Here is a 243,793-nt window from a genome sequence, read left to right as displayed (position 1 = left end):
CTATGGGGAGGAGTCTCTGAGTTTCCCGCCACAGTCCTCCCTAGCTGGTGCCAGAGGGTAGGAAGCAGCGCACCCAGCTGAGGAACCACAGGGTTCAGGCCCCCACCCGGCGTCCCTGCCAGCCACCGGTCCCTGGGAACTGGAGTCTGCCGGGTCTCCACATCCCAGGGCTCAGGGGGTGTCTGTGTTGTTTGTTAGCCACTCCCCAGGTGGGAGAGGATTTGCAATTCAACACTCTGCTCTTGTGACTTGGCGGGGCTCCTAGGGCGTAAAGGGAAGCCGGAGGCCCTGGGCTTAGTGTCCCCAGCCCAGCCTCCCAGCCACTGGGTGACTTGGGGGGCATTCCTCTGGGGCCACCAGGGAGGAGGCTGTCACTATCCTGCCAGTGGGTCATGGAGGAGCAAGATGGCACCTGCGGCTCCAGCTGGGAGACCCCACAGGACAAAAGCAGCCCGGAGTCCCCTTGGTCATGGGTAAGGGCCTGCGCGTGGCCATCTGTGTGCTGCCGCCCCAGCCCGGGAGGGCGGTGGGACCGTGGGATCCTGGGTGTCCGCGAGTCTCATTTCAGACTCTTTCCAAACCTCTCCAGCCCCATAGGGGGACTGGCTGCTCGGATTATGGCTGCAGCTACAGGAGGGTTAGAGCTTATCCGGGAGGGAGAAACGTTATCCTGAGCCTGGATAGAGAATCTGTCGTGATGGTTTCGATCCTGAAGTCAGGGACTGGGCTTCTTCCTTGCGGGTGTAGGGCCGTAGGCTGGGGTGCACCCTTGCACCCTCATATGGGGCTGTCACTTAAGAATCTGGGAGACCTTGATGCACATGTGTGGAATGACTCTGCCCTCCAGCACCTGCCTGCTGGGGGCTGTGCCATCCGGCCCCTTCCTGTCCTGCCTTTCCTAGAACTGAGCTCAGAGCCCAGGACTATTGGTTAAGCACAGTTATAATAGGAGGAGGAGGAGAGAGTGGTTGGTGAGGAGCTTGGGCATTGAGAAAGGAGTTGGGACTAGGATTCATGTTGGGCTCCTCCTTCCAGCGGCAGAGGTGGGGTCGGCTGTGGTGAAGACGGTGTCCCCCACTCCCATCCCCGGACCAACCATGCTGCTATCTGGACCCTCAGCTGCAGCAGGCCCTGGAGGCCTCAGCCTTCCTGGGAATTTGAATCAAGGCTGTCACATTTGCTCAGGTCCCCCAAGGCATCTGTGTCACCTTAGTTCCTCCATAGTGTGGCCTTGTCCCTTCAGTGGCAAAAGGCTCTGCTGGGGCCTTGCTGTGTGCTCATTTTGAGGTGCAGTGGGGGTACCTCAGGAAGAAAGGGGGGCTTGGAGCATGTTCTGTCTCTGCCAGCCTTGAGCAACTGTGTCCACGGTGCATGGTGCTAGGAGAAGCCTTACCCGGGGCTGCATAAGGGACCCCCTCTACAGCCCATGCCAGAATGGGGTCTGCCCCTGAGAATGCAGCGCCAGTTAGTACCCCCACTCAGATCCAATAGACCAGATTTGTTCAGTTGTCTATGGTTTTGGGGCCACACCCATAAAGGAGTAAGCTCAGGAATTACTCTTGGCTCTGTGCTCACTGGCAGGGCTTGGGGGACTCTCTGGGCTGCTGGGGGTGAAACCTGGGTTTGCCTTGTGCAAGGCAAATGCCCTACTTGCTGTACTATCACTATAGTCTCAGACTTATTCAGCTTGGCGGGGTCCTGCGGAGGACCCACAGTGCTGGAGATACTTAATGATGGTGATGTGGGCCCGACCATTAGGCATCTGTGGTTCTCAGGGGTTACCAGGGCTCTGCCTGGCGGTACTTGGGGTGGGATTGGGAACCACAGTGCCAGGAATCATATTCAGGAAATCACGCATGCAAGGCAAGTGCTACATGCCTGTGAGATTCTTGTGCTGTGCTGTGCTGGGGAGATAGACTTCAGTGTCTTGTGCTGTTCTGGGATGTCCTGGCGTTGTCATGCCCCCCTGCTGACCGAGGACCCACACTGAACTCCCGGGAAGCTCCCCCAGGACCCCCACTTCTCCATAGCCCTGAGATGTGCATCTCATTTTCCAGGGTCTTATTTCCTTAACCCCCTTTCCTCCTAAACACACACACACACACACCACACACACACACACACACACACACACACACACACACACACACAAGATCTCTCATTTCACAGCTGGAAAAGCTGAGGCAAGGGATAAAGGCCTTGGCAATGGCAGCTGAGGGCTGGAAGGGAGACAGGAGACAGGAAGCTGGCCAGGGGGGCCCCTGGGGCCACTTTGAGCCCCTGTCCTGCAGGTGTCCCCTGAAGGGAAGCCCTGCCAATACTTTTCCTGTTTCTGTGGTCTGCAGAGCCCTTAATTCCCCTGCCTGGATAGGTAAGCTCACTGGTCACTAAACACTTAGGGTCTAGAGCAAAGTGAAAGTAAAAGATCGACAGCATCCCCAAAGCCCTCAGGGAGCAGGGAGCTACTGTCACAGGGGTGACACTTCAGTTACAGTGAGGTCCCAGAAAGGGTTCCTGCCCACCTGGGTCTCCCCTTGCCCTGACCCCCTCCATGTCCCATTGCCAGCAGCGCTTTGTTCTAAAGCCCAGCTTAACCCAGTCTGTAGTCCCTCTGTTGGCCTATAGGGCCCTGGAACCTGTGCTGGTGGCGTCTTTATGTGAGTGGGCCCCAGCAGGGGCTGCCAGGCTGGAGCTATAACACTGATGGACTGACAGGCTTCAGGGAGCAAGAATTTGGCTTTGGCTGGTGCTGCTTCTGGAAGGATCTGCCTGATCTGCTGTATTACAGAGGATGGAGCACAGAGAAAGGCCCCCTGAGCACTACAGGGAAGCAGGGAGGCCTCACCCTCTGATAGAGACAGAGAAGGGGCCAGGCAGGGTCCTGGATTAGGCCTTAGAGGACAGAGTAGGCTTGAGCCTAATCGGGGAAGCAGCGAGCAGGGAGGCAGAGCAGGGAAGGGTGGCCAATGCCTTCCCAGAGGCCTGGCGCCGGTGCAGAGCACTTGGGAAGGGAAAGCCGAAGGCAAAGGCTGAGCTGCAGCTGCCATGGCGGGGAGCCTGGCTGGGCTGGCTGTGCCGGAAGGCTCCGGCCGGGCCTCTGGCAGCCGGGCAGCCTCTGAGACACCTGATAGCCTGGGCTGCTGACAGTCCCAGCATGTTCTGGATGGGCTTCAGACCCTCCGGGTTGCAGAGCCTCCTGTAGAGGCCTGGGTCCCACCTCAGACAGCCCAGGGGGCACCACCTGTGACAGGGTGAGGTGGTCTTGCCAGCCGCAGGCACAGGCCAGGAGGGGCCAGCAAAGGCGTAACCAGGAAGCTGTCCCTGAGCCAGGCTTCGGTGAAGAGTAGGGTTTCAATCAACAGCGCAGGGGGGCCAAGCGGGAGACTCAGCCTGGGTGTGGGCAGGGCTTTGAGAGGACAAGGCGTTCCCGACAGCTAAGCCTGGCGGGTTGGTTCCACAGGCTGCTTGGGGTTTCCTTTCTCCTCAGATGGGCCCTCCACAGTCTGAGGAAACTAACAGTCAAAGATGTGCCACCCAGAGTGATTATGTGTAGGTGGGAGCGGGTGGGGGCGGGCAGGAGTCTTCAGGACCTGGGCTCAAGCCCCAGTTGTATTCGACTTATTTCGTTATTTATTTATTTGGGGCTTGGGGACCACACCTGGTGGTGCTCAGGACTCACTCCTGGCTCTGTGCTCTCAGGGATCACTCCTGTTGGGACTCTGGGTATGGGATGCCTGGGGTCAAACCAGGGTCGACTGCCCGCAAGGCAAGTGCCCTTCCCATGGTACTCTCTCTCCTGTCTCTCATGTCACAGTTTTACAGGTTTGGGTTTCCTGGAGTCTTACTTTTGTCACCTGCAAAATGGGGCTTATTGTACCGAATAACACATATCCAGAGTTACTGCTGGTACCTGGTAGCTAAGAGAGAAAAAAAAATAAATCTTGAGGAGGGGGTGGGGGGGAGGAAAAGAAAGGCTGTAATTCATAGAAAGGCTGTTCTTCATTGGTAAATAACCCAGGAAAGAGGATTGAATCTGTTGGTCCTGGCACTGGTCATCTTTGTGCCAGCTCTGAAGGAGGAAGCACACCAACCCCTGAGGATCTCGAGTTTACTCTTTGACCAGACATTTAAGCTCAGCATTCGAGACCTCCCAAAAGCTGCTCTCACCTGCGTCCTTTCAGCTCAGTTCTCTCCTGCTGTGTCACATATGCTGTGATTTTGTTTGGTTTGGGTTTTTGGACCACACCTGGCAGGGGTCAGGCCTTTTCTTGTCTGTGCTCAGGGATCACCCTTGTTGGGGTTCAAGACTCTGTAGGCAGTGCTGGGATCAAACCGGGGCCAGCCATGTGCAAAGCAAGCTTCCTTCCTGCTGTCCTGTCTCTCTAGCCCCTCGCATGCTGTCTTGGGAGACACTGAGCCAGTTATGCTTCTCCAAGTCCAGCAGGGTGAGCGGTCGGACCCGGTCCTGCCTGCTCCAGCTCCTGTGCTCTGAGCCTTGTCTGTGGCCTGGTCCCCTCTGGTAACACTGATCAAAGGCCTAGACAGAGGCAGACATCACCCTCGTGAGCGAGCCCCTTCCTTCAGCCACCTCTGGACCCATGCCTGAAAGTAGTGTGGGCAGACAGGGGAACTCCAGCGCCCCCTGCAGCCTGAAGCCCCTGTTTTCCTCTCTGGCTGGAGAAATTGTTCAAGAGGCTACTGCCTTGGGTGGTCCAAGGCCACCAGCTCCTATGAGTGGGCTCGGTGGGAACAGAGGGGAAACACTGACTGGGCTCGTCTCCGTGGGTTCCCTGCTGGAAAGCAGAACTTTGGGGGGCTTTGCTCTGGTTTCCAGCATGCAGGCTCCCCCCTTGATCCCACCTTCAGGTGGAAGGGTTCGAGACCTAGAGCTCCTCCTGGAGGTGGTCTCTGCCATGACACACAACTACTCAAAGTAATGGGACTTCAGCGACAAGAAGTTAGGATGAGGGTCGGGGATGTCACTCAGGGATGGAGAGCTTGTCTTGCATTTTTGATCTCCAGTGACAAAAAAAAAAACCCAAAAGCAAAAGTGGATGAATACACTGACTCAGTGTAACTAGATGGCACAAGAACAAAATCACGGATTGTTGAGTCTATTGGAATCCTTTGCCATTTCCCTTGTGATTTCACTCTCAGAACTGTGGGAAAACGTTCTGCCTGTTGCACAGAGACTGCAAATCCATCCCATTCTTCAGAATCACAGCCCTACTCATCCTTCAAGGGTTGCCACAGGGAGAGGGGGAGGGATACTGGGGACATTGGTGGTGGAACATGTACACTGGCGGAGGGAGGGGTGTTTGATCATTGTATGACTGAAACTCAAACATGAAAGTTTTATAACTGTAGCTCATGGTCACTGTCACTGTCACTGTCCTCCCGTTGTTCATCGATTAGCTCGAGTGGGCCCAGTAACGTCTCCATTGGAGACTTTGTTGTTACTGTGTTTGGCATATCGAATACATCACGGATGGCTTGCCAGGCTCTGCCGTGCGGGCAAGATACTCTCAGTAGCTTGCCGGGTTCTCCGAGACGGGCAGAGGAATAGAACTCGGGTCGGCCATGTTGGCTGCGTGCAAGGCAAACGCCCTACCGCTGTGCTAATCGCTCCAGCCCGTAGCTCATGGTAATTCAATAAAAAGCAATTTAAAAAGGCTGCCACAGTGATCGTGAGATTTTAATTAGTGCCTGATGCATCCTTGTGTTAGAAATTACTTCTGACTTTTGTTCTGCATTCAGCCCTGCCTCTAACTCCCAGCCTGCCACATCCTAGGTCTTCCCCACTGTTTCCTCTATCCCATGGAGCTGTGATCCCATGGATCTCACAAGGGGGTGGAGGGGGATCTCCATCTCATCAGCCTCCACCCCACCAAGCCCCTGACACACAGCTGCATTGGCTTGAGCCAGTCAGTCTTCTACCCATTGTCCTGATGTGATTAGTTTTGCTCTGGAATGGGGTGATCCTCCAAGCTGAGGGTAGCACAGGTGCTGGGTTTGGATCTGTCCCCTCCCCCGATTGGCTCCCAAAAGTGCTTCCTCCTGCTGTTTAGTTTGTAGGGTTGTAGTCCCTCCAAGCTTTTTGGGTTAAGGGGGTTATTTTGGGGTCACACCTGGTGATGCTCAGGGATTACTCGCAACTCTGTGCTCAGGAATCACTCTTGGCAGACCCAGATCGAACTCGGGTCAGCCATGTGCAAGGCAAGTGCACATTACTTTACAATTTACTGCTGTACTCTTGCTCTAGCTCCAGTCCCTCCAACCTCCTGGCCCAGGCTTGATGGGGTGGTGCTTTGTACAGACATAATGTCTGTCATATGAAGACCAAGACCGAAAATCAGTGCCAGAGGCTGGAGTTTTGTGTGAAAAGAGTACTTAGGGTCCTGTGCTCTGCAGTCACACTGCCTGAGCCAGTTGCCAACAAGGACTGAAGGGAATAGATTGAATAGATTCCCTGTCCGGGCACAGAGCCCAGCTTTCTTGCTGGCTAACTGGTGAGTGACCTTTCAGAGCTGCATGTCCTCATCTGCAAAACAGATTTTGTGAGGGCTCCGTGAATTTAAAGCCATAAAGCCCCGGAGGTGTTTGGAATCAGTATTAGAACTTTTTCTTTTCTTTTTTTTTTAAATATAGGAGTATTGCTATTTATCCAGCCATTGATTAAGCTGATTGAATTGAGCATGAACTCCACATTACTTTTTAAAAATATTTTTAAATTAAATATCCTTGAGATAGCCCGTTACAAAACTGTTCATAATTGGGTTTCAGTCATACAATGATCCCTCCCTAGTGTACATTTCCCACCACCAATGTTCCCGTTTTTTCCTACCACCATCCCCCAACACCCCACTCCCCTCCCCCATTCTCCCTCTATTTGAGTCACTTTCCTTCTTGCTCTCTCTCTCCTTTTCCTTTTGTGCATTATGGTTTGCAATACAGGTGCTAAGAGGTCATGGTGTTTGTTCAGGGCATTCAATATTTTTATCAGGATGGTAAGGCTGGAGTAGCTTTTCAATTGTGTGGCTGCTTTGGGGTGTGAATGTGACTGCCAAGGCTTCTGGAAGTACAGGGAGGTGGGGGGAGGTAGCCCATCCTGACCCCAAGAAAGATTAGGCCTTTTTCTTGACCCATGTGCTCTCTAGTCACATCCAGTGAAATATGTGACCAGCCCAGGAAGTGTGAAATGAGGAACTGCAAGTCTTTACCTTCTGACTCAACATCCCCCTGGAATAGCTCTCCAGAGAGAAAACATCCAGACGAACTGCCAGCATGGCTAACATGACTATTTTCCAAGAGAGATACCATTTCTGGAGAAAACAACTTATCAGTTTATTGATTTAAAAATTCCTGAAATTTTAGGAGTTTAGCTTTATTCATCTATATGTGTGTAGGTGTTATCACTTTCACAATAACATTTTTGTTTTGTTCTGGGGCCACCCCTCCCACCTGTAGTGCTCAGAGTTTACTCCTGGCTCCTTCATTCAGGGGCCACGTATGGCAGGATTGGGGTACCATGTGGGGTGCAGGGGATCATACCCAGATTGGTGTGAGCAACTGCTCTACCCATTGCTTTGGCCCCCACAATAAAATATTTTTAGTAACTGTTTTCCTTTTTTTTTTCTTGTTTATTTTCCCAGGAGTCTAGCTACTTGATTGCATTTAAAAAATGTTGAGGGGGCCGGAGTGATAGTACAATGACTAGGGCATTTTCCTTGCATGCATCCAACCCGGGTTCAATCCCCAGCATCCCATATGGTCCCCCAAGCACCGCCAGGAGTAATTCCTGAGCGCAGAGCGAGGAGTAACCCCTGAGCATCGCTGGGTGTGACCCAAAAAGCAAAATAAATAAACAGAAATAAAAGAATGTTGAGGATAAGGGCTTCACTCTTGGCCAGCAAGAAATATATAATTATATCTATGCAAATGCTCTAGGAGACAGTGCTCTGCGGAGTTCAGGAGCTAAGAACCAGGGTTTAGGCTTGGCATCCCAAATACCTAGTTATATGACCTTGGATAAAGTCTCAGCCCTAAAAAGTTTCCATCTCTCTGCCTGGTTGAAAGGCTCGTAAGAGTGACCTGAATTAAAGCACTTACAAACTCTGGAAAACCCTGCCAACGTAGTTGTACTTGTAGATATCTGCTCAGCCTCCTCTAGGCTTCTTGGGGGGCTTGTTCAAAAAGCAGATGGACTGGAATTAAAACGAGAGCCAACTAGCTAAGCACAACATGAAATAATTAGTATCCTATGGCATACAGCATGTCAGGGATTTGTGTTCTGAGATGAACAATGCACAATCGTGGATCAGAAGGCAAGAGGTCTGGACTGGCTCTGTTTCCAGCCGTGAGGACAGGATGCCAATATGTGGTCAGAAAGTCTTATTTTGTGTGTGACAAATGGGCCTGGAGTAAAGGGATGAGAAAAAGGCTGAAAAAGGAGAAAGAAGTGAAATCTGACTGCTTGTTTTACACCTGCCTATGTTCTAGGCTTACTCCTGGCTCTGTGTTCAGGGATGACTCTTGGCAGTGCACTGGGGACCATATGGCATGCCAGGGATTTAACCTGAGTCAGCCACATGCCAGTACTATCTCTCCAGCCCCAAGTCTAAGGGCTTTGGATTTGGAAAGACAGGAATATGCTTCTCTCTACTCTCTTCTCCTGAGCTTCGCAGAGGAGATGGGGGACAGGGCCACCCCCAACAAGTGTACTCCATGATCTATGACCCTCTGTCCTCTCCTTTCCACCTCTGCCAATTTGATCTGAGCCTCTCTGAGCCACAGACTCTTTATCTTCACAACTGGGTCGAATGCAGCTGCTCTGAGCTTTGGTGAGGGCCCAGGAAGGGTGTGTGTGTGTGTGTGTGTGTGTGTGTGTGTGTGTGTGTGTGTGTGTGTTTTACTTTGAAAAGGGCTGTGGGGGAAGCAGACAGTTTCTGAGAATTCTGCGTGTTCTGTCAAGCTGGGGAGCTGTGAGTCCAGGTCACACTGGCTTCTACTGATCCGACAGTGGCCCTGGATGGGACCCGACACCTGGAGGTGGATTCCCCACATCTCCCTGCGTCAGGAATGAGGATGGGAGGAATAGGCACATCTGTGGCAATGCCTGCCATGCCCTCTCCTGAGTTTCTGTTCAAGGAGGTATCGTGATGCAGGGCTAAGGGGTGAGGCTACAGGGCACACATTGGTGCTTTTATGGGTGCACACTGGAGAATGAGGCTAGAACCAGGCTGTTGGTATATTGATGTGAGTTTCCCCACTTGGCATGGTTTATCCTGTGTGGATGCCACAGGTGTTTGGGGGACAGAAAGAGCTTATCTTTCTTTAATGAAATGAGTAGAATTGTAGATGATGCCTTTCTTCTCTTCTTTCCTCTCTTCTTGATATTTAAAAATAGAATCAAGAACCCATGTCAGTCATCTGTGGTCACTCAATCAAAAGTAATCAAAAAGCATTGATTTTTTTATTCATTTGTTCTCTTCAGTCATTGACATTCATGGACTTCCCATTCTGTGGTTGGCATCCTCGTAGGCACTGGAAATGAAACGACCCCAAAACAGACACTCCTGCTCTCCTGTGTGTGTGTGTGGGGGGGGGGGGGGAGGGAACGGAGAAACAGCAAAACATCAACAAGCAAACGGGCCAGGCATGGAAGGGAAAAACAGAATAAAGCAGAATGAGATGATCTGAGCATAAGATGGGAGAAAGGGGTGTTCTTAAACAAGGGGTCGGAGCTGGAGTGACAGTCTAGCAGGTAGGGTATTTGCCTTGTATGCAGCCAGCCCCAATTCGATCCCCAGCATCCCATTTGGTCCCCCTGAGCACTGCCAGGAGTAACTCTTGAATGTACAGCCAGGAGTAACCCCTGAGCATCATCAAGTGTGACCCAAAAAACCCCCCCAAAAAACCAAACCAAACCAAAATAAAACCCCGACTCCCCAAAAAAACACAAAAAACAAAAAACAAGGGGTCAAGGAAAGGTGTGCTGAGAAGGGGACACTGAAGGCAACATCTTTAGGAGGTGAGGGGAGTGGGGATGGCTTTGGGGGTGTCCGGGCCTGAGTTGGAAGCATCCTGGCAGGTTGAAGGAACACCAAAGGGGCCAGTATGACTGAATGGAGAGAAGATGGGAATGAGTGGACATGGGGGGGGGCATGTGCAAGCACGGTAAAGGCTGGGGCTGGCTGAGCATTGCAAAGGCAGCACTCCTGCCTCTGAGAGCAGAGCCATGGCGGTGTTTGGGGTTGTGTGTTGTCTTGGCCCTCCAGCTCCTGGGCTCTCAGTGGGCAGAGGAAAAGTGTGGGCCCAGATGAGAGACCAAGGTGATGCTGGGAGTTGAGGGTGATGGTGGTCGGGGAGAGGGCTGCAGTGTGAAGGGCTGAGCAGAGCAGTGAGGCTCTCTGAAGAGAGATGCTGGGCCTGAAGACTGGAGGTGATGGGTGAGGAGAGGGCCCAGGGGTGCCTCCAAGCATTTGACTGAAGCAGTTGGAACTATGGAGCTGTCCTGAAGGGTTTTTCAGGGTGTGGTAGGGTTGGAGTGTGGTGGGGAGTGGACAGCAGCTGCTCAGGGTGGACAAGTCACCCCCAGGATGACTAGTAAAGTAAATAGTAAAGGCCCTCCCGTTGATCATCGATTTGCTCGAGCGGGCCCAGTAACGTCTCCATTGGAGACTTTGTTGTTACTGTGTTTGGCATATCAAATACATCACGGGGAGCTTGCCAGGCTCTGCCGTGCGACCAGGATGACTATGAAAAGATAATTGGAGGGAGGAGGTCTAGGCTGGTAGTGTAGCTTGAATCCCCAAAATTCAGAGTGGAGTAACTCAACTCTGGAGCAGCCCTTTTAGTTGGCTAGAAGACTGAGCTCCTCTGAAGGTGCTAGCCATGTTTTCTAGACAACTATAGCAGAGCTAAGACTAAATTTTGAGTCTTGAGACCTCTCAGGGAGGAAGGGTCTGTTCATTCAGGTGCTTCTTTGAGTGTCTCTTGGCATTCGATTTGCACTATGTCTGGTCTATTGCTTTTTCCAGATGTTTCCCACCTCCCTCTCTTGGTCTTCAGCTTTCTCTCCCATCTCTGCCTAGTCCAGCCAGTTTTCTTTCATGGTTGACACTTGATTAATAGAGTGTCTCAGGGCAGGATGCCACCATCTGTGAGCTACTGATTTCCCAGCACCTTGTCCAAATGTAGCCTTTGCTGGAACCTCAGCTTGGAAGGAATCCTTCATTCTCAGCCTCCAACTTCCTTTGGAACTCAGCAGACACCAGATTTCATTGTAGTTATTCTAAGCTGGCTCTAGACACTGAGCCAGGGCTTGACCCTTGTTGCTTGGACAGATGAATGAGTGACATGACGAGGGAGCACCCCTAGGTGGTGGTCATTTGATGAGGAGCTTTTCCTGGTCTCGTCATTCATGAACGGCGTCATCCCTTCCCTCCCTTGTGCCTTTGTTGTGTGATCAGCCACAGCAGTGCCAGTGTGGACAGGACACACTTGGACAGTTGAAGCAGAACAACCAAGGACGTGCTCTGTAGTGAGGCCCAGGCATGAATGGGGCACAAAGACCAATGTTGGGATGAATGAACACTGGGAAAGAGGAAGGATGGTCTGGCCCAGGTGAGGCTGGTGTTGATCAGCAATGGGACAGAGCCTTTGTGATGTGTTTAGTGGGTGGACGGGTCTGCTTTAAAGGGACAGGATTGGGCCATGGAGATGTCTCTAAGGGCATCTGGACCGCAGGCTTAGCCTGCAGGAGCCCTGAGTTTGATCCCTGCCCTATATGGTCCCCATATACCATAGGCAGTGGCTACCAAATAAAGGAAAATAAGATTGGGGTGTTTGGCCATAGCCTGAGCACCATGATCAAAGCTTATGCCAACCTGGAAAAGGACCCAAAGCTCAATGGGAGAGGCCCAGAACTTGTGACTTCAAAGGGGACACTTGCTGCCTTTCTCTGTCCCCATCAGGGCCCCAAATCACTGCTGTCCTCACAGAGCAGAGCATGTGGGTTAGAATGTGCGTCTCTGGTGATGGTGATGAACAGATACACTCCAGGGCACTGAGCCTTGTTACTCATGCTTCCCCTTTTGTCCTGGCTTGCAGTGGGCAGAGTTTTGTTTAGAGGCTGACGGCAGGATTATGGTGAGTCTAGATTTCAGGAGGAATTCTCTCCTGCCCAGTATGCCGAGTCCTGTTCCATTTCACTGGCTTTGATCAAGTCTTCTATTACTTGTTTTTCTCTCTAAGATGCTCAAATTCCTTTCTTAGATTTGATAAGGGCACTGCACAAACAATAACTCCCAAATTTAGAATGCCATGACCTGGTGTCTATTTTTTTTTAATTTTTGCTTTTTGGGGTCATACCAGGTGTTGCACAGGAGTTACTCCTGGCTCTGCACTTCGGAATTACTCCTGGCGGTGCTCAGGGGACCATATGGGATGCTGGGAATCGAACCCAGGTCAGCTCTGTGCAAGGCAAACGCCCTACCTGCTGTGCTATCGCTCCAGCCCCTGGTGTCTATGTTTTAAATCCACACAGGCTTGACAAGAGAGGAGGGCTCTCTTGATTGTGACAGGAATGTGACTGATGACGTTCTACATCAGCAACTTTATTGCTGGGACTAGAGGAGGGGTGGAAGGATGTGTCATCTCTGATATGGGGACAGAAGGGACTGACCCCTCATCCTTTGAAGGGTATGTGTTGGAGGGATACAGAGAACAAGATGCTCAAGGGAGAAGCGGATTCAGGAGAGCATTTGAGAGCATCGGGATACACAGTCCTTCTGGTATGGCCTTAGGCAGAGGTGCTGCAACTTTGGAATGGGGACCCCTCAGCACAGGGCTCTCTACAGGTGATGTAGCCTCTGCATGGTCCTAAAAGGAACACCTCTTGTAAAGTGGTTGCTAAACCTGCTCTTCTGGATCCTCCCAGGACGGGAGATGCATGCTGAAAGTAGACTATAGACCGAACATGATTGCCATTCAATGCCTCTTTTGCAAACCACAGCACCCAAAAGGAGAGAGAGAGAACAAAAGGGAATGCCCTGCCACAGAGATAGGGTGGGATGGGGGAGATGGAGGGTGGGAGGGATACTGGGATCCGTGGTGGTGGAAAGTGGGCACTGGTGGAGGGATGGGTACTCGATCATTGTCTAATTGAAACCCAAGCACAAAAATTTGTATGTCTACAACTGTACCTCATGGTGTTTCACTAATAAAAATAAAAAAAAAACACAAATTTTGGAGTCTGTCAGATGACAAAAATAAACAAACAAACAAACAAACAAACAAACCTGCTCTTCTCTGGGGCAGAGAGTGAAGGAGCCCTCTCCTTGGGTGCTCATGTCCAGTGGGAGCTGCCAGGGTGCTGTCTGGTCTGTCGTTGGCATGGTGCTGGCTGAAAGGTGACTGGCAGCTGTGCTCCAGGCTGCACCCCGCTTCCATGCCTGCTGAGTTCTGGGATGATGCGGGCAGCCATAGCTGGATGAGGCATCTTTCAAAAATGTTTCTCTGTAGAGGCTCTTTCAGCTGGGCCCAGGGTGGGGGGCCTGGCCGTGACTTCCAACCCTCTCCCCAGGATGGAACCTCCATTACAAGGTAGTCATTTGCAAAGATGCAAATTGGATGCTTGGTGCTGCCCTTCTCAGGCTCCATTTCCTTCCCTCACGGCCCCCAGTTCTTTCACCTTGTTTCAACCCCTCTGACCTGGGTGTTCCTTGTTTGCCCCATAAAAGTGCAGCTTTGCGGGGAGCTGGAGCCATAGTATAGTGGGTGGAGTGCTTGCCTTGCATGTAGCTGACCTGGGTTCAATCCCTTGAACCCTATAAAGTCTCCTGACCCCTGTCAGAAGAGAGTACTGAATCAGATGTAAGCCCTGAGCACCGGTGGGTGTAGCCAAAAATCAAAACACACCAAACCCAAACAAAAAAGCAAAACCTTCAGCAGGTTTTTGATATTCTGGCTCAGAAGCATCTTTCTTTCTTTCTTTCTTTCTTTCTTTCTTTCTTTCTTTCTTTCCTTCCTTCCTTCCTTCCTTCCTTCTTTCTTTCTTTCTTTCCTTCTTTCTTTCTTTCTTTCTGGGTCACACCCGGTAATGCACAGGGGTTACTCCTGGCTCTGCACTCAGGAATTATTCCTGGAGGTGCTCAGGGAACCATATGGGATGCTGGCAATAGAACCCGGGTCATTCGCGTGCAAGGCAAATGCTCTACCCGCTGTGCTATTGCTCCAGCCCCAGTAGCATCCTCTTGAGGCCGCATAACCACAGAATCCCTGACAGGACAGGCGGCAGGGCACAGCACCTCTCTGGCTCCAACAAAGCCAGGGCAAATGAAAAACGAGTCAAGAACATTTCAGCCAACAATCTGAGTTTTGTCGAAACCCTAGAGTGAATCCTCCACTGAAGGATGGGAGATTCGAACTTCAGAGTGGCTCAAAATAAGGGCACGGGGGACTCGCCTCGCTGGTGTCTTGCCCTGACTTGACCTAGGCAGACACAGAGTTTATTAATAGCCATTTGATAGGCACTTCACAGTTAATGGTGAAGCAAGATGGGCTCGGGTTTCTGCTTTCCATCCAATTAGAAATGCCCAATGAGTGAGAGGTCACCAGATGGAAGGAGAAGGAACAGGGAGTCTCGAGGGCTGAACGTTGAGTGACCCCCTTATATAAGTAATTTTGCAATCACGACCTATTGGTAACTCAAGGTGCTTTCAAAGGTGTCAGCCTCAGGCTTGCTATTGTTGTAGCTCACTGAGTGTGTCCTATAGGTCAGCTGCCCCCCGGGCATTTTCCTCAGTGTCTTATTAATCCTCACTGGAACTATGTGAGTGAATTATGAACCCGGGAGCATTCTGGGGAGCAATGACCCGACTAGCCTACAGCCTCACCAGATCATCGTTGCGTGAGGGTTCTTGCTTCCATGGGCCGGGCTTTCTCGCGAAGTGCCACTGCCCATTCTTCAGATGAACTCTCACGTCCTTCATGTTTCCCCAGCCTGCAGGTCTCTACTTAGCCCTGATGCTTGGGACTAGAGAGTCAATTCTCCAGAGGGGTCCCATGCCCGAGGTAGGGCGTAGGAGGTAGGAGGTAATTTTCCAATTGTTATCCCTGTTATCTTATTAGAGTGATGGCAAGGGTGGGCTAGGAATAACAGGAGACGCTTCCGTCAACCATGGAAGCTGCCCTTGAAACCTTTTTAAGTAAACCAAGATGATGGTAGAGTGAGTCCGTGATTCTCGAGTGTTGGACTGACAGGGGCTTGCCGACTGACTATCTCGTCTAGCCTTGCACACAGAGCTGGACCATCCTCTTCTCCAGCCACGTAGGAACCATTTAGCCACTCCCAGAATGTCTTGATTTTTCTTGGACGTCCGGGTATCCAAATAACAGAGAACTAAAGTCTGTGGCTTAGGCCTCAGGCATCTCTTTTCCTAGAAGCCCTGATGACACAAACTCAGGGTGACAAAGATAATTCTAACCTCCTCGGGGCTCAGCTACTTCCTTCCTTCTTTCTTTCTTTCTTTCTTTCTTTCTTTCTTTCTTTCTTTCCTTCTTTCTTTCTCCCTCCTCCCTCCCTCCCTCCCTCCCTCCCTCCCTCCCTCCCTCCTTTCTCTTTCTTTCTCTTTCTTTCTTTCTTTCTTTCTTTCTTTCTTTCTTTCTTTCTTTCTTTCTTTCTTTCTTTCTCTCTTCTCCTCCTCCTCTTCCCCCTCTTCCTCCTCCTCCTTCTCCCCTTTCCCCTTTCCCCCTCTTCCTCCTCCTCCTTCTCCCCTTCCCTCTCTTCCTCCTCTTTCTTCTCTTCCTCCTCCTACTCCCCCCTTCCTCCTCCTCCTCTTCCCTCTCCTCCTCCTCCACTTCCCCTCCTCCTCCTCCTCCTTTGTCTCCTTCTTCTCCTTCTCCTCCTTCTCTTCCTTCTCCTCCTTTTTCTCTTTCTACTTCTCCTCCTCCTTCTCCTCCTCCTCCTCCTCTTCTTCTTCTTCCTCTTCCTCTTCTTTTTTCATTTTGCTTTTTGGGTCACACCCGGCAATGCTCAGTGGCTACTCCTGGCTCTGCACTCACTTCTGGCGGTGCTTGGGGCCCATATCAGATGCTGGGAATCAAACCAGCGAGACACATGCCCTACCTGCCGTACTACCACTCCGTCCCAGGGCTCAGCTTCTCACCTAGAGGCCCCTGAGCCTCTCTTTTCCATTCACATGGTCCCTCTCCTCTTCTGGGAGCTCTTTCTCAGTCTTCAGGGCTCAATTCTCAGTTTGTTAGTGAAGCTTCTGCCCTTTGGACCAAATGAACTCAACTTCCTCGGGGTGCCCATCGTCATTTGTACCCCGCCCCCTCAGAGCACTTTTCTCCCCGTGTGGATGACTTCTGCAACTGCTCTTCTCTCTGCTACACTGTGAGCTTCTGCAGGATGGAAAGGTCGCCTGGTCTGTCTTGGGTCTCCGGGCACCTGCAGGGATCTGGTTGAGAGAAAAGACTTGGTAAACAGAAGCAGAAGGTTGAGCAGCTTTAACCGTAGTCGTGTTGTTTAGCCTCATGAGGAAACAAACGTGTCTTTCTGAACTGTCCAAATGGTCCATGATCCCAGCTGGACACTCTAGTGCCACTCAGAAGCAGTCCACTATATATCCAATCGAGGCAGCTCTCCTGTCTCTCCTTTTCCCCTGCCCACCCCTTCATCCCACTAGTTTTTCCTTTCTCTTTCCCTCTTTCTCGTTCCCTCCATTGTCCCTTTCTCCTTCTCTCACCTCCGTCTGTCTCGCCTGTCCCTCCTTCCCACGCTCTATCCCCTTGTTCCTCCCACCCTCTGCCCACTTGTTCCCTTCTCTCTCTTTTTGATTGTAAACACTGAGCAGGGATCTGGATCATATGCTTAGTGTAGCTGCTGTACTTACTATAATATCATCCAAACCAAATATCCAACCTATGCTTTGAGGGAATCTAGGAATATTTTCCTCAGATGCCTTGCTGAAACCATTATGGACCCTTGTGTGTGTATACTGTTTGTATCTGAGAACTTAATTATGCTATGAAAAAGGGCAGAGCTGTTCCCAGGGAATTGTGTCACCTTCTTAAAGACTAACAATGTTCCTGGAGAGGTGGGGGCATGCAGATTGAGGGGCATTGGGGAACATTCCCTAAAGGGATACTTTACCCTCAGGGGTTATATTGCAGCTTCAGAAATTTAAAGCAACAATATCTGCAAGAGTAGATGTGTATGGTGTTTGTGTGTGTGTGTGTGTGTGTGTGTGTGTGTGTGTGTGTCTCATTTGGATGTCAGTTTGGTTCAGTTTACATTTCAAATTGAACCCCCAGAGGCTTTCTTGGAGATTGTGTCTTGCTGAGAAAGGAAGGCAGCTTCCCTGGGCGTTTACAGCAGATGGAGCTAGAGAGTCAGGCAGGCCCCAGAACCTGGGGTAGCCGGAGGCGGGGTTGGAGGTTGCGGGGAGGGGGGGCGGGGGTTCAGGCGTCTTTCTAAGGGCTGGGCCCTAGAATCATTTAAACAACTGTTTTTGATATATATATTTTTTGAAGCCTGAATTCTGTCCCTTCCTGTGGAATCCTGTTTATGGCATTGAGCCTTGGGCTCTAACAAGTTACTATGTGACACTTACATGTTGTTAAGCATATATTCTAGAAGTATCAGTTCTAGAATGATCTAAATACAGTTGACCTGCTGAATGACCGGGTCAGCAATCTGAGTCCTCATTGGCCCTAAGACTTTCCAGTCATGCTGGTTCCCTGGAGCCAATCAGAAATGCAACCTTTCAGACCTCAGCCCTACTGCCAGAATCTACATTAAAAAAAAAAAAAGGCTTAAATGAAAATATTATTGAAACCACTTAACTGTGTCCAAAAAAAAATGTCCACAATGTTGGCAGTATAGAAAATTATGATAAGTAGCTTTTTTTTTTTTTTTTTGCTCTTTGGGTCACACCCAGCAATGCACAGGGGTTTCTCCTGGCTCTGCACTCAGGAATCACTCCTGGCGGTGCTCAGGGGACCATATGGGATGCTGGGAATTGAACTCGGGTCGGCCGCGTGCAAGGCAAACGCCCTACCCGCTGTGCTATCACTCCAGCCCATGATGAGTAGCTTTAATTGTATCTTTAAGTCATGTTCACAAGCTTAAATCTGCAGATCAGAATTGAAGCAATTCTGGAGATGTGTGAATGTCTCCTTAATATACTGATTACAAAGTGAGAAATAAAGAAACGGTGCTGGGGATCTTGGTGGCATTGTGGGGCAGGGCAGGGATTGAGCTTGACTTAACTTTAATAACTACACCTATAGAAAATGACCCATTCATCCGAGAGATTTCTCCTTGTGTTGTTCTCATTGTGAACACACCCAGCCACCATCGCATGGCTGAGGGGCCGGGGGGCTGTCTGCAGCCTCCTTCTAACTCTGCCTCCTGTTAGCTCAGAGATCAGTTTTGCTTCTGAACTTCCCCCACTTTCCCTGTCCTTTATGGGTGGTGTCTTTTTTTTTTTTTTTTTGCTTTGCTTTGTTTTGTTTGGAGGGTTACACCCAGGAGTGCCCAGGAATCAGTCCTGGTGGTGGGTGCTTAGGGGGACCATATGGTGGTTCTTGGGGACCTATCCAAGTGCTCCGGCCCCAGTTTTTGTGATGTCCAGGGTCACACTCTTGATCATGGTGCTAGGGATCATGGTGGCATTGTGGGGCAGGATTGAGCTTGAGCCCTTATGCCCACCTGCACTCTTCTGCTGAGTCACAGCCTCGACTTATTTATTTATTTTCAGTGAAACAAATAGATTTTATATGGAGAATTTTTAAGGTGTGGAGGGGGAGAGAGTGAGAGAGAGAGAGTACTCAAGAGAGAATATGGGTTTCTCCAAGGGCAGAGGGGGCCCTTACACACATCCTAGCATTAGACACAAAAGCATGAAAATACACATCTCAAGAGGGGAGATGCGGGCGACACATGTGCTCAGCCCACATGTGCTCGGCTATGTGGGAGCAAGCACACATGGGCTCGGGCCGCATATGCGTCTAGACTTATTTATTTATGTATTTTTGAAGTTATCTAATTTGGACCATGCCCAACAGTGCTCAGGGCATACTTCTGATTCTGGGCTCAGTGGTCACTCCTGGCAAAAACTCAAGAAGCTGTCTGGGGGCCAGGGATGGAGCTGAGCCCTCGCCACTGTCCGACTGTGTCCTAGAACCTGGATTTGTAGCAGGAGCTCCTGGGAGAATGACCAGTCCTGGAGTGTGAACCATCTGGAGCATTGTCGCAGCTAATGGGGACACACGCTGTGCGTGAGCCACTTCAAGTCCTCTTTCCTCGCCTCTGAGGGACAGGCAGTAAGAACAACAGATGTCCAACTTCCACCATGGGTTGCGAATATGGCTATATATATATATATATATTTATATATATATAGCTGGAGCGATAGCACAGCAGTAGGGCATTTGCCTTGCACACAGCCAATATGGCCAACCCTAGTTCGATTCCTCCGTCCCTCTCGGAGAGCCCAGCAAGCTACTGAGAGTATCTCGCCCACACGGCAAAGCCTGGCAAGCTCCCCGTGACATATTGGATATGCCAAACACAGTAACAAAGTGTCACTATATATATATATATATATATATATATATATATATATATATTGGCTGGGGGGGACTGGAGCGATAGCACAGTGGGTAGGGTGTTTGCCTTGCACGCAGCCAACATGGCCGACCCAAGTTTGATTCCTTTGCCCTCTCGGAGAGCCCGGCAAGCTACTGAGAGTATCTTGCCCGCACGGCAGAGCCTGGCAAAATACCCGTGATGTATTCGATATGCCAAACACAGTAACAAGTCTCACGATGGAGACATTACTGGGCCCGCTTGAGAAAATTCATGAACAACGGGAGGATCGTGATCGTGATCGTGATTGGCTGGGGGAACCACACTCAGAGATGCTCAGGGCTTTTTCCTGGCTCTGCACTCAGGGATCACTCCTGGTGGTGCTGGAGGACCATATGGGATTCCAGGATTGAACCTAGGTTGACCGTGTATGAAGCAAATATCCTACCCACCGTGCTATTGCTCTTGCCCCAATAGCTATATAATTTTTATTTATTACTCTTATTATTTTTTTAATAGGGGTTCCCCAGTGGTACTGGAGATAGGACCCTGAGGCCACTCCTGGCAACACTTGGCCTCAGGGTGAGGGCCTGATGGGCTAATACTCAGGTCTGGCAGTGTGGTGTTGCTCAAGTCTAGGGGTGCTGGGGTCACCAGGGCTGTCTTGGTGGTGCTCCGGAGACTATATGATACCAGGTATTAAACTCAGGGTCTCTCGAATGCAAGGCATGCACTGCATCCCTGTAAGTTATTCCTCTGGTCCCAAAGGCTATGTCCTTTAAAAATCTTTTTATGCCCAATGCTTAGCATTGAATGTATTTGTCGATTTGGCACTTAGAATGATAGAATTTTTGAAAACAGGAAAGAGCAGGTTGCACAGAACAAGCCACGCAGTGTTGAAGTGGTGTTTCTGGGGTCAGACACTCTAGGACGGTTGCACAAGCTTTGCGCAAGTCTGTGAAGAGAGCGCGCTGACGCCAACACAGCCCCAAGCTCCCTAAAGTCCTTCTCCTGCCCCGCACTCGACCCTCTGTCTTTGTGAAGGTTGTCCAACACCTATGACTGCAGCTCTCTCCACTGAGTGTCCCATTACGTGTCTGCGGTGATGCCTGGACCGACTCACTCACCGGTTCCCTCCATCTGTGCTGGGCGTCACTCTGGAGATGCTGTGTCTTCTCATTCACTCTGTGTAAGCCCATGGAGGCTACAAGCAGCTCCTGCTGTTTTCCAGTCCGAGGTCGAGCAGAGGATGAATATAACAGGGCTGGCTGGCTTTTGGAATGTCTGTTATCATTTTTATTATAGAAACTCTTTCATACATAGTTTCTATAATAATAAAAAAGTTATGGAGAATACTGGGATGACAATCTGCATTCCCCCAAACAACCTTAGCAATCTAGAAATCTTTTTATAGGGGCCAGGGTGACAGTAAAGTGGGGAGGGTGTTTGCCTTGCATGCAGCTGACCCGGGTTCGACCCCTGGCATCCCATATGGTCCCCTGAGCACCACCGGCAGTGATTTCTGCATGCAGAGCCAGGAATAGCCCCTGAACATCGCTAGGTATGACCCCAAAAAGGGGGAAAAAAAAAAGAAGAAAAGATAAATCTATTTATGGTGGAAATGCTCCATGTACCAGTCTCTGATCAACTTTCTGCATCTCGAGTTTCTGTGATAGTCCATCTTTTTTGACCCCGTATGGTTTGTTTATTTAGTGTTCCTGCCCATCAAGTAAAGATATTTTTATTAAATAACTTATTTTGTTTTTTCGTGTTTGTTTTTGAGGTGCCATACCCAGCCATGCTCAGGGCTTGCTCTTGGTTCTGTGCTCAGGAATCACTCCTGGCAGACTCAGGGGACTATATGAAGTTAGCCATTAGCAAGGCAAATGTCCCATCCTCTGTACTACCTCTCGGACCCAATAAGATAAATACTTTTTTAATCCAAGAAAATAATGAGGTGGCTATTTGATTCACACACTCAAGAGTATTTATTGGTCACTTATTATATGGCAAATACTGTGCTAGAAATGACAGAAAGTAAACGACAATTATAAGAGTATATAAATCATAAACTACATTAGAAGTTAAAGGTGCAGAGAGAAGGATAAAAAGGGTCAAGGGTCAGAGGTTCTGAAGTGGGAGGACAGGCTTCATATGCAGCTAGAGAAATAGTGCATGTGCTTTGCATGCAGCCAACCCTGGTTCAATTCCTGCTACCTTGTGGTCCCTTCAGCACAGAGCATGGAGTAGAGCCCCAGCACCTCTGGGTGTGGCAAATGCCCTCCCACCCCCACCAAAGGGGGAAAAAAAAGAATGTGGTAACTGAACCCAAATTGTTGAGGGTGTTGGCCATTTGATTTGGGGAACCATTTTCTTTTGGGGGGAAAGTGTTCCAGGGCCCTATCATGACACTCCTGGACATAGCTGGATGGACTCTAAAGGGACGCGATCAGGAGATGGAGTTGGTAGGGGTGTGGGGGTGGGTGTACAAGATGAGAGCATCAGAGATGAAGTTCAGGTGGGTGGGGGAGAAGGGGAGGAAGCATGCTTTACTGAGCAAGGACTCACTGTCCCAGGCACATAGAAGCCGGCATCGAGAAAAGTCTTTATTGCAAAGTCAATTGGCAAAGAGACAGGAGCTCAGATCTCTATTCTTGCGCCTAGAGTGTTTTATCAGGTTACAAAGGATCACCAAGGGTAAAGTTGGGATTTGTAAGCATTGGGTTGTCTTTGTTGTTGTCTTCTCACTTCAGTAAGGTCTGGAGTTTTTAGCTTTTTGATTCTGCCAATGAATTGGTGTCCCACTGTTGCCTGAGGTCACTTAAGGTCAATCTTTAACCTTTTGCACTTGTCCAGCTTCACGTTCTGTTAAAAACAACAGCTTAATCTTCCGTTGGTGATCTGGTGATCGCAGTCTCAGAGAGGAAACAAAACAAAGGCTGACGACATTCCCTGCCTTGGACTGTTTTGCTCTGGGTCACATGTGAGGCTTTGCAGGCCAAGGTGAGGACTTTGGCTTTTCTTGGAGCCCTTGCAGGTTTTGAGCTGAGCCCCAATGCTCTTTGCCCTCTTTGGATACAGTTTGTAGAGAAGAGAAGCAGAAAGTTCAGTTAGGAGATTACGACATTAAACAAGGGGATGTCTGGGGGTGCTCAAATTCAGGGGAGAGTGGTTGCAGTGGGAGGCTGAATTCTAGACTCATCTTGAAGGCAGAGCCATTGAGACTTGCTGGTGAATCCATAACTGGTGTGAGAAAGGGAGCCAAGGCTGCCTTAGTACCTGCAAGGATGTAGTTTCCATCTACCAAAATGAAGGGGGATGTAGGTGGAAGAGAAGGAAGGAAGTTAGGTTTGGACTGGCTAAGTTTGAGATGTCTGTTGGATTTGCCTAATGGAGATGCTGAGTCAGCAGTGGACCTCATGACTCTCGAGCCCAGAGATAGATGAGTGAGCACAGGAGACACAGCTGGACATCATGAGCCCAAGGAAGGGACTCAAAGCCCCAGGACTGAGAGCCAGTGCAGGTGGAAAAGAGGAAGGAGAACTGAACTGTGGAGTACAGAAAAGAGGCCTGAAGGTCACCCAGAGCCATCGTTTGAACAGGAGAAGAAGCTGAAAGAATTTGGTGTTCTGAAAGCCAGGTGACAGAAGTGTGCCAAGGAAGGGAAAGTGAGAAATAGTGACAAAGGTGATTCATTGATCAAGAGCAAGATTAAGAACTGAGCAATTAAAAGTATCTTCAAAGACAAAACGCCACTGACCAAGCAAGTGGAAACCGAGATAAACAAATGGGACTATCTTAAAATGAAGAAGCTTCTGTACCTCAAAAGAAACAGTGACCAGAATACAGTCAGTCTATAGAATGGGAAAAGATACCCTTCTGATAAGGGGTTAATGTCAAAGATATACAAGGCACTGGTTGAACTCTATAAGAAGAAAACATCCAACCCCATCAGAAAAAGAGGCGATGAAATGAACAGAAACTTTCTCAAGGAAGAAATCTGAATGGCCAAAAGGCAATGAAAAAATACTCTTCATCACTAATCATCAGAGAGATGCAAATCAAAACAACAATAAGATATCATCTCATACCACAGAGACTGGCACACATCCAAAAGAACAAAATCAACAGGTGTTGGCATGGGTGTGGGGAGAAGGAGACTCTCCTTCACTGCTGGTGGGAATGTCAACTGGTTCAGTCTATTTGGAAAACAATAGGGACATTTCTCCAAAAACTAGAAATTGAGCTCCCATTTGACTCAGCAATACCACTTCTGGGAATAGATCCCAGAGATGCAAAATAAAATACAGTAGAAATGACATCCGCACTTGTATATTGTGTATTGCAGGACTGTTCACAATAGCCAAAAAACCCGGGTGTCTGAGAACAGATGACTGGTTAAAGAAACCTTGGTACATCTACACAATGGACTACTATGCAGCTGTTAGAAAAGATGAAATAATGAAATTTGCATATAAGTGGATCGACATGGAGAGTATAATGCTAAAAGTGAAATGAGTCAGAGAGAGAGGGACAGACATAGAATGACTGCCCTCATTTGTGGAATATAAAGTGACATAATGGAAGGCTGTCACCCAAACATAGTAGAAATAAAGACCAGGAGGATAGCTCCATGGCTTAGAAGCCGACCTCACATGCTGGGGGGAAAGGCAGCTGGGGTAGAGAAGAGACCACTAAGTAAATGATGGTTGGAGGGCTTGCTTGGAATGGGAGATGCATGCTGAAAGTAGACTATGGACCAAACATGTATTGCAAACCATAACACCCAAAAGGAGAGAGAGAGTAAAAGGGAATGTACCTGCCACAGAGGAAGGGGATGGGCGGGGATAGGATGTGGATGGCGGAAGGGGTACTGGGAACATTGGTGATAAAGAATGGGCACTGGTGGAGGGAAGGGTACTCGATCATTGTATGACTGAAATGTAATCACAAAAGTTTGTAAGGCTGTAACTGTATTTCATGGAGATTTATTAAAACAAACAAACAAACAAAAAAACCCCTTACTCTCCAGAGGTAGAAAAAAGGAAGCAGACTAATCTGTATGAGTAGATTCCATCCTCAAAATTTTGGTAATAATTTCATAATTTTGAAGGGAAACTAGAGATTAATATCTCTGTGGATATAAAGTAATTATATGAAAAAGAAAAAAGAACTGAGCAATATCTATAGGATTTAGCAGGCACATCTGCCATTGGTGACCTTGGTGAGGATAATTCTGAAGGATTGGGGAGAGAGGATCCAAAGCTGAAGTGTTGAAGAGAGAATGAACTTGGAGAAATCTTGTAGAAGAGTTCACTGAAGGCAGAAGGGGCAGGGTGCCTGTGATAGGCAGCAAACCAGGAAAACCAAGCAAGAAACTTTTAATAGGATTGATTCCGTTGAGATGTGGATCAGTCTTGGGAATTGGTTCCCCAGGAGGCCACCAATGACCAACAAGGCCTGACTGCAGGTCATGTTTCCTGCGGGGAAGCAGGCTGAACCCCAGAGTTTTGATTCTCAGAGAGGGATTTTCCCAAAGCACGAAGAAGCAGAACCACATTCAACTTTTTAGGACAGGGCTGATTCCCCAGTAGTTCTGGTGGTGGCCAGGTCAGAGTACACCCACTAGTGCTCAGGGGACCATGTGGTGCTGGGGATCGGGCCTGGACATGTTCCAGCCCTTTGAACCACCCCCCAACCCTCCCTTGTCCTTAACCCCTAGCTGGCAGCTCAGAATGGCCAGAGAGAGTCATCTGTTCCTGCACCAGACATGAGTATTGATACCATTTGTCCCCTGTCCCTGATCATAGCTGTTAATTGAAATAAATATTTCCATGAAGAGGTCATAGTCACGGTCACAGTCCTCCTATTGTTCATCGATTTGCTCGAGTGGGCCCAGTAACGTCTCCATCGTGAGACTTGCTGTTACTGTGTTTGGCATATTGAATACATCACGGGTAGCTTGCCAGGCTCTGTAAGTAAAAGAGTAATTGATCAGTCAGAATACTCAGAGGCAAAGCGCCAAACTGAGGGGCACAGGCCAGGGGAGGCCTGTGTGAGACTTGTCTGAGTGACTTGCCTCCTTCACCCTCCTCAGAGTTTTAGTTTATAGAGATAAGTGACAGGCACCAAAAGGACGTATAATTACTCTTTAGGGTAGAAGGCATCAGATTAATGTTTAACTCAGTTAATAAAAGGCAGTTGATTTCTAACAGTTCATTGATAAAGGAGAAAGATTCTAACTTCAGAGCACTCCTTTGATCTGACAAAGGTGAATCAGTCCCAGCTGTCTGGGAAGATCTAACGGTCAGAGCTGATTGGAATCTTTTATCCTAAAGGTACTCCGGATAGCCTTCATGGCCCAGTCTTTTATGGCTGTGCCTGGCAACTAGTCTCCAGGCCAGATGGGGCTTGAACTGAGCTTCTCCAACTTCTCTCTAAGGCTCCCCGGGCTCCTGCCTGCCCTTCTCTTTGCCCTGGTTCCCCCTGCCAGTGGGCATCTGTAGCATGAGCCCGATCCCCGCCAGATAAGGGACCTCCTGCTTGGTGTCTCAGTCCCCATCCTCAGGCCCAGAAACTCAAGTCCTGAGAACAATGTGTATTTCTGGGCTAGCTTTGTTCCTTTCCCCCATCTTTTTTTTTTATTTATTTAGATTTATCTGATTTTTATTATATATTTACTACAGTGTCTTCTTTAGCATCTCATAGTGCAAGTTATTTATTTATTCATTTATTGCTTTTTGGGTCACACCTGGTGATGCACAGGGGTTACTCCTGGCTCTGTACTCAGGAGTTACTCCTGGCGGTGCTCAGGGGACCATATGGGATGCTGGGAATCGAACCCGGGTCAGGCCACGTGCAAGGCAAACGCCCTACCCGCTGTGCTATCGCTCCAGCCCCATCCCCTGTCTTACTTTTCTTGCTTTGATATGCTCAGGGTTCACACACATGGTTGCAGTGTCTAAATGCTTTGGGGTGTCAACAGGACACCCCAAAGCAGCACTGCTAAGGGATCTCATTGGGATGTGGGGCATTGCATGGAATTGAACTTGAAGTCTCGTGTCTGCAAGGCTGTAGTCCTCCCCTGAATCACATCTACCTCTTTGTCTTTAAATAGAGTCGGGAGAGGTGTCTGGGAATCCCCGAGAGGTCCTCTGTGTCCCCAAACCAGTAACCAGGACACTGCTAACTAAGACAGCCTGGCCCTGAGTACTGTCTGCCCTCCAAGCTGGAGCAGCAAAAGCTCCTGGAGGGACGTGGCGACTGTTGGGGAGCAAGAAAGAGCACCCCCTGTCACTCTGAGTTAAGAGCTGGGCTTTCCTCTGTCCCCCCCCCCCCCACACCCCCAACTGCAAGCTGGTAGCATCCCGCGGATTGAGGAATTCAGCCTTTCTCCTCTGCAGGAGAGGAAGCTCAGTCTTTGCAGTGCCCTAGCTGGCTCCTTGGCGGGGCACACAGGGACCAGCCACTGTCCCGTGGGCAGGAGTGGAAATACGCTCGGAGTGGAAAAACGCTGCTTTTGTGGCCGAAAAAACTTCGCTCCCGCCTCAATTAGCCTTGGCTGGCGAGCAGCGGGCATTGCCTGGGTGCCAAGCCCCGCCCTCGGCCCCGCCCCATCGGAAATTTCATCCCTAGTGTAGTCTGGGGCTGGAAGCTGGGGGAACAGCTCGCGGGGTCCCAGGGCAGGGAGAAGGGGCTTCGGGTGAATCCCCGGGGCCGGAAGGAAGCCCCAGGCTGTGGGACAGTCGTGGCCCGCTGCCTTCGCGTCTCTCCCCGGCCTGGAGGGCCCTTTCCTCTAGTGCTGCGCCCCGGGTTTTCATTCTGCGAGTTGTGGGGTGCGGTCAGACATCAATCAAGTGGGTGGGGCAGTGGCCCTCGAGCCCCTGCAGCACGCAGTGTCCTCTCCGGCCGCCCAGCTGGCGCGCTGCCTGCTGGCTCTCCTCCCTGCCGCCGTCCCCGGAGACCAGATGCTCTCCTAGAAGGGACTGGACGTACCTAAGGTCAAAGGGCTTTCTCCGAGTTCTTTGCTTAAAGGCCTCCCTTAAGCTGCAGGTCACCTCACCCACCTCTTCTGAGAAATAAATGCAGGAATGATAACACGAGAGCTCTGTTGTTTGGGGAGAAACACACTGACTTTTAGGTTTTTTCATTCGTTTTTTTTTTTTGTTTTGTTTTAGTTTTCCAAAAATGCTCATTGTACTGCTGCCGTTCCCTGCACACACAAATTGAAATGGTAGATGGCAAATGAAAGCTGTTAATTCTTATTTTTATTGTTACTTATAGTGCTGGAAATAGTACCCAGGTCTCACTCTTGCAAAGCTTGTGCTGAAGCTGTTTTGTTGTCATTGTTTTGCTTTGGGGGGCCACACCCGGTGGTGCTCAGTGCTTACTTCCTGGCAGTGCTGGGGAGTCACTGTGTTGTGGGAGATCAAGCTGGGTTAAGACACATGCAAGGCAGGTGCCTAAACTTCTGTACTATCTCTCTGGGGAAACCTGGTTTTTAAATTTAAGATTTGGCTGGCAAAGAGTTTCAGGTATACAGCATAATTATTCAGAGCTTAGTGCATAGCTAACATTCATCACTGGATATATTAGTTATAAACACTTTACTCAAGAAGAGGAATCTTATCATCCACTCCCTTATCAACTTTCAAGTACATAAGATAGTAATATACTCCCCACACTGCACCTTCTATCCCATGACTGACTTAAATAGGGAGTTTGCTCCTTGTGACCCTCCTCACCCTTTGGACCTTCTCGTGACATCCTGCTGCTAGCAGCCGCCCATCCAAACAAATAAAATTCTTAAAACTCAGATGCAGAGAGCAGACTCGTGGTGCCAGGGCCTGATTTCTATAAGCAGGGCTTTTTTTTGTTTGTTTGTTTTGTTTTTTTGCTATTTGGGTCATACCTGGAGATGCACAGGTTTTACTCCTGGCTCTGCACTCAGGAATCACCCCTTGTGGTGCTCAGGGGACCATATGGGATGCTGGGAATCGAACCCGGGTCGGCTGTGTGCAAGGCAAATGCCCTACCCGCTGTGCTATTGCTCCAGCCCCATATAAGCAGGGCTTTTGAATTGCTTGATGTTATTCATCCAAACTTGGCAAGGAAGCACGGTTGGCCATCTTGGTGGGTTATAATAAGTGCATGAGCTCTTGAGCAGGACTCCTCAGATTCTTTTTAAGATATTTATTTATTTTTGGCACATCTGGTGGTGCTCAGGGCTTAATTTTGGCTGTGTACTCAGGGATGACTCCTGGTGGTACTCAGGGGACCATGTATGGTGCCAGGAATTGAACCCAGGTCAAGCCACATACAAGGCTTTCCCACTGAACTATCGGCTCCCTTCATAAGACTCTTCTTTTGAGATGGGACAAACCTTGTGTCTCAGGGCCTCTCCCTTGGAGCTAATGTTGTGAGTGAGATTACACTGCATCTGAAAAGAAGCCTTGCCACCAAGTGTTCAGAGGTGTAAGAGCTCTTGGGTTGTTTCCAGATAACTATTTTGGCTACTGTGTATAGTGCTGCAATGGATATAGGAGGACAAATGTGTTTTTGAAATAGTGTTTTGGGCCCCTTGGGTAGATGTTGAGAAGTGGAGTTGCTGAATCACGTGGACACAGTATGCACATTGTTTTCAGAAGCCTTGAACTGGAGAGTTGGTTTACAGAACTGAATTTATCTGGGGTGAGGGGCAGAGATGGATGGGAGGGGTCCCTGAGCCCTGGGTGGAGGCAAGTGGGCAGACACTCGGAGAAGGGTGGTGCTGGCATGAAACTGGAACTAACAGCATTGTAAATCATGGCACATCAATAAAAATGGGGTGGGGGTGGGAGTGTAGGAGATACGTACCGTCTCTTTGAAGGATAGCAGATACAGCATTGGGTTTTATATACCTTTGAAAGGATGGGCTCCTGCCTACTGCAGGACTCTCCCTGTCTCCTCTAGAGCACTGTCCCCCTTGGGGAAGACAGTTAGGGGCTACATACCAACAAAAGGGCTTCAGGGACATTAGAATCTTTGTTTAAGGCAGGCTCTTGTGTTTTGTATCCTTTTTGCAAACGCGTCCACATGCGAACCTTTCTGGGGAGCACTTTCTTGCAGGGTGTTAAATGCATTTAGAAAGAAAAGGTTATGGGATGGAGTGACAGTACAATGCATAAGGGGCTTGCCTAGTATGCAGCCTACTTGGGATTTGATCCCTGGCATCACCTATAGTCCCCCGAGCACTGCCAAGAGTGCAGACCCAAAAGTAGGCCCTTGAGCACCACTGGGTGTGGCCCCCAAACCAAACCAAAACAAAACAAAAGATAAGTTGACTTTAGCTCTACTGGGAGCTAAAGGAAGTTGGACTTCAAAGTCCATATGAATGCCAAGTCTTCTGGGAAGCCCTGCTGGTGTTGGACACACCTCACATTCTACTATCTTGCTGACTTAAAGCATCCCCAGAGGCGGTAGGGAGAAAGAGGAGAGAGGAGGGGGAAAACAGAATAGGAACCTTCGCACCACACCTGATAAGGTGAAAGCACCTCTGTTGTGGCCCCCAAACTAGGTCTGTCTACAACTCCTCCTTCTGCATTGCCGCGAGCTCTCTTTCTCAGCTCCCCCTCACTCTGGGTCCATGTAGCCTCACTGGCTGATGACTAAGTGAAGGGTGACCCCCTCCTCTGTTGCTCATCTCCTCCCACACTAGCTGGTGAACTTGATCTTCAAGCCCCAGCTCTTCTCAAATGACTCCCCACCCCCCACCCCACTTACTCAGCCCCGGTGGTGGTACATACTGGTTGTATGATACAAATTTGTTTCTGCGTCTGTTTTTCCTGTCAGACTACGGATAACTAAAAGGGATCAGGTCTTAGTCATCATTGTGATTGCCCCAGGGATGAACTCAGCCTTCCCGCATAGGACTTGGCACAAATAGAAGCTCAATTAATGCATGACTAGAGTCAATGAAGCTTTGTCCTGGGTGGCTGCTTTGTCCTGGGTGACAGCAACACACGTTTTTCCACAGCACCTGGCCCAGGTGGCACCCCAGGTGGACTGGCGTTATGAATGAATAATGGTACCAGGGTGTTGCCGTTTAGTTATGTGCTGTGGTGGTAGGAATAATGATAATCATATGACATGTATTTCATGCCTAATATGTACCCATTTCTATGATGATATTCTGAATTCCTTCATATTTAATTCTCCTAATAGCAATATATTTTTTACAGATGAAAAAGTTGAAGTGCTGAAAAAGTGAAATTCCTAGATCAAGGTCATATAAGATTCTCTGCGATGGGTTTAGAATTTGAGCTCAACCTGGCCAGATTGCACAGTCTGGGTCAGTGTTCTTCAACCCTTTTACACCTGCAGAGCTGACTCCTATCCTGCATATGGTCTACAGACCCGCAATTAGAACAAAGACGGTTGGGTCTATGACTTTCAACCTTTGCACACCTGGGGATCAGTAACAGTCTGGTGATTGAAGAATACTGATCTATATTTTAGGTCACCTTATGAAAAGCTCCTTATCTGATTTATTATTACATCCAGGGCTGATGTGACCTTTCTCCTTGGCTAGGTGTTTAATACACTTGGTCTGTGGCTGTACTTGATTAGCTATACTTAGCTATTGTGCATAAATCCCCCTTTGGGTATATCAATGCTTTATAAAATTAAGTTTTTTTAAAATCAATATTTTAATGTAATCCTGGATATCTGCTGAGCTTCATATATGGTCTTGTGGTCTCAAGTCTTGTACTGACCCTTGAGATTTGCTTGAGTGAGATGTTGGAAGACACACAGATCTGGGCATGTCTGCCAGGAAAGAAGAGATTTGGAATTCTCACTGCTAAAGAGACCTGGACACAGGAGCACAGCACACAGGGTAGGCCCACTGGGGAAAGATTTCAGGTCAGTCAGAAGGCAGAGGGATCCAGGGGAAATGTAGGCAAGAGACCTTATTGTGATTCCAGGCAGAAGAAAGGAGCAGGGTGGGTAAGCTGGTCTAGAGCAGCCTCCTGTCACTAATACCCAAGGACAGTAGAGACAAGGGCCAGGAAGATTCCTCCATGGTTGGAAACCTGTCTCATGAGCTGGGGGAGAAGGCAGCTGGAATAGAGAAGGGATCACTAAGTCAGTGATGATTGGAGGGAGACATGGGATGGGAGATGTGGGCTGAAAGAAGATAAAGGACCAAACCTAATAACCTCTCAATATCTATATTGCAAATAATAATGCCCAAAAGTAGAGAGAGAAAGAGGGAAATTGTCTGCCATAGAGACAGGGGGTGGGGTGGAATACTGGGGACATTAGTGGTGGAAAATGTACACTGGTGGAGGGTGTTAGATCATTGTATGACTGAAACTCAAACACGAAAGCTTCATAACTCTATCTCACGGTGCTTCAATAAAAAAAATAGAGCTGCCTCATATCATGATTTCAACTGACTCTGGGACATAGAGAATGTTCCAGGGTTCTGAGATGTGTCACTGTGTGATCAGGGCTGAGGGATATTGGCTGAGAGGTAGAGAGTCAGGAAAGAGCAATTGGAGCTCTGGCCAAATAGAGTTGGCTGGTTGGCACAGGAAAGATATGGGCAGAAATAGCCTCAAGCTCTGTCTGGCTCTGTAGGAAAAAAAATACAACTGATTTATTTATTTCTTAAATTATGATTTTTGGCCATGCCAGGATATGTGCAGTGCTTACTTCTGACTCTATACTCAGGAATCACTCCTGGTGGTGCTGGGGGTTGGGGTGGGGCACTTATGCAGTGCCAGGGATTGAACCCTGGTTTACCCTGTGCAAGGCAGGCATTTTACCTGCTCTACTGCCTCTCTGCCTCAAAAGCCGGGTTTCAATTGGTCTCTAGTAAGAGGTCTTCACTGTTAAGAAAATATTTAAGCAAAAAATAGAAACACATTTTTTTTGCTTCTTCCTTTTAATAATCGGTGTTTGGTAGCATAGCAACTACACTTGCTCCTCTGACTGGCTCAGCATGGGGAGGGACATCAATACCCAACGTGGAAAAAGCATCAGGATGCAGAAAACAAATTAGAATAATTAGAATATGACTAATAAATTAAAAATACACGAAGTAAATCAGAGTACGAAAAATTTAAGGAAGACATCAGAATATAGAAAACCAAATGACATGGCCAGTGCCCGGAGAGATGGTACAAGGATTGAAGTGCTTCCCTTGCATCCCACAGACCCTGGTTCAAATCCCCCACCACAGATATGGTCCCTAGCAGCACCACTAGGGGGTCCCTCCTGAGCACAGAGCTAGAATTAGCCTCAGAGCACTGCTATTGGGTTTGGTTCAGAAACAAACAAAAAAACAAAGGCATGATCAATACACCGGGTATCTTTAATGCAGCTGTGACATGGCCTCACCTGAAGGAGCTCATTCTCCTGTGAGAATGGGGTTCCTGCAGTAACAAATGCATGAGGGGTGTCCTTGGAACTTCAGCAGAGTGCAAACTGTAACACAGATATGTGTAAAATGGGATAAAATCACATTTCTCTCCTCTATGAAACATACACAGGTGTAATTTAAGTTAGTTTAATTTGGGGGGGCCATACATGGCGGTGCTCAGGGCTTACTCCTGGCTCTGCACGCAGGGATCATTCCTGGTGGTGCTCAGGGGACTAGACTGGTGCTAGATTTAAATCCAGGTCAGTTGAGTGCTAAGCAAGTACTTTCCCTGCTGTACTTCTCTTTAGCCCAGCAGTTTTGTATATATAAATAGACAAAGAAGCACAATTGAGACATGAGACATGAAACACATGCTCCATCCTCGTTGGTATGTGTGTACATCCCCTGCCCCCGACGCATATATGTAATTGAATCACTGTGAGATACACAGTTACAAAGTTGTTCATGATTTGGTTTCTATCATCATAATGTTCCATCACCCATCTTTTCACCAGTGTACATTTCTCACCACCGATGCCTGAGTTTCCCTCCTGTCTCCCTCCCTCCAGCCTACTTCTATGGCATGGCAGGCACTTATTTTTTTCTTGGCTTTTTGGGTCACACCTGGTAATGTTCAGGGGTTACTTTTGGCTCTGCACTCAGGAATTACTCCTGGCGGTGCTTGGGGGACCATATGGGATGCCGGGAATTGAACCCGGGTCAGCTATGTGGTTTGCAATACAGGTACTGCTTTCTCCATTTTCAGCACTCAGTTCTTGTCCACAGTGATCATTCCCAACTATCTTTGTCTGTTTTTTTCCTTTAAAATAAACCACTTCAAAGCATAGTAACTTAGAGCACTGTCATTATAGTTCCTGGTTTACCAGGTCAGAATCTTGGCAGGGCTTGATTCAGTGATTTCCCTGCTCCCCACGCGTTAGTGGCCAGGATTGTCTGATGAAACATGGCTGGTGGGTGGGCTCGGTCCAGGATGCCTTCCCTTCGATGTTCGGTAGCTTGGTTGCTGGCAGTGACTAGAACATCAAGCCTCTGGAAGTCTAGACAAAAGTGTCTACCCAGGCCCCACCAACAGGGCGTATCTGAGTCAGACTGCTTAGCTGGGATCTAGCAGCCCCCCAGCCCCCCTCCCCCAAAATAAAAGAGAATTGCAAGAGAGAAGAGGAAGTTTTCTAGCCTCAGAAGTTGAAGGTCTTCACTTGGCCTGTAGAATATTGAGCAAGTACATTGCTTAGCCTAACTCGGTCTGAAGGCGGGGGAGTGGAGGGGGGGGTGTACTTCCTAGCTGCTGCCTTCAATGGGAAAAGGAGCTACACATCCTCCTGTGCACTCACAGGCATGGACACACACAGCCGACATATCCTGTGTGAGGCTTATGTCTTCCCTGCTAGTACACCATGTGGTTGCAGCCTGGGCCTAAAATAGTGGCAACTTGGGAGGGCCATATCCCAGGACCTCCTCTGATGATCTTCCAAGGAGGCTATGCAAGGACCATGATGTCTGGGCAAGAGCCTGCCCTGGGGAACATTTCTTTAGAAGAGGATTTTCTATCATCTCCCTTCTTCAGTATTCTCTCCAGCCTGCCCAAGAAGTCTGGGCTCAAAGAACATCTTCTAATGCGCAGGAGAATCAGTGTCAGAGTGGGCCCTCACATTCCCTCAGTCCCCAGTCCCCAGGTTCTACATGTGGGGACAAAAGCTCCAGAGAAGAGGCAAGCCCTTCTGGGACCCCATAGCCATCGGTCCATTCTGAGGCTCTGTTCTATGCAGTCTCCTTCCTCTGCCTGAATCTTTCAACCCCAGCCCCATCTTTGTGCCCCACTGCTGCAGAGACAAGGTTCATGCATGCATTGGATGTCTGGGCTACCCTGGACTCTAACATAGGGCAGTCATAGCTGGGCAACAGCAGACCAACAGTGAGGCTCAGAGGAAGCTAAGCTCTCACTTGTGTGGCCAGGAGGATGTGACCAAAGGTTCAAAACATGAGCCCACCTGCAAGCAGTAGGGACCAATACCACCTTCATATTTCCTTTAAAGAAGCACAGAACCAGCCTCTGTGGGTTGGTAAGCCCCACTTCTATATCAGTAGCCTGAAACACAGACAGAATGAGGCCTGGGTTTTCAATAGCCAAACCTGGGTCAAATGCAAGCTCATCTTCCCTCCCCCCACTTATAAGTCTTGTCACCTTGACCAAGTCCTCCAGCCTTACAAGCATCAGTGTCCTCTATTGTACAGAGAAAATATACTTTTATCCTCCCATTTCACAAGGATTCCTAATTACTGTGTGCCTGTGCTGGTGATGGGCTGGAGCGATAGCACAGCAGGTAGGGCGTTTTCCTTACAAGTGGCCAACCTGGTCGATTCAAATTCGATTCCTCCGCCCCTCTCAGAGAGCTCGGCAAGCTACCGAGAGTGTCTTGCCTGCACGGCAAAGCCTGGCAAGCTACCCATGACGTATTTGATATGCCAAACACGCAAGTCTCACAATGTTACTGGGCCCGCTCGAACAAATCGATGAACAACAGGAGGACAGTGACAGTGACAGTGACAGTGCTGGTGATAAGAGTGATGAGGTGTCCTTACCTTCTGGAAGAAGCTGTCATGAGCTGGAAAGATGGGCAAGCAAATGTAATGTTGCAAACTGTGCTAAGCTCCAGGAAAGTGGAAGTGGGTGCAATCTTTGTGTTCCAGTCAAGGAGATCTACGATAACCTCACAGAGGGAGTTGGAACTTGGCTGTGGGCTGAAGAACGAGTGGTAGCTTTCTAGCTGAAATGTATCTTGAGAAGAAGGAGTGGTTTGTGCTGTTACAGAAGTACTGAGAGAAAAACAGGCAGCACTCGAGAAGTACGAGGCAGGCAATCCAGATTTCTTATGCATGAGGAGTTCACTCAGCGTTTTATACATTAGCTATTTGCTACACTGCTCTGGGTTAGGGGAGAGGGGGATACTTTTCCATTTCAAATATATATATATATATATGTATATATATATAATAGTTGGTACAATCAGTGATTAGTAAAATTTGTTTTAAATCCCATCTACTTATTTTTTTGTATATTCCTGGTTCCTGTTCATGCAACCTTATTAAACTTGTACACTTGTTCTGTTCTCGTCTTAACTTTATGATTTATGATCTACTCATCTCTGCTAAATTACTTGGGGCTCCTGCTCCCAATTTCTGCTGTAGTGCAAAGATTCTGTGGCTAGCTGAAATTAGCTAACTGGAAAGGTTAAAAAGCCAAAGGAAGAGTAGAGTGGATAGGACATTTGCCTTGCGTGCCGTTGACCTGGATTTAATCCCTGGCATCCTATATGGTACTCTGAGTACCACCAGGAGTAATTCCTGAGTGCAGAGCCAGGAGTAACCCCTGAGCATCACCTGGTGTGACCCAAAAAGCAAAAAGTAAATAAATAAAATCAAATTGAATACATTTTATATCTTTACTGGACTGGTTTTTCCATGATTGCAACATGACCATATTATATTTCAGAAAGATGAGTGTGACTGCCTGGAGCCTGGAGCTGTGAGAGGTAACAGGATGTGATCCCATTAGGAGACTGAGCCACACAAAATAGTGGTTCCCCCTAATGACCTGTGTGCTACTCCTCTGAATGTGCACATTATATAATGAAAAACAAGGTTATGCATGGAATTAAGTTGCTCATCTCCGGCCTTAATATAGGGAGATTATCCTGGATTACCTAGATTTGTCCAACATAATCCCATGAGTTCAGAGGGTTGGTCAGAGAGATGGGATGCTGGAAACCTCAGTCTGATTTTGCTAGCTTTGAAGATAGTAGCATTATTCTCCTCATTTTGTAACTGAAGAATGAAATTTATAAGACCTGAAGAGTGCTGGAAAAAACCAAATTCAATTAAGTATAAGAACCATGACTTTAATCCAATTCCTTTCCAATTGACTTTCCATTTCTCTATTGAAGAACTCTCTGGGGAAGGACTCAGGGCCAAGTTTGACTTTCTGTTGCTGAAGCCAGCATCTCATCATCAGTGATGGTCAGCCTTGTACCTGAACATCCTCTTTCTTCTCTGAGTCTCAAGATCTCTTACTATGGAGTGACGTATTGGTCTAGAACTGGGGATTCATTCCCCACGAAACATTTCTAGTTAGACTGAAGAGGTTTATCATTTCCCTAACATTATTTGTAAGGTTTCTGGGAATATGTACATATTTTCAGGAGGGAATTCATAGTATTCAACAAAATCTCAAATAAGCCCCCAAAAGTTTTTCCTTCTAGGACTAAAACATTAAAGTGGCCTTTAAAAAATTGAAGGGGGGTGGGGCTGGAGTGATGGTACAGTGGGTAGGGTGCTTGGTTTGCACGTGGCCAATCTGGGTTCGATTCCCAGCATCCCATATGGTCCCCTGAGCACCGCCAGGAGTAATTTCTGAGTGCAGAGCCAGGATTAACCCCTGAGCATTGCCAGGTGTGACCCAAAAAGCAAAAAATAAAACAAAATAAAATAAATAGATAAAAAGTTGAGGTGACCTGGGTGAAAGAGTATGATGCTAATTAAACTTAACGTGTTAACCATTATCTAAGGAAATGTCTATTAGGAGAGAATCTGTGTTGGTCATTATTACAGGGACGGGATGTAGGAGAAGGTAGACGAAGTCCCATTTTTTTAGTAGTGGAAACAAAGCAAAGAATAAATGCACAATATTATACTGGGATCTGACAAACTGCTAAGAAGAAAAGGAGAAAGGAATCCATGTCCAAAGACAGGAGGTAGCGAATGCCAGCAGGAAAGGGAGTAGGGAGTCTTAATGAAAACAGCGAGACTGAGAGAGCAGTTTGTGGAAGTCAACAGCGAATGACTGAGAAACAGAAGGAAATGAGCCCCCTGACCATGGGCAAGGTGCAGGTCACGTGGGGCCTTGGAATTTATTGAGTGGAATGGAATACTGGACATTTGGATTAGAAGAATGGCTGGATGCAGCATTCCAGAAGTCTCATTCTGTTGGGAGCAGAATCTTGTAGGAAGGGAAAACTGTGGCCACGTGAGACAGCTGCTTGGATTCAAGAGGGAGAGATGGAGCTGGAGTGATAGCAGAATGGATAGGGTGTTTGCCTTGCACCCGGACAACCCGGGTTCGATCCCCAGCATCCCATATAGTCCCCCGAGCACTGCCAGGAGTGATTCCTGAGTGCAGAGCCAGAAGTAACCCATGAGCATTGCTGGGTGTGACCCAAAAAGAAAAAAAGGGGGGGGGGGGGAGATGTGGTAGGGAACTTTGTGGAAGGAACAGCATCAGGACAGGATATGTTCCAGACTGGATATCCGTTTAAAAGATGAGTCCTCCAGGATCCTTTCGAGCCAAGTCCTGCTTGTGTTTGACAGCATTGCTGGGGGGTGGGGTGGGGGGTTGTTGGCTGCCATGATGATGTCCTTCAACCCCGGTATGATTGCTGTTTGCCTGAGCAAGTCAAATGACCAATGGCGAGTCTGACGCATGTCACCGAGGAATTCTCTGCATTAACTATTCCTAAGTGGACCATGGGTTCAGAAGTTTAATGAGTAGAAATACTGGATGAATGGACTGGAGTGGACTTCTTTGAGAAAGACCCTGAGTGACAATCAGCTGAAGAAAAGATTGGCAGCTAAGACCAAGAGGAGGGACGTGCCAGAAGTGGGATCATGACCTTCATTTAGACTTAGCCATTATCACTCCCATTTGGACCTAGACAACCAGGTCAAGAGGAGCTGTGTCTTGCTCAAGGCCACGCAATGATTCAGCACTGACCTGCCTCAGCAGTGACCCATCCAGAGTGAGAATCCAGGGACCTGACTCCCGGTTCCTCTTCTATCCATGAACTCTGCTGCCAACAACTCTGCTGCTAAAGACTAGGCATCCAGGGCACAAAGGGTGGGCTTCAACTTTTGTGTTAGTTTTATTTTTAACCCCCCTTTCCTTTCTTTTCCTTTTTGCTGTTGGTGTGGTGATGCTACTATTTTGGGTTTTCATGCTTGGTTGGGCGCACACACACAGGGTTGTGGTGTCCCAGAAATCACATTAGTTTCCTTCTTTCTTTCTTTCTTTCTTTCTTTCTTTCTTTCTTTCTTTCTTTCTTTCTTTCTCTTTCTCTCTCTTTCTCTCTTTCTTCCCTTCCTTTCCCTTCCCTTCCCTTCCCTTCCCTGTCCTGCCCTGCCCTGCCCTGCCCTGCCCTGCCCTGCCCTGCCCTGCCCTGCCCTTCCCTTCCCTTCTCCTTCCTTCCTTCCTTCCTTCCTTCCTTCCTTCCTTCCTTCCTTCCTTCCTTCCTTTCTTTCTTCCTTTTGGGTCACACCTGACATTGACCTTCCCACTATATTATTGTTTTGACGCCCATAGAGATCACATTCTTGTTGTGGTACCAGGGGTCTTAAGACAGTCTCCTGATCACTTGATCACTTGACAACCCGTTACTCATTGATTTGCTCAAGAGGGCACTAGTAACGTTTCCATTCGTCCCTGTCGCGTGCTAGTGTAGCCCAATGGCGTGTGCTCGTTCTAGGAACACAAAGAGCCTCAAACCAATCTTTCAGGGTCTGGATGAAGAAGTCTGATCATCTCGTAGGTGGGCGGCCACATGATCTTTTGACGTCCCATGGAATCCAGTTGGTAATGGCTCAGTCCAGTCGTCATTCCAAATCTCATTATGTGTCCAGTCCATCTGATTTTCGACGCCTTGGCAAATGGGACAGCATCCCTGATTCTTAACCATCAACAGAGTTCGGAACTCCGTATTCTTTCTCTCATTTGAGTGAAGTATGATACTCTAAGCATAGCTCTTTCGATTCCTCTTTGGGAGACCCGAATAGTGTTCTCATCCTGTTTTCATAGGGCCCAGGTCTCTGAGATGTATGTTAGTGCAGGAAGAACAGTGGAATTGAAGAGATGTGCCTGGAGCCAGAGGTTCTTCACCCTCTTAGCTATTTCTTCGACACTCTTGAAGGCGTTCCAAGCTGCTGTCTTCCTCCTGAGCAACTCAGGTGCCAGGTCATTGGTCATGTTGACTTCTTGACCTAGGTACACATAACTGTTGCATTCAGAGATGTTTGTTCCATTGAGAGTGAATGGAATGTCAGGAACAAGACTGTTTCTCATAAACATTGTCTTCATGAGATTCAGCTATTAGTCTGACCTTTCCACACTCACTCTCGGGCCGAGACTCATGCATGAGTGAAGCTCCACAGAACCAGGTAAGCGGAACTCTGTGACCTTGGACTCCAGGCTCAAGGGACCCGGGAACAGAGATCCTTTGCCTGCTCCCACCAATCTCCGGCGACCAAGGGATTAAAACCAGGAGCCCCACCCTGCTCTGTCCTATCTGCTTCCACCATTCGCTGGTGACTCAAGGATTCCACACAGAAGACACACCCTACCGGTACCAGATAAATACCTTGCCTGGCAGACCTTCGCTACCTCCACTACCCAGCCGCCACCACCTCCAGGATGCTTTCTGGAGCAAAGTGGCCAAGCAAAACATCATAAGACACTTAATACCCATCTTAATGGATTGCCGCGCCATATTTGATAGGGTTCAAATATGGTTTGAACCATGGGAACACCTGCAAGAGTGAATAGAGGTCGCCCTAAAAGCTTCTATACCTCTCGGAGAGCCTGGCATGCTACTGAGAACATCCCGCCCGCACGGCAGAGCCTGACAAGCTATCCGTGGCGTATTCGATATGCCAAAACGAGTAAATACAATGGGTCTCAGGACAGTATTTCTGGCATTGTACTCAGCATTTGGGTGGGGTTGAATCCCGTCACATGCTTGCAAGGCAACTGTTCTACTGTTGAGCCACATCCCAGGGTCTAGAGTTTTAGGATTTTGAATGACAGCAGTCATATACTTTTGGAGTAGAATGACATTATCTTTTCCTTAGTTTTGAGAGGAAATATTGTTGAAATACATGGATTCATTATTATGCACTGGTGTGCTCCAAGACCAGTTTCTGATGGGAATGGGCATTGGTTTTTCACACACTCGTGAGAACAGGCTGTTTGAGAATTCATTTAAGCTCAATTCTAATTCTATCTACCTGGAGATGGCATGAGATTCTATGAGTTAAGGTCTCAGACTCCCTAGAATGCCCTTGATTTCAGATATCAGTTGTAAGCCCCTGGGGTTTTATGCTCTCTGTCTAACCAATAACAGAATGGAAGGGGCCGTGATTCTTTCTCAGACTCCTTGTGCCTGTTACAAGCCCATGTTAATTCCTGTACTTCTGACCAACTGCTTTTAAATCAGAAGTTCCCAGAAAAACCTCCTGAGGACAATTTGCTAGAATGGCTCTCAGAATTCAGGAAACCCATTTCTCTCCTGATCACTGGTTTATTATAAAGGATGTAAGAGGAAGAGTCTGATGGAAGAGATTACAGGGCAAAGTGTAGAGAAATGGCTCAGGGTTTCCTCCGTCCCACTCCAGGCAAGCTGTTCACCCCAGACTTTCATGTGTTCACCAACCCAGAAGCCCTCCAAAGCTGCCCTCTTAAATTATTATGGATTTTTCATTCAGAGGCATAATGGTTAACTCAATGGACTTTGACAATTTTTCTTAATCTTCAGTCCCTCTCCCATGCCCTCTGAGCAGTAGGACTGGCACACTCTAATCACGTTATTTTCTTGGCAACCAGCTCCCATTCTCACATGTATTTACCCAGAATTACCTTCACAAACAGTCAAAGCTACCAGTAGCACTGTAGCACTGTCCTCCCGTGGTTCATTGATTTGCGCGAGTGGGCACCAGTAACATCTCTATTGTGAGACTTGTTACTGTTTTTGGCATATTGGATATGTCACAGGCAGCTTGCCAGGCTCTGCCATTGGGCAGGATACTTTTGGTAGCTTGCCGGGTCTCTGAGAGGGGTGGAGGAATCGAACCCGGGTTGGCCGCATGCAAGGCAAATGCCCTACCTGCTGTGCTATTGCTCCAGCCCAAAGCTACCAGTAACACTGAGAAAATTCCAAGGCTTTGGGGGAGCCAGAGGCAGGAACTATGGATCAAGTACATATGAGAAATCTTTATATAAGTAGCCAATTTATAAGTTCCTTAGGAATCACAGTATCACAGCCATTTGGGGGAGTTCTTGGGTTTATATTTAAATCTGTGAAATAAAACCAAACTGGTGGGTCAGGGCAGGGGAGGGGAGGAAGTACTCTTTCAATCCCCTAGCAGTTGGAAGTGTATTTTGTGTTTGGATTGGAATTTTATTTTTGGGGGGGATCAAGTCCAGGCACTGTGAATTAAATGGCTGGCAGCCTTCCTGGCCTGCCACGGGAGTGTGAAACAAGCTATTGTTCTGATGAGTGCTGGTAGGCGTGTGACTTGTGCCCTGCGAAGAATCTGAGTTGGAGGGCCTAGCACATGTCCGTCCTAGTTCCAAGGCACACTGCAGCTAGTCACAGGAACCAGCAGGAACCACTGCAGAATTAATTAATTAATGAATTATAATTGCCATATGAAGCAATTTATAGATGTAGAAACCAATCACATGCAATCTCAATTTCCCAACAAGGAACCAGATTTGGGTAGAATTCCTCCACTCATGTTTACCTTCTTTCCCAGATTCTGTCTTATGGGGAAAATCTATCCTTCTCATACATGTGCTTCCAGGATTTTTTAGAATAGTCTTCTGCCAGTTTCCCTTCCAGTTTCTCTCAATGATACCATCATCTACCTAATCACCCAAATCCAACCATCCTCAGAATGTTCCTCATCAGCCATTACCCACACATTTATCCGTTGCCCATAGAATCTCAGGGGAGCCTTAGCTACCCCTTTGTCTGTGTCTCCAACTTATCACCTTTGCTCATACTCTAGACATTCTTTGCTGGAATGACCTTTAAATTGGCTCCTTTGCCTCTAACACACAGATGGCAGAGTCTTCCTTGTAAAATACAGATCTAATCATCCTGCTTCTCCGATGCTCCTCACTGGGTAGAGAATGCTTGTTCTTTAAATATGTTTTCTTGTTATTGTTGTTGTTGTTTGTTTATTTTGGGGCAACATACAGCAGTGCTCACAGCTTATACCTGGCTTTGTTCTCAAGGATCACTCCTGGTTAGGTTTTGGGGACCACAGGCTGCACCATTTCTTCTCTCTTTTTTCCTTCCTTCCTTCCTTCCTTCCTTCCTTCCTTCCTTCCTTCCTTCCTTCCTTCCTTCCCTCCCTCCCTCCCTCCCTCCCTCCCTCCCTCCTTCCTTCCTTCCTTCCTTCCTTCCTTCCTTCCTTCCTTCCTTCCTTCTTTCCTTCCTTCCTTCTTTCCTTCCTTCCTTCATTCCTTGATTCCTCCCTCCCTCCCTCCCTCTCTCCCTCCCTCCCTCTCTCCCTCCCTCCCTCCCTCCCTCTCTCCCTCCCTCCCTCCCTTCCTCCCTCCCTCCCTCCCTCCCTCCCGTCCTTCCTTCCTTCCTTCCTTCCTTCCTTCCTTCCTTCCTTCCTTCCTTCCTTCCTTTCATCTTTCTTTACTTTCTTTTTTTGTTGTTGTTGAGCTAGCCTTCATGTGTTAACGTGTTCTACAATTCACCAATTGCTATGGTATAGAGTTCAGTGGTTTTTAGTATATGTATGGACTCATTTCAGAATATTTGAATTGATTTGTAATTCTTCTCCTCTCCAGATTCCAATAATGAGAGACCCTGGATGGATTCGAAATGTATGGTCTTCAAACATTAATGTAAGTGAAGCTGCAATGAACGGCTTGTTATTGGTGATTGGTTTCAAGAGAGAAAATACTGGATGCATTGGGGCTGGTTGCCATGCATGCGTGTGATCTCTGAATCAAGGGTCCTTTCAGAGTTGGTCTATGGTGTTTTATGGTTAGATAAGCCCTGGATGGAGGTAGGAGCAACTGGATTGGTTTTAATCTCTTTCAGTGTTCCAGCCTCTCCTGATCATACATGTGCTTTTGTGATCTTCCTAGGGTGAGGGTGGGGGTAGGAGGAAGCATGCCATGGCATCTTAGTGCCACAGGACATGGCTTATATTAGAGCTCAAGTTATTTCTAGCCCTTGATGACCCACCTTTACCTTGAGACAATAAGTTTGGCAGAGAAGAAGCTCAAAAAGCCTCAATAGATCTAGTTCCTTTTGTGATGGCTCCTGAGGCTTGAAGAAACAAGAGGAAAGAAAGTCTCTGTTCTTTTTTTTTTTTTTTAATAATGTAGGAGTACTGCTATTTATTCAGCCATTGATTAAGCTGATCGAATTGGGCATGAACTCCACATTATTTTTTTATTCAGAATGTTAATTTTATTTTATTATTATTTCCCCCCCTTTTTATTGATTCACTGTGAGATAGTTACAAAGCTTTTATGTTTGAACTTCGGTCATATAATCATCAAACATCCATCCCTTCACCAGTGCACATTTTCCACCACCAAAATCTCCAGTATTTTGCCGCTCCCCCACCAACTCTGGTTCCAATCCTTCCCCTGCCTGTGTGACAGACAATTTTCCCCATATTCTCTCTCTATTTTGGTTACATTACAGTCCCACCACTACTCAAAGCTGCCAAAAAGGCAATGCTAGATGTTTTGTTTTGTATTGCTTGTTATGGATAGAATATAATGCCCAGGAAATTCTGTGTAGTTCTCTTCCGGGAGTTTAGTTTATAGTCTCTGGGTCTTGGCTGTTGATGAGATTACATGGCACTGGAGGCAGTTTGCGGGTCTGACTGCCAAGCTATTGGAGAACTGGGGACCTGGGGGGAGGAAGCCCAGTCTCTATCCAAGCAGGCTTGGAGACCTCAGTCATGGGTTCTCGCATACCTCGGTTTTCCTGCCGGTCCGCTCTTGGGTGAGATTCATCCCATCTTGGGTGAGGCTCATCCCCTCTTGGGTGAGGCTCGTCTGAGTGTGTGGAGAGAGGCCTTGGACATGATGGTGGTTGGATTATGGAGTTTTTTGGCTGCCAGGGTTCTGCTTGAGTTGGGGAGGGAAACTCAACCCACCCCCATCCAAGGTGCCCCAGTGACGACAGCCTGGTGCCGGGTCAGGGCGTTCCGCGTCGCTCTCTTCTGGGAGCTTTAGTTTATAGTCTCTGGGTCTTGGCTGTTGATAAGATTTTATGGTACCAGGGGCAGTTTGTGGGTGTGACTGCCAAGCTACTGGAAAACTGGGGACTTGGGGGTGAGGAGACCCAGTCCCAATCCAAGCGGGCTTGGAGATCTCAGTCACGGGTTTTCATTTATCTCCATGCTACAGGCCCGCACTGTGTCTTTTGGTCTCTTTGAGATTTATGGGTCTCTGAAATAAGTCAAATAAGTGAGCTTATATAGCTGAGCCAGAGGTGGTTTGTGGGTGTGGCTACCACATACCTAACTTTTGGTCATTTAATCTCTTGGTAAACTTGACCCCAAGTTGTTGGGGTCTTGCCAAAGGCACAAAAGCAATTTTGAGGTATCTGGAAGTCTGAAGGCATCATCAGGATGCTGATGCTCCTCAGGTACAGGTTGACCTGCTGGCAGCAACATATTCTCACAGTCTCTGTTCTTAGTGAACTCTCAGTCTTCAGGGGGACCCTGCCACCAGGGTTTGGGCCAAGGCCAGCAGTGCCAGTCAGAATAAAGGAGATGAATTCACAGGTTCCTTTTCATTGATTTTCTTTTGGGTGGGGGAGGTGGGGGGTGGTTTCGGGCCATACCTTACAGTGCTTGGGGGTCACTTCCAGCAGTGTCCTGAGAGCCATGCAGTCCCCTGGATGGAACCCAGGGCTTTGTGGGAAGCACGAGCTGCAGCCCTCAGATCTGTCTCCTCGGCTCAGAGGCCCCTAGGCAATGAAGGAAGAAGGTGGCGAGGGACTCTGTGAGGAGCCCAAGTTCTCTCTCCGAGGGCAGTGACAGGAATGGGGCCAGAACCAGAGGCCAGGAATCCTGTCTGGAGGGCACTTAGTGGCAGCTGAGGCCAAGAGAAGAGCAGGAATCTTCTCTGGAGGAGAGGAAGGGCTAACAGGCCCTGGAAGTGAGCTCTTCCTTGGGAAGAGGGCAGGTGGGCTGCATATTGGTGGACTGTGGGTGCTTCCAAAGGGCGAATCCAGACATGGGGTCTGGACCCCAGCCACCAGCTTCCTGGCCCCTGCTCCTGGCCTGTCGGCAGGGTCATGGTCTGTGTCTTGGGAGGAGGGAGAGGAGAACTGCCCCTTGCCCTTTCTGCATGGTCCTGTCCTGGCCCCTCATAGGGCATTATACTAACAGGACAAGAATTCAGGGACAGAGAAGCAAGGCAAGATGCTTCTGCTTGAAGGAAATGACAGGAACGTCTTTACCCTTTCAGACAAGTTCCTGGACAAGGGTTCCATTCTGCTCACAGTCCTGTCACTTCAAATGTATGTGACGCTGAATGTGAACTGTCTTGGAACTTCTGTTCTTCCAGCATCCATCAGTCACTTGCCTAGGGCTTGAGCATGACATGCCAGCTGCTCCTTGTGACACTGTGCTGGAGGGAACATGGGGCTAGTGAGAGCTTTGATGGCAGGGCGAGGGTGGGTTTAGAAGAAAATTCAGAAGGAAGCTTTGGAGAGTGGCTGAGGCTTAGGCATGAATGCTGAGAGAGGCCTTGTTGGCTTGACGTGGAGGTGAGGACCAGCTCAGTACCTGGGAGAGAGGGGCTACATGGGAATGTAGAGATGAGAATCGAGGATCAGGAGGAAGCGGGTGACAATGGGGGTCTCATCTGGACCTTGGGCTTTATCTCCAGGTCTTGGTAAAGGGTATGGGACCCTGAGTGGTGATGCCTTGTCTGATCTGCAGCTATGTTTGTGGGGGTGGTCAGAAGGCAGGGGGCTGGAGGCAGGGAAACTCACTAGGTGTCCAAGGTTGGCTTGGTTGGGTATGAGGAGCTTGTGGACCATCTTGGTGCAAGTGCCCAGCAGGGAGAGATAGAGGTACAGCCTGGAACTGACCTGCCAGGTCTGGACTGGAAATTCTGAACCATGGATCAGTATTGCATCACTGGTGTCCAAGGTGGGCAGATGGCCCAGGGAAGAAGTATGGCCAAAGGAGATGGGCATCTGGGTGAATTTCTACTCAACACTTTCTCTATCACTGCAGTAGCTGTATTTTATGGTTTGGTTGTCCTTGGAAGATAGGTTCATATATTCCAAAAATGTTGATTGACAAGAAAATGAAAAGCAAGAGAGAAACACAATAGGACGAAACCTGAGACTTGAGATCTCTCTGTGTCTTAGTCCTGGTGCAGATGTGCTAGGCAGAGGCCAGACAGTTGCTCAGCAATGTCACTGCTGTGTAGGGAAGCAGGGAGGTAGACAAACTCATCTTTTTGGAGTTTAAAGTGAAGGCTTCTCGGAGGAAGAGGTGAACACAAAAATCCCAATTAGTGGCTTCTCCATTCCCCCACCCCCGCCTTTATGCAGTTGGGACATGTTAGCTCCCCTCAGTAGAGGAACAGTTTATGTGGAATTCACCACTGAATCATTTGCCTCTGGTGGGCATATGGAAATTTCTAAAATTTTTAGATGAACAGTAAAAAAAACTGCATACTTTAATCAGCTTTGTCTTTAAGGCAGGAAACATTGTAGGTACAAGAAAACGCAGGTTAGGAGATAGCAAAAAAAAAAAAAAAAAATCCTAAGGCTTTCAGTTAGATGCACAATCTCGACTCTTACACTTCTGCCCTGCCTGGTAGCTTGGCGGTATCAGAGCAGAAGGATATGGACTGCAGGGCCTTTGTCCATGTATAAGGAGAGGCTTTCTTTTTCTTTGTGACTGATGTACATCCCTTTCTCTCTCTCTTTTTCTTTCTTTCTTTTTTTTTTTTTTTTTTTTGCTTTTTGGGTCACATCCAGTATTCTCAGGGATTATTCCTGACTCTGCACTCAGGAATTACTCCTGATGGTGCTTGGGAGACCATCTGGGATGCTGAAGATCGAACCTGGGTCAGACGCGTGCAAGGCAAACACCCTACCTGCTGTACTATCTCTCTGGCCCCTGGCCAGAACCTGCTCTCTGCCCTTTTGTTAGTCTCACAGCTGAGTGTGTTGTGGCTGATGTTTTCCTCCAAGAGCTCACTGACCAGCAGAGGAATGATGGGAGGCATCCACCTGGACACGGGGTGTTTGTGCGTGGAAAAAGGGACCATTGAGCAGGTGATAGAACCTGAGCCTCGCTCTTGGCCCTGAGGGATATCGGAGGTCAGCTCTGGGCCTGAAGAATCTGGCCTGGAAAGCAGAATTCCCAAGAAATACACACTTACAACACACCTCCCTCCTCCCTATTTCCTGTTCTCTCCTAGAGACCCAGTGAAGGCAAAAGGTCTGGAGTTCTGGAGGGACAGTTGAGCAAAGAAATGAAATGTTTGCTCAACTGCTTAGCTCTGTTTTGCTCAGGGCATGGGATGAAGTGGAACAATTTGTTACATGGAGCTCAACACCTCATCCATTGTGCTGATGACATCCAGTACTAGAAAAAGGCCTCGTCCCTGGCCAAAGTGTGCTGACTTGATTGCAACAGTGCTAATAAGAGCAACAATTCCCAGAATTCTAGGGTTCTCCTGGCCCAGTGATGTTGAAGCTGACCTAAAGAAATAGGAAGTTATGCAACTTTTCAGTTTATCTATGGCCAGATTTTAAATGGCACATATTAAATGATAGGTTCTTTTCTCTAAGTGTTATATTAACTCGTTCAAATGCTCACAGCAGCCGTATTGTATTTGTCTGTGATTATATTTATTGGCTGCAAGTCACATGTGCGAACGGCAAGTTAGGAATCAAATCCACACCACCTTCTGGGGTTTCTGAGTACTCTAATACTGTGCCTGACTCTAGAAATACTTCTGTCACTTATTTATTTATTTATTTAGTCTTTTTGGGTCACACCTAGCAATGCTCAGGGGTTGCTTCTGGCTCCATACCATATGGGATGCCAGGGGTAGAACCCAGGTTGGCTGTGAGCAAGACAAACACCCTCTCCACTGTGCTATTGCTCCGGCCCCTCTTCTGTCATTTTTGATTCTTGGTTTCTTGCATGTGGTGCCTTTAACATGTTCTCCAGCTTTTCTCAATATAAGCATTCTGTAGATGCCTTTTCATTTGACTTTGTTTTTGTTTAGTCTGTGCTCCCTAGAGGTGCTGGGGGCCAACAGAACTGCACATGGCTGCACTCCCACTTGAGTGCCATGGGGTGCTGGACTCAATACCCAGGGCCTTGTGCATGCCACACTTGTGTGCCAACTTTTGGAGTTCTCTCCCAGCTTTGTAGATGCCTTTCTAACTCAGACCTCTCTAGGAAACCCAGCTTTTCTCTCTTGCTTGATCCTTAGTCCTCCAGCAGAGGGGTCTTCTTGAGGCCCTCACCCCGTCCCACCCTGTTACTTTTATTCTTACATTCTTCTTTCTTTCTTTCTTTCTTTCTTTCTTTCTTTACTCTATAAACAAAATCCAGAGTTCATTTTCATGTAATCTCGAAGGAAATCACTATTTGACTATCCAAATGCCTCTCTGAGTCTCTTCTCCAGTTTTGGCTTCACATTTCAGAGTTTGTGTGGGGTTAGAATTCGAGGCTGATAATCTAGTTTGCACAGATTTGAGAACACATTGTTCTGGATTCTAATAACTGCTGTGACTGACTCTTCACTCTGACTTTTGTGTTCTTACACGGACCTCTCTGGAGGCTTTAGGATATTCTTTTATGTCCCTAAACTCCACAGTGACGTGTCCAGTCCACAGTGGGTCTGCTCTGAATGTGTTCCCTGATGGATGAGACACTTGCAATCTAATAGATGTTGGCACAGCAGACATTTCAACAGATAAAAACCAAGTGGAAAAGCAAAGAAAAGAGTGATTCCTGGGACAGTGGCCTTTCCCCCTATTTACTCAATTTCCTATTGTCCACTTTTGGGGAGTATAATGTTTGGTAGTTTTTATTCATCTGTATCTTCTGCTTTGATAATCATTTTTTTTTTTTTGCTTTAAAGTACTTTTAGTAGGATTTTCCTTTTACCAGCATTGTCCTGTTTTTATTGTAAGAATGTATACTTCCTCAAATCTCTGTGAGATTCTAATTTGGAAACTTCTTTCTCTTGGTTTTTCTTCTGTTCCCTGAGTTATTTTTCTTTCCTTTGGAGTCCTGATTTCCCACTCCCACCCCCACCCCACCCTACCCCACCCCCATCCTATCTGTTTAGTTATCTTTGTTTTTCATGTTTCAGAGTTTTCTCAAATCCTTGGTGATCAGGGATGTCTGTTTTTGTTTAGTATGGATGCTATAGGGAATTGCCTGTATATGTGGGGGTCCATTTTCTTTTCTTTTCTTTTTTTTTTTACTGATCTGATGATCAATTTGACCGCCAGCAGACTTACGAGAGAAAAAGACCAGTATAGTTATGAAATTATGAATGCACAGTGACTTTTGCTTGTGAGACACAAGTCATCAGATTATTTTAGGTTTTCTATCTTTTTTAGGGTTCTGTATTTGAATCACCCCAGCTGTGCTAGGAACTTAGTCTTGGCCCTGCACGCAGGGATCACTCCTGATGGAACTTGGGGGACTATATGGGATGCTGAGACTAGAACCTGGGTCAGCTGCATGTTAGGCAAGAGCCCTACCTGCTGTGCTGTTGTTCTGCCTTTTTTTTTTTTTCCAGCTTAAAAACAAAGAATTGTGAGAAAGACAAAGTTTCTAGAAGGAAGAAGTAGTAACAATGTTTGTTTCTACACCTATCTCAGGTCTGCATATTGCTATCTTTGGTGATAAGGATGACTTCTCCCCTTCTGAAGCACCTACAGGGAGGGTACTTTATTTATTTACTTATTCTAATTTATGTTAAGATAGAAAAATTCAACTACTTTCAAGGGCAAAGGAGTGTCAGGAATTTTTTTTCTTTTTCTTTTTATGCAGAATGTTAATTTTATTTTCGATAGCACAGCGGCAGGGCGTTTGCCTTGCACGCAGCCAACATGGCCGACCCGAGTTCGATTCCTCCGCCCCTCTCGGAGAGCCCGGCAAGCTACCGAGAGTATCTCGCCCGCACGGCAGAGCCTGGCAAGCTCTCCGTGACGTATTCGATATGCCAGACACAGTAACAACAAAGTCTCCAATGGAGACGTTACTGGGCCCACTCGAGCAAGTCGATGATCAACGGGAGGGCCTTTACTTTACTTTACTATTTTAAAATTATTATTATTTTAATCTCCGTGAGATACAGTTACAAAGCTTTCTTGTTTGAGTTTCAGTCATACAATGATCCATTACCCAACCCTCCACCAGTGCACATCTTCCACCACCAAGAACCCAGGTATTTCCCCCGCCCCATCCTTCCCCCTGCCTCTATGGCAGACAATCTCTCTCATACTCTCTTTTGTATTTCTTGCTATGAATAGCGATAGCACAGCGGTAGGGCATTTGCCTTGCACGCAGCCAGCCAGGTTCGATTCCTCCCCCCCCCCCCCCCCCCACCTCGGAGAGCCCGGCAAGCTACCGAGGAGAGTATCTCGCCTACACGGTGTGTTGTATTCGATATGCCAAACACAGTAACAACGAGTCTCAAAAAAAAATGGAGCCATTACTGGGCCCACTCGAGCAAATCAGTGAGCAACAGGAGGACAGTGTTTGTTTGTTTGTTATGCATAGTATAAAATGTCTAAAATTCCATAAACTCCCAAATTCCAGAGTGTCAGGGATTTCTTGCACTGACTATTTAAGTAATTTTAGCTTCAGATAATCAGAATTATCTGATTAAATAAACCAGGTGGTGCGTTTGGGGGTAGCCTTTTCACTGTCCCTAACCAGCAGTGCTCCCAGGGTCTCTTATAGTCAATGATTGCATTCTTGGGGTTTGCTCTAGCAAGAATCATTCCAGATCTACTCTGCAATATTTGTCAAGCACAGATTAGCAATAGGTATCAGCACAGTCAGATACAAGATGCCAGAATGTATTTCATTAGCATGTTCCAGTGACACATCTGTTCCCTCTGGGGAATTTATAGAGATAGCCCAAGGGGCCCTTTTTCATTTGTGAAGAGAAATGTTGTTTTCATGTCTCAGTTTCCAGTAGATTCCCAATCCTCCCTCTTCCTGCCCAGTGGACAGCTTTGTCCTGATTTGCTTGCCCCTGTTTTCTGGCACTAGAGAGCTTGCACTTGATCTTGCGTTCTCTGAGCTCAGAGGCACCTCTGGCTCATTTGGCCTGCAATGTGCTCACAAACAGCAGGCTCTCAGAAATGCTGGTTGCAAAAGCCAATGGATTCTATAGGACGTCACACCTCTGCTTCACTCATGCTTGAGAAGAGTACTGACAACTTGAACACCAAGTTGTAGTTTCTTCTTATTAGGGCAAGCATATTTTTATTATAGCTTATGATGGTTAATGGCAGAGTCTCCTGTCCCTGCTCCTGGCAGTCCCCACCGGGGCCCCTTGGAGAGGGTTGGGCTGAGTTTCCCTCCCCGCCCTGAACAGAGGCCCATCAGCTGAAGACATCTGAAACACAGCTACAGCCATGCTTACGACCACTCTCCACACACTCGGATGTGCCTCAAGCAGGAAGGAACTGCCAGAGGAACCCAGGTGTGCAGGACCCGGGGCTGAGATCTCCAGGCCTGCTCAGATCGGGACTGGGCGTCCTCCACCCAGATCCCCCATCTTCCAGTAGCTAGGCGTTACACCCACCAACTGCCCCAGCGCCCATGTAATCCCATCAACGGTCAAGACCTAGAGACTATAAAACCAAGCTCCTAGAAGACTTCTTATTGTCTAATTCTTGCTCTTGGAGAACCCGGCAGGTTACCGAGAGTATCCTGCCCATGCTGCAGAGTCTGGCAAGTTCCCTGTGGCGTATTCAATATGCCAAAACCCAGTAATAATGATGGGTCTCATTCCCCTGACCCTGAAAGAGCCTCCAATGTGGCACTTGCTAAAATCTCAGAGCGAGGACAAATGGAGACATTACTGGTGCCTGCTCAAGGAAATCGAAGAACAGTGTGATGACAGTGATACTGTGACAGTGATGATGGTTAATATACATATTTTTTTGCAACCAGACATTATAAACCATGAGAAATGGCATTTAAGCTTTTGTTTAAAACTGTCTTGTGACAGGCCCTGTGCTTGGTGCTTAACTGGTCTCTGTTCCTTCCACAGAGTTTATATGCCAAGGAGAGATTTTTCTAGTTATTGCCCCAAAGAACCTTTTAACCATAATTAATACCTTAAATAAATGGAAAGTATTTATTCAATGCTTTGAATAACCACATGTCTAGTGGGTAGGACAGACATAGTTGGGGAAGTTTTGGAGAGACCTGAATGAAAGTTGAAAAATAAATTGCCATTAACCGGGTAGGTGAAGAAAAAGGGGAGTCCCAGGTGGAAGTTATAGCATGGACTTGGGTTGGGAGTGAGGGAGTGAACATCAAGAAATAAAAATGAGGGCCATGAAGAGCTCAACAGAGGTGAATGCTTTGCATGAAGGAGGCCAGGCTTCCATCGCCAGCCACTGGTTCATCTAGCCACTGACCACCACTGGGTGGTCCAAGTCCCCCCCACCCCCCAAAAAGAAAAAAACAACCCTCACTTCCACCAAAACAAAAAAATAGGGGAAGAAAAGAAATAAAGAAAATGATTGAGCTGAGACCATACAGAGAAACGTAGAGCCATGTATCCTGGTACCTGGCACACAGTTGCTCGTGGTTGCTGGGGAAGCGAACTTGGGCCTGCCAGCTCCCTTGTCCATATGCTCTCTAGCTGATCCCTCTGTCCCTGGGTATTCCAGAGACACCTGGACACCGGGTTGAGCACTGACAGGGTGAGATGGTGCTAGGATAGATTCAGCATCACGAAGCAGGGAGCAAAGGATGAGAATTCACCCTAGCTAGATTTGGGGGTGGGTGTGCTGTATGGGCATCTGTCATGCCCCGGCCCCAGCCGCCTATCACTGAAAGTTCAAAAGACTTCCAACGAGGTGCACTGTACTTTGCTCAAAGATTCCCTCTGTTTAGGTCAGAGAATGACTATATCTTCCTTGATTCAGCCCTGGAGGACAGGAGATGAGACAGGAACAAGCTGGGCAGAAGGTGTCTGATTTAAAATGGAAGTGAATTCACATTACTTCTTTAGTTGGAAGGAATCTCAGTGTCCCTTGAAGGGATTAGATATGCCTGGGGTGTCATGAGAACAAGACTGACAATTACCATACCTGTGTGTGTGTTGAGGGGGCTTGACTGGGGAAATTCTGCAAGGACATCTGTACCCGTGAGGTCACTTCCTAGACATGGAAATGTCAGAGCCACGCTCATGAGCCTTTGTTTCCTTCCCATGTGGAGGCTGAAGTCTTTTAAAAAAATTATTTTCATAAGTTTGTTCACATTAATTGATAACATTCAATATTTCAACATGAATCCCAACATCATTATTCCTTCCCACCACCATTATTTCAATTTTTTACAGCACCATTCAAGCCTGCCTGCCAGGGGCAGATGCTGGATAATTTATTTTCTATTGCTTATTATGAATATCATGAGAGGTTGCATGGTCATGAAAGAGGCAGCGTGCTTCTGGATTCTAAAATTGTAAATGGTTGGGGTCCAGAGACATCTCTGTAGGGAGCTAATCCATTTTGAGATTCATTTGGGAGTCTCTGGATCAAGGCCATCGAAGCACTGAGATGGCGCCCGGAGACAGATCATGGGTGTGACAGCCAGGACCCCAAGCAGGTGGAGGGACGGGAAGGAACGACCTGTACTGCTGCCATGTGTCCTGGAGTCTTAGTCCCTGAACCTGTGTACCTGGTTTTGCTTCTGGAAGCTCACGGCCATCAGGGTTTCATCTGGAGTGGGCACAGTTGCTCCATCTGAGGTGCCCCAGTGAAACTGACTCGGGAAGTTCATGCTCAATTCAATCAGCTAATCAGTGGCTGAATAAATAGCAGTACTCCTACAAAAAAAAAAAAAAAAAGAAACGGACTCGGTATGGGGTCCAGAGAGATCTCTGGCGAGCTGCTATCTTCTGGGATTCACTGCTCAAGTCTTGAGTGGACACAGGCACAGTTCCCAAGTGACAGTACAGAGCAGAACCCAGGGGTCCAATTCACCGGGCACACCCAGGTTAAGACACTCCAAATCTCAGAAAGTCTGTGGGACTTGACCATTTGACAAAGAACCAGGTCAAATTCATGGTAGAAATTCGGGGTGTTTCTAATCCCTTTCCATGTTGTGGTCTGAGTTTTGTCTCATGAGACCTCAAACTGATTTCTTTTGGAATCACTCTCAGAGTCTCTGCAGACAACTCTGTCCCTTGCCCTCTTAGGGAAGACATGGGAACTCTATTAGGGCACGGCTGTCCTAACAGACTTGTTTTGGCTCGCAAACACCCAGCATGTAGCTTCCCTAAAAGTCTACCATCCAATAGGAGTGGGAGAATCCAGCACAACCAGATGGCAAAGCTTTACCTGAAATCCTCACACTGGTTTTGCAAAAGATAGTCATTCATTCTACAAACTTCCAGAAAGGAGAGAACCGATCCATGGAGTTAGGGCAGGGAATCTAGAGCCAGCTGGGAATCCTTAGCTGACTCCTGTTCAGAGCCCACACCATCTTCTTTCCCAGCTCTAACTCAGAGCATCTCTGCAAAGGCTTCATTTCTGCATCTCTTTAGAGCAATCACAAGCATGGGTGCTTCCATGCTTTAGATTCTTTGCACTTTGTGATCAACTTGCATCCTTTTCTTTCAGGTCAACCTTTGCTATTATGTCCCTTTCTCTCTTTCCCATTCCTCACAGGGTTTTTGTTGTTGTTGTTGTTGTTATTGTTTGTTTGTTTGATATTTTTGGTTTGTTTTTGGTAGATCAAATTGTTTAAGGTGAGGTTTGGTCTGCTCCTTCATGCAGGATTGCTCTGAACCTTTCAAACATGATGGCCACCAGTGATTGCTGGTTTGTTAATTTTACTGGCACTGATCTGGTAAAAACCAGGAAATATCAGTAAAAGACCTGTAAAGACCAGGATATCCTTCTTCCTTTGTCTCAGGCAAATAGAAAAATGTGTGCAGTCTGAGGTTGGAAATATGAGGCTTTGTGATCTTATTCCCCTGAGACAGGCAAGGGGTTGCATGAGCTGGAGTTTTCATTTCATTGTGCGTTGAACCACACTGGCTTCAGAAACATTCCCTTCCTTCTTAGTAGAATACTAGATACTTCTGAAAATGGAAATCAGAATTCAAGAAGCAAGTAGGTTCTTTTAGCTTTCAGATTTTAATAAGAAAGGATTGACATGAGGGGTGAGAGTGATAGTACAGTGGGTAAGGCTTTTGCCTTGCACACGGCCAATGGGGGTTTGGTCCTTGGTAACCTTATATGGTTCCCCAAGTTAGGAGCAATTCCTGAGTTCAGAGCCAGAAGTAATCCCTGAGCATGGCTGGGTGTAGCCCTAAAAAGAAAAAGATAAAAAAAGATAAAGTGTTGACATGATCTGGAGAAAGAGGTCCTACTTATCTAGAAGAGCTGAATGTGCTAGATTTGTGTATGATTTACTGAGAGGTGTTTGGTTGCCCAGTGACAAATCAATATGTCATGTACAAAATCCAGGCAGTTATAGTACCTACCCTCTGGCCTTTCAATATTTGGACACCCTTTTAACAGTTCTGCAGTCTCTGCAAAACTATCCAAGGTCTCTTTAACTAGAAAGAAAAAAAAGTCTTTGTGAGAATATCTTTCAAATGTGATTTGTCCACCCAGATTCAAAGCACAATTCAAAGGTTGGCATGGGAAGGATAAGAAGGTTTAATTTGTCTGGAAGACAGATGGCTCTAACAGTTTGGGTTTTTTTCTCCCAAAGGAGAAGACCCGTGGTTGGTGAATGCTTCTGAGGTCCACATTTTCCTTGGATATATAACTTTTTTTGGGGGGTTATACCCAGCGATGTTCAGGGGTTACTCCTGGCTCTGCACTCAGGAATTACTCCTGGCCCTGGCGGTGCTCGGGGGACCATATGAGATGCAGAGAATCGAACCCGGGTCAGCCGCGTGCAAGGCAAACACCCTATCTGCTGTGCTATCACTCCAGCCCCAGATATATAACATTTTATACTGCACTCTGATTGCATCTAAGGAAGTTATATATGGGAAGTGAGCTCTACTATAGACTGAGGAATCTCTCTCAAGACTCAGCAGAGAGGGCCCACGAAGTGTTTTTTGACAGTTAAAGGTTTGAGTTCTCAGAATCTGAGCAAAGATTTTTGATACTTGTATAGCAGTGCTGTGCTATTATTAAAGGATTTCATTCTGAGCACCAAAAATCCCTTCTGGGCAGCTTGCTGTGAACTCATAAACCAGCAAAGCAAAGTCTGATTTGATGAAAAAAATTAATCAAACTGTTCTTCAACCTTGCTCTGGGTCTCCGTGTAGATCAGGCCCATTTCTGAACACACCCCACATTCCTCTCTCCTGACCTCTCTCTTCGGAGCACCTCATGATGACCTCATAACCCCAGTGCTGTCATCACAATCCTGTCACCCAACAATGGGCTTTTCCTGGAGTCTTTTGCAGAGGGCTCAGAAGACAGGCTGGCCAAGACAAGAGGAAATTGGGAGGGGAGGATGCGGCCTGAGGGGTAAGATCAGGAGGAGCGTGAGAAGCAGCTCACCAACCATGCCTGTGCTACCAACAGCCAACAAGTGGGGGCCTATCCTGCTGAGAATCAGAACATTAGAAGAAGGAGGAAATTCCAGCTGGAGACCAGAGCTGCCGTGAACAGGGACATCATCAGTGAAGCCATGAAAGTTGAGTGGGATGATGTCAATATGACTTCCAACATGGGAAGGAGCAGGCTTTCCTCCAGCAGCTAAGGTAAAGGGTGCGCAGGGAGGATGGAGCAGGAACAGGCTCCAGCTGTTTCTTGCCGTTGTACTGGCTGGTTGCTCAGACTCGCTGAAGAATGGAGCCAGGGGCTGAAGTATGGGGACCCTGGGTCCCTCCCAGGAGACTCTTGGAGTTGCGGTTCTACCGTGTGTTAACTGGTTTTCGCTTTTATAGGAATTTCTTCAGCTTGCACGTAATTTCCTGGCTTCTCATCACGTTCTTAAAGAATGATAAAACCCCATTTCACATTTATTAAATTTGCTGTCTTGGGCCACTTTCTTTCCTCTCCAGCCCCTTCCATGTGGTTATTGATCCATCTGTAACACTGTTAGGTGCAGTCGCTACCTTCTACCTTCTACTTTTACTCCCACCTCCTGTTTGACGTTTTAAAATTTACACACGGTGGACCATATGCACCCAAACTGTGAGTTTTGCTCAATGCGCATAGTAATTTGTCCATTCACGCAGTTTCATGTCTGTCTTCAAGGTGGGTTTCTTGTATGTCTACATCTTGGGTTTCTTATATAGCCGCGTCTTGCTGTTTCAGATATAATCTGACAAACTCATCTTGCAATTGGTATATTTCATATGAGTTCTGATGTGACAGGATTGGAATTTCACCATATTACCAAACACTTCCTTCCCATTCACAAATCACACAAATCATCCTGTTATTCTGTCGATTGCCGCGAGCAGGCCCCAGTAACGTCTCTTTCATCCTAGCCCTGAGATTATATTCAAGGCTCTTTAGGAGAATGAGACCCATCATTGTTACTGGTATTTGGCATATTGGGTACGCCACGGGGAGTTTGCCAGACTCTGCCGTGTAGGCAGGCTACATTTGGTAGCCTGCCAGTTTGTCCAAAGTAAGAATGAGATAATAAGATGTCATAATAAGATTTTGTGTGGCCGCGAATGCCGGAGCCCTGGTCGGGGCGGGGAGGAAAGCTCAACCTGCTCCCCTCCAATGGGCTCCGGCGAGGGCAGCCAGGCGCGGGGGCAGGAGACTGCACTGTTCTCTTCTGGGAGCTGGTTTTTATAGTCTCTGGGTCTTGGCCGTTGATGGGATTACACGATGCCAGGGGGCCAGTTGGTGGGTGTGACCCCCGCCTACTGGAGTTTGGAGGATCTGGGTGGAGGATGCCCGGCCCCAATCCGAGTAGGCTTGGAGATCTTGGCCCCGGAACCCACATGACTTTGTCCCTCTGCCAGTACCTTCATGTGTGCGGAGAGTGGTCTCAGCATGGTGGTGACTGGTCCTGGAGGTCTTTGGCTGCCGGAGCCCTGGTCGGGGCGGGTAGGAAAGCTCAACCCGTTTCCCTCCCATTAATGTCAGCATTCTTCCTCTTCTGAGATTCTTCTATGTGCGCTAGAGCATTTGATACTGACCCACATCTCTTGGATGGTCTATTACTTTGTTATTATTATTCTGGGGGAGAAGGGGTGGTCCTGCACATCCGGAGGTGCTCAGAGGTTTCTTCTGGATATGTGCTCAGGCAGGTTTAGGGGACCATATAGGGCGCTGAGGATTGAACCCCAGTCAGCGGCATGTAAGGCAAGTGCCCTACTTAATTACACTATTTGCTCTGGCCCCTGTTATGTTGTTCTTTGTCTCACTCTCTTTATATTTCAGTTTGGGTGATAATTTAACTGAGCTTAATTTTCAGTGAGCTTAATATAGCTTTAGGGTTCTGTCCTCTGTTGAGTATACTGCAGAAACCACTGAAGATACTAACCTTTGTTATTGTATTTTTTATGCTTGTTTGTGGTTTCCTTCTCTTCAGTTCTCAGCTTTCTCATGTGACCTTTCCTAATTTATACCATTTTGCTCTATTGCAAAAATCCATCCCCTGCCATATTGTGTCAGACCTAAGTGCCTATTGTTCCTGTCTCTTAGACACTCATATGTTTTATAGCCTCTTCACTTGACCCATTTTATTAAATTGAAAGCTGAACATCTTGTGTAGAACTGTAGAGATGCAGACATCGTTTTTTATCTTGAGAGAAAAAGGATTCACATTTCCTTTTGGGGAGGCCCTGGCAGTACTCAGGGCTTACTCTTGGCAGGCTTGGTGGACCATATCTCATTCTGGGGATTGAATCCACATCATCTGTGTACAAGGCAAGCACCTTACCCACTGTTCTATCACCTCAGCCTCCATTTTCCTTCTGGGAGGTCTTGCTTGGTGGTTTCAGGTGGCAGAAGTCTGGCTGGGTGGGCAGTTAATTGTGATTGTGGTTACTCTCTGTCCCATAACCCATGTTTTAGCAGATGCAGCCTGGCAGTGATTGCTTGGGTCTCAGCTCCTCAGAGAGTCTCCAGCATGTCATTTTACCTCCTCAATCTTCTGTTACCTTCTGCTGTGATGGCTCCAAGTGTAGGCTGGGAGAGGGACATTCTCTGGAGCCCTGATACACCTCAGGGGAGGTGGGTACCTGTTCTTGGATCTCAGGTCCTGAATTCCTCATTCCTCTTGTCACTGGGTGGCACGTCTAACACCAACCCAAACATTTTTTTTTAATTTTTATTAGTGAAACACCATGAGGCACAGTTGTAGACTTACAAATTTTTGTGCTTGGGTTTCAATTATACAATGATCGAGTACCCATCCCTCCAACAGTGCCCATTCTCCACCACCTCTGATCCCAGTATCCCTCCCACCCCCCATCCCCCACATCCCACCCTGCCTCTGTGGCAGGGCATTCCCTTTTGTTCTCTCTCTCCTTTTGGGTGCTGTGGTTTGCAAAAGAGGCATTGAGTGGCAATCATGTTTGGTCTATAGTCTACTTTCAGCATGCTTCTCCCATCCTGGGAGGATCCTCCCAACACCCTTTATTTGGTGCTCCCTTCTCTATTTGAGCTGACTTTTCCCCTAGCATGTGCGACTGACCTCCAAGCCATGGAGTGAAGCTCCTGGTACTTATCTTGGCCATTCTTGGTTGTTAGTGTCCTATTTTGTTACTTTATGTTCCCCAGATGAATGCAATCTTTCTATGTCTGTCCCTCTCTTTCTGACTCATTTCACTTAGCATGATAATTTCCATGTAGTACCACTTATATGTAAATTTCATGACTTCATCTTTTCTAACAGCTACATAGTACTCCATTGTGTAGATGTACCAAAGTTTCTTTAACCAGTCATCTGTTCTAGGGCACTCAGGTTTTTTCCAGATTCTGGCTATTGTAAAGAGTGCTGCAATGAACAAACAAGTGCAGATGTCACTTCGACTATACTTTTTTGCCTCTCTGGGATATAATCCCAGGAGTGGTATTGCTGGGTCAAATGGGAGCTCGATTTCTAATTTTTTGAGAATCGTCCATACTGTTTTCCAAAAAGGCTGAACCAGTCGGCATTCCCACCTGCAGTGAAGGAGGATCCCTTTCTCACCACATCTGCGCCAACACTGGTTGCTTTTGTTCTTTTGGATGTGGGCCAGTCTCTGTGGTGTGAGATGATATCTTATTACAACCTAAACTTTTAAGTAGTAAAGGAATGGCCACTGTGGTTTATAATATGTGAAACAACTTTGATGTGATGAAGTAGCTGTGATTTTGTTGTTGTTGATGATGATGATGCCATTGCTCATGTGGCCCAGGCATCCTTTTGTGTTTCGTTGCCCACCTTCACCATCCTACTATTTCTGAGTTAAAAGTCAGGGAACGTAAGACGTGATGCTTCCCATCCAGAGATGCCCTGGACTGGACTCTTGACTAGGACTCTTTGAGAGAGATCCCACAGGACAGGTATGCCAGAGACCATGGCCCTGTCTGTGAGCAGAACTTGGCTTGCAGAGTTTCTCTCTTCTGTTATCACCAGCTGCTCCAAATGACAAGTTTTTCCATATCTACTCACTAAACTGAAGGGTGACCTCAGTCTTTGGGTCAGTTGATTAGGGAGAGCCTGCGGGGTGTGATAATAATACCAAAATCATCTTTTAACCCAACAAAACCTTTCTACAAAGGTAAAAGAGAAAGATAAAAGTTGAACTATTGAATAAGCATTCCATCAGAATGTGATATGAATCACAGGAAATAGCTTGAGAGATTGTTGAGATGTCCAGCCTTGCTAGTGGGTCTGTTCTGTGTATGTTCTCAAGTGAAATATTAGCTCACTCTTAAGGAGAAGGACTTAGCAAACCTCCTCTGTCCCATGGTCTAGCCTAGAAATGGGGCAGCCATTTATGTAACTGTCTTTATCCAAAGGGCAAAATTAAGTTCATAGTCTAGGGCAGGAGACTTTCCTGACTTAGACTGGGGCACCGTGGAAGCCATTGAAGCTGGGAGCTAGCCCCATCTTCCTTAGAATTTGTCTTCTAAAGAATTGGCTTCTAGGGACTGGAGTGATAGCACAGTGGATAGGACGTTTGCCTTGCATGCGGCCAACCCAGGTTCAATTCCTAGCATCCCATATGGTGCCCCGAGCACTGCCAGGAGTAAGTGCTGAGTGCATGAGCCAGGAGTGACCCCTGTGAATCGCCAGGTATGACCAAAAAAAGAAAAAAAAAAGAATTGGCTTCTAGGTCTTGGAACATTTCTGATTTGTCTGGGTATCTAGAGGCTTATTTAGATTTTAAAAAGTTTTCAAAGGAGGAAGGAAAGGAACTTTCAAAGATGTGCTGTAGTAATTGCTTAAAGAAAAGGAGTGAGAAGGGGACATATCTTTTCCTTGTGTCTCCAGGGAAGACAGAACTATTTTCTTTTCTTTTATTTATTTATTTTTTGCTTTTTCGGCCACACCCGGTGATGCACAGGGTTACTCCTGGCTCTGCACTCAGGAATTACCCCTGGAGGTCCTCAGGGGACCTTATGGGATGCTGGGAATTGAACCTGGGTCGGCCGCATGCAAGGCAAATATAAATACCCTACACACTGTGTTATTGCTCCAGCCCTATTTTCTTAAATTATATCTTCTCAGTATCAGAAAAGAGCAGTGAAGCCACATCATACAGTTCCTTTTGCAAGGCAGAAAGGAAAAGGGGTCAAAAGGGAACCAGAAGGTTACTGAGAAATTATTCCCTCTTATGCCAAGGAACGGGCAATGCTGTGCCTTTGATGCTAGATGTTCTATATGCTTGGGTACCATTTTACTTCAGTAACAATGTTAGCATTCTGCTTGAGTTAAAACATAATTTAGCTCTCCTAAATACAAATGAACAAGTGCTCTAATCCAGGAAACTGATGTTAGTCTTCTAAGTGATTTGTGACTTTTCTTGTGTTGTCTTAGACAATTAATTTGGCAGCAGGTCTTCTGAAACATCCCTTTGGGTCCAGCACATGAGGGACGAGGAGCACAGTGGGAGAGAGAAGAAGGCTACAAATGTAGACTTGCCTCCAAACCTATCAGTGGCCTCACTTTTGGACCCCATGCACTGACAGCTACCCTCCACCTTTAGTGAGCCCACCTCCTGCCCTACTTGCTCTGTCAGAACTCATTCCCATCTGAAGGTTCAGACCTGACTTGTTTGTTGTCAGGCTCCCAAGTGTTCATAGTAAATCATCATCATCATTCGCATCACTGTTATTATTATTATAAATATCACTGTCACTGTCCTCCCATTGTTCATCGATTTGCTCTAGCAGGCACCGGTAACGTTTCACAATAAATTGTGAGACTTGTTGTTACTGTTTTTGGCATATTGAATACATCACGGATAGCTTGCCAGGCTTTGCTGTGGTTATACATATAATAATAATAATTATTATTATTAATAATAATCTTTCTTTTCAGTTTAAGTTGATGTAAATTTTGTATTTCCTTATATGTTTTATGTAGTGGGGCTGGAGCGATAGCACAGCAGGTAGGGCATCTGCCTTTCATGTGGCTGAGCGGGGTTTGATTCCTCTGCCCCTCTCGGAGAGCCCAGCAAGCTACCAAGAATATCCTTCCTGCATGGTAGAGACTGGCAAGCTCCCCGTGACGTATTAGATATGCCAAAAACAGTAACAACAAGTCTCACAATGGGGACATTATTGGTGCCTGCTCGAGCAAATTGATGAATAAGGGAAGGACAGTGCTACAGTGCATGATTAATATTACATTCACTAGGGTAGACCATGTATATTGTGCCAGACATGGAGGCAAGTGCTTTTTTTTTTATGTAGGAGTACTGCTATTTATTCAGCCACTGATTAGCTGATTGAATTGTGCATGAACTCCACCTTACTTTTTTTTCATTTTTTATAATTTTATTTATTGAATCACCGTGAGAGCAGTTACAAAGCTTTTGGGTCTAAGTCTCGGTCATACAATGAAACACCCGTACCTTCACCAGTGCCCATTCTCCACCACCAAAAAACCCAGTATACCCCCATCCCACACCATCCCCCTACCTGTGGGGCAGGTGATTTCCACATTACTCTCTCTCTCTGCTTTGATCACATTCAATATTTCTACACCGGACCTACCATTAGGCAAGTGCTTTTGATCATGAATTTTTCCTTTATAACAGCCCTGTGAAATAATTCTGTGAATATCTCCCAAGTCTAATAGAAAAGGCAACATCTTTGTTAGTAAGAAAGAGGGCTATGTCCCTTTCCCTGATTCACAAAGTTAGCAAGAAGTGATGGGGACTCAAATCCTTGCTCATAATTATTCTTTTTTTTTTTTTTGGCACCACACACCAGGGTCCTTTACAGACAGCACCCATTCCCCTTGCTCGCTTATAAGCACTCATTCATTTTTTCATATTTGATGAACTTAAGAGGTCTGTAAGGGAGATGCCATGCCTGGTTCCTGGGCTTCCTCTCCCTCTAGTGTTTAGCACTTCGTGGGGGTACATTGGGTGAAGGCAGAGAGGTGGATGCAGAAGGGTGAAGACTGGACCAGGGATGGACAAATGACCTAGTGATCCAAGCCTGGTGATGCGAGTTCCTAGCTGAGATTAGTGTGGTAGAGGCTGAAAGATGGCAGAGATCAGTCTATGATTTGTTTCCTGTAATGTTCGAGTTAGGGGACATGAAGTGAAAGGTCATATGGAGTGGGGAGAGGGGCCTAATGTGTTGTATATGGCTGGACTGATGTGGGAAGAGAACCTGGGAGGAGGCAGGCTGGGAGAGAGACAGGGACAGGTCAGTCACAGACAGCGAGTGAGGGGGTGAGGACTGCCATTTTTCTTCTAAAATTTTATTGTATAGCTTACAATAATGGTTTATCATGGACATTATGCTTAATACATGTCGACGTCAATGGTATTATATCCCTTTTAAAAATTTTTTTATTAGTGAATCACTGTGAGGTACAGTTACAGACTTACAAACTTTCGTGCTTGTGTTTCAATCATACAATGCTTGAGTACCCATCCCTCCACCAGTGCCCATTCTCCGCCACCGGTGATCCCAGTATCTCTCCCCTGCCACACACCTCATTCCCCCACCCCACCTTGCCTCTGTGGCAGGGCATTCTCTTTTTTTCTCTCTCTCCTTTTGGGTGTTGTGGTTTGCAATAGAGGTATTGAGTGCCCATCGTGTTTGATCTATGGTCTACTTTCAGCACGCATCTCCCATCACAAGTGGGTCCTCCAACCACACTTGACTTGGTGTTCCCTTCTCTATCTGAGCTGCCTTTTACTCCAGCATGTGAGGACAGCTTCCAAGTCATGGCGCAAACCTCTCAACTATTCTTGGGTGCTAGTCTCCCATTCTGTTACTTTATATTCCATAGATGAGTGCAATATTTCTATAGGGCTGCCATTGTTAAAGGTTCATTTCTGAAGAATCCCCGACTCCTTCCGATATATCATTTCTCTGTCTCTCTGTCTCTCTGTCTCTCTCTGTCTCTCTCTTACACACACACACACACACACTTTATTGACTTGTATAGACAAACACCTTATGATCTGTATGGCTACATTTAGAAAAGATGAATTATATGCTGACCCTTTTGGGTATGGGGGTGCTGAGGCTGGAGAGAGTGGACTTTGTGAGAGAGAATGCAGCTAGGGTAGAGGATAAAGAGAAATTAACTTGTTTTGGGGAGTGGGGAGCTATTTTGGGCCACACCTGGTGATGTTTGAGTGGGTTACTCCTGACTGCACTCATGATGGTCTAGTGCAAGACAAGCGCCCTACCCATTGTACTACAGCTCAGGTCCCTGAGAAGTGAACTCTTAAAACAACAATGTGATTGTGAATTGCAGTTCTGTGGGAGTTTTACAACATAATGGACCCTAAGTTATAATAATGGTGCAACCTGAAATTTCTTAATTCTATGTTGGAGTGAAAGTGATTTGTATTCACTAGAGAATTTACTTTGAATTTTGATGGTTTCCTCTGAACTGTGGATATATGAAAGTATATTCTCCTTCCTCCCATTTCTTTCCCTTCTTTCTCCAGGACTGTCCTCTCTCTACTCACAGGATTACGCTCCATAGACTGTTTTCCTTGTTCATTACCAATATTCAATAAGTTACATGAGATATTCATCCCTTTACTATAAAATAAGTTATGAGTTGCATTATTTTGTCATTCTCTATGCTAAGTGTTCTGAGCATTTTCAAGGTAATTTAGACTCAGCAAGGATATTCCGTAGGTTAGGTGTATTAAATGTCCTTTTGACTCACAGTATTTCCCTCTTATGAAAGATGGGTCTACCAAGTGTAACCCCGCTGTTAGTCAGGGCATTTGGCTCTCACCCCAGACTCTGGCATTGGGAGATTTCACAGTTCCCAAGGTGACTTTAATGAGACAAGCCATCCTGGACAACATTGATTTAAAGTGTTAGAAATGGGTGTAAATATTGTTTTCCTTTACGTATTGATAAATTGAAACCCTTGGTGTATAGGGTGACTTTTTTCATCCAACTCCAGGCTCTAAATCAACAATGGAAGAGACTCCATGTGCAATAAATCAGACATCATTGTGATGGGCTGTAGGCAAATAGTCTTTACATTCTGACATGTACCAGATATTATATTTTTTAGGCAAATTCAGTTATTTTATGCTCTCCAGTTGTTTCTTTAGAGTTGGAAAGTAAGGACATTACTAGTATGATTTTATCTTAGCATTTTTTTGTTGTCTTTTGGGCCCTACCTGGTGGTGCTTAGGACTTATATTTCTGGCTTTGTGCTCAGAAATCAATCCTGGATGGCTTCAGGGACCATATGGGATGCTGAGGGATCAAACCCATTACAAGGCAAGCACTTTACCCACTGTACTATCTTTCTAGCCCCATTTTTATTTTAACTGGGTACAAAAATCTATCAGTTGGAAAAATTCAGTAGAAACAATGAGTCTGGACTGGCCCAGAATCATAGACCCTAAAGCACTCTTAGTCCTTAGCATCTTCTTTACAGGGATCAGATTTTATTCTGAACATTGCTTTTAGCCTCCTGAGGCCAGAGGCTGAATGGTCACTCTGCTTAGCTTTGTGGTCCAGATTTTCAGGGCTTGTAGGAGAGCCCAGCACTGGGACTTGAGTGTCTGAATATCTGTGGTGGTGCCATTGGCTGATCTTGTGGGTCTGAAACATCTTGGATATGTTCTGAGCACAGAACATATGTTCTGAAACATCTTGGATATGTTCTGAGCACAAAGCCAGGAATATAAGTCCTAAGCACCACCAGGTAGGGCCCAAAAGACAACAAAAAAATGCTAAGATAAAATCATACTAGTAATGTCCTTACTTTCCAACTCTAAAGAAACAACTGGAGAGTATAAAATAACTGAATTTGCCTAAAAAGTATAATATCTGGTACATGTCAGAATGTTCCTTAAGGAACAAACCTCTTTCCAGATCTCTCTGGGATGTCGCTTACTTTGGGATGCTTTAACAATACCACAGACTGGGGACTTCATTGAAATTTATTTCTCACAGTTCTGGAAGCTGGAAGTGAGAGGTCAGGGTCCACAAGTTGGGTTCTAATGAAGGCTGTCTTTCTCAATTGCATATGATTGCCTTTATGATTTGTTCTCACATGAGAGGAGTGGTGGTGATGGTGGTGGTGTGGGTTGGAGAACACACACACACACACACATACACACACAACTCTTAGACAGCAAAATTCCCATCGAAAGGCTTCTTCATTACAGACTCATCCAAGTCCAGTCACCTCCCCATCTCCAAATGCCATCATATTGGTATTAGGACTACAATATATGACTGGGGGTTGGGCAGGAAATGAAAATTCAGTTCATGATAGATGCATTTCTCAATTGAAACTGAAAAGGAATTTCAAATATATTTTCTTTCCTTGGAGGGAGGTCTCCTAAGAAGGCACTCAGGAAGCCAGGAGGTCTTATCTGGAAACTTTTGGCCAATTAGGCAAGTGGTGTGGTTCAATGCAAGGACCACAAAGATGTAGCACTGCTCAGGTTCTATGGGGATGATTTGGGCCATCCTGGGCTTTAGCCATTGATGCTTGGGGGCCTCCTGGGCTTTAGCCATTGATGCTTTGAAACTGTATGTTGCTGGGAATAGAACCAGGGTCAGCCACATGCAAAAACAGCTCATTAACCCCAGTACTATCCCTCTGCTCCTTCAGATAACTTTCTTTCTTGGCTAAGTTCATTTAATATATACCAAGGTGGTGTTGCCAGTGACTGTTATACTAGAAATCTCAGTAGTCTCTGTCCAAACTTCCCTAGATTGTTTTACTTCTACCACCCTTTCTCTACAGCATCCCTCCCCTGCCTGATGCTTATTCTGACTGACACACATACCATCCCAAAGAATGGGACTAGTGCCCAGGGACTGGCAAACTGATAACTGCTCACTATCAGTCTAGGGCAGGAGTTGAAAGGAAGAAGCATGTGGAGCTCCACTGGGACATGTGGTCCACCTTTGATGGGCACTGGGGAGAAGGTTTTCTGAATAACGCTGCATGTCCCTGGCTTACTGCAGTGTCCGTGGTCTGATTCAGGAGCACCTTAGAAACCTGTGAGCACCCTGCAGGCTTGGCCATGTGCTGGACTTGTCACCTGATCAGGTGTCTGTATTATGAACCATGGATGGGAACCTGCTGCCAGAGTGAACAGTGGGAATTGTTTCTGAAAATGCTTCCCTGTGCATGGTCAGCCGCATGCTGGGCTCTCGCTGAGATGGGTTGGAGGGAACAGCTGGAGCTGGCAAAGTCATGTTGGCATTTCTTGTTGTCTGGATTCCAACATGGCCCCCCAACCTGCTGAGATGTGAAGAGGACTAGTTCCCCATAACCATGGAGGAGAAAAGTGAGAGTGGGACCTGAGCTTAGGTCTGACACAAGCCCTGGACTCCCAGTGCTTAGGCCAGATGCCTGTCGTTAATAGGAGAACATACTGGAATAAGCTCATCTACTTCAAGAGGATGACAAATCTGGAGACTTTCACTAAATACTATTTCTCCCTGACTGGGTGAGATGTTCAAGAGCAGGGGATGCTGAGAACATCAGGTATCAAGTTGGACCAAATACGTCCATCCCTCCATGGGCTGGAGCAGTTCTCGACATGCCAGGACACCGGCCTGGTCTCCCTGAGGAAGAAAAGCAGGTGGTGAGCGCAGCTGTCTTCTAGAACGCATCCTGGAGGAAATGTATGGGTTGTTTCTTCCCCCAGGAGTATGCAGATGTAACTCTGTCAAGCGCTGTGTTTGGGACAGGACGCCAGTGGAGGCTGTGTTTTGTGTCTAAAAAATATGTGATATGTGACTTCACTCACCAATCTGGGCCTCAATTTCTTTGTTTTTCACATGGGGAGAAGTTGCTTGCACAATGGAGAGTATTTGTGTTGAGTGAATAAGTGGTTTACAGATATTAGCTATTTTTTACTACATTTTTTTTTTTTTGGCACAGGGGGGTGGGCCGCACCTAGCTCTATGCTCTTGGGGCTGCTTCTGGCTCTGTGCTCGGGTTGCTCCCTAAAGTGCTCAAGGGACCAGATAGAGTACCTCCAAGTGTGTAACATATGCAGTGGAACTGGAGTTAAGCAAATGCCTTAACTCTTTTTTTTTTTTCAGGTTTTTATTTATTTATTTTTTTCTTTTTTTATTAGTGAAAAACCATGAGGCACAGTTATAGGTCCACAAATTTTGTGCTTGGGTTTCAGTTATACAATGATCAAGTGCCCATCCCTCCACCAGTGCCCGTCATCCATCCCCACGGGTCCCAGGACCCCCCCCCCATTCCCCCCCCCCTTGTACAATGCCTCTGATCCCCATTATGATTTTTTTGTTTTCTTTTCTGGGGGGAGCATACTCTGCAGTGCTCAGGGCTTACTCCTGCCTATGTGCTCAGGGGTCACTCTGGTGGCCTTGGGGACCACATGGGATGCTGAGGATTGAACCTGGTTGGTCACATGCAAAGCAAGTTCCCTAACCTCTGTACCATCACTCCGGCCCCAACTATGATTTCTTTTGTTTTTGGTTAGTTTTCCTGTTTGTAAAAGGACAGACATCTAGGGAATTTGTGCCTCTAAACTCTTTATTGCTTTTTGGTTTGGAGGCCACACCGGTGGTGCCTAGGGCTTACTCCTGGCTCTGTGCTCAGGGATCATGGAGAAACTCAGAGACTCGTTAGAGTGCTGGGGTTGGAACTTGGGTCGACTGCAGGTACAGTACTCTTGTACAATGCCTCTGATCCCCATTATGATTTTTTTTGTGTTTTCTTTTCTGGGGGGAGCATACTCTGCAGTGCTCAGGGCTTACTCCTGCCTATGTGCTCAGGGGTCACTCTGGTGGCCTTGGGGACCACATGGGATGCTGAGAATCCAAAAGTACATGCAGAGCAATGTACTTTTCCGCTGTACTATCTATTCCTCTCCTAAATCTTTCATGTCCCCTGGACAATTCCTTTCTTAGCACGAAAACTTGTGACACTGTGAGTTGAGGTGCTGGACGCCCCCATGCCTGCTTAGTTAAGCTCCAGGCCAGTGTTGCCCATTCCTTGGGGGCTTGAGCCCAGTGTAACGGTGCACACCTCCCAGCGCAGTGAACATCACTTCTGAGCAACAGAATTCTCTCCTCCTCCAGGTCCCTGATCATGGCGAGATCCTTGTTCTTTCTTAGTGCCTGTGTCTCCACTGCCCTCCAGTCTAGTCTAATTTACCCATTTGGTCAGAGGAGAAAGGATGCGTCTGTCTCTTTTGGTCCCTGAGACCACAGACTGAGGGCTCAGAGCCACTCTGTGGAGGCCTGGACCAGGCTATGCTCTGGCACCAGCGACTCCCCAGAGGCCTTCCTTTGCCCCTCGGCATACTTGGCTGTTCTGTACTTACTGTTCCCTCTCGTGGCCTTTGCTCTTGCGTGCCTAGTCTGGACGAGCCCAAGCAGCCTGTTCAGGCCATGGGTTTCAGCTGCCTTTCCTCTCCCTGGGGGGTGGGCAGCTGGGCACTCACAGTGAGTGCATACTGTCCCTCAGTTATGAGCAGTGCTGCCCAGGGGGCCGGGACAACATGCATGTGTCTGCAATTGGCTGCTAAGTCTGGTCTGCTCCCCAGGGGGTCCTGTGCAGGCCAGGCCTGGGATAGGAGTGAGTGAAGGCGGGAGGGGGGCTGAGGGGGGCTGCCCTTGGGAACTTCAGGGTGTGCTGCCCTGAACCTGAGCTGGGTTTCTTGCTTTAGTGCTTCACAGTGAGTATGGGACTATGCAGCTAGATAATGTATATTAGGGTAACTGGTGTGACCACCAAGATCTCCAGCTGTGATAAACTGTCAGCCTCTACTCCGTATCTTCCTGACACTCAGAGGCCTCAGCCCTAAACCTTTGTAACCGGGCATTTGCAGAGAGCCGCTCACATGATGGTATCTTGGTATCTTATCAGGATGGCTACAGGCAGTTTCCTACATCAGCATTTTTTTTAGCTTAAAAGAAGTTCACTTAGGATGGGGAAGTTCATCCCAAGTGCACATAGAGGGGTGAGCATGGTTTTTTTTTTCCTTTTTGGGTCACACTCGGTGACGCTCAGGGGTTCCTCCTGGCTCTGCACTCAGGAATCACTCCTGGTGGTGTTAGAGGGACCGGGACCATATGGGACTCTGGGAACCAAACCCGGGTCCATCGCGTGCAAGGCAAATGCCCTACCTGCTGTGCTATCGCTCCAGCCATGTGAGCATGTTTTTAAAACGTTCTACCCACAAGCAAAATTATCTCCCTAAAAGCACATGCTATAATCAGTCACATAGCCATCAAAATTTAGAATACAATTTTTTATCACAACACAATGAACTAGGACCCTCACCATAATTTGAGGTGGGCCCCATGAACTTTGGTTCCAGACATTACCCTCCTCCCCTCCTGATCTGTCTTTGTCCCCAGGAGACTGTTCTTTGTTTGGTCAACCCATCTGCAGGGTTCCAGGGACCCATCCATCCTGGTGCATTTCCAGGCTCTCTATCCCTTCCCTCCAAGGGCCCAGGTGATTCTGGGTGGGCCCCTGGTGATTCGCAAAACCCTGAGCAAGGCCTGAGCTGGAGTCCGCAGGACCCCTAGCCATAAGAGTGGATGTGTCCCTTCCTGGGAGCCCAGTCCTGGGTGCGAGGTGATCTGGGTAATCCCTGTTCTTTGGTGTTCTCTCTTCCTGGGGAATTAACTACACTAACCACTGACGCTCCTCCCCAGAACTGCCGGAACACCGGTGCATGGCTCCCCTACCTCCTTCGACAGTTGTCGATATTCTCATGAAGCAGAGAGTTCGCTCCTCTGGACCCTGACCCTCTAATCCCAGGCATCTGGGTCAGGCATCTGTGTTCAGTTGTATCTCAAGGCTGATCTGAAAAATGCCAGAATGCCTAGAAAATCAAGATTATTGTCAGTGGCAGCAAGGGAAAGGCTTCCGGCCTGAGCAGGAGAGAAAGTTCCCGCAGTGAGGAACTGTGATTGTTCTCGCCTTCTGTATGCCTCCGGCTCTCCAAGTTGTAGGCTCTCTGGGGTCCCCATCTAGAAGGGGACCAAGAGCTGGGTCAGAACTGGGTTAACACTACTCCACACTGAAGAGAGCCTTCTGGAAACTGCTTTTCTCAGTCTGCCGCTTTGCCAACCTCAAATGTTACTGGGAAACTTTATTCTCACAGTGGGTCTGGGTGCTGGCATCTGCCCCCGTTTTCCAGGCTCTACATCTGAGTCTTGTATGGATGCTTGAGTGGCTTTGTCTAGGACACCTCGTACCCCAGCTCAACCTCCCAGCTAAGAGCACCTGTACCCTCAGGATTCCTGCCTCTGGGCTGAAAGGGGTGACTGGGACTGTCAACAGATCTGGTGGAACCACACGTTTAGTTGCGGACACCACAAGGGCTCCCCTAAGGGAGTAGAGTGGCACTCAGGGCTGAAACACCAGGGTTTATAATGAAATGTCACTTACGGAGGGGTTTCTTCTTCTTGTATATGAGATACTGCCCGCCATCCCATCCCATTTCCCCTACCCTCTGCTAGTCTAGATCTATTTAGACAGTGGCACAGACTGATCAGGAAGGCGCCTTCCCTGGGGGCATCCTGGAGTGGAAGGTGAGCCGGACACAGTCAGACCTTGTTCATTGGTGACAACTTGGGGTGGGCACCAGCCCTGCCCCCATCCCACCCACCCCACCCCACCCTCCAGAGTTGGACTGGATCTTCTGTTTCTGCACCTCCTAGTTGTCATAACTCAAAATTCATCATGTTCCAAAGCTTTGCCCGGTTGCCAACACTAGGACTTGCCTTCTGGAAAGTCTTTCTAGGACTTTCTTCTTGACCCCAAGGATAGACTGGCACGGGGAGAAGAGATTCGGGGGCACACAAGCATGCTTTGTTCTGTGTCTTGTTCCAGGAAGGCCCCACCTATAAACCATGACTCCCCTTCTAGCCCCCAATTTGAAAGTGCCAGCCTGGGTGGGTGGGCGGAGGTCGCCTCCTTTCTTGGGGATAGATGCTGTAGAAATGGGCATTACCCCCAAACCAGCTAATGTATCCAGAGGTCAGTAAGACAGGAGATGCCTTACCTGAGTGTTGCTCCAGGTGACCCCACATTGGCACCGGAGGCAATCGAGCACCAGATACTTCTCTGTGTCTCCTTCAGGGCGATGGAGAAGCAGCTCAGACTTAGTGTGGTCCTAACTCCTTCCCGAGTTTCCCTCCAAACCCATTGGGGTTTTCACTCTTCCTGTGTCTTAGTAGAGGGCACAGCCTACCCTGAGTGTTCAAATTCCGAAGGAAATTGAGAGTAGGGAGTGGGGTTCATCCTCTTTCTCACACCACATACCACCCCTGCTCTACCCCTGAAGCAAGTTCTTGGATTTCACCCTGCTTTTTTTCTTTTCACACCCTGCAAAGCAATCACAACAATCTAAAAAAAAAAATTCCTAGGAATTCCTTGCACTTCTTACGGACCCCCTCATCCCTCTCATTAGTCTGAACCCCTCCTCTCCTCTGGTCTCCTGTCCCCTACAATACAGTTCACTTTCCATACACAGCAGAGAAGTGAGATACGAAACATGTAAATTAGATAACGGGATTCCAGCTGGTCCTCCCAGCTTGGGAGTACAAGACCCTAAAGGTTTATTCTCTGCAGCCCTCCAGCTCCGGTTCCTCTGAGCTAATGTGGTTTCTAGAACCCTCTGCCTCCTTTCAAAGTACCTATCCCCATCTTCTCAAGAGTTTGTCACAGAGGGCTTCAGGTGGATCGTGGATCGTGGTCTCCTCTGACACGGTTGCTATAAAGCGTTTTTCTAGGATTGTTTTTCAATTGTTTTTCCATCATTCAGTGCCCTGGTAGACGGTTAGTTCCAGAGGCAGATCCAGGCTTTCTTGTTGGGTGTCTTTCAGTGTTAATGGGAACAGATTACATGATGCAGGAGTGAGGTCGTTGCCACCAAGGACACCAGGGCAGTGTATGACCCAGTAGGGTGCAAGCTCTGCAGCTTGTAAGGTGAAAGATTGGCAAGGTCCAGAGGCTAAAGGACATTACAGGTCCCACTGCTCTGAAGAGCTGAGGTAGCAGAAGCTCCTGGGGAATTTGGAGTGTTTTGCCAGGCAGCCAATAGCTGCTTTTGCGTGAACTCAGAAGGCAGCATCGGTAAATATTTAGCGAATCTACGGAATTGCTAAATACATATATCATATAAGTTATATGACTTAGAGGAAGACTAGGAATGTGGCCTCCAGGCCCGCACTTCTGAAAAGGTTAGATAGGCGTAGAAAGAAGAGCAGGCTTCTCCATGTTAAGCGAAATGAGTCAGAAAGAGAGGGAGAGACATAGAAAGATTGCATTCATCTGGGGAACATAAAGTAACAAAATAGGACACTAACAACCAAGAATGACTGAGATTAGTACCAGGAATTTTGCTCCATGGCTTAGAGGCCAGCCACACATGCTAGGGGAAAAGGGAGCTCAGATAGAGAAGGGAGCACCAAATAAAGGATCCTCCCAGGATGGGAGAAGCATGGTGAAAGTAGACTATAGACCAAACATGACTGCCACTCAATGCCTCTTCTGCAAACCACAACACCCAAAAGGAGAGAGAGAACAAAAGGGAATGCCCTGCCACAGAGGCAGGGTGGGATGTGGGGGATGGGGGGGTGGGAGGGATACTGGGATCCGTGGTGGTGGTAAATGGGCACTGGTGGAGGAATGGGTACTTGATCATTGTATAATTGAAACCCAAGCACAAAAATTTGTAAGTCTACAACTGTACCTCATGGTATCTCACTAATAAAAATTAAAAAAAAAAATCAGGGGAGTTGTGGGTCCTCTATGCCACCTGCTCGCCCCGCCCCTCGCGGCTAGCCCCGCCCCCTAGACTCGCCCCACCTCTCTCGGCGAGCCTCACCCCGCCCCTCGAGTATAGCCCCGCCCCTCGCAACTCGCCCCGCCCCTCTCGGCGAGCTCGGCCCCGCCCCTCGCGGCTGGTCCGCCCCTCGAGACTCGCCCCGCCCCTCTTGGCTTGCTCGGCCCCGCCCTCCTCGGCTCGCCCCGCCCCTGAGGGCCCCGCCCCGCCCCCGAGGCCGCGCCCCGCCCCCGAAGCGGCGCGGCGCCGCGCTGACAGTCGCCTGCTGCCGACCGCGGCTGTTTGCATACAAAGGCGTCCACGCGCGCGGCTGTGCACGGTGAGTAGCTGTCGCGGCGCTGCGGGCTGCAGCTGGCCAGCCTGCCTCTGACTTCGCCGCCTCGGCCGGGGTACGGCCCCGGGGAGAGGGGCGAGGAGCGCGCTGGGCTCGGGCGGGAGATCTGGGCCGACTGGGTCTCCTCGGTAGCCCTGTCCGCGCGCCCATCGCCAGGGAGCTGGAGTCGCAGGCCCTGGGGGGCCCCCGCGCAGCCACGCGAGCATCCCCTGGGCCTTCCCTTTTCCGAGCTGACCTTGAGCTCCATCTGGGGCTCGGTTGGGGTGCGGGGCGCCCGCGTGTACGGGGGCTGCGGGTCCCGCGAGTGCGGCAGGGCTAGTGTGTAGACTGTTTGCCCCGTCTTGTCTGGAGCAGGGGGCTGGGTATGGATGGGTGCGTGGGTGGGTGGGGGGGGAGAGTGAGACTGGGGTGGGGGTGGGGGGTGACCTACGTGCCCAAGGTCACACAGCTGCCGGGAGCTCCGGCCCAGCCCCGCGGTTCTCAGGTTACAGACCACCGCACCTCCGTGCTGTTGCAGGGGGCGCGAGGCCTTCGGAGTCCCTCGCATGCCCCTGCAAATAATTTCATTTGGCGCGAGGCCAGGAGCATGCGGGAGGAAAAGCCGGCCGGAGAGATAGTACAGCGGGTAGGAGATGGCCCAGGCCCGGGCTGGATCCTGGGCTCCCCATATAGTCCCCGGAGCACCGCCAGGGGTGAGCCCAGGGCCCAGAGCAAATCCCTGAGCACCACCAGCGATGGTCTGCAAAGCAAAACTAGCTAAACAAAACAAAACAAAAAAAAAACCCAAGAAAAAGTACTACTTCCCGAAGTCTATCTTTGGAAGCGCTCTTAAGTGCATAGAGACCAGTGGGAGTAATGGGTGGATCTTGGCTTGGAGGCAGTGAGTGGCAGGAGGAAGCAGATGGCCACCTTGTTTTTGTTTACCCGAAAGAAAAGTCAGGGACTGGAGCAACAGCCCAGGGGGTAGTGTACTTGCCTTGTACTCTGCTGCCCCCCCCCACCCCTCCCCCCACCCCCCCCACCCTATATGACCCCCTAGCATGGACAGGAGTGATCCCTGAGCACAGAGCCAGGAGTCAGCCCAGAGCACTGTGGGGTGGCCGCAAAACATAACAAAAGGGAAAGTCAGCCACCAGTGTGTTGTAAACTAAATCCTAACTTTCTACTCACAGTTAGAGTTCAGATGTTTGCATAAACTCATGAGTGAATAAATTTGATAGTTGGCGAATTTGAAAAAAAGGGAAGTTGAGCCAAACAAATTGGTAGTTTTCAATCCAAGACTTTTCAGCACTCGGTTCCTCCAGGATAGTACGTTTTGAAGAAATGACGAGCTTTGTAATTTTTTTTTTTCCCCCCACCCCTCCCCATTGAGGGTATGGCAGGAAAGGTCCCGCACTTGGGTTCTTCTTGAGGAATAAACACTCTCCCCCTTCCCACCTGTGTTTGTTGTGTGGTTTGTGTTTTGCTTTTGTGCCTGGGCATGCGTTTGGAGGTCTGATTCCTGTTTGTGCATGGGTCTGCCCGGACCAGCTCGGGCCCCCCGGGTTCCTGTCTTGGCTGCGCCATGGCGTGCAGTGGGGCTTGTGCAGGCATGTCACATGCTTACTGTTTCAGGTCTCTCCAAGAATCGCACCCAAGACAGGGCTCCAGCGGGGGGCAACCTGCTTAGTCTTGTGGATTCGGGTGAGGGACAGGAGGTCTTTTCAACTTAGGGGTCCAGGGGCGTTCCTTTGATGACTGATGTGTAGGGTGAGGTGGTGAAGGGCCTAGCCAGGCCATGAGGAAAGCTGTGGGCCCTTGGCTCTCGGGCTGGGCAGCTGGGCAGCTGGGCCCTGGGCCAGAGGGAAGTGAAGGGAGGAGAAGGAAAAGAGGAGAAGGTTGCCAGGAGCGAAGGCTGAACAGGGAGGCTTCCTAGTTATACTGGCCTCTTCCTGCTGGCTACCTTGGGCCAGAGCCTTTTTTTTGGAGCCTCAGTTTCTCCCTGTGTGAAGGAAGCAATGATCGTGCTCATTTACCAGATTAATTAAAGGTAAACTGAGACCCACAAGCACCCCGTGAGAGTAGGGGTCAGTGATTCCTTGTGGTGGTGGTCTTAAGAGGGGAAGTGCAGGTCTTTAGAACTCTTCTGTGGGCTCTGTGGGTTGGGACAGTCCTGGCCCCCTGTCCCTGCAGATCCTCCCGCCTGCCACCTTGCTTCCACTGTGACTCAGTGTCCCAGATCCTCTTGCTTCCTTCAAGGTCTTAAAAGGCACCTGAGTGAGGGCATCTGATGTGGGCGAGCGGTACCGAGGGGCACTGGGGGTGCCACAGGCAGCTTGGGCCAGGAAGGGTGCTCTCTGGGGGCCTGGCTTTGGGCACATCTTGAGACATACCTAGAAAGGGGGAGTCCGTCAGGACCCCGGGGCTGGTGTCTCTGGCCTGTCTGCACGTTCCCTTTCCTCTGTGCCTGGACCTGAGGAGGTCCTCACGGCCTCAGGCACAGACACACAGACACACAGACACAGTGCAGTCGGCAGAGGGGCAGGATTTTAGGAGGGCCCCCTGTTCACATCTGATTATGTGAGAGCCCCCGCAGCCCCTCAAAATTGGGATGGGGTTTGTGAGAAAGAGTCAGGCAAAACTCTGACAAATCCATCTGTGGCTTCCTGGGTCCTTAACTTCAGAAGACTCCGGGCAGTTCTTTGAGGGCTGTTTCCGAAGTGTTTTTTCCTTCTCCATCCCTTTCTCCCTTTTGCTTCTTTTCTTACTCTCCTTTCTTCCTGTCCTCTCTCCCTCTCTCCCTGCCAGCTGTGCTTGGGGCTAACTCCTGGCTCTGCAGTCAGGAATCACTCCTGGTGGGCTTACATATATGGTGCTGGGGATCGAACCCGGCTCAGCTGCGGCCGTGAAAATAATTCACTTTCTCTTCTGGGAGTGGAGGTTTAGCAGGCAGGGGCTCGGCGCCTGCTTTTGCTCCTGGCATCAGGTTTGCTCAGACTCTGGGATGAAGGGGTGCACCCTGGCCTGGAATCTCAGAGGACACAGAATGTATCTCCCTGCCTGCCACATCCTCTCTCCCCCTCACCTCCATGCATCCCTCCACCCCCCGTACAAGCAAGACGTAAGCAGCTATTAGGACTGAGGATTTTGAGGGGTGGAGGGTTTGTGAGGGGGCCCAGGGGTGGCCTGTGTGTCCCCCCACGGCTGTGACCCCCACCCCCCGGCTTCAAAAGCAGTAGACTTAGGGTCACAGCATTCAAAAACAGACCCAGAAAGAAAATATTAGAACAGCATATGCTCAGATAAAGTACTGTTAGGGAAATTTGTTTTAGTGGTGCTGTGTGTGTATGTGTGATCTGTGTCTGTGTATATGAGCGGGGTAGGTGCTGTGTATATATGTGGTGTGGGATGTGTATGCTGTGTGTGTGGTGTGGTGTGTGTGATGCTGTGTGTGTTTGGGGATATGTGGTGTGTGTTTGTGTGGTACAGCTATGTATCTGTATGGTGTTTGTGTGTGGTGAGGGTGTGTATATGTGGTGTGTGTTTGTGTGGTACAGCTATGTATCTGTGTGGTGTTTGTGTGTGGTGAGGGTGTGTATATGTTGTGTGTGTATGGTACAGGTATGCATGTGTGTGGGGGCTGCATGGCCTGACAGGTCCAGGGTGGCCCAGTGGATGTCCTTTCCCAGTTCACTGGCCCTGTGACCTTGGGCCAGTTGCCTTGTTCCTCTCAGCGCCAGTGTCTCCGTCTCGAAAGTGGGGTGGCAGGAGTCTCTACCTGGCGATTGTCATGGTGGGGACGACGCCCACCACACAGTGCTAATGACCGCGGCTGTGGTTTCAGTGACCGGGACATATTAGCTTTGCCTGTGACTCTCAATTCCGAGGCCCAGTCACTGGCAGCAAAGCCCTGGGCACCTCAGGAGAAGGGTTGGGTTGGGGGTGCCAGTCTGGGTTTGTATCGGAGTTGCGAGGGTCCTCGTGTTGTAGGGGCAGGAGCCAGTGGCCTCACCCAGCACGGGTGCGGCAGGGCAAGCCAGAGTGTTGGCCCAGGGGTGATCCCCTTTCTCCGGGCTGGGGGGACGGTGATGACAGCTCAGCCCGGTTGTGCTTGAGAATACCCCAACCTTGCCCATTGAGGGTCCTCGTCTCCCATCCCGCTGACCAGGCCCTGTGATTCTTGCTCAGTGTGGAATTTCCTCCCAGTGCTGACGGCTGGCACTTTCCAGGAAAAGCCGCTGGTGGTTAGGAAAGGCAGGGCCCGACCTGTCTGCCGAGGAGCCTAGCGTGGGCTGTGCCAGAGTGGACTGCAGACCCCAGGATTAGGCCCCCCTGCCTCGTTTATTGGTGCTTGTTGGGCCCGGGCCTGACTTCCTGTTAGTGGCTGTCCTTCTAATCTCATTCTGGTCCCTGAGTGTCTTCCCTCCCTGAGCTCGCCTTTATTGTCTGACTCTTCCTCCACATTCCTGGTTCCCTTTGCTTTATAGTGCCCCAGGCAGGGCGCCTCCCTTGCTCACGTGGTTTTTTTTTTTTTTTTTTTTTTTATGGCTCTGGCAAGATTATTGTCTACGGTCTTGGGACAAACAGCAACTTGTCACCGACCTAATGGGCACATAAACAAACCCTTCCGATTGGCTTTGATTATTTATGTATGTTTCAAATTGTTTTTTTTTGGCCACACCCGGTCGTGCTTGGGCTTTTCTCCTAGTTCTGCATTCAGGGATTGCTTCTGTTGGAACATATGGGGTGCTCTGGGGTGCTGGGGATTGAACCCGGGTTGGCCACATTGCAAGGTAAGCGCCTGTACCCCTCTGTCCTATTGCTCTGTGGCTCCTGATTGACCCCCGCCCCCTGTCCACTCCCCTTCCACCCCACCCCGCATTCTGGGGAAGGGGCGGTTTCAGCAGTTGGTCCATGCAAAGCTGCAGCCCTCATTCAAAGCCCCTCCTCTGTCTGGAACCACTTGTGGCCACGGGGTTGGCGCCTGGCTGTCTTCTGGGGAAGGCACTTTGCAAATACCTGCCCGTACCCTTACCACAGTGCTATGAGGGAGGTGCCATTCCCATCACCCCGTTTCTATAGCTGCGATACTGAGGGCCAGAGAGGAGGCTCACTCTTGGGGTCAGGGGGAGTGGGGGCAGCGCTGGTTCAGAAGCAACCGGGACCCATCTGTCCCCCTCCCCCGCCCCCCCCACCCAGCGCCTGCATTCCTGCTCCCCTAGCCGCAGGTGGCTGTCCTCCCCATCCCCGTAGGCTGGGGTCCAAGAGCGGGGGAAGGCAGTGGGAAAGCAGGGCTCGCTCTCACAGGTGCCGAGCACTGGGCTCAGAAACGGTTCTGAGCCAGAGGACTGTAATTCAGACCCAGGTCCCCCTGGTTCCCCATGGCTTCGCCATCCCCACCCGCCGCTGCCACCCAGCAGCCCTTTTGTGCTCCTTGGCAGGCTCCCCACCCCCGCCCCAATAGTCCTCACGTCTGTTCCTAAGATCCCAGCAGAGCATTGCAAAAGCCTAACCCTGGAGGGTGCCAAGATCACCCCTCTGACCTTCCCACCAAAACTGGGGTGCCCCCCCAACACACACGCACACACATGCACACACACACACACACACACCCACATGCACGCATGCGCACATGCACACACACGCGCACACATTTCTCTTTTCTGTCTCGACAGTTTTACTGCCCCTGACTGGACCGTCTCCCCCTCACTCAATTCTTAGAGGTTTAAAAAAAAATGCAAATGCATAAAACACAAGACCCAGAAACCAACACGGGCCCTATTTATGAAGGAAAGCAAAGACTCTTCCTCTTCTTTGGGCCGGGGCTTGCATATCGCTCTTCGTATTTTCTTCTCCGTGTTAGAATATGTGTGATTCTGATTCCTTTTTCCTTCTTGGAGGTGCTCCCCGACTGGGCTCAGGGCCACCAGGTCCCCCAGGGCCACACCCGGCCATTCTCAGTCTAAATTGTGATCCTGACAGTTATGTCTTTGGACCTGGTGGTGTGTAGGGAGCCCCCAGTATGGTCAGGGGCTTCGAGATGTGTGTCTAGGGGGCTGGGGGTGGGGGTGGTGGGTTGGGTGTTGCCAGGGATCCAACTTGGGGCCTCATGCTCAACTTGGGGCCGCATCTCAGGTTAGGTGTGCCCTCCAGCTCTTGGAGCTGCCTTCCTCGCCCCAGAATATGTAGAATTCTTTTAAAGGATGGATGGACTCCTATTGCAATACTTTTGTGCTTTCCTCACTTAGTACCTGGTTTTGGTGTCAGTATTTGGGGAGTTGGTGCTCCATCTCTTTTTGGGGGGTGGGGGTTAGGCCATCACTGGCAGGGCGCTAGCGGTCATTTTCGGCAATGTTTGGGGTGCCAGTGCTCACTGTTGGTCGTGCTCACCACTCATACGGGACCAGGGACCCAGTGGGGTCATCCCCATGCAAGGAAGTGCGGTGACCGCTGTACCCTCTCTGCCCGGACCCCCTTTACAAAGTGGCCTCGGCGTTGCTTAGCTTTGGGACCCTCTGCAAACCCCCTTTGATCTGCATTTCTCAGGTCAGCCTCGGGTGGGGCCTTCTCCTGGCGAATGGGTCGACCAGGTGTATTTCTCTGTGAACTCTGGTCTGTCATTTTGGCGGTCCTGATTCGAAATCTCCTCCCGGCAGAGCAGATTGGGGTGGGGAAGCTGCAGGAGAGCGGTTGGAACCCAGAAGGATTTGGTCCCCCTTTGGGGAGAGGGGTGGGCCTTGTGTTTTTACCGTGCGTCACATCTAGGGGAAAAGTTGGAAGTCCTTGCCTGCCTGTCTGCACAGGGTGTCAGCAGCCCCTCCCTCCCAGCCCCACGCAGGGCTGGCCTGAGTCCCGAGAATGCCTTGCTGGGTGCCAGGGTCCCCTTGGGAGGCTGCCCAGGAGAGACTTCATGTGTGCAGTTTTGTTTGTTTTGTTTTCTTGGGGTCACACCTGGCATTGCTCAGGGCTTGTTCCTCTGTGCACTCAGGGATCACTCCTGCTGGGGCGCAGGGAGACATAGGGGGTTTCCGGGATGGAACCAGGGTCAGACATGTATGAGGCAAATGCCCTGCCCGCTGTGCTTTCTCGCTGGGTGCACATTTCTGTGTCCTGCCTGCCGGCGGGGGGGTCTCCTTTTCTCCTGACATTCCTGCAGGGTGACAGCCCCTCACCTCCGGACCTCTCCTATATCATGTGAGGAGTGATCCGGATTCCCCCATCCGCCCGTGTGGGACACTAAGGCCCCGCGCTTCCCCCTGCTCTGTTCTTTTAGGACTGACTTGTAAGATTCTTTTTTTTTTTTTTGAAAGAACCATGCTCAATTTATTGTCAGCTGTCAATCTGCAAACAAGACAGGCATTTTTCTTTTCTTTTTTTTCTGTAAGGAGGGAGAGGGCTTTCACTCTGGTGGAACTTGTGCCCGCATACCTTCACTGTGAAAACCGCGGCCCTTCAAGCTCCTGCCAGGGTAGCTCATTTCTTCACTTTCACGATCTTCATGCTGCTGCCCGAGGTTTTCTCAGTGTTGGCCTTGAACTTCGTCTTCAGCGCATCCCTCACTGCCTTTGCGCAGATCTGGGAGTAGCAGATGTAGCTGAGGCCGGCCTGCTGCCAGTAGGCCACCATGGTGTCCGGAGGGTGCTGTCGGGGGACAACGTGGCAATGTCGCCTCTGACTTGTAAGATTCTTCTCTTATTTTTTGCGGCAGAGGGCACCCCCAGCGGGGCTTAAGGCTTACTCCTGGCTCTGTGCTCAGGAATCACACCTGGCAGTGCTCAGGGGACCATATGCTGTGCTGGAGATAGGATCCAGGCCAGCTGAATGCAAGGCAAGCACCCAGCATGTTGTACTAGCTCTCAGTGACCCTTGCATGCTTCTTAGAAGCATCTTGGGCTTTCGCAGTGGATTTTCTATGACCCTTCTCCAAGGACGCTGACTTGTTCCAAAGGCCCCGAGTGCCCCAGGGTCCTGGCAGAGCACACCTCCCTTTTCTGGTTCAGCAGCTCCTCAGAGCTTCCTGGTTTCCGGGAGCCAGATGGACAGAAAGTGGGGGAGCTCAGTATGAACCTGGCAGGACTGAAACTCAGTTTTCTGGGCTTTCCATCTGGTGTCTTTCTTTCTCTTTTGGGTTTTATTGTGTGTTTTGGGTCACATGCATTGGATTTTGGGGAACTTCCCCCCCTCGCCCCCCCGCCGCTCCAGGTTTGCTCCCGACAGTGCTCAGGGGGCTGTAGGGTGCCAGGCTTGGAGCTCCGGCGGCATGCCAAACAGGTGCACTGGCCCTTTGGGCCCCATTTCCTTTCTGTCACCTTTAGGTAATTTATATCCCATACCAATCGATGAATGCCAACGCACAGTGCTCAGGACAAACAGTCCCTCCGCACAGTTCAAGTAAATCACAAGAGTAAGATAAGTTTTTATACACCAATTTCATTTTCATGTTAGTCTTCCTAGTCATTTTCTTTTTTTTATGGGAATCCAGGAATCTGGGGGACCATTTCCAGGGATACTTGGCCAAGCCGTGTGGGTTTGGCAGTGCCAGAGTTAGGGCCGCCAGGGCTGGGTGGCAGAAGGTGGCCAGGGGGTCAGTGCAAAGCTCCCCAGCCGCTGCTGTACCATTTGTGGGATTTCTTAGAAATGGAATATTTTAGCGCTTTGGATGAAATCCACCGTTTCTCTCCTGTTCTATGGGAGCGTGGGAGCTTGATTGGGTCAGCAGGGGCCCGGGGACAACCCAAAAGGAGCCAGCTCCCAACCACGGGCCTGGTGACTTACACACTCCCGGTGACTGGATGTGCTCTCTCCGGAGACAAACTCTTCTGCTTTCAGAGAGTTTTAAAAAGTGGGCATCGAGGACTGGAAAGACAGCCCAGTGGGGAAAGTGCTTGGTTTGCACACAGCTGGCCCTGCTGGGTGTGGCCCCAGTCCCAAACCAAACCAGAAGTGGACATAGACATTCAAGCAATGGTGTATACTTTACTGCGTCTCCAGGACAGTTCATCTGACCTGGCCGGCGCAAGTGAATGCCTCATCTCCGCTCCGTAAGGGTGAGAGTCTAGGAGGGTGGGCATCGGCTGGCCCCTCACCTGTCCTAAGACACTGGAGGGACATAGCAACGCAAAGGAGGATGAGCTGCTGTTGACTGTCCTTACAAGACCACCTAGCTAACTGCCCCTTAGCCCGGTGGTGAAGATGAAATGTTCCCGGAAGGGAAGGCTGGTGTCAGTGCCAGGGCCACAGAGTGTCAACCAGGCACCTGGGACCTAAGCTGGGTGCGCTGCCCGGAGCAGTCTGGGGAGCAGAGGCCAGGCAGGGGCAAACAGACCATTGCAAGCTGGACGCTGGCTGAGGAAGAGGAGGGGCCCTTGCTCAAGGGAGTCCCCTAAACACGTGGATCCTGGTGGCCTTAGCGCTGGAGAAGGAAATGGGTGCCCTGTGCCACCGACTCTGCCTTCCTGTGTTGTGGAACCCCAGGGGCAGCTGGCCTTCTGCCCCTCCCCTGCCCGGGCCCCAAGAGAGCCACAGCAGCGCTGAGCCGAGCAGGTGTGTCTGTACAGCGGTGGCCATCCCTCTGTCCATGCAGTGGACATCGTGCCCGGTGTGTGAAAGCAGACCCTGACGGAGAGGCTGGTGGTGTGTCATTGGCTTTGCTGGTGCCAGGATGCTCAGTGCAGATCTACCAGTCTGCAGGTGGGGGCGAGGCCAGCCGAGCATCGGTGCCCGCGGTGGCTGGTGGTGCTGTGTGCCCTCACCCTGTTGCAGACACTGGGTTCTAGCAGCACAGAGGACGGCCTCCCCCGTGGGGTTTTCAAGTCGGGGCGTTTCACGGGTGCGCCTTAAAACACAGGTCCCGCTGCTCAGAAGGATGGAGGGGGGAAGTGACTTGCAGAAGCCTCTGGAGGCCCCAGCCGTGGGCTCCTGGCAAACTCTCTCCTGGACATGATGCATCTCTTGGGACCCCCCGCCACTGCCCACAGTCCCTGGAGATTGAGGGCCTCCTGCCCCCTCTTCCCGTCCTCCCTCCACCACGTCCTCCAACCCCCATTCTCCTTTCAGGACTCCTGTCCTTTCATGTCACTTGTGAAGTGGCTCAGCCAGTTAAACAGTTCCCGCTGGGGATTTTGTTCTGGGCATTGACTTTGCGACCTTTTTGTTCCTAGGAGACTCTTGCTCTCTTGATCTTTCTTTCTTTCTTTCTTTCTTTCTTTCTTTCTTTCTTTCTTTCTTTCTTTCCTTTCTTCCTTCTTTCCTTCTTTCCTTCTTTCTTTCTCTTTGTCTCTTTCTTTCTTGCTTTCATGCTTTCCTGCTTTCTTTCTCTTTCTCTCTCTTTTTTCTTTTTTTTTTTTTTTTGCTTTTTTGGGTCACACTGGCGATGCTCAGGGGTTACTCCTGGCTCATGCACTCAGGAATTACCCCTGACAGTGTTCAGGGGACTATATGGAACGCTGAGAATCAAACCTGGGTCGGCCACATGCAAGGCAAATGCCCTACCCGCTGTGCTTTTGCGCCAGTCCTTTTCTTTCTTTCTTTCTTTCTTTCTTTCTTTCTTTCTTTCTTTCTTTCTTTCTCTTTCTTTCTTTCTTTCTTTCTCTTTCTTTCTTTCTTTCTTTCTTTCTTTCTTTTTTTCTTTCTTTCTCTTTTCCTTCCTTCCTTCCTTCCTTCCTTCTTTCTCTCTCTTTCCTTCTCTTCCTTTTCTTTTATAATATCTATTTTATTTTATTATTGTTATTTTGCTTTTTGGGCCACCCCTCCGCGATACTTGGGTTACTCCTGACTCTGCACTCAGAACTTACTCCTGGCAGTGCTCAGGGAACATATGGGCTGCCAGAGATCAAACCCGGGTCGACCACGAGTGTAAGGCAAACGCTCTCCCCATTGCACTATCGTTCTAGCTCCAGTTTCTTGATTTCTTATTTATTTTATTAAAACACTAAACTACTTTTGGGGAGGTTTGTTTGGCTTTGAACCACACCCAATGCTGCTGAGGGCTTACTCCTGGCTCTGCACTCAAGGATCACTCCTGGCAGGGCTTGAACCATATGTAATGCCAGGGATCGAACCCGGATCAGCTGTGGGCAAGGGCAGCCTCCGTACTATCACTCCAGACCCCTTCTGAATTTGTTTTTAATTAGGCAACATGTTTATTGAAATAGCATTGATTTATAACAAAGCAATTACACTTAAAATGAGCAAGGAAGGGAGGAGGAGGAGAGCAGGCAGGCAGGCAAGCCCTCTGCCGACTTTTTTTCTTTTCTTTTACTTTTTTATTGAATCACTTCAAGATCGATCCTTACAAAGCCGTTCCTGATGAGATTGCAGTCATACAGTATTCCAACACCCATCTCTTTGCCAGTGTACATTTCCCATCTGTTGACTTCAATACTTCCCACGTTCATACTCAGACTTGCTGTTTTAGCAGCCACATGTGCCCCTTTCAGGAATGGATGCCTGGATGTGTGTGTGTGTGTGTGTGTGTGTGTGTGTGTGTGTGTGTGTGTGTGTGAGCTTCATGCATGAGTGAAGTCCCACGGAACCCAGGCAATGTGGAACTTTGTGACCTTGGACTCTGGGCTCAACAGGACCCGGGAGCAGAGATCTTCTGCCTGTTTCCCCCAGTCTCCGGCGACCCAGGGGTCACAACCCATAAACCATCTCCTGCCAGTGCCAGATAATCTTCTCATTGGCTACCCTCCAGAACTCATGGCTGCTTCTCCTGAAGGGAGCATAAAATGAGGCCCCCATAACCATGCCACCGGACTGCACACCATGCTGTTTTCACTCAGGGAGCTCCAGAGGGGAGTGGGTGAGAGCCCTCCCTGCCCCAAGGGACCCAGCCCCGGCAGCTGATCTCCACTACCCAACTACTGCCAGCTTCCGGGCCGCTCTCCACATGCTCCACATGCTCCTAGCTTCACACATGAGTGAACATATTCCTGGACACATCATAAAACACTCCCTACCCAATTTCCGTAATTACTACATCATAGCTGATGGGGTTTAGACAGTAGACAACAAACCAAAAGCCTCCATCCCTTGGAGAGCCCGGCAAGCTACCGAGAGTATCCTGCCCGCACGGCAGAGCCTGGCAAGCTCCCCGTGACATATTCAATATGCCAAACACAGTAACAATAACGGGTCTCAGTCCCCTGACCCTGAAAGAGCCTCTAATAGGGGAGTGGCAGCATTGGGAAGGATGAATAAGGAGAGGCTGTTAAAAATCTCAGGGCTGGGATGAGTGGAGACATTACTGGAGCCCTCTGGAGCAAATCGATGAACAATGGGACTACAGTGATACAGAGTGTGATAGGAGGACCCCCCTCCCCCCAACCCCAGCAATGCTGCTTCCTTCCCTGCCGTAACCACATCTAAACAATCAAAACCCCCACTGGGTTTCTTGTGTGGGATAAAGACAGTTTGACCATGCTGCCGTGACCAGGTCTTCGTCGTCTGACCTTTAAGGGTTGAGCCCCATCAATCTCGTGGTTTTCCTCTTTCTCCTGTGGCAGTTCGGACACCTGAATGCCCCCTCGGCTGTGAGCTCGCTCCCCGCCGACCCCGTGGCTCCTGGGGCGTTGGTTCAGACTGTGCGCCTCCCTCCCTCTGGAGTGGCTCCCGTGCATTTCACTTCCGAGTTGAATTACAGTCTCTGCCTCTCTGTGCAGAGAGAGCGCCCTTGAACCACGTGCTGGTTTTGTTTTGAGAACATTGAGAACTGGATGGCTGCCATCTATTTTGTTCAAGCTATCGGACCGTTGGTTTGTGTTTTCCTGCTGGGCCTTTCTGATTTATCCTAGTTTCCTCTGCCCAGAAAGGGGGAGGCAGTACGAAAGGCAGGGGAACTCGGGGTCCCGCCGCGGCCACTGTTCTTGCCGTGGCATTTCACTCCGCTGCCTTGTGGTCACACTGGCCTGACCACCCATGTGAACCTGGTGTCCCAGGCTCCCCGGAGAGATGACACTGTTGGTTCCTAGCATAGCGCAGGGCGGTTGAGATTCGCGCCAGATGGACATGCTCATAGATGCGGAGGCAGCTTGCCCGGGGAGGTCTGGGCGGCTTTCTTCCTGGGCTTCAGTTCCGTGAGGTATTCAGGGTTTGGCTCATCATAAATGTGGTGGGTTTCAGGTCTCCCAGCTTTGGAGTAAGACTTTCTCTCCCACGTTGGTGGACATCCTCCCCAAGAGGCCCATTCAAGTTTTGGGCCCTCATCTGGGCCCGTCTTAGCCCTCGTCAGTATCCCTGGAGTTCTTTTTCTTTCTTTCTTTCTTTTTTTTTTTTTTGGGTTCTCTTTCTGGGTCACACCTGGCGATGCACAGGGGTTACTCCTGGCTCTGCACTCAGGAATCACTCCTGGTGGTGCTCAGGGGACCAAATGGGATGCTGGGAATTGAACCTGGGTTGGCGGCATGCAAGGCAAACGCCCTATCCGCTGTGCTATTGCTCCAGTCCTATCCCTGGAATTCTTGGCTGTGCTGTCCAGTAAGAAGTGTGTGCGTGTCAGCTGCACCTACAGCTCCCCCGAGAACCTCAAGAAAGCAAGCTTGGGTTTGGAGGGAGGAGGTGTGTGTGGTGGGGGGGGGGGGGCGGGGGGGAGGACTGGGCCAACAGAGTCAGACACGAAACAGCTGTCAGATTTGCTTGCTCTGAGACCCTAGAATCCTCTCACCCCTGATGTCCTTTCTAGAGAGGAAGGAAAGGGCATGGTGTGGCTGACACGTGGGTGTCATCTGGTTGTTTGTGTTGAGTTGTTGTCTTTCATTTGCTTCTAGTTCAGTCCCGGCAGTCAATGCCAGCACATTCCTTGCTGACACAGGAGAGGGACACTACCAGTCCTCATCCTGGTGGTCCGAGGCTGTTTGCTCTCGGACACGGAGACCTCTGCCACACATACCTTCCCCTTCTTCCTGCTTGCCTCTGCTCCCAGGTGGGGATACTAACCCTGGAACCGAAGACACTTTATCTTAACCTGATTTCTGCTGTCTGGGACATGCATTTAATTTTTAAAAGAAAAAATTTAAGAAGTTTTCTTCCCTCCTTTATCATTAATGCAATGACTATGGTGCAATAGAGCCAAGTATTGTGACACTTGCTTATAACCCTGAGTTAGGTTGCACTGGAGAACACACACTTTGTGGTGGCACCAGGAATCCCAGGCAGCAGAGTTGCTTGAGTTGATCCCAGTATGGGGAATTGTGCTGTGGGTAGAACTCAAGGGCTCATTCTTCAAGATAGGCACTCTCCCTCTCCTTCCTTCCTCTCCCTTCCCTCTCCCTCTCCCTTCTTCCCCCCTCTCTTAGTTTTGGTGAAGCAAGACTGTTTTTATTGTAACTTAGAAAGGTGTGAGGGGGATAAAGGGAGAAGTATGTGTTTAAGAGAGATACAGGCTTCTCTAGAGTGAGAAGTAAGCAAGCAAAGAAACACGCAGGGAGCTGAGTTCTAGGAGAACACGGGTTTGAAGAGCAAACCACGAAGTTGGAAGTCGGTTCTATATCACTGAACTATTTTCCTGTGATACAGTGGGGAGGGTGCCCACCTGGGAGCACACATAGGCCCCCCCCCCATCCCATCCCTGATTCTTCTGTTTCCCCAAGAAAAAGTTATGGGATAATTTTATAAATGTTTTTTTTTTTGGGGGGGAGGGGACCCTACTCAGTGCTTGCTTCTGGCTCATTGCTCAGGGATCATATGTGGTGCTGGGGATCCAATCTGGATTGGCTGCATGAAACCAAGCCTTATCCCCTGTACTATTTTTCTGGCCCCAAGAGCAGGGAATTTTGTTATTTTAATTATTTTACTTCATTATCGAATCACTGTGAGATAGACCCTTACAAAGCTGTTCATGATCGGATTTCAGTCATATAGTATTCCAACACCCATCCCTGCACCAGTGTACATTTCCCAGCACTGAAGTCCCCAGGTTCCCTCCCATCAACCCCCCTGCCTTCCTCTATGGCAGGTGCTTTGCTTTCTGTCTGTCTGTCTGTCTGTCTGTCTGTCTGTCTGTCTCTCTCTCTCTCTCTCTCTCTCTCTCTCTCCTTTTAGGCATTGTGGTTTGCACTATTGATACTGAAAGGTTATCAAGAATATCTCTTTGAATACTCAGATCTGGTCTAGCATCATCCTTCCCGAGTAGGGTATTTTAAACAGGCATTTATTTAAGAATGCAAATGAAGCAATCACCCGGTTGGGGTTAAAGTCAAATGTGTGTTTAGTAGAAAGCAGAAGAAACACTCCTGCAGGAAGGGGCCTAGGGGAGCACTAATGCTTTCTTTTGCCTCTTTTGAAGGTTCCGCACTTTCTGCATCTTCTGTTTGCTCCCATCCTTCTCCCCCGGTGGTGGTGGTGGGGGGCGGGGGGCGCAACACCTGGGGTCTGCGTCTGGCTGGCTCACTCGGTTGTCATGGCAACTATAGATTGTCATGGCACTGGCGGGTTATGATTTTGAATTGTTAAATTATAACAGGAGGTCCCCAGAGCTAACCTATAATTGCTCCCAAGGGAGCGATGACAGAAAGAAGGGGTGGGGGTGGGAGGGACACCTTGCAGGGGACATAAAACCAGGTGGGATTTTTTTCCCCCTCACTATAAATTAGGTCTTGACATCGCTCTGGCCAACATCTGGCTTCGGCATACGGGAGTTTGTCATCATGCTTTGCACTCCCTGTGTTACCTCCCACTCTCAGGATCTCAACTCCTACCACTCACTGCCTCCACCTGGGCCTCCGTCACTTGTTTTTAATGTGGTAAGAGTGGGAGGAGGAAACTATGAGCATGGCTGTTTCTACTGTGCCTGGGCAGTGGTGTTCTGGGTGTCTTCACTCTTGGAGGATGACCACCATACAGCTCTAAACCCTCTCAGACATCCCAGAAATGTGCCCCTCTGACCAGGCACAGTCTCATAGATTTCTCTCTCTCTCTCTCTCTCTCTATATATATATATATATATATATGTACACACACACACACACACACACACACACACACACACACACACACATATGGGCTGAAGCGATAGCACAGTGGGTAGGGCGTTTGCCTTGCATGCAGCCAACATGGCCGACCTGAGTTCGATTCCTCCACCCCTCTCGGAGAGCCCGGCAAGCTACTGAGAGTATCTCGCCTGCACGGCAAAGCCTGGCAAGCTACCTGTGACATATTCGATATTCCAAACACAGTAACAAGTCTCACAATGTTACTGGACCCGCTTGAGCAAATCGATAAACAACTGGGTGGTAGTGACAGTGATTTATATATATATGATAAGGTTCCTGACAACAGTGAAGAATGTTATCAAAGAAAGAGGACAGATGACCGTGTGTATACGAATGTAAATGTTTCCCAGGCTCCAGGAGAGGAGCTAGTGCCCAGACTTAAGCAAGGAGAGCAGATCAGTGGGGTTGGACGGGAGTCTGTCTAGCCCCTGATAGTGGGCAGTGGACATTTCCATCGGGAAGCTGGGCAGGAGGGACTGTTAGGGAGGGGAGGAGGGACTTAGGCTCCGCAGATGAGGAGTTGCTTTCGACGCGTTGTGGGTCAGGTGTCCAGGTGAGGAGCTAAGGAGAGAGTGAGGGATGCAGATGGGGGTGCCTGGGGACCCCTGAGTCCTGATGGATGCCGCTGCTCTCAGAGAAGAGGAACTGGTAGTAGCCCATGGTTAGAGGCTCACGGTCACGGTCACCCCGTTGTTCATCGATTTGCTCGAGTGGGCCCAGTAACATTGTGAAACTTGTTACTGTTTTTGGCATATGGAATACGTCACGGGGAGCATACCAGGCTTTGCTGTGCGGGTGAGATACTCTCGGTAGCTTGCCCCGCTCTCCGAGAGGGGCAGAGGAATCGAACTCGGATCGGCCATGTTCGCTACGTGCAAGGCTAACACCCTACCCACTGTGCTATCGCTCCAGCCCATGGTTAGAGGCTGTGACCACCTTATTTCCCTTCAAGGGAGCCGGCCTGCCCTATTGAAGGGGAGACACATGCTTTCCTGGCTAACATACCCTTGGAACATTCTGGCTGCGAGGACTAGACCAGGCGTTGAAGTCAACGTTTGACCATCGGCATAAGAAATGAGCAGAACAGCCGCCGCCTGGATTGACAGCGGAGAAGCTGGGCCCCAAATAATTCGAATTCCCTGATTTCGTCGGAGCAAATAAGGCTCTTCAAATTGAACTGGCTGTTTATTACCGACGATATCAGTGGACCTCAGGGTCTTTATGTGATGAACTATGTGTTAACTAGTGTGGGTCTCACTGGGGGAAGAATATCCAGAGAGGTGGAAATCCACGGGGATGCTGTCTCACACTGCACACCCCTCCCCATCCCGGGCCCCCCACCCCACCCCCAGTCCCTCCTCACGGACATACAGTGCTCAGCTAAGGTTTGCTGACCTTTGGTTCTTTAGAGGAACTCCCAGCTGCTTGCTCTGCCAGGACAAATAGTCCCCTCCCCGCTGTCCAGAGCCTCTGGAAGCAGAAGTGCTATGACAGCAGGGAGTGGAGGCCGAGTGCTCCCAGCCCGTTGGCCTGTTCCTGTCTGTCTTCAGTTAACCCAAACCCGCCTTTCCCCTCAGCCTTTTACTTCTTCAAACCCAAGTGGAGGAGTTGAAGTCTATATTCTTTAAGAATTTTCCTGGCGTCGGTTTATTGGGAAGAGACCCCTGTAGAGAGGTGGCCGAGAGGGGAGACGGTCCCCTGCCCCTCCAGGAAAGTCACTGGCCCCAAACTTCCCAGCCCCCAAGATCTCTTCTGAGATCTTGTAGCCAAGCCATGTTCTCTCAGAATCCATCCCGAGCCATACCAGTTATTTCTTCCTCATGCCCTTGCATTTAGGAAAGGAAAAGAAGGGGTCAAAGACATGCCAGGTCAAAGTCACTGTCTTCACTTTTGGTTTGGTGCCGGGCTATGCCCGCTTGCTTGAGACTGGCACCTGGGGCTCTGGGATTCCAAAGTGTCCACTCCAGGGGTGTTTCCCCGAGCCCGCTGTGCTGATTCAGTGCATGAATTTTGAGGGCATACACAGGGTCTCCCAGTTGCCAGTACTTTGTATCTCCAGAACCTTCTTCCCCTTGCAGACCTGGAGCTCTTGACCCCCTCAGCCCCCAGTGCCCTAATGATGCTCAGGGTCCCATTGTCTCTTTCCAGACCTGGTCCCTGCCCGGCTCATACAGTCTGGGCCCATCTGTGTCTGGCTCATTTCACTTAGTGTTGTCCTCAAGGCTCATCTGTGTCATAGCCTGTGTCAGAATTCTCTTCCTTTATTTTTTTTAATTTTATTTATTTTTTTGCTTTTTGAGTCACACTCAGCGATTCTCAGGAGTTTTTATTCCTGGCAGAGCTCTGTGGACTATATTGGATGACTATATTGGATGCCAGGTCGGTTGCATGCAAGGCAAATGCTCTACCCACTGAACTACCTCTCCAGTCCCTCTTTATTTTTGGTCTCAAAGCTTATTCCTGGCTCTGTGCTCAGGGATCACCCCTGAAAGGGCTAGTGGGTACCATATGCAATTCAGGTGTGTGTGGTGGGGGTGGTGGTGGTGGTGGTGGTGCTTGGTCTAAACTCAATTCTAAGATTGGCTGCTATTTATTTGTTAATTTTTAAAAGTTGTTTATGATTTATTACACTCACTATTCCATCACCAATCCCACCATGATTACATCGTCCCTCCACCATTATTTCTAATTTTCCCAACCAAGAGCAGACCCTAAATAGCTTGAGCAAATTGATGAACAACAGGAGGACAGTGCGGTGCAGTGGTTGTTGTAAATAATTCACTAAAAATGATCAAAAAAGATTTCCTTAGAAGAAAGTCTGTGAAGATTGTTGTATCTCAGCCTGGAGCCATTGAGCCCTTGTGTACGAGATTACTAACGTTTTGTTTCAGGTTGAGCCTTGTGTGCTAATATTTTCTTAATTGAGATTGGTCGCCTTCTACTTTACAGTCCATCCAGTGTGGTGTGTTACTGCTGGAATATCAGTGGTATAGAGTTTGAGATGTCGCTTCAGGGATTCTAAAATTTTGGATGGGGTGGATACAACCGGGGTTAAATTTTGAACTGGATGGTGACTTTTGCGTCCAGAGGCATCTCTGCAGCTTGTTGATCTCTTTCGAGATTTATTTATAAGTCTCTGAATCATGGTCAGTTAATGAGCTTATATGGCACCAGGGTCAGTTCTTGGTGCCTAGAAGAACATGGGGATGCCGGGAGGTTGCCCATCCCTGACTCCGTTAGACCTGGAGAATTTTGGTCATGCACTCAATGGTTAACAATTATGGAGTTGCGCTTTCTCTCCTTGTGTCTTCCTTCAGACAGAGCAAGTTCTAGGTTTGTGAATGAATTATTCGGCAGAGCGGGGAGCTAATGATACTCTGATTATTTCTGGTCAGAAATAACACAGGGCGGTTCACGTGGTCCGTGCGTTGGGAAGAACATGGGATTGGGCAGATGGGATGGGCTGATCCCTGGTTCCATTTCTGGCCTGGGTGGCAGCTAAGTCACATACTCGTCCTGGGTTTACTTCTCTAAAGGACGGGTGTTGGAATAGCTAAGGGGTCTGGGTCCCGCTGGTTTTGACACTCTTGGACTCTGTGACATGCCTTGGGATATGCCCCTGGTCACAGGAGGACTGCTTTGTTTATTGGGTTCAGAGGACAGAGCCCTTGGACAGGGTTCAAAGAGGCCCTGTGGTGGCTCAGAACTGGGGAGATCCTCCCTTATCTTTGCCCAGCCAGAGCTGTGGCATCTGGTCTTCGAGACCAGTGTCATGGAAAGAAGACATCCTGTGAAGAACGTCGCTTCCGGATCAAGAATGAGGTCCCGGGGGCCCTTCCACTTTCTTTGGGGCTGTGTTATTGGTGGTGGTCCCCAGCGGTGCGGGGTAGGGGAAGTAGCTGTGTGTCCTGGCTGAAGAGCACAGCTGAGGGGGTATCGTGGGGACTAGAGAGAGGCTGTTTACATTTTCATACCCCTAGCAGGGCTCAGCCTACTACCCTGGGGGCTCCTACTTGACAGACCCCCAAGAGGGGGCTCCAGAACCCAAAGATCCCATTTCAGGCCTGTTGGCCTAACTGTGAACGTGGGCGTTCACCTCACTGAACATTGACTTCTCCTTGGGTCTTCTGTGAAGGGCCCCAGGATAGCTACAGGTGATTATAAGAATCCGGTGAACCTGAGATCCTGTCTAGGGAGGGGGTCCAGCAGAAGGGCTGCTGCTTCTCCTTCTCCTCCTCCTCCTCCTCCCTCTTCCTCCTTCTCCTTCTGTTCCTCCTCTGAACCTGAGATCCTGTCTAGGAAGGGGGTCCAGCAGAGGGCTCCTTCTTCTCCTCCTCCTCCTTCCTCTCCTCCTCCTCCTCCTCGTCCTCTTCCTGCTCCTGCTCCTCCTCTCTTCTCCTCCTTCTCCTTCTTCTTCTTCTTCCTCCTCCTCCTCCTCCACCTCCTCCTCCTCCTCCTCCTTCTTCCTTCCTTCTTCCTTCTTCCTTTTTCTTCCATCTTCTCCTCCTCTATTTATGGTCCAGTTTCAGTTTCAGTCATAGACTATTCCAATACGCATCCCTACTGTTTCCATCCTGCCCCCAGAACCCTTCCCCAGCCTGTTTCTATGGCAGGCACTCCCCTTCTCTCTCTCTCTCTCACTCTCTCTCTCTCTCTCTCTCTCTCTCTCTCTCTCTCTCTCTCTCTCCTCTCCCTCTCCCTCTCCCTCTCCCTCTCCCTCTCCCTTTCTCTTCTTTATCATATTTGTTCCCTTACCTGTTTTTAGCACACAGTTGCACACACTACACAGTTCTTATCCAGAGTCATCATTTCCAACTATTGTTGAGAAGGGCTTCTTTTTCATTTTGCTTCTGGGCCTCACCTGATGAGGCTTCTGGCTCTGGTGGGCTGAAAGGACCATGTGGGATGCTGGACACGGAAGCCTGTTGGCTGTGTGCAAGGCAAGCTCCTTCCCGCTGCAGTATCTCAGCTGCCACAAGGGCTCCTTCTGCTGCCTGTGCCCCGCTGTGGAGTTCGAGGCTTCCCTTTCTTGCTTCACAAAGACTTCGGCATCGAGGGCCATACTTAACGTCATTAAGCCATTTCAGCCCGTTTGGTGTCCTGTTCTGCCAGGGTTCCCGAGAGTTCTTCTTCCTCCCTTTCATATTATACATTGTTTTAAGGAGCTGGACCCTACCTGCTCTTTGCTGAATGTAGTTAAACCTACACCTCTAAGCCATCCTTACCATAGCCTTCGAGGTATTGGGGGTGCTGGACACTGGGCTGGCGCCCTTTGGAGGGAGGCAGGGGGTAGTCTCCAGTGCGTTTCCTGGAGGCCAGCTGGCTTCCTTCTTGGGGGGTAGGAGGTGAGCCTGCAGTCGGGGTGCAGCTCGCTGTCTTGCTCTACGGCTGCTGAGAGCTTTCCTGGGGTGAGGGGGGGAGGATGGAGTTTCTCCTGGCTGTACTCAGGGCTGGAGATCAGGGATCCCTGGTGGCAGAGCTCATGGCACTATTTGCGGTGCCACCATCTCCCCTTATGCAGGGGCCTTCCCGTTTGTCTCTCTCTGGCCCTTTCCCAGGCTCTTTAGGGTTATTTTCTAGGTCGCTGGCCTGTTACCGGGAAGGAGATTGGAATCAGCAGTTTCCTTTAGCCTCCTACCCCTACCCTTACCCCCATGCATAGTATTTGCACCCTGAGCTCCCAGACCTCAGCTTCCTCATTTGTAAAGGGAATGTCATGGTCCCTTCTAGTCACTTGATACAGGTTAAAGGGGACACTTCCAAGTGGGAGCTTCTGTTTGTTTTTTATCTATCTATCTATCTATCTATCTGTCTGTCTGTCTGTCTGTCTATCTATCTATCATCTATCTGTGTATCAATGTATCTATGTATATATGTATATATTATACTTATATAAGAACTTATTATCTAGTTCTTACTCTGGAGAACCTGGCAGGCTATCGAAAGTATCCTGTCCGCACGGCAGAGTCTGGCAAACTCCCCATGGCATATTCAATATGCCAAAAACCAATAACAATGATGGGTCTCATTCTCCTGACCCTGAAAGAGCCTCGAATGTGGCACTTTCTAAAATCTCAGGGCTAGGATGAAGGAGACATTACTGGTGCCTGCTTGAGGAAATCAATGAACAACAGGATGATAGTGATACAGTGATATATATACATACACACATATATATATAATTTTTATTGGTGAAACACCATGAGGTACAGTTGTAGACTTATTATACAATGATCGAGTACTCATCCCTCCACCAGTGCCCATTTTCTACCACCACTGATCCCAGTATCCCTCCTGTTTGTTTTTTAACTGGAAAGGACCAGGCTCTGTCCGTGTCCCCAGGAGAGTGGGGGGTGGGGGAGGGGAGGAGAGAGTAACATGCCTCAGGGGGAGAAAGGAACAGAGGCGGCTGTAAGCAGAGGTCAGCCGGGTGCTTGGAATCACAGACGGGGCCCGGGTAGGTGTCCCTGGTGGGTGGACCCGAGCAGGGCTGAGGCTCAGTCATCCATTGGAAGTTGAAAGATCCGATGTGTTGGCCTGTGGGACCTTGTGGGCACACGGGAGCAGTGTCATGTGTCAGACGAGGAGCAGGACAGGAGCCAGGACTGACCCTCTGCAGTGTAAGGGCAGGACAGTCCAGCCCACACCCTGGCTCGGTGCCGGGCAGGAGCATGACCCGCAAGGTGGGCTTTATGGGAGGGCCGTGGACAGGTGTGGGCCTGGTAGGCACAGCATCCGCTCCCTCCTGTTACTAGGATCCCCATGGCTACTGTCCCTGCCTCCTTGTCCCTGTTGGCAGCCATCCTCCCTCTTCCTGCCTTCCAGTTCTTTCCGGCCCATCTATCCATCATCTTTCCTACATCATGGAACATTGGCTTCATCGTGACCTTCCAGCCTCACTCAACGCTTCCAGGGCCTCTGGGCAGTGTCTGAATCTCCTCTTGTGATTGAACACCTTTCCTAGAAGCATCTTCTTGTCTTCTGCACCCCTTACCCACTGCATCCCCCCACCCCCACCCCCAGCCTTCTAGCTTTCCTCCATTCCCGCCACATACCCCCTGTGTGCGTTGCCCTTGCTTCTTACCTTCGTCTGAGCTTTCCATAGCTGTCACTTCCAACAGCAAAGCAGCTTCCTGGGGATTTAGCTTTAAGGGGGTGGATGTAGTGTGTCATGTGGGAGCCCCAGAGTTTTCTGCCTGGCACCTTTGGTACCGTGCCCCTCGCTGTGGCATGGCCAGCTGGGACCCTGATGACCCCCAGCACCATGAGACCTGAGTCCTGAGCCCTCAGACCCACACCGCTGGGCACATAACCACCAGGAGTGGCCCCAGGTCCCGCGAGCACCATGGGTGTGGCCCCTGGTAGAAAGAAAGCTGCCAAGCAAACACACTCAGCCAAGCTGCCACCTGCTGTTCTGGCCCGTTGGCCTCTCCCTGGTTGGCAAGCCCGTGCACGTCTTCTGGGGACAGGAACTGGATCTTTGTATCAGTGTCCCCAGCAGCGGGCCCTGTGCTGAGTGGACATCCTGGCTCTTTGCCCAGAGGAGCTCAGCTGATTAGCTGGGCCTGCGCTCTGCTCTCCAAAGCACGGGTGTCCCCTGGGGGCAGCGGAGAGAATCAGGCGGGCAGAAGGCGGGGACCAGGGTGGAGAAGGCGCCACCAAATCAGAGGCATCTTCTGGTGTGTTTTGTTTTTCTCTCCCACTAATAATAGTATGAACCGTTGACACAGTTGGCAGAATCCTGGGAGGGATAAAACAAGGTCTCTGTCTTGTTTTGGTGGCAGGGCCCCACCTAGCGATGCTCAAGGGTCAAGGGTTACTCAGTAATTACCACCAGGTGCTCAGGGGACCATCTGGGATGTCGGGGATTGAACCCAGGTTGGCTGTGTGTGCAAGGCAAGTGTCCTACTCGCTCTACTATTTATGGCTCCGGACCAGCTTTTTAGAAAATTCTATTTAACTTTAAGAATTTTTATTTTATTTTATTTTTCCATTTTAAGCACTGTGATTCACCATACCGTTACTGGTAGGGTTTGATGGGTGCATTGTTCCAGCACCACACCCTCTCCAAGAGAGCCCACTTAGCACCATACCCTCCCCAGAAAGCCCACTTCCCTACCCCATTGTGGTCCCAGGCTACCCAGGATCCTACATTCCCCCCGATCCCAGGCACCCCTCAACCCCCAGCTCAGTTCTCTAGATCAGCTGTCAGGTCCTGTGGCCTTTGGGTGCTGTTTCCTTACCACCCTTCTTTATGGCCCCTCTCTGAGACAGATCTGCCCCTCTTTTCTGGCTGACTGCCCTCAACATGATACCCTCCAGATCCATCTGTGAAAACAGTCTACACCCCACCATTTTGACCACACAAGACACAGGCAGCAGAATCACTGGGCGTGAGGGGGCTGCGGCTAGGAGGGGCCTGTGCCTGATACGGGGGGGAGAATCAGGCCTTGGGGCCCGAGAGAGAGGGGGCAGAAATGGGCAGTGGGGATGGATGGGTGCTGGGGAGCCCACAGGGCCCCAGCCCGGGGCGGGGGTCATCAGGCCTTTCCTGGCATCCTCCCCTGACCCCTGCCACAAAATGCCAAGCCGGCAGCTTCCCTACCGTGGCTTTCCCCACGTTCACGGGCCTCTTGGTTCTTCCCAGGCGCAGACCATGAACTACGTGGGGCAGCTCGCGGGCCAGGTTTTCGTCACCGTGAAGGAGCTCTACAAGGGCCTGAACCCCGCCACGCTCTCGGGATGCATCGACATCATCGTCGTCCGCCAGCCCAATGGGAGCCTCCAGTGCTCGCCGTTCCACGTGCGCTTCGGGAAGATGGGGGTGCTGCGCTCCCGGGAGAAGGTGGTAAGTGCCGGGGAGCCGGGGTGGGGGAGGGGGTGTGTGGCTGGGGGGAGCTTGGGCATGGGCCGCCCCCAGGCAGACGCGAGCCTGGCTCTTCCACTCCCCTGATGGACGGATGGATGGTGTCTCTGTGGGAGTCTCCCGAGTGGCCAGGGACCCTGCTGGTCATTCCTCGAGGGTCTGGGTCAGGGCCTGTCTGACGGCACAGCAAGAGCAGGAGGGGTTGAGCTGGGGGGAAAGTTGGAGCCTCACCAGTCTACACAGCTGCTGTGCCTCGCTCATTGTTTGTGGCACCTCTGAGTTCTGGGGACGGCGGGGGGGGGGGGCGGTGTCACGGTCTCAGCTGGGATAGTCCCAGTGATGCCAAAATGAGGGTCCTATATGACGGGGGCAGCTCCAGAGATGGGGGGCCCGGGTGGGTATTGCCTCCGAGGTCACCCTGCATCACCTCTGATGCTTGTGGTTGTGAGTGTGTGGGGAGTCAGGGTGTGGGGCTGCGGCCGTGTGGGCAGTAAGTAGCCTGTGACTTGATGAGGGGGGTTGGAGCATGCCCAGCCTGGGGCACTGGCTGAGGTAGGGGACCAGGAGGTGCTCCCTGGGGGAGGTGACTCAAGGTTTGGGCAGAAGATGTGGGTAAGATGTGGGTGGTGCTGAGTTCCTGTTCTCTTAACCGTTGGCCCTTCCTTCAGGTTGACATTGAAATCAACGGGGAGTCTGTGGATTTGCACATGAAACTGGGAGATAACGGAGAAGCCTTTTTTGTTCAGGAGACTGATAACGACCAGGTGAGGAGGGTGGTGTGGGCCGCGGCCATTGGTCCCGGGGACCAGGAAGTGTGAGTGTGTGTGTGTGGGGGGGACTGGAAGTGGGCACTCGGCCGTGTGGACGGTGGCAGCCTCCCTGTGCTGGGCGTGTGGTCACACGGGGCTGGGCATTGCCCTGGACACACAAGACTGGGCAGCCCCGCTTGTCTCAGCGTGCCCGTGTCCAGGGAGACAGAAATCAAATCTCATTGGCCGGCCTGAACCACTGTCCAAACTGTTTGAATATCTGGAGTTGTCAACTCACACGTCTCAAGTATTGTGATTGTATTTATTTATTTATTTTCCCATTAAATTTTTTTATTTATTTTACAGACTTACAAAACTTTCACGATTACATTTCAGTCATACAATGATCGAATACCCATCCTTCCACCAGTGCCTGTTCTCCACCACCAGTGACCCCAGTATCCCTCCCACCACCCCAACCCCTTCTCAACCCCTGCCTCTGTGGCAGGCACATTCTCTCTCTCTCTCTCTTTCTCTCTCTCTTTCTCTCTCTCTCTCTCTCTTTCTCTCCTCTCTCTCTCTCTCTCTCTCTCTCTCTCTCTCTCTCTCTCTCTCTCGTTATGGTTTGCAGTACAGGTATTAAGCAGCCATCATGTTTGGTCCATAGCCTACTTTGTTCTGATTGTATTTAGTGAGTGACCATTTAAAAAAAATTGTTATTTAAAAAATATGTTCACAGCTTCAGCCATATAATTTTTTTAAGCCACCAAGAGCTGACAACTGTGCCATTTCTGTTTTATTTGCGTTTTTTAAAAAATTTTTATTAGTGAGACACCATGAGGTACAGTTGTAGATCTACAACAGTCATATAATTTTGGGACCCTCACTGATCCATTTCTGGTATACAGCACAGAGGTTTGCATGGTACAAATGAGAAGCAGGCAGCACCATTTGTATTTATTTTATTCATCATCCTGTTAATCGTCGATTGCCTCGAGCAGGCCCCAGTAACGTCTCTTTCATCCTAGCCCTGAGATTATATTCAAGGCTTTTTAGGAGAATGAGACCCATCATTGTTACTGGTATTTGGCATATTTGGTGCGCCACGGGGAGTTTGCCAGACTCTGCCCTGTGGGCAGGCTACATTCGATAGCCTGCAAGTTTGTCCAAAGTAGGAATGAGATAATAAGATGTCATAAAAAAAGATGTCCTGATAAGATGTCACATGACCGCATTCGCAGGAGCTGGTTTTTATAGTCTCTGAGTCTTGGCCACTGATGGGATTACACGGCGCCAGGGGGCCAGGTGGTGGGTGTGACCCCCGCCTACTGGAATTTGGAGGATCTGGGTGGAGGATGCTCGACTCCAATCCGAGTAGGCTTGGAGATCTCGGCCCCGGAACCCGCGTGGCTTTGTCCCTCTGCCAGTACCTTCATGTGTGCGGAGAGTGGTCTCAGCATGGTGGTGGCTGGTCCTGGAGGTCTTCGGCTGCCGGAGCCCTGGTCGGGGTGGGGAGGAAAGCTCAACCCGCTCCCCTCCAAGGGACCCCGGCGAGGAACAGCCAGGCGCAGGGGCAGGAGACTGACTGCACTGGTCTCGTCCGGTGCATAAAATATATTTTATGTATTTATTTATTTTAGTTTTGGGCCATACCTGGCAGGGCTCTGGGGCTTCTTTGGCAGTGCTGGGAGCGGGGAGGGTCCCACAGTGCTGGGGGCTGAAACCAGGCCTCCTCCATATAAGCCCATGCTGAGAGCCTTGGGCTATCTCCTTCGCCCCCCCCACCTCACCCCCCTCCCCCGAGGTAGCACAGTTAAGGAACAAGGTTGTCACCTCTGAAAGAAACTCTGCCCTTCAATCCTCACCTCCCCTGTCCCCATCTTCCCAGTCCTTGCTGAGCCCAGTGCAGAGACTTTTCTTGTGTGTCTCTGAATGAACCATGGTGTGTAGCCCTATGGGTGTAGTTCTGTTGCGGTTGCTGGGGGCTGAATGGAGTCACCCATGTCCGTTCTGTCCCATAGGCTGATGGGTGCTAGGTGGGTTCTGCCTTTTGGCTGTTGTGAAAAATGGCTGCTATGAGCCTTTGTGTACAAGAAGTTTGTGTGCATGAGATTTTTCTTTTCTTTTTTTTTTTTTTTTTTTTTGCTATTTGGTCATATCCGGTGATGCTCAAGGGTTCCTCCTGGCTCTGCACTTAGGAATCACTCCCGGCAGTGCTCAGGGGACCACATGGGATGCTGCTGTGGATTGAACCTGGGTCGGCCATGTGCAAGGCAAACGCCCTACCCACTGTGCTGTCGCTCTGGCCCCAGTACTTGAGCATTTTTTGTTTGTTCGTTTGTTTGTTTTGCTTTTTGGGTCACACTTGGCGATGCACAGGAGTTCCTCCTGGCTCCGCACTCAGGAATCACTCCCGGCAGTGCTCAGGGGACCACACAGGATGCCGTGGATTGAACCTGGGTCGGCCGTGTACAAGGCAAACGCCCTACCCGCTGTACTATCGCTCTGGCCCCAATACTTGAGCATTTTTGTCTTGGGTATGTGGCTGGAGCCGAATTGGTGGACCACACGGAAACTTGGCTTTTGCCATGTAATGCGTGTTTGACCGCTGCCCGGAACCCAGGTGCTTTTCCATCTGTCACCAGCAGGTTGTGAGGTTTGGGGCTTACCAACGGGTTCCTTCGCGTTTGCCAGCCAGCCCTGTGATCCCAGCCCCCGGCTCACCAGCCCATTTCCCGTCCCGCAGGAGGTGATCCCCATGCACCTGGCCACCTCCCCCATCCTATCGGAAGGAGCCTCTCTGATGGAGTGCCAGCTGAAAAGGAACTCCATGGACAGGACGAGGGGCCTGGACCCCAGCTTGTCAGCCCAGGACCTGCCGCCCAGTGACACCCCTCCCGGGGGCTCGTTGGTGAAGAAGAGAAGAAAACGGCGGAGAAAGTCGCAGCTGGATAGCCTGAAGAGAGAAGACAGTATGGATGTGTCGGAAGATGAGGACATGTTTCCCATAGAGATGAGCTCCGACGAGGGCCCCGAGCCGGTGGGCACTGTGAGGTGAGAGGGGGTCACGTGGTGGGCTGGGTCCCAACGGGACTGGTAGCTTCTTTTTGGTCCTGGCAGTGTTCTTTGTTCTTGGGTCATACCCAGGGGGTGTTCCCGGTGGTCATTAAGTTCTTGAATCGAACCCTGGTTTCCCACATCCAGATTCTTGTGTTCAGCTCCTTGAGTCATTGTTCTGGCCCCAAAGTGTCGTGTGTGTGTGTGTGTGTGTGTGTGTGTGTGTGTGTGTGTGTGTGCGTGCAGGGATTAAATTTAGGGCCTCACACATGTAAATGTGAACTCGAGCACCAAGCCACATTCTCAGCCACTGAGCCAGTTCTGAATTTCCTTTTCTTTTGGTGGGGTAAAAGGTGTTGGGTCACACCCAGGAGTACTCGGACTATTTCTGGCTCTGTGCTCCAGAATGACCTCTGGAGGTATGCTGGGGACCATACGCGGTGCTAGGGTGGGCTGCATGCTAGGGGAGCACCTTAGCCCCTACCGTCTTTCCTACCCCAAAGTGTAAAGTTTGTAAATCATGCAAAGGACGCACCTGCAAAACACATTTATGTGTGTCTTCATCTCACTTTTCCCCAGTTACAGCCTGGAAACTCTACCTGGGTGGTTTTCCAGGGGATCATGGTCATCTGGGGCTGGAGTGATAGCATAGCGGGTAGGGCGTTTAAGTTGCACGCGGTGGATGTTGGTTCAATTCCTCCGTCCCTCTGGGAGAGCCCGGCAAGCTACTGAGAGTATCCTGAGCCTGGCAAGCTTCCCGTGGTGTATTTGATCTGCCAAAAACAGTAACAAGTCTCACATTGGAGACGTTACTGGTGCCCACTCGAGCAAATCGATGAAGAACGGGAGGACAGCGCTACAGGGATACAGTGCAGGGTCATCTGAAGAGTACTTAGAGATAACCAAGAGAAGTGGAAATTTGCTTTCTTGTGGATCTGTCACTAATAATTCTTGGACTTGTAATCTTCCTTTTTGTTTTTTTTTTCCCCTCCAGAATCCTTTCTAACGATAAACCTCCATTCCAAGATGATGCTTCTGAGAAAGACCGTTCCCCAGGCCCGACATACCCTCAGTCGGCGTCTTACCCTAATTCCGATAGAGAGTGGACCCCGAGTACAAGGTGAGCAGCTGCGGGCGTGGATTTGCTCATCTCTGCCTAGGGAACTCCTAGTCAGCGGCAGGAAATGTGTTCAGTAGAAAAAGAATAAAGGATAAAAAGTGATCAGCACCAGAAAAGTACAGATTAGAGTAGGAAGGTATAGAGAAGGAATAATAAAAAAAAAAGTAATGGGGCCAGAGATAGTATAGTGGGTAGGGCATTTCCCTTGCACACAGCCGACCCAGGTTCGATCCCCGGCATCCCATATGGTTTCCTGAGCACCCCCCAGGAGTAATTCCCGAGTGCAGAACCAGGAGTAACCCCTGAGCATTGCTGGGTGTGGCCCAAAAAGCAAAAAAAAAAGTAAGGGTCTGGGAAAGGAAACGGCGTTAGGCCTGTGTCCATCTGGATGCCAGTCCTGGACCTATAGGGTGGCCCCAGCCTTTCCGGGCACAGCCCCTAAGGGTCCCCTGTCCTGCCAGGGAGGTCTGGGTGATTCCAGGCCCTCGCCTTGAATTCATGGCCCACTTTGCCGGGACTTGCTGGTGGGGCCCCTGGTCAGGCCCCCACCCCAAACTAAGAAAACACGGACAGGTCATAGGCTTGTAACTGGTGTTAAACTACAGCTGTGGCTCTTGGTTCGCTGAGGTGACACGGAAAAGTGGGGTGTGGTTCTGTGACCCTCGATGCTTGCATGCCCAGCAGGTAACTGAGCCTGCCGGACGTTCAGCTCTGAGGTGAAGAGCAGCCACGGACCGTGGCTGCAGGGGCTCGAAGTCCATTCGGGCTGCTAGAATGCTGCCCGCTGCCCTGGTGCTCTGTTCTGAACTGAGAACACGTCTTTCCTGAGATGACTTTGTGCCCCGTCAAGTCTGGAACTGCCCAGCATGGAAGTGGGCAGCCCTTAGAATCCAGAGCCTTTTCAGCCAGAGACGCTGAGGAGAATCTGGGAGCCCCGCTGACCAGGAATTGTGGGAGGGACAGTTCAGGAATCCCCTCCCCCCCAGCCCCACGTGGGGATGAACGTTGGCCCCTGGTGTGGTGGTGTGTGGGCTCCAGTGGACCCTACCACGCCGAGGCCATCAAGAGTTCGTGCTGGAGGCCGGTAGGGGATGTGACACAAAGTTTGGCGGTGCTGAAGCGAGGGAAACGCTCAGGACTCACCGACGAAGCAGCAGAGCAGAGTTCTGGAATCCTGGCCAGGGCAGCGTTTATTTCTGGGATAAAATGGAAGAGGAAGGGACCTGGAAACTACTGGCAGGTGCCAGGAGGGTTCTGCTCCAGCTCGGCTCAGGGAAGCTGTCAGGGTCCTGGCTAGTCGACCCCGGCACTCTGGAGTATGATCCCCCTGGTCGCCGGACTTACTCCCTAGAGGAGAGGGACTGGGAAGGAGAGAAGCCTCTGCCCTGACCCTCTGCACACCATGGACTCCTGCCACCACCGAGAAAGAACCACGTGGAACGGGGGAAAGCTGGTGGTCAAGCAGCAATCCGTTTATTAGCTCTCACACGGGGAGAGACATTTTTATACATACATTTCAGGGGCAATCCACACGTATCACGTTTACCTTGTCAGGCTCAGTATAGATGCTGATTTGCATCTTCTGCTCTTAGGGTCAGGTGTATCATCCCTCATCCTCAACCAGAGTGCCTACGTGTGTGGAGTGGTGGAGCAAGCCCCCAGGCCCCTGTAAACAGGGCCAGCTCTTTCTTTCAGGGGAAGGGAATTGAGACCCCAACAGAAGTCTGCTTCTCTCCCACTGGACCAGGCGCAACACGGCAAGCTGTGTGTGGGGCAGACAGAAGGCCCACGCCTGGTTCTCGTCAGAACCTTGATGGGCAATGTTGCTCAGCAGGGCTGTGTCCAGCTGTCTCCTAAATGCCAGCTCTGCCCCCACAAAGGCCCGCTGCCCGCCAGGTGCCTGTTCCCTGTCCTCAGGACCAGGTTTAGAGCGTCACAGGGAGCCGAAGAGGTCGATAGGAACCGTTTTATTTCCCTGGGTGTGTCTGCGATAATCATCTCATTTCCACAGGGCATGGAACTCAGTGACGGAAGCGTTTTCCTTTTCCGTTCTTGTTTTCATATCTTTATTTATTTTGTTTTTTGGGGCCACACCCAGAGGAGCTAAGGCATCACTCCTGGTGGGCTCAGGAGAACATGTGGGATACCGGAGATCGAGTCTGGGTCAGCTAGCTACATGCATGACAGGTGCCCTACTTCCGGCCACCAATTTTGGGGTGCTTTTTAAATTTTTACTTATTTATTTTATTTTATTCTTTTTTGGCCTACATCCGGCTCATACCCTGTCTCCAAATTAAGGGTCTTTTTTCTAGCACCCTGGTTTGGGTTCCTCACGTCCTGAGCACTCCCCAGTAGCAGACGCAGCTAGTGCTGGCTACCGTGGTGAGGGTACCTCAGGTAGAGTCTGTGGAGAAGTCACCTCAGCGGGGTGTGTGTGTGGGGGGAGGGGGGAGGAGAAACTGCTTGTGGAGGACAAAGGCAGAGACCACCTGAGGAGCCACTCAGGGGCAGCACTGCACGATTCACTTTGGAATTTAAAACGTTTTCAGTGCGACCCCCACATACGTCTCTTTGTTGTGTATGTAATACTCCATGCATCCGGGCTGTGGCCACGTGAGCCCCCATACTGATCAGGCTACAGAGACTTTTCTTTTCCTGGAAGTGGGTATTTTCTCAGAGGACACAGCCGACAGCTCACAGCGTCAAGCTTTTGGAGCCAGGCTGTGCGGTCAGGAGACGCTCCTGGGAAGTCTGTGGGTGAAACAGAAAGTGAAAATAAATGTGTTTTGGGGCAATTTCCTTTTTGGTGTGTGGTTTACAAAATTCCTGTTGCACTTTTGCTTTTTTGCTTTTTTGGGTCATACCTGGAGATGCTCAGGGGTTACTCCTGACTCTGCACTCAGGAATTACTCCTGGTGGTGCTCAGGGGACCATATGGGATGCTGGGAATCGAACCTGGGTCGGCTGCGTGCAAGGCAAATGCCCTACTTGCAGTACTATGACTCCAGCCCCTCATGTTGCTTTTTAAAAAAATCTCCACCTAGTAACCTCCACCGTTTGCTGTTCAGGACGTTCATTTGTGATTCCTGCTAGTAGTCAGGTATTGGAAGTCAAATTTCATTTCATTTCATTGACCTATGATTTTTTTTTTCCCTTTCACTGTCTGGCCTTGTGTCCAGTAGTCCGATAGACTGTAAAAGGACGTCCCCATCTCACCTGGCAGTGGCGGACGAGAGTGGACTCTCCAGTTCTTGCCCTCCACAGTGCTCTCGGTTCCTTCCTCCAGAAAGGTAGCGGGCGGGGTTCTCCCCTTCTTGCGTGTTTTCCGTCCTGACTCTCTTTTAACCTCACGCTTCCAAATCTATTTTTTCAACTAACCAGTTTACTTACAAAGAAAAAAAAAAAGAGATACAGATGGTTCCTTTTCATGTTCAATATTTGTAGAGTATTAGGCTTTTAAAAAAGTCTAATAAAAGACTATTTAGAATTTTTATTTATTGTCTTTTTGGGATACACCTGGTGATGCTCAGGGATTACTCTGGATTCTATATTCAGGAATTACTCTTGGTAGTGCTCAGGGGAATCAAACGGGATGCCGAGGATTGAACCCGGGTCTATCACATGCAAGGCAAACACCCTCCCCTCTGTCCTGAGTATTAGACTTTTTAAAGTGCCAGGTTCAGTTTCCGGGCAGTGATGCCTGTAATTCTTTTCCCAATTCTGTGGCGCTAGAACAGGCAGGCAAGGTAAAAATAAAAATTTGGGCTGTGAGCATTGTTTTGCATCTGGGGTCGTTTCCACAGGTGAGTTTGCAGGGCACTGTTCAGCACACCATTTCCGAACAGGGGACATTACTCGGGGGATGATTCAGATAGCTCCTCAGACTTTCTGAAAAGTGGCATTGAATTTTTTTCCTTAGTATTACAGGAAGAGAGGTTTGGCCAAGAGCAGAGTAGGGGGCATTGGTTTATATTTTCTCTTGATGCTGTGGGTGCAGGTTTCTGCTTCCATGCTCCGGGGTTGCCCACCTCTCACCTGCCTGCCAGATAGAGCACGCCCCAGATATAACTGGGGGGCACATCCTGTTGGTTCTCTTCGGTGAAGTCCCTGGTGGCGGGCACCTCTGATGGAGACTGACTGACTGACTGCATCAGACCATGCAAGTGAAGTGTGTGGTTTCTGCCTGGTAACTGTTTTTCAGTTTTGATTTTTAGGAGCTAAGTTTCCAGAGGGATTTCCTTCAGAGGTTACAAAACGCATCTTCCAAGGTGATACTTGCAGTCCCGAACAGTTGGGGTGGATCTGCCTCCGTGCTACTGGCATAAATCTTGGCTACTAGCACGCAGATGACTCGTGACCCCACAGCCACGTAGGCTGACTTTGCTGGAGCAACCCTTGTTCTCAACGGTCTAATGCTTACTGAAGGGAGGTTTCGGAACCCGCTTTCTCATTGGCCGAGCTTGGTGTTGGGAGTGCTCCTGTGGGTCTGCCTTTCCCTGGTGAGCCTTGCAGAGTGGTGTGTGTGTGTGTGTGTGTGTGTGTGTGTGTGTGTGTGTGTGTTTACAGTTCCGCAGAACCCCAAGAAGGAGAACCAGGGCAGCCCAGAACCCCAAGAAGGACCAGCGCAGCCTCAGAGAGAGGCCCATGTTTGTGGTGGACGCCGATTGGCTGGTACTTCCACTCAGGGCTTAGTTCTCGGGAAATGAATTTTGTAAAACCCAGAACCCCCTTGGAACCCTCTGGCTTTTCTGATGGCACCAGAATCTTGGGTATCCTGGAGTCACTCTGTTGCCTGTGCAGTGCTTTGGGGACCATATGGGATGCTGAGGATGAACCCAGGTGGCCCAGGTGGCTGTGTGTAAGGCAAATACCCTCCAGGCTGTGCTATCGCTCCTGCCCTAACGGCCTTTGATTTGATGAGAAAACTTACCCTAGCAGACACTGAGCTCCGTGACGAGACTTGGGGCCCTGGTCTCACGAGGAGCCACGTTGCCTACAGTCAGGCTTTCTAAGAACTCAGCTTCAGTGCTCACCGAGCACTTGCTGCTCCAGGGTGGTTATGATCAAGCTCGCAGGATGCGCCCAGACAGAGACGTCTGTCATTCCTCATGCACAGTTGGACGGCTCTTGTCCCAGACCAAGCTCACTCTAAAGGGCTTTTTGTAGGTTTCGTGACGATGAGTGAGACCACCCAGATGCCAGGGAACTTACAGCAGAGCAGGCTGGAAATGGGCTGTGATGGCCTTGCAGGACAGGAGCGTTGTTGGAGTGTGGACAGGTGTGGGAGCAGCACCCTGCTCGCCTTGGAAGCCAGAGGGAGTGGCCGTCCATGAGGACTTGGGAGTGGGGATTCTGGCCACACAGAGGCCCCTGGGCCCCAGGCAAGCTGGACTCCCTCTGCGTGCCTCACTATGCTGGGCAGGTAACCTGGACACTCAGGGACAGAGAGGGAGCCCTTCACAGTTTCAGAACTAGAGGGAGAGGGAGAGAGGGAGGTCGGAAGGTTCTGGACAGTTTTTTCCCCACAAGATCCCTTTTTTGGGAAACTGTGTCCTCAAGGGTGTGTGCATGTGTGTACGTGTGTGTGTGTGAGCCTGTGCATGTGTGTTAGCTTGTGCATGTGTGTGTGTTTTGTGTGTGTGTGCATTTGTGTTCGTGTATGTTAGCTTGTGCATGTGTGTGTGTTTTGTGTGTGTGCGTTTGTGTGCTTGTGTGTGTGCGCGTTTGTGTGCATGTGTGTGTTAGCCTGTGGATGTGTGTGCGCATGTGTTTGTGTGTGTGCGTATGTGTGTGGGCGCGTGTGCATGTGTGTGCGTGTCTGTGTCTATGAACGGGTTAGCCTGTGCGTTTGTGCGTGTGCAGGTGTGTGTGTGTTAGCCCCTGTGTGTGCTGAGTGGAGGCTCTGTGGGGGTCTTTTTCCACACGCTGTTGGCATAGCACCTGAGCCTGTCATCTGGAAGGGCTCTGTGGAGCCAAGGCGTCCTGCCAGAGAAACTCGGGAGCGTCGTGTGGGGGCTTGGATGTCATGTGAGTTTCCCTCACCAGCCCAGAGCTCTCCTCGGCCAAGGAGACCACAGACGAACCTAAGGAAAATGGGGGTGGGAGGTCAGGGGCCCGCAGAATCCTGCAAGGGATGATTACTGGGGCGTTGGTTCTGTTCTGACCTTGCGTGGGGTGGAGAACTCAGAGAGCGTCTAGTGGATACTCTGGTCATTCTTGAGACCCGGTCAGTTTGTGGGACCTGAGCCGACCGTGGTGCTCTGGACTCAGGGATAAGAACAGGGAAAACGTGGCCGGGCGAGCCTGCCTCGCGGCCTCTCCAAGGCTGGCCCGAGAGAGCAGAGTGGCACGGCCGGAGCGAACCTTTGATGCGCCCCAGGAGCGTTTGGTGTTGTGTCAGCCAGCCCCAGTGTGGCAGCTCCTGCCACGTCTCAGCAAGCTTCTGGTGTGAGGCAACGCTGGTTCCTGATGCAACCCTGCGGTTTCCAGGGAGGGACGGGGCAGACTTAGCAATGGTTGACACAGCAGTGCAGGGGCGTGTGTCAGTTGCCTTCAGCTGTGGCCCGAGAACTGGGGCTACATTTGGAGGGGGCTGAGAGACTGGGGCTGCAGGATGGTGAAGGCCAGCTGAGGGCCCGAGGGTGGGTTGCTCTGAGGGAAGCATGCACCTTTATGTCTCTCTCTCTCTCACTCTCTCTCTCTCTCTCTCTCTCTCTCTCTCTCTCTCTCTCTCTCTCTCATCCTTGATTTTCAATAATGCTGCTTCTTACCTGTGTGTGTATTTGTGTGTGTCTGTGTGTATGTGTTTTCTCTCGCCCCCTGGTGGACAGCCTGGGAAATGCCACGATACCTCACTTTCACTCGGAGGATTATGGGGGTGCTTTTCTCCTCCTCAACACCGTCACCCCACTATTAGAGGGGTTGAATTCCGGGTTAAAAACATGAAAATGTTTTTTTTTCTCTTTCCTTTTTTTTTTAAAGTCCTTCAGGTTCCCGACCCTCCACACCTAAAAGTGATTCCGAATTGGTCAGTAAATCCGTGGACAGACCCACGCAGAAGAATACTCTGGAAATGCTCTGGCTATGGGGGGAATTGCCACAAGCTGCAAAGGTCAGTGTCCCACTCAGCTCTTTTGCCCTCTCACCTGGCCTCAGAGCGCAGGTCACCTGGGATCGGGGCCACGCGGTCAGCCAAGGAGACGCAAACGGATCAGGGCTGGTCTTCTTGATAAGGCTGAGTTGCCTTTATAAAGCGGTTTCATTGCCTTCGTAGATGCTGAACCCCAGGGGGACTTGTGATTTGCGCGTCTACATTTCATTTCACAACTGCTTGCAGGTTACATTGGAAGAGAGGGACTGCGTCTGTGTTTTATGCATGTGCGTACATGATGGCTCCTCACGTGTAAATCATAGATATATATACAAGCTCTGTCCTGCAGAATCCGTGCACAGAGTCTCGCTGTCTCTCCGTACTCTGCATTCTGCACAGAGGCCATGAGAAAGCCACGGGATGCAGGATGCTGGGGCTGGTCCTGCGGAAGTAGGCGCGTGAGTGCAGGCTCTCATGACCTGGCAGAGAGGAGGATGGCAGCAGGGGGCATGGGGGAGGGGTGGGGGGCAGGGACAGGCTGATGGCGCAGGACAACTTGGGTCCCATCGTCCGCACAGTCAGGACATGCTAAGGCCCTACATTCTTCAAGTGCTGAGTTATTCTTGGAGGCCTCCTTGGGGGTGAGACTCCTGAGTTTCTGAAGAAAGAGAAAAGCAGCAGAGTCTGGTTGAGAAGGGGAGGGTGGGAGGAGGAGGAAGATGGGGAGGGGGAGGAAGGAGGAGGAAGGTGAAGGGGAGGGGAGGGGGGAGATGAGGAGGATGGGGGAGGGGGAAGATGAGGTGGAGGAAGAGGAGGAAGATGAGGAGGGGGAGGGGGAGGAGGAAGATGAAGGGGAGGGGAGGAGGAAGATGAGGAGGATGGGGAGGAGGAAGATGAGGTGGAGGAGGAGGAAGATGAAGAGGGGAAGGAGGAGGAAGATGAAGAGGGGAAGGAGGAGGGGGAGGAAGATGGAGAGGAGGAGGGAAAAGAGGAAGATGAGGAGGGGAGGAGGAAGATGAGGTGCAGGAGGATCCTGGAAGATGAGGAGCAGATGAAGGAGGAGGAAGATGGGGAGGAGGAAGGGAAAGAGGAAAATGAGGAAGAAGATGAGGGGAAGGAAGAGGTGGAAGATGGGGATAAGGAAGGGAAGGTGAGGAGGTGGATGAGGATGGGGAGAGCGAGGAGGAGGAGGAAGAGGAGGATTGGGGAGGAGGGTGAGGAGGAGGGAGAGGAGGGCAGGGAGGAGGGCTGGAGGGAGAGGAGGAGGAGGAGGCGTCCCTAGCCTGCCTCTCCAGCTCGGTTTCCTGTTCTCCCTCTCTGTGCTCCTCCCCAGCCTCCAGGGGTCTGTCTGCACCTAGGGAGGGCAGAGGCTGCTCCGAGTTGGGGCGTCCGAGGCGCTGCCCTTGCGTGGCCCAGATCGGTGGTTGGCCTCCGGTTTCTCGGGCTGTGTCACCTCCAGCTCACCCCAACCTCCTGGAGGTTGGGAGACCGCAGCTGCGTCACCCCCTCGAAGCACTCTATGGGGAGAATCTCCCAAGAGGTGCTGTTTCCCATTCCACAGAGTTACAGGAATCTTGGGTTAATGTTCTCGATCACAAATCTCTTTAACCCCCTTCCCTACCCCCTCAACGGAATCCCACCCCTGCCCCCTTGGGCCCCCGCAGCCTCGACCTTCCGACACTCCAACACCGCTGTGGCCTCTCGGTTCTTAGTAAATGTGTGTCATGAATGAATGAATGAATGGGCAAGCTGGTGGGGGTGGGGGCCACTGGGAAGCTGGGCTGGGTGGGGGCGTTTGCTCGGGCGGAAGTGCTGGGTCCCTCCCTCCCGGGTTATATTTAACTTTCACGGAAACCGGCTGATCTGTCTGCACACACAGCGAGGTGACCGCCTAACCACAGTTACAGGTCACTGCCGTTTGTCCCTGGGGACAGGTGTGAGAGCGGCCCCGCGGGGCCTGCAGCGCCGGCTCTAACCGCAGAGGTGCCCTGCTGGCGTTTCCAGGGCAGTTTAGGGAGGCGAGGGCACACCTGGTCCTCAGCTGGGGCGGGAAGCAGCGTCTGTCTTTCTATACTGGAGACTTGGTGGGGGGAGGCCCGGCCAGGGGCTCTCATTTCCCCGCGTGCAGGAACCGACCCCCAAGTCTGAGTGAGTGAAACTCTTGGTGGTTGTTTTTTTTTTAATTTTTTTTTCTTTTCGGAGGGGGGGGGTAGCAGCTTTTTAGAGAAACCCCCCCCCACCCCTGAGGATGGATCTCACACCGTGCACCCGAGAACTTGCCCGTGGGTTGTGGGCCCACGCCAGGAAGCAGGACCTCGGCAGCTACCGGGGCACCCCTGACTGCCACCCCAGGCTGAGCCCAGCCCTGAGCTGCCCGCAGAGAACAGGGGCCCAGGCATCCTGGCCGAGTGCCGGCACCGCCCGAGGGGCAGCCCTGGAACCGGTTTCCATCTGGCCCTGGGAAAGCTCATTTGCTTGGGGATGTTTGGGGACCTTTCTGGCAGGTGTGGACACGACCAGCTGTCCCCTAGGCCTTCATGCTTTTGGAATGGCCATGGGTGGCCTCAGTGTGGTGCCCCTCTGGTCAGGGCCTGTGTATGAGCACTGACTCTCTCTCTCCCCCTGTCTCTCTCTGGCTCTCCCTCTCCCTCTCTCCCTCCCCCCGCCGCCCCTGTGTTGGCCATCCAGTCCTCTCCCCACAAAGCCAAGGACTCCAGCCCGCAGAGCAGCAGGAAGGTGTGTGACAAGCTGCATTTCCACGCCATCCGCAGCAGCGAGCCTTCCGAGGCCTTCAGTGACCAGCCTCCCGCGCAGGCCCAGGGGCCTTCCCTGCCGCCCCCGTCCCCGCCGCCCCCATCCTTCGAGGAGAGCAAGCCTCCCCAGGACGTGCAGTTTGTGAACGAAGAGGAGCCCGAGGCCATGGGGGCCGCCGCAGCCCCCTCACCCACCTTGGAGGAAGCCAAGATGCTCCCTGCCAGTGTGACCCCCGGGGCAGCTGTGGTGGCGGCGGTGGCCGCCAGCAAGACAGACTCGCCATCTCGGAAGAAAGGTGTGAGGTCGGCGGGTGGAGAGCACGACCCCCCTGGTGCCCCCACCACCGTGCCCTTGGCTTCCGTCCTTAGTCCCCAGCATCTCCGGATCCGTGGGAGCCCCGGCTGTGTGGTGCTGGGCCCCTCGCTTGGGGTTGGGGGCCGCGGGTGTCAGTCCTAGTCAGCATCTGCTGGGACCCCTTTGGGGAGGGAATTATAGGAAGCTGGTCATTAAGGGAGTGATCCTCTGACCCCCGCACCCCCTGGCCTCTGTCCCGAGTGGCCTCCCTGGGTCATGTTTGCCAGAGATGGATGCCTTGTTATGCTTGAATCCTGCCCACCGCACACCTCCACATGCACACACGTGCACATGCATGTACACACATGCACACATGTGTGCCCGTTGTCCAGAGATTCTTTGTTATGCTTGAACCCTGCCCCCCGCACCCCCGCACCCCCTGCACACACGTGCACATGTGCACATACATGTACACACATATACACGTTTGCCAGAGATGCCTTGTTATGCTTGAATCTTGCCCACCGCACCCCCACACGCACACATGTGCACACGTATGTACGCACATGCATACACACACACATGCACATAGGTGCACCTTTGCCAGAGATGCCTTGTGCTTGTACCCTGCCCACTGTACCCCCCACATGCACACATCCATGCACACATATGTACACACATGTGCATACACACATGCACACATATGTGCACATTTGTCAGAGATGCCTTGTTATGCTTGAACCCTGCCCACCGCACCCCCACATGCACACACGTGCACATGCATGTACACACATGCACACATGCACACATATGTGCACGTTGTCCAGAGATGCCTTGTTATGCTTGAACCTTGCCCCTCGCACCCCTGCACACATGTGCACATGTGCACATACATGTACACATATATACACGTTTGCCAGATATGTCTTGTTATGCTTGAATCCTGACCACCACACCCCCCACACGCACACATGTGCACACATATGCACACACATGCATATGCACACATGCACACATATGTGCACATTTGCCAGAGATGCCTCGTTATGCTTGAGTCCTGCCCACCACACCCCTCACATGCACACATCCACGCACATGTGCACACACATGTACACACGTGCATACATGCACATACATGCACACGTGCACGTTTGTCAGAGATGCCTTGTTATGCTTGAACCCTGCCCACCACACTCCCCACACATGCACACAAGCGCACGCTCCTGCACACACGCACACACATATGCACACACACAAACACACACACACACACACACACACACTGCATTCCGTGGGCTGGCTCCCCCTCCCCTGCTCAGTGCTGTGCCTTGCAGGGTTCCTGAGGGGCGGGGAGCTGAGTCTAGGGTGCACCCCCCGGGGTGGGGATGCTCTGCCTCCTGATACCAAGTGCTGTTCAGTGATGCGGTGGGAGGGAGCCGTGGCGGGTGGGGGTAGCAGGGGAAGCTGGGCTGGCTGCAGGGAGCTGGGGGTGCTGCCCGCCCTAGACCGGGTGCTGGGGTGGGGGTAGTTTGGGCACTTCTGGGCACATCCTGTCAGGCGCGTGACCAACTCTCCCGCCCTTGCCCTTGCAGACAAACGGAGCCGGCACCTGGGTGCTGATGGTGTCTACCTGGATGATCTCACCGACATGGACCCGGAAGTGGCCGCACTCTACTTTCCCAAAAAGTACAGTTGTTGCCCTTGGTGCCTCTGGTTCGTGGCTTCCTGTGACCCCCTGCTAGCCCGCGTGGGTGGTCTCACAGGTCTGGGGGGCGGGGGTGGGGTGGGGGTGAGGGGCTTGCCCTTGGCTGTCCCTGCGCCTTGCTGTGTGCCTGCGGCTCTCTGGCTGGGTCCCCTGAGCATCCCCGAGGTGTCACCCCACAGCCACCAGTGCCACCCTCCCTCCCCAGCAGAGGGGCCCTGGGGTGTCGCTGTGGGGGCCACCCTAGGGGAGCAGGGAACTGAGGGCGGAATTTCCTAAGGTGCCTCTTCTCTCTCCTCTCCTCTCCTCTCCTCTCCTCTCCTCTCCTCTCCTCTCCTTCTTCGTCTTTCTTTCTTGTCTTTTTCTTTATTTGTTTCTTTTTCTTTCCTTTTTGTCTCTTTCCTTTTTTCTCTCTCTTTTCTCTCTCCTACAAAGTTCATGTTTATTTTTGACACAAAACATCACCTTAATTTCTTTTATTTTTTAAAAAATTTTATTGAATCACCGTGAGATAGTTACAAGCTTTCATGTTTGAGTTACAATCACACAATGATCAAATACCCGTCCCTCCACCAGTGCACATTCCCCACCACCAGTATCCCTGGTATACCCCCCTACCCCCCCCTTTCCCACCCTCCCCCTGCCTTCATGGCAGACAATATTCCCCATTCTCTCTCTACTTCTACATCACCTTAATTTCTATGTAGAGTAGCTCATGGTAACAAAAATTAACCTGCAGTGAGGAACTCCTTATTTTTATTTAATTGTTTTTCTTTTTTTCAATCAAAGCAGTAACTCATTATAACAAAAATTAACCTGCAGTGAGGAGCTCCTTATTTTATTTTTATTTAATTTTTTTTTTAATTTAAGCGCCATGCATCACAAAGTCATTCATCACTGAGTTTCAGGCATACAGTGATTGAGCGCCCATCCCGCCCCGCTGTCCACTTCCCTCCACCAATGACCCAGTTCCCCCAGCCTGCCTCTATGGCAGTCACTTTTTCAGAGGCGTGTTCCTCCCTCCCTCCCTCCCTCCCTCCCTCCCTCCCTCCCTCCCTCCCTCCCTCCCTCCCTTCCTTCCTTCCTTCCTTCCTTCCTTCCTCCCTCCCTCCCTCCCTCCCTCTTCCCCCCTTCTTCCCTTCCCTCCTTCCCTCCTCCCTTCCTCCCTCCCTCCCTTCCTCTCTTCCTTCTTCCCTTCTCCCTTCCCTCCTTCCCTCCCTCCCTCCTTTCCTCTTTCCTCCCTCCTCCCCTCCTTTCTTCCTCCCTCCCTCCCTCCCTCCCTCCTCCCCCCCCCCCCCCAGTTTTTGGTGTTTGGGCCCCCTCAGCAGTGCTCAGGAGTTCCCCCTCGCCGGGTTTGGGAGCATATGAGGTGCGGGTGATGGAACCTGGGTGGGCCTTAGGCAAGGCAGGCACCCTACCCGCTGTCCGCTGGCTCTGCCCCGACAGGTATGCTGCTTTAGGGGTACCCCGCCCCGCTTGGAGGGCAAGCCTGGCCTGCACTCAGCTGCCCCGTAGGGGGGCTGCGAGGGTCTCCGAGCCTCCCGGGAGGCCCTCAGAACCTCTTCCCCTGTGCCCTCTTCCAGCGGGGACCCCTCCGTGCCGAAGCAGGCCAGCGACAACGGAGCCCGGTCGGCCAACCAGTCCCCGCAGTCCGTGGGCAGCTCGGGCGTGGACAGCGGCGTGGAGAGCACGTCGGACGGCCTGCGGGACTTGCCGTCCATCGCCATCTCCCTCTGCGGGGGTCTCATCGACCACCGGGAGATCACCAAAGGTACGAGCCCCGCGCGCCCTCTGCTGGCCGCCCTGCAGAATGCACGCTGGGGCCGGCGGTTCCCTCCTGTGCCGGTCAGCGCCTCCTGGCGCCCTCCCTGTCCCCCCTTGGCGCCCTCCCTGTCCCTCCTGACGCCAGCCCCTGGGCTGCCGGCTCACGGTTGACGGACCTCAGGGGGGCCCAGCCGGCCGCACATGGCTGCAGGCACTGCCTGCCCGACCACGGGGTCAGGGTCCCGCCTGAGCCGAGCCGGGTGTGTCTCCCGACCCTACCCAGGCTCCTGCACCCGGGAGCGACCACCAGGGGACATGAGGGGACATGCCAGTGCCTGGGGAGAGTGAACCGGCCAGGGCTGGGGTCCTGGAGGAGCGGGGACAGCCCCGCCGCCGGGGGTCTCGGGGTGCTGTGAGGTTTGGCAGAGGCCAGGAGTGAATCTGTGGCTCTGTTCTCTGCAGTGTCTGGCTGCACTTGTGTGGCGAGCCGACCCTGGCCCCAGTGGGTGGTGGGTGCTGATATGGCAACTAAAGAGGGTGGGGGGAACACCTTAGACCCCCATGCCCGTGTATTCTAGAGGGGCAGTCAGGTGGGGTTGTGTGGTTTCTTCGGCACCCTTTTTTTTTTTTTTTGGCTTATTGGTTTACACCCAGCAATGCTTGGGGTTATGCCTGGCAGTGCTTGGGGGAATGCCAGGGGTCGAATCCGGGTCTGCACTATGCAAGGCAACCCCCCTACCCGTTGTACTAAGTCTCCATAACTCTCCAGCCCCATCCTCTGACACTTTTTTTTTTTTTTTTGCTTTTTGGGTCACACCCAGCGATGCTCAGGGGTCACTCCTGGCTCTGCACTCAGGAATTACTCCTGGCGGTGCCTTGGGGGACCATATGGGATGCCAGGGATTGAACCCGGGTCGGCTGCATGCAAGGCAAACGCCCTACCTGCTGTACTATCGCTCTAGCCCCATCCTTTGATGCTCTTGAGGTCCCCTGGCTAGTCGACTCTGATGATCCATTGAAACAGAGCTGATCCATTGACACACCCCCTCCGGGAAGTTCTCCCAGACCACCACCCCTTTCTCTGCCAGCACATTCAGATCTTGACAGCAACCATTCATTGAAAACTGGGCGCGCACGCAGGAATGATTGAAAGCTCTGGGCTGTGTGTTAAAACCCACTTTCTCTCCTGTTCCCTCCCTCCCTCCCTCCCCACTTTCCCAGACGTGTTTCTGGAGCAGGCCGTGTCATATCAACAGTTTGTGGACAACCCGGCGCTCATCGATGACCCCAATCTGGTGGTGAAGATCGGAAATAAGTAAGTGTGTCTCCGAAGTGCTTTGTCCATTGCCTGATACTGTTTGAGGGCCTGAAGTCGGGCAGGGCCGAGACAGCGGGGGGCTCAGGCGTGGAGAAAGACTTGGGTAGAATTCATTTTTATCCATTCAGTGTTGCCAGCATTGCTCTGTCTGGCCCGCTAGTTGGCTGGCTCATGTGTCAGTCTGACTTGTGAATTTCAGGAAATCTCTTTGCTTTGTTAGGTTCTGGGGGCCACATCCGGCTGTGCTTAGGGCTTCCCCCTGGCTCTCAACTCAGGGATCATTCATTCCTTGTGGGTGGGGCTCAGGGTACCATATAGGATGCCAGGAATCTAACCTAGGTCAACCGTGTGCAAGGCAAGTGCCCACCCACTGCAATCTCTCCTAACCCATTTTTTTTTTGTTTTTTGTTTTTTGCGTCACACCTGGTGATGTGCAGGGGATACTCCTGGCTCTGAACTCAGGAGTTACTCCTGGCGGTGCTCAGGGGACCATATGGGATGCTGGGAATCGAACCCGGGTTGGCCGTGTGCAAGGCAAACGCCCTACCCGCTATCCTATCTCTCCAACCCCCTCTCCTAACCCTTTTAAACTTATTATTATTGTTTTTATCGGGGGTGGGCTTGCACCATACCCCACCGCGCTTAGGGATCACTCCTTGTGGTCCTTGGAGGCCCATACGTGGTACCAGGAATCAAATGTGGGTAGTCTGCAGGCAGAGCAAGCTCTTTGTCTGTACTGTTTTTCTGGCTTGTGGATGTTCAAGTTCAGCCATGGGAAATTCTCTCCCTGAAGGTTCCAGAGCCCCGTGTGGCCTGTCTGTGTTCACGGGGGTGACGGGCTAACTATGTGTCTGCCCCTTGAAAACCCTGTGGCCCGAGGATGGGTGGGCGAATGCAGGTGCTGCTGTCGGACATGGACAGGGGCTACTGGGATCTTTTCCCGGAAGTGGCGCCACACCTCTCTGCACACCTGCAGGCACAGGGTGGTTGACGCCCTGTGGGTTTGGGGTGGCACCCAGGGTCACCTGCCGGTCATTTGTGCGTCATGGCAGCTTGGCCCTTTCATGAGAGAGCCGGGAGGGAGCCACTGTGGGCATGGGGTGTGCCGCGGAGGGCTGCGGTGTTGGAAATAGTATCGGACTGTTGAAGGGCCTCTCTCGGAGTCCCAGAACCTTCCACGAGCCCTTGGCATGGTGGGAGCCAGATTCTCCCTCCAGCCTCGCTCTTCTGACTGATGTCTCCCGGGCGTGTCCTCTTAGGTACTACAACTGGAACACGGCGGCGCCCCTGCTGCTGGCTATGCAGGCCTTCCAGAAGCCTCTGCCAAAGGTGAGCTCTCACACGAGAGAGGAAGGGGCGTCACGCATGACGCGTGGGATGGTAGAGGGCGTCCTGCGGGTGTTTAGCTTCTCTTTTGGAGGTGACTGTGTTGTGCTCTCTGAAAGCCCATGATGCGTGTACGTGCGCGCGCGCGCACACACACACACACACACACACACACACACACAGGTCTGACGTTCAGCTGGGGCTGAGGAGGGGAGGCGAGGCAGTGGCAACGTTTGGGGCATTTACCACAGCTGGGGAGTTCAGGGGACTGCTGGAGTGGCCGAGAGATGCTGGGCAGGGCCTGCGCAGCTCTAAGCTGCACCCCCAGTGCAGGGAGTGGTGAGGTGAGGGTAGGCGCCCCTGCAGCCTACTGTGTGCTGTTCTCCCTCCTCCCACAGGGCACTGCCCATGCAGGGTGGAGGGGGTGGAGAAAGGGGTTGTGCCTTCCTGCTCTGGAGGGGCTCCCCTTGCTGTGGGGATTGGACCTTGTCTCACATGGAGCCAGTCCTTTGGGCTACACTGAGTCGTGGCTCTGTTGGTTGAGGTACAGGGAAGTCTCCCTCATCCCAACATCCGTGCTCCTATCAGCCTCTCCTATGTCTCCTATGTGTGCATGTATGTGTGTGTGTGTATGTGTGCATTTGTGTTTATATGTATGCATATGTATGTGTGCATGTGTATATACGTGTGCATGTGTATGCAGCTATGTGTCTGCATGTGTGTACATGTCTATTTACATGCATTTATGTGTATACATGTGTATGGCATGTAGATGTGCCTGCACGTGTGCACATGTATGTGCGGACGTGTTTACATACATGTGTATGTGCATATGTGTTTGAGTCTGCATGTGTGAATACATGTGTATGTTGTGTATGCACATGTGTGTGCATGTCCATGTGAATACATGTATGTAAGTGCATATATGTATGTGTCTGTGCATGTGTGTTTGTGTATGCATGTGTACATGTGTGTCTCTGTGCATGTGCATGTATGTTTGTGTCTGTGCACGTCTATTTGTATACAGGTGTAGGTGTCATGCATATGTACATGTGTCTGTGCGTATGTGTAGATGTGTGTATGAGTCTGTGTGCGTGTGCGTGTGTTTATGTGTATAGAGATCTGGGGACTGTCACCTCATCTTTGTGGGGACTTGTGTGAGTGTTCTTTGTTCATTGGGCTGACAGTATGTTTTCCTCTGTGGGTTTTTGTTCATCCCTGCCCATGCCCCATCCATGGTCCAGGACAAATTTTTAACGTTGCGTGTCTCAGCTCTTAAAAGAAGAAAAGACCAGATTCAATGGGAATAGAATGGAAAGTACTTTGAAGTTCTGAAAAAGATGCTCCTGATCTTAGAGAAGCCCGTCTCTGTGATGGGTATTCTGAGTCCTTTGATAGGGTCAGTAATTTCGGACTCTTAATTTCAAAGCTACGTTTATCCATAGAGTTGGTCAGTCTTAACCTTTTGTGGATACTGGGCTTTGAAATGCTTTTAATGGGCTTTTAAACATTCCAGAGTTGATGAAAATATGCTCCTTTTATTTGCTTCTAATGCTTTCGTAGCTTCTTCTGGGTTTTGTTCTGAGAGTAATGCCCTGAGGTGTCAGGAGCCAAACCTGAGTTTCCCCTGCTGGTTGCTGGACCAGCCAGAATGCGGGGCAGAGAATGGCCATTGCAGCTCATATAGCGAGGCCTTGCCTTCTTTCCTAATGAGAATCTTTGAGGTCGGTTGGTTGAGGCTTGCTCAGGTCGCCTTGGCTTTGCCGTGATGGTCATGAGACCTGCACGTTACTTCCATAGAGCCACGCCTTCCGCAGGAAGGGTAAGAGGCAGGTTCCTCACGGGCCATTGATCACAGTGTGTCACCTGATCACAAACCAGCTGTGGGCAGAGCAGCAGACCTGGGCACTGCTCAGGGATGGCGGTTCAGCCTCCCTTCCCAAAGCCCCTTCCATCCTGCTTCTTGCAGAGAGTTGTGAACCTATTGGCAGCAAAGGAAGGAGAAGGTGTGCAGAGGGACGTGACAGGTTCTGGCGGGGCTGCCTCGTGCCCGGCACTCAAAGGGACAGGGCAGCCACGACTTTATCCTCAGTTCCGTTTCTCTGTGAACTTGGATTTAATCCTGGATGCTGTTTTTTGGTTCCACATATAGATTGGCTCCTGTATCAGCCCCACATTCATTTTATTGAACTGCAGCTTTTAAATACATTTCCTGCGTGTCTGTAGTATGGCTGTGTCTTCTTTGGGTGGGAGGGAGGAATTGGGGCATTCCTGGTGGTGGTGCTGAGGGCCTCTGCTGGTGTTTGGGCTCTCCTGGGCAATACTCAAAGAACCATGCCGTGCTAGAGAGCACATAGGGCTCAGCTGTGTGCATAGTGAGAAGCTTCGCCCTGTGTACTGTCTCTTTTCCCCGGCTGGTGTCTGCCGCTTCCTCCTCTGGGAATTTTCTTGATTAATTTTTGGGCTGGAGCGATAGCACAGCGGGTTAGGACATTTGCCTTGCATGTGGCCGACCCAGGTTTGATTCCTTTGTCCCTCTTGGAGAGCCCAGCAAGCTACTGAGTATCCCGCCCATACGGCAAAGCCTGGCAAACTCCCTGTGGCATATTTGATATGCCAGAAATAGTAACAACAAGTCTCACAATGGAGACGTTACTGGTGCCTGCTCGAGGAGATTGAGGAGGAGGACAGTGTGCTACAGTGCTATTTTTTTTTTTGCTTTTTTTTTTTTTTTTTTTTTACCTTTTGGGTCACACTCGGCAGTGCACAGGGGTTACTCCTGGCTCTTGCACTCAGGAATTACTCCCAGTGGTGCTCAGGGACCATATGCAATGCTGGGAATCGAACCTGGGTCGGCCACGTGCAAGGCAAACCCCTATCCACTCTACTATTGCTCCAGCCCCTTGTTGCTTATTCTTCACCTTGGCTTCAGAGCCATTTTGCACAATTGTAAAATTGGTCCCATTTCCTCCTTCTCCCTCTCCTTAAATTGTATTTTTGTTACTTTAGATAAGTTTGGGGAGGAATCCAGTGAGGGGTGTCTCTGTGGACCATCCCGTTGATGAAGAGGTTGTGTGTCGTTTCCACTGGAGCAAAATCAAGCTCTGTGTTGTGCCAGGCAGGGAGGGTGTTAAATGACCAATGGGAGCCTGTTTCAGGCTCACTACAAGATGATTTGTTTCTGCTTATATGCACCTGTGTGGTTAGCAGATTTCTTTTTCTCTGTTTCTCGCTGAGAGGTCAGCTGTGAGATAGTTGGTAAACTGAGGAAACAGATAATCCCATGGTAATGGAAGTAGCCTCGAGAGACAGACGGGCCATTCTTTGGAAATACCTCGAAATGTGTTATTCCTCAGCATTTGTCCTAACATTCATTCATTTCAGGCAAGAAAGTAGAATTTTCTTTTTAAAACTTGTCATCGTAAATCAGACACATCAATTCATGTCCAGTTTGTCACCATTTGGCAGTTTACTAAAAAAAGATCTTGTGCATTTTCACCTTTGTTTAAGACTGTAATGCCCCATGTTAATGATTTCATTTCTTTAATTTTGTAGTCATCGTGTTGAGAGTAACAATATCTTAACCCGTAAGCCACTTTAATTTGAAAACTTCCGGTCTTCCTAATCACTAATGATTTTCCATGCTTTCTTTCTTTTGTTGTTGTTGTGTTGTATTCTTCTTTGTTTATTCCTTTGACACCTTCTTAAGTCTTCATGCTTAAGTTACCTTACTGTAATTTTGGATGCCATTAGGTTTTGCTTCTCCAAAATTTTTAATTCACAAGTAGTACGTTGTGTTTTCCCTCTGTTTCGTTTTCTTTTCTTTTCCTTCTTTTTCTTTTTGCCGTACTTTCATTTGCACGTGTGCTTCTTTTAGTTTTGAATGTGCTAAGTTGATTATTTTTTTTTTTTTGGTTCCATTATTTATGTTACCATCCATTTAAAACAGGCCACTGTGGAATCTATCATGAGGGATAAGATGCCCAAAAAGGGAGGAAGATGGTGGTTTTCATGGAGGGGAAGAAACACGACAGTCAAAGAGGTGAGTGTGGAAACTCGAGAGGGAAGCTTCCTGCCACCGAGCTGGGATTCCTGCTCTTCACATCCGGGAGAGCAGCGTGAGCCGTTGTTCTGGGTGGCAGCCAGCTCTGAGCAGGGCAGATAGGAGAGTCATGGGGACTGCTGAGTTGGGGCAGTTGGGTGGGGGTGGGGTTCAGGAGTGAGCAGTGCTGGGCTTGCCTCCTGACTCTGGGACCTCATGATGGCCAGAGCAAGTCCCTTCTGGAATATGCTTCTCCATCTGTAAAAGAAAGAGGATTCAGCCTCCCAGTTTAAAAATTAGGGGCTTGGCTAGAGAGATAACACAGCGGGTAGGGCGTTTGCCTTGCACGCAGCCGACCCGGGTTCGATTCCCAGCATCCCATATGGTCCCCTGAGCACCGTCAGGAGTAACTCCTGAGTGCAGAGCCAGGAGTAACCCCTGTGCATCGCCAGGTGTGACCCAAAAAGCAAAAAAAAAAAAAAATTAGGGGCTGGAGCAATAGCACAGCAGGTAGGGCATTTGCCTTCCACACGGCTGACCCGGGTTTGATTCCCAGCATCCCATATGGTACCCAGAGCACTGCCAGGAGTAATTCCTGAGTGCATAAGCCAGGAGTAACCCCTGTGCATCACTGGGTGTGACCCCCCTCCAAAAAAAAAAAGATTATTCTTGTTAGTGTGTGTTGGTGTGTGAGGTTGCAGATAATAGGCTCAAACGACCAAGCTACCTGGATCGCTCTGGGCATGGGTGGGATGTGGGAGATTGGAACTTGGAACCACGTACTTGTCAGGGTGCAAGGGATGCTGTGAGCCATGGCACGCTTTCTCCAGGCCTTAATTACTGAGCAGTGGGTGTTTGTGGTTTAGGGCCACACCCAGCGGTTCTCGGGGGCTACTCCCAGCTCTGAGCTTGTTTCGCCTCCATGTCTTTGGGGGATCATATGGTGTCAGGTACTAGACCAGACTTTACTACATACAAGGCAGTGCCTGCCTGCTCTACTCTGTAGCTAAGTCTCTTCAGCTGGATTATCGCTATTTTTATTAATTTTTTTTTGGGTGATAGTCCAGAGGTTACTCCTGGCTCTGTATTCAGAAATTACTCCTGGGTGTTGCTCTAGGGACCATATGGGGTGCTGGAGATTGAGCCTGGGCCAGCTATGTGCAAAGCAAGTGCCCTATCCACTGTGCTATCACTCTGGCCTTGTATTATTATTCTTTTTTCTTTTTTTTTCTTTTTGGGTCACACCTGGTGATGCACAGAGGTTACTCCTGGCTCTGCACTCAGGAATTACTTCTGGCGGTGCTCGGGGGACCGTATGGGATACTGGGAATTGAACCTAGGTTAGCCGCGTGCAAGGCAGATGCCCTACCCGCTGTGCTATCACTCCAGCCCCTAATTATTATTTTTTTTAATGAAGCAAAATGGTTTTTTAGGAAATAGAGGGAGGGAGAGAGAGAGAGAGAGACAGAGAGACAGAGACAGAGACAGAGAGAGACAGAGACAGAGAGACAGAGACAGAGAGAGACAGAGAAAAAAAGAATAACATATTCAGGATAGACTATGAGAGAGAGAGAGAGTAAGGATACTGGCTTTATTATTATTATTGTTTTTTTTTTTAAATAAAGTTCAGTGTTTTCCCACTGCTTTTGAGGACAGTTTTAATAGGTTAGATAAAGAGTTGCAGACACACAATTGTCACTTATCTGGCAAGACTAAATACATTTAGGGGAAGGAGAGATAGTACAGTGGGTAGAGCGCTTGCTTTGCCCTAAGCCGGCCTGGGCTGGATCCCTGGTACCCCTATGTGGTCCCCTGGGCACCACCAGGAGTAAACCCCTGAGCAGGGCCAGTTGTGTCCCCAAGACAAAAACAAACAAACGAAAAAATAAAAATAATAAAAAAGATTACAAACAAACGAAATAAAAAAATATTACAAACAAACGAAAAATAAAAATAATAAAAAAATAATAAAAAAGATGCAAACAGACCTGGCTTTGCTTTCCCTTTCTGGGGTGGCCAGTCGGTCTCTATTGACGCTCCCCCTTCCACCCTCCAGATCCGAGCCCGCCTCCCAATCTGTTCTTCAGAGCACGTCCAGCTGCCATGGCCCCTTGGCCGGCCCCCTTGGGCTGGTCTTCCTCTGAGCTCGGACTCTCCATGAGGGGGTAGCCGAGGGCAGTGGTTGGACTGTCCCTGGGCCCTGCCTGACCCCCTGCCTGGACCCCAGCAGCCTCCCCTGCATCCTCGAGGTGCTGCCTTTTTATTTTCAGACCTGGCGCCCCAGTGGGCTGCGGGCCCCTGGGTTGAGAGACCTGGTCAGCGGGCGGCCCACCACAGCTGCTTCCACGGGGGGTGGGGGTGGGGGACCCAGGCAGCTTCCTGGGGGTTCAGCCTTTATGGGGTCAGACCCAGTGGCTGGACTCAGCCTCACACCCACTGCTCCCCACCTAGTTGCAACCTTCCCTGACTCCTTTCCTTCCTTCTCTGCACTGCCCCACGCGTGGGTCTGTTGAGAATCTCTGTTCCGGTTTCACGACTCCCTGCTTCACCCTTTTAGGGGGCTTCCGGGGTCCTGAGAGTGAAGACCAGCCTCCTTAGCGTGGTCTCTAGGACTTGGTCGGCGCCTCAGCCCCGCCACCTAATTAACTGGTATCTCACGTGGCCCTTTTTTGGCAGGTGAGTCCGCATAGCTGCTGTGCACGGCTCTCGTCCCCCGAGAGCTTCTCTCGTATCCGTGGTGTGGCCAACGTACACTGATTAGTGTTGCCACCTGGCTCGTTCCTATCTCTGTCCCCCGCCCCTCCCCCCCCCCGCCCCTTGCAGGCCCCAAATAGGCCTTCAGGTCCCGTGGTTTTCCAGTGCCCATGTTGGAGCCAGGGTGGAGACAGAGGGATGGTTCCAGTTGTAGCGGGAAGAAACCCTCGGGGCAGGAGTCAGGTTGGTCATTAGAACCGGGACCACCCCCCCACCCCCCTCACTGACCCAGGCTGGCGGTCTAGTTTTCAGGCCCATCTGCGACAACACAGTGGTTGGGGCTTGCAATGTCAGGGTCATCTGGGGATCTGACTCGGGGCGTGGAGTACACAGCGTGTATTCTCATCCCTGGACTATCTCTCTGCCTTCAACCCCCACCACCCCCACCTCCATGCCTGAGTTTTGTCAGTTGTCCTACTATCTCCAAAGAGGGTATCAGCAAGTCAGAACAACAAGCACATGTAGCTAAGTCTCTTCAGCATTCAGTATTGTTATTATTGTTATTATTAGGATTTTTTTTTTGGGTGATGGTCAGAGGTTACTCCTGGCTCTGCATTCAGAAATTGCTCCTGGTGGTGCTCTGGGGACCTCATGGGGTGCCTGGGATTGAGCCTGGGGCCCGCTGTGTGCAAGGCAAGTGCCCTACCCACTGTACGATCACTCTGGCCATGTATTATTATTACTAGTACACCTCACTCTGGGAGACTCAGGGCCGAAGTCTCGTCCCTGCTTCAAGGACAGGAGGTTCCAGAACTTAAGGCAGGCGGTAATTTCAAGGACGCATTTGTTGTAGAGGAGGCCGATTCCATCCAGATTCCCATCCGCTTGAAGGGGTTCAGGGAGTGACCGCATGAACTGAGGGAGAGTGAGGAAACGAAGGTCTTCCCAACAGACACTGCAGCCGGATGCAAACTTTTGAGCTCATCTCATAGTCCCTCACAAATAGCGGTGGCTAAGTTACCTGTCCGAATCAAAAAGGTTGAGTATCACCTGCTACTTTAGGTCAGTTCTTGGCAAGCTGTTGTAAGGAGGTAAGGAATGTTGGAAAAAACCATTGGAGATGCCCCCAAGTGCTCACCTGGGTGGCTGACTTTTCTTTATTTACGTGCAGTAGTGGGGACCTTTTGCCTAGCTCCTTCCTCGATGCCCAACACAAAATGGACCTCTTTGGAAATGCTCAGCCCTGTGACAGGGCTGTCTGGCCCTAGTGACCGATGGTAAATGCTGGGATTGTAGGTGGCTGTGCCCTACCCAATGCTGGCTGTGTGAAGACAGTTTCTGCAAATCTTCAGAAGGGCCAAGCAGGACCTGGGTTCTGAGGGTGGGGGAGGTCTGTGACTGGGCCCTGAGTTCTGGAGCCCCAAATCTCTAGAATCCCCCAAAACTCCTTCCTTCCATGCATCAAAGGAGCAAAAGATTTTCTGTGGAGATGGTGCGGCATTTGAAGAAGGAGGGAAGGCTTCCACATTTTATTTTTCTTTTTCCCCCCAAGCAAAATATGGTGTGAAAATATTTTCAGGCATTTCTATCAGCAATTATAAGAAAATATTTTGAAAGCCCTCGGGTATCCAGGCAGCGCTGATAAAGCATTAGCATAAGCTCCACGGATGAGGGGCTTTGGTTGGCTGCCAGAAACACTTAAGGAAAAACAGACGCGATTCTTTCAAGTACATGTCTCAGCTTCCCCCGGGTGTGTCTGAGCCAAGGGGTGGCAGGAACCTGCCTCCCACCCCGGGGCAGGGGAGGGCCTCGTGGGGGAGGGAGGGTGGTCCTCCCTCCCCCTCGTGGAGGACCCTGCCGAAGAGAGAGCCTTTCTCCTGTGTCTCCCGGTGACACCCTCGCCGCTTCTTTTCCAGGAGAGTAACCCTGAGCAGGGTCTGAGCGGGAAGAGCCGCAGTACTGGGGAGCAGCCCTCGCAGCTCGGCTTGGCCACCAGGTACCGTGTGTGCGTCATCTGAGTGAGTGTCTGTGGCCGCCCAGGGCCGTGGCTCGGGGATGGGATCCCCACCCCTGCACAGTGCAGGCCTTGGACCCCTGGCAGGGGGTTGGGGGTGGGGAAGGGGACCCACGGGTCTCATTCTGCTCCATCTGTGATGTGGTCTTGGAGCTGTACCCGTTCACCCAGTTGCGGTGGTGACTCCTCCGTGGCCGGAAGTGCCACGTGAACCTTCAGGCTTCCATGCTGGTGATGGAGCCGGAGTGTGTGTCTCAGGGAGAGGCCCAGGACAGCCCCGGCAGCTGGCAGCCACAGTGGCTAGGCTGTCTGGAGCAGTGATGACTACATGTACTGCTCACAGTGTCTCACCCATCGGTAGTGGGTGTGTGCGGTGGGGGACCCCAGGCTTGGTGTGTGCTGGGTTCTGTCATGCTTGTGTGCTCCTACCCCAGGACATTTGCACAAGGATGTTCTTGGTAATTACTATCATCGTAGCCAGGATAATTAATAACGATAATAATGATAGGTAGCATTAGTGTTCCTGCCATTAGTGAAATATTCATGGTCTTCGTGTCTATTCGCCTCACTGAACAGTCAACAGTGACCGGGTTAGAACTTTGCCTTGTGAAGGAATTGGCCTTTCTCTGGAGTTTTGAGGACTGGCCAGTACTTCAGTCAGTGCTTTTCCTGGTGAAGCATGCACATTATTTTGGCGTAAAAGACACCAGATTTGATATTACCGTACGTGTTTGTAGTGCCTGGCTCCGGGTTGGCCTGTGTGATGTGTGTGTGTGTGTGTGGGGGGGGGTGGGGGGGGGGTTGTTGCAGGCTTCTGTGCTGTGAGGCAGTGCCCTCTAATTTGATTGCCACTGTTGCCCTTTGACACAGAATGAGGCGCGGAATGTATTAAGGCGGCACCTTTCACACGGTGTTTCCCGCTCCCAGGGGCATTTATTTCTTAGAAGGCAGAAGGCGCTAACACATTCACTGTTAATCACAGTTGCATCCGGGAGTGGGGGGAAGGGGGCAGACCAGCACGACATGAGCTCCCAGCCGGCCTTTCTACAGTGAAATGCATCGCTGAGTGTGTTCCTCAGGCCTGTGAGATTTTCCCCGGTATAACATGACTCCATCCGTGAGGCCCCTGGGCTCTTGGCTGTGGCCTATGTCTTAAACTATTTTGTTTCTAGAGTCCTGGGCCGACAGAGCAATGCTTGTCAAGGGCAGGTGGGTGAATGGATTTCTTTTTTTTTTTTTTTCCCGCTTTTTGGGTCACACCCGGCAATGCACAGGGGTTACTCCTGGCTCTGCACTCAGGAGTTACTCCTGGCGGTGCTCAGCGGGGATCATATGGGATGCTGGGAATCGAACCTGGGTCAGCCGCATGCAAGGCAAAAGCCCTACCCACTGTGCCACGACCGGATTTCTTGATGGCCTCTGTGGGGAGGAGCGTGAGGGTGGGCGCATGTTCCTTTGAGGATAACACTAGGAAATCTGAATGTCTCGGCCAGCTCCGGGCCGGGATGGCATCGGAGGGACTCGGTTTCTGCCTCTCCTTGGCGCCGTCATGACATTGCTTTGTCTCCCCCCGCCCCCTCGACCCCACCAAGCTGCGTGCGAGGGCCTGGGTGAACGGTCTGTGGTTCCTCTGCGTTTGACACCAGCGGCCTCTGCTCACTCGGGGGCCCTGGCCTTGGCACCAGGTTCCTCTGCACGCCTTCCCCACCTGCAGTTCCAGGCTTGCCTTGGGGTGCTCTTGGAAGGAAGAGGCCGGTAGGCCTGACTGTCACCACACAGGAATCTGCTGGTGATGGTAAGGAGAGAAGAGGTGACTGGACAGAGGCCCACGGAGTCCTAGTAGCGCCTCGTGAGATGCCTCAAGGAATAGGTGTGAGGACTGGTTGAGGGGGAGGGGTTGGTAGCGGCTGAACTGGGGATAGGAGCAGAGGTGCAGCCCATCTGCCCTCATCTGTTGTCCTGCCCTCCTGGAATTCTTTTTTCTTTTTTCCCCCAAATTTTTTGTTAGTGAATCACCATGAGGTATAGTTACAAGCTTACAATCTTTGGTGCTTGCATTTCAGTCATACAGTGATTGAGTACCCATCCCAGTGTCCATTTCCCACCACCAATGGTCCCAGCATCCCTTCCACCACTCCCACCCTGTTGCCTCCACCCTACCCAGCTTCTGTGGCAGGGCATTCTCTCTCTCTCTCTCTCTCTCTTTCTCTCTCTCTCTCTCTGTCTCTGGGTGTTGTGGTTTGCAATAGAGGTATTGAGTTTCCATCATGTTTGGTCTATAGTCTACTTTCAGTTCCTCCTAGCACCCTTTACTTGCTTTACTTGGTGGTCCCTTCTCTCTCTGAGCTGCCTTTTCCCCCAGCATGTGAGGCCAGCTTCTAAGCTGTGGAGTGATTCTTCTGGTACTTATTTCTTCTACTATTCTTGGATGTTAGTCTCTCATACTGTTACTTTATATTCCACAAATGAGTGCAATTTTTCTATGTCTGTCTCTCTCTTTTTGACTCATTTCCTCTAACATGATACTCTCCATGTTGATCCACCTATATGAAAATTTCATGACTTCATCTTTTCTAATAGCTGCATAGTATTCCATTGTGGAGATGTACCAAAGTTTCTTTAACTAGTCATCTGTTCTTGGGCACTCGGGTTTTTTCCAGATTCTGGCTATTGTAAAGAGTGCTGCAGTAAACATACAGGTGCAGATGTCATTTCGACTATACTCTTTTGCCTCTCCAGGATATATTCCCAGAAGTAGTATTGCTGGGTCAAATGGGAGCTCAATTTCTAATTTTTTGAGAAGCGTCCAATCTGTTTTCCAAAAGGGCTAAACCAGTCGGCATTCCCACCAGCAGTGAAGGAGAGTTCCTTCCTCCTGGAATTCTTTCTGAGAAACCCACTGCGATGTGAGAGCGGATACTCTGTGTGACCTTGGAAGGAAGGTCACTTGCCACCGTGTCTCTCGTGAGAAGACGCATGTGTGCGGGAATATCTTGTTCAATCCGCCCTTGCTGCAGCTCCTTTCAGGAGGATGGGTCAGCCCCAAGCTGATGCCCGGGCCCATGGTCGGCAGTGTCAGTACGGCAGCAGTTGGTGGACGGTTCCAGGGCACCCTGAGCCCATAGTGGCTGGACAAGTCCCAGATGTCTCAGGTGACTGGACACCACCCGCTGCCAGTGCTGTCAAGGCTGGCATGGGTACAGAACTGGACAGAGTCACCTCGTGGAAAACTTCAGGGGTTTGTGGAGGGCCCCTAGCATACAGGTGCTCTTGTGTCCCTGCAAATGTTCTTCTGCTGTCCAGTAAGTGGGACCACTGGGACGGCCTGGGTAGCAGTTCTCGCCTTCTGGGATGCAGCGCACACGTGTGCAGGGCGGACCAGAACCGTTCCAGACTTCCTGACTCTGATGCAGTCCGACATGTGCTAGGAAAGCCCTCTCCTCATCCTCCTGAGCAGCCGAGGCCCAGCCTTTACGTTAGTCATGCTCCCTTGCCTCCTTATTTGACCCAGAGTGGGAGAAAAAAGAAAAAAAACAACCCGCAAGCATGGACCCTGGTGAAAAGGAAATGAGATGCTGAAAACTTATTAATGAAGTGAGATTGTGAAAATGATTTGAAAATCTCTCTCTCTCTCTTTGGAGAAATGCAAATCTTTCCGTCTTTGCTGGCGTCTTAGAGTGTGGGTCTCCTAATTAGAGTCACACCGTTGCCTGAAGAAGAAAAAAAGGTGTTGGAGTGCTTGCCTAATTGCCACACTTGATTGACAGGCCGGTCTCTGCCGTCGTGTAATTGAGCAAACAGCTTGTCACCACACAAATCATTCAAGCCCCATTTGAAAAGTGTACACTGTGACTGGCGCTGACTTCCGTGTTGTTCGCAGCTATGCGGCTCGGCGCAGACTTTCAAATGAGACCAGCCTCCTGGTTCGCGTCCCTCTTGCAGATGCCGGGAAGTGAGCAGCGTTAATGGGCAGTTGGAAGCCTGGGGTGGGGCGAAGGGGTAAACCCCCTCCCAGGGACCGTGGGCTGGTTCTGAGCTGGAACTTCTAGCCTTGGGCTCTGCAGAAACTCCCGTTTCTGTGTTTAGCTTTCTGGTCTCCCTCAGACACGCAATACTGCCCAGATAATGCCTAAGTCTGCGTGGACGTACAGTAGCAGACGGGGGCTGGAGAGGGTCCAAACCTGCCTGCAGGAGGCCAAGTTGGATCGCTGACACTATATGTGACCCCCCCACCTCCGCCTCTTTCCCAGCACCACTAGAAAGAGCCCCTGGGAGCAGCAAGCCGGAAGTAGCCTCTGAGCAATCCCCTGAACCAAAAACCAAATTGAAAAAAAGTAAAACAAAATAAAACACAAACAAAAACAAACCCCCCAAAACAACAATGCAGCAGCAGATGGAAAGGGCTGCCCCGCCTGACCTCCGCATCCAGCCCGTGGAGGCATAGATCAGTCTGATGTCACTCAGAGCTCCCGTTTGCGTTTGGATCTCATTTCATTCCACAGTGTCTGGCTAGGTCGGAAAACTTCTGGGGTTTGTGGAGGGCCCCTGGCCTCGTCGCCTGCGTTCTCATCCAGAGGACAGCCAGGCTGGAAAGGCTCCAGGCCTCGACTGGCTGGTGTGACAAGCCAGCACCGTTCTGTTGGCTCTGCCGGGCACACACCCGGATGGAAGCTCCTTGCTTCCCCTGGTGCCAGGGGTCAGCCCCCGGCTTCATATCAGCAAGGCTTGCGCCTCCTGTCTGAACCAGGCCCAGGCGCCGGAGGGCACTTTAGCTGGAGCATGGCCTTCTGCAGAGGAGCGACTGGGGCCGTGAGAGGAATTCTGGAGCTCACAGGTGTTCTGGACTCCTGGCTCCCACTGGGTTTTTTCCACCCATTGTCCCATCCCTTGTCCCATCATAGCTTCACATGCCGCGGCAGGGAGAGGGGTGATGTGGTGATGCAGTCTCTTCATCTGCGGTTTTATTTATTGCAAATTTTATGCATTTAATTTTCATAAAGTAGTTCATAATAGTTCATTACAGATAATATTCAAACACCCACCCAACCAGCAAGCATCTTCCGACCACAGTAGGAGGAAGTGTGTGAAGGTTGTTGATTTCATTCTGGGGCCCTTTAAGCCTGTACATAAGAGAATACAAGCAACTATGTTAAAACCAGACACATGTGTGCTATTTTCGGCACATCAGTGGGCTAGACTATAAGAGGTCCTGTGGCCGCGTATGTGGCTGCGTGCTCCAGGAAAAACTGTTGGTCTTCCGGGAGCTTTGTTTTAGAGTCTCTGTATCTTGGCCATTGATGAGATTACATGGTGCCGGGGGGGGTGGGGGCAGTTTGTGGGTGTGACTGCCAAGCTACTGGAAAACTGGGGAGCTGGGGGGAGGAGGCCCAGTCCCGATCTGAGCAGGCTTGGAGATCTCAGTCACGGGTCCCGCATACCTGGGTTCCTCTGCCGGTTCCTTCATGCGTGAGGCTCATCTGAACATGTGGAGCTTGAGCGTGGCTGTGGCTGGGTTCTGGAGATTTTCGGCCACCGGGGTTCTGCTTGGGGTGGGGAGGGAAACTCAACCGGCTCCCCTCTGAGGGGGCCCTGGTGAAGACAGCCTGGTGCAGGGGCAGGAGATTCTGTCCATCTGTAGTTTTAATATAAAGTGATATTTAACGAAGTAATAGGTCTAAACTCAACTTTCTGCTGGGTTCAAACCTGGATTTCTCCAGGTCTGTCTGTTGTGCCATCTCCCCCTAGAATGGGCACACCCTATCCCCCGCTGCCCAGGGCAGGTGATCATGGCATGGGGGCGGGGGGGGGGGGCAGATTTTAATTGAGGAAAACAACAAACTAGTGATAATGCTTTATGTGATTTAGAGAAAGCAAACCGGTTTCCACCCCCACCTTGCAGCTCCCCAGCCAAAGAAAAAGTCTGGGCGAGATTGGGCCATTGGCCTTTAGAGCCGGTGCAGCCCTTGCTCTTGCACCAGCTTGCTTCGGGGTGCTGGGGGCGTATTGGGGTGTCTTTCCTGACTTCACTGAGAGGGTCTGGAGAGTCCTAATTGTTTGGCATTGTGCTTCTGAAGGGGCCTATACACTCAGTTAGGACGGAGGGGCCGTGGGCTCTTATTCTTGGCCTTCGGCCTCTAAGGGGATGAGGAGAGCATCTCGGTCAAGGACGGGGTTTGACCCTGCTCGCCAGGATGGAGGCAACTCTTGGCGTAAGGCGGAGGGAGTCTGGCTCTGGGCGCACGGGCAAGTGAATGAGGACAGGCAGCCCCGGATGAATAATGCAGCAGCCGCGTGAATGGGAGTTCAGTGAGTTCATTGACAGATGTAACGGATATGGTGCAGGACCACCCGAGAGGCAGCGCTCAGGGGAGACCCCATCGACTACATCATTGATTCGGGGCTAATGCATTTTTAATGGCTGCCCAGATGCATTTCCTAATTGGCGATTACATCACCGTGTGTTCCAGAATCAAGCATGAATCATCCTCCAGTGATGAAGAGCACGCAGCTGCCAAGCCACCCAGCGCCGGCCACCTCCCCCTCGTGTCCAATGTCGGCTACAAAAAGACCCTCCGGCTCACTTCAGAGCAGCTGGTGAGTTTCTTCCCTTGTTGTGTCGTGGGCACGGGCTCTCCGAGGCTGCCCAGGTGTCCCTGCTGGTCTCTGAAGTCCCCTTTGTACTTCCTGGTACCTTTCCTATTCCAGGAGTCCCTGTGGCTACTTCCCGGCCTTCCCCTCTGTCCCCTGTGTGCATACCCACCTGGGGTTGAACTTCACTTCCTGTTTGTCACCTGGAAGCAACTCTGGTCCCCTCAAGTGCTGGGGAGGCAGCCTGTTGGGGAGCTAATTCATCCCGATGGCCCCAAAATCTTTTTTTATTTTATTTTATTTATTTTTTATTAGTGAAACTCCATGTGGTACAGTTATTGACCTTACAAATTTTTGTGCTTGGGTTTCAGTTATACAATGATTGAGTACCCATCCCTCCACTGGTGCCCATTCCCCACCTCCAATGCTCCCAACATCCCTCCTACCCCTCCCACCCCCCAATCCCACCCCACCCCTGTGGCAGGGCATTCCCTTTTGTTTTCTCTCTTCTTTTGGGTGCTGTGGTTTGCAAATGAGGCATTGAGTGCCTACATTTTTTTTTTAATTATTTTATTGAGTCACCGTGAGGTACAGTTACAAAGCTTTCATGTTTGAGATTCAGCCATACAGTGATTGAAAACTCATCCTTCACCAGTGCACATTTTCCACCACCAATGTCTCCAGTATCCCCCACCCCCCCCAATCCCAGTCCTCACCCTGCCTCTATAGCAGACAGTTTTTCCCCAATACTCTCTACTTTTGGGCATTATGTTTTTCCCGAATTTTCCCACCACCATTCAAACCTGCCTGCCAGGAGCAGACGCTAGATCACTTATTATCCATTGCTCATTTTGAATATCATAAGAGTTTGCATTGCTGCTTTGTGGCCGTGCACTTCTGGGATCCTAGGTTGTAGACGGTTGGGTTCCAGAGACATCTCTGTAAGGCTCTAATCTATTTTGGGACTCAGTTGGGAGTCTCTGGATCAGAGCTATTGTGCACCAAGATGGTGCCCGGCAGAAGCTTGTGGGCATGACAGCCAGCTAGGCCACAGAACAGGCGGAGAACTGGGGAGGGACGCCCTGGGGCCTCTGCTGCCATGCAGCCTGGAGATTCAGTCCTGGTACCCGCATACCTGGGGCCTTACTTGTGGAAGCTCTTGGACGCCGAAATTCCATCTCGAGTAGGTGGGGAGCCAGCACCTGTTCCATCTGGGGTGCTCCGGCGAAATTAGCTTGGTATGAGGCCCAGAGGGATCTCTGGTGCTGTGGTGCCGTCTGGGTGGGACTGGTTGTTGCGTCTCTGGATCAGGGCTTTTGGCCCCAAATCTTGCAGAGTATGAGAGATGTTGGTTGACTCAGATGTCTCTCCTGAGTGGGGGGGGGGGGAGGGGGGCAGGGGACAGGGGCAACCACGCCCCAAGCCCTTGTGATCAACCAGGTTGGTGTTTTGCCTTTTGTTTTTGATGCCTGGGGCTGTGGCGACTCCGTCTGGGTTTCTTCCTGCAGAGCCCGCAACTCCAGCCTCTCTCTTTGGGCCTGGAGGACCAACCTGGATCAGGCCCTTTCACTCTGAATCCTCGCTGTTAGCAGACTGTGATCAAAGCTGCTCTTTGGTTTTTGTCTTGTACCAAGTGGGTACCAGACTTCGCTGTGCTTGGCTTTTATTTAGTTAGTTAGTTTTTGGGCCACACTTGGCGATGCCCAGGGGTTCCTCCCGGCTCTGCACTCACGAATTACTTCTGATGGTGCTTGCGGGACCATTTGGGGCACGGGATTGAATCCGGGTTGGCCCCATGCAGGGCAAATGCCTTCCCTGCTGTCCTCTCACTTGGGCCCAGCTGTGCTCTGGCCTTTGATGGGAAAGGTAACAGAGGGCTGCAGTTACCTGTTTTAGTCCAGGAGCTGCAAAGTGTCTCGGAACACAGAGCTACACAGAAGGGAGAGGGGGACCCCAAGTCAGGCAGCCTCTAGGCCTGCATTGGAGAGTCCTGACTGAGAGATTAAAGTCTACCAAAAACAAATTTGGCTCTCTGCGTGTTTTTGCATTTGGGGGCATCAAAACGTGTGCCTCGATGGGGTCTGCCATGTGTCCGAGAACTGACCTCTCACCCACCCCTGTTTGGGGGGACTCTGCTCCCTTGGACATCAGTCAGACCCCCTGGTATGTCCCTTCATCTCTGGTCGTGCATCAGTGACATGTCCTGTTTTGGAGCTGTGATTTCTTAGAACCGAGCCCATAACCGGTTTTTGGTTTTGATTTTTGATTTGGGGGCCACTCTTGGCTGTGCACTCAGGGATCACGCTTGGTGGGGCGTTAGGGGGATCATGTGGGGTGCCGGGGCCCTAACCCAAGTTGCCCATGTGCAAGGCCAGTGCCCTACCCCACTGTACCCTCCCTCTGACCTGCTAATAAATGTTTGAGCCATGTTTGAGCCCCGGCTAATAAGTGCCTCCAGAAAGAGCAAGGCAAGCCTACCCCTGACGAGTGAGTGCCCTGCAAAGTCTGCTGAGCTGCCTTCCAGGGAGGTGGGGGAGGGTCTGTGGGGGGTGAGGTTCCCCATCCGTAGGAAGAACCCCTCTCCACTAGAGCAAACACCTGGTACTGGAGCTAGGGCCACAGATGGTATTGGAAAAAAAAAAATCTGGTGAAATACCACAATCTCCACAGTTTCCTTTAAGGAAACTTTTTTGTAGCATTTTCAGAGGTTTTTCATAACAAACAGTATAAAATATATTATTTCAGTTTTGCTTTGAGGCAGGGGTTGGGATTTGGGATGGAAACATCTGAAATATGGTGGTGGGAAGGGGTAATGTTGGTGGGATTGGTGTCTGAATATTACATGTCATCAAATATTGTGAACTACTTTGTGAAATAAATTAAAAAAAAAAGAGGTACAATCATCCAGACACAAAGTAAACATGCCTAAGAAATATCATGTACCACCTTCATGTACCACCTGGCACTATAATCACTGCGATACGAAAAATTTGTAATTTTCTAAAAAAAAAGTGATGTGTTTTTTGATAATCATTGTACAACGTATATAAATTTGTATACATGAATCTAAAATAACGTATGACTTATACTTCAGCGGGAAAGAAAAGAACCATTACCAAGGGTTTTCAAAGGTAGTGTGGTTAATATGAATAATTAAATAACTGCATACTTAGGCCACTTTTCCCCTCAACAGTCAAAAATCAAATCAAACAAATGAAAGTCTTTGATTTAAAAAAAATATCTAGGGGACTGGAGAGAGAGCACAGTGGGTTTGCCTTGCACGCGGCCGACCTGGGTTCGATTCCCAGCATCCCATATGGTCCCCTGAGCACCGCCAAGAGTAATTCCTGAGTGCAGAGCCAGGTGTAACCCCTGTGCATCACCAGGTGTGACCCAAAAGGAAAAAAAAATCTACCAAGTGAAGTACAAAAACATACCAAAAAAAATACCCTCATCCATGGGGCTGGAGATATAGTACAGCAGGTCAAGTGCTTACCTTGAACACAGCTGATCCCACTTCAATCCCTGGCACCCAGGTGGTCTCCTCAGCACCCCCAAGGGAGTGATCCCTGAGCACAGAGCCAGGAGTAAGCCTTGAGCTCTGTCAGGTGTGACTCAACATTCTGTTTCCTTGACCCCACTTCTCCCCACCAAAAAAAAAAAAAATCCTCATTTACCCCACCAGGGACTAGCACAGCTGTTCCTCCCCCTGGGCAGCCACACGTGTTGTGTTTTCCAGAAAAGCTTGAAGCTGAAGAACGGCCCGAACTCTGTGATCTTCAGCGTCACCACGCAGTACCAGGGCACATGTCGCTGTGAGGGCACCATCTACCTGTGGAACTGGGATGATAAAGTTGTCATCTCAGACATCGATGGCACCATCACCAGGTAGGCCTGCCCCATAGCCCCACGCGGACCCTTGGCCCACTCCTCAGGCCTGTTGTGCTTGGGGGAGAGGGGTCTTTGCCCCCACGATGAGGCCTTGGTGCTGTTTTTCCATTGGGGTGTCACTCTCCCGGGGTACTGCCTGTCCTTGGGGATGACACCTCCTTTCTGCAGAACTTTCTTTTAGCAAGGAAAGGCTTTGGTAGGTGTCCTCTGGCTCGTTAACATATTCCTCCTGGGGCATTTTTCTCGATTTTATTCTTACTATCTAGAAAGTAGATTAAGGGTCTTGTTTGCATTTATTTTTTGGGGGTGGCATTGATGGTGCCATGAATTGCGGAGAATGGTGTTTCTTTCTCTCTAGACTTTCCACATCCCTCCCTGTCTTTTTTCAGATCAGATACTCTTGGCCACATTTTGCCCACCCTCGGGAAGGATTGGACCCACCAGGGCATTGCCAAGCTGTACCATAAAGTAAGCCAGTAAGTACAGGGGGCCTGGGTGTGGCATTGGGGCCCCAGCTGACAGCTTCAGACACTGCTTCTGGGGTGTGAACTGGATTTGCTAAGGGTGGGGGGTGCCCCATGGCCACCATTGTAGGGGGGGCATGCGGGAATCCTTAGTGCAGAGTGAATCGTCCCAACTCTTTTCTTTTTTCTTTTTGGGTCACAGTAGGTCATACCAGGGGTTACTCCTGGCTCTGTGCTTGGGAATTAATCCTGGTGGTGCTTGAGGGACCATATGGGATGCCGGGGATTGAACCCAGGTCGGTTGTGTGCAAGGCAGATTCCCTACCTGCTGTACTATATCCCCTCCGGCCCTTCTGCCAATTCTTTTATTTAATTTTTTTTTTTAATTTTTAAAGCTTATCTTCATAAAGTTGTTCACAATAATGGATTACATTCAATATTTTGACACTAGTCTCAACATCATTACACCTTCCCACAACCATTATTTTGAATTTTCCTGCCACCACTCAAACCTACTGAACAGGCAGATGCTAGATAATTTATTTTGTATTGCTTGTTATGGATAGCATAAGATCTCACATGGTAGCAAGAGTGGCCACGCACTCCTAGAATTCTAAAATTTTACATAGTTAGGATCTGGAGAAATCTCTGCAGTGAGCTGCTTGGTTCTGAGATTCTTTTGTATGTCTCTGGATCATGGCCGTGAAGGAGCCTAAATAGAGCACCCAGAGGCAGTTTGTGGGCATGATATCCAGGGTCCCATAGGAGCGGGAAGATGAGAAGGACCAGCTCATCCTCTGTCCCTTGAGGCCTGGAGTTTGCATGGACTGGACCCGCATACATGGGCTTTTCTTTGGGTTCTGGAAGTTGGTCGCCGCCGGGATTCTTAGGGCTCCTGCCAACTCTTAATTGGAATTCAGTACTAGGGGACAGGAGAAGCAAGGAGGGGAGAACTGAAAATCAGTAGGGGGTCGGGTAGCGGGGGACTGGGGAAGCAGCTCTGTGGACCTGAGTGGACTTCACCTCGCTGGCAGGAAGCCCTAGCTGCCATCCTGGCTCCTTCCAGGGGAGGGATTGAGGATCTCTGGACGTAGAGGGAAACCCGAGGCCCTCCGGTGGATGCTTGCTAGCTGGTCCATGCCGAGTGTGCTCCTCTGGGCTCACACAGTGCAGTTCCAGTTGTGGTTCCGGGATGGGAAAGAGCCCACAGCTGGTGTCTGGTCCTCCTGGACTGGGAGCTTCCACGAAATGGCCAAGTCACGGAACGACAATTTAACTGACGTTCTCTGACGTTCTCTGTTTTAGAGGGGTTGGTTCTGGCTTGCCACAAGACCTGGAACTTGAGCCGGCGCTTCAGTGCCAGGCCTGGTGGTCCTGGGCTCTGCACTGTGCTTGGGGAGGGGAGGGGGGTTGGCACTAGGGCAGCAGCAGCTGGCAGGGCTCCTGGGGTGTGAGGGAGGGGCACCACCACTTGCAGCCACATCCTTCCGCCCTGGGTGGTCAGTCTCCAATAGCTGTCACCTGTCGCGTACCTGTGCCATTTTTTTTCGAAAATTGCTTTTGGCTCTTTGGGTCACACCCGGCAATGAACAGGGGTCGCTCCTGACTTTGCACTCTGGAATTAACTCCTGGCGGTACTCAGGAGACCCTGTGGAATGCTGGGAATCGAACCCAGATAAGCCACATGCAAGGCAAACGCCCTCCCCGCTGTGCTATCACTTCAGACTCAGTGCCAGTTCTTTAAAGCCTTTTTATCTGGAAAGCAAGTGCTCGCTCCCCTCCCATCTCCACTTTGAGGTGAGAGAAGCAAACTCAGAGCTAAAGTGCTTTGTGCCGGCTCCCAGGCCTCTGATGGGTGGACCCCACCCACTTTACTCTCTTGGGCCTGGCCCTTGAGCGGTTGCTACTGTTCGGGTCTCCCTGGGTTTAGGGGTGTGGATGTTCTTCCCGCTGTCCCCTGGCTGGTGCCGAGCACCATCTCTTTCCTCCTAAGGCTCTGACCACACCCACTTCTCAGCCTGGTCCTGCCTCAGGACCACAACCAGGGAATGCCAGGGTGGGAAGCCCGGCCCTGGGTCCCCCAGGTCACACGGGCGTCTGACTTGTGGGTGCAGGGAGGAAGTGTGGGGTGGAAATCTTCAACCATTCCCAGCCTCTGGGCTCTGGTAACCAGCCATTGGCCTTCCCTCTGGTCACATGTGTCCTCTGATAGGCACTGAGATGATGCTGGAAGGGACAGGGTCCTCCTGGACCTTCCGTGCTGTGGCATAGGGTGGCTGTGGCAGGACCTTGTAACCAGCCGGGATTCAAGCTTCTGATTGATTCTCACACTCCCCACTCATTGGTTCGATTTTATTTTATTTTTTTTTAAATAGACTTGTATTTTTGCGTGAAGTGGAGCGGGGAGCGTCACTCCTGGCAATGCTCAGGGGCTGTTGATGACAGTGCTTAGGCTACTCCTGATTCTGTGCTCAGGTGTCACTCCTAGCAGTGCTCCAGGGACCATATATGCAATCTCAGGAATAGAATCTAGCTCAGCCTCATGCCTTTCCCCCCTGCACGATTTCTCCAGCTCTAGATTTCATCTTTTTTTTTTTCCTTTTTGGGTCACATCTGGCGATGCACAGGGGTTACTCCTGGCTCTGCACTCAGGAGTTACTCCTGGCGGTGCTCAGGGGACCATATGGGATGCTGGGAATCGAACCTGGGTCGGCTGCGTGCAAGACAAACGCCCTACCCGCTGTGCTATCTCTCCAGCCTCAATTTCATCTTTTTAAAAAGTTGTAAAAATAGAGAAATAGTACAGCAGGACGGTGCTTGCCTTGCACGTGGCCCACCCAGGTTTGATTTCCCCAGGACCCTGTAGGGTTCCCTGAGCGCCACTGAGAGTGACCTCTGAGCACAGAGCCTGAGCACAGCTGGGTGTGGTCCAAACCTCCTCCCCCGCCCCAAATTATAAAAGTCCTTATGCCTGTGCCTCTCACACTGATGTTTCACTGAAGCAGGACCCCCTATCTGCCAGTGATGCTGAACACAGCCATGCGGGTGTATGTGAGTCTTTTTCCTGAAGCTTGCATAGGGACCCAGTGGCTGGCTTTGCATTTCTCAGTGGGTCTCTCTGGACCTCGGAGACCTAGGACAGGAGTACTTGCTTTTTTCTTTTTCTCTCTTTTGATTGTTTTTGGGCCACAGCGGTGGTGCTCAGGGCTTAGCCCTGGCTCTGCGCTCAGGGGTCACTTCTGGTGGTACATGAGGGCAAATGCCCTACCCACTGTACTATCTCTGACCTCATCTTTTTTTTTTTTAATTTCATTTTCATAAGGTTGTTCACATTAATTGATTACACTCAATATTGGAACACCAGTCCCACCACCGTTACACTTTCCCACCACCATTATTTCAAATTTTCCCACCACCATTCAAGCCTGCCTGATAGGGGCAAATGCTACATAATTTATTTTCTATTGCTTATTATGAATATTATGAGAGGTAGCTAAGCCATGTGCTTCTCTTCTGGAATTCTAAAATTGTAAATGGCTGGGGTCCAGAGACATCTCTGTAGGAAGTTGATCCATTATGAGGTTCATTTGGAAGTCTCTGGATTAAGGCCATTGATGCGCTGAGATGAAGCAGATTGTGGGCGTGACAACCAGGACCCCCGAGCCGGTGGGTAGACAGGAAGGGCCTGTTTCCACTACCGCCGTGTGGCCTGGAGTCTTAGTTCCTGAACTCTCGTACTTGGGTTTTGCTTCTGGAAGCTTGTGACCATCGGGGTTTCATCTGGAGTGGGCAGAGAGGGCACATCCACTCCATCTCAGGTGCCCTGGTGGAACTGACTCAGTACAGGGTCCAGCGAGATCTCTGGTGAGCTGCTCTCTTCTGGGATTCACTGCTTGTGTCTCTGGATCAAGGCCATTGATGCCTGAGATGGTGCCTGGAGGCAGTTTGTGGGCGTGACAGCGAGGACCCCGAACAAGCAGGGAGATGGGAAGGACCAGCCCATCTCTACTGACTTAAATAGGCATCACACCTACTGGTACTGGCGGTCTCTGCGGGGCACAGTACTGGGCATGATGCCGCTCAGGACCACCAGGGACTCCACCGGCCATGCATGGGGTGGGGGTGAGCGGGGCACATGCATTGCCAGCACTTTCCCTGCTCACTCACCTGTCCACTTTAGCAGTTTCCCTAATTCTCTTAAAAATACTCGCGAGGCAAAGACTCGAGAGATCTTAAAGGACAGAGGTCTTGCCTTTCTCCACCTCTTCCACGCTTGGTTGTCCTGCGCTCCAACGTTCCCCGAGCCCCTGCCCCCCACACACCAGCACAGCATGTTCTTTTGTAATAAATATGTCTTTCCCTTTCACGTAATATATCTTTCCTTTTCACTGCATGCAGAGTTGATCTCATTCTCTCTGAAGGCTGCACAAAGCCCCCAATCTGGGTAGACACACAGCATGTCCCGAGCATTTGCAGGTGGTATTTATTTCGAAGACACCCACAGGCAAGGACCGTTCTCCGGTCCAGTTCAGGAGAAGCAGTGCTCGCTTGGAGGGGCCCACTTCGAGGTTTGCTCCCTATTGCCAAACTGTCCACTGCAGAGACTCCTGACTCCATGCTCTTGTGAAGGGTGGGGGTGCCGGCCTTCCCTTCCACAACTTCACCGCAGCTGCCTCTCATTCACGGGAAGAAGAGGCTGCTGGGCTGCCTTGGCTCGCCTGACCCTCAGCATTGCATCTAGCTTTAGATGAAAGAAATCCTCATGGGTCAGGATGCTGAGCTGTTCACAGTCTGACTCATTTTTTTTTTGGCTTTTGGAGCATAGATCTATTCTTGCCCTGGTGTTAACATCAGAATTTAAAAAAGGCATAGTTGCAGTGATGATATATTGATATATATATCTACATTTTTTTCTCTTTCAATCTTGATTTCTGTGTCTCTTTGGATTTTCCCAAAAAGATCTCTTCTTCAAACAAAAAGTGGTTAGTTTACCATGCAACGGACTTTTCGTTGTTTACTTTGATTCCCAGCATGTTTCCCAGAGTGGGTAGCCCCAGGGGTGCAGGTACACCCCAGGGGGGGTGTACTTCCTGTTTGTTCACTTAAAGAAGGTAGATTGTTGGTGGGAGGGTGCAGAGGGGCACTGAATGATTTTTTTTTTCCCCCGCAGAGAAAGTGGTGGTAGGAATCTGTTCGCAAGGATCCGAGTAGAACTGAATGCTTCTGGTCTTGTTTTTTTCATTGGGGCCACCCCCAGCAGTGCTCAGGGCTTACTCCTGGCTCTGCACTCAGGGATCACTCCTGGCGGTGCTCTTGGAACTAAGGGCGAGGGGGTGCCACGGATCAAAACTGGTTGACTGCATGCAAGGCAAACACCCTACCCTCTATACTATTGCTTTAGCCTCTGCTATTTTTTTTTTTTTTTGATTCTGTTTTTGGGCCACATCCAGTGGTGCTCAGGACTAACTCCTTGCTCTGTGCTTAGGGATCACTCCTGGAGTTGCTTGGGGGATTATCTGTATGTGGTGCTGAGGCTGAACTCAGTCAGTTGTATGCAAGGCAAATGCCCTACCCACTGTACTATCCATCATTCTGGCCCACTTTTGGTACTTTTATTTAGATTGAGAGGAAGTAGTTTGACATTTGTGTGTTCTTTGAGTTGAGTGTGTGTCATCTGGCACCCAGACAATTAGGCCAGTGACGATCAGGCCTCCTGTGTCACTGGCTGGCACACAGATCAAGGGCAATTTCCTCAGTGTGCCTCTTCTCCCTGTTTCTGCTTCATTTTCTCCCTAGCCCTCTTGTGGGGCAGCTATGCTCCCCATCCATTGCCCCCCCCCCACCCCCGCCCATTTCTTCCCCCTTTGCTCCTCTGGTGGCCTTGCCTGGCATGCCTTCACCTTTTTTTTTTTTTTAAATTTTATTGAATCATGGTGAGGTACAGTTAAAAGCTTTTATGTTTGAGATTCAGCCATAAAATGATTGAACACTATTCCTCCACCAGTGCACATTTTCCACCACCAATGTCTCCAGTATCCTCCCCTTCCTTCTCCCCCCACCCCCCCACCCCCGCCTCCAACATCCCAGTCCTCACCCTGCCTCTATGGCAGGCAATTTCTCCAATACTCTCTCTCTACTTTTGGGCATTATGTTTTTCCCAATTTTTTCCTCCACCATTTAAAGCCTGCCTGCCAGGGGCAGACACTAGGTAGTTTGTTTCCCATTGCTCATTTTGAATATCATGAGTTTGCATGGCCGCTTTGTGGCCGCGCACTTCTGGAATCCTAGGTTGTAGATGGTTGGGTTCCAGAGACATCTCTGTAGGACTCTAATCCATTTTGGGATTCAACTGGGAGTCTCTGGACCAGAGCTGTTGGTGTGCCAAGATGGCGCTTGGCAGAAGCTTGTGGATATGACAGCTAGGCCACAGCGGGTGGGGAGCCAGAGAGGGATAGCCCAGCACCTCTGCTGCCATGTGGCCTGGAGATTTAGTCCTGGTACTACCTGGCCCTTGCTTGTGGGACCTCTTGGATGCCAGGATTCCATCTGGTTTAGGCAGGGAGATTGCACCTGCTGCATTTGGGGTACCCTGGTGAAATTGACTGGTATGGGGACTGGAGGGATCTCTGGTGCTGTGGTGCCATCTGGGACTGGTTGCTGTGTCTCTGGACCAGGGCTGTTTCACCTCTGACTTTTGCCTGTGTTGCCCAGCCCAGGTGCCCCATGCCTCCAAATCTGAACTTGGAGTCCTGGCTTGCATAGATCTGCCTGGGGCTGGATGTGGTGTGAGGCTGTCACAGCTGAGCACTGGTGAGCCCCTTCCTGGCAGTTTCCCTGCCGTCCACTGCTGTCTCCTCCAAGTGAGAAGTGGCATCTGCTGGGAGATGGAGAGACCCAGAACTGACATTGGCCGTAAATCATGGATCTCCCAAACCCCGTTTAGCTGGTTGAGTCCTTTCTAGTGGTTTCCAGAGTCCCAAGATGAAGCCACTGGACTTTCATTTTGGACTGATCTCATTCCCCACCTGGGAACCCTGGAATTGTGCCCCTCCCAAGTGTCATGCCCTGTGTTACGGGTTTGTCCGAGGGAAAACCCAGAACTCAGCTCCGCTGACAGCCTGTGGCCTGGAAACAATAGAAATTGAGGGCACTTCTATTTATTCTCTTGCCAAATGTAATGGCTCGTTTGAATACGGTTGGCCTGTAAGAAACTACCTTTGAGGCTGATTGTTACCTTGTTCCCAGAGAGGGTATAAAAACTTGCTTGGTTATTGATTTGAAAAAGCTTCCATAAAAGTTATCAATCAAGATGAACTGTGGCCAACCTATGGAGGCCCGAGACAGCTCCATGCACGGCTCAGTGTCCACGCTCATTCAGCGTTTCTGGAACATTAGACTTGGCCACACGGCTGCCCTCTGTTCCCCACAGACCCACCCTCCCTGCTCTCCTCGCCGAGCTGGGGTTTTCTCAACTTGGAAAGCAGGAAATTACAGGCCTGGAGAGATATTGCAAGGGCTTATGCTTTGCATGTACAGGAATTCATTTTGAAGTCTGGTACCGCCTGGCCCACCCTGAGCATGGCTGGTTATGGCCCCGGTGGTCCCAGCACCCCAGGGCTCGAGCAGCACCCTGGTGCTGGACTGCAGGATTGAACCGCCTGGTGGCTTGGTGCACTATTCCTGTGAATGACCCCCAGATCTCTGAGTACTGCTTGGAAGGACCCCCACCCCAAATCAAAGGAGGAAGTTAGACTTAATGGCCCTCAGGTAGGTCATTGACTGACCCGTGGTGCCCTGCTGCCCAAGAGTAGCTGACAGGAGAAAAAAACTGTAGTCTATGGACACAGTGGAACATACACAGGCCTAGGCAGGGCGGTGCGGCTGCTCTCCAATGATGGTTATGGCCTAGAGAGGAGTTGGCCCCTGGAACAGCAGGGACAGGTGGCAGGAGGGAGGCAGTGGTCACAGACCAGAGCAAATGGGGAAAGATCTGCAGTAGTTGTGGTGTGCAGGTCCTCAGCCAGGAGTCGGATGTCCAGGTTTTGGCCATTGTGAATTAGTACTGCTACAGTGCTCCTGGAGCCCTGATATTTTCTGAACAGAGTTTTTGGGCCCCTGGGGTAGATGCCCAGAGGTGGGAATGCAGGGTTATTTTGTTTTTGAAGAGCTGACATGCTCTCCAGCAGTAGACAAGGTTCCTTTTCCCCACCCACATCCACACCAATGCTGGCTTTTCATTCTTAGTCATATGTACCGTTCTCCGTGTGAGGTGATAACTCAGTGTTATTTTGCTTTGCATTTCCCAGATGTCACATTCCCCCCCCCCCACCCCCCCCCCCCACACACACATACTTCTTAGCCACCTGCGTGTCTTCTTTGAGGATGTTTCTGTTCATCTTGACTCCTCATTTTTTGAGGGGGCTGATTGTTCTTGTTAATTTTTGCCAGTGATTTATATGTACCTTGGAAATGAACCCTTTGTCAGATGTGGGGTGGGCCAATATGTCACCCCAGTTTTGGGGGGTAAAAATATGTTATTGTATGACACTATTGGGCTGGAGCAATAGCACAGTGGTAGGGCATTTGCCTTACAAGCAGCCAACATGGCCGACCCGAGATCGATTCCTCCGCCCCTCTCGGAGAGCCCGGCAAGCTACCAAGAGTATCTTGCCCACACGGCAGAGCCTGGCAAGCTACCCGTGATGTATTCGATATACCAAACACAGTAACAACAAGTCTCATGATGGAGATGTTACTGGGCCCACTTGAGCAAATCAATGAACAACGGGAGGACCGTGACTGTGACTGTGATGACACTATTAACAGAGATATGCATTTCAAGCATGGGGTGGGTGAGGCCTTCCCCAGGGGTGAGGTTGAGGTGGTGATGGAACCTGTCTGGGAGGGGAGGGCTGCTGTCACAGGAGGGTCAGAGGTAGGGATGATGCTCTGTGTGGGGCTCCCACATGAGAAGAGAGGCAGTGTTGGCTGGATGTGCGAAGGTGGCATCTTAGGTGACCTTAGGACATGATAAAAAGGAGCAGCAATCTCCCTTGGGTAGATTGAAGGTGGGGAGGTAGGAGTTGAGTTAGCGTCAGTGCAGACACAAATGCTTCTGGGAAGGATCTTGCTATAAAGGGGAACAGAAATGGCATTCGATCTCGAAAGGTAAAACTCAAGGGCTTGGTGATGGAGCTAAGATAGTACAGCAGGTAGAGAACTTGCCTTGCATATGACTGACTCAGGTTCTATGCCCAGCACCCAATATGATACCCCCAAGCCCACAAGGAGTGACCCTGGAACACAGAGCCAGGAATAAATGCTGAGCATTGCCAGATGTGGCCCCCTCAGACAAACAAGGCTGTGGAGGGACAGTGTGTGTGTGTGTGTGTGTGTGTGTGTGTGTGTGTGTGTGTGTGTGTGTTAGGATGAAAAGTGTAATTGTGCACTGGCAGGAATTATCTATGGAGGATATCAACTTGCTGGACCTTTGTGTGTTGTGGGTGTCTGGCTGGCCCTCCTGAGGAGTGGGGACTGGGCCTATGGACAGGTGGGTGCTAGTAGGTGGGCAGGTGAATGCATTGAACCTCAGTTTCCCTAGGAGCAAAAGAGGTGGGAAGCATCCCCCTCCACCGAGGATGTTTCCGTGAAGTTGAGCAGAACAAGGGCGCAAAGACTTAGAAAGTGACAGGAAACTGTCTTTGGACTTGTTTTGCAATTGAAAATAAGATTTTTTTTTACAAGGGTGTTCACTTGGGATCCTGCAACTGTGCTCTTCTTCACCCAGTGGCGCAGGGTTTATGCGCCAACAAAGACACATTTTCTGGGACCATCCAGGGTGAACTTTCTGTCTCTCCTTTCAGAAATGGATACAAGTTTCTCTACTGTTCAGCACGTGCAATCGGGATGGCAGACATGACGAGGGGCTATTTGCACTGGGTCAACGAGAGGGGCACGGTGCTGCCCCAAGGGCCCCTGCTGCTAAGCCCCAGCAGCCTCTTCTCTGCCTTGCACAGGTATGATGCTGAGTACATATGGGGGGCTTGGTTCTGTGTGTGTGTGCAGAGCCCTGGCGCTGCATGTTTGTCGGGGACCTAGGGTGCTGTGTCCAGAGCAGATGGGGGCAGGTACCTGGTACTGCGTGTGGGGACCTGAAACTGCCTGCCTTTGGGGGCCTGTTGTACAGCCAGTACCCTTAGATTGCTCCTCTTAAGCCAGCCTCCACAGTGGGCTCCATAGGGGCGCCAGAAACATGGTTCTAGGATGCAGGAATTCTGGCCCTTTACCCTGCTCCCCCCCCCCCCCCCCCCCCCCCCCCCGCCCCATCAGCCAAACTGTCTGGCCTTGTTTTGTGGGAGTCAATCTCGCGTTTGCACATGCTAGGTGAAGCTGATGTGGTGGCTGGCACAGTGTCCTTAGGGTCCCTAGAGCAGTGAGGATTTCAACTTGAAAATGAAATCCAGATGGTCTGTAGGTGTGTCTGGAAGCTATTGTGACTGCAGCAAGCTCCTCATTAGCATATGCTAAGTACTAAGTCTTTGTTCTAGAAAGGCCTCCCAAAGTCATTTTTTTGTTTGTTGGTTTTTGTTTTTGGGCGGTGTCCAGGGCTTACTCCTTGCTCTGCACCCAAGGGTCACTCCTAGCGTGCTCTGGGAACCTCATGGGTGCCATGAAGCTGGCTTGGCCACGTGCAAGGCAAACCCCCTATCCACTGTACTGCCGCTCTGGTCCCATCTTTTTTCTATTTTCTTCTTCCAAATTTTATTTTATTAAAGCACTCAGAGATGCAAAGTTTTCCATATTAGGTTTTTTTATATACAGTGTCTGATCATAGTGTCAATGAAGAAATTGTCTGAGGATTTACTGCTGTTATGATTTAGGTGTTACTGTTTTTGCTCACTGAGCTTGGTGGGCATCTACGCATTTCCCCCACTGCTTTTCTAGTGCTCTTGTTGTACTAGAGGTGAGTCTTTGTAGTTACCCACCCCCTCCCCCAGAGGTACTGAGGGATTAAGCTCAGAGATTACTCTATATCTTCTCTGCCCATCCTCACAGAATAACAGAAAGAATAGCTGTGAGCCCTCCCGTTGATCGTCGATTTGCTCGAGCGGGCCCAGTAACGTCTCCATTGGAGACTTTGTTGTTACTGTGTCTGGCATATCGAATACTCTCGGTAGCTTGCCGGGCTCTCCGAGAGGGGCGGAGGAATCGAACTCGGGCCGGCCATGTTGGCCGCTTGTAAGGCGAACGCCCTACCCGCTGTGCTATCGCTCCAGCAACATGTATAATTCATTAAGTAGCTATATTGTGTGGCCACAGTAGTGGCCGCCTGCTTTATGACCTCTGGTGTGGGCCCTTAATATGGCTCTGGTTGGGTGTGAAGACTTCTTGGACCTACCTATGGGAAGAGGTTCTGCCTCCCATTCTGGAATAGGCCTAGTAATGTCAGCCAGAGGCAAACCTCTCCTGGGATGGTGGAGTAGCAACCCGAAGGTCAGTCAGGAGCTGTGGTGTGGGTCTTTTTTTTGTTTGTTTGTTTTGTTTTGTTTTTTGGATCACACCTGGCGATGCCTAGAAGTTATTCCTGGCTCTGCACTCAGGAGTTACTCCTGGCTGTGCTCAGGGAACCATATGGGATGCTGGGAATTGAACCTGGTTCAGACGCGTACAAGGCAAATGCCCTACCCGCTGTGCTGTCGCTCCAGCCCCTGGTGCGGGTCTTTATTACTGTGCAGGTAAGGTGTGGAGGTTGCTGGGACCCACCCAGCAGGGACGAGTCCACCTCCCATTCTGAAGTAGGCCCCGTGATAGCAAGCCTGTCTGGGATGATGGAGCAGCAAGCAGGAGGTCCATCCTGACAATTTTTATTGAGATAATTTTACTTCTCTTCTTTATCTGTTAGGTTATATTATCTTAGTTGGTTATTTCTTTAGTGAAGCAGATAGCTTTTATAGGGTAAAACTTACTGAGAGAGACATGCGGGGAGATAAAGAGAGGAGATTTGTGTTCAGGAGAGAACACGGGCTTCTCCAGAATGGAAAAAAGCAAAAGAGACATAGTGAGCCACATGGCCAAGGATGAACATGGAGTTGAAGAGCAAGCCTTGTTTGGTTTTTAGGTATGAAGTAGTTTTATTCCTGGAATAAAACTTATCACGCTTTGCCACAGCCCGTTTGCATCTATGGATTCATTTAGAATTTTTGCACTCAGAGTCACACATGAGGCTGACCGCACCTGGCTCTTGCTTTCCTTTAGATTTTTTTGAGGTGCTTGCTAGACTCCAAGAATGAGATTTGGAGGTGTTCTTTCTCTGTGTGTGTGGGGTGGTGGTGGTTGTGGTGGTGGTGGTAGTGGTGGTTTCTCTCTCTCTCTCTCTCTCTCTCTCTCTCTCTCTCTCTCTCTCTCTTTCTCTCTCTTATCTCTCTTATCTCTCTATCTCTCTGTGTCTCTATGTGTGTGTGTGTGTCTCTCTCTCTCTGTGTCTCTTTGTGCCTGGCTGACTGGTGGTGGTCTGGGGTGAAATCTCTCTCCTGAGTGTCTTCCTTGAGGATGGTTTTGAAAGCTGGGATGGCCTGCCTGATGCTCTTCTGGGGTGACTCGGCTGACTCATGCACATTTCCCTTCGGGGAGATGAACGTGCCAGGGCATCTTTGACAGTTAAAAATAGTCCAGTGCTAAGAAGCTTTGCCTCTCACGCTGATCCATTCTTTATTTATTTGTCTTAACAGAGAAGTGATTGAAAAGAAGCCAGAGAAGTTTAAAGTCCAGTGTTTGACAGACATCAAAAACCTGTTTTTCCCCAATACAGAGCCCTTTTATGCTGCTTTTGGAAACCGGCCGGCTGTAAGTAGCAGAGGGGGTATATAAGGGCTCTTGACACTCCGGCCTCTGCCCGGTCCAGAGGACATGGAAAGGCTGGCCTCCACTGTCCACAAGGTCAGAGTCTCTTCCCCTGAGAAAGTTCTGGCCCAGGGCTGCCTGCCTGCCTGCCTGCCTGGAAAGGCAAGCTTACTGTCAATTATTTCATGGCCTCTTGTTTTCTTTGAAGATTGGCTAGTGGGTTTCAGTGAGAAGCTTGACAGATCAGACTGCAGCCTTCAAATTCCAAATGATTCACTAGTATATGAATCAGGAACATTGAAAAGGGTCGAACTTTCCCCGGCAGCAACTGCCAAGCTTGTCCTTAGCAAATCAGTGAATCAAACTCCTCCTGTTTTAAGAGGATTGTCAGATAGGGTGATAGTATGCCCTAAGGTTTGCTTTCCATTTTCTTCGGGAAAGTTCAGCATTCTGAAAACTGTAAACTAGGGACTGATTTTCCAGGAAGAAAATTTCCCTGCTTTTGAAAATCATCCTTGAGGACATGGGTCAGGGGAGAACAGAAGCAGATAACCAAATTACAGGGGGACATGGTGGGTTGTGGACTCTCTAACTCAGTTTCTGAGCAGATGGGGGAGCTGTTGCTCAGAAAGGGTACCAGATTGAATTGTTCACATCGAGTGGTATTCTTTGTCTACACAACTTGGATCAGTGAAAGTTTTGTAGTGTTGAATCAGTGTGTATTTCCCATCAGCTTTGTTTCGCTAATTAATTCTTTGTCTTTGCCAAATACAGGATGTATATTCATATAAGCAAGTAGGAGTGTCTTTGAACAGAATCTTCACCGTCAACCCCAAAGGAGAACTTGTACAGGAACATGCAAAGACCAACATTTCCTCGTGAGTATCCCGCATGTCTCTGAGCCCTGTATTTTAACGGAGGCTGCTGCTGCTATTGTTGGATGCATCTTGAAATAATGTTTTACGGCTGAGGGCAATCTTTTGGAATAAAAAATTCCTTTGTCCATAAGTTAGTTTTTAATTCCTACTAAGAAAAAGAATTTTTTTAAGTCCTTGTATTTTGTACCAAACTTGATGTTTGACAGTTTAAACTAAACCACATCCCCGCTGGGTGAAAAGTTGAAACAAGTGTTTGATTCTGCAACTGAATAGAATGGAAAGGACTTGAAAACTGGTGGTTTGGGTTTGCCCAGTTGGGGTTAAAAGTCTAGAATATGAACTAGGAATGTAGCCAAACTAAAAGGTGACATGAAACAGTACTTCAGTTCCTCTGTAAGGTAACAGGTGTTTTGGGTCACACACAGAACACTGGTAATAATAATGCCTTAAGTGGAAGTACTGCTGGTTAAGTGCAGAATTCCTGGGAGTGTGGTGGGATCCCACACCCTGATGCTGTGGGCTGAATGGGATTGTTTTATGGTGGGCCTGCTGATTGGCTGTGGAATCGCTTTCTCCCCTGTCTTGCTTTGGTCTCATCACTTCCTAGCATGAAGGTGACGGTTCCCCTCCACACTGGGGGCTTTGCTTGCTGGGTGTCATCAATCCAGGTAGACAGCTGTCCCTCTTGCTCATCTTTACTGAGGTCGCTTCTCTGGTTCTGTGCCAACCTGGGAAGGAGCCTCTGGCCTGAGCACATGCAGGGGGTTAGGAGATAGTCTCACGGTGTCCTGGGCATTGCTTTTCTCCAAGCATCTCCTTGGTTGGAGGAAAGTCAGAATTTAGGATTCTGCAGAGCAGATCTTCACATTACAAAATAATTCCTATACCCACTGGAATCCCATCCAGCATACATGGAGCAGTTCCAGGCCAGAGAGAACCTGGGCTCTGTCCAGGTAGCTGCTTCCTTGCATGCTCATGCCTACCGAACCCAGACCAGCTTTCAGAGGGCAGGATGGAGCCAGAGCCAGGGTAACCAATGACAGAGTCCTTGCTTAGGCCTTTCCTGGCAGTTTCTTTCTCGTCACCCCTCAGTGCATCATTGTCCTCTCTTTTTCATTCACCTGCACGGCACCTTTGGGGAAAGAGGTTTTTCTTAGCCAGAAGATCAAGTAGATAAACTCCCTTTCCTGCTGGTGACATCACCCGGAAATAGCCAGCACTCCTGCTCGGCAGCCCCCAGGGCCAAGACTTGGCATGAGCGGGTAGAGAAGGGAGTGTTGCATCTTGAGAGTGTTTGCTTGGAAGGCTGCCAAGGGGACCCACTCGCCGAGATGCAGGTCAAGCTGCACGCATAGTGTGTACTGTCCCCATCCTGGGAGGCATCTTTGGGGACCACCAACTGTGCCTAGAACAGCAGTTGCTGTTAGCCTGGAATCTGGGAGAGTTCCCAGAGGAGGGGACTGTCCTTCCCCAAGGGAGCACTTGCTTTTCTCTGTTTGTGGCGCACAACCATCTCAGTGCCACATGTGTGCTTGCCTGTCAGAACACACTGTCTCTGGACCATCTGTGTACACACAGATGGCGGGAACCCCCCCAGGCAGGAGGGAAAGGGTATGTCCTCTCCCCCGCTGGTGTCCTGTAGGCCCGCCAGCTCTGATCAGCCCTGAAGCACAGTATGTGGGAGAGGGTCCGGATCTGGGGTTCATCCTGGCGGTAAGCACTAATCTGCTGCTGGACAGAGGCTTCCCCTCCTCCTAAACCACACATGTCCAACAGGCCTAAAAGCCAGGAGGTATTTACAAGTTCATTTTAAATCCCAGAGAAGACATCATTCTTCCTTGTGAAGAGAGAATTTCCCCATTTCGTGCAAGCACATCGTTTCTTTAATAAAGGCCCTTTGGAGGTCCTTTATTAAATACACACTCTTCATCCTTATTTAATAAGTTGTTTCATGCCTCAGAACATCCTAACTCCTGGAGTTTGGATTTCAAAATCCCTTTTGAGTCTTCACAAATTGGAACTGGTAAGGGACTCAGTGACTGTCAGGGAGGACTCTGGGGGTATTTGAGAGACCTGAGCTTGCCAGGATTTCTGTTGGAGGCGCCATGAGGTCTGAAAATGCATGTTTAGTATAGTGATTTCTGTTTGTTGTGTAGGCCACAGAGACTAATGTGCAGCCTCTTAAGAACCATAAGGCAGCAGAGTGAGAGAGCACTATTGCAGGGAGCATTGAGAAGCCCTAGTCCTGTCCAACTCTGTGCTCTCTAAAGTTGAAGGGCCTGAGAGCCAGAGAGGGCAAGACATTGGCCCAAGATTATACAGCAAGCAAGGTGGCAAGTTCATTGTGGTATTAACTTGGATATCCTGAGTGCATTATTTTGTGGTTGCTCACATTCTTTTATTTCATTCTCATATAAAACTTAACACTATGGAGTTTTCTGTTTCTTCCCTTTACAGTTTGAGAACCATGTCCTTAAGCTGTTTGGGTGAGGTCACAGAGTGGGTAATGGGAGAGCTGAAAGTCAGAATTGGGGCCCCTTAACTGCAGGGCCCAGTGTTTTTACACTGACAGGGCAGCTGTCTCTGATGCTGCACAGATGAGCACAGTCGCTGGTTCTGCTTCCCTGATTCCCCTTGTCCACATGTTAGACTGTCCCTCACTCGAGCTGATTTCCTCTTGTCTTCCTTCCTTGGATCCTCGTCTCTTGCCTGCATGACCTTCTCTGACTTGATCTTCTCATTTAGAAGTTATTCTAGAATAATCTCTATTGTATTGTGACTGTTTGTTCCTCAGGGCCATTCTCAAGCACAGCCAGAGCAGGGTGTGTGTGTGTGTGTGTGTGTTGTGTATATATATGCTTGTGGCATGTGTGTGTATGTATTAGTATGTGCAGTGTATGTGTTGTATGTGTGTGGTTTGTATATGTATATACCTGTATTGTGTTTATGTGAATACAGAATCCAAACGAGAAGCAAAAGGAACCACTGATTGAAATTTTACTCTTTCTGTGATGTATATTTGTGTGTGGTGTATGTATATGTATGTACAGTATGTGTGTGTGTGGGGGGGGAAGTGGTGTGGTGGCAGGAGTTGCATATGGCCACTGTGTCCCTCAAAGGCACTGACCTTGTTCCTTGTCCTTTCAGCTATGTGAGACTCTGTGAAGTGGTTGACCACGTATTCCCGCTGCTGAAGAGAAGCCATTCTTCCGACTTTCCCTGCTCAGATACTTTCAGTAACTTCACCTTTTGGAGAGACCCACTGCCACCCTTTGAAAACCAAGATGTCCATTCGGCCTCTGCATAAGTTGCACCAGGCAGCCTCCCTGGTGTCGTCTGCAGCCTAGCAGCCCCATTAAAGGATAGGTTTTGGGAGCCGCAGTGCGGGCGCTCTGCAGCTTGCCGGACAGTCATTTGCTTGTGAGCTGGGAGAACTGAGCAGCATTTTCCAGCCCCCTCTGTCCTAGAGTGGGTTGACCCTGTGAAGGGGTAATTGAAGAGTGCACTTTATAGCCTTGGAGCCGGGTGTAGGCACAGCATGGAAAGCCTACCTTCATGGCCACTTGGTCTTCCCCCTGGCCTCTGTTCCTGGGGTCTTGGGAATAGGGCCACGAATGTTCAAGATACCTGAGCAGAGGAGGCTGCCCTGAGTCTCCACTGTCCACAGCATTCATTCACTGACTCTGGGCTGAAGGGTTACGGGAGCTCATTTCCATTGACCCGGTATAGGCACCTGCAGAGTGGAGGCCTGTGCTGGTGTGTGTGTGTGTGTGTGTGTGTGTGTGTGTGTGTGTGTGTGTGTGTGTGTATGCGCGTGCTGAAGGGAATGGGAGCTCATTTCCATTGGCCTGGTGTAGGCATGGCCCTGCAGAGAGTGAAGGGCTGTGCCGTGGTGTGTATGTGTATGTGCGCACGCGTGCGGCCTAGTATAGGCATAGCCCCCTGCAGAGAGTGCTGTGCTGGTGTGTGTGTGTTGCATGTGATGGGGACCCAGGACCTGAATCTGACCTGAATTCAAGGTTTCTGAAGGGAAACCAGATCGGGCTGTTTGGGCCTTGGCCTTGCAGTTCCAGTTCCTTCCCTGGCAGTATTTCGTGGCCTGCCCCTTCTCATGTTTAGGCCACAGCGCTAAAGATAACCTGTGTCATTGGTTGCCTTCCCGCGATATTTGTGGCTCAGGCTGAACTATTTATGCCTTAACACATCTGTTGACAGGCGTGTTACCTAGGGTGCGCTTTGCCTGGTGTGCTCGGTGCACTGTCCTGCGTGTGTGTGTCGTGTCCCCCCCCCCCCCCCCCCCCCCCCCCCCCCCCCCCCCCCGCGGCCCCTAGTGGGTGCTGCAGCTACGGGCGGGAACAGAGCTGCTGCAGGGGAGGGTGTGAGGTGGATTCCTGGGGGTGGTCCTCAGGGTGGAGCAAGCACCTGACTTCGCTTTCAGAAAATCGTCACACAAGCCGTCACACCCTTTTCCTCTATCGATATTATTTATTAATCTCCGCCGGTTGAGTCACTGACTAGCATGCCAGCCACCGTCTCTCAGTGACAACTGTCTCTGCGCTTAACAGTGGGGCAGGGGAGACCAAAGCGCCTGGTGGTCAGGCCACCGCTCTGTCCCTGCGCTCTGTGACCGGCCCTGGGCGTCGCTCCCTTAGGAACTCCCCGCTGTTCAGTTGCGTTCTCTGAGGCCCCGGGGAGAAGAGGATCCTCTCTTCTTCCTTTTCTTGTGCTTTTAGATTGTCTTGTGGCCAAAATGGTTTCAAAAGCAAGAGAATTTTTGGGGGTAAAAGATTTTGATTTCCTTTTGAAGTATTACAATTTTTTTTTTTAAAAGAATGTTTTACTTCACTGACTGGAATGCTTTCCTCTTGAAATCACATTGTTAGAGCCACTGGAGACTTTCAAAAAAGAATCCAAACGAGAAGCAAAAGGAACCACTGACTGAAATTTTACTCTTTCTGTGAAAGAAGCCCCCCGAGGTGTTGCCTTCGTGGTGGCGAACGGGTCCGCTGGCACCTGACTGAGCATGCGCAGGGGCCCGGGAGTGACTGAGCATGTGCAGGGGCAGGGCTGCCCAGGATGAGGAGCACGCATGCGCAGATCCCTCTTGCGGGGAGGGTCCTTTCCCTATGATGAAAACTGGTCCTGCCTTATTCATTCTGGGCTTGTTCCACCAATGATCTTTAGAGGCTTCCCGTTTTGTTTTCTTTTGTGAAGCTTTTTTTTTCCTTTTTTTTTGGGGCGGGGAGAGGAGGTTTGAATTATAGCTGAAGTATAAGCTCCAGGGGCCTTACCAAAGCTGACCCATTTTCCCTTGCAGGGAGAAATTTGACTGCGACGGGGAGGGGAGTGCCTCTTCCCTCCCTCCCTTTTCCCTGTGCCATTATGAGGGGGCTACCCGCTTGTTGTCCCTTTTCTAAATGGATGGGAGATAGCAGGCCACACTGGCCCTTTCATTGAGTGCCCATGGAGCTAATACCCTCTCTGCCCTCCTGGGGCCAGGTCCGCCCAGATGGGTAACCCAGGACAGGAGAGCTTGGGACGTCACCCCTGTGGGTGGCAAACCAGATTCGCCTCGGGCTGTCATCCCGTGGATGTGAGTTGACTTGTCTGTGTCAATGCGCTAGAAACCCCGCTGTCAAGCGCTCTGTGTGGGCCACGCCTTGGAAAGGGACACTCCGTAGTCACAAGTCTCCCAGTGACCAGCTCAAGTGATGAAGAACGAGGAGACCCCTGGACTATGGAAAAGCCCATCCAGTTGGTCCATTGGAGAAAGTGATGACATCTTCAAGGAGCATTCCTTTTTCAGTTTTAGGTCTGGATTGCCACTTGAATTCTATTTTACTTGCAGACTTGTGTTTGTACGTGCCGGTGCAACAATAAAAATAACTGTAATACTTCATTGTGTTGTGCCAGATGCAAAGCTAGAAAACATTGCAATAAAGGAGCCCGATGAAAGACTTCTAAATTGAGCAGTGTGAATTTAATTCATTTCTACTAAATAAGCTGCTGATTATTATCTTTTGGGGGGGAGGAGGGGTGCCTTAGGAGACGCCTGCCTGCTCTTCTTGACCAACTAAGTGGTTGGTTCAATGCACTGACACAAGGATGCGATGCTGTTCTGGTTCTGACCCTGCAGTGCTGGGAATGCCAAAGCCACGGCCACACCCAGTGGTGCTCCAGGGTTGTATTGGGTGATGCTCGGGGGAACCATGTGGTGCCAGGAATTGAACCCAGGCCAGATATATGCTAGATATGCGCTTGAACTATGGTACTATCTCCCAGCCTTAAGCAGCTCTTTCACTCTGATCAAGCACATTAGTTCTTTTTTTTTTTATTGGTGAAACATCATGTGGTACAGTTGTAGACTTACAATTTTTTGAAGCACATTAATTCTTTATGTTCCCACTGCCCCCAATCCTGTTGTTACTGTTGTGGTGTTGCAGAGGTTTTCACACATTTGTGCTGGTGTTGGGAGCCTCACACTTGGTTGTGGTGTGATGGGGGTGACACCAGCAGTGCATTTGGTGATGTGGCATGGTGCGGATTTGCAATCTCACACATAAGGCAGCCACTCCACCACTGAGCTGCTTTCTTGAATCTTCCCCCATAAAATCATTAAGTCTGTGAACGAATCAATATTTGCAATAAGAGAGTCATTTTGGATGCTATGGGTAAAACCAATGGTAAGACCACAGCTCTCCTTTGTCCTTAGGGACCCTGAGGGAAGAGGGGAAGGCTACATTGCAGGACATGGCTTCACCCTGTCAGGAGTATCAGTCAAAGGTGGTGCGTGAATTGCCTCTGGGATGGGGCCCATAACCTGTGGCTCTTAGGCAATCAGATTCTGCTCAGAGCTTGTTCAGCCTAGTGTGCTTGGGAGAGACTCAGGAAAATAAAGTTGGCTGTACTCACAGGTCCTAGACTCAGGAGGTACCGTGTGCCCCCCAGAACAACAAGGGGGTTTAGAGAGGCAGGAGTGACAGAAGTCAAGGGTGAGCCTTGTGGGGGTGGGGGTCCTGATTGGGGTTCTGCAGGAAAGGCACCAGCACAGCGCCAATGGCTTAGAATTGGCTAGCTTAAACAATTTCAAGAGATGGTCCCTGACATGCTGGCCTCTGGTTCTGGAATAACTAAGGCAGAGAAGTAGTGCCTTCTAGGGTTGGGGGTCCACGGGCAGAGAGGAACCATGGGTTAGTGTGCTTGTCTCAAACCCTCCTTAGTCCAGCCCTGTGCTGGTTCCAAAAATGTCCTAACCAGCTTCTCTCCCTGTCTGCAACCTCTTCAAGAGTATTCAAAGCACTATAATCATCGACAGGAAGTAAAAGTATAAATCATGCAGCTTCCCTGGTCTCACATCCATAACCTCGTGGTCTGGGCTCATCTCTTGGCTTTACCAAATTCATTTTCCAGTTTGACAAAAATTGCTCAGAACCCCTTGATGAGTGAGCTCACGGCACTAATGGATCGGTCACGCTTCCCGTTGCTGACGTGCATGGTCCCACATGCCAGCCATCCTGTTATCCTGAGGCAGCCTTGATGCTTTAGAGTCCCGTGGGCCTCTCGGGGGTCTAACTTCTTCAGGGAACCCCAGCAGGGTAGAGGCTGCACTCCTGGAAGGTTCTAAATGATCTCAGGATCTCAGCTTTGGGTGTTGCAGCAAGGAAAGAAGGTTTGTGTGCTTTGCAAACAGAACATTTCCTTGAATATCACACATTTCTTTCGGCCCCGATTTTAGATCTCAGGATTTATTTTTTCTTTTGAATGAGCTGCTGGCCCTGTTTTTCCTTGTTCTCTCTGCAGTACCACTAGGCTATGCTGTTTGCATGCTGTTGGCAGGCGGCTGTCAGCTGAGCAGGGAAGATGAGTTAGTTCTGTAGCCCGGATTTCCCCAGTGTCTCTCGGCTGTGTCACCCGAATGTCAAAAATACTTTCTCTTTTGGTTCCCGAACACGGACACCCCAGTAGACTCCACCCAGGAGCCCCATTATTGGGCTCAAGCAAGGAGCACAAGGAGTGCTGGCCAGGGAGGGGGGAGAAGGGGAGGAGTCAGGACTGGTGATGTGGGACCCCCAAATGGGTCTTTTCCTGTGAAAGGCAGTGATTGTGTGCAGAGAACAAGCCCTAGAACAGCAGGGGTGGGGCGTGGTAAAGAGGGAGGCAGGGACCCGTGACAGTAAGATCTGGCCTTGGAACTGCCCCTTTCTGGAAGGAGTGGGGGTCCTAAGCACCAATCTCACATCAGCTCTCTTCCCAGTTATTTGCCTCTGTGCATCCAATGAATGGACACTACTTTTGTTGCCAGGGGGTGAGGGTGGGGTTCATCCCTACATGAGGAAAAGGTGGGTTAGATGCCATTGGGGGTTGGCTCCTGTCTCAGAGTTGTCTCTGTCTCTTCATTCATTCATGCTACCGGGAAAGGTGGCCATGAAGTATTGGCCACATCTGCCGGAAGCACAAGAACAGGACCCCACAATTGGCTCTGGAAGTCTGTGGGGGGCACACTCTGGCTGCACTCTCATTCATGGTAGCTGCCCTGCCTTTAGCCACAGGGGTGTGTGGGCTTGACAAAGTTGCTGGGCCACCCTACAGCTGCACCAGGAATGTGTGGGTTTGTGTGTGTCTGGGTAGGGGGAGAGAGGAGTCATCTGGGCAGTTTGTAGAGCAACATGACCCCATTGACAGAGTCCAGGGTGGGGTCCCTGCACCGGCTCAAAGGAGAGCAGCCTGCAGCCGTTTGTTGTTGGGGCCAACAGACCTGCCCCATTTGGACAGAGGTGAAATACAAACTGGCCAGTTTGGCCCCATCCTGTTGAGCTCTCCTGTGCACACATGTGGGCACCCTAATCTGGCTTCCTCAATTCCTCCCTGGGGTTCTGAGGCATGCCCTAAGTGTCTCTCGCCACATCTGAGGTACAGACTCTGGTCCCAGGGGCCCCAGAGGCAGCTGGCACTGGACTTGACCCAGAATCTCAAGGCGTGGTCCTGACCCTTGGGTGCCCGGCTCCCGCCCTGAGTTGCCTCCCATGGGAGCTGCTCCCGGTGTCAGGGTGGGGTGGATGGGGGATTCTGCCAGGACCAGGTGGCGGCTGAGTGTGTGAGCCAGAGACCTGGCTGTGCCCAGATTTCTGCAGGCTCCCTTCCTCCTGAAAATTGTCAGAGTCTCGAGGTGTTGTCCTGATGCCAGGCAGCTTTTCACTGGTGCAGGAAGTCCATTCAGCCCTGCATTGCTTTTAATGAGTTTTGCAAGCAAGTGGCCTCTTCCGGTGACTCATTCTGCCTTTTGTGAAACGGAGATTGTGGTTTTAAGTTTCACTTTGGAAAGTAACCACTACTTGGGCTGCTTTCTCCACTGCTGGAATCAGAACAAGTTACATTCATTTTGCAACAAAGAAATGTAAATGCCTGAGCACCAGTCATATTTCTGCTCTGATTGTAAAAACATCCTTTTCCGAGATGGATGACAGAGCCAAGTTCAGAAGAAATGGTTTATATTTTCAAGTAACACATTCATTTAGGAACTTCGGACTTGTCCTTCCCAGAGTGGCTTGATGGTTTCGCTTTTGTTCTTTGTCTTCTCGATTCATATTTCAGGGCTATCCTAAAAATAAACAGCGCTTGCTGGTTGAGCCAGGTGGTTAACGTCTGTTTTAGTGTGAGCAAGAGAGAGACTTATTTCTGGACAAAAGCACTTTTGCTTTCTTGGGCATATGCAGGAGAACCATCGCAGAGGTAATTTCTTATGCCGTGCAATGGCTTTCAACTGGACTTTGCACAGAAATCTCAGTGTGTGACCTGAATACATAGGTGAATTTCTTAGGATTGCAAAGCACATGCAACACCACTATACAACTTTCCCCTTTCCTGTTCAAATGAGAGTCATGTTCAAAACATTACAGAGTGGGGCTAAATTAGTTTTGTGCAATTTTATTCAAATATGTCCGAACCTAAAACAGCAAGCTTTATTTCACTTTAAAATAATTATTCATTTAAAAATTAAGTGGGGGGGTCGGAGAGATAGTCTAGCAAGGTAGGGCATTTGCCTTGCATGCAGCCAACCCGGATTCAATCCCTGGTGTCCCATATGTTCCCCCAGCACCCCCAGGAGTAATTTCTGAGTGCAGAGCCAGGAGTAACCCCTGAGCATCGCTGGATGTGACCCCCCACCAAAAAAAAATTAAGTGTGGCACTGATACAATTAACAGCTAATGTCATGTGACAGAAATGGTTGATCTCATGAAGCTAGTGAAAGTAGGTCGGATTTGCTTTGTGTGTATGTGTGGGAGAGAGTGTTTCCCAGTGGTCTTTAGGAGCCAGAGGGATACTTCCGGTGATACTTAGCCTGGCTGTGTGGATCTGCTGGTTAAGTTTGCAGGACTCAGGCTGGGTAGGGGCATAGGGACTATAACTTGTGGTGCACAGGGTGAGGATCAAACTCAGGGCCTTGTGCATATGGAGCTTGATCTATACCTGAGTCCTTTGAGCTATCTCCTCAGTCCTTGAAGTTGGCATTTAGGGTTACATCTGGCAGTGGTCCGGGGGCTAGTCCAAGCTTTGTACTTGGGGGTTGCTCTCTGCAGTGCTTAGCTAGATGCCCTTCTGCATGCTTTATGGAAGGAAGTGGGCGATTCTGTTTCTAGAAAGTCAGAGCAATATGCTGACCAAAATTTGGCTTGCTGTGGGAAAGAGTTGGATCATCCTGGGAGAAATCCATCTGTATGGATGTGGGGTGTGGGTGAGCATGAGGGGACCAGCACTCTCCCAGGTCTGGGGATACCACCCGGCAGCTCTTATTTCTACAGTCATTCCTGGTGCAGGAACTAGGGTGGGATGGCTGAGTGGCCTCCAAATCCTCAATGTCTGCTCCATTCTCCTCAGCACCCAAAGATAAGAAGAGATGCAGTGTCTTGACACTCTGAGGTGATGTGGGGTCCAGGGTATTGTCTGTCCTGAACATCCCCACCCCATCCCTGCAGCACTAGGCTGATGAGGACCCTGATGAGGCTCCTGATTCTTCCTTGATGGTGGCAGGAAGGAGGAAGAAAGCATGTTGGCTCTGACTGGAGTCTCAGAGAAGATCCATGCTTTGCTCCCAGCAGTCTGGGGCCATTAGCAGTGTTTTACAACAGTGTAAAATCATCCCACTAATGTCTAAAAAGAAAGGTTCAGACAGCATAGTTCAGGGGTGGCAATGCATGGGGGTAGGAAAATGTGAATTATGAGAGTTAACAGAGACTGAGCAGGTCTTGTGTGTGTTCCTGGGAATATCTCACTCATGCATGTGGACAAACAACTTTTTGAAGGTTATTTACTTAGAGCCGATACAATTATTCATAAGTCTGTTGTAGGAACTCCTTAGACTTCATCCAACAGACATGGCCATCCATCACATTGCCAGTGACCCATCTTTGAGTGTCTGTTTAGGAGTACTTGCCTCACTTTAGTTCACGCCTTCCTTTCCCCTCTAGTCTCATCCATTCATCTCACGCCCTGACTTTTGCTTCATTTTCTTTGTCATCTCCTTCAACCTGGCTCATGCAAAGCTTTCTGAGGACTCTGCCCTTCCCTCAGTGAATTCACCCAATCTTGTGGAACAAGACTATGCCGGGCCAGGAAGAGGATTGCCCGTTTCCCTTATGTCATTCCAGTTCAACGGTAAGTCCCGTGTAAGGACATGCTCTTACAGTTCATCCCCGAAGCATCTGTCATCATCACTGGCATTGCAAATGCTTTTGGGTGCCAGTGACGATGACAGATGCCAATCAGGTGCTCCTGGCCACTGGTCTTTCATCTGGGGCATCTGAGTCTTCATCCATGAAGTGGACAAACAGCCTTTCCCTACAGGTTTCATACTCTGCATGGAGCAAATAACAGCAAAAGATCAAGGGCATATCAGTGCTCTGGAAGTGTTTGGGTTAGAGCTGTTTCAAATCACTTTCTACAGCTATTTGCTCCATTTTGTGGAGAAGAAAATTGAAGTCTAGGGAGACTGTGATCTGTCAGGGGTCCTCTGGCCAGGCAAGACGGAGTGTGAACCAGGTCTCCAAATCCGGCTAATTTCAAGTGCATCTGAGCTTGTTTCATTGCACTACAGAGAGAGAGAAAGTGAGAGGGTGGGGTGAAAGGGAGTGAAAGACAGAGAGAGAGGGAGAGAGGGGAGGAGAGAGAGAGAGAGAGAGAGACAGACAGACAGACAGACAGACAGACAGACAGAGAAGGAGGTTCCTGAGACCTGAAGATGAGAGCTTGGAGATGTGCCTTGGAGCTGAGAAGACAGTGAGGATGAGAGCAAGCGCTGTGCCAACTGTACGAGCCAGCACCCCCAACTCCACAACACTGGGGAGAGTCATGGGCCTCCACCCACCCGAGCAGACTGTGATGAGAGGGCACCGCAGGGACAGTCCTTGAGAAAGACCCAAAGCAGCTCCCACATATAATTCAGCCTTGCATGATGGTATGCACCGCAGTGCATAGGCCTTTTGTAAAAAGCTATGACGTTTCATAAAAGGAGTAAGCACTTCCTGTTTTGACCAGTGAACAATGCAGAGCAGACTCTCTCCTCTCTCCCCCAAGAACTTTGACCTTTCAATTCGGAAATATTTTCAAAGACCTAATTATGCGGGGAGTGGATGGTGGTGGTGGAGGCAGGGAGGGGAGCAGACACAGCTGAAGCTCCTGGGGAATTCACCTGGTCCTGGCGGAACTGGCAGACGGCCAGGTACCATGGAGCCTTCATTGAACATACCAGAGTAAGAGCTGATGGGGTAAGAGCTGGGACACAGGACGAAGGGGCTTTGTATTTTTCCCCCAACCTTCATCTTTGTTTGCCATGGATGTATTAGGACAGCATGACAATAAGACGGAATGATACTCATATCCAGTTGTTGATGTCCTGTTGTATAACCTAGGGGAGCGTTCATTGGCTTGGAGCTTCCTGAGCAGACAGGGTAGGGACAGGGAGCTCGGAAGCCTGAACCTTAGGAGGGGATCCAAGTTGTCTTCCAGAGAGCCCACTTTCATTCATATTGATTGGGTTTTGCTGGAGAGCAGCTGCCTTCTGAGTTTCCCTCATCCTGCTGTACATCTAGCTGCATGGGGTCTCTGCATATTAGCAATGGGAACAAAGAGCGAGAGCATTCAGGGTTACTTCTGATCAATGTAGTTACAGAGCAAGTGTACCTTTAATACACTCCCCATTTCTGTCAGCTGGGAGCATGGGGCTCCGGTAGAACCTATAACCCTTTGGGGGAGGCTCCCTGGCAAATACTACACTGGTCATTATGGTGGCAGGAAGCAAGCCTTCAGGAGATTTAGAGGTTTATTTCTGGTGCAGCTAGCATTATCTGACTGATAAGCAGGGCAAGAACAGATAAGAGGAGAAATTCCAAGAGCAGCTTGATGCTGGAGCAGCCTGGAAGAGAAAGACCACCATGCCAGCTTTCTGAGAATGACTAGGATTTTAGGAATGGTATACCATCCTGAAGGGGATTTTATCTCTTTCTTTATTCTGTCTGTAAGAGGGGGCAGAAGGGGGAGAGATATTTGACAGCATGAAAAAAATACCATTAAAGAACATTCTTCTACCATTTATTTGGGTGTTGGGGAGTGAAGGAGTAGGAGTAGCAATATATTGAAAAAGCAATCAGTGATTTAAAGAAAAGGCAACTATTAATCCCAGAAAAAAAAAACAAACAGAAGTTGTCAAAGCGAAAACTATTCTGTTGTTCTACTGGGAGGTTTGGGGTTGGGAAATGACAGCATATGGAAATAGTTTTCACTTATCATAAGTCACTTCACTTATCATAAGTCAGTAAGTAACTTCTCAATGTTGTAACCAAAGTTTATGGTGTTTCATAGTGAGGAATATAAAAGCAAATGAACAGAATAAAATAATGAAAATAGTAAAGAAGGCCTCATGGTGGAAAGAATTGTGTAGGGCTGTCTCCAGAAGAGGTGGGAAGGTTATTTGCATGCAGCATATGAGGACGAGGCAAAGCTAGATTTTTTTCAGCGTTTTTAAAATACCCTTTGGGGGCTGGAGAGATAGCACAGCGGGTAGGGCGTTTGCCTTGCACGTGGCCGACCCGGGTTCGATTCCCAGCATCCCATATGGTCCCCTGAGCACTGCCAGGAGTAACTCCTGAGTGCAGAGCCAGGAGTAACCCCTGTGCATCACCAGGTGTGACCCAAAAAGCAAAAAAAAATACCCTTTGACTTTTAGAACTAGCTAAATATGTTGATTAAAATTACTCCAGGAGGATAAAGATTATAAAAGGATACTAAAAAAATAAAAAGGAAGAAAATAATAACAATAATATAGGAAGGGAGGGGAGGAGGAAAGAAAAATGAACCAGCAGAAGGAATTGAGATCTCATCTTTCCTCTACCCTTTAATACTTCTAAAAGGATAACTTTTCTTCACACCCAAACTCTCCAAGACAGTCTCCTTTATTAAAGCTGGACTTTCTTCTATTTTTCATTTTGGTTTATTTTGGGGTCATACCTGGTGGTGCTTATGTCTTCTCCTAGTTCTGCACTTAGGTATCACTCCTGGCAGGCTGAGGTGCTGGGGATGGAATTTGAGTCAGCTGCATGTGAGGCAAATGAATTAACCCCTGTACTCTGTCTCTGATCCCTGGTGGCCCATTTTGACAGCAACAATCAGTATCTTTATAAGGGGCTTTGTGCCTGGTGTGAGTGCTTATTTGATAATTATTGATTTGTCTGAGGGTGTTCTACAGTTAATGCTTGACAACCAAGTAAGTATTGGGGGAAAAAAAATAACACACCTGCAGTACAATAACAGCTGTTGGGGGATCTGAGAGGTATATGGCAAAAGGGAGACGCTTAAAGAGATTGTATGTTGGGTCCAGAGCAATAGTAGAGTGGGTCGGGTGTTTGCCTTGCACATGACCAACCTGTGTTTGATACTTGGCACCCCATATGGTCCTCTGAGTTTGCCAGGTATGATCCCTGAACTTAGAGCTAGGAGTAAACCTTGAACGCTGCTGGGTGTGGCCCCCAAAAGAAAAGAAGAGAGAAGGAGAGAGGGAGAAGAGAGAGAATACACACACACACACACACACACACACACACACACAAAGAGACAGAGAGAGACACTCAAGCCCAGAGACACGACACACACATTGAGAGAGAGAGAGAGAGAGAGAGAGAGAGAGAGAGAGAGAGAGAGAGAGAGGGAGGAGAGAGAGAGAGCTGCCTGGGGGAAAGTGTGGTGAGTATCCTAGGAAGGCAACTGTATCACTTGTGGAGTGCAGAAAAGGTAGTGTAATTGAGATAGGAGAGGGCATTCTTTGGGGTGCTTCCTGGTTTGAGTCTGATGAACTGAATGGTCCTTTAGGGGGCTGGCACCCTGGCAGGCAGATGAGGTGTGGCCTGTGAGCAGGAAGCAGATGTGAGTCTATGTGGGCAGAGGCTGAAGAGGAGCCACTGTTGGCTCCTGGGGCTGGTCAGTTAAGGAAGGGCTGGTCTGATGGGAATAGTTAGGCCGCTCCAGCAAGGGCTGTGCCAGGACACCCTTGAAGTGAGGATCGTGACAGCTCAGAATGCTGAGCCCTGTGCCAAGGCACCCACACAGCCAGGAAGAAGCAGGAACTGAGGGAGCCCAGGACAAAGAAGTTACCCAAAGAAAGGAATATGGCAGGAACGCCAGAGGCATTGCAGGATCTGTGAGCCCACACCCGGTGGCAGGTGCAGCAGGTAGCATGTCCACTTGGGCATGCTTTATTTTATTTTATTTTATTTATATATATTTGCTCAAGCGGGCCCAGTAACGTCTCCATTGGAGACTTTGTTGTTACTGTGTCTGGCATATCGAATACTCTCGGTAGCTTGCCGGGCTCTCCGAGAGGGGCGGAGGAATCGAACTCGGGTCGGCCATGTTGGCCGCGTGTAAGGCGAACGCCCTACCCGCTGTGCTATATATATATTTAAATTTTATCTTCATAAAGTTGTTCACAATAATGGATTACATTCAATATTTTGACACCACTCCCACCACCGTTCCACCTTCCCACTACCATTATTTTGAATTTTCTCGCCAACACTCAAACCTGCTGAACAGGCAGATGCTAGATAATTTATTTTGTATTGCTTGTTATGAAGAGCATAAGATATCGCGTGGCTGCTCTCGTGGCTGCACACTCCTAGAATTCTAAAATTTCAGATAGTTAGGGTCTGGAGAAATCTCTGCAGCGAGCTGCTTGGTTCTGAGATTCTTTTGTGTGTCTCTGGATCATGGCCATTAAGGAGCTTAAATAGCAGCAGGAGGCAGTTCGTGGGCGTGACATCCAGGGTCCCATGGGGACGGGGAGATAAGAGGGACGGGCCCATCCCCTGTTCATTGAGGCCTGGAGTTTGTAGTCACTGGGCCCGCATACATGGCCTTTTTATTGGATTCTGGAAGTTGATGGCTGCTGGAATTCCTAGGGGGCAGGTGGAGGGATGACGCCTGCTCCCATCTGAGGCACCCTGCTGAAATCGACCTGGTGCAAGGTCCAGAAGCATTTCTGCAGTGAGGTGCTTGGTCCTGAGATTCTTTGGGGGGCATGCTTTATTGTTCCCAATGCAGTGGACATTAGAGATCCAGACACAGGCTCCTGCATGCAGAGCAATCCAGAGGTGGCAAATTCCAGAATGAGTCCTGTCTCCTAGCTACTTTGTGCCTCTCCTCTCCCCCTCTCTTCAGAGCTGCCTTTTCTGCTTGGCCTTGAGAAGCGGCACAGGCTCAGTGAACTCCTTCGTGAGCGATGTTAGTTCTGCTGCTGGGCTGTGTAAGTCTTGGGCTCTCCCCAAATGCCCCTTGATCATGGCCCCGAAGGCATATGTGGGCCTCACCTGCCTCCAGACATTTCCATCCAAGCCCAGGCAAGTAGATCCTGGCATCTTCCTCCATGTGCAGAGGGGGGATGTGATTAGGTCTCAGACCCAGGTGTGAGCTGTATCCTAATTCTTCTTCTATTTTCTCTGGGCCAGGGAGGAGCTGGACAGCTCAGTCAGATTGATTAAACCAGCATTCCCTTCAGAAAGCCACAAGCACCACATTTGTTTGCATGAGCACGGCCGAATGGAGGAGTCCTTCAGGCGTTTTGCTGCCCTTTGCCTGGGGATCTTGGAGTTTCACATGAAGAATCTTCACAGGTGGAGAGATGGCTCTCATGCTCTGCCATGATAAAATAATGACTCTCCTATTATGTAAAGCAGGATGCCTCAATAATAAACCTATTTTTTAAAATTTTATTTGCTCGAGCGGGCCCAGTAACGTCTCCATCATGATCGTTCACAATATTTGATTACATTTACTATTAGAACACCAATCCCACCACCATTACACCTTCCCACCACCATATTTTGGATGTTTCCATCCTGAACCCCAACTCTACTTCAAAGCAGAACAGAAATAATGTATTTTGTATTGTTTAATAACAAGCCTATTCTTAAAAGAAAGGACTCCTGGAGGGCAAGAAATCTTCACTGAACACAAGCCACCTTGTCCTGGGTGAGAGAGAGTCACTACATGTCCCCATCAGTCACGGCTGAGTGTTGTTGGGAATGGAGAACCTTCTAGATCTAGATCTCAGCATTGAGGAGCGTCAGCCTTGATGGTAAATTAGAATGAATGGGTGGGGGCTGCAAATATTAGACATTAAGCCCCCCTTCTCCCTGATCCACCCCCAACTCAGACCACATGAATCTATGCCTTGGACTTTCCCTCACACATCCCAACCACTGGTGTCCAGGGGGGTTTGCCAGGCCAGGGAGTGCTGCATCATAACCTCTGATTGCTGTAGAGCTGAAATACCCAGACTGTGGGGTCAACCACAAAAGTGTGGATTTTATCTACAAAAGGCCTATAAAAGGATAAAGACCTTTGCAAGCTCGGGGAAGGAGTTGTTTTATGAGGAACAGTCTATCTTCTTAAGGAACTCCAAGAAAATAAATCCACATAGAATTATTTGGAAGCAAAAAACTAAAAATAGATACAGTGCACTCTGCTGATAGGACAGTGTGCGGAGCAGAGGCTGGCTCAGGTTTGGATGCAGGAACATCTGGGGAAACAGCTATGGAGTTTTATTTTTTTTGTAGGGATGGACATACCCAGCGGTGCTCAGAGGCCTCACGTGGCCATGCTTGAAGGTCTGTATGTGGTGCCAGGAGGTCGGTCTATTGTCATGGCCTCAACCACTGGCAAGGCAAGTGCTTTAACCTCTATACTATTTTTCAGGCCCAACAGAGAGATGTTAAAAGGTTGAGAGAACCTCTAATATATCGTGGCAACTTCAGATTTCTCAAATATGCAGGAGGACAGCTGTGTTTGGTCAGTGTTTGGTCAGTGTTTACAACTCTCATCAGGAAGCTTCTCCAAGGTGAAGTCTCCCATCAAATAGATCTTTACCACAGTCATCTCAAATAACTAGACTTACTCTGATATGGCTGAAGTCAAGATCAGAAAACTTCCCCCCTAGAGTGTCCATTTACATTCCTCCTGCCATAAATTCCAAAGATCTCTGTTTTTTTTTTTTTTTTTTTTTTTTGTCAAACCCTGTTAGCGTGAAATTTGCTTGGGATTTTCCTCATGGGAGTGTGGCATGGTACTGAGATCGTCCCTTGATTCTTTTTTGTTTTTGTTTTTGGGTCACACCTGGTTGTGCTCAGGGCTTACTCATGGCTCTGCTCTCAAGAATCACTCTTGGTGGTGCTTGGGGACCATATGAGATGCGAAGAATCTAACCCAGGTTGACTGCGTGTAAGGCAACTGGCAACTTCTCTACCCACTGTACTATCTCTCTGCAACCCCTCCCACCCTATGCACCCCCCTCCCCCACACACAATGTTTTGTGGCTCGTTTTTTTTCTTTTTGGGTCACACCCAGCGATGCTCAGGTGTTACTCCTGGCTTCGCACTCAGGAATTACTCCTGGCGGTGCTTGGGGGACCGTAGGGGATGCCGGGGATTGAACCCAGGTTGGCCGTGTGCAAGGCAAACACCCTACCCACTGTACTATCGCTCGAGCCTCCACATTTTGTGGCTCTTAATGACTTTTGGAAAATAGGAGAGCCTTGGCACTAGATTTCCTCTCCTTTGCAGGTGTTGGAAAATCACATCCTTCCCAGTGGGTTGGACCTGGAAGAAGCTGCTACAGAAAAGAAATGCTTGAAATTGATATCCAAAAGCAACCCCTCTCTCCAATGCTGGGCAGAATGAGATATTTGAATGAATAATTATTTTAGACTTGATATTCTTTGGACGCTAGTTCCTGTGTAGAAATGAAAACTAAAAAGGGAACTAAGTATTTTTGTTATTTGGGCATATTTTTCAGTGAATATCTGGGCTTACTCTCTACCCCCTAATTCTAGGGGCTATAGACCAAGTGACTAAGTTTATTTACAATGTGGAAAAATAGGGATGAATTTTCATGAAAGGGGAAACATGACCTTAGTGTTAGCCTAATTAATGTTCTGTTTTTTGTTATTTCAGGGCCTTTGGTGAATCCAGCTCAGAGACCCTGGGCCAGGGTCTGGCAACAGCAGTTACCTTGGTTTGGGTCAGTCTGTGCTGAAATGGAATAGCCTGAGGGCCCATGAGTGATTCGAAACATCCAAATCCTGTTCCAACAAATGTACTCACTGAGTGACCTTGTGGGCTGAGTGACAGAATCCTCAAAAGATGCCCCATTTTAATAAATCATCTTGTTTCTTATTTTTTTTGGTTGTGCAGCATTTTAGTTGGATTGTGGAGTTGATATTCCCAGGCACACATACCCTCTAAGGTTTAGTTAAATTTTCTATTTGTTTAGCTGGAGATGCAGACATCTGTGGGCCAGAGGTGACCACATAGAACAGAGAGCAGAAGATACACCCCTCTGCTGTATAATTGGCTTAGTCCCTTTCTTATCTGCAGGCCCCTAGTTGGGGGTGGAAAGCTCTTGCTGGTTCTACGAGGAAAGTTTCTTATTGTGCCTGCAGTGGTCCCCCAAAGCCCAGTTCAATATTAAATGACAGTCTATCTTTGGACTGTCATTTACTATTATATGATGGGGGAGGGTTAGGGAAAGTGCAAGAGGGAGAAGGAAATGGAAGGGGGAGGGAGAAGGGTGAGCCAATTGATTCACATAGTTGTGGGGGATACAGATGTGACATTTTCAGGGCTCGCTGATGGTTTAGAGAACCATGAAAAAGTGGATGTTAAGCCTCAGGTCTGAAGGGCCTCTGCTGGCAGAGTTTCCCTCTCATGGGAGGAGCAGACCTTTCCTTTAAATTGCTCAGATAAGACCACTCACAGAGGATGTTCTGTATTACTTAAAGTCTTCTGGTTTAAATGCTAATCATATCTAAAACATGCCTTCACAGCCACCATTGGATTAGAGCTTGATCAAACATCCAGGCACCATAGTGTCGCTCATGACTTGACTTAAAAGATTAACTCTCATGTATGATAAAGCAGAAATTTGGAGAGGAACGGCGTGGAGTGTCTAGCCCTTGGCCTGAGTCCTGCTTAACCCAGAAGGTTAACCATGAACCCACCATGATTTTCTTTAGTGTTCTGTGTACTGTGGGCATATGCGTGTGTGTGTTTGCTTTTGTGTATGTATGCATGCATGTGTGTATGCTTGCGTGTGTGTGTGTATTTGTGTGTGTGTGTGTGTGTGTGTGTGTGTTGAGGGGTTATGGGCAAGGATAGGACTGTTAAAGTTCCAGACTGCAGCAACCATTCTTCTCCTCTTGAAGAGATTCCTCACCATGGAAGGAATTTCCTGGGATTTTCTGGGATTTCCTCATGGACCTGGTGTTTTGGGGGAAGGCAAGTATTCCTGGATAAATATCCGAAGTTGAGGTCAAGTTCAGTTCTATTCAATTTAATTTAGTACAACCTACATTTTTAACCCTGACTAGGTATTAGTTTTCTTCAGGTCACAGTATAGTTTAGAAGGGAGTTGAAAACACCTGGCTTGTTGGGACTGGAGAGATAGTACAGCAGGTAGGGTGCTTGCCTTGCATGGAAAGACCCACTTTTGATCTCCAGAATCCCAGATAGTTTCTCCTGTGCATTGCCAGGAGTAACTCCTGAATGCTGTCAGGAGTAAACCCTGAGCACAGCTGAGTATGAACACAAAACAAAGAAATAAAACAAAACAACAAAGGCAAAAGACCATGGCTTATTTCTTTTGGTTTGGGTGAGAGGGAAGAAGACAAGCACAGAAGTACTGGGAACCAAACAGGGAGGGATGCAAGCCGTAGTAGAACCCAAAACCGTTAGTGATGGAAGAAATGCTGGACCACTCAAGTGAAGTCTACCAGATTCCATCTTTATCAAATAATATTGGAAAAAGATAATTTAAAAAAGACTTATTAAAACCTGTGTTGCATTTGTGTTTTAATCAAGCTGAGTTTAGAGGTTGCCACCAGCAGCAATGTGTGTTGATCTGAGTGTCCACGTGTGCAATTAACCGAACAACTAACAAACTTGGACTTGAATCCTAATGTGTTAAAACTGAAATGACAGTGAATTTTTGGCTCTCATGAAACTATAGGATGAATACATGCCAAGGATTTTATTTAATTTATTAATTAGTGAGAAAACTAGTAAGATGTAAAAGTGGGCTTAAGGGAGAATTCACAAGAGCATGCACATATAAGCAGCCAGGCATCTGAAATGAATTTGCAAATTGGTGCAAAAACAATGCAAAGTCTACAGAGTAAAAATCTATTGTATCCCCAAGATCCAAACATTCATTTACATTTCCACAGACAGGAATTATTTGTATTACTATGAGTTTTCTACAATATAGAGAATAGGAACTAGCACAAAGATGTGCAGGAGGGGTAGACAGTTTGGGAGGGTGCTCTAGAATAAGCAATTAGTAATCTCTTTTACATCATTTCAAAGATGTCCTCCCTGACATTGGGGAAAGGGCTTTGGGTAGGTCCCCATCTGCAAAGCAGGGCTGATTATATATATATATATATGCATATATATATATATACACATATATATAATGTGTGTGTGTGTGTGTTGGGCTATCCTGCATATTGAAAATGATACTCTGCTAAAGTTTCTGATACAGCGTATATATTCTATACGTCTTAGATTTTTCACTATCCATTTTTTACATTGATATGCAGATTTGTTCCCCAGTAATCTTTTCATTTCTGCAGTTGTCCACTCAGCATTTGTTGAAGGCTCACTGTATCTGGCAGGTTGCCAAACTAATGACCCCATCATGAGCAAATCATTGACTTTGAAGAGCTTATAGATGGCAGGTAGGGGTGGTTCAAGGGTCAGAGCCACAAGCAGATAGATAATTACGAATTTGTGTGACATATGCAGTGATAATTGGGACCCTAGGAGGCTTTATCCAGGGGAACCTAAAGAGCACTTGAAAGTTGTATCTCAGGAGCCTGACTCCAGATGAACCGCCGTGTTCTTGGGCAAGTTCAACTCTCTGTGTCTCAGCTCCTACATCTTTACAATGGGATGGACACCGATAGGTAATTGTGCAGATTTGTTTTGTTTTTGGAGCCACCCCTAGTGATACTTAAGGTCGTTTCTGGCAGGGCTGGAGTCCCATGCAGAGGCTGGGATTGAACCTGAGCCTCCTGCATACGAACAATGTGCTCCAGCCCATTGAGTTATCTCCCCAGCCTGTGGGGAAGATTAAGTGAGTTCATATTGCCAGAATACAAAGAGAATCCCCCTGTTCCCCTTTGGATTCTCCTGAGACTGGAGAAATAATCATCAGCCCAGAGGAATCTGTTAATAACATGCCAGCTTCTTGTATATGTGGAAGAGACCCTGCAGAGCTGAGTAACTCACCCCGTGGTCTGAGAGGCCTTTCTTAAACAGTGGGGCTAATGCAGAGAACAGCTGAGAAGAAAGGGCAAGCACGTGGGAAGGTGTGGGAAGGTATGGGGAGACCTAGTCGAACAATCCAAAGTTTTGCCTTTGCATTGATTAACTCTTCTCTCAGATTTCCCTAGAGGGATATATTGACATGCACATCTCCATTCTGCCTCAGGCCTCCCTCCAGTGAGATTAGCCTTTTCATCAGGTGGGTTATTTATTGGGGCAGAGCAAACTTGCTTCCTCCTCCTCCTCCAGTCCCCTAGGAGATTGTCTCTACTCCTGGGAGGGGGCTGTGGCTCTCTCAAGAGTAATTCTGCTTTGAGGGGTTGGCCTGGGATCCATATAAGAAGCCGGTTAGCTCAGGGTTCAGTGCATAGTAGGTGCCATGAGCATCGGTGGGAAACAACTTGAGGCTTAATTGAGTCATTTTTAGAAATTGTTCTGAGGCTGGAGTGGATCCAGGAATCAGATCTGGGGAGCTCCTCAGTTCCCAGGGGGGCTGGTGGGAGTGGTGAATGTTACCAGCTTTTTTTTTTTTTTTTTTTTTTTGCTTTTTGGGTTGCACTTGGTGATGCTCAGTATACTTCTGACTTCGAACTCAGGAATTACTCCTGGTGGTGCTTGGTGGTGCTCAGGGGACCATATGGGATGCTGGTAATTGAACCTGGGTCAGCCACATACAAGGCAACTGCCCTACCTGCTGTATTATCACTCCGGCCCAGTTACCAGCTTTTTACCTGCTGAGCTCCTGTCTAATATATGCGTGGAAGAAGGATGTGACATTGAACCACTGCGGGTGCTTGCAGATTAAACCTACAGTATTGTATGACACTCACTGTGGGATTGCCAGGTTGGAGAAGTTCAGGAGCTGTTTCTAATTTCCAGATGAGAATGTAGGATCCTGACCAAAGCCACACAAGAAGTAAATATAAGGGTCCAGAGGGACAGTGCAGCAGATACCTCTGACCTGAGTCCTGCCAGGAGTGATCCTGAGCATAGAACCAGTGTCTTTCATACCATTTCTCAGGTTCATCTGGATCCTTGATGGCTAGCCTAAGTGACTGGGATCACTGATCCACTGGTTGGCATCTGTGCCAGGGTCAGCTCTCTGGGGAGCTTTCTTTATGCATTCTTTTATGCTGCTAGTTTTCTCAGACCCCTGCACAGTGTCACCTACGTTCTTCATTCCTCTGTGGCTTCCCATGATTTTTTTTTTCTGTAGCATCTATGTTTGAGATTTCGGCGTGGTACCTTGTCTGTTTTGTCTGCCTGTCTTCCTCCGTTGGTATGTAAGCTGCCTGCCAACTGGTGATTTTTGTCTATTTTGTCTCTGCTGTATCTTCAGATTCTGGAACAGTGCCTGGGATCTGCTAATCACGCTAGGCACTTCTTGTGTTAATGAATAAATATGTGAGAAATAATGGTGTGACTAGTCTTGTCATTGCTAGGAGTTTTATTCTGCAAATGGGAAGGTTTTACCATTTTGATCTGTGATTTGTTCTCATAACTGAAAACTGAACCTTAATGGTTTTCCTTGTGTAGCCGGCCTCCAAGCCATGGAGCAAAATTCCTGGTACTAATCTCGGCCATTCTTGGGTATTAGTCTCCTATTTTGTTACTTTATGTTCCCCAGATGAATCAGTCTTTCTATGTCTATCCCTCTCTTTCTGACTCATTTTGATGGGCACTGGTGGAGGGATGGGTATTTGATCATTGTATAATTGAAACCCACTATCACTATCACTATGACTATCCTCCCATTGTTCATCAATTTGCTCGAGCGGGTCCAGTAACGTCTCCACTGTGAGACTCATTGTTACTGTGTTTGGCTTATCAAATACATCACGGGTAGCTTGCCAGGCTTTGCCGTGAGGGCGAGATACTCTCGGTAGCTTGCCAGGCTCTCCGAGAGGGGTGGAGGAATTGAACTCAAGTCGGCCATGTTGGCTGCGTGCAAGGCAAACGCCCTACCTCTGTGCTATCGCTCCAGCCCAATTGAAAACCAAGAACAAAAATGTGTAAGTCTACAACAGTACCTCATGGTGTCTCACTAATAAAAAAAAAACCAAAACAGTTTTCCTTTCCTCTGTGTTCCACAGAAAAATAAGGTATTCTCATGTATGCATGCATGTGTGTGTGCATGTATGTGCGTGTGTGTGTACCTGCATGTGTGTGTGTGTACATACATGTGCACCTGTATAGAAAATAGGTGTTTCTGGAAGTTCTATGACAATACTCTTCAGGAAGGTTGATGAAGTTTGCGGAATCTGCAAATTAACTTGATATCCTACAAAATAGAATTGGCTTGCTTCTGTTTTTGTTAAGCTGTAGTAAGCACTGGGCACACACTTCTTTTCTTTCTTTTCTTTTTTTTGGTTTTATTTTCTCTTTGGGTCACACTTGGCTATTCTCAGAGGTTACTCCTGGCTCTGCACTCAGAAATTACTCTTGATGGTGCTCAGGGGACCATATGGGATGCTGAGGATTGAACCCTGGTCAGCCGCATGCAAGGCAAATACCCTACCTGCTGTACTGTTGCTCCGGCCCATACACTTTTCAACCCTAAATTGTATTACATTCCAAAGGCCTTAGGAGTGGCTCCATGGAGCAGATGTGGGAAGCATCGTTCTCCGGTAGGCTGGGGTGGACTAGCCGGGTCCCAATGTCTGACAGACCTTGTGTTCCCTTAGTCATTCCACACCTGCTCTATTGCAGTTCTGTTGTTGTTGAATAGACAATAAAGATTCAAGTGCTGCCTTCTTCTCTAGATCCCTTCTGAGCAAGTAGCAGTTTCCATCAACCCCTTCGTAGAGTTGGTAGAGTTGGTTTGATCCGTTTGTAGAGTTGCTTTAATTCCAAAGTGGGATGACGCATTGATAAGGAGTCACGAGACATTAGCGGCTACACAATGTTCTCCTAGACTGGAACCATGACCTAGTGCTCAGTGGAAGGCTCTTTGCAGTGGAGAATGCCCGGGTATCCCTGCCACCCCCGGGAGTGAACCTGCAGCCTGACAGATTAGCTGGGAGTTTTGGGGGGCATATCTCATTGCCTCCCTGAGCCTCTGACATCATCACAAGGGAAAATGTGATGACATCTCCCATGAAATCACTTTGTGCAGGTCAAGGAGTTGGTGCCCAGCAGAAGTCTGTCCCCTGAGTGCCGGCATCCTTCTCTGTCTCCGGAGAGATCACTGCAATCTTGGACTTAGGTCTTGAGACAGAGACAACAATCTCAGATGAGTGCTTTTAGCATTGATTTTTTCGTTGTTTTTGCCTTCCCGTTTAATTAAATTAATTATTATTATTACTTGAGGCTGGAGCGATAGCACAGCTGGTAGGGCATTTGCCTTGTACATGGCCAACCCGGGTTCGATTCCTTGATCCCGCTCAGAGAGCCCGGCAAGCTACTGAGAGTATCCCACCTGCACGGCAGAGCCTGGCAAGCTCCCCAGGGCATATTTGATATGCCAAACACAGTAACAACAAGTCTCACAATGGAGACATTACTGGTGCCCGCTCGAGCAAATCGATGAACAACGGAAGGACAGTGCTACATTATTTCTTGGACCACACCTGACAGTGCTTGGGAGCTACTCCTAGCTTGGTGCTTGGGGGGAGTTACTCCTGGCAGTGTTCAGGGGATTGTGAGGTGTCTTCTGCCAGTAAAGCTTGCACTTAGTCCTTTACCACATCAGGCCCTTTGCATTTTAAAGCATTTCTTTAGTATGGTGCTCTTTGTCCAGCCAGGCACCCTGGAAGTATCAAAAATAATATTAAGAGTGAGCAGAGCCTGAGCTCAAGATAATGAGTATCTGCTCCTGGAATTTGTGCTAGCGGCCAAGGAGTCTGGATCCTGGTCCTTTGTATGTGCTGCTGCCACAAGAGGGCCATTGACTCCTCTCATTGAGCATGTTTTCTCCAGAAATGATGCACATCTTTGGGGGAACTCCCAAGTCTTGTTCCTTTCAGAAAGACAATCACATCTGTTGAGAGGCACCAGATCTGCTTAAAAGTCTAAGAACTAAATGATCACTCTGGACAAGAATTGTGTGCTCAAAGTAGGTGAAGGGATATGCATGATAACCTTTCAATATCTGTATTGCAAGCTGTAATGCCGAGAGAGAGAGAGAGAGAGAGAGAGAGAGAGAGAGAGAGAGAGAGAGAGAGAGAGAGAGAGAGAGCGCCAGCCTGTGATAGAGATGGGGGGGTGTGTCAGGGGGAGCTGGAGGGGAAGAACCGGGAACAAAGGTGGGAAATGTATATTGGTGAAGGGATGGCTGTTGAAACACTGTGTGACTGAAACCCAATCATGAACAACTTTGTAACTATGTATCTTATGGTGATACAATTAAAAAATCAACTATTAACAATATAGAGATAAATAAAACAAAGTGGAAAAAATAAAGTCTGAGAAGTGCGCGAGCCCAAATCAGAACTTGCAGTAATTAGTGACATCCAGGCTCCTTTTCAAGTTGGTTTGGGCTCCGATTCTTTTTCATAGATGGTCTAGAAGAGCTTGAATTCTTTCTTTCATTTATTCACTCCATGAATACTTGCTGAGCATCAGCTTAGGTCTAGGACATGCAGATAGGAAGGCAATGTTCTGTGTGTTGTAGTAAATTTGGAACGCAACCCCTGAGAAAGAAAATAACTAAGTGAAGAAAGGGGCTAGGAGATTTTCACAAAGAGTTGTTATTGGAGATGGACCCTGAAGGTTGAATAAGAGTTTGGTTGAGGAAAGTCCTGCCAACCAATGAAAACAAGAGGAATAACATTATCGCAATTATTCAGAGATCTGAGGGATTACAGTATGATTAGGGTTGCTGAGGTTTCTTATGCTGGAATCCATAAGTGGCATCATTTTTTTTTTTGAAATTTGGAATATTTTATTTTTTTTAAATTTTTTAAAAAAATTTATTTATTTATTTATTGAATCACTGTGGGAAAGGTTACAAAGCTTTCAGGTTTAGGTCTCAGTCATGCAAATATCAAACACATTTCCCTTTACCAATACTTATTTTTTACCATGAAGAACCCCAATAAACCCCCCCCACCCCTCCCAGTCCCTGTGAGGCAGATGAATTCTAGTTAACACTCTATCTGCTTTGATTAGATTCATTGTTTCAATAAAAGATTCACCATTATTATTTAGAGTTTACCCCCCCCCCCCAAATCAGACATGCTGAAAAAGCATTGTGAAGTGATTTGCTTTCTACAGCTAGGTTCAAGAATTAAATGTTGGTTTTGGATTTCTGCTATTTTACCTATTGACCCTGGAAGTATTTCTACTGAAAGTCAGATAGTTAAGAAATTGGTTTCTGTGTTCTGGAGTCGTGGCCGTGCTGGAGAGCCGCTCGTGGGGGGCAACTGTTGGCCTTGGTAGGGCGTGAAGGGCGGACCAAAAAGTGGCATCATTTTTTGACTTTGCGTGTGGAGTACGGACACTCTGGTATGTTTTTGTGTTGAGGGGGAGTCTGTGTGTGTGGTTATGGGTGTGTATATGAGGGGATGAATAGAGGGATTGCTGGGGTCCAAAATGAAGAGGCTTAATGTTTTTGAATATTCCCAGATATTTGAGAGGATGGGAGATGCTAGTCTGGGACAGAAAACAAAGGAGTTAGCTGGAAAAAAGTCATCACACTAGCAAGTGGATTTTCAGAACCCTTTTCTATTACCTTTCTATTACCTATCTATGTCCCCTTCCTGAGATGCTTGATTTCCTTCTTTGCCCTCATACCACCCCTCCAGGTCAAATTAATGCTAGGTAGAGGTGAAAAAGGAACATTGCCCTGGCTTTGAAATTGTTTGTGATCTTGGGGGATGAGAAGGAGGCAAATAGTGCACCGGACATTTCCTCAATGCCATCTGCAATCACAGTGACCATTTCTTTCCTCTCCCTCTCTCCCCACCCTCTAAAAGATAAGGTGCTTACGCCTAATTTAGCTATTTATTTAGTGTGCTTTTGTGCTGCAGGAAATAGTTCAGTCCTTTCGAGTTCAGAATGAGGAATGATTTTTTAATGACAATGAATTTGTCAAGTCTTGCCCTCAGTGAAATTAATCATCTCTTGGAACCTCAGTTTCCCATCTGCAAGACTGGCATAGTAATTCTCACCTAAGAAAAATGTAATATTCAAAGGATATGAGAGGTATGTGAAGGCATCTGGCTCACCACAGGAGGAAATAGGTTTTTTTTTTTTTTTGTTCTTCTCCAGCACACACACATACACACACACCCCTCTCAGAAACATTGTTTTTATTTTGGGCAGAGAGAACGGGTGTGTTTCTCCTCATCACCAGCAGATGGCGCCCGATAACTCCACGCCAGAAACAAGACCCCGCCCCTCATTTCCCCAAGCATCCTCCCTCCTCCTTCAGACTCCCCCTTTCTCTCCTTCTCTTGGAGGCTCAGTCATTCCATGTCCCAGGCCGAAAGTCACACAAAACACTTTGTGTCTGTCAGCAGATTCCTGGAAGGTCACGCTGAATGATGAATGCTCCTGGGTAGGACTGCAAGGCTCTTTTTTTTCTTCTTTTCTTTTCTTTTTTCTTTTTCCCGCCCCCCTTTTCTTTCTTTTTTTGGTCTCCCATGAATTGCATCACTGGGCAGCCTCTTGGCTTTCTTCATCAGACTCCTGTGGTTTTTAGACCTTTCCCAATTGTTCTGTGTCTGCTTCCTTTCCAGGCCCCTTCTGGCCAAGCAGGATGTTTAGGGTTGGCCCCGGCCAGGGCCTGTTCATGCTCCAGCACTTTCCACAGACACTCCCTCTGCCCACCCTATTCCCCACTCCCAGAGCCCAACCAGAGTCAGATCCTGTGGCAGAGAGCTGACATTGCAGTGACCCTGGCCACTCTCGCTCTCTGGGTACTAATTCCCAAAGAAGGAACGCTCGCCTGGTGGGGACCCTGGTCTCATCCTCAGGTCCTCACCGGGTCAGGGCTGTGGGAAACTGGAGCCCCTGGTCACCCCCCTCCTTCTTCCTGGCCACACATACACTGCTGATGGTATTTTTCATGTTGCCTGCCCTTTGTTTTGTGGGTGTCCTGGGATTTTTTTTTTTAACGTTCTGACCCAGTGTCCTTGAATTAGGAATGAGGCTCAGAGACTTGATATTTTGTTGGAAGAATATGAGTCAGACTCTCCAGAAGCATGATGTATGTGGTGTGAGAAAGCACCATTATTTATAACAAACTTCCAGTCATAAAACAACCAAGTCTGGGATGTAATGTATAGCTTCGTGGTTATAAGGGAAGACGTGGTTGCATTTTTGAAAGCTGCTAAGGGAGCAGATCTTAAAAGTTCTCATCCAAGGGAAAATTTTTGTAACGCTTTTTTTTTTGAAGAGCTTCCCATCCCCCCCCCCCCTTCCTATCCCCTTTACTATATTTCTGCCAAGTGAGTTCTTACATATACAGAGAACTGTGATGAGAGCCCTGTCCTTAAGGTGCCCGTGCGCGGGCAAAAGGCCATGAGGAGGCAGACTGCAGTACTGTGCCTGAGTGAGACTTGCCCAGAGGGATTGCAATAGCTGGGCTGGTCCCTGAGAGTTGGAAATGCTGGTTGCTTTGCTCCCCATCACCCCTGGTGATCCACTTAGGGAATTTGTACTTCCTGTCATCCCTCCCTGCAGCCTTAGAGTCTGAGGGTCTAAAGACTTGGGTCCTAGAATGGAAAGTGAGCCCCAGGGAATCAGTAAGAGGCTTCTCAACAGTCCTGAGCGGCTGTTGGGAATTTTGGGTTCCTTGTGCTATTATTCTTCGAAGGTCAACAAAGTCGGGGAAGAACTGAGCTTGTTGGTAGAGGTAGTCAATTCTGATCATCTTAAAGAAATGGACAGGGGAGTATAATTTTTTTTTTTTGCAGGGGGGATGGGCACATTGGTGGGCACCTGGTGATGCTCAGGGTTTATTCCTAGTGGTGCTTGGGGGACCATATGAGATGTGGGGGATTGAATGGAGAGAGCAAGACAAGGGACCTTTGTATTGTACTATTGCCTGGCCCCAGGAAATATGTTTGTCATTGAGGTGATCCTTTGGGCTACCTTTTGAGCTTCCACTCACAATTTTTACAGTAAACAATCAAATTTTACACAAATGGCAGTGTGTGGGTCAGGGCTGAAGTGATAGTGATAGTGTGTAGGGCGGTTGCCTTGCACACAGCCTACCTGGGTTTGATACCCTGCATCCCATATGGTCCCTTGTGCATCGCCAGGAATAATTCCTGAGTGCAGAGCCAGGAGAAATCCCTGAGCATTATTGGGTGTGACCCCCAAAAGTCAAGAACAAAATATCAAAAAACCACACCACACATACCATCAATAAGAGAAGGTCACTGGATAGACTGTAGCAGATATTGTTGTGGCCCATTGAGATGCTTTACCTGCTAGTCCATTTTTGCATACAGCTGCCCTTGAGGATTGTCTTAGGTCATGGATGTTGCCCCAGCAATACTTGCAAAGCTTTGCCTCCCCTCACTAGGTGTGGCTTTCAGTACCTGAGTGATTGATGAGTGGATACACTAGACCAGACAGAACCCTTGCTCCGAGGTAAGGTAACTCTATTTTTATTTATGTTTTATATACTCTTCAATGGACCCCTTTATTTTATTTTCTACCACTACAATTTGTTTTGGTTCTGGAGCTACACCCAGTGGTGCTCAGGGTTTACTCCTTGACTCTGTATTCAGGGATCACACCTTGTAGGACTTGAGGGACCATATGGGGTTCCAGGGATGGAAGCTGGGATGGTCATGTGCAAGGTAAGTACGATAGTTCTGCCTCTTCCTTATTTTTTGTATAATTCCCCCAGCCGCCCCTCTTTGGGGTCCCACAGACACTATGATCCAACTACCATCTACCATCTCCTTACCTTAAATATGACCCGCCCAAGGATCCTGGTCGCCTTCTGTGCTTCTGGAGGACCTGAACTACCAGAATTGTGGGAGCTTCTTTTCTCTGGGCACACGGAAGAGTCTTCCAAAGTGAGCCTTGAGGGCTGAGCAGGAGTTTGTAGGAAAAGACATTCTCTGCAGAGAAAACAGCATTAACAAGGCACATCAAGCCAGATTTCCAGCTTGAGTCTGGAAATATCAGGAGATGAAAAGACCCAGGTAAAGACACTGGATTTGAAGTTTCAGATCTGAAATACTGCCCCGCCCCCCACAGCTTTTCTCTTGCTCTGTTGCAGTTGACTCAGATCTGAGAAATCACCAGAAATTAAGAGCAGATAAGAAAACTTCACATGCCCTTGCATTAGAACAGTGGGTAGGGCATTTGCCTTGCGCATAGCTGACTTGGGTTCAATCCCTGGCACGACGTAATCTTCTAACCCCCGCCAGGAGTGACACTTGAGCACAGAGCCAGGAGTAAATTCTGAACACTGCCAGCTGTGGCCCCCAAACAAAGCCAAAGCAGAACCAAATTGAATCAGAAAACTCTCATGTCATATTCCAAGTGAATGAAGGAGTTAGGATATAAAGCTCATGCTCCCCCATTCAGCCCAAGATTTTATCTGTTGCTTAATCTTCCACTTAAAATTATATATGTGCATATAAACACACATAAACACACATATATAATTATATTTAAATTATGTATGTATATATGTGTATATATATGTATATATATACATATATATATATATAGCTGCACAGTGATAGGGCATTTGCCTTGTATGCAGCTGGCCCGGCAGAGCCGGGTTCGATTCCTCCGCCCCTCTCAGAGAGCCTGACAAGCTACTGAGAGTATCTCGCCCGCACGGCAAAGCCTGGCAAGCTACCTGTGACATATTCAATATGCCAAACAAGTCTCACGATGAAGACGTTACTGGGCCTGCTCGAGCAAATTGATGAACAATGGGAGGACAGTGACAGTGACAGTGATATGTATATATATAATTTTTAAAAGTTTTGTTTGCTTAGGGTTTACTCTTGGTTTTGTGCTCAGGAATCACTTCTGATGGGGGTCAGGGATTATATGTGGTATTGGGTATTGAACCTGGATGCCTCCACGCAAGGCAAGTACCCTATCCTTTTTGAAATTATGTATCTATATCTGGACTTGAAACTATATATATATATGTATATATATTTATATATATGTAGTTTTTAGAGCCACATTTGGTGGTGCTCAGGGCTTACTCCTGACTTTGCATTCAGGGATCACTCCTGGTTGGGTTTGGGAGACCCTGTAGGGTGTTGCAATTGAACCCAGGTTGGCTGAGTGCAAAACAAATGACTTACATGCTATACTATCACTCTGGACCCAGAAATAATATTTTTATCTTGCTCCTAGTTGTGGAGATGAATGTGTCCTGATTTATATAGTATAGATATTCTTAAAGATTTATTTATCTGAGCAGTTCTTAATAATTAATAGTAGTTCAGATTCATCTCATATTTATTTAACCTTACTATGTATTTGCTGCTTTCATGTATGTATTTGATTCTCATAACCATCCGTAAAGATATGATATTGAACTCTAAGCAAGACACTGGAGAGACAGAGTGGCCAGGTAATGCTTGTGAAGAAACTCAGGATTTTTCTTACTCAAGTGCCGAATTTTCCTGTATTGTGTAGTTTCTATCGCCTGACACACTTCCCCCATACTCAGAGGACTGAAGTTATATTTATTTAATGATTTTGTGGGTTAGGTATTTGGGCTAGGTTCAGCTGGGTGGTTTTTGGGCTGATGTTGGCAGATTCACTCATTCATTTGTTGTCAGCTGGTGGTAGGCTAAAAGCTCTCCCCTCCCCACCCCCAGCTTTATTTTTCATCATCAGTTGACTTATGGCTGCGGGTAAATGGGTTACTTGGCCGTATGTCTCTCATCAAATTAACCTGGACCTCTTCTCATCAGACTTAAAGAACAACAAGAATATCAAGGTAAGATGAACTCCAGCAAGTAGGTACCCTTTCTGCCTCTGTTTGCATCATAGGTACTAGACTCCTAGTGACCCAAATAAGGGGCTAAACTCCAAGGTGAGTGAGTGTACTGCCCAAGGGCATAGATGCAGATTGGAAAATAATGTGGCATTTAAAAAAACCTGAGCATGTTCTCTTTTCAAAAATATTTATTACTAACACAAACATATACAATAAATACACATAATATACAATTAGTGTGACATTAAAGTAAGCTAATGAAAATATGAGCTGTTATTTACTTTAGAGAAAATTTCTTAACATTTTAGTATATTTCATCTACTCTTTTTATAAGCATAGAAGTATGTAAATGTATATGTGCTGTGTAATATTTTCTTTTAAAAGAATGATGCTAGAACCTTAAATGGACATTATATTATTGTTTACTCAGATTATCAAAGAATCCTAATTTATGATGTATTTTAATACTTTATCATCTCAACATATTTTATTTATGCTTTAAAATGTTTTTTTGATATAATCATTTTGGTTTTAATTTTATTTAAATTATCATTAATTTTAAATTTATTTTTAAGGATACTTCCATTTTTTTGGTTATTATAACAAAGATGTTGACAACATCATACTGAAAAATATAGGCTACAAATTTTTACCCCCAGTTTTGATGATTTTTTAGGAGAGAGTCCCAGAAGTAAACTGGGTCAAAGAAGATAATATTTGTGGGGCTCTTGAAACATGGAGGTAAATTGCTTTCCTGAAAATTTATCTCCCATGGTACTGTAGGAGAAGAGTCTGTATTATGAGATTCTCAAGAAAATGAAGACTTACCTTAGGAAGAGAAAAATGATCAAACAACTAAAAGCAGTATTTGTTTTAACGTATCTCCCTGTAAATACCAACATTTTAAAAATGCTTCTTGATCATGTATAGTGTATTTGTGAATGTTATTTTCTTTTAAAAAAGGCTTGCACTTTAAAGCAATTTGTGTAAGTCACCCTGCACAATTACTCTCAACACACCACGATCCTAGTTATAACTAATTTCCCCCTCTATGTATTTAATTCAAGCCTCCCACCCTCCACCTGTCCATTTCCTTCTCTTTGTTACTACTGTTGTGTTGCACTGACCTGGGTCACACATCTGGTTGTGATGCTGAAGGTCCCACTCGTATGCACTTTCGACAGAGTGCTCTCCAGGGGTCCTGTGACACACACACACACACACACACACACACACACACACGTACGCATGCACGTACACACACTCACTGAGGTTTGCACCCCTGGTCTCAGTGCTCCCTCGTCTCTTGCTGCAGTGTTTGCTGAAGGGTTGTTCATTTTAGTTGTGATGCTCACACACATTGACTGCTGCGGGTACCCCACACTTTGTTGCCTTAGGATTCCCAGACCACCAGAGCTGCTAGGACGATATTTAGCATGCAGGCAGCACCAGGGATCAAAGTCATAAGCCACTGAACCATCCCCCAACCCTCATTTTCCCCACTTGCCTTTTCCTTTTGTTTGGAGACTATAACTATGTATCTCTCTATACTCACATATAAACATATCTGTATGTATTTATATGTGTGCGTTTACATTGTAATATATTTGCCACAGGGTGGTTTAAGAATTCCCACTGTTGAATCTATTTTTCTGTCTTTTCTAACAGCCATTACTTTTGTGTTTACAATGTCATTTTTAATCCTTTTCTTAGAAAACTGTAAAATGCAGTGGTTTTGCCATTTAGCAGAACACTGTTCAAAGAGACTGTCTTTGGAACCAGAAATGACAGGTATGGCTGATCTGTGTGAGGTTTTTCCCTCCAGCTGAGCCTGGGTGAGCTGCCTCTAGGGTCCTGGTTTAACTGACACGAGGTTGATGAGCAGAGACTGTTTGGAGCTTTGAGTGGTTGCTGTAAGCCCATTAGGAAAACTCTACCACATGTGTGTCGTGCTTTTCTTAGCCTTGGCACCCTCTCCCGTCATCGTGGCCGGGAAGTGGGTACCACGTTCTCCATGTGCCTTCACGCTCTTGCTTGGAGTCTTTCCCAGACACTGCAAAAGTGTTGCATTGTGTCTTCCCCACAATGTGAATTTGAATCACGGTGGTTGTGAGAACATAGGGAAGAAAAATTTCTCCCCACCTACCTCCTCCCCACTTTTAGGTTCTTTGGCTGGTCTAATAATTACATTGACAAAAGACAGATTAACAGGTAACAGAAGCCACCCAAATTTAGTTTATTTGGCAAGCCCAGACTATTTTGCATTTATAGTCCTTTTAAACAAAGAAAAATTGAAATGGGGGTGGGGGGATGGTCTGAACTGTAGCTGAGCAAAGTAACAAAGAAGATGATGTGGTGTTAATCTTTGTTATACCAAACCTGTATTCTCTCTCTTTAGTGATGAAGATGTCTTCTATTCTTCCTTAGAGGAGTGTTCCAGTGTTCTTTTTCATCAAATCTGAAGTAACTTTAGAGCAAATTATTCAGTATGCAAATAGGATGAATTTGGAGACAGTCTGCTCTCTCTCTCTCTCTCTCTTTTTCTTTCTCTCTCTCTCTTGTTTTTTTGGGCCACATTTGGTGATGCTCAAGGGTTATTCCTGGTTCTGTGCTCAGAAATAACTTCTGGCAGTGTTTAGGGGACCATTTAGGATGCTGGGGGTTGAAACTGGGTCAGCTGTGTGCAAGGCAAGTGTCCTCCTCGCTGTGTTATTGCTCCAGCTCCATGGGAGCAGACGTCTCTCAATGCTATCAAGACTGATGTGTGACAATGACCTATTTGGTGGTGAGTGAGCATCACCATCACAATCCAGCCGCTGTATTTCAGTGCTGGTCCATAGTGCAAGCCGTGATAAATAGGTTGTAACACATGACTTCTTGATGGAGTGTTTGTCTCACAGACATTAGGTCATCATCATGCTGAGATGGAAGGAGATACAAGTTGTGTCCAAAGCTCTCTTTCAAAACTGAGGACTGCTTTTTAGCTCAGGTTAAAAGGAATATGAGCAGAGCCCTCTGGTTCTGAATACCTCCGGTTCCAGCCACAGCTATGCTTAAAACCACTCTCCACACGTTCGGATGAGCCTCACGCAGAGGAACCCAGGTGTGTGGGACCTGGGGGGTAGATCTCCAGCCTGCTCAGATTGGGACTGGGCCTCCTCCACCCAGAGCCCCCATCTTCCAGTATGTAGGTGTTACACCCACTAACTGCCCCCAGCGCCGTGTAATCCCATCAACAGCCACGACCCAGAGACTATAAAACCTAGCTCCCGGAAGTGACACCTTATTATCTAGTTCTTACTCTGGAGAACCTGGCAGGCTACCAAAAGTATCCTGCCCACACGGCAGAGTCTGGCAAACTCCCCGTGGCGTATTCAATATGCCAAAAACCAGTAACAATGATGGGTCTCATTCTCCTGACCCTGAAAGAGCCTCGAATGTGGCACTTTCTAAAATCTCAGGGCTAGGTCGAAGGAGATGTTACTGATGTCTGCTTGAGGAAATCGATGAACAACAGGATGACAGTGATACGGTGATGATTTTTTTTTATTAGTGAATCACTGTGGGTTACAGTTACAAATGTATGAACTTTAGTGTTTGCTTTACGGTCATACAATGATTGTTTATCCATCCCTCCACCAGTGCCCATTCTCCCCCACCAATGTTTCCAGCATCCCTCCCACCATCCCCACCCCAATTCCTGCCACCCTCACCTCCTCAGCAGCAGGGCATTCCCTTTTATTCTCTCTCCTTTTGGGTGTTGTGGTTTGCAGTAGAGGTATTGAGCAGCTATTGTATTTGGTCTATAGTCTAGTTTTGGCACACATCTTTCAGCCTGAAAGTGTCCTCCCAACATCTTTTACTTGGTGTTCCCTTCTCTATCTGAGCTGCCTTTTCCCCCACCATGTGAGGCCGGTTTCCAAGCCATGGAGCAGACCTCCTGGTCCTTATCTCTACTACTCATGGGTGTTGGTTTCCCATTCTGTTACTTTATATTCCACAAATGAGTGCAATCTTTCTATGCCTGTCCCTTCTTTCTAACTCATTTCACTTAACATGATACCTTCTATGTCGATCCATTTATATGCAAATTTCATGACTTCATCTTTTCTAACAGCTACATCGTATTCCATTGTGTAGATATACCAAAGTTTCTTTAACCAGTCATCTGTTCTTGGGCACTCAGTTTTTTTTCCAGATTTTGGCTATTGTAAACAGTGGTAAACAGTGCAGTAATGAGCATACAAGTGCAGATGTCATTTCTATTATACTTTTTTGCCTCTCTGGGATATATTCCCAGAAGTGGTATTGCTGGGTCAAATGGGAGCTCAATTTCTAATTTTTTTGAGAATTGTTCATACTGTTTTCCAAAAGCACTGAACCAGTCAGCATTCTTAAAGGGAATATGATTTTGAAGGAGGAAGTTGGACCGCATCCCACAGTACTTGGGGCTGCTCCTGGCTCTGTGCTCAGGAGTGATCCCTGGCAGATTTCAGGGAACCATATGTGGTTCTGGGGATTCGAATCCCAAAGTGCTGCATGCAAAGCAAGTACCCTATCTCTTGTTCTTCCCTCCCTCCTCTCTTTCCTCCTCTCCTCTACTTTTCAAGAAAGGAAATATGATTATAGTGGAAGAAAAGAGATTCAAAGACAATCAAAACTGGGTTTACAGTTGTTCCGTATTTAGTATTTGGCTTCTTCTCATTGATCTACCAGTCATAGGGAGGAATCATCACACCTTTTACAGAGAAGTACTATGGGTTTGGGGTGTGTTTGGCGTAAGAACTTCTCAGTATTTCTATCCAGGAAAATAAAGGTGATCTGCAATACCAGTAAGAAGACACAAATAAAATGCACAATGAGTTATCAAATAGTACCTATGCAAAGGTCATTCTCAAGAAGACAAGATAAAAAGCAAGTGTGGAAAAAGGGCATTTTCCTACACTGGGAATGTAGGAAATGTTGGTGGGAATGTAAATGGTATAACCTTTATGGAAAATGAAGAACATGACTTGCTGGTTGGACTCATGCTTCATATGGGTGAGACTTTGGTTTCAATCCCAGGCAGCAGAAAAAAAATTCACTTCTATATTAATTGAAGCATTATTTACAATAGCCAAGCTATGGGAACAGTGTAAATACTCCAACGATGAATGAGAAATAAGACTATATGCACAATAAAGTGAAATTTTATAATAAATGAAAGTTAGCTTTTTCTGACAATATGGATGGTAGCTATGTGTCCATATTTTTTTAAAAAAATTTTTATTTTTTGCTTTTTGGGCCACACCCAGTGATGCACAGAGGTTACTCCTGGCTCTGCACTCAGGAGTTACTCCTGGCGGTGCTAAGGGGACCATATGGGATGCTGGGAATTGAATCCGGGTCGGCTGCATGCAAGGCAAAACGTCCTACCCAATGTGCTATCACTCCGGCCCCTACGTGTCCATATTATTGGTAGAGTCTATGCAAAATAAGGCACCCATTTTACTAAGTGGAACCAACTGGGAGAGTTCCTTTTCAGATACATTGTGATATGGACCATAAAAAGCATACTCTTCAAACTGACTAAAGACTCTTCTACATTTGGGGCTGGAGAGATAGTACAGAGGCTAGGGTGCTCGCCTTCCACTCAGCTGATCCAGGTTCAATTCCTGGCATCCCATATGGTCCCCCTGCCAGGAGTAATTCTTGAACACAGAGTCAGGATCATGACCAGGTATGCTCTCCCTTCTCCAAAAGAATGGAGACCCCTAATCATGACCAGATGTGATCTCTCTTCTCCAAAAGAATGGTGGGTGCTAGAAGGGAAGGAGATTGCTATGAGATTGGCACAGGGACAGATTATCTATCGGACCAGTGGTGGGTATGGTTTGGCATGTACAGATGTCAAGGTGTGAAGTTGTATACCTGAAACACTGGAGGAATTGGAGAAATTTGAAAAGAAAATAGTCATCTATGTGTGAAAGTAGATGGTTCAGAAACTTGGGCAAGAGTACCTATCCCTCCATCAGTGCCCATTCTCCACCACCAATAATCCCAGTATACCTCCCACCCACCTCATCCCCCCCATCCCACCCTGCCTCTGTGGCAGGGCACTCCCTTTTGTTCTCTTTCTCTTCTTTTGGGTGCTGTGGTTTGCAAAAGAGTTCACACCCTAGGGGTAAAGGCAGCCCAGATGTAGAAGGGAGCACCAAATGGGGGGTGTTGGGAGGATCCCCCCAGGATGGGAGAAGCATGCTGAAAGTAGACTCTAGTCCAAACATGATTGCCACTCAATGCCTCTTTTTTTTTGAGCCTTTCCTGGAGCCTGGGGTGATGAATTTGTGCTGATGCAGTCATGTGGGCAAACTCCGTGGTTTGCTTGGCCCTGGAGAGCATCGCAGAGCCAAAGATGTGAAACTCACAGGAACATCTAGGAGAAAATGTAAAGAAATCACACATGGATGGGATGTCTCTGTGGGGTTCCTAAGTATGGGGGAGCTGGCTGGGAATATTGGGCTTCTGCAGGGGAAGAGACCTCCTGGGCAGAGGCCCTGCTGGTGTGAGGAAGAGACTCAATTCCTCCCTGCTTTCCTGGAAGAGAGTCTGCTGGGAATAGAGGTGGAGTCCGCCTCTCAGCCCGAAAACAATGGATTGTTTTGTATTGTACTGGTTTCTTTAATTTTAATTGAATTTTGCTTTTTTTTAGATTTTATTTTAATGAATTTATTTTCCTTAGCTTATTTATTATTTTAATTTTTGATTTAATGGACTGAATTCAATGCTTTACGAATCTGGCAGCATCCCAACGAGCTAATGGAAGGGTGCTACCTCCAGTAGCTTTATCGACTTCTTGTGGAGGTCACTGGAACCTGGCAGACTGTTTCTGGTTCTTACAGGTACTCTGGTGGACCATCTTTTACTGGACCCTGGAGTAAAGCATGATCATCTGACTTGTCATGCACAGTTCAATGTGGGCAGGAGGAATGATGTGTCATGTTTGAGCAGAAGTCTCAAGGGCCAACTCCACGTTTGTTCTTTTCCTTTTTCCAGTTGTGTCCCATGGAAACTGTAATGGTGCTACCTTCAGTCTGAATTAAGTGGGACAGAGCACAGAGTCTCTGACTAAGGGTGACAGCAAGCAGAGGCTCCCATTTGGCCTCAGTGGCATGTAGCAAGAGGGAGAAGTAATGGTCTCAACTCTCTGGGCAGTTTTCCTTGTTTTTTTCTTCAGAGTGCACTCGTCCTGATGGGGGTACAACTGGAGGTCAGACGTAAACTCAGTGACTAATTTGCTTCAGGGTGCTGGAATCACAGCTGACATTTGGGTTTGTTGTACTTCAGAGATTTTTTTTTTAATAGTCAGGGTGTCTGCTTTAGAATATCTGGGTGTGGGAATGAGTAAGCAGTTGCAGTGCATTGAGTGTTATCTGTGCCCATAAACCCCAGTACTGTTTGGCTGATGAGATGAATAAAGAAAAAGCAAACCAAACTTTTATTCATTGTCTATGATATAACAAGCATGCTATGGGGTGTTCTTGCTGGTTAATTTTGACTGTAGAGGGAATTAAACCCAGGATCTCGTACATGCCAGGCAAGTGCTCTGACATTGAGCCACATCCCCAGATATTACTAATAACCACAACAAATCATTATTATAATTCTTAAAACTTTCCTTAGGAAGGGGAGAAAACAGTTGTTTCCAATGAGTTAAGTAATTTATTCGGAGCCATACAGTGAGTAAGGATCCAGGAGGAGATGTAAACTCCAGTGGAGGAAATGAACTGTGTGTGAAAGGGACAATCTGAGCCATTTCCACTGAGCAGTAATATTTCGGCTGAAGCAAGGACTCTCATCAAATTTGATTCAGGAAACATTCTCAGGCCACTCAGTCTAAAAGTAGGACCTTGGGTCCTAGCTCTGCAGCATTTATGTTTTCCGTTGAGCATTTTCCTTCTCAGCTTACTCTTGTTTAATGTTTCTCCCACCTGGATACGAATTCTATCTTGGAGAGGGTCACATTGCCTCATTAACTCTTGGGTGCTCAGGACCTGTACAATGCAGGCACACAGAAGGCCTTGAGTAATGGCTTCCCTAGGTTACTTCATTACTCTTCGGCTGGTGGAGGAAACTCTTGAAGTGGTGTATACTAGATCGGTTAAGAGCACAGGTTTCAATTTGGTATTAACCTCAGCTTTGCTACTTCCTTATAATATCACCTTGGGGAGAAACTTGAGTAAGAATAATACAGACACATTCCTCGTGATTGCCACAAGGGTTGGATAGTGTGGACATACCCTTAAGGCCCTCAGCACAACATCTCAGACACAGTGAGTGCTCAAGGAGAACTACTTATTTGTACATGACAGTGCATTGGGTGGTGTGCAGGTTGTTATAGCAGTTGTTATAGCCAGGAGAAGCTATAGTGTCTGGTATGGTGGACAGATCATGGACTGGAATTTCTCTAATAATCAGTGATGCTGAACATTTTTTTTATAAGCTCTTGGTCACGTCATCTGTAGCAGTGTAGATCTGCTTTCTACTTCAGCTCTATGAATTGTTAATGAGACACATTAATTAATGAGATGCATCTCATTAATCACTATCACTGTCATCCCATTGTTCTACAATTCGCTCGAGCGGGCCCAGTAACGTCTCCTTTCGTCCCTGTCACGTGCAGGTGTATCCTGATGACATATTGGGGGCTCCTTCAGGGTCAGAGGAATGAGGACTATTCATTGTTACTGTTTTTGACATATCGAGTACGCCACGGGTAGCTTATCAGGCTCTGCCGTGTGGGTGGGATACTCTCAGTAGCTTGCCGGGCTCTTCGAGATAGATGGAGGCTTTTGGGGCAGCCTCTAATCACCTTTACAGGTGTTCCTAGTCAGGGCTATAACTCTCAGTAGTCTGCTGGGTTCTCTGAGAGTGAGAACTAGAGAATAAGAGGTCTTCCAGGAGCTTGGTTTTATAGTCTCTGGATGGCTGCTGATGGGTTACATGGCAGTTGGTGGGTGTAACTGTCTAGCTGATGGAAGGTGGGGGAGCTGGGTGGAGGAGGCCCAGTCCTGAACTGAGCAGGCTTGGAGATCTCAGCCCTGGGTCCTGCACACCTGGGTTCCTCTGATGGTTCTTCATCCAAGCGTGTGGAGAGTGGTCTCAGCATATAGCTTTGGCTGGGTCCCAGAGGTCTTCAGCTATCGGGGCTCTACTCGGGGCAGAGAGGGAAACTCAATCCCCCTCCTCCAAGGGGCCCTAGTGAGGACAGCCAGGCGCGGGGGCAGGAGACTCTGCCTTGTTCTCTTCCGGGAGATTGGTTTTAATCTCATTAATAGAAGGTGGAATCTCACCCCTTCTCTTCCCAAACTCACCATTGAAAACTACTTCCACCCACCAAAAAAAAAAAAAAAAAAAAAAAATAAATAAATAAAAAAGAAAAAGAAAACTACTTCCCAGTTTGATGTGTGCTAGTAATGCAGGATTTCCATCTTTTGTTCTAGCTGAGTAATACTTCAGTATGTGTTCATATTTTTATCCACTCATATCTTTATCCACTCATTTCTTTTTGGGTGCTTGTTTGGTTTCCAGATCTTGCCTATTGCAAACAGTGCTGCAATATACAGAGATGTGCATAGAATATTCTCAGATGAGTGTTTTTGTATTCTTAAGGTAGATGACAAAAAGAAGAATCTCTGGGGCATATAGGAGTTAATTTTTAATTTTTTGGGAAGTCATCATACTGTTTTCCATAGAAGTTGAACCAGACAGCACTCCTGCCAACAATAAATGAAAGATATTTTTTCACCCCATTCCCGCAGTTTCTTTCACCTTTTAATATAGGTCATTATTGCTGCTGTGCAGTGATATCTATGCATTGCCCCTTTGATTTGAATTTCTCTAATAATTGGTGATGCTGAACATTTTCTTATAAGCAGTTGTCATGTCATCTGTATGTCTGTATGTCTTCTTTAATAAAGTGTCTGCTCAGTTCTTCTCCCCATTTTTTGATGTATTTGTTGTTTTCTATTGTTGAGTCCTCTGAGTGCTTTATATACTTTGGTTATTGATCCTCTGTCAGATGTATGGTGTGCTAGTACTTCCTCTCTTTAGTAAGCTTTCTTTTTATTTTTGCTGCAATTCCTTTTGCTGTGCAGAATTTTTTTTAGTTGAGTATAGTACCATTTGTTTATTTTTGCTTTTTATTTTCCATTAAAATTGATTCCTGTGATAGTGGTGGTGGTGGCAGAAGGGAAACTGGGAACATTGATGATGGGAAATGTACACTGGTGGAGGAATTGGTGTTGGGACATTGTAGGACTATAAGATAACATTGGTTTGTCCTTTCTCCCTGGCTGCAGGCAACTTAGGTTTATTGTCTCATTCCTGAGACATTCCCATTCTTTTGTTTATTGAAATATAGCTCTAAAAATTTTTAGGCTTAACATTGGATTGTCCTTTCTCCCTGGCCTCAGGTTTAGGTTTACTGAACAATATTCACACCATGCTCCTGAGGCACTCCCATTCCTCGGTGTTTGTCTGCAACCTCTTTCTTTTTGCTTTGCTTCTCCAACTGGTCAATCATCTGTATCCCCCTAATCAGACTCTGTTAACTTGTAAGATCAGATCCTTCTAAGGACACTGGATTTGTATTTGTAAGTGAAATATTGCTTTTCTCTTCTCCATGTGTCCTTTGCATAGTTACTTTTTGTATAAACACAGGAAGACAGTTAATGCTATGCTTTTGTTACTTGGGAGTTAAATGACTATGAATAATATTCACTCCTGGGCATTTGTTTTCTCGACTTAAGCCTCAGTTGCCCTTAGTTCCTAGCACCCCCAAAGCAGGGTCCCGATGAGGACTGGATGGACTCAGGGCAAGCTGTGAGCTACCCTGGCATCAAAATGGGACAGGCCAATTGCCATAATGTACCACTGTAGCACTGTTCTATTGTTCATCGATTTGCTCAGGTGGGCACCAGTAACGTCTCCTTTGTGAGACTTGTTGTTACTGTTTTTGGCATTGTGAATACGCAACGGGGAGCTCCCCAGGCTCTGCCGTGTGGGTGGGATACTCTCAGTAGCTAGCCGGGCACTCTGAGAGGGACAGAGGAGTTGAACCCCTGTTGGCTCGGGTCGGCCACATGCAAGGCAAACGTACTACCCGCTGTGCTATTGCTCCAGCCCATAATACTTAACTATAAATTAAGAGCATGGTCATGGTCAAATTATGTCATGATTTAAAGAATAAAAACTGGACTAGGACCCTGCTAGGGTTAGGAAAGACTAATCTGGCCTGAGCACTGTAGTCTGAGACCTATAGTGAGATGTCCCCAGGAGATCCATCCTATAAGCTTAATATATCTCCTATTGTGTCCATACAAAATGACTAATACTATTAAGAAGTAGAATTAATATGAATGTTTATATGGTTGTTGGACTAAGGAAAGGAGAAATGCACCCATAGATGATATTTCACCCTTAGGCGGGTCATCTTGCTGGATGAGAATTTGTCTTAGGAGAGGCTTCCCCTGAGGGAAGGACTTTACATCTGTTGATTTTATGTCCATACCTATGTGTAATTGTTACCCGAATCCTTCATGATTTGGGATGATAAGGCTGTTAGAGTGGGGAGGAAGGAGGATCAGGAAGAATTAAGGAGAACCAGGGAGAGAAGGATCTAGGAGAATTGGGAGGAGAATGGAAATGAGACTGGAATAAGCTGCAACCATCCAGCCTGGCCCCTGTTTTCTCCTTCATATGCCCATTGCATTGGCCATCCTGGTGTTGGGGAAGCTGCCTGAAACCACTGAACGCAGGTGGCGAGAGAGAGAGAACAGGGTTTCGTATTCATTTTTTGAATACACATAGGACTGAAATCCAATCATCAGCAACTTTGTGTATCTCACGGCGATTCAATAAAAAAAGCCTCTGAAATTAATATCATGGAGAGTCCTGCCACTGTTTTCCTTGATGTATTTTGTGGCTTTGGGTCTACTTTCAAGGTCTTTAGCTTTTGTATGTGATATATGATAGAAGTCCAATAGTATTATTTTTTGCATGTAACTAACCAGTTTTTATTCTTTAAAAAACTGGTTCTTTGTTTCATTGATATTTTGTATTGTTTCTCAACTTCTCTATCATTTATTCCCTGGTAACAATTGTTTATGATATGTACATATATTCATAAATAATTGTTACCAGTGAACATCTGAATTGTAAACAGGTTCTTGCCCTGGTGGTTCATATTCATCCACCTGTTCAACTTTAGTGCCTCTCTTATCCTCAGTAGCTTTTCCAGATCTGTTATCTTCATAAAGCTCCATGACGTTTCCCAATTCAAACTTAGACTTCTTCAGCATTTTTATTTTTCAAACAAAGATGTCATAGAAAGGCAAACCATTTTTCTGTCTTTCCTAATGCTGTCTGGAATCAATTTATTGACCACCTCTTTTAAGCCATTTGTCTGCACCTCTTGAGCCATGATTTCCATCATCTTCCTTACCTGGCGGACTTGCTGATGCTGACCATAAGAGGTCTTCTGAACCTGACTGATATGCTTCTTAGTGAAGCCAACAGAGAATAGAAAAACAAATAACTGTCGGTAGTCTTGACATCAACAGGAACCTCAATCATGGTCTTCCAGTTTTTATTTCTGGAGCACATTTTGTCATGGGTGAGGTCCACACCATGGAAATTTGTCAGGCAGTTTTTGCCCTGAATGTCTTCCATAATAAACTTGAATTTCCTAAACACAGCTTCATGCTTCTGCAGATCAGCAAGACTCATTTCAAATACATGACCTTTGAGGCCATTGGATGCAATTTTGGTTTCTTGGCTTTGAGTGACAAGCATGTTTGCAATATTTTTTATATTAAACATTTCACGTGCTTTCACATCATACCAGTCTTTCTTAGGAAATAGATCAACCATTTTCTTCTTGGCTCCTTTTTTGCCACCTTGGATAAGGCTCTTGATTTTCCCGACTGCCATGATGTGGCACAGAGAGCCAAAAGGGTGAACATTCATTTTCTTTTGTTGTTGTTGTTCCCTGATGGAAGCCAGATAGTTATGAATTACCTTCTTAGTACTGATTTTGGAAGTCATAATAACATTATCTTCATTCTCTTTCATCTCCAGGAATATTTTGATGTTTTTCTCTGATTTCCTTTTGAGACAATAGTTGTTCAATAGTGTATGTTTAGTCTCAAATGGCTTTTTCCAACTTTCTTTTTTTGTGGTTAATTTCTATGTTTATAATATTCTGATCTGATAGGATACATGATATGATTTCTATTTTTATGACTTTATAAAACTTGATTTATGTCCTAGCATGTGGTCTATCCTCAGATTGTTCCAGATATACTGGAGAAGAATGTTTATTTGACTTTTATTATAGTGTAGGGTGCTGCAAAAATCTATTAATCCGAATTCTTTCAGTTTCTCATGTAGGCTGCTGTTTCCTACTGATTTTCTCTCAATATTTCATCTACTCTAAAGTCTCTATCTGTAGGATAACACTATTTTGTCCTTCCTCAGGTAACTTAGGTTTATTGGGCCACACCCATCCCAGTGCTCTGGAGTCACTCCCATTACTCTGTTTATCTGTAAACTCTTCTCTGTGCTCTCCTCCCCAGCCAGTTAATCACCTTTTCTCCCTAATTAGATTCTGTTGGGTTGTAAGATCAGATCCTTCTAAGGACACTGAACTTGTATTGTAAGCTATGTCTTTTGTATAGTTTACCTTAAAGCAATGTCCTTTCTGTATGAACACAGGAAGACAGTTAATATTATGCTTTGTAACTTGGGAGTTGATTGACTCTGAATAATATTTACTCCTGGGCATCTGCTTTCTTGCTCAGTTGCCCCTAGTTCCTAGCACCACAAAAGCAGGGTCCCTACAAGGGACTGAATGGACCCAGGGTAAGCTGTGAGCTACCCTGGTATCAAAATGGGCCAGGCCAAAGCGCCACAATACTCAACTACAAGTTGAGGGCATGATTATGGACAAATGCTGTCATGATCCAAAAGTAAGTAACGACGAGACTAGGACCCTGCTGGGGCTAGGAAGACTAACCTGGCCTGAAGGACTGTGGAATATATAGTGAGATGTCCTCAGGAAGAACCAAACTGTAAGTTTATATCTCTTATTGCACTCATACAGAATGACATTGCTAGAAATATTAGAAGTAGATTTACTACAACTATTTAAGTACATTACTAGCTGAGGAAAGAACATACCCTTGTTAGGATCCCACCCTTGAGCGGATCTCCTAGTAATCTGGAGTAATCTCTTTAGATGAGATTTTATCCTTGAGTTAATCTCCTGGAGGAGTAGTCTTACCTCTCTTTGTTGATTTGTTAATGTTCAACCCAACTTTGTGTCACCACCCTAAGTGATTGCTATAGAAACTAAGACTGTAAGATTGGAAAGGGCTTAGGCTCCAGAGATCCAGAGTCAGAGCGAGAGGGAGAAAGGGTTCCAGATTGGGACCCAGAAGAGAGACAGAGGAGAGACAGGAGTGTAGAGGATTGGAATAAATAGCAACTAAAACCAACCAGCCTGGCTCTCGTTTCTTCCTTCATCTGCCCTTGGCTAGGAGCCATCCTGATCCAGGCCACACACAGCGGCTCAAGAGCACTGAACTCGGGCAGTGAGACAGAGCCTTCCAGAGAACCTGCGAACACACAACCTTCAGCGTGCTAAGATTTTACATCCACCTACTACTGTGTTTCCATAGATTGATTTCCTCAGGTCCCTTAGTTGTTGTTTTAAGAATCTTGCTTGGGATCTGGAGAGAGAGCACAGCAAGTAAGGTGCAAGTAATGACCTTGTACATGGTCAACCATGGTTCCATCCCAGGCACCCCCCCATAGCCTCCCAGCACCTCCAGGAGTAATTCCTTTGTGCAGAATCAGGAAAAATCCCCAGCATGGCCATTCTTGTCCTCCAAACCAAACCAAACCAAACCAAACCAAAACAAACCAAACCAAAACAAACCACCACCAACAAAGAATTTTGCTGTCCCTTCATTTAGTGCATATATATTGAGAAGACTTAAATTCTCATGGCATATTAATCGTTTAACCAATACATAATGTCCATCCCTACCTCTTATTTCCTTGTTTAGTTTAAAACCAGATTGTCTGAATCAAGTACGGGTCAACTTTGCTCTGTAGGTTATCACTTACCTGTATGATTATTTTTCAGCCCTGTACTTTTAGTCTGTGTTTTTTGTAAGCTCAGCTGTGTCTCTGTAAGCAGCAGAAGGTTGTATTTTTTAAAAAAAATTTTTATTAGTGAAACACCATGAGGTATAGTTGTAGACTTACAGATTTTTGTGCTTGGGTTTCAATTAGACAATGATGGAGTACCCATCCCTCCACCAGTGCCCATTTTCCACCACCACTGATCCCAGTATCCCTCCCACCCCCATCTCCCCATCCCACCTTGCCTCTGTGGCAGGGAATTCTCTTTTGTTCTCTCTCTCCTTTTGGGTGCTGTGGTTTGCAAAAGAGGCATTGAGTGGCAATCATGTTCAGTCTATAGTCTACTTTCAGCATGCGTCTCCCATCCTGGGAAAATCCTCCCAACACCAGAAGATTGTATTTTATTTCTTGATTCATCCAGTCACTCTGAGTGTACAACCCATCCACACTTAGAGATAGTAACATAAAAGGAATTTGTTGTAATTTTTCCATGAGGATTTTTGAATGCTTATGTATTTTGATTTTTTTCTTATTTTCTCTACTTGAACTTAGATATTGACTTTTTTTTTCTTTTTTTGGTCACTCCTGGAGATGCAAAGGGGTTACTTCTGGCTTTGCACTTGGGAATTACTCATGGTGGTGCTCAGGGGATCATATGGGATGCTGGGAATCAAACCTGGGTCGACCGTGTGCAAGGCAAACACCCTACCTGCTGTACTATAGCTCCCGCCCTAATATTCCCCTTTTATATAGTGATTTGCTTCCATTTTCCTCTTGCTAGTTCTTTTTCTAAATGTTTCTGCTTTGAGGATATTATTAGTATCTTCAAAAATACATCTAAAGTTTTAAGCTTATTTTTGAATTTAAAGCTAGGAATGATTGAGTTAATTTTGGGTGTTCCCTTTATTGCTTTCCTTTACCCCATTTTATAGTTTTGTAAAATGTTATTTTTCTGACTTTCAGTAGGTTTTCCTTGCTCTGTAAAGAAGATCATTTAGTATTTCTTGCACAGCTGGTTTAGAGGCCATAAATGCCATTAGCTATTGTTTGTCTAAAAATGATTTTATTACTACTTCAAATTTGAATTATAACCTGGCAGGATAGAGGATTCTTAGTTGGCGTTTCTTTTCATTCAATACTTTGGCTATGTCATGCATCCCCTTATGTAGAGTCTCAAGAACTCCAGGGTAGTTTTATGGGATTCCTTTAATGTGAGTCTTTGATCCTACTTTTAGGAGTTTATCTAAGTTTTTGGTTCTTGACATTAATATGTCTTAGGTTCTTCTGTTTGTGTTTATTTCATTTGGACGTCTTTGGGATTCCTGATTCAAGTTTTTGTCTTCCTTCTCAGATAGGCAAGTTCTTGGCTATTGTTTTTTCCACCAGCACTTCTTCCCTTTCACTCTTACCTCTGCTTCTAGGAAAAGAATCTATGAAGTGAATGTTGTTTTTTAAAAAGGTTTCCTGGAAATCATATGTTGTCTCTCTCTCTCTCTCTTTCTTTCTTTCTTTCTTTCTTTCTTTCTTTCTTTCTTTCTTTCTTTCTTTCTTTCTTTCTCTCTCTCTTTCTTTCTCCCTCTCCCTCCCTCCCTTCCCTTCTCTCCCTCCCTCCCTCCCTCCCTCCCTCCCTCCCTCCCTCCCTCCCTCCCTCCCTCCCTCCTTCCTTCCTTTATTCCTTTCCTTCTCTCTCTCTCTCTCTCTCTCTCTGTCTTTCTCTCTCCCCCTCCCTCCCTTCCTTGCTCCCTCCCTTTGTTTCTTGTTTCCTTTTTCTCTTCCCAACACCTTGCAGTGCTTAGGGATTACTCCTGGATTTGAGTCAGGGACCACTCCTGGCAGAGCTTGGGGAAACATATACAATGTCAGGGATCGAATCTGGATCAGCAGCATGCAAGGCAAATACCCTACTATTGCTATTGCTTCAGCTCCATGTCTTATTTTCTTTAGATTATTTTTCCCTTTCCTCTTCTTTTTGGACGAATTTTTCTACTTTGTCCTTGATGTCACTGACATGAGTCTCAAATTCTTCTATTCTCTTGATGACATCTGTTATTGTAATTTTAATTCACCTATTGTACTCTTAGCTCATTCATTTCTGTACGGGGAATTTTTTTCATGCTTTCCAATTTTCTCTGTACTTATTGATAGCTTCTTTCATTGATTTGTTCATTGACTATTGATGAGATTGTTGTTTGGAAGTGTTCCATAGACAGATTAGAAAGATCTGTCATGTTTTTGGACCTTCATGGTTTTTTTTTTGTCCCTTTGCATTGTGAATGTGACTTCCTTCATTTTTTTCATTATAACTGTTATATGTGGACTAACGTATAGAGATTTGAGAATGAACTGGCAGGAGCAATGATCCAGAGCTCATGCTTGCAAAATTAAGTTTGAACCTGTGTGGGTCTAGAATTGTAGGGGCTTTGTAGGCATGAGACCTTAGCCTACAGTGTTGCAAGGAATTCACAGTCATAATCTTACTGCTTCAGTTACATCCCTATGGTATAGTGCCTATAATCTCAAGGAGCCCTGGTATCATTTAGGGTGTTTGCATCTGTCATCACCTGGCAGTCTATATTACCAAGTTCATGCTGGCAGAGGGAACATCCTGTGGTGTCACCCTAAGTTAGACCAGATCCGAGCTACAGTGAAATAAGCAGGTATTGGTCTGCTTCCAGCTTTCCTTGTCTCTTGAGAACATCTCCTTTTAATCCACAACCCACTTCCTACAATTAGTCACAGGTGGGTTGGGGATTGTTCTTTACCCCCTGTTTTGTCTGGGGAAGCAGATGCCATGCAGTTCACTCTGCTTCACCCTTGGCTTGAAATTTGTCCTAATTTTCTTTTGGCTCTAAAAGGATCCAAGGTTGGTTTGCAAGGGACTATGAATACCTAGATGGCATTATTTTATTTTTTTGATTTTTGGGTCAGCCCTGACCATGCTCAGGACTTCTCCTGACTCTGAAATCAGGGATGACTCCTGGCAGGTTTGGGGGATCATATGGGATGCTGAGGGTCAAACCAGGGTCAGACGCAGATGCATGCAAGGCAAGCACCACACCTGCTGTATAATCTCTCTAGTCTCCTTGCTGGTTTTATATTTTGTCTACCCTCAGGATGTGTTTAAGTGAGATTTAGTTGGGTGCCAACTTTCAACTTCCCATTCCTTTTCTCAGCACACAGTTCTGAGTTACGGTTCCTACTTCTTTGGTACCTCTCTGCTTCCTTGGTACCTTCCTGCTTTTGGTACCTCCCTGGGGTCATGCCCCTTAGCTTTGAAATCAGCCTGAGCTCTCATCCCACAGCAGTGCATGTCCTTGGGACAGCTGGCTTCTTCAATGGATTCTTTTCAGGGAGGTTCCATGGTGGCTTCTGTTTGCCAGACACAGTAACAACAAAGTCTCCAATGGAGACGTTACTGGGCCCGCTCGAGCAAATCGACAATCAACGGGAGGGCCTTTACCTTTACCTTACCTTTACTAGGGGTCACAGCTATCAGGGTTGTTGTGTTTAAACATCCGAGTGGGGGCACGCGCAGCTAGAAACAGCCCCGAGACAGCCGGTTTTCAACCCCTGAGCCGCGTGGGACGGGCACAGAGGCCCAGCTCTGGGCAACAAAGCTGAACGGCTCCAATTCCAACAGGTACAGCCCACCCCCAAGGGCCTGGGTTCCTCTCTGGGCACGCGCAGCTAGAAACAGCCCCGAGACAGCCGGTTTTCAACCCCTGAGCCGCGTGGGACGGGCACAGAGGCCCAGCTCTGGGCAACAAAGCTGAACGGCTCCAATTCCAACAGGTATAGCCCGCCCCCAAGGGCCTGGGTTCCTCTCTGGGCACGCGCAGCTAGAAACAGCCCCGAGACAGCCGGTTTTCAACCCCTGAGCCGCGTGGGACGGGCACAGAGGCCCAGCTCTGGGCAACAAAGCTGAACGGCTCCAATTCCAAACAGGAGACATTCCCAACTCCTCGCCCAGTGCCAGGGACTCTTTCCGGAGCCGCGGCCGCTAACGCGGCTGCGAAATATTTTCCCACTGCATATGCCATAGGAACCATAAGCTAACTTCTTAGATGGAAACTTCTCTATTTTAGCTCAGCCACTAGAAATACAGTTGCCAATAACTCATAAGCCTATCTTAACTCACACTGCATATCAAGCAGAATAGTAACACTGAACGTGAAGGACTAAACCACACCTCTCACAATGGTAAAGCAACGCAAAAGCCCACCAAACATTCATATTGAAGAGTCTAGCCCAGATGACACCAACAGTACTGTAGTGTTAGACAACCTCTCTGACAAGGAATTCAGAAGGGAGCTACTTAGGATGCTTAGGGAATTAAAAGGAACAATGGAAACCAATGCCAATAGAAGACAAGAGGATCTGAAGGCAGAAATGAGGAAAATGCAATCAGAAATGTCAGACCTGAAAAATCTCGTAGGCGAATTGAAAAGCTCAGTGGAAGGCCTCAGCAGCAGAGTAACAGCGGCTGAGAACAGAATCAGTGAGCTCGAAGATGAAGTTCAGAGACTCTCCCGAAAAGAGCAGAAAATGGAAAAGAGACTCACAATTCGGGAACAGATGGCAAGAGAAGATCGTGATGAAGCCAAGAGGGGTAACATAAGAATTATTGGAGTCCCAGAGGGACAGGAAGAAAACCTCGATGAAGAAGAAACTGTCAAAGACATCATTGCTACAACATTTCCAGAGCTGAAGAAAACTTGTGACCACATTCAGGAGGCCCGAAGGGTACCAGCTAGAAGAAATCCGAATAAAAATACCCCAAGACACATTCTGATCAAAATGACCAAAACCTTAGACAGAGACAAAATTCTGAAAGCAGCAAGATCGAAGAAAGAAATCTCTTACAAAGGAGCATCCTTAAAATTCACAGCTGATTTTTCTGATGAAACCCTCATGGCCCGAAAACAGTGGTGGGACATAGTAAAAAAACTCAATGAAATAAATGCCTCCCCCAAAATACTTTTCCCAGCAAGACTCTCATTCATAATAGAAGGAACAACACACAGTTTCACAGACAAACAACAGCTCAGGAACTTCATAGACTCAAAACCATGGTTACAAGAACAACTAAATGGGCTACTTTAAGGCAAGAAAGGCTCCTCAAATACACCCAATTTTAACATAACAATGGGACAAAATCCCATAACAATAATCTCTCTCAATGTCAATGGGCTAAACGCACCAATTAAAAGACATAGAGTGGCAGGATGGATTAGAAAATTGAACCCAACATTCTGCTGCCTGCAAGAAACGCATCTCAATAGTCAAAGCAAACACAGACTCAGAGTCAAAGGCTGGAAAACAATCCTACAGGCAAACAGCTCCCATAAAAAAGCTGGGGTAGCCATCCTTATATCAGACCACATTGATTTCAGAGTGAGGAAGGTCATAAGAGACAGTGAAGGCCATTACTTATTGATCAGAGGATCTGTACAACAGGAAGAACTTACAATAATAAATGTATATGCACCTAATGAGAGACCAGCAAAGTACTTAAAACAACTACTCATAGATTTGGAAAAAGACATCAATAGCAACACAATACTAGTGGGAGACTTCAACACTGCTTTGTCACCTCTTGATAGATCAACCAGACTCAAGCTTAGCAAGGACATACTTCATTTGAGGGAAACAATGGAAGAAAGGGACTTAGTAGATATATACAGGACACTTCATCCACAAAAAGCTGAATACACATTCTTCTCAAGCGTACATGGAACATTCTCCAAGATAGACCACATGCTGAGCCACAAAACATGCCTCCATAAAATTAAGAAGGTAGAGATTGTATCAACAATCTTCTCAGACCATAATGCGCTGAAATTAGAAGTAAATCACACACAAAAACAGAAAACTAAATCAAACACCTGGAAATTAAACAGTGCACTATTGAACAACGAGTGGATTAGACAGGAAATCAAAGAGGAAATCAAAAGATTCCTAGAAACGAATGAAAATGAGAACACGAGTTACCAAAACTTATGGGACACAGCAAAGGCTGTGTTAAGAGGAAAGTTTATAGCTCTACAAGCATTCCTCAGGAAGGAGGAGCGAGCACACATAAGTAACCTAACCTCACAGCTTAAGAGCTTGGAGAAGGACCAAAAAAAGGAGCACAACCCGAACAGGAGAAAGGAAATAATAAAACTCAGAGCAGAGATTAACGAGATGGAAACCCAAAAAACAATCCGAAAGATCAATGAAACCAAGAGCTGGTTCTTCGAGAAAATTAACAAGATCGATAAGCCTCTAGCAAAACTCACAAAGAAAGGGAGAGAGAAAACCCTAATAAACCGAATCAGAAATGAAAAGGGGGTCATTACAACAGAAACCACAGAAATTCAGAGGATCCTCAGGGAGTACTTTGAGAAGCTTTATGCCACGGAACATCAAAACCTCGAGGAAATGGATAAATTCCTAGACTCCTACAGACTCCCAAGGCTGAACCAAGAAGACCTGGAATACCTGAACAGACCTATCACCATCAAGGAAATTGAAATGGTAATAAAAAGTCTCCCCAAGCACAAAAGTCCTGGCCCGGATGGATTCACTAGTGAATTCTTCCAAATCTTTAAAGAGGACTTACTCCCAATACTCTTTAAGCTTTTCCACGAAATTGAAATATCAAAAACACTTCCAAACAGTTTCTACGAAGCAAATATCACACTGATACCAAAAGCAGACAGAGATACCACAAAGAAAGAGAATTACAGGCCGATATCCCTGATGAACACAGATGCAAAGATCCTCAACAAACTACTAGCAAATAGAATCCAACTACTCATCAAAAAGATCATACACCATGACCAAGTAGGATTCATCCCAGGGATGCAAGGATGGTTCAACATTCGGAAATCAATCAACATAATCCACCATATCAACAAAAGAAAAGATAAAAAGCATATGATCATATCAATAGATGCAGAGAAAGCATTTGATAAGATCCAGCACCCCTTTATGATGAAAACCCTAGCCAAAATGGGTATAGAGGGGACCTTCCTCAACATAATTAAAGCCATCTACCACAAGCCTACAGCAAGCATCATCCTCAATGGGGAAAAACTGAGAGCCTTCCCTCTAAGATCAGGGACGAGGCAGGGATGCCCACTCTCTCCACTGCTGTTCAATATAGTACTGGAAGTACTTGCAATAGCGATTAGGCAGGAAAAAGATATTAAGGGCATTCAGGTAGGAAAGGAAGAAATCAAGCTCTCACTATTCGCAGATGATATGATACTCTACTTAGAGAACCCAATAACTTCCACCAAAAAACTCTTAGAAACAATAGACTCGTATAGTAAAGTTGCAGGTTATAAAATCAATACCCAAAAGTCCATGGCTTTCCTATACGCAAACAGTGAGAGAGAAGAAAGCAACATGAAAAAAACAATCCCATTCACAGTTGTGCCCCAGAAAATCAAGTACCTAGGAATCAGCTTAACTAAGGAAGTAAAGGACCTGTACAAAGAAAACTACAAAACGCTACTTCAGGAAATAAAAGAGGACATGAGGAAATGGAAAGATATCCCCTGCTCATGGGTCGGGAGACTTAACATTGTCAAAATGGCAATACTACCGAAAGCATTGTATAAATTCAATGCAATCCCTATAAGGATACCCATGACATTCTTCAAAGAAATGGAGCAAACACTCTTGAAATTTATATGGAACAATAAGCCCCCACGAATAGCTAAAGCAATTCTTGGGAAAAAGAAAATGGGAGGAATCAACCTCCCGAACTTCAAACTGTACTACAAAGCAGTAATAATTAAAACAGCATGGTACTGGAACAAAGGCAGAACTGCAGACCAATGGAACAGGGTTGAATACACTGACATCTCTCCTCAATCATATGCTCATCTAATCTTTGATAAAGGTGCAAGTAATGTGAAGTGGAGTAAGGAAAGCCTCTTTAATAAATTGTGTTGGCATCACTGGACGGCTACATGCAAAAAAATAGGCTCAGAACTCTGCCTAACACCATGTACAAAAGTAAGATCAAAATGGATTAAAGACCTCAACATCAGACCAGAAACCATAAGGTACATTGAAGATAAAGTTGGCAAAACCCTCCATGACATTGAAGCTAATGGTATCTTCAAAGATGCCACGCCACTGGCCAAGCAAGTGAAAACAGAGATAGACAAATGGGACTATCTTAAACTAAGAAGCTTCTGCACCTCCAAAGAAACAGTGACCAAAATACAAAGACAGTCTACAGAATGGGAAAGGATATTCACCGAATACACATCTGACAAGGGGTTGATATCCAGGATATACAAAATACTGGTTAAACTCCACAAGAAGAAAACATCCAACCCCATCCAAAAATGGGGCAATGAAATGAACAGAAACTTTCTCAAAGAAGAAATCCGAATGGCAAAAAAGCACATGAGAAAATGCTCTACATCATTAATCATCAGGGAGATGCAGATCAAAACCACAATGAGATACCATCTCACACCTCAGAGACTGGCCCACATTCAAAAGAACAAAAGCAACCGATGCTGGCGTGGTTGTGGCGAGAAAGGGACACTCCTTCACTGTTGGTGGGAATGCCGACTGGTTCAGCCCTTCTGGAAAACAGTATGGACGATTCTCAAAAAATTAGAAATTGAGCTCCCATTTGACCCAGCAATACCACTCCTGGGAATATATCCCAGAGAGGCAAAAATGTATAGTCGAAGTGACATCTGCACTTGTTTGTTCATTGCAGCCCTCTTTACAATAGCCAGAAACTGGAAGAAACCTGAATGCCCAAGAACAGATGACTGGTTAAAGAAACTTTGGTACATCTACACAATGGAGTACTATGTAGCTCTTAGAAAAGATGAAGTCATGAAATTTACATACAAGTGGTACAATATGGAAAGTATCATGCTAAGCGAAATGAGTCAGAAAGAGAGGGATAGACATAGAAAGATTGCATTCATCTGGGGGATATAAAGTAACAAAGTATGAGATTAATACCCAAGAATAGCTGAGATCAGCACCAGGAGGATTACTCCATAACTTAGAGGCCAGCCGGGTATCCTAGAGGAAAGGGCTATTCAGATAGAGAAGGGAGCACCAAATAAAGGATGTTTGGAGGATCCTCCCAGGAGGGGAGATGCAGTTGAAAGTAGACTATGGACTGAACATGTTTGCCACTCAATGCCTCTTTTGCAGACCACAACACCCAAAAGGAGAGAGAGAACACAGGGGATTGCCCTGCCACAGAGACGGGGGGATGGGGGGATGGGGGTGGGAGGGATATTATCCATGGTGGTGGAAAATGGGCACTGGTGGAGGGATGGGTATCTGATCATTGTATAATTGAAACCAAAGCACAAAAAATTGTAAATCTACAACTTTAAAAAAAATAAAATAAAATAAAGGGGAAAAAAAAAAAAACATCCGAGTGATCAGGATCACACAGTGCATAGGGACGCTGGGAATTTGAACACATGACTGTTTTAAGCCAGTGCTTCTCAACCAGAGTGCCGTGTATCCCCCAGGACCCTAGGATATTCTAAAGGGATTACCGGTAAAAATTTCGTAAATGAGGGCCACAGCACTAGACAGCACTAGGTGAGTAGGAGGGTGTAGGGCACAGAAAGAAACAAAGTCAGAAGGGGGCCATGATCAGAAAAAGCTGGAGAAATTCTGCTCTAATCCACTGTACTGTTCTCCTGGGCCCTTAATTCGAATTTTATGCATTCTTTGTGAGGATGCCACAGGAGCATTTTAATTTATTTTTCTTTGGGGCCCTCTTGGCATTGCTCTCTCAAACTTTGTTACTTTTTTACTCATCCTGAACCTAAATATTTTTTCTCTCAAATTTTCTTTGTCTAAAAATATATATGAAAGCTAAGTGTTCTGGTCATTTCTCTTATATTATGGAACCTCCATATGTATGAAATTACATTTTTTTGACCTGCTAATCTGTCATATGTCAATATTATTGTTAAACCAGCCAAGAAACCTAGAAAGGTAGAAAATATATTTTCCTTGCACGTGGTAAATTCTGTTTGTGACTGGAAGGGTATTTGCTCTGAGAAAACTTCCTGCACAGCGCAGGCAAAGTGACTCTATCTGTAAATGATATCTGAACAAATGTCTTAAAGAAGGCAAATTCTGCTAATGGAATGCAATGAGACTGATGTTGTCCGTTTGGTTTGGAATTTAAAGGGCATATTTGGGGGTTGAAGGTAGCAGAGATTATGTATATGACAAGGATTTCTTGGTGATTAGATGAAATTCTGGCATTGAGAATGTCATTTTGATGATTTTACCAGCACATGGTTCACGTTGCCTTTCTCCTGGGGCATGCCTCTGTATGAATTACTCTTTGCTAATGAGGTGATGTAACACGGACTCATCACAGGTTAACTCTTTTTCCTAAGTACTGGCTATGTAGAAACAAAGAAATTAAAACCATTGCCCCTATAAGATTCCCTAATGACTGCAATATTTTGGCTTCCAGATCATTACTGAATTAACTCATGTTTATTTAAATTTTTTTCTCCTACAGGGATTGAATTCATTGACCTATGGCTTCTGTCGTGCTTATTTGAAAAATATGCCAATTGCCTGTATTAATTCTGGAAGAAAATCATTGTAAGCCAGATTTTTTTTTTTTGCATTTTACCTGCACAGTCAAACCTTGGGTGGTCTTCTTATTCAGTTGAATAAATGAATTTCTTGCTTGTATAAAAGAAGTTGTGAGCTGAAACATTACATTGAACTCCTAGTCTACACCCTCTACCATGAAATATTGGCTTTATTAGTTCCATTCTTTGAGACATTGTGAAATAATGAAAAGCATATGGTGTAACCAAGATATGGCAGATTTCAATGCACACATTTCCAAATGACCTTGGTTTTCTAAGTGTAAATTACTTAGTAAATTACTTAGTAACAATGGAATTGACAAAACTATTGTTCACTGAAAACAACATTGCTATTATTCTCTAATCCAGAGCCCACATGAGATGAATCTAGTATATAAAATACATTACGGACAATTATGCAATTACTAAACCTCTCTAAAGTATTTGTTTTGAAATCCAAGAAACATAAGCATCCGCAAATCTATATTTTAATTAATAGTGATCACAGTTCCACTCTTGATAAATAAGAGAGGGGAAGCATCATTTTAGTATCTTGTAAACCACGGAGAAAAAATAGAAAGGTTAATAAAGGTTAATAAAAGTTCAAAATGACCTATAAGATACTCCCTTATTTTAAATTTGCTCTTCTTTCTAAAGAGATTGTGGAAGAAGTGATAAATCAGAGTTCTGCTAGCAGAATGTGATAAGATACTTCTCGAGATGAAGAAATAAAAACGTTCTGAAAAGAACATATCCTTTTCTTGACAAGGTTTTCCTATTGTCTTAAGAAATAAGGTAGAGCTTTGGTAAAAAAGACCAGAGACTTCAAAATGCTACCCAACCAGAAAGTTCTGATGTCATCCTTAATCAATATATATCACTTATTATCTTACTGGTATGGAATGTGAAGATATTTAATTTGGGAGGATATTGGGGAGGAATACTGGAGGACAAGTCATTTAATACACCCTAACAATGAATTTTTTCTATTCAGGAATTCAGGAATCATTGGAATTCTAATTTTGGTTTGAGTTTCAATCCTGGGGAGTTTTATAGAATATTTTCTTCTGAGTTCATCCCTCCTTGACTGTTATGTTTTTCTTCTCCACTTAAATATATAGCTGAAATTAATTTCCCATAACAAATTCTCCCACAAGAAAACTGTATAGGAAAGCGTAGGGCGGTTCGCCTTACAAGCGGCCAACATGGCCCACCCGAGTTCGATTCCTCCGCCCCTCTCGGAGAGCCTGGCAAGCTACCGAGAGTATCTCGCCCGCACAAGCCTGGCAAGCTCCCCGTGATGTATTCGATATGCCAAACACAGTAACAACAAAGTCTCCAAAGGAGATGTTACTGGGCCCGCTCGAGCAAATCGACGATCAACGGGAGGGCCTTTACCTTTACCTTTTACCTTCCACCCCCAAGGATTTATCTTCACCTTTCTACACTCTGCTCAGCAGGTATGTAGGGAATTCAACACAACCTGATCTATGGGGTGAAGCCCTACTTGCTCTGACTCCTGGTTAGACTTAATATAGATTGTGCTAACTGAAGACTGGAAGGAGAGACAAGAATAAATTTCAGTGTTAATATTTCCTGGGCTCCTTTTCTTGGGTTGCCGCTTGTGGACTTTCTCCTTACAGATCAACTAGTTGCTATTGTTTCTTTCAGGGAGACCTTCTCACTGTATGACATTCTTTAGATTTAACATGACTTCCTCTCCACCTACCCTAGGCCTAGATGGAACAGTTTCTTTGTTTCTAGCCTTTATCCTTTTGGCCCCTCTATACTTATATTATTAAAATAGTCCCCTTAGGAGACAAATATTCCTTTAATTTATCTTTAATTGATAAAGCCCTCTGCTTCTAGTTGGGACTCTGGCTGATACAATAGCTTTTCTGATTATTCTAAAAAAAACATTCTGGAAAAACAGTCTGCAGAGTGTCTATGTGAATGATCGAATAATACTAGATTTTAAGAATTTTCACCATCTTCTGAATGTTCCATTTAGGTAAGACAATGTTCCATTTAGGTAAGACAATGTTCCATTGTCTTAAGACAATAGGTAATTTCCTACATCTATGAAGTGTGGAACCCAGAATCAGAAGCAGTGATCTTGAGATGGCCAGTCGAGAAGAGAACAGAGTTCTTCCTAATTGCCTCGGGGGATCACCTTGGCTAGAAAACTAGTCAAGGGCACAGTATGTGGGGGGGTTGCACATCCTTTCCATATTGGATTCTAAATAAGGAAAGTAGGGGTCATGACTTATTCTTTATAGTTCTGCCCTGTTACAAAACTGAGCTAGAGCCAGGCACCACTGGCTCATAGCAAAAAAGCTAAATTGAGGTTAGAGAGGAGAATGATACAGAAAAATAGATGGTTTTACATCAAATGGTACCTGAAGGTTTGCCATTTTTTTTTTGGGGGGGGGGGGGAGGCACACCTGGTGGTTCTCAGTGCTTAGTCTTGACTCTGTGTTCAGGATAACTCCTGCTGGTGATTCAGGAAGTGTACATGGTGCTGGGAACTGAACCTGGGTCAACCACATGCATGGCATGTGCTTTTCCTTACCAGCTGTCCCATCTCTCCCTCCCTGGACTAAGTTTATCTTATGTCTCGTCTCCTATCTCATCCAGATGATATATTTACTTTTGTTAAACAAACAAACAAACACAAGGCTAAAATAGGATTATCACTTTCTCCGTTTATTTCAAGTGAAACATTTTGAGGTTCCTTTATATAATGGATGAACTTTGCTGAATAGAGGTTTTTGGAAAACAGTCTTAAATTAAATAGACTCAGGATTACACGAAAGTGGAAAATTCAGTTGCTAGTAAGTGACGTCCTTGGCTTATTGCAGTAAGAAAAGTTAGCTGACAAGAGTGAATCTTCAAAGAATTAATTTACAAAACTACATGTTTAACATTGCAGCCTCAGCTGAAAGAGTCAGAGAGTTGGAAAAAGTGCTGAGTGTGGGGAAAGATATTGATGGCCTTCGTACCCTGCATGGAAGGCAAGCCAAGTCAGCATCCCCAGAGTGGGGAATAGGGCATTGGAGGATGAATCTTTCAAGTGCACTGCAGTGCATGGTAGCATGTTGCCTCCTGAGATTCTCTGGGTGACACTTTAGCAACAGGGTGGAATGGTCAGGGTTCTGGAGCCACAGAGAGCTCAGAAGTTGTGTTGATTCTTATCCTGACATTATGTACTATGTGTTTTCAAGGAGTGAGATACTCATTGGAGGATTGCTTGCAATAGCTATAGAAGACAAGACTTTTTTTTAAAACTACAAAACAGTTGAAGCAGACACTTCTACCCACTCTTCTACTTCCTTATGTGGCATATACTGTGCACAACTACAACATTGGCATGGCACGGTGCAGAAAGAATTTTGGAGACACTGAGGTATTATGAAAATAGAAACAGCTTCAGGGTAAGACAGAATTGGGCTTGAGCATAAATTCTAGACTTGATCAGTTGGACAGCCTTTCTAAGTAATCTAAATCTTTGAGGCTCAGGTATGCTAGAGATACTTACCATTACTAATGGTACTTTACCATGTACATAAGGGCAATTAGTAGCTCTAATTATAGCTCTTTCTCATACCAAGCCTATTATGATGCTACTGCTGAGAATGTTGCTGCTGGTACTGATGCTAGTTTTTGTGATGGGAACGTGGTGATGATCATAATAGTGGGGGTAATTGTGATCACTTTAGGGTGGTGATGTGGTGATGGCTATCATACAGTGCTGGGCTGTAAGAGGTGGTCATACAGGGTGATGATGAGGAGATATAGTAGTCATCATGGTGGTGGTGATGCTTGTGGTGGTGATGATACTGGAAACTGAGTACTGAAAAGCTTTTATTTTTTTAATTCAGTATTTGGAAAGAGTAGATTTGGCATTGTGGTTAGAAAGTCATATCCAAACACAATAGAATAATAGGATTTTCTGTTTGAAAGGAAACATAAAGGTTTCTTTAATATCTTATGTGTATGCCTAAATTGGTATTTCATCCTTTTCAATATCCTTCTGATGGGGCATTTACTAACTTACTGTCTCCAATGTTGATCAAAGAGTTTTTTTTCCCGTCTCAAGAATAGTTTCTTAACTTGGAGAAGGAGGTTGATGATGCTGATGCTCAGGTGTCAAGATTGTAGGGGTGGGAGCTCATGGATGCAAAAAAAGACCTAGACAGAAGCACAATAATTGTTTTCATTCTCTTTCTTCTATTTCCCTCTTCTGGGAGTTACTCGTTTCATCTTTTGAAGGTTCTATTTTTCAGAGAAAGTTCTTTCTGAACTTTAATGTCTCAATTTACCTTTTTTCTACAGGAGATGAATTGAGGTAGCTTTTCAGATGATATCCCTGTGGTTATCATTCTTGTCCTATAGTTTCTTGTCATTTCTAGTTTGTGATTTCTTTGACCACGTTATCATGTGGTTTCCAGTCCCTTACTCTGTTTATTTTTCTCTGTTCATTTTTCCACTTCCTATTTAAACCTGGAAGGGAATTTATAGAGCATATAACCTTTTGTTTTGTATCTGGAGAAACTGAAGCCCAGTGTAAGAGTATTAATATAGCATATTGTACCATGATCAGAAGCTTTCCTCAAGTATGTGTATTTGAATTTTTAAAAATTTATCTATTTTTTTATTGAATTACTATGAGAGCCCGGCAAGCTACCGAGAGTATTCGATATGCCAGACACAGTAACAACAAAGTCTCCAATGGAGACATTACTGGGCCCGCTGGAGCAAATCGATGATCAACGGGAGGGCCTTTTACTTACTTACTATGGGATACAGTTTCAAAGCTTTTGTGATCAGGTTTCTGTCATACAATGTTCCAACATCCATCCCTCCACTAGTGTACATTTCTCACCATCAATATCCCCTGTATCCTTTTTGCCATCCTTCCTCCCCCAACCTGCCTCTATGGCAGGCAATTTTCTTTTTGTTATTCTAATTCTTTTTGATGTGTGCCAGTCTCTGTGGTGTAAGGTGGTATCTCATTGTTGTTTTGATTTGCATCTCCCTGATGATTAGCAATGTAGAGTATTTTTTCATGTGCCCTTTGGCCATTTGTATTTCTTTTGTGTGTGTTTTTGCCTATGGCCTTGAATGTTTGTTAATTGATTTTCATAAATTCAAATTTTCCAGGCTTTGATTTATTTATGTTTAAAATCTTTGATGAAAGTATACTCTGAACATTTTTTTATATGAGAATATTATCGAAACATGCATAAATTTTATCTAGATATTTTAATATTTAAAAAATTGAAATATTAGGCTTTGTAGGCTTTGGGATATATATGTCAGGGTTCTAGCATGCCATTTCCTTTCCTCGATGGTTAGCTAAGAGCTTATCTGCATCAGCACGTGGAAGTTCTTTTCCTCCTAATTGAGATACTTTAAGAAAAATAAGGTGATATTGTTCCACTGATTTGCCTATTTATATTGGCAAAGAGTTGCTACTTTTTATTTTTGTTTTCATTTTTAAAATTCATTATTATATTTTATTGCATGGTTTGTCTCTTTTTACTTCTATTCTTTTTCATTCCATGCCCCATTATGTTCTTTTCAGTTTTATAGACTTAGCCCTATAGACAAACTCCAGAATGTTAAATATTCCAGATAGGAATATAAATATGAAAATTATAGTTTGGTTGAAATTAAATTACTGATATAGAGATCAAGCAGACGCCAGGAAAATATCTGAGGACATAAATAACAGTGGGGTAGAAATTTAGGAGCATTCAGAACTAAATGGTAAAGAACAAAATAATGAGTGAAACTTGCCTGAGAAAAGACAAAAAAGCTAAAGATCACAGAAAGGATGTTATAAATATGGGATAGAATGACTTTGGAAATGAAGCACAAATAAATAACTATAATTAAAATAGTACAGAATAAAATATTCTTAGAAAGATGGGGCTGGAACGATAGCACAGCGGGTAGGGCATTTGCCTTGTACACGGCTGACCTGGGTTTGATTCCCAGCATCCCATATGGTCCCCTGAGCACCACCAGGAGTAATTCCTGAGTGCAGAGCCAGGAGTAACCCCTGTGCATCGCCCGGGTGTGACACAAAAAGGAAAAAAGAAAAAAAGAACACAGAATAAATTGTGAACCTAACATTGTACCTTATCAGAAAGATTTATTTAAATCTGACAAAAATCTTACATAGCCTGGTAAAATGTTGAATTCTGTGGTAACAAAGAATCCTAATTCAGATGGACAAAACAAAAACCTCTAAAAATTAAGACAGTGGACAAAATGTCAGGGAGTTCTAGCTTTTTGTTTACATGTTGAATAAAGCCAGTCAACAGAAAATAATTGATATAATTTAGGAGAACCGTGATGCCAAATTTCTATATTCAGTCACATTTTAATTTAGAAATTTTGTAAGTCACATATATTTAGCTGCTATAAGATAAACATATTTATTGTAAAAACAAATAAACACATAACATTTAAATTAAAAACATAAAACTCAAAATGACATGGAATTCAGCTCTCTTAAATTTCATTTTTTCCGTAGCTTCCTTTTTCCTGCAGCCACATACAGTGAGGTTTAGGGGATTATGCAGATCTGACTTATTTAAACTCATTCTGCTCTTTTAGCCCTCAAAACAATGAATGGAATTTGGCTCTGTATATGGTTTAACCCACCAGGCAGAAGTATTTGATTTCAACTTTGGTTATTTAAGTTATTTAGTTAGTTGATGGAATTTAGAAATAAGTTAGGAATGAGCACACGGCATGGAAGCAAATGACCTGTGTGTCTGCAGACTGGAGACTGAAGCGCAACCCTTAGCCTCGAATGGAAAACAGGCAAAGCCAAATGACTTACAAATGGGATAAATCTACAGTCACTTGAAGTTCAGCAAACCAGAATTGTCAACAGCTACATTTGAAATGAGGATATTTGGGGAATTAGGCACAAATTTGCATGTTCAGTTCTTCACATAATTTCTATGACCTTGGCTTCTTAGACCAGCAGAGCCTTTTAAAAAATTACATACAAAATGATCATAATTATGTCCATCTTATTTTTAAGGGTCAAGTGAAATAATGTGCCTAAAACTCCTCAAGTTCATGGAATATCAACTCATTAATAAATGGTGGCTGTTTGTTAAAATAGGAATTTAGCAAACACACAATGATGTTAGCTGCATTTCAATGGTATATAAAATTAATGGAATTCAGAAGATACGTCAAACCAAGAGCTGAAGACATTAAGCATTTCTTCAACATCTAGACCAAGTAATTAATTCTCACATGCATTAGTTTTGGTGACACATTGCCAAGTAATGTTGGTCTCATGTGAATTATAACTTCTTAATTAATTCACCTTCTGATTAATTCTATTGGCTAGTACCAATTTATAGCTTATTTTTCATATAATTAAGAGAGGTAAAGGTTTTGTTTTCTATATGCATATACAAAGATGCTCCTTAGATTTTTTTCTAAACCAAACCTTGTCCCTTTTTCCAGTCTGCCTTATTCCTCAATCATAAGATTTTCATTTGATCACTTGATCACTTACTTGACTTCCCGTTAATCATCTATTTGCTTGAGCGGGCCCCAGTAATGTCTCCATTCGTCCCTGTCGCGTGCTAGTGTAGCCCAATGGCGTCTGTTCATTCTAGGAATACGAAGAGCCTCAAACTGATCATTCAGGGTCATGATGAAGAAGTCTGACCATCTTGTAGGTGGGTGGCCATGCAGTCTTTTGACATCCCATAGAATCCAGTTGGTAATGGCTCTAGTCCAGCGGTCATTTCCAAATCTCATTACGTGTCCAGTTCATCTGATTTTCGACACCTTGGCAAATGAGACAGCGTCCCTGATTCTTGACCTTTGATGGAGGTCAGAACTTCGAATTCTTTCTCTCATTTGAGTGAAATGTGATACTCCAAGCACAGCTCTTTCAATTCCTCTTTGGGACATCCAAATGGTGTTCTCATCCTGTTTTCGTAGGGCCCAGGTCTCTGAGGCATATGTACCATGCCAAAAAGGATCTTTTAAAGAAGGTCTTTGATTCTGTCGAGATGGAAGCAGTCATTGAAGCCCTAGCCAATCAGAGCATTCATACTCAATACATCAGGATCCTCTGAGAGCTATATTACGGGTTCACTACCAGGATCTCACCATTCTACAAAAAAATGATCATCCATGTCAAGAGAGGGGTTCGGCAGGGTGATACCATTTCACCGAAACTCCTCAGTGCCACCCTCGAAAACGTCATGCGATGACTGGAATGGGAAGGAATAGGAGTGAAGATAGACGGTCGGCAACTGTACCACCTCCGCTTTGCTGATGACATCATTCTAATAACACCAAATATTAGCCAAGTGGCACAAATACTGGCCGACTTCAACTAAGAGTGTGGAAAGGTCGGAGACTCCAGCTGAGTCTCACAAAGACAATGTTTATGAGAAACAGTCTCATTTCTGATGTTCCATTCGCTCTCAACAGAACGACCATCTCCGAATGCAACAGTTATGTGTGCCTAGGTTGAGAAGTCAACATGACAAATGACCTGGCACCTGAGCTGCACAGGAGGAAGAGAGCGGCTTGGAACACCTTCAAGAGCATCTAAGAAATAGCTAAGAGGATGAAGAACCTCCGGCTCCGGGCACATCTGTTCGATTCCACTGTTCTTCCTGCATAAGATTTTACCAAGTTTTTAATGATCCTGGCCAGAGGCACCTGTCCTTCTTCAGGATTTAATTTTATTTTATTTTACTTTTTTGGGTCACACCTGGTGGTGCTCAGGGCTTAGTACTATCTCTATAATCAGGAATCACTCCTGGTGAAGTTCTGGGGACCAAACGGATATCTAGGATTGAACCCCAGTTTACCACCCCACCTACTGTACTATCGCTCTAGCCTCCATCTTCTGGATTTAGAGATAAATTTCCACACTCTCTTTTGTTCTGTCAGCTTCATTTTATTCCACTGATCTGTTCTCATGGAACCTTCTCTGATTCCATCACTGTTTCAGGGAACTGGAGCCAAATGCCATACAATGTGGAAAGATCTTTTTGGCATAGTACTTGAAAACTTGGTTCAATGAGCTATTTTTCACTGGTGTTCACAGGGCCCTATATATATATATTTTTTTTTTGCTTTCTAACTTTTGGCTTGCTCTTTGAGGATGATGAGTTATGGAATATTATATTTTCTTAGCCAGGTTACAAGAATTGGAAAGATGGCACATACTAAAGTGAATTAACCATCTCTCCAGGGGCCTGTGCAGAGAGATAATGCTGGGGTTAAGACACCTGAATTGCGTGTATCTGACTCTTATTCCTTCCCAAGAACCACATGGTTCTCTGAGCATTGCTGAGGTGCAGTTCTGGATGTCCCTGAGCATTGCCATAGTGATGCAGGTTATTCCTGGCACTGCCAGGCCTGAACAGCTCTGCATTCTCAGGCTTTCACATTGAAGGTTGGCTTGGTTGGCAAGGAATTTCTGGGAGATACCCCTTTATTCCTGAGCCCTGGGCACTGCTTGGGAGACATCCCCTACCAAACAGCAGCAGCAACAGCAACAAAGCAACAAAGCAACAAAGTCGATTCTCCATTGAAGGTTCTTCAAAGGATGGGTGATAATGGAACCATTTTTCTAAACTGGATGAAAATAGAAATGCCTTTTTCCTTCCTGATTCTTTCTGATGAAGGAAGAAAGGAGGCTCCCTGATAGAAGAGGAAAGGTATCAGTTTCCAGGAGGAGAGATGGTTGTTCTGCAGTCACACCTACCCTGGGCATGAGGGACAGGACAGAACTGGAAACTGGAGCCTGGGGTGGGTGTCAGAGCATGAGTCCATTCCCTGGCATCACTGCTCTTTGCTGTGTGAATTTGGAAAATCTGCATAACCTTTCTGAGCCTCATTTCCCTAGCTGTAGAATTGATGGTGATGACTACTTCCCTCTCTTACAAAAGAACTGCTGGGATTAGATAAAGAAATGAGTGTGAAAGTGATTTATTAAGTGTAAAGTGCTGCCCACATGGTAGTTATTACTATAGACAGTCTCAGTCATCCCCTTCAGTCCTAAAGATTTGTGATTCTGAATGCAGTAGTGTGAACAAGATGCTTATCCTTTCTCAAAGAGCTATCAATATGAATTCCTCCAAATTTCCAATTCTTAGGGCACGGCCAAGGTGCCGTCTCCTCCTGGAGAGGAGCTATGCCTTATTGGAGGTTATGTCTGCTACAGGGATATTGGGGTGACCCTGAGTATCAAGCCAAGCTGGAGTGCTATCTAGGACTGGGCAATATAGAATTGCAAAATGTAATCAGACATTTTGAGGTCCAAATATATATATTTTTGGAGTCAGGTTTAGATTTCTCAAAACTCATGTCTTTAAATGTCTCTCTCCAAGAGAGTTGAGATGACTTTTTGGGCACAAGATAGCTCTTTTGGGGAGGGTGTGGGAGACCATGCTGATGAACAAAGTGTAAACGAATCTGAAACATATGGGTTTGATTTGTCCCATGATATGCATGTTTAAGTATTGAACAGAAAAAAAAGCTTGGAAATGTGGATTTGGTGTTTCCATCCTCAATTCTAAACATTTATAAGTAGATCAAGATGCATAGGAGAAGAAAATATTCATTCTTACCGTGGTTAAAAGTCTGACTTGAAGGAGGGAAGCCATAGTGGAGCTACTTGGAAATCCCTGATGAGCCCTTGGAAATAAATGCTCATGTTCCCATGTCTTTGGATAAGTTAGTCTTATCTTCATGATGAGATATTTATGAACCCCATAAAAATTTCCCCATGTCCAAACATTAAAAAGTTCAAGATGGTGGCGGCAGATGGTAAAGTCAGCAGGTTTGCCATGGGATATGTCTATGTCAATTCTTTTCCTTCTAGGTTACTTCTTGAGCTCAAATATGTTGTTCCTTCTTGTAGAACTTTCCTTGTCTCTCCAAGGAGGGTGAGCTTTCCTTTCCTTTTGTGCTCCTATAGCATTCTTTTCTCTTTTCTGCTTATGCACCCGTTAACTGACATAGAAAGTTTACGTGTTCATTCTTCCTTTTGACACTGATAGGTCTCTTAGAACTCTGATAAAATGTTGGTGAGCACATTCTGTAAACCAGAACGAAGAAGAACTATATCCTGGAGAATATTGAAAACTTTTCTTGAGAAGGTGAAGCTTGGTCTTGAACAATAAGTAATGGTAAGAAGAAGTTTGGAAGGCTGTGAATGAACCAAAACAAAAAAGATATGAAGATAAAGAATAACTTGATGGCGTTGATGGAGCATGAAATTTGATATAGGGTTTGGAGTGAAATGGGGCTGGAGAGGCAGTTTGGTATTAGATTACTGAAGTCCAATAGGCTATGTGTCTTACTCCAGAAAGTCGGTGAAAGGTGATAATAAGGTGCAGTCATATTTGTTTTTTAGATGAATTACTCTGGTTGATGGGGAAAATAACAGATCAACACACTTGGAATCCAATGCACGTGGAAGCAGGTAGATAAATTAAGAGATAATTCCAGGCAAGCAATTGTGGTGATCTCAGATAAAATAGCAGAAAATGGGGAAATAGGGAATGAAGAAAAATGTATGTATTTCAGACATAGGGTATGACTGATAAGACAGATGAACTATTAAAGAGGGGGAAAACTGAAGGTCCTGTGTGACTTGTTCTATGGTTGGCTGCAAATTTAGATAATAGGTAAAGGCTTTTTTTTTAATGGGAAGGAGTGGGAGTGATGTGAACACGAGTTTTGTTTTGAACACCTTGAGTTTCCTGATCCTGCTGAGTTTTAATGGGAGGGGGTGGGAGTGATGTGAACATGAGTTTTGTTTTGAACACTTTTGAGTTTCCTGATCCTGCTGAGTATCTCTGTGGAAACATGCAGTGGGCCTGAATGGTTTGAAGTTCTGTAGTGACGTCTGGCCTGGAGCTGTAGATTACAGATTGTGAATATGGAGGTGTCAATCACTCTCTCTGCTTTCAGAGAAACTCATAGAAACCTCTCACTAATATCTGACTAGAGGGTTTCCATTGCATTTGGCAATAACTTATTATAAATGAGAGCTTATGCAACATATGTGAATAAGGATATGGTTGGAAGCAGTGTGAAGTGAATGAAAATTAAAGAGATGGGATAGTTAATTTCAGAAGTCTGTATAAGAAGGGAGGGAAAACTTTGGATGGTGAGCTAAAGAATTATTAAGATTAAAGGAGATTATCTTAAACGTCTGCTTTATTTCCCCAAGGCTTCTGTAACAAATTAGCAAAAATATAGAGGCTTAAAAAGTGTAAATTTATTTTCTACAGTTAGATTGATGAGAAGTCATAAAATCCTGACGCCAGCAGAGCTGCATTCTCTGAAGACTCTCAGGGAAGACCTTCTTCCTGTTCTTCTCCAGATTCTAGCAGCTACCGTCACTACTATGCTCACTGTTCCCTTGTGGCATCATTCTGACTCCTGCTGTAGTCACATCTCCATCACTCCTCCTCCTGAGTCTGATTCTCTGGACTCTCACTTAGTACGACCCCTGTGATGACATTGAGCCCATAAGAACATCCAGGGAAATCCCTCCCAACTCAAGGTTATTAACTTAATCATGTCTATGAAATCCATTTTGAATATAGATAAGGCAAGATATTCTAGGGCTCTGAGAATTAGGGCCTGGACATCTTTGGGCGAGGAGAGGAGAGAATTGAGCATGTTTGAATTAAAGGGCATGAGCATTAAAAAGGAGAGAATGTGTGTGCATGTGTGTGTGTGATAGTGAGAGAGAAGGAGGGTGAAGAGAAAGAGGTAAGGGGAGACAGGGAGAGAGAATGGAGTAGAGGAGAGGCAATTATAATAGTGGACATTAAGAGCAGGTAGAAAAGAGTATTGAAAAGTTAGGGAAAATAAAATGATACAGGAGTAGGTATTTTTGGATTTATATTCAGGGAGGAATGAGGTAGGAGGGTCATGGTCATGAGAGGGATTTTTTTGTAGGTGGTTTGAGAGAAATAACAAATATATGGATTAATTTAAGGAATTTGATGTGGAGCTATAAGGGTATGCAAGGGAGTCTAAAGGAATGCTGAGCATCTGACTAGCATTAGACAGATGAATCTATATTTGTTCTGGTTCCAGGGTATGTGCTTATCCTAAGAACACTGAGACATTTCACGAACACATGAGAAAGATGCTTGATCTTACTGGGCAGGCACAAGAGAAGCTACTACTGTGGTCCAGAGATGGTCATGAACTCTGAGATATCCATTTTATGTGTCAATTTGACTGGCATAGAGTGCCCAGATATTTTGTTAAACACTGTTCTCAATGTGTCCGTAACACTGTTTCTGCATAGTCAATATTTGAATGGTTAGAACAGGTAAAACAGATTGTGCTCCTAAGGTGGGTGTGCTATCATACTGTTTTCCACAGGGGTTGTAGCAGGCAACATTCCCACCAGCAGGGGATGAGATTCATTTTTCACTGCAGTTCCACCAACACAGGTTGTTCTTACTATTTTTGATATGTGCCATTCTTACTGGTATGAGATGTGATTCATTGTCATCTTGATTTGGATTTCTCTGGTAAGTGATGCTGAGCATTTTTTCATTTGAGAGCATTCATTTTTATTGCATCTCTAAGGAGGGGAACATCCTTCCACATTTGACAAGACATGCTGGCTGCCTGCTCTTCTTGTGAATGCATAAATGGCTTCCCTTTCTATTCTTTGCTTCCCAATTTTTCTAGTTCATTGTGAAATTTCCTGGTCTGTGGAGAAAGTAGAGTGTTATCAATGCTTTATGGTAAGAAAGCTTACTTCCTTATTGTGTGTTGAGCTGGAAACAGATTCTGAAATGAGGTACAGACCTAGAGGCTGTCTTAACTTTTAAAAATAGCAACATCAGAGGTTAGGGGAAGTATGACTCTAAGTATTTCTCACAAGCTATATCATGTGTTATACACTGGATCCCCCTTATACTGTCCTTTGAAGGATGGTGAATGTCCAATGGGCTCTTAATAAATAGTTTTGCCCCTTTGATCAGATGGGTAATATTGAGAATTTAAAAGGCCTGACTGAAATGGACTTTGCAAGCATTAGCAAATGACAAAATGCTTGCTAGGTGTCAAGAAAAGGCAGATTCTTCCATTTACTTCTTTCAACAACTCTGTAATATACATATTGTCTTCATTTCAGAAATGATGAGACAAAAGTCAAAGAAATGATTTGAGCTCTTCAAAGTCTGAACGATGCTCTCTACCTTTTCTTGTAAAAAGCTATGTTATTAGAGGTAATATTCACACCTATAAAATTTCATTTGAACTAATGTCTGTGTTCATTTGGACTTAAAAATATTTTCCCCCTTTGGTTTGTTCTTTCACTGACAAGAGAAGAAGCTTTTCATCATACTGCATTTTTTATTGTTGTTACTGGTCAATACTCTGGTTATTATAGATTCTAAGTTCAAACAGTGTTCCTGAGTAAGTATTTTTTAAAAAAATTATTTTGTTTGAAAGAGCTGTAAAAGAAAGATGGGGATTTTCTTAACCGTGGAGAAGCCCGAACAAAAAGCAGAATCTCTTTTTTATTTTTTTTTCCTTTTTTTATTAGTGAAAAACCATGAGGTACAGTTATAGGCTTACAAATTTTGTGCTTGGGTTTCAGTTATACAATGATCAAGTGCCCATCCCTCCACCAGTGCCCGTCATCCATCCCCATGGGTCCCGGTATCCCCCCCCATCCCCCCCCCCCTGTCCCATCCTGCCTCTGTGGCAGGGTATTCCCCCTTGTTCTCTCTCTCTTCTTTTGGGTACTGTGTTTTGCAAGAGAGGCTTTGAGTGGCAATCATGTTTGGTCTATCGACTACTTTTAGCATGCTTCTCCCACCCTGGGAGGACCCTCACAACACCCTTCATTTGGTACTCTCTTCTCTATCTGAGCTTCCTTTTCACCTAGAGCCTGTGGCTGGCCTTCCATTCATGGAGCAAAATTCCTGGTACTAATCTCAGCCATTCCTGGGTGTTACTCTCCCTTTTTGTTGCTTTATGTAAAGCAGAATCTCTTAATAGCCTGACTACTTTGGACTTAAAACTCTTCTTACACTCTTGTGTTAACATCACATTCAAAATCTAGAGCTAAAGTGCTTATACTCAAATTCCCCTCAAAAGGTTTAGAATTTTTTCTTCGTAAAACTTTGTAGATATTTCAGATCTTTGAAAAGAGACCAGTTTTCTAGTTAAAGGGAACTTATACCAAATCATGAAGGGTTAAACTCTGCTTGTATCCCCTGACTTTTATCAGAATAAGCTGTTATTCTTTGGCATTTAAATTTTGCATTCAGAACAAGATTTATAAGCAAGATGACCCTATTTTTATTTTCCATTGTAAGCACATTGTGATAAATCCACAAAAATAATAGTGCCTTTCCCTTACTCTATCTAGTAGTAAATCCACAAAAGTAATTGTGCTTTTTCCTTATTCTATCTAGTGGTGTTATTTATGACGGGGCAATAGTTTATAGGGAAATACTGAGGGTTCAGATAGGGAATAGAGCAGATAGGGAGTCAAAAGCTTTAGGAGAAAATACATCAGGAAGACTTGGAAGTGGCTGGTTAGGGGTGAGCAGAACCTTTAACTTCATGTTTCTGTTCTTATTTTCTACAGAGTAAAATTGGCAGAGGAGGTATACTCAGAGGGTAGGTGCCTATCTCTAATAAACCAGGCCCTAAGGACCACAATGGAGGAGTTTGTGGATGGAGTGAGTGTATTAGCTAGAAAAATGATCACTGAGGTGGACTTTTGGGAGCACTTGCAGACTTGATAAAGTAGAGGAGACTGCATGGCAAGTGTTAGGGAAATGCCTAAAACTAAACCAGCAAAGGAGAAGAGAAATGAGGAGAAGAGATCCTTTGATCTTTGGGAGGCAGATGTGCTGTCTAGCGTATGCCTTGGTACTATGATGTGGGTATCTAAGGTATACCTTGGTACTCTGATGTGGTGCCAATTGAGGAAAGAGATGGAAGCCTAGGCTTCATGTTGCTTCACCTTGTCTGCAACTCAGTCTTTAAATATGTAAAATGGGAACAACCATAGCCCCTCAAAAGGTTGCAAATTAAATGAGGGGTCGTTGTGAGCTGCAGAGAGCATCAACGCAGGATAAAGGCCAGCAGCAGAGCAGGAAGGGCACGCACATTGGCTCGACTCTTCCTGCTGCTCCTGGAGGAAGGGAATGAACTGTGAAACCAAGGAAGACAGGATGGGCAGGTGCAGGCAGAAAGCAGGAGCATCAGGGGCCGCTCAACTGCAGCCCATTTTGGTCTTTAATCCTAATATTTGTGTTTCTAAGAGCATGATATGTCAGAGTGAGGAGACATAAAGTTCATTGACCAGTCCCTCGGCTTTCATGCATGTATGAAAGCCACATTTTATGCTGTAGTTGATGTCTCATGTCATCCCCAAGACCAGAGGACAACTGGAATGGGATACCACAGTGCATTCCCATGAGTGTTTGAAGGATGTGACCTGCCCCTAGAAGGGGAGACCCTCCCAAGACCTCACCTCCTGCCTGCCACAGCTTTGACCTTGCCACTGCATAGGGGAGTTCAGGGAGCCTACAGTGGGATTTGAAATCTCTCCTGCTAAATCACCTCACAGATGTTACAAGTTTCCTGCAATCTGGTTGGATTTGGGACTAAAAGAGGAAAAACATGGTGAGTTCCTGACAGTCCTAATCTGAGAAAAACAAAACAAAACAAAACAAATGTGCTGAACCCATGCAATTGCTTATCTTCTTTCATCTGTCCCAAACAACTTGACATTTGTCTTCTTCTCTACCAGAGACCTCCCATTTGTTTCTTTCTTTCCTTCTATTTGTGAGGAGGAATGGTTATACCTGGTGGCACTCAGGCACTATTCCTGGCCCTGGCTGTAATTGCTGGCCCACATGCAGTGCCAGGGATTTGAACCGGAGTTGGTGGCATGGAAGTACCAAACCCTGCACTATCTCCTACTAGCCCTTTTCTTTTTTATCCCCCCGTCCCCATTTTTTTTTCTTTTTTTTTTTCAAGATCTGATTCTGGTCGCACTACTTTCTCAAGGCTGTTGTGATTTCTGGGTTAGAGACTGTGAACTGTATAATCATGTGGTAATTTGATGGAAAACGAACCACAATCGAGAGGTCTCAATGGGCTTTACCATATAGCCCAGACATGGAGGAGGCTCTACTGTCTAAATTTCTGCAGTTACCCTGCATGATGTTTGCACAATACCAAAATCTCTCCAACTCATTTCTAGGAATGTATCAGGTTGCCAAGTGATCCATGACTATAGCGGTTTGCTAGGGCTGCCATAACAAGGACCACAAACGAAGCAGTTTAAACAACTGAAATGTACTCTCTCAATTCTGGAAGCCAGAATTCCAAGATCAAGCTATTGCAGGCATGACTTTTTCTGCAAGAGCTGTTCCTTATGATTTTCATGTTTTTATTGGTTGGTAGGCAACTTTTCGAGGCTCTTGTAGACATAAATCCCCCAAATTATTTCATCTTTACATCACACATTCTCCCAATGCATGACTCTGTTGAAGTTTCCCCTTTTCATCAGGACACCAGCCATGGCAACTAAAGGCCCCACCCTACTCCTGGGTGACCTGAACTTAATCAAATAAAGGGAGACGTGGTGGATGTGGGATTAGGACTTTCATATATGAATTTACAGAGGTACACTTCAACCTATAACAGATATCTTGGAGGTATTCTTGCATGTCCTTTGTTGTTAGTCCCATTACCCTGTGGATCCATCTTTCCCAGAACCAAGATTCAGGAAGAACCACACTGGACTACAAGTCCAAGAAATAGGGACCAGAGAGCACCTGTCAACAAAGCTTATACCTTCAGACAAGAAGGTGGGGGACACAGAATGGAGGGAATGACTTTGTCTACAGACCTGAAAGAGCATGGGGATTGGGTATCAGTTTTAATGCTGGTTAGAATGATAGATGACTGGGAGCATGATCAGGTAGGAAGAGGTAATCAGAGCAGGGCTACTACATAATAAAAGAATAGTTCCTTCTGTTTGGAACCCTTAGCAGTTTACACAATCCTTATTGTTTTTGTTTTTTATTTTTGGTGGATGGTGGATTTTGGACCACATCTCAAAGCTTACTTCTGGTTCTGAGCTCAGGGATCACTCCTGGCAGTGCTTGGGGGACCATATGGAATCCTGGGTTTTGCACCCAGGTCAGCTGGGTGCAAGGCAAGAATCTTACAAACTCTACTAATTCTTCGGCCCCACACAACATTTAGTCCGACAAATTATTTTAGTACTAAAATTATAGTTGGGCAGATGTTGTTTTGCTAATTAATATCCTTCCAAATTTGTGTAAGTGGGCCATTAGTGACTCTCTGGGGCTCACCTTACTGCCTTCCCTTCCCTTCCCTTCCCTTCCCTTCCCTTCCCTTCCCTTCCCTTCCCTTCCCTTCCCTTCCCTTCCCTTCCCTTCCCTTCCCTTCCCTTCCCTTATCTAACTTCAGGCTCAGTCCCTCCATCTCCTCTCACCAACCTGGCTGCTTTTCTTTTAATTGTTACTTTTTTTTGGTCTTTTCTGATTCAGTTTTGTAGCCTAATGGGTACAAACTGTAAGCTATAAATTGCCCTTAGAGGGCTGCAGGACTTGAGTTCAAATCTTTCCTCCATTTGCTAGATATGCAATCCTGTGCTAGTCTTTCCACCACTATGGGGTTGTTTCCTTATTTCTAAAATGGGAATATTAATTTCAACTTTCACTGAGAGAGTTAAGAGGTGGCTTGTTGCATATAAGGACCATGGGGTCTTTTTCAAATTGTTTCTTCTAGCTTGTATACTTCTCCTTAGTCATGCCATCCAGTCTCCTTGTGTTCTTTATTTAACCTTTGAAGAATCTTTCTCAAAAACTCATTAGTGCTAGTAAGGGTGGAAGTGGCATGTGGCTAGTGGCCAGTGACAATCTGTTTTTGAACCTTGGTTCAGGAAGATGTCTCCCATGACCATAAACCAGGCTTTCTCCAAGATTTTTCTTCTGGCTTCTAAGCCTGGTTGGATCATGGCTATGTGTTGTGTTAGGGAGAATGACCAAATATTAATCAGATCTAGTTGTCTTTGTCAAGTTGATATCTGAGGTATGAGTTTTTTCAACTTTGCTCATGTCTCATGAGGGCATAGGACTTCCCAGTCTTCTTCCTGCTACATGTGTGCCCTTAACTTTCACCAGAATTATCTAGCCATTTGTAACTTATCAGATAAAACTACCAATTTATCTTTTTTATATAAGATCCTCTTTGAGCTGGAATGATAGCACGGGCGGGTAGGGTGTTTGCCTTGCATGCAGCTGACTTGGGTTTGATTCCTCCACCCCTCTTGGAGAGCCTGGCAAGCTACTGAGAGTATCCCGCCCACATGGCAAGGCCTGGCAAGCTCCCCATGATGTATTTGATATGCCAAAAACAGTAACAAGTCTCACAATGGAGACGTTACTGGTGCCTGCTTTAGTAAATCGATGAACAATGGGAGGATAGTGCTGCACTGCAGTACTATATAAGATCCTCTTTATTTCCCCTGAAAACTTGTTCACAAGCTTTTTGATGAAGGGGCCACATAATCTGCTTTTAAATATTTTGCTATTTTTTTATCTTGTGTCTGACACATTGATGAGCTCATGGTAAATTCTAGAAATATTTTTGCACCTGATTTTCAGTCTAGTCCAGTGATTAGTAGCTGACACCTATAGATAAGTCCTGGTGAACAGACTAAATTCCATTATTTAATTCCATCATGTCGCTCTCTTGGGAGTTAGTTGTGATGCTCAGAGGAAACTGAAGTTGAGTGAAACCCAGTGACTTGTTCATGGTGGCACAGTTACGAATTTCAGAGTTGGGTAGGTGGGATGGCAGGACTTGAATTGAGCAGGACTCAAAACACACCACATAGTCAAATATGTTTATGAATTCTGGAGAAGTTAATCTTGCCACTTGGAAAACTCATGGCTTAAGCCTGACCTAGGCAAGTGCCATAGCCAAAGCGATAAATCTGCTCTCTATCCTCAAGATGGCTGAACTCTCTTTTCTTCTCAGACAGAAAGGTTCTTTAGGAAATCATTTCCTTATGTGAACATTTTTAAAATAAAGTTTTTTGGACTAAACATAGATTTTCCATCTTTATATTGCATGAGTATAGTATTTATCTCATTGAGAATTATGATAAACCCCCAAATGTTTCATGTTTTTCATGATTCATATGGAACACATTAAAAATAACTTTCCATAACATGAATTCTTCCAGAGAATGTCTGTACGACTTACTCCCTCCTCCTGCTCCCTCTAACTTCAGGTCTGCCTCAAATTTCACCACCTGAAATTTGAGAGGGATTTGGCAGAGGGGAACCCTAATCCTTAACGGGGTGTCCATCTGAACTCTTTGCTCCATAGGTCATTATGTTCTGTGAGGGAGACCTTGCTCTTTGTGAGGATTTATTTGTAGGCACACACCAGTGGGAAAGTTAGTTAAGCTTTGTTACTTTGATCAGGTTTTAAATAAATGTCCTTTGCCAGTCATTTCTGAAAGTATTTTAAAAAAGAAAACTATAAACCACCAATAAATGAGCCTTGAATAGATGCGCTCTGCTAGAACATATTTGTGAATGATTTAGTCATACTTGGGTCTGCTGGTTTCCAGGACTTGAATTGTTAGTCACACTGTACTTCAGCATGCCCCGGTCATAGGGCTAAGAAGTGGTTGAGTATGGATTTAAATCCACATATGTTGGACTAGGAAGAACTAGTTTATTTCCATGTTTTACCATGTGGCTTTGAAAAAATGGTCTAAATGTGAGCTTTTCCATTCTGTAGTGGTAATCTTTATAAAATAATTTATCATCTCAATAAGCACTATAATAAAACCATCATCAGTGAGTTATTTTGAAGAGTAAATATACATGAAGAATCCACTCATCTAATAAATCGTGGTGGGAAACTGAAGTAGTGGGACAATAAGCCTGTTAATCTAGTTCAGAAAACCTGCAGGAGGCCAGTGAGTTGGCAACTTCCTATTTCCACCTTTTATACTCTAATACCAAAATATACACCAAAGGACTAGGAGTAGACCTGGAGTTCTCCAAAAGGACAGAAAAAAGCATTAGCTCCATGGATACTTTTCTAACACCAAGAGGAGATTCAAAAGGAAGATAATCCCTTGTCAATACAGAGTGTAGAGAGCCTCAGCCCCAAGGTCTATAGGGAGAAAACAATGACTTGGGGTTTCAAGGATGGCTTTCCAGGAAACTGGGTCACTTCTGTGGGATCCCTCAGGGTCCAGAGAGCAAAGACGGTACAGAGGCAATGGAAGGATCATTTGGGTTCTGGTGTCTATCAATTCATTTGTTCATCCGGTCCTTCTACCAATCCATTCATTCACTTTTCTATCCATTTATCAGCTCTCTATCCTTTTCTTCTTCTTTTCATAATCCTTTATTTCCTAGAAGTCTATTCCATATTAGGAAATAGACATAGGGCTGAGGATATATACTTTACTCCCAAAGGTCACTGTCTTCTAAGACCACTCTCAGTATCAACTAATTCTAATTATTTATTTTTACATAGAAATTTAATTACTTTAAATTATATGATGTACTTTTCAGTTCATATCCTGAAACTTTAGCTACTTTGGGGCAGGAACCTTTTTTTTTTTGTTCATAGATATGTTTTCAGTTCCTAGTATGATGAGTGAACAAGCTGAGTTCATGTGCTGACCAAGGGTAGGGATATAAGAAAATATGACATAAAGGAGAGAGGTTCACCTAAAAAATGGATATCAAGTTCTGGTTATTACACTGGTATCAGCTCAAGCTACTTGTTTTGTACTTGATGATTTTTTTTTACCTTTTATTGCCCATATTTTTTCCCTATAAGTGCAAATGATCTCCCATTCCTTGAATTTTAGGTTGTCATGCTATTTGTTTTGATCATTGGGAAATGAGAAAATGAGGTTGCAAAGTTGGACTTGCTTCTGTTCCCCTCCAGCAGCACTGGGAGAACATGTCTGGACTTAGAGATGAAAGACAAGCAGAAAACAGCTGAGTTTCTTGGACATTTTAATAGAGATCATCCTGGATTAGCAGACAGCTAGTCAGCCAATCCTAGATATCTGAACAAGACCAGGCAGTATAAGTGAGTCCAGATCAAATCCATTCATCTCATAGACTTGTGTACTAGACACTTGTTCCATGCTACTGAAGTTTATAATGGTCTTTATTATACACTATAGCACTGTAGCACTGTCATCCTGTTGTTCATCGATTTGCTCAAGCAGGCACCGGTAATGTCCCCATTGTGAGACTTGTTGTTACTATTTTTGGCATGTCGGTAGCTTGCCAGGCTTTGCCGTGAGAGTTTATTATACAACATCACTATATAGATCACTGATGGAGGAACTTTGAGAGATTTTCTCACACACACATCTTTGCTTGGTCTTAATTATGATGGTCACAATAGTGATAGTATCAGTCATTAATTATTGCATATTAAACAACTATAAACTAGACCAGGTGCTTTTAAATTAATGTTTTGTGTTTTATTTCTATTCTTCACAATAAGCGACATGGTTAGCCAAACAGCAATACCAGAACCACTCTGCCACTAAATTGACTGTGACTACTAGAGGTTGTGTCATAGATACTGGAACCTGATGGCCTTTGTTTATAATCCACATCTTCTCCCTTCTCATGTTATGTCCATGGGCAACAAGGTGGTTATCTTTAATCTCCCTGTGCTGTGGTTTTCAATGATATAAAATGGACTTACTGCTGTCACAGATGACACAAAATGTTTAGAGCAGTGCCCAGTGTCCATACTGACATGTGTGGCCATTGTTATTGTTATTAGTTGGTGACAGGCCCTGAGCTAGTTTACTTTCATAACTCCAGGAGAAAGTCTTCATTGTCTGTTTTGTTGAAGAGGAAAGAGCTACTCAAGATGACCCATCTGAGGGACAGTGAGTAGAATCTACCCAGAGGCCAAACTTGCTGTCCTGCCCCCCCCCCCACCTCCCCTTTTCAATCCACCCTTACCCAGTCTCACTGAACTTCATTCTTTCTGAACAGTCCTATAAATTGTCTTATTAAGTAGAGTAGGTGAAACCTTGCTCCTCAGATGATTTTCTTATAGGAGGGCTCCAATGAGGTGGGTGGGAAAATAGAGAAACTTCAGGAATAGTTCCTGAAGGAATAAGCATGCACACTCCCCTGTCTGCTGCTCATGAGCTCAACCCAGGCCAGGGAAGCCCTTCTGCTTCTGGCTTGTTTCCCCCTCCTCCTGATGAGGAGCAAGTCTTCTTTCTTGGGCTATGTCTTGTTCCATCCTGTTCTTTGCTCTGGCAGGGTACTGAGTCCATCTGCAGACCAAGCTCTGCCCTTGTAGGGCTGAGTCAGACTTGGTGAAGCCTGGAGAGAATCTCCCAGGGTTGGCTCCAGCCTCCCCCGCCCTGTATCCTCCCACATCCCTCCTGTTTAGAACATGTTTCTTTCTACAGAGTAGCATCTTCCCATGGCCTCATCCTGAGGGATCACTAGACCTCTCCCTCTTGGCGATAGTCACCAGGGACACCTTATTCCAGATGTGTGACTGTGTAGCATGCCAAGTGGGCGGCTAGTATTTTCTATTTTGCTCTTTGGTGTGGCCACAGAAAACATCTGACTGTGCAAGTTTCTAACATCAAGGAAAGGGAGATGCCTGTGAGACTTGGTTTTTTTATATTTCACTTCACACTTGTTTTCTAATAACTTGTCTCATTGGCATGAGGCAGGCAGGTAGACAGACAAGGAAACCCCTCTTGAAAATAAATTTCAGGTAGTTAGAAAACCAAGATATGGTATAAAAAGGAGCTCTTGTTGCCCTGAACTTCAGACTGAGAATGGCAACCCAAATCCCAAGGTTGGACCCCCTAGGAAGGTGACTCATGAGAACTAACACCTGATAATTCTCTGGGAATGATGCCAGTCCAAACACATCTGTCTGGATCCCCTTAGGAGAGGAGACAATTCATTGTTTCAAAAAACCCTGACAAGACTGAAAGAAGATGAACTCCAAAAGTTCAAGTTCTTTCTTGACAACGGTCTAGCAGCGAATTCTTATCTGCTTGGAAAGCCCCCATTAGTAGGTTGGAGAAAGGCCTATAAAAGCAGATTGTGGAAACCAAGAGTGTTTCTTTCATTTTTGGAGTTACCAACATTTGACACTCTTCTGCTCTGGATGTGTAACATTTGCTCTTTCTGGGACACACTCTATTTGGGGGGGGGGGGTTGCCCATATCCCATTCTTCCATTTGTGGGATTTTCCTTCTTCTTATCTTCCCTCATATTTACTTAATCAGTCATTTTTCCTCCCAGGATGGGAGAAGCATGCTGAAAGTAGACTATAGACCAAACATGATTCCACTCAATGCTTCTTTTGCCAACCACAACATCCAAAAGGAGAGAGAGAACATAGGGGAATGCCCTGTCACAGAGGCAGGGGGGGATGGGGGGATGGGGGGGCGGGAGGAATACTGGGATCTGTGGTGGTGGGAAATGGGCACTGGTGGAAAGATCGGTATTTAATTATTGTATAATTGAAACCCAAGCACAAAATTTGTAAGTTTACAACTGTACCTCATGGTGTCTCACTAATAAAAATTAAAAAAAAAAATCAAAGTCATTTTTTTTGCTGCCTCTGAAAGTCTTTTCTGCAAGAACAGACAATGCACCCGGGAACCTATGTAGAGGTCTGGACTTCAGTGTCCACTGTGCAGAAGATCATATAGACCTTTATGACTTATCTAGGGACTTAACTGTATCGATTGTTACTACCTCCTTACAGTGTGGTTCCCCAATCATCTTAGAAATTAGGAATTCATGAACAATAAGGAATGTAGCCAATTCTTCTTTGGGTTTGCAGACCCACCTGATATTGTGAGAATTTAGGAAAAGTTTGCTGAAGAACTCTGTGAGAGAAATTCTGCGAACGGAAATTTTCTTTTATTAGTTGAGATGAAGGTCTTCTTGAATTTCAACTTCAGAGGCTGGTTTGGGAATTTTACCTTTGACTCCACTTAAGTCTGCCTCTAGATCTGTGTCTTCATATGGACCCTACCTTCTGGAAGTGTCTTAATATAACATTTATCTTCTACCACCACAATGCCAGCATTCTGCCTATTTGAGGTCTCTAGGACCCAGAATTCCCAACATCAGTCCAACATATATTACTTGTGGGGTCCTCTCTGCTGGGAAGAACCAGGGAGGCTGATTCTCCCTTCCAGGAAGAACAAAGTGCTATAAAGAAGGGTATAGCCTTCCATCTCATAGAGGACTTGGCACCTTGGTGCCAGGCCCACCACAACGAAAACCATGAGATGCCAGAATGTCAGTTCTGTGCCTCTCATCCTGTCTCCTGCTGGTACTAGCTCTACCACACTTCAGATGCCAAGCCTTGAAGGTTTTTCCTTGGAGGCCACAAGGGAGCAGAGTGGCTGGGAAGAGCCCCGTAACTTCACTGAGGGGCTGGGTGGTCATTGAAGGAACACCGTGGGTGGTACTAGCTTCAGAGAGAGGGGGGATGTGATTGAGACCTGGAGCTGAGAAAAAACAAAGGGTCTGCAAACAGCCCAGACCCAAGAAATGACCCGGAGGCCGAGCTGGGAGAAAACAGTCTCTCAGGACACATTCCCTGGAATTAAATCTTCCCTCTTTGCCCTCAGGTTCCTACCCTTGTCCTGAGAGTGAAATACAGGGGCACAGTGTGCATTCTATTCTCTCACAAGAGCTGCTCCCCCATTCTCTTAGTTACTCTCTTTAAGCTCGAAGACCAGTGCGGTACAGTCCATTTTGCTGATGGTGGAGTGGCTCTTGGCAGCATTCTAACCCCTGGGAACTATTATTCCCTCATCTATTCATATGTAGGCATGTTCTGGGCTACGAGGAATGATATGTGGGGGGCCCAGACAGTGGGGATTAGGTTTTTGTTTCCAAGCAGGCCATCATCAGTAAAAAAGTCATGACCAGGGCAGGAGTGGAGAAGAGAGAAAATGAACCCATGAAGTTGTAATAGAATAGTCTCACGGGAGACAGACTTTCCTGCCTCAGACTCCCAAGACCTGATGGATGACAGCAATTGTCACTATGATGTGTGGATGGCCCCGGATAGTTGTGGGAACTGGGAAGTTCATTGGACTTGAGCTCAAAAGACAGTTATAGGGGGTTACTTTTGCCCCTCTTAGAAGAGTTCAGAGATGATGGAAGACCTGGCAGTGCTGGGCGATAGAAGGGGATGGAAAATGAGTTCCGTCTGATGCTTAGCCGATGCCTAATGTCTCTAGAGGTTTCTAAGAGAGCCACAACTGCCTAATAAAGTAATGCATCTCATAGACATGGATTTTTTGCTTGATGTCAGTTTGGAGATAATTTCCTTAAAAGAGTTTACACAATTGCACTGGGTATTTTCTTTTATGACTATGTTAAAACTACTCTGCATAACCTGATTTTATCTAGCCTAAGGCTTATAAAATGTTTTGAGATCATAAATTCTCTATAATGAAAAAAATAAAAAAGGTCAGAAATGAATATTTAGTTAATCTTATGGTAATAAACAGAATTTACATTATTTTTTTAAACAACTATAGAAAAAATGCCAGAATAAACTGAATTATATCTGACATTTAGTAATAGGTGGGCTTGGACCTCATGGCAGAACCTCCATTGGTCACCTCACCTCTGTGAGCTCCTACTCTAGTTTATCGAGCACAGTAACCTTTTAGGACTCTTGGATCTTGTGTCAATTCAGTGTCCTGTAATCCCTGAAAATCTGATAATTTTTTCCCCCTTCTAATGTCCAGTCATCTGGTCAAAGGCCAACCCAAAAAGGAAGGACTGGGGAAAAATATTAGTAGTAAACCACTTTTGGCAATATATTTTCTCCTTAAGGGAACTGACCTCCCCGTCATTCAAGGAGTTCTTGGTATATAAATGAACTCATTGAGGTTGACTGAAGATGTGACTCTATTTTAAAAAATCAGGTTAGATTTGTATTTATTGAATGTAGAACTTTCCAATCTAAACCAAGTAAGAATTTAGCCAACTGCTAAATTTAACTGCTAACTGGCTCTTATGGACATTGTGACCAATTGGCTAATACCATACATGTCTATGTGTTAGATTCTTCTGATTACTGCTTTGACTCTGTCGCTGATTAAGATAACTGTGTCTGCTTTGCTTTTGATTCCTCTGAGAGCCAGTGATCTTCGTTGCCCCTGAAGAGCCCAGGTCAGTGACTGGAATCTATTTCTACTGCAGTGTCTGCCTACAAAGAGCAACTACAGAAGTCATTAGGAATTCTGGGCCTTTGTTCCTAAGTTTGTTTCTCAAAATTCTGTGAAGGTGTATCCTCTGGACCCTATCTGAATAAATGAGTAGATAGTGAATCTTATCATAGATAACAAATTTGCTCTAGCGTTCTAATCTTCCTAAGACTTCACTTACTTTTTTTTTTTTATGATATACCGAGATAGTCCTGGGATTCTAGCCTCTTTTAGTATAGACCATCTTTGGGTTCATGTTTAAAACAACCAAATAAAAATTAGAGCCCTTTATAATCCCCCCAAACTACAACATTGATCTTTCTACCATTTCCTTTCATGTCCATTCCTGCACCCAAACCCAGATTCTATGTGAATACACTGGAAAAAATTGTAATTATTAGTACAGTAAGATGAGAATATTATATGAGTGTGTGTATGTATGTATTTGTGTATGCATATGTATGTATTACATATGTTTAGGGACTTATTTTATATGCATATATAATATGTCTTATTACTATTTTGTATTTCTTAAATTTGGTCATAAAAAGCAAATTTGGTACACTGGAACTATGATTTTAGTTACATTCATGGCAGAGATGGTGTTAATTGTGTTTAGAAAAAAAGTAGTGACCTAGAACAGGGATTGGCAAACTATTTGTATATGGTAGAGGAAATAACTCACTTCTGAGATAATATCTTCATGTACATTTACTTATAAAATATTAATTTTGTAAAGTAATTAAAACTTACCATTTTGTCAAAGGGGAAGCCATGTTGGGTAATTTTATTTTACTTTTTTTTTGTTTTTGTTTTTTGGGCTACTCCCAGTGGTGATCAGGGTTTACTACTGGCTCTGTGCTCAGGAGTCACTACTGGCAGTGCTCAAGGAACAAAACAGGATGCCATGGATTGAACCCACCTTGACTGTTTACAATGTAAATGCCTTTTCTGCATTATCATTCTGCCCCATGTTGGATAATTTTATTTATTTATTTTTAATTTAATTTTTATAAAGTAGTTCACAATATTTGATTACGTTTAGTATTTGAACACCAATTCCGTCACCATTACACCTTCCCACCACCATATTTGGGATATTTCTATCCTGAGCTCCAACCCCTGCCCCCAAGCAGAAACGAGATAATTTATTTTGTATTGTTTGTTATGAATAAACCACTGAAAATGCTCCAAAAAACTTTCCTTAAGGGAGAGTGTGTGAAGATTGTTGTATCTCACTCAGGAGCCATTAAGCCCTTCTATAAGAGATTACTAATATGTTGTTAAATGTTGTCAACATAATAAAATATGTTGAACCTTGTGTGCTTTTATATATATTTATATATATGTTTATATGTGTATGTGTGCATATATATGTATATATCTGTAAAAATATACTTCCCTCTAAGATTGGTTGCCTTCTACTTTAAACCCCATCAAATGTGCCGTGCGGTCCAAGAATTGGTTTACTTGTGGCTGAGGCTTGCCTGTGCGTGTGGAGAGCAGTGCTTGAGTTTTGGAGGTTTTTGACTGCCAGGGCTGAGTCCCTTGGGGCGGGGCAGGGCCTCATATGCATGTTGGGTAATTTTAAATCATAGTTTCCACAGCAAGTTCATGTTTAAATTCAAGCAATGGTCTTGTCAACACAGGCTATTTTATTTCTGAAAA

The 243,793-nt window shown here is 47.6% G+C and overlaps 1 protein-coding gene and 1 pseudogene across 3 annotated transcripts; one reads left to right on the top strand and one right to left on the bottom strand.

Moving 5' to 3' along the window:
• Positions 1 to 367: 367 nt before the first annotated feature.
• Positions 368 to 159,524, top strand: LPIN1 (lipin 1). Of its 3 annotated transcripts, none has more exons than XM_056128506.1 (22): positions 368 to 473; positions 43,648 to 43,704; positions 100,439 to 100,639; positions 101,326 to 101,421; positions 104,153 to 104,460; positions 105,458 to 105,583; positions 108,766 to 108,873; positions 112,565 to 112,694; positions 115,362 to 115,722; positions 117,314 to 117,407; positions 119,007 to 119,194; positions 120,409 to 120,502; positions 121,765 to 121,834; positions 125,781 to 125,873; positions 130,484 to 130,563; positions 137,049 to 137,175; positions 140,909 to 141,057; positions 141,450 to 141,536; positions 151,388 to 151,540; positions 154,253 to 154,367; positions 155,139 to 155,242; positions 158,390 to 159,524. In XM_056128506.1, exons 1-22 carry the CDS (start codon positions 393 to 395, stop codon positions 158,547 to 158,549), a joined length of 2,982 nt encoding a protein of 993 aa, XP_055984481.1. In that variant the 5' UTR covers positions 368 to 392; the 3' UTR covers positions 158,550 to 159,524. The 3 variants fall into 3 exon arrangements, with proteins under 3 accessions (XP_055984481.1, XP_055984464.1, XP_055984473.1); XM_056128489.1 differs by having other exon boundaries at positions 108,763 to 108,873; XM_056128498.1 differs by lacking the exon at positions 108,766 to 108,873.
• Positions 159,525 to 201,162: 41,638 nt separating this feature from the next.
• Positions 201,163 to 201,958, bottom strand: LOC130034666 (40S ribosomal protein S3a-like; annotated as a pseudogene).
• Positions 201,959 to 243,793: the final 41,835 nt, after the last annotated feature.

Source organism: Sorex fumeus, unplaced genomic scaffold, assembly GCF_029834395.1.
Source record: "Sorex fumeus unplaced genomic scaffold, SorFum_2.1 ptg000006l, whole genome shotgun sequence".
Taxonomy (NCBI): Eukaryota; Metazoa; Chordata; class Mammalia; order Eulipotyphla; family Soricidae; genus Sorex; species Sorex fumeus.
This window is presented reverse-complemented; position numbering and strand designations above follow the sequence as displayed.

Coding starts and splice junctions, on each gene's coding strand:
- LPIN1 (XM_056128489.1), top strand. CDS start 393: ATGGAGGAGCAAGATGGCACCTGCGGCTCCAGCTGGGAGACCCCACAG. Junction 104,461..105,457: donor GAGCCGGTGGGCACTGTGAG/GTGAGAGGGGGT, acceptor TTTCCCCTCCAG/AATCCTTTCTAACGATAAAC. Junction 130,564..137,048: donor CAGCTCGGCTTGGCCACCAG/GTACCGTGTGTG, acceptor CGTGTGTTCCAG/AATCAAGCATGAATCATCCT.